Consider the following 288,358-nt stretch of genomic DNA (forward strand, 5'->3'; position numbering starts at 1 on the left):
TCTGAGGTTTATTACCACCTGCTTCCTGACCAAACCCAGGCCATTTCCTCAACATCCACCTCTATGTCATCACTGCCTTCTGTCTTGTGGTTTAACATTGGCAGTTGGCCGAAAATCCAACTGGAGCCCACAGGTTTTACCATAAGAAGTTTTTTTTTTTTTTTTTTTTGGCCATGCTGTGTGGCTTGTGGGATTTTAATTCCCCAGCCAGGGATTGAACCTGAGTCCTAACCACTGGACCACCAGAGAATTCCCCCACAAGAGATTTTTTTTCATAATTGCCATGTAACTTTTCAATATGTAACACTTTTAAAGCAAATCTAACCTGTCCTCCTCACTGTGAAATTTGTGGCTCTGAAGAGATTTAACCCTTGAGTTTGCTGAGTCTCCTTGGAGGTAATTCTTTGGAGAGAGACTGGCTAACTGCCCTGAGAATTTGCTTTCATAGGAGGCCAAGGGAGCAGGTGCCTGAGCAGCTGGGAGAGAGTGTCTTGTTTACAATGTAAACCCGGTGTGGTTCACACTCCTCCAGGCCCAGATTCTGGCCAAACAGTACAAAGATGAGTCATCACAAAGGAATACAGGAAAACAAAGGGGGAACGTAGCAGTATAAAAGAGGGGAAAGAAATTAAATAGATAAAACCAGTAATAGCTAAAATGAGACCTGCAAGAGACAAAGAAAAACAACAGATTAGATGATTAGAGCTAATATTTCCAACTCTAGGAATTAAAAAATGAAATATTTTGGAAGGCAATTTTTCAACATCTGATGAATTTTATTTGTTTATTTACTCACTTTATTTAAAGCAACTTTATTAGGTGAAACTCTTTTCTATACAATACACTATATATTAAAGGAAATATCCAATACAAGGATATCTAATTCTAAAAGAAGTCAATTCCAGTATTTTTTTTAAAGCATTTAATATATTTTGAAAGTAACTCAATCTAACATATCAATAAATTACATATGTACAATTTCCCACCTCAGAAGTGGTTTGTTTCACAGGCTAAATTTCTTAGGGGAAAAAAAAACACAAATGATAAAGACACTTTAAAAATATTTTTAGAGAATCTCCATATCAATTAACATATTTTTACTGCAGGTACTTATAAAGTGCTTAACCTAATAAAGTGAAAGTGTTAGTTGTTCAGTTATGCAGCTCTTTGCAACCCCATGGACTGTAGCCAGCCAGGCTCTTCTGTCCTTGGAATTCTCCAGGCAAGAATATTGGAGTGGGTTGCCATTCAGTAAAAAATAATTAAGAAGTAAAATAGCAGAAATTAAAAAAGAGATGTCTTAAAGTGGAAATAGGTAAATATTTTAGAAACATACCATAGTAGCTTGTATCGAACATGTGACAAAATTTGGTCTTCCCTGGTGACTCAGATGTTAAATAATCTGCCTGGAATGCAGGAGACCTGGGTTTGATCCCTGAGTTGGAAAGATCCCCTGGAGAAGGAAATGGCAACCCACTCCAATATTCTTACCTGGGACATCCCATGGACAGAGGAGCCTGGCTACAGTCCATGGGGTCACAAAAAGTCAGACAGGACTTAGAGACTAACCAACAACAAAGTCGCATAAACATATGAAGATAAATGTACAAGGATATCCAAAGCTGTATTATATTTTACAATGAACACTGTGACACAACCTAAATTCTTTCAACAAAGATTCAGGAAGCACCCATTAGGGCCCCTCACTAAACCTAACATCTTCATCTGTGCCTCCCAGCTCATCCCTTCCCATATTTTCAAAAACACTGTTTGTGCTGCCAGCCCTTCATCAATCACCATATTTCTCCTCTCAACTAGAACTTTCCCGTTAGTGCAAAGCATGATGTCATTATCATCATTTCAGAAACAAACAAAACACAAACAGTGCTCCTCCTTGACTTGGTCCATTTTTAATTGATCCATCTTTTGCTGAGCTTAGAGGAAATTCTTTGCATGTCTTTTCTCTCTCAGATGTTTCTATTTCTGCACCTTCCATTTTCTAGAAACCCAACTCAAGTTTCTATCCCCATTTCTCTCTGACCCTCATCAAGGTCCCCACTGACCACTGTCTTGCCAAATCCTACAGCAATTCTTGGTCATCATCTTACTTTCTCTGTCGAAGCTGTCTGACTGAGTAGGCCTTTATAAAACATATTGCTGTTATTTCTGATGACTGCTTCTTCTTCATCATTTTCCTGTTCTTTCCCATGTTTCACGGTTGAAAGCTCCATGGTTTTGGGCCCTGATCTCTTCTGCAATGGCATTCTCTTCCAAAATGACCTCATCCATCCCCATGGCTTTAAATAGCATCCATGAGTAGATGACTTTTTTTTTTTTTTGGCCAAGTGACAAGCATGTGGAATCTTAGTTCCCTGACCAGGGATAGAACCAGCAACCCCAGCAGAGGAAGCATGGAATCTTAACCACTGGACTGCCAGTGAAATCCCTGTTGATGTCTTTTAAATCAATATCTCCAAGCCCGATAATCATCTCACCTCTCCTTGGAGAACTCAAACACCTAGCTACCATCTCTACTTTGACATTTAATAGATCATTCAATCTTAACATTTCCATATCACAGTTCTTCATTTTTTCCACCTCTTGTTTCAAAACCAGAGCTTCCCTAGTCTCTCCCTGTCAGCTGATGTAGCCAGCAATCACCCAAATAATGACTCCTGTCCAAAGCCTAGAGTCATTCTTGATACTTATTTCCCTCACCATCACCCTCCTCCTCCGTTCAGTCCATCAGCATATCCCATCAGTTCTCCATCCAATATATATCCTGGGTCTGACCACACTTCACTATATTCCTAGAACCTCACTGGGTTATAACTTTTCTCTGAAGTGAACTGCTACCTGGTCACTCTGCTTTTGTTCTTGCCCCCCGAACAGTCCACCAGCTACTTAGCAGCCAGACAGATCATGTGAAATCCTAGATAAATTCATATCACATCTGTGCTTCAATCTTTCATGGTTTTCTGTTGCCCTGAGAATAAATTACAGACCTCTTCCCAGGACCCTAGTGATTTCTCACACCAGCCACCATCTTCCCTTCCTGTTCACTCCATCCCAAATCCACTGGTCTCTGGGTTCAAGCCAAGCTTGCTCCCGTTCCTGGAACTCAGCCCCAGCTCTTTCCTCTGCCTGGAAAGCCCTTCTCCAGATCATCAGGTAGTCTGACCTTATTATTCAGTTATCTGCTCTAGTTCATCTTCTTGAGGAGATTCCCTCATGACCAATCAAGAATAAAACTTCTCTTGTTATCCCTCCCCCCTTACTAGATATGCCCTGTCTTATCACTTATTTGTTTGCTCTCTTTATTCCCCTTCTACTCATCTACATTCATATTAGGGACATCATCTATTTCACTGCTGCCTCTTTAGCCTGCCACATAATAGGTGTTACTATTTTTTGAATGAATGAATGAATGCTGGAAATCTTCTTAAGATATATATTTAACTGAAAGAAAAAGCAACTTTCAAAATGATATGTACAACACTACTGCATTTAAAATAGATAACCAATAAGGGCCTACTACATAGCATCAGGAACTCTGCTAAAGACTCTATAAAAACCTGAATGAGAAAAGAATTTGAAAAAGAATAGATACATATATATGTACAACTGAATCACTTTGCTCTACACTGAAACTAACACAAAATTGCTAATCAACTATACTCCAATATAAGATAAAAAAATAGCATGTAAGTCAAGCCCCATTAATATATTAATATTAATTATTATAATATAATTATATAATATATAGCAATTATTATTAATAACAACAAATATCTTATTATATGCTTATAAAATGTTTTATATATAATATTTGAATGACTGCATGGGAAATTTTTCAAAATATGTTTTTATTGACATATAACTAACATGTAACATTGTGCAAGTTTAAGGTATATAATTTGTCAATTTGATACTTTTATGTATTACAATATGATTACCATCATAACTTTGTTTTTTTATTCAAGACTATTTTTTTAAATTCATATTATTATTTTTGGCTGTGCTGGGTCCTCATTGCCGTGCGTGGGTTTTCTCTAGTTCCATTGAATGGAGGCTACTCTCTCACTGCAGTGCACAGGCTTGTCTTTGCAGTGGCTTCTCCTTCTGCGGAGCACAGGCTCTAGGCATGTGGGCTCAGCAGTTGTGGTGCACAGGTTTAGTTGCCCTGCAGTATGTGGAATCTTCCTGGACCAGGGATCAAACCCGTGTTCCCTGCATTGGCAGGCAGTGTCTTAACCCCTGGCCCACCAAGGAAGTCCACCACCATAACTTTAGCTTGCAATTTAGCTTGCAATTCTACCACATCACATCACTTCTTTTTTGTGATGAGAACATTTAAGGTCTAGTCTCTTAGCAACTTTGAGGTTATATACAGAGTATTGTTGGCTATAATCACAAGGCTGGGCATTAGATCTCCAGAACTTATTCATCTTTTAATTGCAAGTTTATACACTTTGACCAGCCTCTCTGCAATTCCTCTACCCTCAGTTCTATTAACTACCATTGTATTCTACAAGTTTCCACAAGTTCAACTTTTTTGGATTCTCTCTCTCTCTCTCTCTCTCTCTCTCTCTCTCTCACACACACACACACACACACACACACATATATATATATATATCACCGTTTCTTTATTCATTCATCCATTGAGGAACGTTGAGGTTGTTTCTAGGTCTTGTGAATATTCTTGCAATAAACGTAGGAGTGCAATTATCTTTTTTTTTCTGTTGCACTGCATGGCTTACAGGATCTTGGTTCCCTGGCCAGGGATTAAACCCAGCCATGGCAGTGAAAGGCTGCCATCTTAACCACTAAGCCACCAGGGAGCTCCCAGATATCTTTTTGATATCTTGTTTTATTTCCCAAGTCATTATTAACTGAGAAAAAGGGAAACTTTAAAAATGGTGTATAAAGTCAAATACCATTTCTCTTACTACTAATATCAATAAAAATATATATATATATATATATATATATATGTATCAGTTCAGTTCAGTCACTCAGTCATGTCCAACTCTTTGCGACCCCATGAACCACAGCACACCAAGCCTCCCTGTCCATCACCAACTCCTGGAGTCCACCCAAACCCATGTCCGTTGAGTTGGTGATGCCATCCAACCATCTCATCCTCTGTCATCCCCTTCTCCTCCTGCCCTCAATCTTTCCCAGCATCAGTGTCTTTTCCAGTGAGTCAGCTAATCACATTAGGTGGCCAAAGTACTGGAGTTTCAGCTTCAACATCAATCTTACCGATGAACACCCAGGAAGGATCTCCTTTAGGATGGACTGGTTGGATCTCCTTGCAGTCCAAGGGACTCTCAAGAGTCTTCTCCAACACCACAGTTCAAAACCATCAATTCTTCGGCGCTCAGCTTTCTTTATAGTCCAACTTTCACATCCATACATGACTACTGGAAAAACCATAGCTTTGACTAGACAGACCTTTGTTGACAAAGTAAGGTCTCTGCTTTTTAATATGCTATCTAGGTTGGTCATAACTTTCCTTCCAAGGAGTAAGCATTTTTTAATTTCATGGCTGCAGTCACCATCTGCAGTGATTTTGGATCCCCTGAAAAATAAAGTCAGCCACTGTTTCTACTGTTTCCCCATCTATTTGCCATGAAGTGATGGGACTGGATGCCATGATCTTCGTTTTCTGAATGTTGAGCTTTAAGCCAACTTTTTCACTCTCCACTTTCACTTTCATCAAGAGGCTTTTTAGTTCCTCTTCACTTTCTGCCATAAGGGTGGTGTCATCTGCATATCTGAGGTTATTGATATTTCTCCCGGAAATCTTGATTCCAGCTCGTGCTTCTTCCAGTCCAGCGTTTATCATGATGTACTCTGCATATAAGTTAAATAAGCAGGGTGACAATATACAGCCTTGACGTACTCCTTTCTCAATTTGGAACCAGTCTGCTGTTCCGTGTCCAGTTCTAACTGTTGTTTCCTGACCCGCATACAGGTTTCTCAAGAGGCAGGTCAGGTGGTCTGATATTCCCATCTCTTTCAGAATTTTCCATAGTTTATTGTGATCCACACAGTCAAAGGCTTTGGCATAGTCAATAAAGCAGAAATAGATGTTTTTCTGGAACTCTCTTGCTTTTTCCATGATCCAGTGGATGTTGGCAATTTGATCTCTGGTTCCTCTGCCTTTTCTAAAACCAGCTTGAACATCAGGAAGTTCACAGTTTACATATTGCTGAAGCTTGGCTTGGAGAATTTTGAACATTACTTTACTAGCATGTGAGATGAGTGCAATTGTGCGGTAGTTTTATATATACATTCACTCAAATCTTATTGAATATACCAATTATTAACAATGATTATCCTTGCTGAGGGGTTTGGGGACGTTTAGTTTCTACATCATATACTTCAGTAAAATTTTAACTTTTATATTAACCACAAATTTTTTAATCCGGAAAAAAATATATATTAAAAATAAAATCAAGTAAAGTATAAACAGTTAGAATGAAAATGATGCTGAAGCCAATTAGATAAAATATTAAAATGTGGAAGCTTGATATAAAATTACAATTATATAACTTTATATGACTAGATGAAATTTAAATGTATGGGGGCCTTCTCTGGTGACTCAGTGGTTAAAAAAAAAAAAAAACCCACTTGCCAATGCAGGAGAAACAAGTTCAACCCCTGATCTGGGAAGATCCCATGTGCCACAGAGCAACTAAGCCTGTGTGTCACAACTATTGAGCCTGTGCTCTAGCGCCTAGGAACCACAACTACTGAGCCCCCTTCCACCACAAATACTGAAGCCTGTGCACCCTAGAGATCATGCTCTGCAACAAGAGAAACCACTGCGATTAGAAGCCAGTGCACCACAACGAGAGAGTAGCCCCTGCTTGCCATAACTAGAGAAAAGCCTGTGCAGCAGTGAAGACCCAGCACAACGAAAAATAAATACATAAATATTTTTCATGTAAAATGCATGGGTAAAACTTTCTTTAAAATGCACGTCTCCACACAGAAAGCAAAGAAGAACTAAAGAACCTCTTGATAAAAATGAAATTCAGAGGAGAGTGAAAAAGTTGGCTTAAAACTCAATGTTCAGAAAACTAAGATTATGGCATCCAGTCCCATCACTTCATGGCAAATAGATGGGGAAACAATGGAAATAGTGAGAGACTTTATTTTTGGGGCTCCAAAATCGCTGCAGATGGTAACTGCAGCCATGAAATTAAAAGATGCTTGCTCCTTGGGAGAAAGCTATGACCAACCTAGACAGCATATTAAAAAGCAGAGACCTTACTTTGCCAGCAAAGGTCTGTCTAGTCAAAGCTATGGTTTTTCCAGTAGTCATGTATGGATGTGAAAGTTGGACTATAAAGTTGAGCGCCGAAGAATTGATGGTTTTGAACTGTGGTGTTGGAGAAGACTCTTGAGAGTCTCTTGGATAGCAAGGAGATCCAACCGGATCATCCTAAAGGAAATCAGACCTGAATATTAATTGGAAGGACTGATGTTGAAGCTGAAACTCCAATACTTTGGCCACCTGATGCGAAGAACTGACTCATTTGAAAATACCATGATCCTGGGAAAGATTGAAGGTGGGAGGAGAAGGGGAGGACAGGGGATGAGATGACTGGATGGCAACACTGACTCAATGGACATGAGTTTGAGTGAGCTCTGGGAGTTGGTGATGAACAGGGTGGCCTGGCGTGCTGCAGTCCATGAGGTCGCAAAGAGTTGGACATGACTGGGCTACTGAACTGAACTGAACTGAACCACACAGAAAACAGACCTAAGGCCAAGGGGGGAGGGGTGGAGGGAGAGGGTGGGATGTATGGAGAGAGTAACATGGCAACATACATTACCATATGTAAAATAGAGAGCCAATGGGAATTTGCTGTATGATTCAGGGAACTCAGACTGGGGCTCTGTGACAACATAGAAAGGTGGGATGAGGAGGAGGCATGGGTGTACCTATGGCTGATTCTTGTTGATGTATGACTGAAAACCACAAAATTCTGTAAAGCAAATAGAGTTCAATTAAAAAGAATAAAGTGGCAAAAAAAAAAAATTGCGTGTCCACTCTGCTCTCTTGCTTGGTGCCTGTGTGGTATGGACTCAATGAGCTATTCTCAAGTTGTCTGTCACCCTGGTTGGGTTCAGTCAGGGAGAAGTCCCAGTAAGAAAAAATGATGGAAGAGGGAAAGCAAGCAAAGTCGGGTTGTTAACCCGCTTCTTCCCTTCCTGAGAGATCTTGTCGGGTTGATTGTGTTCCTCAGACGGGAAGTCCCCTTTTTCTCAGGGCCACTAACTGTACAGAGTCCTCTTCTCCATGATCCTGGCAACTGTTCCCTCCCCTTATCCCCTTCCCACAGTGAGCCCCAGTTCCTAAATTCACACCTTGGAAAATAAACCCCCTTCAGTTACCTGAGGAGGGCCGAAGAATTGATGCTTTCAAACCGTGGTGCTGGAGAAGACACTTGAGAATCCCCTGGACAGCAAGGAGATCCAACTAGTCAATCCTAAAGGAAATCAACCTTGAATGATCATTGGAAGGACTAGCTCTGACAGACAACTTTTGGGTAAAAATACGGATGTTCCTAAATTGTTCTTCCTGTTTTCCCATGATCCAGAAATGACCTAGAAAAACAAGACTCATTATGAAGCTACATCTCTGGTATTAAAACCTTTCTTCTCCAGCTCAGGGTTTGGCAAGCTTTTTTCATGAAGATCAGCTAGTAAATAATTTGAGCTTTTTTTTAAAAATTAAAGTATAGTTATTTACAGTGTCATATTAGTTTCAGGTTTAGAGCACAGTGATTCAGTTATACATACATATGTACCTATTACTTTTAAGATTCTTTCCCCTTATAGGTTATTACAAAATATAGAGTATAGTTCTCTGTGTTGTACAGGCGCTATATATTGTCACCTTGCTTATTTAAATAATATGCAGAGTACATCATGCAAAATGCTGGGCTGCATGAAGCACAAGCTGGAATCAAGATTGCCAGGAGAAATATCAATAACCTCAGATATGCAGATGACACCACCCTTATGGCAGAAAGTGAAGGGGAACTAAAGAGCCACTTGATAATAGTGAAAGAGGAGAGTGAAAAAGTTGGCTTAAAACTCAGCGTTCAGAAAACTAAGATCATGGCATCTGGTCCCATCATTTCATGGCAAAGAGATGGGGAAACAATGGAAATAGTGAGAGACTTTATTTTTGGGGGTTCAAAAATTGCTGCAGATGGTGACTGCAGCCATGAAATTAAAAGATGCTTGCTCCCTGGGAGAAAAGCTATGACCAACATAGACAGCATATTAAAAGCAGAGACCTTACTTTGCCAATGAAGGTCCATCTAGTTAGAGCAATGGTTTTTCCAGTAGTCATGTATGGATGTGAAAGTTGGACTATAAAGAAAGCTGAGCGCCGAAGAATTGATGCCTTTGAACTGTGGTGTTGGAGAAGACTCTTGAGTCCCTTGGACTGCAAGGAGATCCAACCAGTCCATCCTAAAGGAAATCAGTCCTGAATATTCATTGGAAGGATCGACTCCTTTGAAAAGACCCTAATGCTGGGAAGGATTGAATGCAGGAGGAGAAAGAGTTGACAGAGGATGAGATGGTTGGATGGCATCCCCGACAAGATGGACATGAGTTTGAGTAGGCTCTGGAAGTTGGTGATGGATAGGGAAGACTTGAGTGCTGCAGTCCATGGCGTTGCTAAGAGTTGGAAATGACTGAGCAACTGACCTGAAGTGAACTGATTGTTGGCTATTTTATCTATTTCATATATCAGTTCAGTTCAGTTAAGTCGCTCAGTCCTGTCCGACTCTTTGTGACCCCATGAATCGCAGCATGCCCGGCCTCCCTGTCCATCACCAACTCCAGGAATTCACTCAGACTCACGTCCATCGAGTCAGTGATGCCATCCAGCCATCTCATCCTCCGTCATCCCCTTCTCCTCCTGCCCCCAATCCCTCCCAGCATCAGAGTCTTTTCCAATGAGTCAACTCTTCGCATGAGGTGGCCAAAATACTGGAGTCAAGTGTATATGTTAATCCCATCCTTCTAATTTACCCCTTCCCTATCCTTTTCCCTTTGGTAACTGTAAGTTTGTTTTCTATGTCTGTGGGTCTATTTCTGTTTTTTTTTTTTTAATATTTTATTTTTATTTGTTTGGATGTGCTGGGTGTTAGCCGTGGCACATGGAATCTTTGATCTTCATTGCAGCATACAAGATCTTAGTTGCTACATGTGAACTCTTAGTTGTGCCTGTGGGATCTAGTTCCTAAACCAGGGATCAAACCTGGGCCCCTTACATTGGGAATACAAAGTCTTAGCCACTGAACCATCAGGGAAATCTCTCTATTTCTGTTTTGTAAGTTCATTTGTATGCTTTTTCAGATTCCACATATAAGTGATACCTTTTGATTTAGTATCATAGACTTCGGGAGTGCTGTCATCTCTGTTTTGGCTACCTTACTCTGCCAGAGTAGCACCAAAGTGGCCACATGCAAGAGGTACATGAATGGCTTGCTGCAGACGCACAAGAAAATCGCTTAACACATCATCATCCTGTAACGTGTTTGCTGTGGAGTTTTGTTAGATACTCTTCATAAAGTCTTAGGAACACAATATTTGTAACCTCCACTTTACAGATTAGGAAACAAAATCATTGAATTAATAGCTTGTCATAAGTCTCATAGGGCTCTGCAAATGGCTCTAGTAGTAAAGAACCTGCCTGTCGATGCAGGAGACGTAAGAGGCACAGGTTCAATCCTTGAATCAGGAAGATTCCCTGGAGGAGGGCATGGCAACCCACTCCAGTATTCTTGCCTGGAGAATCCCATGGACAGAGGAGCCTGGCAGGCTCCGTGGGGTCACACAGAGTAGAACACAACTGATGCGACTTAGCATGCACAAGTCTCATAATTATGTGGGGTAGCAGCATTAATCCTCTGATACCAAATTCTTTGCTCCCATTACTACACAGAATATCTTTGATCAAGGTATTGTGAAGGCAGTATTATTCTAAAGAATAATAGATTAATGAGTGAGATATTTGAGGTTACAGGGTTTGAGGGTTTATTGGAAATCATAGTCTATTGGTAGGCTCAGTTCTAGACAGATGTAACACTGAGGGATTGTATGTATTTTGACAGTAAGATTCTAGAAAAGAAATGAGTGTGTAGAGGGAAAAGTGTGACATTTTGGTTGTCTCTGTAAATGGGTTCTTCAGATATCACACAGCTGATATCTGAGCTGCTAAATTCAGGCTGCCCTATTTCTAAATTAGTTATTTTATTGTTAAGTAGTTCTAGTTATTGTTAACTGATTATTAATAGAATTGAGCTTTCTTACAACTAAAAGCATGCTAATAGACAGAAGCCAGAGCTTCCTGCTGTTCATTGATCTAGAAACCAAAAGAGAATATTTAGCACCCCCAAAGCTATTGGATATATAATATCACAGGTGTTGGCTTATTGTCTCCTGATCCTCCTTTCTGCAATGCTCTAAGCTTTCCAGAAATAGGTCAAAGTGTTTATTTTGCATATTCAGGAAAGCTTATTAAATATATTGATGACCCAGAAATACACTTGAATACATATGTTGTTTGAAAACTATTTATAAAGTAGGGTGAAAGCAGGTTATATAAAGTCATGCATTTTATTGTTACACTCTTTTTAAAATTCATGGTTATTGTTTAAATGGTAATTTGTTACTTATAAAATGAATTTGGGAAGGTGATGATTGACAAGGTTTTTAGTTTGTTTGCAGGCAAAACAATGGCCATCCTGCTTCGAGAATACTGTTAACTGTTGCTATTCCAATAAGGAAAAAAGGAGGCACTTTGGGGAAAAAGAAATTCCAAATGTTTTTAATGGTTTGTCTGGTCTCTGAAGTTCCTTTTGTTCTGTTGGAATGCCCAAGTCAATGAATTCAGTATTGATTTATTTCAAGGGCCCCGAGGCTTGAAGCTTTGAGAGAGAATGAAAAGAACGAAAGAGCGATTTTTCATAGGCTGTATTAAGCCTCCAGGCATAGAAAATGTACAAGTGAAAAGCACATCAGAAACATCTTTGCTCCTTGCTAAAGCCTGTGGAAAATCACTTATCCAGGGTGGAAAGGTATAGTACTGATTACTGAGAAGAATTATAATTGAACCGGGATTTCTTAATTCCACCAAAGCAAAGATTATAATATCGTGACCGTTACTGGTGCTCCAGAATCACCTACCCACATGTCACGAGCTCTGCCACGTCCAGTGGTGCAGGTCCTGGCTTGCACGCACTGGCATCCAATAAATACTTCCTGACTGGCTGGCTGGCTGCATGAATTAATGGGAGGCTGCAAAATTTGTTTAACTATTAATATCTTTTTGATACAATTTTTGCCCCAACACTGCCCACTTGGGCACATTAAATATATTCATTCTCTGTTTTCAATTACAAAAAAATCCGTAGGGTAATAAAAAGTCATGAGGTCCAAGAGTGTTTTGTTACTACTGTTATTTAACACTTTACTTAATATAATACATCACTTCTCCATAAAGAACAGCGTTGGCAATAGCTGATAAAAAGAGTAACATTTACCGACTTCTTGCTCTGTGCCAGACAAGGAGCTGAATTCTTCACATGAAATTAAAAAATTCACCCTCACAACTTTCTAGGTAAAGGTAGTAGTATTTTTCTTCTTTTACAGATGAGAAAACTGTGTGAACTATGTTGGTCCCAGGACTATATGAAGTGCATGTGTTTATTTGCACAGAAGGAAAATAAGGACATTAATGATCCTTTTACAAAGAGATTCTTTTTTTTTTTTTTTGCCATACCACGTGGCTTATGGGATCTTAGTTCCCCACCCAGGGATTGAACCTGTGTCCTTAACTGTGAAAGTATAGCATCTTAACCATCGGCCCACCAGGGTATTCCCTCAAAGAGATTTTTTGAGTGACAGAATTCCCTCTAGTCTTTTAATGTAATAAATACTCCTCATTCATTCAAAAACCTTTCACTTATAATAATTCAACTTGTATGCTTTTCAGTTATAACAACTCTTCAAGAACACACTTTTATACTTGAAAACAGAACTCCAAGTTATTGCCCCATTGATGATATTTTTATATTTGAAAGAGAGACAATTGCTTGAACAAAGATAAATTACTACTTCATATATGTTTAAACCATAACTAGAAAACAATAGCTATAAATATGTGTATTTGAGATTTTTTATTATGGGAGTTAAATGCATACCTATCACACAGCTTCAAAAATTACAAAGCTTTCCAAAGTGCAAATATGTCTTTGAAATATTGATAATAAAGGTGTTGATCATATAATTTATTACCCAAACTAGGACATATTTGACAGTAAAATGAGGTGTTATTAATAACTCCACCAGGACAATAGGCAGAAACCCAGATGTAATGGGGAGACCATGGCATGTGATCAACTGAGAACCAATTCATTTCTATAGCATTTAAAGTGTTTAATAACATACTATAAGAATATACAGGACAAATAGTTCTGATGTGAAAGAAAACACACACACCTCTTATTGAATGGTTTTCTATGTTCGTTGTTGTTGTGGACTGAATGTGTCCTCCAAAAATTCATAAGCTGAAGCTGCCCCAATCCTCCATGGTATTTGGAAATGGGGCCTTTGGGAAGTCATTAGGTCATGGGAGTAAAGCTTTAATGATGAGATTAGTGACCTTATAAGAAGAGACCAAAAGAGCTCCCCTCCCCACCCCCTCTCTTTCTCTCTGCCATCTATGATTCAGGAAGCAGGCTCTCACACGAGACCAAATGAGCCAGCACCCTGATTCTGGGCTTCCCTCCTCTCTAGAACTGTGAGAAATAAATATATGTAGTATTCTGTTACGACAGCCTGAAGAGACTAGCACAATCATGCTGAACAGGATTTGCATTTGCTGTTGTTGTTTAGTTGCTAAGCCGTGTCCAGCTCTTTTGTAACCCCACGGACTGTAGAGCCTGCCAGACAGAAATCCCTCTGTCCATGGGATTTCCCAGGCAAAAATACTGGAGTGGTTGCCATTTCCTTCAGGGGATCTTCCTAACAGGGATAGAACCCATACCTCCTGCATTGCAGGCGGATTCTTCACTGCTGAGCCACTGAGGATTTGTATGGGCTTTTACTGTTCTGTGGCAGAATTAATAAAACATGTTCATTTTTAAGAGCACATATTTGGCAGTAAATCTATTACTATAATTTATAGAGAATGTAGTAATTCTAGCTCTAGCCCAGCAGTTAGAGTACATGGGAGGAGACAAAGCTACATGTGTGACAGCTGCCTGCCACCTGCGAGCCAAATGTGTCCCTTAGCCTCTCAGAGGCCCCTTGTCCTCCTTCATCCCATAAAAGGGAGATAATAATAGGATTTATTTCATAGGGCTGTTGTGAGGACAAATGGATAATTCAGGCAGAGTATATAGCCTGTCGCCCGACACATGTGAACGCTCAGTGACAGGGACCCTTCCTTTCCTTCGTTCTTCGCCTTTCCTCTCCTTCTCTCTCCTCCCCACTGAAGCTCCTCTGGGGCCTGAGCTGCAGCAGTAGCCTGTATTGGTGACTTCACAGGGGGTGAGGTGGAGGCACAGGAGCTGCACCCCCGGGTCAAGACAGTTGCCGGTTACTCTTTCATCAGAAGGACTTCAGAGCAGCCTCACTGGAAGGTTTAAAGCCCAAACCCTGTTTACAATCAAAGACTGGTGAGGCCTGAATGTATCACTTAAAAGTAAAATTGGGATATTATTCACCTTAGAAAGTTGGTACCAAGAGTGGTAGTTGGGCCCATTGTAGGCCTCAAAACTCATACCGTATGAGTTTATTTCTAGAAAACTTTCTGAGAAGACAAAATGAATGGAGAAGAGTCACAGGGAAGGTTCTTTTTCTGCCCCAGAGAAAGAGCCAAGCACCCCCTGCCCCTCAGCAGCCCTTGGAGAATTTCTCCCAACAGCCAGCTCATTTGTGAGTAGGGTCAGAGGACCAAGACAATATTTAGATCGAAAAGCTCTTGCTCCCGATCAGAGATCAACAAATGTAAAAACAAAAGAAAAAAAAAGTTTTTAACTCTCCTGCAGGAAATTCCCTGGTGGTTCAATGGTTAGGACTCTGTGCTTCCACTGCCGGAGGCATGGGTTCAGTCCCTGGTCAGGGAACTAAGAACCCACAAGCAGTGTGGTGTGGCCAAGAACAAAAGCAAGTGAAAAAACAGAAACAAAAAAATCTTCTGTGAAAATTTTATTCATTATTGAAGTTTCATAGCTTATGATTTTTGTCTGTAAAACAACTTCATGGAGAAGCAAATGGCAACCTTCTCCAGGATTCTTGCCTGGTAAATCCCATGAATAGAGGAGCCTGGCAGGCTCCTATGAACTATGTGACAGTTCATAGGGTCACAAAGAGCTGGACATGAATGAGTGACTAAACAACAGCAAAATGAATGGGAAAGAGCTGGCTTACAACGGTCCAAGTCCTCAGTCTGTTTACAAAAGGGAGTCTTGGGTACAGCTGGTTAAGAGACAGTAAAAAACACTAAAGATTTTAGTCAGAAAAATTACCTGCAGAAAAGGAAGAATCTGATCCCCAACCCAAAGGGGGAAGGACAATAAAACAGAATTATTTAACCTGGTTGGTGTTATAATGAATGGTAGTTTAAATTAGTCAGCCATAATGGTGTTTACTTACAGCCTAACCCTTGAATGCTATTCGATAAGCCAGGACTCAGACTGCAAGTCAACCCGTCTGTTGGTTATTTAAAATGTTTTTATGCAGGCTTTTGTGTAGAGGCTGAGCAGCAAGGTGTGCGTAATTAATTGGGTTGATTTGGGACAGAATCTGTCTTGTCCCTCTGAATCATATTATAAGGATCCAGGAAGGCCTTGGGGTCCAGTTGTCTGTCCCATTGGACTTGTATGTAACTGCTTAAAGAACGGTGAAATAAACTTTGAAACTCTTACCAAAAAAAAAAAAAAAAAAGCTTCTTAGAATACTTAATGAATATTTCATTTGGGGGCAGTGACACATGTGAGGAAAATGGTAGCGTTTTGCTCTTCACTCATGTGAATGGAACTAAAGAGAAGAATGCTTTACAAGCCGTAAGTCTACTGCTGCAAGTTGCCTGTTCAGTTCAGTTGCTCAGTCATGTCCGACTCTTTGCGACCCCATGAATTGCAGCACACCAGGCCTCCCTGTCCATCACCAACTCCCGGAGTTCACTCAGACTCACGTCCATTGAGTTGGTGATGTCATCCAGCCATCTCATCCTCTGTCGTCCCCTTCTCCTCCTGCCCCCAATCCCTCCCAGCATCAGAGACTTTTCCAATGAGTCAGCTCTTCACATGAGGTGGCCAAAGTACTGGAGTTTCAGCTTTAGCATCATTCCTTCCAAAGAAATCCCAGGGCTGATCTCCTTCAGAATGGACTGGTTGGATTTCCTTGCAGTCCAAGGGACTCTCAAGAGTCTTCTCCAACACCACAGTTCAAAACCATCAATTCTTTGGCGCTCAGCTTTCTTTATAGTCCAACTCTCACATCCATACATGACCACAGGAAAAACCATAGCCTTGACTAGACCGACCTTTGTTGGCAAAGTAATGTCTCTGCTTTTGAATAGGCTATCTAGGTTGGTCATAACTTTCCTTCCAAGGAGTAAGCGTCTTTTAATTTCATGGCTGCAGTCTTCTGCAGTGATTTTGGAGCCCAAAAAAAATAAAGTCTGACACTGTTTCCACAGTTGCCTGTACTGACATAAATAAAGATAAATCTTCTCAAAGGAAATTAGGTGGAGCTGATGGGCCATTAGCTAGTGCTCCTGGAACAGTTCATCCTACTCATAGAGAGAAGAGACTGAAAGACATTTAAGATCTGGCAAGATACAAGAGGTCATCATCCAAAGTAAAACTGTTTATCTCACTTCTCTGTGTTTCAATAGGCAATATTTTACTACTGAACTCTATGAAGAGTTGAGCAAAGATTTTCCCAGACATAAATATCTTAATTGAATTGCACATATAAAATTGCAGTGTGGGATGGAGATAAACAGCAGGCTCATGGTGGAGTTGAATTGGGGCATTGATTCTTTTCAAAACCACAAATGGACCAACTGGAGAAGCAAGCCGCAGAGACAGTGAAGCTTCAAATTTGACCAGATGAACAAATAATGACCACATTATTTGTACTGAATACGGATGGAGAACTTACTGTTTTTCACATGTGGCTTTCCCTGACCCCTCTCACTCTTGAGGTAGGGTACCTCTTCAAAGCCACTCAATGTAGCACTGCCAGGGAAAACAGGGCAGCCTTTTGACATTGACAGGCGCCCACAGGACTGGGAGCTCCGTTTCTCTCCCTGGTCCGAGGTTCAGTTTCCTGTCTCCCTGAGTGACACATGGTTTCAGAGCCCCAGGTCAAAAGCACATTTCACCCACACCTGCATATATATCATGCACTTCCAGATTTGGACATGCAATCTGAATGGTCCAGAAACTGGCACAGGAGCTGTGATTTGAGTTGTTCTCCAAAGGCCAAAGGCTACTCAGCCAGCTCAGAACCCAGCCAGCAGCCCCAGCAAGACAGAGCCCTTTTCTTCCTCTATCCCCCTCTCCTTCCTCTCCCTTTCTCCCTTCTTTCCTTTCTGCTCTCCTTTCCAAACTACTCTCATCCTAACATTAGGAGCCAGAGAGATGTCAGTAGCTTTCATCAGCAGTGACAAATAGGTGTCTATCAGGGCTTCCCAGGTGGCGCTAGTGGTAAAGAATCTGCCTGCAGGAGACAAAGATTCAGTCCCTGGGTCAGAAAGATCCCCTGGAGGAGGGCATGGCAACCCACTCCTGTATTCTTGCCTAGAGAATTCCGTGGACAGAGGAGCCCTCACACACCTCCGTAATAACAGTTTCAGGTCCTCAGCACCTAAAAGTGTCTCATTCTAGCTCCTTCTGAATTAAAAAAAAAAAGTGCTCAAAGAGGAGTGAAATTGTAATCCCTTTATCCTCACTGATAGAAGCTGGTGGTTACTGCTGCTCTGTTTCCTTCTACTCCTTTCCACACACAGTCCCTTCTCTCTACTTCCTTCTTGTTTTTCTCTTTCCTTTCTCTTCTTCTTCTGCAATTATTCCCTTTTCCTGAGGCCCCACAGTTGCTGAAACCTCAAATTGCTGTGTTTGCTTTTGTTTCCCCTCCAGTATTCCTCCCCTCAGCATGTAAACAGGGCTTCCCAGGTGGCTCAGTGGTAAAGAATCCGCCTTCCAAGCTGGAGACGATCCCTGGGATGATCCCCCGGAGAAGGAAAGGAAATGGCAACCCACTCCAGTATTCTTGCCTGGAGAAGTCCATGGACAGAGAAACCTGGCAGGCTACATCCATGGAGTCACAAAAGAGTCAGACACGACTTACTGACTAAACAACAACATATAAATAGCATCAACATTTTCACCAGAAAGAATGCACTTTAAAATGTGACAAAAGCAAACAATGAAAACAGTTAATGTTAACAAACTCATTATTAGGAAACATGGTTATATGTTCCTCTAAACTCCAGTCATGGTGAAGTATTTTCAACAATTTCTAGTGGGGAAAACTTTAGTTATTTTCTTGAGCAAATATATGTTATATCTATGGTGGTCATCATTGCTTGAATTCCTACAAGTAGGGTTAAACTCCACATTTTAAAAATTTAAATCAAATGTCCAACCGCAATCCTCTCACTAAAGTAGTTGTAATTAAGAGAGTAACTGAGGTAAGTCACCAACTTGATTACAAAAGACCCACAAGACAATTCCAAATTAATGAATGTGCTAATTGTCCTTCCCAGTTGGTGCAGCAGTTCCCACTGGCCTTCAGTTTGACACCTATACTTCTGTACGTGTATGCTATTCCTCTTGAAAATTCCCTCTGGGAGACAGAATTGGGTCTTTGTTTAATTCTGTGTAACACCTAGTACAGTGCCAACTATCTACTAGTTTATCTTCAGGTGATCATTTTAATGGTAGGTAATTAATATGGCTGTTGGGCTCAAGAAAATGCACAAAGTGAATTCCTGTCTGATTCTTATTGATGGTGTGGTCACCGCAATCCATGTAATATGCTTGCCCACAATGAAACATATCTGTTCATATCAAATGGCAGCATTACTTCTGGGTACACAATAAAGGGTTGAAGTTGCTGCTGAAGAATCTTGAGATGGGCAGATTATCATAAGCAGTGTCTTCATAAAGGTCTTTATCTAGGAAAGAGGGAGGCGGGAAAGTGAGAGGTGATGTGACAAGAGAAGCAGAGGTCAAAGTGATGCCATGACCCAAGGCAGGTGATTGTTCTCTAGAAGCTGGAAAAGGGGAGGAAATGGATCTCTCTAGAGACTCCAGAAGGAGTGGGGGTCTGCAGACCTATTTTTAGATTTCCAATTTCCAGAACTCTGGGAGAAGAGGCTTAAGCCAGTAAATTGTGGGTATTTGTTACAGTAACAATAAGAAACTACTGTGGGGTTATGCAAGGATTAAATGGAAACTGCCATGTAAAGACTTAACAGTGTGCCTGATACATAGAAAGAGTGAAATACATGCTATTATCGATTTATAAATCATCGCCTGTAACCCCTTGAGCTCTTCCAAAGCTCCCTACAATGTGTAAAGAGCAAAAAGATAAAATATTTAAAAGCAGAAGGAGGAAGTTGTAATGTATTGACCTAGGCAGTTTACGTAATGGAACACCCACAATGAACTTGGGAGGTGGGGCTTCCTGAACTCAGAAAGATTAAGTAACCTGTCCACTCTTGCACAGCTAGTTAAGATATTAAACTCAGATCGAAATCCCTGTCTATCTGACTTAAAAGTTCTGGCATTTCTTCAGATTTTTTAATAGAAAATGTAGTGCAAGTTTTGTCTTGAAACAGAGTTTAGTTTTTTTAAGAAGACATGTTAATGTATCCTTATTATGATCATTTTTGTACAGAATTCTGTCCCAAGTTCACAATACAGGGATAAGGTGACTGCCTCTTTGCCCGCTCTGCAGTAGCATAGTTATAAGAGTATCACTAAGTATCTTATTACTAATAAGAGTGATGGAGGTAGCACTAATAATAATTCATTTGTTACATTTGCAAAGCACTTTTACAACTTAAAATATGTATAGACACTTTTTTAAAAATTATGTATTTATTTGTTGTTTCTATTTTTGATTGCACTGGGTCTCCATTGCTGGGCGTGGGCTTTCTCTAGTTGCAGTGCACGGGCTGCACATGGCAGTGGCTTCTCTTGTTGCAGAGCAGGGGCTCTAGAGTGAGGGCTCAATAGTTGTGGCACACAGGCTTAGTTGCTTCTTGGCGTGTGGGATCTTCTCAGACCAGGGATCCGCATTGGCAGGCAGATTCTTATCCACTGTACCACCAGGGAAGTCCTATAAGCACTTCTTTTTAAAACTGTTTATTTACTTATTTGGTTGCATTGGGTGTTGGTTGCAGCACACAGGATCTTCGATCTTCCTGGCAGCGTGTGGGGTCTTCCGCTGGAACATGTGAACTCTTAGCTGCAGCATGTGGGATCTAGTTCCCTGTGTGTGTGTGTATGTGCTCAGTTGCTCAGTCATGTCCTGCTCTTTGCGACCCCATGGACTATAGGCTGCCAGGCTCCCTATCCATGGAGTTTTCCAGGCAAGAATACTGGAGCCAATTGCCTTTTCCTCCTCCAGGGGATCTTCCTGACCCAGGGATCAAACCTCAGCCCCCTGTATTGGGAGCTTGGAATCTTTATCACTGGATCACCAGAGCAGTCCCTAAACACTTAAAAAATACATGTTTTGATCCTTCTGGGAGTCTCATGACTCTTGGTGGGAGCAACGAAATCACTAGGTCCTTATATGGGAGCTGGAGAGTGGAGGTGGAGAAGAATCTCATGACCTCTGGAAGGCAAGTTTTATCTTTCTCTTCTTCTGATTAGAACTCAGAGGATCACAAGCCCCTTTGCTCAAGGCATAGTAATAAATGACATGCCAGAAATGAGTCCCTTGATTCTAAACCTCATCTCATGTGCATTATGTTGATCTTTGGGACCGTCCTTCCTGATAGCTCAGTTGGTTAAGAATCTGCCTGCAATGCAGGAGACCCTTATTCAATTCCTGGACCAGGCAGATCTGCTGGAGAAGGGATAGGTGCCCACTCCAGTATTCTTGGGCCTCCCTTGTGGCTCAGCTGGTAAAGAATCCGCCTGCAATGTAGGAGACCTGGGTTCAATCCTTAGGTTGGGAAGATCCCATGGAGAAGGGAAAGGCTACCCACTCCAGTATTCTGGCCTAGAGAATTCCATGGACTGTGTAGTCCATGAGGTTGCAAAGAGTTGAACATGACTGAGGGACTTTCACTTTCCTATCGTGGTGAGAAAAGTGATTTGCAAATGATATCCAGCAGAGTGTCTCAGCTGTGGTCAGCTGGCAAGTACGTATTTAGGTAAATGAAGCTGGAAGCAGTGTGCTGAGCTCTGGAGTTATTTTGAGGTCAAAAGTCAGTTCTTATGCTGCATGTTAGACTTCCACAGAAGAAATTATTGCTTCTAAGGGGCTTGGAGTCAAGTTTTGCTGAAGGTCATTGTGTTTTATAGCCTGCTCAAAGCTCTGTATTCTGTGTAACAGCTGTAAACTCTTCACTTGGCTATGCTTGGCTCTTATATTTTATTTTTAGTTGCAATGGTGTAAAAAAAGAAAATAAATTGTATCTCCCCTTGAAGTTCTTTTGTACAAACATAGTAGTTTCTCTTCTCTTTCCAAGTTTGGTAGCCTGTATTCACTTGTTTCCAGGAATTTTACTTTATACAATATAAATTCATTCCCACAGCCTTGAGATGACTACACCTTAGCCGATTCCCTTCCTTTGTAATTCTTCTCCAGTTGCTAATCCTTTTCTGAGGATATAAATATGCTTACTATTCTGCTTGCTTTCATGTAAGCTTACATGCTTTTCTGAAATGTGCATGAATTGTTTGGAAAACTCCTAATTTTGCATTCACTTTTTTATGATGGCAAGTGTTATTGTATGGCCCCACCAATGTTCCTTGTATGTTTAAAATCTTTGTGTGTATATATATATGTATATACACACACACGGAGAAGGAAATGGCAATCCATTTCAGTATTCTTGCCTGGAAAATCCCATCGATAGAGGAGCCTGGCAGGCTTACAGTCCATGGGATCCCAAGAGTCTGACACAACTTAGCAACTAAACCACCGTGTATATGTATATATACACACACACACACACACATGCACACACACACTGTTTTGAACTTCAAAACTCATTAAATTTTGTGTTTGGTTTTATTTCGAAAAAATAATCAACCTCTCCTATTTGCTATGGATTCATTAATACAAACTATTTGATTTCTCAGCATTCTTATTGCTAGAAATGTGAGTACATTGATGATTCAAATGGTAAAAAAGGATAAATGATTATTTTTATCGATACATACACACATTTTAGCTAGTCACAGTGCTAAAATATTAGTAATGAAGCATGTTATAAGCATGCTACTGTACTTCATTCATTCCAGGACAGATATTTTTCATATTTTACCATCTCTGAGATTGAGATGTGTCTTACAAAGTGGGAGTAGATGATAGTTTAATTAAGAATTCTTTTTCTTGGAAATTCTATATAAAATTATGCTGTATCTTCAATTTGGTAGCATTTTAGATTCAACTAATACAGTTCAGTTCTGTTCAGTCACTCATTCGTGTCCGACTCTTTGCGACCCCATGGACTGCAGCATGCCAGGCTTCCCTGACCATCACCAACTTCTGGAGTCTACCCAAACCCATGTCCATTGAGTCAGTGATGCCATCCAACCATCTCATCCTCTGTCGTCCCCTTCTCCTCCTGCCCTCAATCTTTCCCAGCATCAGGGTCTTTTCCAGTGAGTCAGCTCTTGGCATCTGGTGGCCAAAGTATTGGAGTTTCAGCTTCAACATCAGTCCTTCCAGTGAACACCCAGGACTGATCTTGTTTAGGATGGACTGGTTGGATCTCCTTGCAGTCCAAGGGACTCTCGAGAATCTTCTCCAACACCACAGTTCAAAAGCATCAGTTCAACTAATGCAGTATGTGGGTTTCCCTGGTGGCTCAGTGGTAAAGAATCTGCCTGCCAGTTCCAGAGAAGTGGGTTCCACCCAGGTCAGAAAGATCCCCTGAACAAGGAAATGGCAACCCACCCCAGTATTTTTGCCTGGAGAATCCCATGGAAGGAGGAGCCTGGAGGGCTATAGTCCAGGGGGTTGTAAAAGAGTCAGACATGACTTAGTGACTAAACAACAATAATATAATATGTACCAAGACTGTTCTAAATGTTTTATAAATCCTCTAATTTAATCCTCTGAGCAGTCCTGTGATACAGACACATTTATTCTCTATATGGTCATAATCTTTATGATTGAGGTCATGTAAACCCAAAGGGATAGCTGCTGCTTTTTCTTGTACAGTCAAGATACTTCTGAGGCCAGGGCGGCTGCATTCTAGAAAACACAATTTGCATTTGGCCAGTGAGACTTGTTTGAGCCCTGTTTACATTGTTAGTCCTTGATTGCACATTGACAGTCCTTCAAAATAAGGACTATCAGAAGAGTCACAAGGTCTAGGAATGTCAGGAATTCACTTTCTTCCACAGCCCAGTATTTGCTTCTAGCTGCAGCTTCTCTCATTTTTTTTTTTTTAAGTTTCTTACAGGAGATTTAATATAGCAAGAGATAAACACCTAATTCCCCACTCAAAGCCTACAGAAACTCTAGCTGCTTCTTTTCTGAGGTGACAATTCCCAAAGCTCAAAGGTTCGTCCCTACAGAGCCTGCCTTCCTCCGCCAAAGGCTCCAGCTGGCAGAATCATCAGTCAGAGAGACTTAAAGCTCAAAGTTGTTATTAGGGTTGTGAAGCTCCGAGGGAAATAGCACTATCAGGTCTTCTCCATGAAGAAAGACAATACTCTCTGAGCTTTATCATCATTCACAGGACAAGCATATGAAACATCAATACCAATTATATATCATTAGCGAAAAGTTCAACAAAACTTTGGCCGAAAGGGTCTCATCAAGATCACACTAGCTTCTTTTCCATTTTCGAATCCCATTAGCCTAAACCCAAGTACACCTGAATTTGACTTCACTCCTGTTATTTCCAGTTATGTGAGCCAGTAATTCCCTTTTTTAACTTAAGCTATCTTGTGTTCAGTTTCTATCATTTGAGATGAAAAGAGTGCTGATGAATTTAATAGAAACTTACAAGATGTGCTAAGAACAGTTTAAACCTTGAAAGTCACGTGTAGTCACAAGTGAAGGATTTTAATCACATGAGTGTATGGTCAGTCTAGTGGGCTTTTTCTGCTTGGTCAGGGGAGTTGGAAGCTAGGATGAAAAATAGAGAAGCTGGCAGTCAGTGACCAAGGTTCCTCACTGTTCAAGGCTGATTACTGCAGAGGTTGCAATTTGGCTTCCTGAACTGGTTGTGGTTCAGAGTTCTATTGTCATATATGATCTGATTATTACCCATTTCTATAGTTAGTCTCTCGGGCCTCCTTTTGGTTGTTCTGTCACTTTTCAGAAGCTAAAAAACTCAGGGATCTTGAGTTTCAGACCTTTACCTCTTGGGAATTGTCTAATTATTTCTGTAGCCACATTTCTCTTTGAGAGATCCTCTTGACTTTTTTTTTTTTTTTTATCATCATGGTGATTATCTGGCAAGAGGGTGACTAAGCAGAAGCAATTAAAACTTTCTCGAGAGACTACAACACACCAGCATCATGGCCACCATGACAAACATGAGAAAAATTAGTATTACCTGTAAGATGCTTTAAAACTAGGAATCTCAATTGCCCAATCCAGGACCAGAGAACAAATTCCATTGACCCTGAGGACCAAGCTTAGGAAGCCAAGTAGCTTTATTACTTCATAAGACACATAGTCCGCTTATCTCACCTGCTTCATTGATCTAAGCACAGCAAGAAATACCAGCGATGATATAGATGCTCCCGTGACCAGCCAACATGGAATCCAGAGCTATGCTATTATCTGTTTCTACTTGTGCCAAAGAGTTGTGACTGATCTGTAGTCCCTCAAGGGCAGAGGTGGTCTTGTTAATAACTTCTGCCAGAGTTAGTGACATACTTCCTACAGTCTTATTTTATAAAATCTATTTTTGTCTGCGTTAAGTCTTTGTTGCTGCGTGCAGCACTTTCTCTGGTTGCGGCAAGTGGAGGCTTCACTCTAGCTACACTCTAGCTGTGGTGTGAGGACTTCTCATTGCAGTAACCTGTGTCTCATGGGCTTATTTGCCCTGTGGCATGTGGAATCTACCCTAATCAGGGATCAAACCCTGTGTTCCCTGCATTGGCAGACAGATTCTTAACCACTGGACCACCAGGGAAGTCCTACAGTCTTTTTTATTTGTATGATTCCTACTGTTGGAAACATTGCTCTGACTATTCTCATAAGCAGTGAATCAGTAATTCCTCAGGATAGAGTGCCTGAATAGTCAAGTGTGCCTTGTTCTTAGTTCAAGTCTGAGTTAGAGTTTCCAGCGCTGGAGATTTAGAGACTTAGGGTCTCTACTCCAGACAAGTCTTGGAATATTATCTGTGAAGTGCAGAAGATGCTACTCTGAGGTAAACCGGATCAGGTATCTTACCACATTGGCATAGAGCGACCTAGGAAAAGAGAATTACTTACAAGATTGGAATTTGAATTTCTGGTTGTCTCTTCCAGGCAGCAAAGGTTTGGTTTATTGCCCTATGCAGTTTGTTGAAATCAAGTTTAGAATTACCCTGAGTCCAATCAATAAATTGTGATACTTGGATTTTTTGTGAGTTTGCTTGTCTTGGGTGAGAGGGATGCTAACAAAGTCACAGTTTGATTTGTTCAAGGCTCTTTAACCATGTAGGTGCAAATCGAGATGCCATCAGCTGTAATGTCCTATGATTTTATGTCAGGAGACCAGAATTGCCCAGAAGCTTTTTTTTTTTTTTAAATCATGGGGATCCAGTGATGGATGGCTTATTTAGGAGTTAGTAAGATTTAGACCAGTTTAGGGTTTGAGAATGGCATTAGAATGAGTGTATTCTGACCTACAATTATAATAAGGAGGAAATAAAAGAAAAAAAAAAGGTCATTATGGTAGATGAAAGCTGGGAGATCTGTAGAAAATAAGAAGAATAGTTATAAATAAGCAGATTTAAAAAAACAACAATAGCACAGAAACAAGGCAGTGGTCTCAGCTCAACATTTGGATGGAAGCTGTCTACTTTCTGAGGTCATCAGCTTGTTCCAAAGCTTTTGGTTCATCTGTCTACTTCCACAAGATCTACTGCTTTTAGTGGGTCCCTGATGATCTGCAGTCTGAGTTCCCCAATGGAGTAGCTTGCTGACTGTGTGTGGAATTCTGGATCTCTCCTTCAATGTGGAATTATGGCCTGTTCTATTTGTTGCTTACAGTGCTTGATAAGATTTCTTCTGATGAAGTCCAAGAGCCTCCAACAGATCTCCAACAGATCTTCCAATAGACAGATCTCTTGGTTAAAGATGAAGAAGAGGCTATTTCAGAAGATGCAGGAAGACAGTCCTGATCTATTAGCAATAGGACTTGGCATACTACATGAATCTGTTGCAATATTTTGCCATATCTGCTTGCAGCAAGCCTGAGTTGAAAGTAGAGGTGAAATTCCTAAATGCATGGGCCATAGGGTTACTGGGAATACTTTTGGCCAAGGATATATGAAAATTTTTCTTATTTTAATTTAAGAATGCCATTGGTTCTTTTGGTTTTTCCAGGAGATTATGGGTAGAAAGGAGAAGGCAATGGCACCCCACTCCATTACTCCTGCCTGGAAAATCCCATGGATGGAGGAGCCTGGAAGGCTGCAGTCCATGGGGTCGCTGAGGGTCGGACACGACTGAGCGACTTCACTTTCACTTTTCACTTTCATGCATTGGAGAAGGAAATGGCAACCCACTCCAGTGTTCTTGCCTGGAGAATCCCAGGGACGGGGGAGCCTGGTGAGCTTCTGTCTATGAGGTCACACAGAGTCGGACACGACTGAAGTGACTTAACAATGGGTAGAAAAGGGTATGACATTATTGGGTAAGAGAGAACATGTTACACAATTCTTTTATAATAGCTTCCCTAAAGTATGGGACTTGATTATTTGATATAAAGCTTTGTATACCCCAGGTTGGAACACAAAATCAAATAGCTGTTTAGCTAAACTATAAGAACTGTAGCTTTTCAGCAAGGAAATGCCTCAACTCCTCTAGAAAATAGATGTACAATAATTAAACCATATTCAAATTCCATAGAGAGGATAAAATACTTGCAGGAAAAATCCACCTAAAGGGATTCAAAGGGCCCGTGAGTCATCAGATCCTGGCCATCCCCCAACTTTTACAGCTTTTTTCAGGATTATGTTGTTGACAAACCACACATGACCTGAGAATAATTCCAGCTGTCTTTTAAAACTTTCCCTATTAATGTTGATTTAAGCTGGTAACCAAATTTTGTGCACCATACTGAGTAGTTTCATGGAGAAATTTAGCTCATATCCCTTTGAAATCATCTGGTGCCACAAAGTAGCGCTTTTGGAGTTACCAGGTCCAAGCTCGCTCTGCTCCCCTCATGACAGGCCAATAATCCAAGATGAGGTGTTAAAACAAGGAAAGGACTTTACTTGGGAGAAGATAGTAGGCTAGCGCCACAAAATAACCATCTTGTCCAGCCTGGTTGCCAGTTTCTTTTATGGATCAAAGATGAGGGGGGAGATGAGGAAACAAAGTAAAAAGACCATTCAGTCTTTGCAAATGTCCCCTAGAATGGCAAGCCTCAGGCAGGGGAATGATGAGTTTCACTTCCTTACAGTCTCTCACAGGTGGGCAGCTCAGGTTATCTCCCTGAGTCAGGCCATTATATATGCCTACAGTAACAAAAGTGGCAAGTGAAAGTCGCTCAGTCATGTCCGACTCTTTGCAACCCCAAGGACTATATAGTCCATGGAATTCCCCAGGCCAGATACTGGAGTGGGTAGCCTTTCCCTTCTCCATGGGATCTGTCCAACCTAGGGATCAAACCCAGGTCTCCTGCTTTGCAGGCGAATTCTTTACCAGCTGAGCCACAAAGGAAGCCCAAAGTCACAGGAGCAGATCCAGTGTAAATTCAAAACTCACCCTTCCTGGTTACGTTGGGAGCGTCAGAGATTACCTGTGTGAAGAGCACAGTCAGATTTTCCCCATTCTTCCTTTCCAAACCAGGGACTAAGAACGGGTATTCTATAATGCCTCATTGACTCTCTCCAGAAATTTATCTTTTGAGGGTGTAGTTAAGGTCATAACCTTGGTTAAGTCTTCTTGTTTGGAAATGCTGCTAGAGCATTTCTTCAGCTTCCATATTCTTTCTTCTTGCTAGAAAGTGTTTGTCATTCAGCTGTGCCTGAGTCTTTGTGATCCCATGGACTGTAGCCTGCCAGGCTCCTCTGTCCATGGAATTCTCCAGGCAAGAATACTGGCATGGATTGTCATTTCCTCCTCCAGGGGATCTTCCCGATCCAGGGATCGAACTCTGGTCTCTTGCATTGCAGACAGATTCTTTATCATTTGAGCCACTAGGGAAGCCTGGTGACTTTTTGCTTGGTCTCAGTCTTTGTGAAATCTTTGTGAAGTAGGAGTGCATCTAAAAGGTCTAAATTTGTTGTCCATGTTGGAAAGAGATTCCAGCAGAGGTGTGAGGCCCCTTTTGCTTCCAAAACACGTCCTGCCAAAAGCATACCTGCTCTCTGTATGTATGTTGACTCTCTGGTCTTTGGATAACAGACAAATTCTACTAAGTGTAAAAGTCTTGTCATTGGTGCTGATTTTACCTCAGGTAGAGGATTATCTTCTAAAGAAAAGCTTAAATTACTAGGTGGATAATCTGCTTGGCCTCCAATTTTGCTTCTGAGGTATAATCCATCCATAAGTAATATTAGGTTAGTGTTCTCAATAGGAGTTTCTAATATATCTGAGTAAGGTGAATACCCTGGAGAAGGAAATGGCAACTCACTTCCAGTATTCTTGACTGGAAAATTCCATGGACAGAGGAGCCTGGTGGGCTAGAGTCCAAGGGGTTGCAAAGAGTCGGATGCAACTTAGCGACTGAGCGCAAGGTGAATATGCTAACTGAGGTAAGTCAACCATGGGGCTCCCCTCTTTTGGTAGAGTCAGGGAGAAGCCAGAGTCAGGTGTTGAGATGGTGAATAGTGATGTGAAGGGGAGAGAGCAACAGAATATCCAAAGAAGTTAACTGGCTGGGTGAAGGAGTTGTGTGTTCTCAGTAAGTAGTAATGTGTGGATTGTTTGAGGACATACAAGGTTAAGTAGGGAGCCTGGAACTTATTCATTAGAGACACTGAGAGTTTTGTACTGGCAATTACACTGCCCCCAAAATAAGGGGAATAGCCTTTATAACCAGGTCAGAGATGCAGTGCTAATAAGCAATGGATGATGATACTTCCCGTGAACTTGAATTAAAACTCCATGGGTTTGTCTAGATCACTCAGGCCACTGTTAATGTAATCTTTAATTTACAAATGTTGCTGAAAGTTATTTTCTAGATCATCCCCAAATCATCAATAGCTTTAGCTTTTTATTTATTTGCATGCTTAAGTTATGGTCCAATTGACTTAATAAGAAGTATTTCAGGTTTGACTATTAGGGGGATTTGCCCTACTTTGGGGATGATTTTTTTCCCTTAAATTTACTGTGTAAAGATACATCCTCTGGAAACTTTCCTGAGTCAGAGAAGTCAGCTTTTGCCTTATAGCATTTAGCATCTGAGGTTATGACCAACACATAGCTGATATAGCTCAGGTAACCAGGATTGTACCCAACCAGGTCATATGCAAGATAATTATAAATCTTTCTATGAAGAGTTGCTGATATTATCTGGGTTTGCAGCAATTCTTAATTATGGCTCTTAATTCAGCTAGTTCTAGCATTTAACTTTTACAGTTGCTTGCATATTGGTTCATGGGCTGGTTGATCTTTAGAGGCAACTAGTATTTTCAGGTCTTCGGAGCATTGTTGGGAAAATGTAGGAGTCTGGGCAAGGGGAAGTGGAGGGAGTGAAATGGGGCAGGAGCTTATGGTCTTTGTCCTCCATATCCTCAGCTTGCCTTTTGTTGGTGGAAAAACTTTAACCAAAGAATAAGTTTAATCAGAGAAGTCAGAACAGGCAGATACAAAGGAAAACACTCAAAGAAGACCACATAATAATGATGTAGTCATTAAGCAAAGTGAAGGTCCTTTAGTTCCTTCTCAAGGGCTATAGATAATATTCTGAGTCATATCCTTCGAACCGTCTTATAGATACGGAAACCCCTACCAGCTAGAAGAAGTTAACTCCACAATGACCAGACTGTAGCCATGATATAAGCTGCCACAATTCTGAGAACTGGCCTTAAGAAATGGAAATAAATAGATCCTGGAACTGAAGATTAAGTGTATCTAAAGTAATCAAGATGATGCTGGTCAGCTCGCTGATGACCGATTTCAATATGCTGCTGCTGCTGCTAAGTCACTTCAGTCGTGTCCGACTCTGCAACCCCACAGACGGCAGCCAGCCCACCAGGCTTCTCTGTCCCTGGGATTCTCCAGGCAAGAACACTGGAGTGGGTTGCCATTTCTTTCTCCAATGCATGAAAGTGAAAAGTGAAAGTCAAGTTGCTCCGTTATGTCCGACTCTTCGCGACCCCATGGACTGAGCCCACCAGGCTCCTCTGTCCACGGAACTTTCCAGGCAAGAGTACTGGAGTTGGCTGCCATTGCCTTCTCCAGATTTCAAGATGAATGACTGCTATTTCTGCATGTAACCACCTCCTTCTGTCTATAAAAGCTCTTGCCCACTGATTGTCAGTGGAGGCAATGGACCTTTGGACAGACACCCCGTCCCCCCTGGTTGCCAGCATCCAAAATAAAGCAAACTTTTCTTTCCACCAGCCTGGCCTCTTTATTGCCTTTTGAGCGGCAAGTAGCTGGACCCCCACTTTCAGTAACAGGAGAAGTCTGTGAAGGTAGGAGAGAGATCTGAAGGGAAGGAAGAGGTCAGCAAGCTGGAAGCAGACAGGCAGTGGGGTAGAGGGATAGGAGTGGGGGAGGGAGGAGGTTTATTGAGGAAAGGAGCCTAATTTCTTACTGTTAAAATTGCCAGATTCTTTTTAGATTTGGCCAAATAATTTTTTAGTGAAGCAATCACTGAATTAGAATTTCCTTTGGAGGCCTCCACATACCAAGCAAGAAACACTGCACCTGAGAAAACTTCTTCCCTTTCTTTATTAAGGTTCCTCTCAAATGAACAGTATTCGTCATATTAAGTGTTTCCTTAACCTCAGATATGCGGATGACACCACCCTTATGGCAGAAAGTAAAAAGGAACTAAAAAGCCTCTTGATGAAAGTGAAAGAGGAGAGTGAAAAAGTTGGCTTAAAGCTCAACATTCAGAAAAATAAGATCATGGCATCTGGTCCCATCACTTTATGGGAAATCGATGGGGAAACAGTGTCAGACTTTATTTTTGGGCTCCAAAATCACTGCAGATGGTGACTGCAGCCATGAAATTAAAAGACGTTTACTCCTTGGAAGAAAAGTTATGACCAACCTAGATAGCATATTGAAAAGCAGAGACATTACTTTGCCAACAAAGGTTCATCTAGTCAAGGCTATGGTTTTTCCAGTAGTCATGTATGGATGTGAGAGTTGGACTATGAAGAAAGCTGAGCACCGAAGAATTCATGCTTTTGAATTGTGGTGTTGGAGAAGACTCTTGAGAGTCCCTTGGACTACAAGGAGATCCAACCAGTCCATTCTGAAGATCAGCCCTGGGATTTCTTTGGAGGGAATGATGCTGAAGCTGAAACTCCAGTACTTTGGCCACCTCATGCAAAGAGTTGACTCATTGGAAAAGATTCTGATGCTGGGAGAGATTGGGGGCAGGAGGAGAAGGGGATGACAGAGGATGAGATGGCTGGATGGCATCACTGACTGGATGGATGTGAGTTTGAGTGAACTCTGGGAGTTGGTGATGGACAGAGAGGCCTGGTGTGCTGCAGTTCATGGGGTTGCAAAGAGTCAGACACAACTGAGCGACTGAACTGAACTGAACTGAAGTGTTTCCTTAGAGTGGCCATTGAGGACCCACGTCACCTGTGATGAAGTTATGTCATTGCTGGAGGAGGTCACCCGAGGACTCGACCTCTGGTCAACCTGCAAGATGGAAACCAGGCGATTGGAGGCTCCTGACTCTTTCACTTGTCCTTGGAATGTACTGTCTGCCCACCATTTCTGCACGAAGAGCTGTTTCAAGGAGGCAGCCTTGAGAGAGGAAAGTGTTCTTTTTTTTTTTTTGAGTCTAATATTTTTATTAGTCCCCACAGACACATGAAATTAAATTTGTTTTTCTCCTGTTAGTCCATCTTCTGTCAATTTAATTATTAGACCAGCCAAAGAACCTAGAAGGGAACAAAGGAAATGATTTTCTCCCCTGTAATAGCAAAACCAGACAAGGAGACTACAGACCAATTTCACTTACAAATACACATACAAAATCAAACTGAATATTATAAAGTAAATATAGAATACATAATTAAATAAGCAGGGTAAAATGTCACCTTGCTTATTTAACTTATATGCAGAGTGCATCGTGAGAAATGCTAGGCTGGATGAAGCACAAGCCGGAATCAAGATTGCCAAGAGAAATATCAATAACCTCAGATATGCAGATGACACCACACTTATGGCAAAAAGCGAAGAAGAACTAAAGAGCCCCTTGATGAAAGTGAAAGTGGAGAGTGAAAAAGTTGGCTTAAAACTCAACATTCAGAAAACTAAGATCATGGCATCTAGTCCCATCACTTCATGGCAAATAGATGGGGAAACGGTGGAAACAGTGAGAGACTTTATTTTTGGGGGCTCCAAAATCACTGCAGATGGTGATTGCAGCCATGAAATTAAAAGACACTTGGTCCTTAGGAGAAAAGCTATGACCAACCTAGACAGCATATTAAAAAGCAGAGGCTTACTTTGCCAACAAAAGTCCGTATAGTCAAAGCTATGGTTTTTCCAGTAGTCATGTATGGATGTGAGAGTTGGACTATAAAGAAAGCTGAGTGTTGAAGAATTGATGGTTTTGAACTGTGGTGTTGGAGAAGACCCTTGAGAGTCCCTTGGACTGTATGGAGAGCCAACCAGTCAATCCTAAGGAAATCAGTCCTGAATATTCACTGAAAGGACTGATGTTAAAGCTGAAACTCCAATACTTTGGCCACCTGATGGGAAGAACTGACTTATTTGAAAAGACCCGGATGCTAGATTGAAGGTGGGAGGAGAAGGGGAGGATAGGGGATGAGATGGTCGGATGGCATCACCAACTCGATGGGCATGAGTTTGAGTAAGCTCTGGGAGTTGGTGAAGTACAGGTAAGTCTGGTGTGCTGTAGTCCATGGGGTCGAAAAGAGTCAGACACAACTGAGCAACTGAACTGAACTGAAATACAGAATTGGGCTTCCCAGGTGGCTCAGTGGTAAAGAATCTGCCTGCCAAGCAGGAGACATGGGTTCGATCACTGATGGAGAAGATCCCCTGGAGAAGGAAATGGCAATCATCTTCAATATTCTTGCCTGGGAAATCCCATGGACAGAGGAGCCTGGCGGGCTACAATCCATGGGGTCGCAAAAAAGTTGGACATGACTTAGCGACTAAACAACAAAAAAATACAGAATTAATAACAAAAAATAAACAAAAAGTTTTTCTGACCAAATAGAGTTTATATCAGGAATGCAAGCATGTTTCAATATTGGAATATAAGTCTCTAGGGAAAGATTGAGGGCAGGAGGAGAAGGGGACGACAGAGGATGAGTTGGTCGGATGGCATCATCGATTCAATGGACATGGGTTAGGGTGAACTCCGGGAGTTGGTGATGGATAGGGAGGCCTGGCGTGCTGAGGTTCATGGGGTCGCAAAGCATCGGACACGACTGAGCGACTGAACTGAACTGAGGTCAACAATAAAGGAGAAAAATAGTTAATATTTCAATAGATTTGTAAAATTAGAGAGTAAAGTGTTTTTATGACCATCTGGGTGGTGTGTGTGACTAAACCTCATTAAGGCCTCTGTATAAACACTTGGTATGAAGTTGGGTATGGAGTATAAACTCTTGGATGGTATTGGTTGTGTCCACCCAACACAAACCTTCTATGTAAGTTCTCTTGTTTATGAAACCAGACACCCACCAATCTGGACGGGTCTGCCTCTTTCTTGTCCTCCGTGTGTACAGGGGACAGTTTCACCCAGGGAACTCAAATTTCATCCAGGGAACTCTTGATATTTTGAACTGATAGCCATTTGGGGGGGAAAAATCACAAGAATTAGGGTTGTAATGAGCATATCTATAAGAAGCAGAAGTTTTTTTTTTTTTTGGAGAAGATTTGAACTTAGATGACCCCACAAAAGCTGGTAAAAATCAGTTGAAACCTCATCTTTCAAGAGCCACCCTGACAACTGGCTGAGGTACACAGACAGGGTTTTCCCCCTGGTAGGCAGGAAAGCAGACAACATATCCTCTCAGGTTCAAAGGCAAGCTCTCAGGATGGAAAAAAAAAAAAGAAAAGAAAAAAATCAAGGCAAACAAGATGAACCTTATGCAAGTTTGTTGGCGACCCACAGCAAAGTTTGCCTGAATCGCTACGGGTTCATCAGTGAAAACCACAAACTCAGTCCTTGAGGCTGAAAATCAGGCTGATAGGGTCTGTGTCTGTGTCCTACCTTGTGATCCTCCATTGATGACCAACAAGACAAACACAAGAGCAACACACACTCAGAGTACTGAATAGAGCAAAAGAATCAACAGAAATGGCTTGATTCTACAAAAGATGCCAAAAAGAGGGGGAACCGATACATAACCTGGGTACCAAATTGAGAGGGTTTCCCGGGTGGTAAGCCTGGGAAGAATTTGCCTGCCAATGCAGGAGATGCAGGAAACATGGGTTCAGTCCCTGGTTCAGGAAGATCCCCTGGAGAAGAAAATGTCAACCCACTCCAATATTCTTGCCTAGAGAATTCCATGGACAGAGGAGCCTGCCTGGCTACAGTCCACAGGGTCACAAAGAGTCAGACACGGTGAGCGACTAACACTTTCACCAAATTGAGAATAAATAGTCAAGGCACTCAATTGAAAGAGAATGGAGTTTAAACCTGGTGTTGACTTCCTATGTTAACATGGACTCAAAAGCCACAAGAGAAGGGGCCTCTATGGTACCACACCTGGTTGAAGGGTACGGTTGGTAGCAATGGGCAAGGCAGATCATATCTTGTTGGAGCCTCCAGGGAAATTGTGGAAATAAAGACCACCCAATGAGAACAAACAGCAGCTATTTATTCAGAGCTTGTGATACCAAGGAAGTCAGCCACCATCATTAGCGTTTGGCAAAGCCTCAACAGCAGACAGGGGAGTAGGAAGATTTATATGGTCAGCCTCCTATATCCACGAATTCTACATCCACAGATTCAACAAACTGGGGGTAAAAAATATTTGAAAAAATACTCCAGAGAGTTCTAAAGGCAAAACTTGAATTTTCTATGCACTGGCAACTATCTACATGGCATTTATATAGCAGTGGTAAAGAAACCAGCTGCCAAAGCAGGAGACGCAAGAGACACGGGCTCAATCCCTGGATCAGGAAGATCCCCTGGAGTAGGAAGTGGCAACCAGCTCCAGTATTCTTGCCTGGAAAATTCTATGGACAGAGAAGCCTGGTGTACTACAGTCCTTGGGGTCTCAGAATCAGACATGAGTGAGTGGCTGAACACACACAGGTATTGTAAGTAAACCAGAGATGAATTAAGCTGGAGGATTGTGCAGGTTATATGCAAATACTGTGCTATTTTATACAAGGGACTTGAGCCTCCCTAGATTTTGGTCCTGGAAACAAACCCCATGTGAATACAAGGGATGGCCGTAGTGAAAAAATGGGGAGGCTTCAGGTATATTCTGATTGGAGGTTGTTGGCATATGGAAGCTACAGGTAGCCTGACTAGCAGTGAGCATCTTACGTGATTGGTTTGGGGAACATATTTGGCTTTCTCTGGTTGGCCGTGAGTTGAAAGCGTGGGCAACAAGTAAGAAGGCTGGCAGTCAGTGACCAAGTCCTGACTGCTCTGGGCTTATCACTGCAGAGGTTGGGGTTTGGCTTCCTGGACTGGTTTCTGCCAGTTGTGGGTGAAAGTTCTACTGCCATATCTAGCCTGCCCATGGTCTGTTTGTTTATTCAGTCTCTTAGTAGTAATCAGTGAAAAGTGTTAGTCGCTCAGTTGTGTCTGACTCTTTGTGACCCCATGGACTATAGCCCACCAGACTCCTCTTGTCGATTGGGTTCTCCAGGCAAGAATACTGGAGGGGGTAGCCATTCCCTTCTCTAGGGGATCTTCCTGACCCAGGGATCAAACCTAGGTCTTCCACATTGCAGGCAGATTCTTTACTGTTTGAGCCACAGGGAAGCCCCAGTAGTAATCAGAGACCCCTTAAATCATATTGTGTAGACAGATGTCCACTCCAGCTACTGGGAGACTGTCCTTTCCTGGGCTGCCCCAAACATGACCAACATCAGCTTAAAATAGTCTGACTGTTGCCTATACCACAAAGTGGTTGTGAGAACTCAACCTGAGGTCTAGTTCACTTCAGGAATTAGAAGAAACCTGGGTTCTGGCTATCCCTTCATTAATAATTATGCATCCTGGGTATTTATCATCCTCTTACCAGCTCCAAGAAAATATAATATGCCTAGCCGCTGTTACGGAGAAGGCAATGGCACCCCACTCCAGTACTCTTGCCTGGAAAATCCCATGGACGGAGGGCCTGGTGGGCTGTAGTCCATGGGGTCGCTAAGAGTCGGACACGACTGAGCGACTTCACTTTCACTTTGAAACTCAACTAAAATGGACGTAATGATAAAGTTATTTCCCTGAAGGCAAAGGACCAAATCAGATGTTCACTTGAAATAGTTTCCAGCCTAGAGTCACATGATTATTCTATCATTTTTTGATCTCAAGTCTGTCTACTGGGATGGCACCAGGCTGGTGGGTCGAATAGGAAATGTTCACTTGTGTGTGTGTGTGTGTGTGTGTGTGTGTGTGTTTCATCCCTGAATGAAGCTGTGTCAATGTTTTAGTTCATCCTCAAAGCTGTTTTGCTGTCATAGTATACTAGATAGCTCTCTAGACTCAAAGGGAGATCTCTAATGAGTTACAGCTCTGACATTTACAAGATTTTGAGTAAGTTGTTAACATCTTTGTCTCAAGGTCCTCATTTGCAAGACGTCATCCTGTCACCTCAAGGTTGTTGGGGAAATCAGAGTATTATTAATAATAAATGACCTTGCATTGATTTTTGGTTCTATTAACATTTCCATATTGAATATAACAAAAAGGGGATTGGAGGAAATAGTTCAATTTGTTTTTCAATATATGGATAGAGGAGCCAGGCAGGCTACAGTCTATAGGGTTGCAGAGTCAGACACAACTTAGCACACAAACTACATGACTTAGCACGTTAGTTTAAAGCTTAGAAAATGTTGAGAACCATAGGAAATACTTTTCAGACAGTTCATCTGTAGGCCAGCAAGTGGGATTTCATAAGCCCCTTGTCTAATAGGAATCCTCAGATGATTTATTAGTGGAGACTGAGGACAGGCTATTTTTCTTTCTTGTGTTAGAAGCAGTAGCTCTTGGATAATTACTTTCACATCTGCATCTAATGGTTTACTTTAGAAGCCTCATGCGTCTTTGGCATTTTCCCTGGGGAGGAAGCAAGAGAGAAGATAAGTGAGGGAAAGAGAGATTCTCTTTAGTCATCCATCATTTTAATTTTGCTACATTTGTGGAGGAAGGGCACTCACCCTACTATGTATCTTGGGCTTTAGGACAGAGTCTATGAAATGGCTTAAAATTCTTCCTTTCTCTTTTCTTTCTCTCCCTTCCTTCCTTTTACTTCTTTCTTTCCTTCTTGAATATGAGAACTGGGCTTAAAATACACCATGAGTGAAGCTCTCTGGAGCTCTTTGAAAAGATTTTACTGGTAACATTGTAGTACATCATTATGGTATCATTAGGAGTAGATTTTTGGCCCTTTGAAAATAGAAAAAATTCTGAGTCAAGGGCCTACCATGTGGTCAATGGGACATTTTTCTTAAATTCAAATTTTATTAGAAGGCAGGTTTTAATTCTTACTTCTTTGCTTGGCACTGCTAAGTTCTGACTTTATTACTAATTTATTCAGTGGGTAGCAATGCCCAAGAAGTCCGTAGAATATGATGGAGAGGATGCGGAGCGGTCCCACCCAGGTGCTCCCTTTAGAACTGGGAGTGTTAGTAGCTGCTGCTTTCAGCTTAGTTTCTCTAGGAGAATGGCCCTCATCAGGAGAAAGCCACCTTGCTCAAAATCATTTCCTGAGGGCAGCCCACTTTCTAGGATGGGTCAACATAGGGATAGTAAGGCAGGGCTCTTTGCTTCAATTTGGGACATTCTGAAGAAGCATCCCAGCTGCAGAGCTCCCAGAGGTGGGGAATGAGGTGTCTATTATGACAATCTCAAGGTTTGCTCTTAGCCTCATCTTGCTTGCTTCTCTACCCCAACAAGTTCACTCCCCGGAGGACTCACCAATAAGCTTCCTTCCTGGGGAATCTGTAACAATGACCAAAACATTTTGTATGAGGAAATCATATTACTCTCTTTTTCTTGTTCCCTCTTCAGAATCAATTATCTCTTAATTTCCCTAATCTAAGGAAATTAAAATATATTTTATTGAGATAAAATTGAAATATATTTTATTGAGATAAAATTAAAATATATTTTATTGAGATAAAATTAAAATAAATTTTATTATCTTCCCAGAAGGTAAAGAATCTATCTTCAGTGCAGGATACCCAGGTTCGATCCCTGGGTTGGGAAGATCCCCTGGAGATGGGAATGGCAGCCCATTCCAGTATTCTTGCCTGGAGAATCCCCATGGACAGAGGAGCCTGTTGGGCTACAGTCCATGGGGTCTCAAAGAGTTGGGAGTGACTGAACGACAAACCCTTTCACTTTTTTCCCCTAAAGGAAGAACAACTAAAATTTATTTCATGATAGAAACTTTGGAGTTGCATCACATCAAGGACTGCCTTCAGAAAACATGGATTGGTAAACAGATTTTATAGCACTTGGTATCTTTCTCAAACTTATTCAACATTTTCTCTGTCCCCCCATAATAGTGAACTATTATTTATAATGATCAGTTAGAAGTGAAAAAAGTACAAGTGTGGGATAAGTCTTTTTTTTTAATTGTCAAAAATATACAGGACATGAAATTTGCAATTTTAACCATTTTTAAGCATATGACTTAGTGACACCTAAGCCGTAGGTATGTGCAACTGTCACCAGGCTCCATCTCCTGAACTTCTTCATCATCCCAAACTGAAACTCTGTGCCTGTTAAACAACATGGATAACTCTTGACCTGATACTGTAGTTTTTATTCCTCTTCATCCTAAAAAGTTTAATTTGGGGAAAAAGGAGATGGCAGAAATCCCAGATGATTCCAAAGAACTTGGCTATGTGCAAATAGTGATTGCTAAGGGTAAAAACAAAGTGACTAGAAAGGTGCTGGGAAGTTGAGTGTTTGCAGGTTATTCTAAGACTGGAAGTTTTAAAACTTCCATGGGATAGAAAGAGTCAATACAAAATATTTTGGTTGTTGACTCCTTAGATTTTTTTTCCTCCAGGAAAATACCTTTATTGCTTTTCACAAGCTCAGTGTTAAGAAAAATAACAAGAAACAACAGAGGACAATATGAACAATTTGATCCTACCATCAAAAAATAACCATTATTAATGCTTGGTCAATATCTTCCTAGATATCCTTTTAAGCATATGATCCAATACTCAAATGTACATTTCCGAAAATGTGATTGCAAACTGCCTGGTGATATATTTGGATCTCCCACAGTATATTTTTTCCATCTTCTTAGGCACCATAGATCTTCAGAGCTAAAAGAGAGATTGGAAATACCAGGAGGCTTATATCCTGCTGGAAATGTGAAAGGTTTGAGAGCTTTCTACACAGAACAAATACAGATATTTCACTGGCTATTTCAAGGCCAATACAATTCAAGGGAAATGCAAAATAGCTCTCTTTGAAGTTTTTTTGGACTACTGAATGTTTTCAAGTCACTTTACTTATTATACTTAATCGCTTTAGTTATTGACTTTGTTTTCTCTGGTTTATTTCCACTTCTCAGGCTTTAGTTTTCATTGAAGTTAAACATGCACATATTTTACAGTGGAAAATCAGAATTGTTGCAAAAAAACTCCCTAAGTCTACCCTGCCCCCACCCTTTGTATGAGCTTCCCTGAAGGCAACCATTTTAAAATAATTTTTTAAAATTTCCTATCTTTATTAATAAATAACATGCATATGTGGATATTTGTTCAGTTTTAGGGATTCCCAGGTTGTGCTGGTGGTAAAAAATCTACCTGCCAATGCAGGAGACGTGAGAGACACGGGTTCAATCCCTGGTTGGGAAGATTCCCTGGAGTAAGAAATGATAACTCACACCAGTTTTAGACATTATCAGTTTTAGGCATGATCCACTAACTTTCCACTATGACAGGTGAGGCTTTCTGTCTTCTATCACACCTCAATGCCACCTGTTCTTAACTTTCTTTCCCATCTACTCCTACTCTGTCCTCTCAAAACAAAGAGAAAATGAGGGGAAAATCACTTTAGTAAATTAAGGGTAGTGCCCCATTGTCCTCTAGTCTTATTCAAAAGTTAAAAATCAGTTTTTCTTTTTACTTTTGAAAGTGACCATTTTTTTCATCTCTGTCTTCAGTGTTCTGAATTTCAAAAATATTAATACATGCCATGCCATCAGCATTTCCTCCCATTTAGGGAAATCCCTCGAATTATTAAAAAAAAAAACAAACAGATTTTCTTCTGTTTGCTTCCTCCGCGTCTCTCTGTTGGGCTCGTTTTTGGATATTGAATCTCTGGGATCAGTCTTCTAATTTTCTTCTATTTTCTCCATTTGTTGGGTCTTTGTCTTTTGTTCTCTTTTCCAGGAAATTTACTTTACTTTCTATTCCATAAAGTGAGTTAAAATAACACAAATGCACCATCTTATAGTTCTGAGGGTCAGAAATCTAACATGAGTCTTATGGACTCATGAGTCAAGGAGTCAGATTCTAAGTCAAGGACTTAGAGTCAAGGAGTCTAGAGGGCTTTCTGGAGATTCTTGCTGTTGTTCTTGTTCAGTTGCTCAGTCGTGTCCAGCTCTTTGTGACCCCATGGACTGCAGCACGCCAGGCCTCCCTGTCCATCACCAACTCCTGGAGCTTGCTCAAACTCATGTCCATCGAGTTGGTGATGCCATCCAACCATCTCATCCTCTGTCGTCCCCTTCTCCTCCTGCTTTCAATCTTTCCTAGCATCAGGGTCTTTTCCAATGAGTTGGCTCTTGACATCAGGGAGATTCTTGGAAAGACTCTTTATTTGCCTATCCAGATTGTTGGCAGAATTCAGTTTCATACGCTTATAGGGCTGCAGTCCATGTCTTCTTGATGGCTGTCAGCTCAGGGCTCTTCCAGCTTCCAGAGTTACCCATATTGCTTGGGTCATGGTCCCTTCCTTCATCTTCAAAGCCATTAACAGTGAGTGGGTTCCCTCTGATGTATCTCATCTCTCTTCTCCTACTGTGGCATCTCTTAGCTTCCAGCTAGAAAAGTTCTCAGCTTTAAAGGGCTCATTTAACTAGATTGGGCCCACTTGGTAGTCCAAGGTGATCTCTTTATTTCAGGGTCCCTAACCTTAATCACATCTGTAAAGTCCATTTTGCCATAGGTTTCAGGGTTTAGGATGTAGACATCTTTAGGGATCCTTACTCTGCCTACCACAGGTATTTTAATGTCTACTATAATATATCTGGGGGGTTTCCCAGGTGGCCCAGTGGTAAAGAATCTGCCTGCCAATGCAAGAGACGTAAGAAGCACAGTTTGATTTCTGGGCTGGGAAGATCCCCTGGAGTAGGAAATGGTAATCTGCTTCAGTATTCTTGCCTGGAAAATTTCATGGACAGAGGAGCCTGGCGGGCTATAGTCTATGGCAAAGAGCTGAACATGACTGAGCACGTATGCATAACATATTTAGCTTCTAAAAATTCTTTAGTTTCTGAATGTTCCTTTTTTATATATAGCAAGTATTTGTTTCATGTTTGGGATATCTTCTGTCTGAGTATAATCATGGTAGTATACCAAAAGTTATAGCCAAAAAATGCTTTCTTTACCCTGTATAGTTTGTTTCCTACAAGTTGCCTTTCTTTTGAGTTTATTTTGGTTTCTGTCTTCTACTGTGGAATTCTCTGTTAGTTCATGGCCACCTGTCATAGGCCTTAACAGCTGACTGATCTCCCTGGTGTCTAGGCATGACTTGTGGACCATGAGTTTGAGGATTAGGTGATATGGCTTCTACAAGATCAACATTTCAGATGTTTTCTTTCTTGTGTTGGTCAAATTCCTAAGAGTTGGGTCCTTTAATCTCCTACTTCCAAGATATTCCAACTTTCATAGACCTGGCTGTCTGCCTTCTTGAGAATCAAGGGAAGTTGGGGATCTCAGCATTCGAGATACGAATGGCTAATGAACTTCTCTGCTTGTGGTAGGAAATTACCTTCAAATGTACTCACTGTGCTCTAGTCAAGAGATAGGCCAGTTTCCTTCTCCAGAGAAACTGCTTCAGTCTTCTGAGCAGATCTGGGGAGGGAATTACCACCTAACTCCTTCTTAAGTAGACTTTCAATCAATCCTCCTGTATTGAGTCTCACCATCTTCCTAAATCCGCAGGTGTCAAGTCCTGAGGTTTCTGGATGTTCTGTATTATAAATGAGGTTCTTTTTTACTTTCCCCACTGCCAGCTTAGCAATCAGCTTTTTTTCTCAGATCTGCAAGGTCAGTTATGATTATGCAAACTCTTGCATTCTCTTTGTCTTTGTGGGTTTTCCCCTTCTCTGTAACTTAGTAGCATTGGGAGGAAGTAAGAATAAATGAATGTTCATTCAGAATTGTGAGGTTTAAAAAGGTGGACTTTATGGCATGTGAGTTATATCTCAATAAAATACATTTTAAAAATGAAAGGATGTGTGTGATATGCTATCATTATCCCAACATATGCCTCCTAATTTTAGAGGATAGTGAGCCGAAGAAGCATAAAGTGAGCAGCTCAGGATTGTGACAGTTTTAAGTCAACTTTTAAATGACTGTTCAACTAAATCCACATAAGTTTTCTAAGTTGTATCTGGCCTTGCTAAGTTGCATTTTGGGACAGTGGCATATACTTTGGCTTCTCAAGCCCCATTCTTGGTCATTCTAACCTGCACCATTTCTAGAAGAGGAACATTGATGCTTCATAAAAACTAAACATCTTTGCAGGGTGAAATGGACTGCATGTCATTGAGTCCAAAGCCCGTTAAAAAGTGTAAAAATACTTTTGATCACTTAATGATTGAATCTATACATAACTAATACAATTTGTATTATGCAATATCTTAAAGATAGACGAAAATACTGAGAACAATGATATTTAAGGCTCCAGGAGGAAAGGGGCCATGGCTCTCCCTGCATTCCCCTCCCCACCCAGCTCTGATGTAATCTGACAAACACACAGAACTCAAAGTGGCTAAAAAATATGCAAGGAAGTTTAAGTGGTCTATGGTTTTTCTTAACATAGCCAAAATCAGTAATGTGAGATCTCTTCCTGTTAACATCTAGGGATTTACATGTCTAACTTCCATTAGTATTAAGTACTCCTTCCTGCCAACATCCATTTTTGTGCATTTTAAAACTGTTTATAGCATATTCACAGTGAATTTTGTTCATATCTGAGAAAATAAAAGATGGCTGTAATATTTTCTAAAGCAGTTAACTCTTAATTACCTGTCATTCAATCAATATTTCTCCAAATCTTCTTGATTTCTTGGCCCTCCTAACCTGCACCTAGCATATGGACCTTGTTTACTTCCACAGCTCCAGTACCCAGAGTCTGTCTTCCTGCTGGAAAATATGATCACTTTTTCAAAATTGTGGTATCATAGGCCTTTAGTGGTTTGACTGACCAGAGTGCTAGAACTGCCCTTAGAAAGAGTTTGGGTTGATAGACTCAGCAAATAAAAATGTAGGACCCCATTAAGAATTTCAGATAAACAGTGACTAACAATTTTTAGTGTAAGCATGTCACAAATATTGCAGGGGATGTACCTATACTATAGCATAATTTTTTTTTTTTAACCTGAAATTTAAATTGCACTGAGCAGCCTAGCATGCTCCTGTGAACAGGCACCTCAGCCACAAAGACCATCTTGATCCACCCTTTCCCATCAGCCACTCCTTGCTCACACCTTTAGACTAGCATTGCAGATACCCAGAACATGATGTATAAAGAGGGTACAGGAATGCGTAGGTATGTTTATTCTGTGCCAAGGATTCCTCATCCTTGAAAGGCACCCATGGGTGATCTCTAAAGCCTGGGGCCCAGTATTGGTGTCCCCATTCACCTGGGTCTAGGATTGCCAGATAAGATACAGGACACTCAGTGCAATTTAAACTTCAGGTTAAAAAAAAAAATATGCTATAGTATAGGTATCCCCTGCAATATTTGTGACATGCTTACACTAAAAATTTAGTCACTGTTTATCTGAAATTCTTAATGGGGTTCTGCATTTTTATTTGCTGAGTCTATCAACCCAAACTCTTTCTAAGGGCAGTTCTAGCACTCTGATCAGTCAAACCACTAAAGGCCTATGATACCACAATTTTGAAAAAGTGATCATATTTTCCATCAGGAAGACAGACTCTGGTTGGTAGAAATTTCACCAACGAATGGGTATTTGAAAAAAGAAACTAAAAAAAAAAAAAAAAAAATTCCATATTACCATTAACAACAACAGCACTACAAAATAAATCTAGTTTCTCTTGCCTGTACCTAGCCTTTTAAAAGCTAGCTCTCATAATGCACCCAGGTGCTCAGTTTAAGTGCTAACCATTCTCCAGAGACCCTTCAGTGTGCTAAAACATAAACTCTGTTCATTTTAGAAATAACACAGCATGAGTTACAAGTGCAGATTATATTTGTCAAGGAAAAAAAAATGAAGTAGCTGGAAGACACAAGAGAAAAGTAGGCTTTTGGAGAACTATCATATACTAGGTTGTTTATAACATAAACAGTGCTTATTTAGCCTTGTAGAGAAAAGTTAATATTTGCCTAAGGTACAGAGTTGCATTAATCCACCTCTGTTGGTATGTGCCAGGATGGGAATTTTAAAATGGTATGTTGTACCAGTTTTTTTTTTTTTTTTTTGCTCATTGTAACAGGAAGCCAACTCTAGTGGCTTAAAAACTTCAGGCATTTATTTTTCTCCCATAAGAAACATCTCCGTGATGCCACTGAATACCCAGGTTCTTTCTGACTTTCTACACTGCCAAACCTGACTTTCTTCCTCATGCTTTCAATATGGCTGCTGCCCTTCTAGGCTGGAAGGAGGAAGCTGAAGAAAAAAACAATGTTGTCAAGCCTTTTTAAAATTGGGGTGTAAGTGATTTACAACATTGTGTTAATTTCAGTTGTACAGCAAAGTGATTCAGTTACATATATATGTATATTCTTTCTGGTTCTTTTCCATTATAGGTTATTACAAGATATAGAATATAGTCCCCTGTGCTATATAGTAAATCCTTGTTGTTTATCTATTTATGTACGATAGTCTGCTTCTGTTCATCCCATGTGCTTAGTCACTCAGTCGTGTCCGACCCTTTGCGACCCCATGGACTGTAGCCCACAAGGCTCCTCTGTCCATGGGATTCTCTGGGCAAGAATACTGGAGTGGGTTGTCATGCCTTCTTCTAGGCGATCTTTCCAACCCAGGGATCGAACCTAGGTTGATTCTTTACCGTCTGAGCCACCAGGGAAGCTTGTCAATCCCATACTCCTAATGTATCCCTCCTTCGTTTTCCCTTTTGGTGACCATAAGTTTGCTTTCTATGCCTGTGAGTCTGTTTCTGTTTTGTAAATATGTTCATTTGTATTGTCTTTTTAGATTCCACATATAAGTGACATCATATACTAGTTGTCTTTCTTTATCTGATCTAGTACTTCACTTATAATGATCATCTCAAGATCCAGCCAAATCTTTCTTTCCTAATGATTTCTTGAAGGTTTCTAGTTCATAGCTCATTGGTCATGAATGTGTCAGAGAGCCACCTCCAGCTGCAGGGGAGGTTAAAGTGGTCAGTGTTTCAGCTGGACACACCGGTGCCTCATATTATATTTGAGTTCTCTTAGGAAGAAAAATGGTAAAGTTGGATATGGGTAGGTAATTAGTCATCTCTGCCAGGAATGGGAACAAGCATACAAACTCTTCAAAATAGGTCATTTCTCTCTCCCAACACACATTAACAGGATCATCACTGTATAGCAAATTAAAAAGATAAGAATAATAACATTTTGAAACATTGTTATTTTCAAGTGCTATTTATTTGTCCACAAGTTAGTTCATAGGTTGAGAGATTGTCTTTCCAATCCTTTATCTGAGCAGCAGCTAGTCAAAAATTCTTGACCACATTATATTTCCTGCCTATGCAAAAATATACTGCTGCTGCTGCTAAGTCACTTCAGTCGTGTCCGACTCTGTGTGACCCCATAGACGGCAGCCCACCACGCTCTCCCGTCCCTGGGATTCTCCAGGCAAGAACACTGGAGTGGGTTGCCATTTCCATCTCCAATGCATGAAAGTGAAAAGTGAAAGGAAGTTGCTCAGTCGTGTCCGACTCTTAGTGACCCCATGGACTGCAGCCTACCAGGCTCCTCACTGTTACATTTAAAAGGTCATTTAAGAGCAAAAAACAAGTGACTTCTTTGGAGGTCCAGTGGTTAAAACTCTGCACTTCCAATGCAGTGGGTCCAATGCAGGGTTCCATCTCTGGTCAGGGAAGTAAGATCCCATATGCTGTGCCATGCGGCCAATAAATAAATATTTTAAAAAGAAAAGATATATCATTGCACTTCTTTGTTATAAACACTGGATTGTTAGTAATAGTAGATACGATTTATATTAATATCTTGGCTTCCCAGGTGGCACTAGTGGTAAAGAATCTGCCTGCCAATGAGAAAACTCAGAGAAGCGGTTTCAATCCCTGGGCTGGGAAGATCCCCTGGAGTAGGAAATGGCAACCCACTTCCGTACTCTTGACTGGGAAACTCATGGACAAAGCCCCTGGGGCCCCAAAGAGTCAGACATGACTGAGGACACAATTTATCTTATTTTGAAATTTTGGTCTGAAAGCTAAACTTACAATATTGATTCACTGCATGGCATAATTAAAGCAGTGAAAAGATGACCCAAACGATCTTTGACCTCCTGGAGCTCATAAGCTGCTGGGTTATAACCTAGAGGGGCTGGGAACATAAACCTATGACTGTGGCAGGCTGGCCTGGGAGATGAGTGAGAGTGGTGGGTGCTACAGGAGAGAAGCCAAGTGCAGTGGGAGCAGGCAGAATCAAAGAGGAGAGGTCTCATTGGATTGAGATAAACCCAATAAAGTTCAGGAGAAGAGGCTGTCAATGCAGGTGGGAAACAGATACACTTGGAATGGCACCCCACTTGAGCACTCATGCCTGGAAAATCCCACGGACGGAGAAGCCTGGAAGGCTGCAGGTCATGGGGTCGCTGAGGGTCGGACACCGCTGAGTGACTTCACTTTCACTTTTCACTTCCTGCATTGGAGAAGGAAATGGCAACCCACTCCAGTGTTCTTGCCTGGAGAATCCCAGGGCCGGGGGAGCCTGGTGGGCTGCCGTTTATGGGGTCGCACAGTCGGACACACTGAAGCGACTTAGCAGTAGCAGCAGCAGGTAACTATTGCTAATTTAAAAACATAGTAGCAACAGCCAAACTCCTGTGATGTTTCAGGCAATGCGGGCTAGAGGCCTAGCCAGAGTCTCTAGGTAGCACACAAGGAAGCTTCCTTCCTTCTTAGACCCAGATGGCTTGGAAATTGGGCTACCACCTTAGAACTATGTAATAATCAACCTGACTTCATTGAAGACAGTAACTGCAGAACACTTAAACAGAATGTTGATGCTAATTACGAAGAGTGTTATTACAGGAACTTCAAACTGTCCCTTGATCAATGGACATGAGCCTTTTGATATTTTCAAAAGATCCCTGTTGATAAGTCTACCCTTTGCTTAATTTAATTCATTTAACTCATTTCAGAGTGTGGTCCTTAATCCTGCACTCAAAATAGTCAGATTTTATTGCACGAAAATCTTCTGAATTTGTCACTTAAAACCCTGCACTCTATTAAAAAGACAAGGCCACATCATTTTTTCGAGAGATTCTTTGAAATTTTAACCTCTTGGCCTGTTTCGGACCTACTCTGGTAGACAGTCTAGGGTGTTATTTTGGGAGCAGGAGAACATGAAGAATGAGTGGGAAAAGGAGCCACTGGCATTTGAAAATAACCTTCCTGCGTTTGCCACTCAATAAGCACAGAAGAGCAGGTGTTAGGGGAGGCAGAGAAAGGGCATCTTCAACGCCCCGGAGGAAACTTCTGATGATAAATAACTTGAGGGTGCGACGTAACGCCATCCCTGTCTCCACGCGGTCCCCACGCAGCCTCCACGGTGCTGCCGCGTCTTGGCGGTCCCCGCCTTCCCCTCTCCTACAGGGCGTGTTGCAGCCTGCGCTCACCCGGCCCTCCCCGCCCCGCCGCCCGGCACCGCCCGCCGGTCCTCCTCCTGCGCCGACGCGGCGGAGCGCACCGGCCCGCGGGGTCAGGTGGTTGGGTGACGCCCCGGGAAAGCGCTCCCCACCTCGCGCGGGCGGCGCCACCGCGCCCGACGCCTCCGGGGGAGGGGACTTCCCGGGAGCAGCGGGCGGAGGACGGGAGGAGCGCTGCGCGGCGGGCGGGCGGGCCGAGCGGGGACGGGCTGCCGGCGGGAGGGAGACATGGACCGCAGCGAGCAAGGTGAGGGCGCGGGCGCTTCCGGGGTGGGCGCGGGGCCCGGCGCGGCGCGGCTGGGGGCCCGGGTCCGGGGTGCGGCGGCGCGCGGCCTGGCACCCGGGCAGGTGCGGAGCCTGCCGTGCTGGAGCCGCCAGTTGCGTCCCCGGAGCCGGATCCCAGGTCCTGGTGGGGCCGGGCTGCCGGGAACCGGCGGCCGGAGGGGGCGGATGGGACCGCGCGAGGGTGCGCGGGTGTTGGAGACAGCAGAGAGGACGGGAAAGATAGAGAAGGTTCTGGGAGGCGGCGGAGGGCCGGCGCCAGGCGTTCGGAGCCGGGGCGGCGGATCGAGAAGCGCTTTGGTGAAAGCGGTGCCCGGGAGCCCTGCTCACCTCGGTCTGGGACCGGTGGAAACTGAGGGACTGGGGACGGTGGGTCGTTTGGCCCCGCACGAGGGGCGCGTGAAGCCCTCCCAGCCACACGTGAAGACTTTCTGCTCTCTCCTTAACGTGGTTAGGATTTTTGGTGGCATTTGAGCCCGTGGCGTTGGTTTTGGTTGCAAACATTTAACATCCCCCAATTGTGGAGCAGTGTCTCTAGGTTTGTTTGGAGGCGGGGAATTTTTCGTAGCGAGGGTCCTCTTTTATCCATCAAAGGTGAAACCCCTCCAACACAAAACCTTAGTCTGATTACTCTAGCTTTGGCTGCACTTGTTTCTGAAAATAGTATCTCAAGGGAAATTACTTCCAGTAATCATTATTTAAGAGCGATGTGGCATAGTAGAACTAGGTTTTCAGATTTAAATATTGCCACATCCTAGAAATCTTTACTGATAGTAACACAGTAACCACACTAACCATAACACAGGTTCGCGGCAAGCTTTTAAATATATACATATAAAGGCTAAAAAAAAAGTAACAGTATTGAGGTTAATTTGGGGAAGTGGGGATAGGAATTATTACTATTTTGAGTCTTAACACAAATTTTTTTTTATGTACTACTCTCCAGTATCTGCCTTCATGCATACGAGTTTTCATTTAAGTCAAACCATATTCCATGTATACTGTTTTGTAGTTTACTTCTGGTCAGTTGTAAAATAGGATTTTTGGAGCCTTCCAGCTTTTCCTTTCTCTCAACTCCTCAAATTAATCTCATCTTACATTCATTTGATACAGTATGTACATGTGTGCACCGTTGTATCCAACTCTTTGCCACCCCATGAACTGTAGCCCGCCAGGGTCATCTGTCCATGCAGTTTCCCAGGCAAGAATGCTGGTGTGAATTGCCATTTCCTTCTCCAAGGGATATTCCCCACCCAGGAATCGAACCTAGATCTCCAGCACTGCAAGCAGATTCTTTACCAGCTGAGCAATGGGGAAGCCCCATACAATATGTAGTTTATAGTATATATGTCATACATTATATATGTACATATATACACGTGTCCACATATTGTCTAGATTTCAAACTTCTTGAAGTTAGAAGCATATATTTCATTTTTGTCCACAGTTGAGTAACCTGGTGATTTGTACATGGTAAACATTTACATGTTTGAGTCGGAAAGCTCCTCACAGGTCTCAGGTGTATTATTGTTAGGAGAAGGCCTAGAGGCTACCACGTAAGTCAGTATTTTTCTATCTGGATTTTCATGGGGGTAGTGAGGGTGTCCAGCATGTGAGCATGCATACATGTGTATGTCTTACACTGTGATATTTAACATAATGATGTTTTTAGAATATGTGGCTATGTTTGGTACTCCTCAAAGTAGATGAAATATTAGTGTTTGAATCAGGTGAATGGAGTGACTGATTTTATTAGATTTTTGTATTCTAGTTTGGCTGGTAAGAATCACGGCCAGTAGTAGTTCTGTAATATTCCAATTTGCTGATACACTTTATATGGTTATTGTAGGATTACTGTTTGTGCGTGTGTTTGTGTATATGTGTCTAAGACATGTTTAATAAATCCCTTGGTTTATAAGAGGAGTCTTTTTCTGTCTCTAATTTACGGATGTTATTCTTTGGTAAAGATATTTGTTAGTCATGTTACTCCTTGCATTTAATTGTCATTCTTAGAGGGCGAGGGAAGTCCATCCTCTTAAAGTGGAGAACTTGGACGCCAGACTCTAAATGAAAGACGAGCTAGCTGCCTGGGCAAGGTCAACTGAGGCTACATAGCTTGGCAGTCTTAACAACCACTTGGCGTTTCCTTATACTTTGGGTTCCTTCTGCCTCTTTTTTGTCTTTTCATCTTTATGTTCCCACAGCACACAGTTTTTTAGAAATGTTTGTTGACTGCCTCAGATGAAAGGCAAGTGCCCAAGGGCCAGTCTCCTTCCAGCCCCTGAAACCTCTGAGTTGGTTACTTGCTTCCCACTTCCTCCTGTTCTTTTTCTCTGTGTTTTAAAGAAGCAGAACTCTGGTTGGATGGACAAAGTTGCTGATAAGACTGCAGTGGGTGTGGAGAGTAAGTTTATCTGTCAGCTCTCTGAGCTAGCAGAGGAGACAATTCAGTCTTGAGCAAGTCCATGTAGACTCCTGGCTGAAAGTGAGAAGGGAACCTGGATTTTTAACTTGCAGGTTCACCAGCAAAGTGTGTTGGCTGGAATAAGGTTTATACAAAATCTGTGATTGTCTGCTGAATTGTGATTTTTTTCAAAGTACCTAAAAGCAAATCATAATATTTTAGGATTTAACTTACTTTTTTAACATGTGTGGATTTTGTTGTGTTTGTCCCTTAAAAAAATACTCTAGGGACTTCTCTGGTGGTACTGTGGTTAAGATTCTGTGCTCCCAATGAAGGGAAGCCTTGGTTGGGGAACTAAGATCCCACATGCTGCACAGCGTGGCCAGGAAAATAAAATCCTCTAGATACAAAATTAAATGGCCTACTACTTGTCTTGAATGCATGTCTCTGCATTCAAGAATGAAATGTCTCCTTATCTGTTCCTTCTTGTATGAAGTTGTCAAAATCTAGCCTTTGCTACTGATTTTATTGAATAGAGCTATAATGTTTTGAAATGAACAGTTTTATTTTCAGCGCTGTACTCTGAATGCTTTTCAGTATCAGTCTGAGATTTGCCTATTTTTCGTGCCCTCCCCCATACCCAGACTCTGTATACAGTACTCTGCTTATGTTGAGAGCAGTCAACATCAGATGATTTAAAATTCACCATAAACAACATACTGCCTCTTAGGAGTTTCTATGGGTTCAGCACACTTAACGTGTGTGCCATTTCCCACCTTGAAAGTGCAGCGGCCTGCTAACTGTAGAATACACCATGTAAAAAAACTCCTGACTGCCTTTTATGGGGCTGAATAGATAATCGTGCTCGAGTACTCTCTTATATTGGCTTCCCAGGTGGCACAGTGGTAAATAATCTGCCTGCCAATGTGGGAGACACTAGACGTGGGTTGGGTCCTTGGGTTGGGAACATCCCCTGGAGGAGCAAATGGCAACCCACTCCATATTCTTACCTGGAAAATTCCATGGACAGAGGAGCCTGGAGGGCTACAGTCCATGGGGTTGCAAAGAGTCAGACATAATTAAGCACGTGTGCACATACACGTGCACAGGCACACACTCTCTTATATTAGTAATAACTTGTAGTTTAGCACCATTATATTGACAGTCACCTAGCCACTAAGCATTTTATCTGTGTTTGAATTAAAACACCACCACAGCTTTTTATCTTAAGGGGGTAGGGGAAGGCTGCTATGGTCGAAGCAACTGGGGAAAGGGGAAGCCTGCAATGAAACAGTGACACGATAATAGGTCACTATAATTTCAGCCTGGTAATTATGCCTTCAGAATAACAAAATGGTGAGGTGTTGTTGATTTACAGATAAAACAAATGTAGAAATGAATAGGTAACAGCTTTGAGGGTCTGCTCACAGATCTCTGGGTGTGAGTCACTCAGCATCATGGTTTCTTTGGTCAAGTCTTGCTTTCCATATGGTGATAATGTCTTTGTTAACTTGCATTCACTTCCTGCATCTGTTTCTATGCAGCAGTCTGCTTGGTCCCTAGGGGAGAGCTAAGTGGTAGGAGGGGTTGTGATCCATCAGTGAGATCTCAAAACAGAATAATCTATGTACACAATAAAAGCAAATACACTCAAGGTTCCCAACTGAAGAGAACACCCAAGTCCCCTGACCTTCTGTGCTCCTCCTGGGCCTTGCATTGGAGGCTCACATTATTTTATTTTCCTTGTAGGTTTAATTATTTCTGTTTAATTGTTGACTGTTTTACAATCTCTCTTCTGAGACTCTCCCAGATTTTATTTAAACTGGGTGGGTACCAGAAACCATAATCTTAGCAGTGTATTTTCATTAGAATAAATGTCCAAGGGATCAAGGGATTTAATGTCTAGTGCAAGTTAAAAAATGTTTGAATTAAAAACACTTCTTGGTAGCTGAGAGGGATTGTTCATTTTATTTTATTTTATTTTATTTATTTTTTTGGAATTGTTCATTTTAGAAAAATCAGAAAATACACATGGAGAGAAAGAACATAAAACCACCTATAATCCTATTCTGGAAAATCACTGTTAGCATGTTGGTTTGTATCCATCCATATAGCTGTCCTTTTAAACAAATCACAAAATAATCTCTTATTGAATATGTCATCTTGTATCTTGCCTCTTCTTTAAAACTCAGTATTTTAAAATACCCTTCTGCAGCATCATTTTGACTAGTGTGACCAGGTAATTAATGCACATGATGGAGTTCAGAATGATTAAAAGTTTGCAAAATGTTAAATCTCCCTTCCATTCCTGTCTCCTTGGCTATTTCTCTTGGGTAGTGATGTCACCATTATTAACAGTTTCTTCTCCATCCACCCAGAGAGATTCTACTTATGTAGGTATACACACTTATATTTAAATATGTACAGTATTAGTGTGTGTGTTGTATAAGCTGTAGTGCACAAATTATTTCACACCTATCTTCTATATTTCTATATATACTGTATATACTAACAGTATATATTTTAGAGATCATTCAACACAATGTTATATAGAGTTGTTTCATTTTTCAGGGCTATTTGTAGATGTCTATTTTTAGATATACCATGTTATGTACCATAACAGATGATACTTGTTCCCTATTGAGGGACATTTAGGTTTCCCCTAATATTTTGCTATTAAAACAAAGCTGCAGCAAATAAATCTGTATGCAAATTATTTGATAAATGTGCTGTTGTATCTGTAGGAAGAATTCTTAGAAGAATGTGACTGTTCAATTTTGATGGTGCTAGATTCTGCTCCATAGAAGTGGTGCCAGTTATAATCCACCAGCTATGTGTGAGCATCTGCTTCTCTCTATCATGTGGCCAGGGTGTTGTCACATTTTTCATCTTTGCTTCTCTTGTGGGGGGGAAGATGTTTCGCAGGCTGTGTTTATTATCTATTTTTCTTAATATGAAGGCCATTATACTTCTTTTGATATGTTTGAGATCTATCTATATTCATTTTCTGGGACATGTCTGATCATATACCTTGCCAGTTTTTTCTATTGTTTATCCTTTTCTTCTTGATTTCTTCATGACATGAATTGCTATTATATTTTTTCCTAGTTTGTTGTTCCTTTTTTGACTTTCTGGTGATTTTTTTTCTGAGCAGAAATATTAGTTGATGGCAGTTTTCATTTAATAGCTTCAAGCTTTTGAATCGTTCATAGAGATGCTATCCTCACTTTGAATTTATGTTTTTATTTTTTACCTTTAAATCTTTCATCCATCTGGAGTTTATTTTGATTAAAAAATGTGAGTTATGAATCTTAACCTCCTTCCCAACTCAATTGGCTCCTCAGTTGTCCAGCACCATTCACTCACGAATGGGTCTTTGAAACACTGCTGCTGTCAGTGCTAAATTTCTGTATTCTTTTCTTTCCCCCTCTTCTGTCCTAGCAACTAAACTGTTTAAATTATTGTGGTTTCATAACATGTTAAAATGTCTGGAAGGACTAGTCTCTCCTGATCACTCTATTTTTCTTTTTATTACTAGATGTTTTTCTAGCTGTTTCTGCCAGATTTTATTTCCAAATGAACATTAGAATCAACTTGGTCTGGATGCAAATCCAACAGAAATGTAGTTGATATAGCTTTCTTCCCTTCCCCTGTTCTCTATCCTCCTCATTTCCCTTTCTCTCTCTCTTTTTTTTTTATTAGACCTGTTTCCTTGTCTTTTTCTTTATTGAATATCCCAGTATATGTTCATCATAGTTGTATTGTACATACTATATATACAATTTTATATTGCATTTTGGATACTACTAGATAATAAGAATTTTAATGTACCATTGAAAAAAGTATCTTCAAACTGTATTTTTTGATGACTGTACTCTTTCAGCATTTGATGTTTAACTGTTTTTTTTTTGTGGGAATATAGATTGCTTTTTATTTTAGCTATTATAATACTTTAAAGAGAAAGTGTTTTAAGATAAATTTCTTGAGACAGGACAAAGGATGTGAATATGCTTAGGTTTTTCATGCCTTTGGCCAAATTGCTTTCTGGGAAACATAATTATTACTGCTTTTTTATTGTAGTAAAAATGCATGACAAGAAATGTATTATCACAACTGTATTTAAGTGTATAGGATAGTATTGTTAACTCTATGTACTTTATTGTGTAACACATCTCTAGAACCTTTTCATTTTGATGACTGAAACCCTGGACCCACTGAGCAACACACATTTTTTTTTCTCTACAGCCCCTGGTATCCACTATTCTCTTTACTGCTTCAGTGAGTTTGATTACTTTAGATAGATCATTAAAGTGGAATCATGCAGTATTTGTCTTTTTATGACTTATTTCACCTGGCATAATGTCTTTAAGGTTCATCCATGTCATTGCATATTGTAGGATTTCTGTCTTTTTTAAGGCTATATAACATTCTAGTGTGTATGTATGCCACATTTTCTTTATCATCTTTTATTTTCTTTGTCCATCCTTCACTGGACATTTAGGTTGCTCCCTCCTCTTGGCTGTTGTGATCATGGGTGTGCAAATTCTCTTTTATGTCCTGTTTTCCACTCTTGGGTATATACTGTAGGAAAGGAATGTTTATTTTCCCTACCCTTCTTAGTTCTTTGGCTTGTCTAATAATTAAATTAACATAGGGGAGACTAACAGGAGAAAACCAAATTTAGTTGCGTATGTTCGGGGGTCCTACAAGAATATGAGATCCTCAGGCATTTAGCCAGTTGAGACTTACATGATGCTCTGAGCTATGGAGAAAAGGGATAGGGTTCTGGGTCTTGAAAGGTGAGAAAGACAATTCACAGGAAGATGGAGAGAAGGTTTGGTAAAGTGTTTTCCATTCCCTGCAGGACGATGGGGCCCAGAGAGGACTTTGATCTCTAGCCCCAGTCCAGCTGCCCGCAGTTCACCCCACCTCACCTGGACTATTTGTAGTAATCTCTTGTGATAGTTCCCTTCCTGAACCAGATACTCTATCTAAATTCTTTTAGACAGGTAAGGGAGAAATAAAAGGTTTTCCTCAGTCTGCTGGATTTTGATTGCCGTCAGCTCAAAATAGTCACAATTCCAAAGTGGTAGTTTGAGGGAGACTTGTTCTGAAATCCTCAATACCCAGAAATAAAGTTGCTGGTTCCTATGGAAGAAACACAAGCTGGAATCAAGATTGCCAGGAGAAATATCAATAACCTCAGATATGCAGATGACACCACCCTTATGGCAGAAAGTGAAGAGGAACTCAAAAGCCTCTTGATGAAAGTGAAAGTAGAGAGTGAAAAAGTTGGCTTAAAGCTCAACATTCAGAAAACGAAGATCATGGCATCCGGTCCCACCACTTCATGGGAAATAGATGGGGAAACAGTGTCAGACTTTATTTTTGGGGGCTCCAAAATCACTGCAGATGGTGACTGCAGCCATGAAATTAAAAGACGCTTACTCCTTGGAAGGAAAGTTATGACCAACCTAGATAGCATATTGAAAAGCAGAGACATTACTTTGCCAACAAAGGTCCGTCTAGTCAAGGCTATGGTTTTTGCAGTGGTCATGTATGGATGTGAGAGTTGGACTGTGAAGAAAGCTGAGCGCCGAAGAATTGATGCTTTTGAACTGTGGTGTTGAAGAAAACTCTTGACAGTCCCTTGGACTGCAAGATCCAACCAGTCCATTCTGAAGGAGATCAGCCCTGGGATTTCTTTGGAAGGAATGATGCTGAAGCTGAAACTCCAGTACTTTGGCCACCTCATGTGAAGAGCTGACTCATTGGAAAAGACTCTGATGCTGGGAGGGATTGGGGGCAAGAGGAGAAGGGGACGCCAGAGGATGAGATGGCTGGATGGCATCACTGACTCAATGGACGTGAGTCTGAGTGAACTCCGGGAATTGGTGATGGACAGGGAGGCCTGGTGTGCTGCGATTCACGGGGTTGCAAAGAGTCGGACACGACTGAGCAACTGATCTGATCTGATCTGATGGTAGTTCTGTTCTTAGGTGTTTTGTTTTGTTTGGTTTGTGAATTTCTCTCCTGTTTTCCATTGTGGCCATACCATTTTACATTCTCACCGAGTTATTTTAGAGAGAACATTGTAGGGACCAAACACCTGCAGAGAGAGGGAGCCTCTGTGGTTCTAATTTTTCCATATCTTTAGCTACACTTTTCATTTTTGATAGGGGCCTTCCTAATTGAGCTGAGATAATATCTCATTGTGGTTGTGATTTGCATTTTCCTGATGATGAGTGATGTTGAGTGCTTCTCGGTCATCTTTATGTCTTCTTTGGAGAAATGTCTATGATTGGATTATGAATTATTAATGTATTCTGGATACTTAGGCCTTATGAGATATGTGGTTTACACATATTTTCCTCCCATTCTGTAAATGCCTTTGTCACTCTTGGTTGTTTCTTTTTCTGCACAGATGTCATTGCTTTGGGGAAAAAAAACAATTAGAAAGCTTATAGGTAAAAAACATGCCATCTCTTTTCATTTAAACGTTTTCCACCGTCTAAGAGGCTGTAGATGATATTAGCCATTGTGTTCCCCTTTGGACATTGGTTGTTCCTTCATTGTTTTAATATCTTTTTATTTTATTAAATTAAAAAATTTAAATTGACTTATTTTTTGGCTGCACTGGGTCTTCGTTGCTGCGTGTGGGCTTTCTCTAGGTGGGGCGAGCAGGGGCCACTCTCTGTGGTGTGCAGGCTTCTCATTGCAGAGGCTTCTCTTGTTGTGGAGCCTGGGTTCTGGGTGCGCGGTCTTCAGCAGTTGTGTGCACAGGCTCAGTTGTGGCTCACAGGCTTGAGAGCACGGGTTCAGCTGCCCCAAAGTGCATGGGCTCTTCCCAGACCAGGAATCAAACCCATGTCCCCTGCATTGGCAGGCGGATTCTTTACCGTTGAGCCACCAGGGAAGTCCTCTCCTTTACTTTAAAATTGTGTCTTTGCCTTCTTCTGCTGCCACCCTTCTCCCCTGTTCATAGTAAACCTTTGTGTTTTGCGGAAAATATTTATTTTTTCTATTTTGGTTTTGGTTATGTTTCATGTTATTTTTCTAACAGAAGACATTATGAAGAGCAGATGTTTTCTTGGTGACAGTTTTTAGAGTAACTGTCATGGCTCTCAGTTGCCTTCAATACTTTTTTCTCTGTGTTTATGTCTTCTCTTTAGATGCTTTTGTAATCGATATTGAAAGTAGTGGTTCTAGGTAGGACTATTAGTTTCCACGCTTTGGCTTATAGGCATGGTGACTGTACTTCATGTTACAGCTATGCAAATGTAAATGTCAGCTTAAAAATGATATAAAACATCACCATATAAAGTTTTGGATTGAGAATTTACTTAATAGGATTAAACTTCACCCCTTGTATTCTGAGCTTTTTGGAGGCATTGTGGTGTGGTAAAGGAGCTTATGGTGTAATGAATAGGGCTGTAGGAATAAAGATAGCAGTTTATCCAACCCATTAAGATTTGTACTTGGTTAGAAATGAAGTGTCAGTAGGAGACTGTTCCGTTTGTATTCCAGACTCTCATTCAAGTGTGTACATGGTTGGTACTCCATAAATATTTGTCCTATTGTACATATATTCATTAGAAAGGTTTCTAGCGTATATAGAGTCACATGGGATTAGATAGAAACAGTTAACAGGGAAAGATAATAGTTTGGCAGGGAGACAAGAATACCTGTTCCAAGAATACCTGTTCCAAATGTGCTTTTAGTTTTATACATAATCACTGAAAGTCTGATCTGTAAATAGAAGCCAAATTGGTACTTTACTTCTCAAGTGTACACATAAGAGTATTTATGTATACATTTACAAGTAGAGGAGGAGACAGTGCTGATTAAATGTTTATTCTCCAAAGGAAGTTGGATGTAGTGCTCACTAAGTAACTTTCTTAAATGTTTTCTATGCTATTTCATCAAAAGTAGTTATTTGCTTCTAATGTATCCTGAATTTAAGAGGCACAGATGGTGTTGATACATTTTAGATTTCTTTCAGTTAAATTGAGAAGGGCAGTGGAGATGTTGACAGTGGCGGAAAGGGTTTGCTACTAGTTAACAGAATGAAAATTATATAAAGAGGGAAAATGCAAACATTTCTGCTGGCTGGAGCATTTTAGCAAATTGATGACCAACTTTCCATTTTGGTATATACTGAGTATATCACTTTTGGTATATCAGTTTATTAGCAGTGGGAATGATGATGATTCTACCTGCTTTTTGCACAACTCCTTCTAATTTTTCTTTGTATTATTTCAATTCAGTCTTTCCTAATGCAAGGTAATAGGATTGATATCATTTTTGTTTTATATATGAGGAAACAGAAGCTGAGAGATCACGACTTCCCCATTCTCTGCTAGAAGCGGAGATTGTTACAAAACCTTTGTCCCACACCTGTTGTTTCTCAAAGGGTAACTGGTGGCCAAGAACAGTTTCAGCTACATTTGCAAATCAGTTTAAAGGGCTGGGAACACTTCACACTTTTTAGAAATATTTTCCTTCCAACAAATTAAAACAGAATTGGAATCTGAAGGGACACCACTTCAAGCTCTGCATTATAATAACCTAAGTTTTCTAGTTGGGGTTTTACTGGGCAACTTTTAGTAATACCACTACTACCACTAATACCAGCAACAACATCTGCTCAGGGTTTTCCGTATACCAGATTCTGTTCTAAATGTTTTTCATGTTTCATTTTGAAAATGTTTAGAGCAAATCTGTGAGCCACATCCTTGTTTTACAAATGAAGAAACAAGATGTGAGAAAATGGAGTAATAACTTTTCCAGGGGCACAAAGCTTGACACAGACAGAGCTGGGTTTTAAATCCGAATTATTTGGCCATAGTGTTCCTGTCCTTATGCTACCTAAAAGTATAATGAAAGGTGTTGTTCAAAATGATGCCATTCTGTGGTAGCTACCACGGGGGAGGGAGCACTCAGACTGGTATCCACCTCAGAATGTGGTCTGTCCTCAGGCACCAGAACCGGTTGAAAATATTCAGGGTAAAGAATGCTAGAGCCGAAGGTATGTCTGGGTTGAAAATTGGTTTTCATCGTTTTCTGGTCATGAGACACTGGATAAGTCACTCAACCTCTTTGAGGCTGATTATACCTCAACTATTTGTGAAATTTAAGTAAAAATCTGTGACTGGCATGGGGGCTCAATAGATACTAATTCTCAAACGAAGTGTTTGTATTTCTGTAGAATGCTAATTTGCTGATTTCCAATTCAAATTAAACATTTCATTTATTTGGAGACAATTATGATATGAGGCAGGCTTGCCTGGTGGCTCAGCAGTCAAGAGTACACCTGCAGTGCAGAAGACACAGGAGATGTGGGTTCAGTCCCTGGGTTGGGGAGATCCCGTGGAGGAGGGCATGGCAACCCACTCCAGTATTCTTGCCTGGGGAATCCCATGGCCAGAGGAGCCTGGCAGGCTGCAGTCCTTAGGGTCACAGAGAGTCAGACACGACTGAAGTGATTGAGTATGCACGCACACATGATATGATGCCTGCCCTCACAGGCCAGGCTGGAGAAACATACAGAGAATTTGGCCACTGTGTGAAGTGGAGGTTGTAAGGACTGGCTGACTGACTGAAAAGGAAATGAGGAACTCTGGCTGGTCGTCAGGACCGGAGTCTAACCTCAAGTAACCTTTGAACTTGAAGGCAAAGTAGGAATCCTGGTAAGAGGTAAGAGAAGGAAGGGTGCCGAAGAGGATTTGGGAAGAAGCTTCAGTATGTGCAAAGGTGCAGAGGCATGAAAGGCAAAAAGATGCTCAGAAATTCCCTGTGACTGGAGTTCACGGTGGTCACTAGGGGTGTGTGAGCTGTCATCAAGATTCAGGACTGTGCTGTAGAGCAAGAGGCTGGTGGTGGCAGGTGGGAGTTTGGTTTTAGAGTAACGTTTTGGCAGCTGTGTAGAAGGGACTAGCTAACCAAGCAGGGGGTGTCACTGTGTTTCATGCCAGCGGTGGCGGGTGCTGGATTCCTGAGGGATCTTTGGGTAGAAAGGGTCAGATGTGAAGGGCGAGGATCTGAGAATAAAGCAGAGCAGAGAATAAAGAAAAGCCTTGGGGCTTTTCAGACCGCATGGACTTGGAAAGGGACCAGAGGCAAGGGAGAGAGGGAATTTCATTTGGGTTGTGTGTTACATCTGAGGTCTGTTCCATTTGTCTAACATTTGTATAACAGACCATCCCCACACCTAGTGGTTTAAAACAATAGCATTTTTTTTTTTTTGATAGTTACAGACCTGTACGTGGGCAGGGCTTGGTGGGGACACCTTGTCTCTCCTCCACTCAGCCCAGCTGGGAGGCTTGTAGCATGAGGCAGGGCTCATCTGAAGGCTTCCTCACCCACCTGGTTCAATCCCCATGGTCTCTGGTGGAAACAGCATGACCTGTTTGAGGATGGTGATTTGCTTGCCTGTTTTTAGCTGGAGACCATGCTGTTGATGCAGCAGCAGGCCCCCTCAGGATGCCCCATAGCAGGCTTCTTACATTACCCCAGTGCTCCCAACCCATCAGTCCTAAGAGAGAGGCTGGCAGGGGCTATGTGGCTTTGTATGACCTAGCCTCAAAGTCATGTGGAGTCGCTTCCTCCTTGTTCTGTTAGGAATGTGTCACAAGGGTCAGCCCAGATTCAAGGAGGGAGAGTTAGACACCACTTTTGGTGGGAAGAGGGTGCATACAATAGATGTGTGCACATGTTTTAAAACCACCACCAGGTCCTTGTGGGATGTCGGTGTGGCTGGGTTAGGGGTGAACTATGGATCTCTAAGAGAAGGAGCTGGGCAGGAGAGCATGTGATCATTTGTAGCTGTTAATTATTAGCATGTTACTTCCATATTAGCACATGTAATATTTGAAGCTATTAAGTTGCTGAGACAGCCCAGGAACAAAAGTAGAACAGAACATGGAATTTGAAGATTTCAGGGCTGGGAGAGGAAGGTGCAGGATAGGGAGTGTAACTTTCACAGGCTCTGGAGAGGCCAGGTAGATTGAAGGGAAACAGTAGATAATGGCTTTGCTGATGAGGCCCAATTATGGATAATGCTGAGAGATTCAAACTCCAAGATCGGGAGGGAGTTGAGGAGAAGGAACAGGGCAGATGCTATGGATTTGGGCCTTTGAGAAGGGTCAAATGTGTGTGTGTTTTGGTTTTTTTAAAATACAAATGGAGACTGCCCTTTTGAGAAGCAAGATGGTGTTTTAAAGGGAAATCTGGATTACCTTGGTGATTTGCTTGCCTGCACTGAGTGTTGTTTTTTGCTTCCAGACAGAGAGGATGCTGTTTTGACCTTTGTGCCTATTTGTAAAATGAGAGAAGAAAGCAAGGCAAGGGAGAATAACTGGATGCACCAGTCCTGTGTAGGTCACTGGTTTTGGTTATGATGCTTTTAATGCACAATGTATTTTAATAGTCCTATCCTAGAGTTTGACCTTCAAGGTGCTCAAGTCTGTAAGCAATAATTCACTTGAATGTGTAAGAACCTTGTGGGGAATGAGTACTTATTAAATATCTGTGAAATGAAAGCATGATACATTCTCCAGGTGGAATGAGGACCACAGAAGCAATTTAGCCTCGAGTTGACATTAGAGCCAAATCATAGTAAAGCTGTGATTTTTTTTTTTTTTTATACCAGCAATTTCTCAGGGAACATCTGAAGTTGTGAGCACTCCCTTTTCTTCATGGAGGATCTCAGCTGCAGGATTGATTTATGCCACATCTGAATTTGTCAAATAGTCTCTTGAGAAATATTTTCCCTCCAGAATTGCAGTCCCCTCACTGGAGAGTCAGCCAGCTGGGTCACTGTTGACCTTCCAGTCAGCTGCTCTGGTGATTTTTCAGTAGGTGGCTACTTACTATTCACTGCTTCAGGCATTCAGTGAAGATTTTGACTAACAGTAAAGGTAGACGCAGTGGTAAAGAATCTGCCCATCAATGTAGGAAGCGTAAGACGTGGGTTCAATCCCTGCATTGGGAAGATCCCCTGGAGTAAGAAATGGCAACCTGCCTCAGTATTCTTGCCTGGAAAATGAAAATCCCATGGAGAGAGGAGCCTGGGGGCTACCATCTTTGGGGCTGCAAAGAGTTGGACATGCCTGAGTGACTGAACACATAACACACACGAAGATAACATGGCAGATTTCCCTTGGCTTTTATTTTTCCCTTCATGACAGTCCCTTCCCAAACTTCCTGCCTCTTTTTAGCCCCGATTAGAGACTCCAGGGCTGGGCACCTTGCTGCCCTGCAGTGACCTCTGGCTGGGCCTGTGGTCACTGCCCATGAAGGTCTGATGACATTTTCCTAGTCTGATTATTCTCTTCACAATGGCAACATTGCTGTTAAATTTGAAAAGCAGTGACCTATGATGAAACAGCCAACTTTTCAGAGTGTGCTGGGTCCCTCCTGTTCGTAGCAACATTGTTTACAAGGCAAGGTACTAGGTTTCCAGTGTTCACAGCAGCAGTGTTTCCAATTGGCAAGGTAGGGAAGCGGCCAAAGTGTCCATTGACAGATAATGGATAAAGAAGATGTGGTGTATATATACAACGGAATACTACTCAGTCATAAAAAGAATGAAATTTTGCCATTTGTAGTAGTACAGACGGATGCCTGGAAGGCATTATGCTAACGGAAATAAGTCAGAGAAAGATAAATGCTGTATGATAATCACTTATATGTGAAATCTAAAAATTGCAACAAACTAGTAAGTAAAACAAAAACGAAGCAGACTCACAGATACAGAGAACAGACTAGTGTTTAGCACTGGGGAGAGGGAGCAGAGAAGGGCAATGTAGGGGTAAGGGAGAAAGGTTAATGTGGGATTATGTGAAATCATGTGTGAAACTTTTGAAAACTGTGAAGCACTCTAGAATTTAAAGAATCTTTCATTCTATATAAAAAAAACAAACAGAAAACAAAGTGTAGTAGGTCACTTTGATTATTTTCTACAATCCAGTGCTGCGCAAACCTCAAATCCCGCATCGGTCGGTCTGTTCCCCTCAGTTTGGGTGTGCGCGTGCGTAGTTGTTTCTCTGAGTTTTCTGTCGTTCCTCTTTGCCTTTCCGTTCTCCTTCCCTTTTGGTGTCTTTTTATTCTACCTAATTTCCATTTTCTCCTTTTTCTTCTCTGTCTTTCTCCGTGTGGGACATACTGTGCAACCCAGAGGTTTTGTTGCTCTTTTTCTGTTTCACTTTTACTTAAGGGATGTCGTGGGTTTATTTGAGATGTTTTATGTTTCTTACTAGAATTAATTTTTTTTTTATGTAGGGATTTAAAAAAAGCCCTGAAAACAGATTTCCTAGTTTGTTTATTTATTATTAATGTCATTGCTATTGTGTAGCTAATTTAGATCCCCTCTGCCCCCATTGGTGTGTGTATAGTGACTCAAAACGTAGAAAAAATTATTTCAAATTATTAATTGGGAATTTTCAGAAATCATACTTTAGTAGTTGACCTATGTGTGTTTCTCTGTGTGGAGTCTCAGCAAAGTTAGGAACACTCAAAGGCTACATAATTCTTAAAACTTAATAGCACCCCAATGTTCATAGCAGCATTATTCACAATAGCCAAGAAGTGGAAGCAATCTAAATGTCTGTGGACAGAGGAATGGATAAAGAAGATGTAGTATATGTACATAATTACTCAGCCATAAAAAGAATGAAATATTGCCATTGGAAGCAGCACGGATGGACCTGGAGATGATCATCTAAGTGAAGTGAGTCAGAGAAAGACAGATATCATGTGATATCACTTATATGTGGAATCCAGAATATGGCACAGATGAGCTTATTTATGAAACAGAAACAGAGTCACAGACATAGAGAACAAACTCATGGTTACCACAGGGTAAGGGCATGGGGGAGGGATAAATTATGAATTTGGGATTAGCAGACACACACTACTGTATATAAAATAGATAAACACTAAGGTCCATTGGATCGTAGAAAACGCAAGAGAATTCCAAAAAAAAACATCTGCTTCATTGACTACAGTAAAGCCTTTGACTGTGTGGATCATAACAAACTGTGGGAAATTCTTCAAGAGATGGGAATACCAGACCACCTTACCTTCCTCCTGAGAAATCTGTGTGCAGGTCAAGAAGGAACAGTTAGCACTGGTCATGGAAAATGGACTGGTTCCAAATTGGGAAAGGAGTATGTCAAGGCTGTGTATATTGGCACCCTGTTTATTTAACTTATATGCAGAGTACATCATGACAAATGCTGGGCTGGATGAAGCACAAGCTGGAATCAAGATTGCCAGGAGAAATATCAACAACATCAGATATGCAGATGATACCACCCTTATGGCAGAAAGCAAAGAGGAACTAAAGAGTCTCTTGAAAGTGAAAGAGGAGAATGAAAAAGTTGGCTTTAAACTCAACATTCAAAAAACTAAGATCATGGCAGCTGGTCCCATCACTTCATGGCAAATAGATGGGGAAACAACGGAAACAGTGGCTGACTTTATTTTCTTGGGCTCCCAAATCACTGAAAATGGTGACTGCAGCCATGAAATTAAAAGACTCTTGCTCCTTGGAAGAAAAGCTATGACCAACCTAGAGAGCATATTACAAAGCAGAGACGTTACTTTGCCAACAAAGGTCCATCTAGTCAAAGCTATGGTTTTTCCAGTGGTCATGTATGGATGTGAGAGTTGAACCATAAAGAAAACTGAGTGCCAAAGAACTGATGCTTTTGAACTGTGGTGTTGGAGAAGACTCTTGAGAGTCCCTTGGACTGCAAGAAGATCAAACCAGTCCATCCTAAAGGAAATCAGTCCTGAATATTCATTGGAAAGACTGATGCTGAAGCTGAAGCTCCACTACTTTGGCCACCTGATGCAAAGAACTGACTCACTCTAAAAGCCCCTGATGCTAGGAAAGATTGAAGGCAGGAGGAGAAGGGGAGAACAGAGGATAAGATGGTTGGATGGCATCACTGACTCGATGGACATGAGTTTGAGCAAGCTCAGGAGTTGGTGATGGACAGGGAAGCCTGGCGTGCTGTAGTCCATGGGGTCACAAAGAGTCAGACACGACTAAGCGACTGAACTGAACTGAAGGTCCTACTGTATAGCAGGTAATTATATTCAGTATCCTGTGATAAACCATAATGGCAAAGAATATGAAAAAGAATGTATATATGTATATGTATAACTGAGTCACTTTGCTATGCAGCAGAAATTAACACATTGTAAATCAAATATACTTCAATAAATTAAAAAAAGAAAGGAATTAAAGGAAGTGGTTAGTTAGTTGCAGTTCTAGTCTGTTGCCGTGCCAGGATATGGACCTTTGTCATATTGTCACTTCCACCTTGGACTAGATATGACACGTTGGCCACCAGCAGGAGCTCCAGCTCCCTGAGCTGAGGGAGGGGCCTCTGGGTGGGTGGCCCCTTCCACTTGGGTTCTGGGTGCTGTTACTGGGTGAGAGCTTCAGGAACCCCTGTGCTCTCTGACTCTCTTGCTTCTCCTGACCAACTTGCCTGTCTGCCCAGCCACCCTCTTGCTTTTGACAGTGAAATGCCATTTGGGGGAATTTTTCATGTGTGTTCATGTTGCCGTTAACAGCAGTACGTTGCACCCATAGTTTCCACACTGAACACTTGTTTCAAATGTTGTTGTGTCCTCCGCAGGTGCATCCTGCACAAAAGAGTGGCACTTCTGCTATCCTTTCTTTCGAGTTTGCAAAAGGTGAATGAAAGGGTACAGAGGACAAGCTGGGGATGGTTTTGGTCTTCCAGTTTTGGAAGAATTTGAAATTCTTAATTCTTTTTGACTAGTACTCTGTGCATAGAAAGAACATTTATGTGGCAATGATGCTAAAACATTAATTTGGTGTGGTCTTGGCTCCAGCCAAGCAGTGGTGGGTGGTGAATGCCTCTTCCTACCCTCACCTCAGCTCTCTGTAGATGTTCTCTTCCTCTTCTGTTTTCCTGGTGAGAGGGTTTGATATGTAGGGGGCTTAGAGAGCCCCCCTAGGATCATGTAGTTTCTATGCAATATTTACCAACTCTCAATAGGTGCGTTCTCAGTCGCTTCTGTCTTGTCTGACTCTTTGAGACCCTGTGGACTGCAGCCTGCCAGGCTCCTCTGTCCATGGGATTCTCCAGGCAAGAACACTGGAGTGGGTTGCTGTGCCCTCCTTCAGGGCGTCTTCCCGAACCAGGGATTGAACCCGCATCTCGGATTCTCCTGCATTGGCAGGAGGATTCTTTACCACTGAGGCACCTGGGATCAGGTAGAGAGATCTCATTTTAAATTAATTTGTTGCAGACATAGATTTGCCTCAGTGGAGCTGATTTATTTAATAATATCAAGTCTCCAGTGTAAGGAATCTTGCCTGTGAAACGTTGTGGGAACTGCGGATGCGTGAACTATTTTGATACCCATATGGCAAAAAACCCTGGGTCTGGGACTTCCCTGGTGGCACAGTGGATAAGAATCTGCCTGCCAATGAGGGAGACATGGGTTCAATCCGTGGTCTGGGAAGATCCCGCATGCCAAGGAGCAACTAAGCCCCTGGGCCACAACTACTGAGCCCACGCTCTAGATCCCATGCTCCATAAGAAGAGAAGCCACCACAATGAGAAGCCCGTGTACTGCAAAAGGCCTCACTCTTTGCAACTACAGAAAGCCTAAGAGCAGCAATGAAAACTCAGGGCAGGAAAAAAAAAGAAATTTTGCATCTGTAAATGCAGTCTTGAGATGGCTATTGTAGGGAAGAGACAGAGATGGAGGCAAGAGAGAGCTGGGAGGGAGGCGTGTCCTCACCTCCTGCTGCTGCCTATGGAAACCTGGACTCCCTTTGAGAAACTGTTGTTCCTACTGAGGCTCATTCCAGTGGGAATGAGAATAGTGAGCAGTGGGAACAGTGGGAAAAGTTAGCAGCTCTCAGGCAGTCCCATAGCCCCCCACTTTTTTTTCTTTTTGGAAGCAACTGTGGCCAGCCTGGCTGTGGTTCATAGGATCGCAAAGAGTCAGACACAACAGAAGTGACTTAGCACATAGCACACGGCCATTGTTGGGGCTTCCTTGGTGGCTCAGATTGTAAAGAATCTGCCTGCAATGCAGAAGACCTGGGTTCAATCCCTAGATCGGGAAAATCCCCTGGAGAAGGGAATGGCAACCCATTCCAGTATTCTTACCTGGAGAATTTCATGGACAGAGGAGCCTGACAGCCAGTCCGTAGGGTTGCAAAGAGTTGGATACAGCTGAGCAACTAACACTTTTAACTTTCACTTTTGTGGCCATTGTTAATTTCCTTCAGTTCCTGGGCATTGTGTCATTAAAGCAGCTGTACTTAAAATGTTTAGCATTTTTATATGCTTTGCAGTAATTCCTTATCATTCTAGGGGGCATAAGTTAAACATAATCTTATTAGAGAAGCATGTAGAAATGCAAAGCAATAAAACATTTCTATTTTTGAAGATATTACATAATTATAGACTGTAATAAAGCATTCCTTTTATAAAGAACTGAGTGACCTCTGTAATCTTAAGTACTCTCCCACATTTATTTGTTGGTTTGTAAGCATCATTCTGCCTTTGAATATACATGTTAATAAAGGGACAGATGTACTCAGGGAAATAAAAAACGTTCTAATGAAAGTGAAAACCAAGGTGCAGGCCTCATGTTCTTTATTCAGTAATACTTGTTTGCCCGCCCTCCTCCCCATGCCCTGCACACACCCTGTCGAGTTAGGACTCAGGTTCTTAATCACAAGCCTTAACTTGACATTCAGGCTGCTTTCTTTGGCAGGCCTTCAGGAGGTCAGGTTTCCTTGGTTCAAAGAGAACCTAAGAACTGCTTGTGCCTGACTTCTTTCACCCAAGAGATCGACTTTAAAGCTGGGATTGCCAGGCACAGTTTCCAGTATTCAGTGCAAGGGACATTTTGGTGGGGGTGGGTGTCAAGGAGGACAGATACTTTCACAGCTGCTTTGGGTACCTCCTCTGGGAGCTGCAGCTGTCTTGGGTCCCATCGCAGCGCAGGTGGTTCATTTCTGCCCACGTAGTCCTGTCAGTTACGGCGGTGGGCTGGCCTGGCTCCTCCAGATTACCCTGAGAATGTGGCCAGCCCCTCATCTCAGCATCAGCTCTATACCTCTGGATGGAGGTGATGAGGATAGAGTTGGGGCAGGGGAGAAAAAAGATGTTGGAGACTGACCTGCTCCCAAGGTTAGGGGGCCCTGGTGGGGAGGTTGAGGCAGGGCTAACCTTTTTCCTTTCTTCAGCTGTTACTGGACATTCAGAAATGTCTGCTCTAGAAGATGCCTTTCAAGCCCACACACCCCCAGAAGGCACAGCTTCCCAGAGTTATAGTGCTCCTTTGTTGAACTAACAGATGCCAGGCTCTTGTTTATACTGAGAGCTGCTTATCAGTAAATGCTTAGGCCTTCTCTGACAAATATTGACCTAAAGGCAATTATATTCCATGTCTTGCTTTCACATGAACTTGCTTCCTAACGCATTTAGACATAGATATATTGCAATAGACAGATTGCAAAATGGTCTTGTAATATGGTTTACGCCTTACAGTTATTCTCTGTTTCTTTAGTTTTAAGTTTGTTCTCTTTAGAGGTAAAGTATGTTTTTCTTTAATGCTTTTTTCTTTGGTTGAAGTATAATGTTGGGTTAGTTTCTACTGTCTAGCAAAGTGATGCAGTTATACATTATATATATATATGTATATACACACACATACTTTTTTTTTCATATTCTTTTCCATTATGGTTTATTACAGGATATTGAATATAGTTCCCTGTACTGATGTCTCCATTCTATATAGAATAGTTTGCATCTGCTAATCATTCCAAACTCCCAATCCTCTCTTCCACCTCTCCTACCCCTTGGCAACCACCAGCCTGTTCTCTATGTCTGTGACTTTAATACTCTTGATGTAGTGGTAATTTTTTTTAATTGGACATTTGCATTATATGAGAGTGTCACAACATTTTTTGCTTTGTCTTCTCTGTGTAAAGAACCCAAGCTTCTTACATGGATACAAGTAAAAATCTGGCCTTGTTAAAGGAAGAAAGATAATTGGTTGAATGATGGAAGATGAGGAGAACTGTGCTTGCTTTTAGGCTAAAAAAAGAAATTATTTTTCTCCATACCATGGAGAAACATGGCCTAGAAAATTGAATGGCATACAGCTGTCTTTTTGTAGTTCTGCAGTTGCTTCCAGCATGGGGTTTTGCTTGTATCAAAGAACAAGTGGGTTGTGATGACCTCGATATATCCAAGAGGATAAAGCTTGAAACTGTAGGAGCTGATGTTCCTAAAACCCCAGAGTGAGAGTGTACTTTTATTCAGCTTTTTCTCTTCAGTGAAATTTGAAGAGCACGTGTTATAGAAAGCAGAACTTTTACTTGATTTTTTGTGGCAAAGTTAAGGAAGAGTATCTAGGCTGTTTTAGATGTTGGCTGTTAAAATTGTTGTATGTGTCAAGGGTGACACCATGCACTTTTGATACAAAGTCAGCTAAGCTCTCACTTTTAAAAAAAATTTAGAATTGGAAAATTAATAAATCTTTATAAAATACCACTTATTTGTATCTCTAGGGTAGAGCATGACTTTTAGCAATAGTATGGAGGTTGATAGGTTACCTCTTATTGCCATCTCTCAACTGAAAATTAAATATATAGGTTTATGTTTTAAATATACAGATTCCTCTACATGTTTAAATATTTAAGCTTTAAATACATGTTCCTATAAACCTTGTTTTAAAGAGGATTCCTGACTACGTTTGTGTGTTTATTTTTTTAAATATTGACAGTAAAGGTTGATGTTACTTATGCTCAAGTTAAGAAATAAAATACAGTGTGTGTAGGTCTTTGTTTGCGTGTGTGTTTCCAGGTCCCACTCCCTTGAAAGGGGATAATCAGCACTTGGAAGCATAGTGGCTAGAGGCAAGCACTAGGATTTATTACTTCGGTTTCAAAGCTCCATTTTTTGTCACCTGCAGAAAGTCCCAGTAGATGCGAGGATGACAGTGGCGTAGTGCGTGGCCTTGACAACTGCAGAGTGATGCTGAAGAATCAACAAAGCAGTACAACGAGAGACTTTATAAAAGTTTAGCTTTTCTAAAACAATGTCTGCATTGTTCTTTTTTTCCCTTTGGTAGCTAGCTGTCCTTTAGAGTTGTCCTGCATTTTCCCCACAGGAGAGAGACACCAGTAAGACCAACTAAACTCTGTTGCTCTGGAGTAAAATTCCTATAGGGCTTGTTTTTCCTGTTTGTGACCTCCAACATTTCAGCAGCCCTTAGGGAACTTCTGTTCTCTCTTTCCATCAACGTTTCCTCCGCTGTTAATACAATTGTGTAGTTAATCATTCCCTAATCTCTACATGTAGTATCTGAAAAAATTTATTTCTATCTTATGGAGCAATGCATGGAGAAACATGAGATAATATAATCTCCTTGTTTAAAAAAAATCTCCTTGTTTAAAAAGGGGGTTAGGTGTATAGATAAAGATAGTTGCTCAGAGACCTCAGTTGGTATGAGTCCTGTCAATCCCTTCCTTGGGGACGTGTAGATAGAGTTGTGTAGACTGGCAATCCTCTGGCTTTTGCATGCATCAGAGGGCTTGTACAGTTATGTGTTGCTGAATCCAGATGGCTGATTCAGTCCTTTTGGGGGAAGATCTGAGAACTTGCATTTTGAGCCAGTTCCCAGGTGCAGGTACCACAATTTGGGAAACTTGAAGAATTGATTGGTGCGTGTTTGTGCTCACCTATTAAAAAAGCAAATGCTATAGGACTTCCCTGGTGGTCCATGGGATAGAAGACTCCACTCTGCCAATGCAGGGAGCATGGGTTTGATCCCAGGTCAGGGGACTAAGATTCCACATGCTCCATATGCCATGGGGCACAGTCAAAAGATAAAATGTAAACACATAAATACAACAATAATTCATTTAAAAATTAAATTTAATTTAAAAATTAAAAAAATAAAAAAGCAAATGTTAATTAATACCATACATGGTTCTGTATTTTTCATCAGCTCTGGGTTGTGGGGAGCTTTCTAAATTGGTATATATTGACCATTTCATTCTTAACTGCTGCATAATGTCCCAGAGTTATAAATATGCCTTAGTTTGACTTCTGTTAATGGGCACTTTGATTCATTATATTAATAGACTGCCTGGGTAACTCAGCTGGTACAGAATCCACCTGCAATGCAGGAGACCCCAGTTCGATTCCTGGGTTGGGAAGATCCCCTGGAGGAGGGTATGGCAACCCACTCTAATATTCTTGCCTGGAGAATCCCCATGGACAGAGGAGCCTGGCAGGGTACAGTCCATGGGGTCACAAAGAGTCAGACACAGCTGAGAGACTAGGCACGCATATTAATAGTATTTTTTTTTAAAAGCTATAATAAACAAATGCTGCACTGAGCATCTTTTTGTTTTAATTCCTGTTTCATGTAAGCTGTTTCGTTTAGGGTAATATGAAGAAGTGAAATTGCTGAGGATGTATCTTTTTAATTTTATTTTTGTTCTAAGAGATGATGTCTCCCTGACTCTCTGCCATATTTACCACATTAATGCCCAGCATTGGGTAATTTGTTTTAATTCTTCCAATCTAGGGCTAAGCCAAGTTGCTAGGAAAACTGTAAAAGAGTGCTGACTGGGCTCTTTAGAAATTCAACCTGAAATGAGCTTCAGGCTGCTGGGCAGTCTTTTTTCCGTTTTTGTGGACTTCCTAAAACAGTGATATTTCAACTGTTTTTTCCCCCCTCAACACCCTTGACAGATCAGCATTGTCCTCAGTAACAGTGGCTTATGTAGTTTCTAGAGAATTTAGGTCCAAATGTGTCTTTTAGGTAAAGTCATTGTTAGACTAATCTTGGATATTCTCCCCTCTGCCCGTTCAGACTCTGTTTATAACCAGATGCAACATTCCTTGTGCCCTCCATCTTGTACACCAGTTATTCCTCTTTTTCTCTTCTCTCCTGGGCAGTGATATATGCTAGATGAGTTGGGAGGTATTACGGGGGCTGTGGTCATAGGTAAGTGCAGGCTAAGTGGGTGTTCCATCCTAGAACTAACATTCCTAATACTTGGGATTTCATGGCAGTGAAAGTTGCTCAGTTGTGTCCAACTCTTTGTGACCCCATGGGCTATACAGTCCATGGAATTCTTCTAGCCAGAATATTAGAGTGGGTTCCCTTCTCCAGGGAATCTTCCATACCCAGGAATCGAACCCAGGTCTCCTGTATTGTAGGCGGATTCTTTACCAGCTGAGCCACCAGAGAAGCCCTGAGATTTCATAGACAAGTAAAATTAAACTTGGGTTTCCCAAGTGACTCAGTGGTGAAGAACCCGCCTGCCAAGCAGGAGATGCGGGTTTGATCCCTGAGTTGGGAAGATCCCTGGAGAAGGAAATGGCAACCCACTCTAGTATTCTTGCCTGGGAAATCCCATGGACAGAGGAGCCTGGTGGGCTACAGCCCATGGGATTGCAAAAAGAGTCAGACATGACTTAGCCACTAAACAACAACAACAAAATTAAAATTGGGGTTGGGGAGCTCACACTGGGTCCTCACATCCTTGTTTTGCCAAGTCATTAAAACCAACAAACACAAAGCCACCATTTCTAAAATTAAAATAGGTGATTTTTTTTTTTAACATTGCTCTTCCTCCTCCAGAATCAGAAAGGATACCTCAAAATAAGGGTTATTACTTTTAAGTTCAATTTCAAGAAAATTTGTTTTCTCTTTTGCCTCAGACAAGTGAAAATTAATGATTTAGTCTGGAGTCATAGTGTGTAAAGGAAACTGGTCATTTTTTGAATGAAAGATTTGATGTCTGCACCAGGTGTTTCTGGGCTTCCCAGGTGACACTAGTGGTAAAGAACCCACCTGCCAGGGCAGGTAGATGTAAGAGGCTCGGGTCTGATCCCTGCATCAAGAAGATGCCCTGGAGGAGGGCATGGCAACCCACTCCAGTGTTCTTGCATGGAGAATCCCCATGGACAGAGGCATCTGATGGGCTACAGTCCATAGGGTCACACAGAGTCGGACCCACCTGAAGCGACTTAGCATGTGTGCATGCCAGGCTTTACTGGTTTGTTAGACCATCAGTCCACATTGCTGGCGTGGACTGCTGTGGGTGGGGTAGTCCTGTCATGCCAGGAACTGAGCGAGTCCTGGAGAAAAAGAAGCAGAGGAAGGACTTCTTACATTTCAGCAGCTCCCTTACAGCCTGGCTTCTTCTGGAGCACACAGATGGCTTTCCCAGGAAGATGTGTTCAAACTTTCATGGCGACAGCTGCCATGCATGCCTAGGATCACCCACCATCAAAATCTTTCACTTCTGGCCCCAGGCCGGATTTGAACAAGCTTCTTGGGAGAATCAGCTTTTCATGGAAAGAAAATCCTTTCTGTCATTAAGGAAACCTGGGTATCAGTTACCTGCTATAATTCTTCTGCCCCTTTGGGATGTTGAAGACACTCTAATGAGTGACAACAAAATTTGTGCTGATTTTACCATGAGAGCGTCCCAGGTATAGGGCAGCCTCCTCCAGGGGTGCTCGAGCTGAGCTTGAGACAGCTGTGCATCTTGTGGAATCTTACTTTGTGTATGGAAACAAATTAAAAATAACCCACAGAGTAACTTATTACAATGTTAATTCTTTCCAAATAGCCAAGATCTAAGAGGCTTATTAGATTTTAGATACAGTGCATTATTAAAAATTTGTTTTCTGTTACAGCTTATTGGATGAGGTACTTGAGGGGATTGAGATGACATCAAAAAACTGGAAAGCACTTAGATTTGATTAAAATGGGTACTGCTGCTGCTGCTGCTAAGTCGCTTCAGTTGTGTCCACCTCTGTGCGACCCCATAGACGGCAGGCAGCCCACCAGGCTCCCCCGTCCCTGGGATTCTCCAGGCAAGAATACTGGAGTGGGTTGCCATTTCCTTCTCCAATCCGTGAAAGTGAAAAGCGAAAGTGAAGTCGCTCAGTCATGTCCGACTCTTAGCGACCCCATGGATTAACACCCGAAATAGACACTGAATATACCATGTAAAAAGGGACAGACCAGCGCCTGCCTGACCCAAGGAACCAGTTGTGGACACTCCCTTTCTGGATTTATTCCAGTGAATCTCATAGAATGTTTGGGGACTTTGCTGGTGGTCCAATGGCTAAGACGCCATGTCCCCAGTGCAGGGGGCCTGGGTTTGATCCCTGGTTGGGGAACTGGATCCCACATGCCATAAGAGTCTGCATGCCACAATGAAGATGCTGCATGCTGAAACTGAGACCCAGTGCAGCCACATAAATACATGAATAAATATGTATATATTTTTAAGGAGTGTTTTGGGGGAATTCGCTGGTAGTCCAGTGGTTAAGACTCTGCACATTCACTGCTGAGGGCTAAGGTTCAATCCCTGGTCAGGGAACTAAGATCCAGTAAGCCAAGTGGTGCGGCAAAAAAAAAAAAAAGTGTTTTTGAAGGAAGAAAGGTGGACTCTGAGTGGTGTGTGCTTCCCATGAACTTCCCCAAAAAGCCCGCTATTCTGAAACCTATTTAAGGAGAGGCATCTAGTGCCCTTTCAGGCACTGGAGGGCTTGCTGCAGTTGCCATGGAGACTGACAGGTGCTGGTCTCAGCTGTGTGACAAGACACTCAGGCGCTTCAGGAAGGGGAGCAGGAGCCAAAGGTCACTTATCCTCAGTCAGCTTGAAGAGCCCTGTTGGTTGTGATGAGTATTGATCAATTTCTCTGCAGTTTCCCGTATTGTAAAATGTCAATGTAAAATGTCATTTTTAATTGTTAAGTATTTTTTTAAAGTACTGTATTACTTAGTCAGAATTGGTTTTCTGTTGCAAAATCCTAGTTTTGTGTATTGGTAAAACTAAGATGTAAATTACTAATTGTTTGAAATATTATCATGAGATTCTTCTAGTAGATAAAAAAGCAAAACATTATGCTATACGTTTGCCTGACAAGGATTACTTTCATTGGAAGAAGCATGACTACCCTGGTTTGGTTCTGACTATACTTTGACTGCTTTTTTTTTTTTTAAGCGGATTACAAAATTTGTCATATATAATTTAAATTTTGGAATCTTACATGGATTTCACCTTACAGATTGACCAACGTGAACTAATTGTGGCTTTTGCGATTGTTTAAAAATGTAATCTTTATATTTCATGAATGTTATGAGAGTGTAAATAACATTTTTTGAAAAGTGTTTTGCTTCTTTTTGTCTGCTTTGGTGTTTAATACAGTGGAATGTACTAGAATCTTTTCCGGGGATCTGTGCTGGGTCTTAGTTGCTCTGCGGGTTTTCTCTAGTTGCAGCGGGCAGGGGCTCATTGCAGCGCACAGGCTTCCCATTGCACTGTCGTCGCTTGTCATGGAGCGCAGGCGCTAGGCCCACGGGTTTCAGTTGTGGTGCTCAGGCTTAGTTGCACCGAAGCATATGGAATCTTAGTCCCTGGACCAGGGATAGAACTCATGTCCTCTGCATTGGCAGGCAGATTCTTAACAACTGGACCACCAGGGAAGTCCCTAGAATCTTAATAGACATGCTTTATGTTGAAAATTGAACTATCCAGGTTTTTTAATGTTTCTACTTTCTTGGTTCCCAGAGTAGGCTTATGTGATACGTATATGTTCTAGAATTAATAATTCCTAGTTGATTGGTCAATTATTTGCCTTTAAAGTGGTGGACATTGTGCTAATTATGACGCTTAACACACACACACACATGCACACACAGAGGAAATGAATCCCTGGCTCTGGCACCTGAGGAAGCTATAGTCAGGTGGGGGATCCCAGCTTATTAATTAGCTACAGTAAGTTCTCTGGAGTGAGACTACATGCAGTTGGCCTAGAACATGTTTATGTGTGGCCTTTTGCTAAGTTTTAATGAGTTCTGATCAAAGAGAAAATATTTGTTTGGAAGGAGTCAGATTTTTAAATTGGAGCTGTATGTAAGTATGTAAGTGAATATGGGGGTTGTCTCCCCAGTCCCAGAGCCTCTTTTGGGATGGGACAGGGGCAATAGAGATGGCTTGATTTGGTGTCCTCACATTAGGGCTTAAACTCCCATTTGGGGCACACATTCTCCTGAAGTTTGGCTTCAGTGAGGGGAAGGGAAGTGGCTGAGATGATTCCCCCTCTTCTGGATGTTTCACATAAATTGGTAGGTTGATCTCATTTCATTTTTCAACAGCTGTCTTAGTCATTTGTAGTAATTTACAAGGGGAAGATCTGAATGTTCAAAAACTGGATGCTTTCTTCCTAGGTCTGATGGTTTCTGATTGTGGGATCTAGATGCAAACGCAGATGGCTCTGATTCCCAAGTTCACGCTATGTGACTGCCCCCATCAGCTGCTGGAATCCAGTGCAGCTGACTCAGGGAGGGGGATGTTCTATTGCTTCTGAGACCACCTGCTTGACTGACTCCCCCAGTGAAGATGCAGACACGACGTTTCTGTCAATTATTCATCCTTCCTCACTCTCTTCTGATGGGGTTACTGGGGAAGGTATAGGGGTGCAGCATTCCTTGGGCTTCCCAGGTGGCTCAATGGTAGAGTGTGCCTGTAATGCAGGAGCTGTGGGTTCGATTCCTGAGTCAGGAAGGTCCCCTGGAAAGGAAATAGCAAACCACTGCAGTATTCTTGCCTGGGGAATCCCATGGATAGAGGAGCCTGGTGGGCTGCAGTCCATAGTGTTGCAAAGGGTCAGACATGACTTAGTGACTAAACAACAGCAACACAGGGTAGGGAAGGGAAGGAAGGGTTGGATTCTGCCCAGGACCAATCTGATTGTGCTGTCCCCCACTTTTTCTGACTCACTCCATTTTTCAAATCGTGGTCTCAGCTAGAACTGGTTTCTCCATGGATAATCAAGTCTTTATTACTGAAGACCAGCCAAACCCTAACTAAAGTTCAACAGAATTACTCTGTAGCTTGTTCTGTACACAGGTGTGGGATGGGGGAGAATCACTGACCCGATCTGTGCCTTGGAGAGCTTATGGGGTGCAGACCTGTGAGCCTTAACTGCAATATAAGACAAAGGAAGCTCTGTTGTAAAGAGTGACCTGTGTAATTTGAACTGAGGGGAAAAGTAAGTAATTCTGGTGAGGGGACAGTGCTTTCATAAAAGATAAGCCACCTTCACTGGATCTCAAATTTGAGAATTTTGGTAGTTAGAGCTAGGAAAGAACATTTCAGATAAAAGTGGTATGGAGATTGCTTTAGGATTTATTGCTTGTTCCAAACTTGTTCAGCCACTAAATTGTGTCTGACTTTTTACCACCCCCTGCACTGCAGCATGCCAGGCTTCCCTGTCCTTCATCATCACCGGAGCTTACTCAAACTCATGTCCGTTGAGTCGGGGATGCTATCCAACCATCTCATCCTCTGCCATCCCTTCTCCTCCTGCCCTCAGTCTTTCCCAGCATCAGGGTCTTTTCCAATGAGTTGGCTCTTCACATCAGGTGGCCAAAGGTTTGGAGCTTCAGCATCAGTCCTTCCAGTGAATATTCGGGGTTGGTTTCTTTTAGGATTGGCTGGTTTGATCTCCTTGCTATCCAAGGGACTCTCAAGAGTTCCAAAATTTAACAGTTTAAAAAAAAGCCCAAACATTTGTTCCCTCACACAGTTTCTGAAGGTTGGGAATCTGAGACTGGCTAGCTACGTGGTTCTGGCTCAGGGCTTCCCATGAAATGGCAGTAGAATTGTTGGCTGGGGCTTCAGTCATCTCAAAGTTGACTTTGGGTTTGAATGAGAAGCAAAGTGAAAATATCTGGTGTTTAAATCAGTAGTGCAGAAGAAGTATGGATTCATTCATATTTTGGAATTCAGTTCAGTTCAGCTGCTCAGTCGTGTCCGACTCTTTGCAACCCCATGAATCGCAGCACGCCAGGCCTCCCTGTCCATCACCATTCCCGGAGTTCACTCAGACTCATGTCCATCGAGTCAGTGGTGCCATCCAGCCACCTCATCCTCTGTCCTCCCCTTCTCCTCCGGCCCCCAATCCCTCCCAGCATCACAGTCTTTTCCAATGAGTCAACCCTTCACATGAGGTGGCCAAAGTACTGGAGTTTCAGCTTTAGTATCAGTCCTTCCAAAGAACACCCAGGACTGATCTCCTTTAGGATGGACTGGTTGCATCTCCTTGCAGTCCAAGGGACTCTTCAAGAGTTTTCTCCAACACCACAGTTCAAAAGCATCAGTTCTTCGGCACTCAGCCTTCTTCACTGTCCAACTCTCACATCCATACATGACCACAGGAAAAACCATAGCCTTGAATAGACGGACCTTTGTTGGCAAAGTAATGTCTTTGCTTTTCAATATGCTATCTAGGTTGGTCATAACTTTCCTTCCAAGGAGTAAGCGTCTTTTAATTTCATGGCTGCAGTCACCATCTGCAGTGATTTTGGAGCCCCCAAAAATAAAGTCTGACACTGTTTCCATTGTTTCCCCATCTATTTCCTATGAAGTGATGGGACCGGATGCCATGATCTTTGTTTTCTGAATGCTGAGCTTTAAGCCAACTTTTTCACTCTCCTCTTTCAGTTTCATCATTTTGGAATTATCTTTGTCCTAATAGAAAATAAGCCATAAATATTCAAGAGGGCCAAAAATGTCTTGTCAACTTTGACAATATCCACATTTACAAGTCTTTGACAGGAGGTGTCAGTTCCTTACTCCATGGGCATCCCTGTAAGACTACCTGTGACATTATTCCCTGAGAGTGAATAATACTAGAGAGAACCCAGGAGCAGTGTTCTGTAGTTCATGCAGACCATCCCTGGTACCATGTGGGTACCATCCAGCCATCCTTGGCCACCATCTTGAAAACCATCTTGTGGCTTTTCGTAGAGATGGCCTGGGGAGTACCAGGTGTGGAACAGATGCTGAGCATCTGCCACTGGAACCTATGGGGGCAGAGGGTGGTGTCTAGGAGGTGAAATTGACATCAGTGCTGTGTGAGCTCAGAGGGGTATGCATGGGATGTGAAATTAACCTTCAGACAGCTTAGTCTTGTGGAAGTTGCATTTTATACATAACGGTGCTCCCAGGTGGAAAGCAGTGTACATACAGAGCTGTAGATCACATATGTGAGAGTTCAGAGGTTACTGCCAGTTGGGGAGCTGAGTCAGATTTGTGCATGCATGCACACACACACTGTGTGTCATCCCTGTAAATGCCTCTCTTGGCTTATTCCTCCTGCCAGGATGAAAGAATTTGGGACAAATACTGGATTTTAAAGTTCAGTTTGAAGTGTCCTCACTAGTTGGTGTGATAATGTTGAGCCCTCCACTTTTTTCCTGTTTTTGCCTCTTCCAGAAGTAGGTGTGGAAGTGTTTGTTTCCTAGAGGGCAGTGCAGCTAACCATTAATTAATGTGGGATTGTGTAGAGTTTGTTACCATATGTAACCAATTCAGATAAAGATAGAGTAAGTGCAGGAGATGTGTGTGTCAGCGTGTGTGGTGTGTATCTAAGTGGGTGGCAGTGTTTAGATGTCCTGCAATGTGGGTATTTTCTGTAGGCACTGGGGAAGCCATAGACATTGTTACTTACAATGGATTACTTTCCAGAGCTTCGTTAATCTCTTTCAGGCCATTAAAAGCTTAGTGACTAATGAGTAAACCCACTAAATACTACCCTCTGTCTGAAAAAGGAGTTCATGTTCCTGGAAAAACTGAAAAGCTGTTTTCTCTTGTTAACCAGGTGGAACAGGGTGTTCCCAGAGGTTCAGGTTATATTAAGCACTTGGTGAGTAAAAGATGATGTGATTCTGGAGACAATTAGAATGTTAATTAATTAGAATTTTATCTTACTTTAATTAAAAGTGTGTAACCCATCTGGCTAAGCATCCGGGCAAAGTATTGGTACGTTTCCTCTTGAGCCTGGCTCCATTCCTACTTTGGCTTGACCTCAGGATGGCCCGGATGAGGGCTCACGTTTTCAACACTAAACAAAGAAAAAACATTTGCAGGGGCCATCCAACCAGTGTGGGTGTGCCGCAGCTGGGCTAGTGCTGACCAAATCTCCAGGGCCTTCTCATAAAACAAAGGCATGTTTTGTTGCGTTGAGGGTATAAATAGGCTTCCTTTCTTTTCCTTTCTCTAGGCAGATATAAAATTGCAATTGCTTAATGGTCACACACAGCCGGCTCACTGTGCTGGCTGTGTGCTTCTTCCCTGGGGTGGAACAGTGGAGCAAGTGTGGGTCCAGGGAGAAGACTGGGAGTCAGAAGAGCTGGCCTGGGGGACCCGCTGGGGTGAATTTGTGGGTCAAGCATGCAGTCTTACACTTAAGGCTCCTGGGTCATTGTAAAAGCTCTGTATTTAACCTACCTGGAAGCTTGAGAGTGTGGGAAATAAAAGCCCACCGACCCAAACCTAAAGAATGGACTTGGAGACACCGGGTGCAGCTGGAAGTCAGGCTCTAATGACGGTCTTGCAAGATTGGGTGTCTGGTGGACAGGCACACTCAGAGTCGCTATAGCAAGCAATTTATCCCCTAACACTCAAGTCCCTCCCCCGGTTCCTCATTGGCTGAGTACTGTGGGGTGAACTATCTTCCCAGGTGGCTCAATGGTAGAGTGTTTGTTTCCTCCCTCTTTATGGGCAGGCCCCTCCCTGACATCTTGTTTCCTCCTTTCCTGCGGACCTATTCCCGTTCTTCTGTTTTGAATTCACCAATAAAATCAGCCTTCGTGAAAATCCTAGGCATCCCATCCTCCATCTGTTTGCCCAGACTTTCCAGTTTTGTAACTCTTACAGCTGCTACATCAGCCAGCTGTCACTCAAAGCTAGCTAACCTTGAAAATGGACCACTTTAAAATTTTATTTCTTACAAGAGGATAGAAAAAAGCCATGTATTAAGTGTGTTTTGTAAGACCTGAGGCACTATCCAAGTGTAAACTGCTCTTTACTGTTGCTTGTTAATAGTTGTACTGAACTTTCCCCCCAGTGGAAACCCTTACCTCTGCCCTTTAAGTTACATTATGTCCAACAGTGAGTAATTATTAACCATTTTAATCTAGATCACATACTATACAGTTTTTTGATAGCATGAATGTTTTATAATTTTATATGTTCTAAAGTTTGCATGTCTGAAACTGCAAAAAAAAAAAAAAAATGCAAATGGGTAACTGCATTTGGGTACAGGGTTTCTTTTAGAGCTGATGAAATGTTCGAACAGTAGATCGTGGTGAGAGTTTCATAGCTCTATGTAGATTAAAAACTACTGAATTTTACCCTTTTACAAGGTGGATTATTTGGTACATGAATTTTGTCTGAGTAAAGCTGCCATTAAAAAGTAAAACAAAGCACTGTCCTAAACGTTATCTACAAAAATCCCATCACTGCTGCCTTCCCACTAGTGTCTTGGATGTAGAGGCTGTTCAGTGCATATAGGTGACTCAGGGTTGAATACTGTAAGTGAAATAATCTGAATAAACACAGATAAATGAATGTGGCAACAGGGGCTGAAGTGGTGGGGGTAAAACAACAGGGGGCTGTACAGTGATGGGTAGGGACTCCTAGCGTGGGGCTGGTATGGAGTTGAGGCAGGCTTTTGTAGACTAAAAAGATGCGCAATGTGAGAATTGCGAGTTAAGTTTTGTTTGGGGAGAAATGAGGACTGCAGCCTGGAAGTCAGTACCTCAGAGAATTCTGAGAGACTGTTCCAAAGAGGCAGTGGGGGAAGGTCAGTATATGATTTTGATGAAGGAGTTCAATGCAATCAAGCCCTCATTTTACAGAAGGTTTTCTGCTAATCACGAGGAGCTGCTGTCACCAAGAAGGGATTTAGTGCTTTTCTAGATATGTTGGGCAGATCCCCTGGAGAAGGATATGGCAACCCACTCCAGTATTCTTACCTAAAAAATCCCATGGACGGAGGAGCCTGGCAGGCTACAGTCCATGGGGTTGCAAAGAGTCAGACATGACTGAATGATTTCACTGTTTCCACTACTTATATTATAGATATGAGGAGGTGCAAGGATTGGGATTGGGAAATCAGTTCCTGAAAATATCTGTCTAAAGACCTGTTCCATCAGTTTCCTTGGAGCACAGAGTGCCTCACTTTCCAGCCAGAATTCACTTCGGGGCGTGTCGCAGGTCTGCAGCTGCAGCAAGCGAGTGGTGGTGGTGATGGCGGATATTTGTCAAGGTGGTGCGGAAGGAAGACGATGGTGAGGAGCTGGGTGGGAGGGGCCGGGGATAGCCTTGGGTGAAGGTCACCTGTGAGTCTCCTGTTTCACCATTGGGAATGCTAGTATTACATGGTCCAGATTCTGGGTACCTTTGCCTTCTAAATCCGGAAGCCAAGTGGTGACAGAGCAGGCTGAAGGCAGAAGACGGCTGACCACCACATCTTGGGAAGTTGGGGGAAGGGAGATGTATTGAGTCACAAGTTCCTAATCTTCACAGTGTCCTTGAGCAGCCAGGTGAAGGACCCCTTCAGGTCCTCTGATGAACAAAAGCCAAGAAACGAGGTGAGGCCAGAAGGCAGAAGTCAGGCCTCCATCCGGGGCAGGAACCAAGCTCTGCTTATGAGCTTCGAGACTGTGGTGTTCAGTGGCCTTCTGGAGCTCATCTTTAGCTCTTTCATTGTGTGTTTTTCTTCTTTTTCAGTTCTTTATTTATTCATTTGGCTGTGTTACGGTTAGTTGTTTGGTCTTACTTGTGGCACACAGGGTCTTCATTACGGGACCTTTCATTCTTGCACACGGATGCTCTAGTTATGGCTCATGGGCTTAGTTGCTCCGAGGTGTGTGGGATCTTAGTTCCCTGACCGGGGGTCAGACTTGCGTCCCCTGCATTGCAAGGTGGATGCCTAACCACTGGACGACCAGGGAAGTCCCTATTCTTTTCGGTCAATCTTGATGAGGAGTATATTTTCCGTTCCCTAGTTGCAGTACTCCTGTACAGATAGAGAAGGTATTGAATGCCTTTTCAGATGGACAGTTGCAAAGCAGAAACCACTCTGAGTTCTCCTCCAGCAGGACTGAAGCTGACTGCTCAATCTTAGAAAACCGTGTTTTCCTCTTCAAAGGCCATTCTTTCTCTTCCTGTTGGGTTTTAGGCAGTAAGGATTGGGGAAAGATTGTGTCACTTTTGATCTCTTATTGTCAGTCTCCTGGTTAACCTAGTCTTCTACTTAGAAATATTTAAATTCTAAAGGACCAGACAGATCCTTCCCTCAGACAATATGAACTAGCGTCATAAGTTACTCAGGACTCCTGAGGGTCCTGCCTGTGAGGGCTTCTCACGAGCTCATTTATGTACTTAATGTTAAAGACAAAAGATTTCAAACAGTACAAAGGGACATACAGTTAAATTAAAACTCTCACCTTCGACCCTGGTGGCTCAGATGGGTAAAGAATCTGCTGCCTGCAACGCAGGAGAACCGGGTTCTATCCCTGGGTCAGGAAGATGCCCTGGAGAAGAAAATGACAACCCACTCTGGTATTCTTGCCTGGAGAGCTCTATGGGCAGAGGAGCCTGGAGGGCCACAGTTGATAGGGTAGCAAAGAGTCGGACAGGACTGAGCGACTAACACTTTCACCTTTGACCCATTTCTCAGAGACAGCTATCTTAATCAAGCTCCTTGGATGTCCTTCCAGTAATGTTCATGTAAGCGATATGTATAAAAAACCCAAGTGGGGGGACTTCCCTGGTGGTCCAGTGGTTAAGACTCTGTGCTTCTAATGTACGGGGCACAGGTTCAATCCCTGGTCAGGAAACTAAGATCCCACATGCCAGACAGCCAAAATAAAGAAATCCAAATTGGAACACGTCATACGAATTAGTGTGCACTTTGATTAGTCTGACTGTAAGTGCGCTGTGCTGTGCCAAGTCACTTCAGTTGAGTCCAGCTGTTTGTGACCCCATGGACTGTAGCTCACCAGGATCCTCTGTCCATGGGATTCTCCAGGCAAGAATACTGGAGTGGGTTGCCATATCCCTTCTCCATGGGATCTTCCTGACCCAGGGATTGAACCTGGGTCTCCTGCATTGCAGGCGGGTTCTTTAAAACTGAGCCACCAGGGAAGCCTCATTGTGGTATAGCTCATAATCAATAATAATAGATAATTTACCTTAAAATTCACTAGCTTTAGGTGTACCGTTCAGTGACTTTTAGTAAACTTAGAGTTGTGCAACTATCACCACAACCCAATTTTAGAACCTTTTCATCTGCCCTCTCCATTTGCAGCCCCTCCACATTCCCACCCCCAGGCAACCGCTAATCTACTTTCTGTCTCTGTAGATTGATTGTACTCTTTTTAACTGCAACCAGCGGTCCATTTTGTGGAAGTACGAAAATGTGTTTACTGTCTTCTATCCAAGCAAATTTAGTTTTTTGCTGATGTTTTATTTTGCTGCCTTCCTGCTTCCTTTTTAAAAAACATTTAACAAGATTGAGTATTTGCCTTTGAGTCAAACTTGGTAAGAATGATAAGGAAATTTTAGCGAGGGTTGTGTGTGGATTTTCCAGTCTCTAGCATTAGGACTGGAAGAAAAATTTTAGGGCCTGGGTAATTATCTGCATTTGAATAAAACTGCCTGAGGTTGTCCTTGATTAGATGGAAGCCCAAGTATTAATGTGTAGTTTATGAATGTGGGGAAGTGGAACAAAGAATTTACATGTCATTGGGGCTGAGTGAAATTTATTATTTCAACTTTTCTTTTTTTTTTTTACTTTCTAATTCGGAGGACACCTGGAGTTGCTGAGTGTTCAGTAGCATGTTACAGGATATATTTTTCACACCAAATGTTGGGACTCATTATTGGGTGTAGATTCCGACCAGCTTTTTTTTTTTTTAAGTAGAACAAAATAATACTAAAATGCCTTGCATGTTGTAATGGTAAACACTATTTTCTGAAAAGTCAGTTTTAATTGTAAATTGTGTGTGTATGTGGGGGTTTCTCTGATGTCTCAGATGGTAAAGAATCTGCCTGCAATGTGGGAGGCCTGGGTTTGATACCTGGGTTAGGAAGATCCCCTGAAGAAGGGAATGGCTACCTTCTCTAGTATTCTGTATTAGAGAATTCCATAGAGGAGAATTCCATAGAGGAGCCTGGCAGGCGACAGTCCATGGAGTCACAAAGACTAAGACATGAATAAGCAACTAAGCACACAGAGCACATGTGTGCTGTAATTAGCAAAACAGACTTCTCATCCTCAGAACAATCATTTCATAATAACGAAGAGAAACATGACAGTCATGCTGAGTAGAAATTGGGCCAGTTGGGCAACTTATTTCCCCTGTAGTGCATGCCTGCATGCTCAGTTGTGTCTGATTCTTTGCAACCCCATGGACTGTAGGCCGCCAGACTCCTCTGTCCATAGAGTTTTTCAGGCAAGAATACGTGTGGGTTGCCATTTCCTCCTCCAGGGGATCTTCCCCACCCAGGGATCAAACCCACGTCTCTTACATCTCCTGCATTAGCTGGCAGTTCTTTACCACTGGCACCACAGGTAAGCTGTTTTGGACATCTCAGAAGTCTACTTTGCTGATCCTTCCTCAGCATCTCAATACGAAGCCTTCTTCTTGGCCCTGCTCTCCTTTGTTGTGACTCTCTCTCTTTAGGTTATCTTGCCCAAGACCATGGCTTTAATTACCATTCAGTCACTGACTCTTACAACTACAATCGCTTCCCCCTTCAGTGATTTCCAGAAGGCACTCTGAATGTGAGTGGGAACAAAAATAACTAAAGTCTTGGGGAAAAATCTGGGGGAACTTCTGGGTAAACTACTTTTTTCCTGGAGCTCTCAAATTTTTTTTCTTGTTTTAGCCCTTGGATTGAGTGATAATTTATTTTGAATGGTGAAAACAGTTGAAACGTGTTAAAATGGTTCAGCTTTTCCTTAGTGAAACATGAAATCAGATACTTATTTTCCATCTTTTAGTTGATATTGTAGGGCTTCCTAGGTGGCGCTAGTGGTAAAGAAAACGCCTGCTGGTGCGGGCGACCTAAGAGAAGGGCATGGCAACCCACTCCAGTATTCTTACCTGGAGAATCCCTTGGACAGAGGAGCCTAGCAGGCTGCAGTCCGTGGGGTCGCACAGAGTCAGAAACAACTGAAACGACTTAGCAAGCATGTATGTAGTAAATTGAAGACTGTCATTGGGAAGAAAATATTCCTGATGGGTTGGATGAAGGGTGACTGCTGACCTTGAGGGCAGGCAAGGTTCAACTAGACATCTCTGCCCCATCCAGCTGGTAGCTCTGCATCTTAAGGCTTAACTGATACCACAGACTGTTATTTCAGTCTACAAGCTTGCAAAATTGTTTCTAGTGTACTACTTGTGATTTCTAGACTTCATATGGTCCATTTCAGTTTAGAGGGTATCTACAAATCCCTGCTCTGTGCAAAAAGAGGGCTTTGGAGGGAACAGATGTGAAACTGCCAACTGAAGAGAATGGTCAGTTTATGGGATGTGAGGGGGGTGTATGCAGGGCACTAAGGATCTTCAGTGCTACATTAACGAGTAAATCGGATCCTAAGGGCACTGGGGAGCCTTTGTGGGATTTTATGCTGTGCTGTAATATTATCTGCTTCCCTTGTGGCTCAGCTGGTGAAGAATCTGCCTGCAATGTGGGAGACCTGGGTTCGATCCCTGGGGTGGGAAGATCCCCTGGAGAAGGTAACAGCTACCCACTCCAGTATGCTGGCTTGGAGAATTCCATGAACTGTACAGTCCATGGGGTCGCAAAGAATTAGACACGACTGAGTGACTTTCACTTGTTTTGTAGTATGATCTGGCCTTTGCCCAAGCATTGAAAAATGAGTTAGAGTTTTTAAAAAGTGGTTCTATCCAGCCTGTAATATAGGCTCCATGTGCCTTTCTCTGTCTGTGTCAGTTGCCTTGCCCACTCTTGCTGCTCTTATCATCATGTCTTTTCAAACTTGGACACTGTCTTCAAGCCCCATATACAACCCCTGCCTCGTCTTCCTCCCACCACAAGCTCTTGCTTCTTTCACCCAAATCTGAGCCAGTTACATGTGAGCCTCTCACCTTCTTAACTTTAAAGATTTATCATTTTCCCTGTCCAGGTGTGAAGTGTGTGAGTCGACCGTCCTCTTATCCAGGGTAAACATTTAGAAATACAGCGAGAGAACTGGGGTTTCAGAGGAACACAGGATGCTCCTAACTTCTAGCCCTTCCATTTGTTGAAGTCAGTGAAGTCAGCTGCATAGACCCTGGAATGTGGTGACTGCGTAGACCCTGGAATGTGTTTTTTTGGGGGGAAAAATAAAACAATGCCACCAAAAGCATAAAGATAGAAGACGAGAGCAAAGAAAAGCTACAAGCACTTAGATAATTTGGCCAACAAATTCCAGCATTGACATTTCTGTGGCTGACTTGCTGTTCCCAGTGCCTGGGAGTTTGTTCCTGCTGGGGCTTTAGCTGATTTGGCAAAGCTGGCATGTGAATTTCAATACAAACTTGGTGGATATATAACTTTCAATTTAGTAATGTTTAATTTTAATGTAAAGGGTATGGTTTAATTATTTTATAATTAGACATTTGCTTGATATTTTGTGTCCGGTTGTGATTTTTAAAAATAATAGAGATTATACAAAATTGTCCTTTTTAAGAATTCATATTTTGAGGTATGAGTAGTAAAGTGAAGAGTTAGTTACTCAGTCATGTCTGAATCTTTGTGACCCCATGGACTGTAGCCCGCCAGGCTCCTCTGTCCATGGAATTCTCCAGGCAAGAATACTGGGGTTGGTTGCTATGCCCTTCTCCAGGGGATGTTCCCAACCTTGGGATTGAACCTGGGTCTCTTGCATTGCAAGTGGATTTTTTACCATGTGAGCCATCAAGGAAGCCCTGAGATATGAATCAGTTAGTCAGTCAGTTCAGTCACTCAGTCGTATCCGACTCTTTGCGACCCCATGAATCGCAGCACGCCAGGCCTCCCTGTCCATCACCGATTCCCAGAGTTCACTCAGACTCACGTCCATCGGGTCAGTGATGCCATCCAGCCATCTCATCCTCTGTCGTCCCCTTCTCCTCCTGCCCCCAATCCCTCCCAGCATCAGAGTCTTTTCCAATGAGTCAACTCTTCGCATGAGGTGGCTAAAGTACTGGAGTTTCAGCTTTAGCATCATTCCTTCCAAAGAAATCCCAGGGCTGATCTCCTTTAGAATGGACTGGTTGGATCTCCTTGCAGTCCAAGGGACTCTCAAGAGTCTTCTCCAACACCACAGTTCAAAAGCATCAATTCTTCAGCGCTCAGCCTTCTTCACAGTCCAACTCTCACATCCATACATGACCACAGGAAAAACCATAGCCTTGACTAGATGGACCTTTGTTAGCAAAGTAATGTCTCTGCTTTTGAATATGCTATCTAGGTTGGTCATAACTTTCCTTCCAAGGAGTAAGCGTCTTTTAATTTCATGGCTGCAGTCACCATCTGCAGTGATTTTGGAGCCCAGAAAAATAAAGTCTGACACTGTTTCCACTGTTTCCCCATCTATTTCCCATGAAGTGATGGGACCGGATGCCATGATCTTTGTTTTCTGAATGTTGAGCTTTAAGCCAACTTTTTCACTCTCCACTTTCACTTTCATCAAGAGGCTTTTTAGTTCCTCTTCACTTTCTGCCATAAGGGTGGTGTCATCTGCATATCTGAGGTTATTGATATTTCTCCCGGCAATCTTGATTCCAGCTTGTGTTTCTTCCAGTCCAGCGTTTCTCATGATGTACTCTGCATAGAAGTTAAATAAGCAGGGTGACAGTATACAGCCTTGATGTACTCCTTTTTCTATTTGGAACCAGTCTGTTGTTCCATGTCCAGTTCTAACTGTTGCTTCCTGACCTGCATACAGATTTCTCAAGAGGCACGTCAGGTGGTCTGGTATTCCCATCTCTTGAAGAATTTTCCACAGTTTATTGTGATCCACACAGTCAAAGGCTTTGGCATAGTCAGTAAAGCAGAAATAGATGTTTTTCTGGAACTCTCTTGCTTTTTCCATGACCCAGCGGATGTTGGCAATTTGATCTCTGGTTCCTCTGCCTTTTCTAAAACCAGCTTGAATATCAGGAACTTCACGGTTCACATATTGCTGAAGCCTGGCTTGGAGAATTTTGAGCATTACTTTACTAGCGTGTGAGATGAGTGCAATTGTGAGGTAGTTTGAGCATTCTTTGGCATTGCCTTTCTTTGGGATTGGAGTGAAAACGGACCTTTTCCAGTCCTGTGGCCACTGCTGAGTTTTCCAAATTTGCTGGCATATTGAGTGCAGCACTTTCACAGCATCATCTTTCAGGATTTGAAATAGCTCAACTGGAATTCCATCACCTCCACTAGCTTTGTTCGTAGTAATGCTTTCTAAGGCCCACTTGACTTCACATTCCAGGATGTCTGGCTCTAGGTCAGTGATCACACCATCGTGATTATCTGAGATATGAGTGGTAGCAACAATTAAGAACTTTTCATCAGTAATAAATTCATGAATTTATTACTGATGAAAAATGAATTTATTACTGATGAAAAATCCTTAGTTGTCCCTGCCACTCATACCTCATATGGAGATGAGAATGAGGATCTTGCTTATACATTTTCACTCTTTCAAAAATAAGTGAAGGAATGTATCAACCAAAAATTTACCTGTTAGTTTCAAGACATTCAAGCAGACTTGAAAGGTTTAAAGATTTAAAAGATGCAATAATTTATATATTTCATAGATGAAGTATAACATTATAATGGGTGACCGTATTCTGGTACTATTCTACCCTTCCCACCCAAAAATCAAGATGGAAAAATGATCTGGAGAAAGTTAAAAGCATGAACGAGGTGACGGAATGAGTGTTTTAAAATTTTTTGCAAATTTTGATGAAAAAGATAAAACATTCAATGACAAATGATTATCTATGCATGTAAGATAGAAGAAATGGAATGTACCTGAAATTCAGTCAGATATTTTACTTACTGAAAACAGCATTTACCATTATAAAGCATGACATGTCTTTTCCTTCAGAGTATAAAGATGAGTAAAAATCAGAATAAAAGCTAAAGGTAAAAAAAAATTCATTTTATGAATTCTAAAGCTTAATATGTACAAAATGAACAAATTTCAAGTAAAATAATAAATGCTGAAATATAGCAGGGCATTATAAATGAGATTACTATTTCTTCTGTTTACATTACTCTTTCTTCTGTTTGTACAAGATGGTCAATAGAACTATGGACAGCTGGCAGTTTGTTTAAGATCATCTTTCACATTTACAGCAGATATCTGATTTCATAAACTTTTTAGTGAATGTACAACAACAGCATCCAAAAAATCAAATAGCATAAAAGAGTATAAAGTGAAAACCAAAAACATTCCCATCTATCTTATGACCCCTAGTCCCATTTCTGAGAGAGAACAGCTGTTTATGATTTAATATTTATCTTTATATTTTATATGATATATCAACATGTGTGTGTGTGTACTCACACGTGTGTTTGTTTAGAAATCAGGAATGGGACCTGTATTTGTCAGGTTATAGGCTATAGGATGACACCTGTAATCACTTCAAAATTTAGGGGATTTCACAGTAAAATTTCAAATCTCATATAATGGTCAAGTGTGTGATGTCTTGGCTGGGTGGTGCTCCTTGGCAGCTTTGTATTAAGCAGAATATTGGGGACCCAGGCTCCTTCCGTCTGGTAGCTTTACTCATACCTGTAGGGATATGAAAAAGAACACCAGAGATCGCACAGGAGGTTTTTCTGGGCCAGGTCTGAAGGTGGCAGGCATCACTTTTACACACATTCTATTAGCCAGTCTCAGTCACATACTCCACATATCTGCAGGGAAGCCTAGAAATGCAGTCTAGCCATATACCCTGGAGGAAGAAGAGATGTGATTTAGTAAACAAACAGAAGTCTCTGCCATAGCAGGTTTTTTTTTTTTTTTCGTTTTAGCAATGTAATGAGACGTTTTCGTATTGACATTGACAGCAATCTCACTTTAAAAATGGAGTCAGAATAGTCTGTTGCATAGCACTATCCTAATGGACACTGTTTTCCTCCCTTCTTCATAATCAGCAGTGCTATAAAGGATAACTTCATGTATAACGTAAGTATAGTAATAGGATAAACTTGTAGAATTGTTGAATTATAAGGTCTATATTTAACATTTTTGTAGATATTATCAAATATGAGCAAAACTTTTGCAATAGTGTGTCTTCAGTAGTGAATCAAAGAGCTTCCCTGGGGTCTCAGTGATAAAGAATCCACCTGCTAATGCAGGAGACCACAGGTTCAATCCCTCGTCTGGGATGATCCCACGTGCTGCAGAGCAACTTTAAGCCCATGAGCCACAACTACTGGGTCTTGTTCTGGAGCCCAGGAGTCACAGCTACTGAGCACCTGTGCTGCAACTTTTCAGGCCCATGTGCTCTAAAGCCCATAACAAAGAAGCTCCTGCATGAGCGTTGCCACTAGAGAGTAGCCCCTGCTTGCTGCAACTAGAGAAAAGCCTGAACAGCAGGGAAGACTCAGCACGGCCAAAAACACATACAATTTTTTTAAATTTAAAAATTCATTAAATTTAGGGAAAAAATAGCGACCCAGAGTGCCTGTTGTCCATCTCCCCAGTATTATCAAACTTTCCACATAGAAGTTTTCTTTTTCTTACTGGTTTAAATAATTTCTTTTAACATTAAGAAAATTAACTCTTTGCTTGTCACATAGTCCAAATACCTACCCAGTTATTGAACCTTTGACTTTGTTTATGGTAGATATTTCCAAATAGAAGTTATAGAATCTTCATGAGGTAACGTTTGTCCATCTTTTCCTTTATAACTGAGTTTTCTGTCATATTGGAAAGTCCTTTCCGCTCCAAGGTTAATTCTGAAAAAATTCATAATGTATTTTACAAATGGAAGAAATGTACAAAGTAAATGTACAAGAAAATAGGCAACTATTTTTTTCACCTGGAATGTTTTTGTGTATTAGAAATCACTGAGGTGGGAAATGAAGCTTTATGGTTTATGATGCGTGTTTTTCCTAATGGCGGTCATGTTGTTTTTGCCAGTTATTGAATATACTGTCATTTCTTTGCTTCTGCAGCTAGCTATCTTGATGAAGTCAAATAACATCTTCAGTTATTGAAGGCACTTCTTTAATGAATGTATGTAGGCATTAAAATAATTTATTTGCAGCAAAGTGAAATTGATTTGAGTAAAATGTGTGTTCAGTCCTAGCATGGCTCCATTTTTTGTGAATCGAGAATTTTACTTGCATAATTAGAGAAAAAGCACCATGAGCTCTGTACTTATGCTGTCATACACATCTTCTGAGTTTATCAGTAATTAGATTTTGTGAATATGTGAACATTCTGTTAATTTTTTGTCAGTCTGTTTCATTCTACAATTATATTCATGCTTTTATAAAAGGATTATCAAATTATCAAAATAAATGGAAACAAAGTGAAAGTACAACAAACAGGAAGAATGTAATCTATCAAAAACATTCAGGCCAGAAAGTGAAAATTAAGGGCTGGAGGATGTTAAAATGTTGCAAGTTGTATCAAAAAGTTCTTTAAATTTACAGTTAGCTGCTGAATCAGTTAGTTGACAATGGTTTCTACTTGTGACTTTCTTTTATTTAAAATTTCTTTGGATGTGCTATCTTGAATGAAAATATTCTGAACAATTTAAAAGCAAAATTTTAAACTTTTGTCTTCAGAAGCATTATTTCAGTCAGAGAGAAATAATGGCTATATTTAAAATTGATTTGGAAAGAACAGAGAATGTTTGCACAAAGCATCTCAAAAGGTTTCAAAATAAAAACAAAAGCAAATTAAAGAATGAAATCTTTCCCTTTTGAAGAGAAGAATAGAACCTGAAATAATAATGAACTGTGGCATTTTGGATACACATTTTCCCCTTTCTCAAAATAATAAGATTTATGTTCTCATGCATGGATACAAATTTGTTTTCAGGCTTTCAGAAATTAATTAGAGCAAAATGGAAGCAATATCTGAATTATCTAAATAAACAAAATACACATGTTTAATAAAACAAACATCAAAGGTGTAGGAGAATTTTAGATTCTATTTAACTATGAGTGTGAGCATTTGATTTTATTGAAAGCCTGCAGTGCTCAGCTTATCTATATTTGTCACTTGTTAGTACAGGTTCTCTGTTTACTTAGTGTGGTAGGCAGTATGCATGTATGTATGGCTTATTTCCTAGAGTGAATACATACAACTTGGTGTGCTCATTCAGGGCAGCCAATGGAGAGTGTGTGTTTCCTTCTAACATACTCACATGGACCATGGGTAGTGATTCTGGGATGGGATTTGTTTCTCTTCTTTGTTTTTTTCAGCCATGCTGTGTGGCTTGTGGGCTCTCAAGTAGGGACTGAACCTTGGCCCTGCCACCGAAAGCATGAGTCCTAACCATTGGATAGCCAGGGAAATCCCTGGGATGGGATTTCTTAACTAATAGAGCATGTGGCTGTCAATGGTTTTATATAGAACTTTACTGTATCACCTTGGACACTGTTACTGAGTCTTAGCTCATGCTGCTTGCCATATGACAAGCCAGTAAATCCAGAAGCATGGTGTTGGGGCAAGGAATAGTGACTTCATTCAGAAAACCAGCACACCAAGAGGGTGATGGACTAATGTCCCAAAGAACCATTTTGTCCAGGTTTGAATGCTAGTTTCTTTTTTTAAAAAAAAAAATTATTTATTTATGTGGCTGTGCTGGGTCTTGGTAGTGGCATGGAAGATCTTTAGTTGTGGCATGTGGGATTTAGGGATCACCAGTGATCAAACTCGGGTCCCCTGCATTGCGGGTGTGGAGTTTTAGCCGCTGGACCACCAGGGAAGTCCCTGGATGCTAGTTTCTTTTTATAACAAAGAAGGATAGGTAAGGAGATAAAGTAAAAAGGTAATAAGTTGTTGCAAACATTTCATGGTTCTAGTCAGACTCTGAGGGGGATATGTAAATTTCTTCTTTCTTGCAGCAGGTGTGCTGATTAGGGTGTTTCCTGTCAGCTGAACAAAGGTATTTTAGCTTTATACTCAGGCATGGGAGGCATTGTTCCTGGAGACAGGCCATCATATATACTTTATAGGCAACATCCCATTAGTGTTTAACTTAAACGTGTCTGACTTTTCACGACCCCATGGACTATAGCCTGCCGGGCTCCTCTGTCCATGGAATTCTGCAAGCAAGGATACTGGAGTGGGTTGCCATTCCCTTCTCCAGGGGATCTTCCCAACTAGGAATCAAACCTGGCTCTCTTGCCTTGCAGGAAGGTTCTTTACCATCTTAGCCACCAGGGAAGTCCCATAGCAAGAGTAATAGGCCATAAAGGTTGAAGTATAAGAAATGGATCCAGTATGGAGTCAGATTTGTTATTCCCTATTACAGGATGGACGATGATTAACAGTTTATCTTTAAAACTTGTTGTGTTGTCATATTTAATATTTAAGCTTGTAACCATTCCAGCAATCTTTAGGACCTTAAACTAAAATTGGGATGACATCATAGAAATGAACAATTATTAAAATACTGTATTTTATTGATTCTAAAATTGGGATACATACCACAGTCAGTGCATCTGAGATTCGATAAAATGCAGAAAATTTTTTTTAAATGAAAAGGACAGATTAATTTTGAAAAACGTTAACTTCAGATCCCTCAACATTTTTGACCTGCTTATTCATCACTGCTTGGAAAAAGAAAGACCCATATCATCTCTCCCTTACAACTGCACTAGGGTTGCATCTTCATCTCTACCTGAGACTGTGTTGCTCTTCAGTCAGCTTGTCCCTGTTTTGAACCTTCACTCTTCCGTTTCTGATAAACTAATAATACCTCTGACTCCAGTGGTTCTTGAATCAGCTGTGCATTAGCACCATCAGGGGAACTTTTAACGATGACTGATGTCTGTCTCAGGTGGAGAACCATTGTTTCATCTGTGAAACATGCCTACACCCCCTTCTTTACCCATTGGTCCCTCTCCAGTACTGTCTATTATTTTACCCCTATTTCTGCAAAGTTCTCCAAAGAGAGGGCAGCTCTCAGAGTCTTCACTTCCTCACCTTTCGGTCTTGGTTGGGTCTAGGAACTTCACCACTTTTCTGAAGTGCTTAAATCGTCAGTCACCACCTGCTTGCCACTGATTTTTCCTTCCTTATTTTACTGGGCATTTCTGTTGTGTTGAACACCACTGCCCATTCCTTTTCTTGAAACTCTTATTTCCTCATCTTTCTAGGTGTTGAACTTTCCCAGCGCTCCTCATACCTCCTTGACCAGGACTTAAAGACGCTAGATTCTCTGTCCATCACTTAAAGATTCCTTTCCTTGCCCCCTTGCGTATCTTCCTTTAGAAAGCTTATGTGTCCTCACATTTTCAGCTACCAGTGTTTGCTAATGTATAAACCTATTTCCTTGGTTATTCTATCAGTATCATAATCTTCTTTCCAACCTGTGCCTTCTCAAATTGCTCCAGCATTGTAATCAGAGGGACTCATCTAAGACGGACATCTAAATTCTCAGCTCTCTACTTTCCATCACCTACATTTCTCTCCTCTCACCTCTCTACTTTCCATCACCTACATTTCTCTCCTTTTCCCCCTTTCCCACTCCCATTGTCTTTCTTGAGTCTCAGCTGGTCTCTCCTGCCCTGAGGACCTGAATGGTGCCCGTGACTACTGTGATTGCCGTGCTTGCTCCTGGTCTGCTCTTCTTTGGAGGCAGAAGTCAGAATTCTCAGCTTGTCGGTGAAGGTTCTCCAGACCTTGCTTTCTAGTAAACCAGTTTGCTTGTTGTCCTAGAACTGTCATGTCCTTGTTTATTGCCATTCATTAAGCCCAAATGCTGCTTCCTGTTCAATGCCTTTTTCCCTCTGTGCATTCTTGGTTAATCTTGTTTTCTGTGTTGTTTTGAGATGCAGTGGGCTGTAATAGAGAAAGACATTGTTATAATGGAAGATCTGATTTCTAGTTCTCAGGACATTTTAGCCAAATGAAATAATTGATTTGATTTCAATTTTCTCATCTATGGGCTTCCCTGGTGGCTCGGATGGTAAAGACTCTGCCTTCAATGCAGGAGACCCAGGTTCATTCCCTGGGTCGGGAAGATTCCCCTAGAGAAGGAAATGGCAACCCACTCCAGTATTCTTGCCTGGAGAATCCCATGGACAGAGGAGCCTGGCCGACCCCAGTCCATGGACCTCAAGGAGTTGGATAAGACTGACTAACACTTTCACACTTTCACTTCTTTTCACTTTCTCATCCCTAAAACGGTATTAATGATGAAACATAGTTGTCCAGGGTTGTTTTTTTTTTTTTTGGGGGCGGGGTGGGAAGGCTTAAGTGAGATAGTATGCTGAAAGCACAAGGCGAATCTTTAAAATAGAAATAATAATGATGAACATAGTGAAAGTGAATGAAAGTCACTCAGTTGTGTCCAACTCTTTGCGACTCCAGAATACTGGAGTGGGTAGCCTTTCCCTTCTCCAGGGGATTTTCCCAACCCAGGGATCGAACCTATGTCTCCCGCATTGCAGGTGGATTCTTTACCAGGTGAGCCACAAGGGAAGCCCAAGCATACTGGAGTGGGTAGCCTGTCCCTTCTCCAGCGGATCTTCCTGACCCAGGAGTTGAACCAGAGTCTCCTGCATTGCAGGCGGATTCTTTACTAACTAAGCTATGAGGGAAGCCCATGATGAACATAATTCCTTTATTATTAATTATATAATTAATAATAATTGAAAAAGACTTATTAGCTGTAGCTCTTGGAAATCAGGTGGAGATCAGTAAAACTCTTCCAAATGAATAAAGAAAAGGGGAAAAGTCAGACTGGAGCCCTATCTGTAAACCTGGCTATCTGTGTGAACTCAAGGAAAGAAAAAATGATCAACCAACACATATTTTGCATCTTAAATACAACCTGGTGAAGTCCTGGCTTGATTTGTTTTGGAATTAATTTCAGACATTTGTACTGAGAATGCAATCCCAGTAGGAGCTCCTTGTAACAAACATACAGAGTTCAGGGGGAGATAGTTGTGGTTACATTTTCTGAGTGGCTCCTGAGGTCTCTGAGAACCATTTGGCTGATCTGTTGGGGGTTGGCTATTTTTATACAGTGTATTTGTTAGTTTTGCATCATGGTGTTCACGAGGATTAATAACTGCATTAAGTAAGAGTAACCCTAAGACTTTCTGAGAGCTCCTTACACAAACTTCCAGTCTGTGTGACCATCGTCTTTGAACTGAATTCAATAATGTGACCTCTTATGCTGCACAAAGAAGGATCTGTCACTTCATGGGCATTTGGGACTCCGGTCATGCCTTGCTTTTCTGGGGCCGTAAAAGGGTGGCAGTTTTGCCTTGTTCACTTTAAATAATCCTTAGTTTTAAATTGATTATCCATTCTTAGTGGAAAATGGTAGAGTATTGATTTTGATTTTCTTGGTAATGATCTTGTACCTGACTGGGTATATGCACAAATTTGTGTAGGTAAAGGAAGAGAAAAACAACATAAATCAATTGTTTACTTTAGTGAAGTTTTTGTTTTAAATTCCCCACCCCTCCCCCGCCCCCCACACACACATCTTTGTATTGTAGGATGTGGTCATTGAAGAAAACATGCTCACTTAGAAATATTCATCTCAAATTTTTTTAGCTGAAATTATTATAATCAGTTTTTTTTTTTTCTACTTTTGCTATGTTGAAAGCGTTGCTTTTTTTTATTATTATGTAAGTTTCAGGTGTACTGCATAATTGATATTTGTATACACCGTAGAGTGGTCACTGCCATAAGCCTAGTTACCAATCCATCACTATACAGTTGACCTCCTTCACTTACCCCTCTGGTAACCACTAATCTTTTCTCTGTATCTATGAGTTTGTTTTTGTTTTATTTTGTTTGTTCCTATTTTGCTTGTTTTAGATTCCACTTAGGACTGAAATCACATGGTATTTGTCTTTCTGCCGTGTACTTATTTTAGTCTGTATAATACCTTTGGGTCCATCCAGGTTATAGCAGATGGCAATATTTCTTTCTTTTTTTATGGCTGAGTAGTATTCCATTGTAATATGGACTCAGTAGTTGTGGCTCACAGGCTTAGTTACCCTGTGGCATGTGGAATGTTCCCAGATCAGAGATCAAACCCATGCCTTCTACATTGGCAGGCAGATTCTTAACCATTGAACTACCAGGGAAGTCCTGCTGCTGCTGCTAAGTCGCTCCAGTCGTATCCGACTCTGTGCGACCCCATAGACGGCAGCCCACTAGGCTCCCCCTTCCCTGGGATTCTCCAGGCAAGAACACTGGAGTGGGTTGCCATTTCCTTCTCCAATGCATGAAAGTGAAAAGTGAAAGTGAAGTTGCTCAGTCATGTCCGACTCTTAGCAACCCCATAAACTGCAGCCCACCAGGCTCCTCCATCCATGGGATTTTCCAGGCAAGAGTACTGGAGTGGGGTGCCATTGTCTTCTCCGAGGGAAGTCCTACAAACTACTTTTAAGCTTAAAGCTGTTCTTCACTGTTCTTCATATACATATATGAATATAAATATACAGTATTCAATTGTATATATACTATATATTGTATTTAAGTTTTATCAACCTGTAATTCAATATATTCATTATTTTATTTACAATGTGAATTTTGATTTTTTTAAGATACATCTATTGAATTGTTGTTACATGTATGGTTTAAAGAACTATGTAAACTCCCTTCTGTTGAAAAATTTTCTTGCACTCTCACTTGTGTTTTAACTTAAGTTTTATTGTAATAGAGTTTAAATTTGCATGTAACCAAATTTGTCAGCCTTTTAGTGACTTTGAGTTTTACATCTTAGAAAAGTCATCACTCAAATTATGCAGGTAATCTCATATAGTTTTTTGAACACTTATATTGAGTATCTTTTTTCATGTTTTTAAATAACTTTTTAATCCAGCTGGAATTTCTGGCTTGAGTTAAGGAATGGTTTATCTTCTCTCCACTGATACTGACCTTTGTCATATGTTAAATTCTTTTGTACACAGAGATCTGTTTATTCTCCTGCCAGTACCGTGTGGGTTTTTAAAAATTTTGATTGAGTATACTTGATTTACAAAATTAGATTAGTTTCAGGTGTACATCATAGTGATTCAGTATTTTTACAGAGTATTCTCCATTAAAAGTTATTACACGATAATGGCCACAGTTCCCTGTGCTATACAATACACCCTGTTGCTTCTCTGTTATATACCTAGTAGTTCCTAGTTCATGTCTCTTAATGCCATTTCTCTAATGCACCCCTCCCTCGTTCGTCTCTCCCTAATGGAAACCACGAGCTTGTTTTCTACATCTGTCAAGTGCTGTGTGGTTTTAATCACCATACAAAGGTCTTGTTCTTTAATTTTTAAAGTTTACGTTTTCTTCTCTTTTTTTGTGGCCGCACCTCATGGCTTCTGGGATTTTAGTTCCCTAACCATGGGTTGAACCTGGATCCTTGGCAGTGAGAATGTGGAGTCCTAACCACTGGACTGTCAGAGAATTCCCTACATTTTCTTTCACATGGTGTAAAACAGTTTTTATGTAAGGGATGAAGTGAAAATTGAAATCCTTTTCTTTAATCCATTCACCATAATTTCCCTTCTCTGTTATTAATTATAGCTAAAATTTTTAATTTTTTTCCCAGAAAACTTATAGCCATGTTCCAGGACATTCGTTTACCATCAGTAAAAATGTATACAGATGGGATCATACTATACATACTATCTTTTATACTTTACCTTACTTAAAAAAAATAATGGTTTTATTGAGATAAAATTCTTGTACCATACAGCTTACTTATTGAGTATATAGTTTATTTTTTTAGTATATTCATATACTTGTACAGTATACATGTACATATACTTGTACAGTCTCTACCACAGTTTTATTTATTTTACTTTTTATATAGACATATTTTTTGGCCCCAACTTGAAACATGCGGGATCTTAGTTCCCCAAGCAGGAATCAAACCTGCGCCTCCTGCAGTGGAAGCACAGAACCCTAACTATTGGACTGCCAGGAAATTCCCTACCCCAGTCAGTTTTAGAACATCAACACAAAAGATACCCACCACCATTAAAAGTTATCGTTCACCTCCCCCCGCCACCCCAGCCCCCTGCCTTCAGCCCTGGGCAGACACTGGTCTGCTTTCCCTGTATTTACCTATTCTGGACATTTCACATAAATGGATTCATACCTATATGGTCTTCTGTGACTGGCTTCTTTCACTTAGCCTGATGCTTTCAAGTTTATCCATGGTATAGTATGTATTCATACTTAATTTTTTTATTGTCAAAAAATATTTCATTGTGTGGTTATACCACATTTTACTTAATCCATTCATCACTTAATGAGCATTTGGGCTGTTTCCACTTTTTGACAGTTTGGAGTATTCAGGTACACTTGTGTTCGTGTATCTTTTCATTTCTTTTGGGTGTATATCTAGGAGTATAATTGCTGACTCATCTGACCTCTGTGTTTAACCTCCTAAGGAACTGTTGACTGTTGTCTGGGCTTCCCTGGTGGCTCAGATGGTAAAGAATCTGTCTGCAATGCAGGAGACCCGGGTTCGATCCTTGGGTCTGGAAGATCCCCTGGAGAAGGGAATGGCTACCCACTCCAGTAGTCTTGCCTGGAAAATCCCATGGACAGAGGAGCCTGGTGGGCTACAATCCATGGGGTCAAAAAAGAGTTGGACATGACTTAGCGACTAACAAACACACACACAGACTGTTGTCTACAGTAACTGTACAAACTTACATTCATACTAGCAGTGTATGAATAGTCTGTTTTCACCAATACTTGCTGTTACCAACTATTTGATATTTGGTAGAATTTACCAGGTAAATTTGGCAGAATTTACCATTTGGGCCCAGGTTTTTCCTTGTGGGTGGTATTTTAATTACTAATTCAATCCCTGTACTATGGAATGTCATATTCAATTTTAGTAGATACTAGCAAATTCATAGGAGAAGGCAGTGACACCCCACTGCAGTATTCTTGCCTGGAAAATCCCATGGACAGAAGGGCCTGGTAGGCTGCAGTCCATGGGGTCACTAAGAGTTGGACACGACTGAGCGACTTCACTTTATTTTTTCCCCTTCATGCATTGGAGAAGGAAATGGCAACCCACTCCAGTGTTCTTGCCTGGAGAATCCCAGGGACGGGGGAGCCTGGTGGGCATGGGGTCGCACAGAGTCGGACACGACTGAAGCAACTTAGCAGCAGCAGCAGCAAATTCATGAGTTTTCACCAGTATGTATGAAAGTTTCTTTTCAGTCTTTCCAGCACTGAAAATAATGTTACTTTTTCTTATTTGCCCCTATGATGTATGAATATTTTTATCTTGATTTATACTTAATTAATGAAGCTAATGTTTTTTTTAATATATTGGCTATTTACATTTATTTCTCTGTGACAAACTTTTATCCTTTACTCTTTTTTGTTGGGTTATTGATTTTAGTGAGTTTTTTTTGTTACGTTTTGGAAATTAGACTTTGACGTATGTCTTAAATATTTTTCCCCACTTGTCATTTCTTTTACCTTTTTTGGACATTTTTGCCTTATTGAAGTTTTACATTTTTGTGTGGTCAAATTTATTTACCCTTTCCTTTCTGATTTTGGCTTGGTGTCAAGTTCATTTTCCTAACTATTGTTTATTGCTGCCTCCCATGTAACTAAGCTCTTTTAGACTTGGAGAAACAAATACACTTGGTTTACCTCTGTTGATGTGTTTTACTGTAAACATTCATAGAGAATAGGAAGAATAGAATCTGCCATGTAATCAAGTTGTGTCGTTGGGACACAGCAGTGGCCCTGAAGTTAGTCTGCAGCCTGTTCTCTGCAGTTGTGTATGTTCAGTTGATAAGAGCTGTCCAACTCTTTGTGATCCCCTGGACGGTAGCTCTCCAGGCTTCTTTGTCCATGGGATTCTCCAGGCAAGAATACTGGAGCAGGTTGCCATTTCCTTCTTTAGGTGATCTTCCCAACCCAGGGATCGAACCCATGTCTCCTTCATCTCCTGGATTAGTGTGTGTCTGTGCTAAGTAGCTTCAGTCATGTCTGACTCTTTGCGACGCTATGGACTGGAGCCCACCAGGCTCTTCTGTCCATGGGATTCTCCTGGCAAGAATACTGGCGTGGGTTACCGTGCCCTTTTCCAGGGGATCTTGCATTGGCAGGTGGGTTCTTTCCCCTGAGCCACCTGGGAAGCCCTCTTTGCAGGTTAGATGAATAGAAAATCCCGAAACCATCTCCTTAGAGACAGTCCTTCCTTGTGCTCTGCTGTAGTGTTCAACTGCTAGGTTCCTCCACCTTTTCTTCTGCTTAAGTGACTTGATCTTTCTCCTCTGCTGGCTGGCTTCTGTGCTCTGCTTGTTGTCACCTGTCTTTATGCCATCATGGCTTCTGTTCTCATTACTGACTCTCTCGTTGTCTCCATTTTAGCCTCCCATTCAGAGAAAAGATCAGATTGGCTGGCTGCTCACACTGTTCATTGTAAGCCACCCCAGATGGGTGGAAATTTTCTGTCCAGCCTCTTTTCAGTCTTCTGATGGGCTGCTCTTTGCACTTGGGGGAAGTTCCCTAACTGATCAGCTGTGGCTTCAAATGTGGGGTCAAGTGATAGAAACTAGGGCAAGTTTTATGTTTAATACTGGATGCTTGGGGCTGGTGCACTGGGACGACCCAGAGGGAGGGTATGGGGAGGGAGGAAGGAGGAGGGTTCAGGATGGGGAACACAGGTATACCTGTGGCGGATTCATTTCGATATTTGGCAAAACTAATACAATATTGTAAAGTTTAAAAATAAAATTAAATTAAAAAAAAAAGCAGAGATATTACTTTGCCAACAACAATAACAACAAAAAAAAAGGTTTAAAAGCTTGAAAAGGTGCATGTGACAGGAATTTTGAAAAACCGGAGGGAGCATGGTAAGTGGTAGGCGCACTTTGCTTGACTTGACCTGTGAAATGTACAGCACACCAGTCACCTGTGCTGTGGTGAGCAGCTGTACCCCCCGCTCCAGATGTGATCAGTGACCTCTGTTAACCACAGCAGTGGAGGGGATGTGACTCAGATATTACTCATCCTAGTGGGAAGCAGACGAAGTCGGGTACTTGGCAGAACTAAGCCTTTGGAGTGGACCCTGTTATGCTTCTGAATTCAGGCAAGTATTTGAAAAAAGACAGCCTTCCAGAGGCCTTGGAGAGTGGAATCTCTTTGACAAGTGGTATGAGGTTGATGGTAAGGGCATCACAGAGGACAAGGCATTTCTGGGAGAGGAGATACCTGAACAGAGGCAGCAGGGAGCAGAGGAATTGCTGACTCCCTGGGTTCTGAGTCTGAATTATGGGAATTAAAGTTGGGGAGAGGTCAGTTAGCATCCAGAATCTTTGAGAAGATGCTTGGACTTTATCTGATAAGTGGCAGGCAGTTTTGAAGGGGCTTTCCAGGTGGCCCTAGTGGCCAATGCAGAGACTTAGACGCAGGTTTGATCCCTGATCAAGAAGATCCTCTGGAGGAAGGCATGGCAACCTACTTCAGTATTCTTCCTTGGAAAATTCCATGGACAGAGGAGCCTGGTGGGCTACAGTTAATAGAGTTGCACAGAGTTGGACGTGACTGAAGTGACCTAGCACAGCATGGAGCTATTGAAAAGTTTAGGGTTAAATAGTGATGTTCGTTTGTACTTTCATTCAACAAACATTTATTCATGTCAGCCACTGTCCTGGGTACAATGTGCATAAAAAAACCAAAAAAGAAAAAATGTTGCTCTTGTATAACTTATGTTCTAGTAGGGAAGACAGGTCAGTAATCAATGTGCATAATTAAGTGTATAGTTTGGTTGGTAATATATACTGTTGACAAATTAAATAGAACAGGATAATGGGAACTGGTTATGTGTGTGGAGGGGTGTTTAGGAAAGAACATAGATGTGAGTTGAAATAGGTGGTCAAGGTAGGCTTCAGTGAGCAGGTGGCAGATGATAGAACCTGGTAGTTCATTAGGGAGAAGAGTCTGGGGAGCCAGGTCCTTGGGGTTGAACAGGGAGAGGAAATGGAGAGATCTGGAGGTAGGAAGATCACATGGGTGCTGATTTGATGCATCGGTTTGGATGTCGAGTTTCTTTTCCACTTGCTATGTGTTTTTACCTTAGCAATAAAGTCCAACAGTTAACTAACCTGATAGACTCTCCTTTTCTTTTAAGATTGAAGAGAGAGACAATTTTGAAACTAGCATTATTCTTTATTACCAAGAGTTCAGTGTTTCTTGAAGTGTATTTATGGACCACCTGTATCGGAATCACTCGAATACCACTTAAAAATATACATGCCTGGGCCCTGCTCTTGACCTGATCTTAGAGGCAGAGGGGATAATGGTTAAGAACAGACTTGTGTGATTAGTCCCTTTGGGTTCAGCCTCTTAATCTTGCCTGCTACTTGACTGGGCAGTCTTAGGCAAGATACTTAACCTTTCTGTGCCTTAGTTTTTTCATCTGTAAAATGGGAATAATACTAGTGGTAAGGATAGTAATATCTATTTCACAGCATTGTGAGAGTTAAATACAGTTGATTGTTGAACAACACAGGTTCAAACTGTGTCCACTTATATGTGGATTTTTTCAATAAATATAGTATCTGTATTTTCATTTTACATATCTTTAAGCTAACTGGAGGAGGGGAAGTTTTGTGATCAATTAGACATCACAGTATGTGGAATCAAAAGAACTAGGTTTGGGACTTCCCTGGTGGCTCAGTGGTAAAGAGTCCACCTGCCAATGCAGGAGACACGAGTTTGATCCCTGATCTGGGAAGATCCCACATGTGGTGGAGTAACTAAGCCCATGCCCCACAACTAATAAGCCTGTGCTCTAGAGCCTGAGTGGAGAAGGCAATGGCAACCCACTCCAGTACTCTTGCCTGGAAAATCCCATGGACGGAGGAGCCTGGTAGGCTGCAGTCCATGGGGTCGCTAGGAGTCAGACATGACTGAGCGACTTCACTTTCACTTTTCACTTTCATGCATTGGAGAAGGAAATGGCGACCCAAGTGTTCTTGCCTGGAGAATTCCAGGGACAGGGGAGCCTAGTGGGCTGACGTCTATGGGGTCGCACAGAGTCGGACAAGACTGAAGCGACTTAGCAGCAGCTAGAGCCTAAGAGCCACAAACTAATGAGCATCCTCATCCTGGAGCCCGTGGTCCACAATGAGAGAAGCCCTCATATTACAACTCGAGAGTAGCCCCAGATCATGGCAACAAGAGAAATGCCCATGCAGCAATGAAGACCCAGCACAGCCAAAAATAAATAAACATTAAAACAAAAAAGAACTAGGTTTGAATCCTGATTCTGTCCAGACTATTTCAGCTTCTTGCCCTTGAGCAAGTCATATTCAATTTCTTTGCTTTTGAGGCAGATTTTTCAGTGTGCTGGGTCGATGCCCTTAACCTCCACTTTGTTCAAGAGTCAGATGTCAGTCAGTTCTTGTGAAGTGTTTAGAACACTGTCATATTGTAGACAATATGTTAGTTTTAGATACAGTTAGTTTTATTTTTTATTTTTTTCCTACAGTTAGTTTTAGATACAGTCATTTTTGTTTTTACTAAATCATAACTTCTGAAGGTGAGGCCATTAATCTTCATTTTTTTTTTTTGGTGCATGTTTAGTATTATAACTTTTTTTTTTTTTAATTTTATTTTATTTTTAAACTTTACATAATTGTATTAGTTTTGCCAAATATCAAAATGAATCCATCACAGGTATACATGTGCTCCCCATCCTGAACCCTCCTCCCTTCTCCCTCCCCATACCATCCCTCTGGGTCGTCCCAGTGCACTAGCCCCAAGCATCCAGTATCGTGCATTGAACCTGGACTGGCATCTCGTTTCATACATGATATTTTACATGTTTCAATGCCATTCTCCCAAATCTTCCCACCCTCTCCCTCTCCCACAGAGTCCATAAGACTGTTCCATACATCAGTGTCTCTTTTGCTGTCTCGTACACAGGGTTATTGTTATCATCTTTCTAAATTCCATATATATGCATTAGTATACTGTATTGGTGTTTTTCCTTCTGGCTTACTTCACTCTGTATAATAGGCTCCAGTTTCATCCACCTCATTAGAACTGATTCAAATGAATTCTTTTTAATGGCTGAGTAATACTCCATTGTGTATATGTACCATAGCTTTCTTATCCATTCATCTGCTGATGGACATCTAGGTTGCTTCCATGTCCTGGCTATTATAAACAGTGCTGCAATGAACATTGGGGTACACGTGTCTCTTTCCCTTCTGGTTTCCTCAGTGTGTATGCCCAGCAGTGGGATTGCTGGATCATAAGGCAGTTCTATTTCCAGTTTTTAAGGAATCTCACACTGTTCTCCATAGTGGCTGTACTAGTTTGCATTCCCACCAACAGTGTAAGAGGGTTCCCTTTTCTCCACACCCTCTCCAGCATTTATTATTTGTAGACTTTTGGATCGCAGCCATTCTGACTGGTGTGAAATGGTACCTCATAGTGGTCTTGATTTGCATTTCTCTGATAATGAGTGATGTTGAGCATCTTTTCATGTGTTTGTTAGCCATCTGTATGTCTTCTTTGGAGAAATGTCTATTTAGTTCTTTGGCCCATTTTTTGATTGGGTCATTTATTTTTCTGGAGTTGAGCTGTAGGAGTTGCTTGTATATTTTTGAGATTAGTTGTTTGTCAGTTGCTTCATTTGCTATTATTTTCTCCCATTCTGAAGGCTGCCTTTTCACCTTGCTGATAGTTTCCTTTGATGTGCAGAAGCTTTTAAGGTTAATTAGGTCCCATTTGTTTATTTTGCTTTTATTTCCGATATTCTGGGAGGTGGGTCCACCAACCAGAAAATTACTAGAACTAATCAATGACTATAGTAAAGTTGCAGGATATAAAATCAACACACAGAAATCCCTTGCATTCCTATACACTAATAATGAGAAAACAGAAAGAGAAATTAAGGAAACAATTCCATTCACCATTGCAACAGAAAGAATAAAATACTTAGGAATATATCTACCTAAAGAAACTAAAGACCTATATATAGAAAACTATAAAACACTGGTGAAAGAAATCAAAGAGGACACTAATAGATGGAGAAATATACCATGTTCATGGATTGGAAGAATCAATATAGTGAAAATGAGTATACTACCCAAAGCAATTTATAGATTCAATGCAATCCCTATCAAGCTACCAACAGTATTCTTCACAGAGCTAGAACAAATAATTTCACAATTTGTATGGAAATACAAAAAACCTCGAATAGCCAAAGCGATCTTGAGAAAGAAGAATGGAACTGGAGGAATCAACCTACCTGACTTCAGGCTCTACTACAAAGCCACAGTTATCAAGACAGTATGGTACTGGCACAAAGACAGAAATATAGATCAATGGAACAAAATAGAAAGCCCAGAGATAAATCCACGCACATATGGACACCTTATCTTTGACAAAGGAGGCAAGAATATACAATGGATTAAAGACAATCTCTTTAACAAGTGGTGCTGGGAAAACTGGTCAACCACTTGTAAAAGAATGAAACTAGAACACTTTCTAACACCATACACAAAAATAAACTCAAAATGGATTAAAGATCTAAACATAAGACCAGAAACTATAAAACTCCTAGAGGAGAACATAGGCAAAACACTCTCTGACATACATCACAGCAGGATCCTCTATGACCCACCTCCCAGAATCTTCATTTTTTTTTTTTATTGGTGTGTATATATCTTTTATTTTATCTTTTTTAATTTTATTTTATTTTTAAACTTTACATAATTGTATTAGTTTTGCTAAATATCAAAATGAATCCATACAGGCATACATGTGTTCCCCATCCTGAACCCTCCTCCCTCCTCCCTCCCCACACCATCCCTCTGGGTCGTCCCAGTGTACCAGCCCCAAGCATCCAGTATCGCGCATTGAACCTGGACTGGCAACTCGTTTCTTACATGATATTCTACATGTTTCAATGTCACTTTCCCAAATCTTCCTCAGAATCTTCATTTTTAATAGATACCCTGAATGGCTTATTTGCCCATGTGCTATATTGTTAATACTTTCAGTGCTAGGGTAATAATACTTGGTGACTTGTTAGAACATGAGTCAATTAATGTCTTAATTTTCCAGATAGAGTGGTTTATTGAATAACAAATGCTGTTGTTTGCTGGGTGGATGTGCTAAGCATGTTCTAGGCTGTTTGCAGCATCCCTAAAGGGGTAGGTCGATATTAATCAGTTTCACAGATGAGAAAGTTGAGGCTTATGCTGGTGAATAAGCTTGCCAGAGGTGAGACAGCCAGTGAGTTGTTGAACTGTCATGGATCTCCAGCTCTGTCCAACTCCAGAGCACTTGCTTCTTCCATGAAATCAGCATCTAGTTACTCAACCTTTTAATCTTGCAAGTATATGCTCTTTATGCTCAGATGCATTTGTGCAAATCCCTCCCAGTACTGGAGAAAAACCTCATTGGGCATGCTTTATCTGTATTAGGCAAGTAGCATCAGTCTGTATAGTTGAGAACTTAAAAATTTTTTATCTTCATGAGATATGCTTGAAGCCTTTATTATTTGCAAATTTGCATGCTCAATCACTCAGTCGTGTCCGACGTTTTGTGACCCCATAAACTGTAGTCCACCAGGCTCCCCTGTCCATGGAATTTTCCAGGCAAGAATATTGGAGTGCGTTGCCATTTCCTTCTTGAGGGTTTCTTCCCGACCCAGGGATGGAACCCACATCTCCTGCACTGGCATTTGTCACTGCGTCACCTGGGAAGCCCATTTGCCAGTTTCAGGTTTGCAACTGATGACTGAGATGTTCTTCCGGAGCCCTTGTAGAACCAGCACACACAGGTTGGTGCAGCCTTGGGATGTTTCCAGCAATCCTTGTATTCACACCTTTGTGTAGTCTCCTCCTGTGACAAGGTCCCAGGTGTAGAATATGGCAGAAGTGATGATATCTGATGTCACTTCTGAGATTAGGTTATAAAGGACTGGCTTCTGTCTGTCTGTCTCTCTTGATTCTTGGTCTGAGGGAGCTCGCTGCCCTGTTGTGAGCTGCTCTTTGGAGAGGCCCACGTGGGGAGGAACTGAAGCCTCTGCCAACAGCTCTGAGAGAGCCTGGGAGCGGCCCCTCCAGCCCAGATGCTGCTGCCTCAGTAGATGCCTTGCCTGCGACGTCATGAGAAACCCTGAGTTAGAACCACCCAGATCAGCTGCTCTCTGATACCTGGCCTTCAGAAACTGTGCGGTAATGAATGGGTGCAGTTTTAAGCAGCTGAATTTTGGGATCCTTTGTTAGACAGCCTTAGATCACTAGTACATTTTGCAATTTTATTATGAATTTCTGAGTTACACCCCTTTATTCCCAACATCCTGGTGCCCCTCCATGTCACATACACATTTACACGTGAAAGGCCCGTCTTTCACTGCTGCTGCTGCTAAGTCACTTCAGTCGTGTCCGACTCTGTGCGACCCCAGAGACAGCAGCCCACCAGGCTCCCCCATCCCTGGGATTCTCCAGGCAAGAACACTGGAGTGGGTTGCCATTTCCCTCTCCAATGCATGAAAGTGAAAAGTAAAAGTGAAGTCGCTCAGTCATGTCTGACTCCTAGCAACCCCATGGACTGCAGCCTACCAGGCTCCTCCATCCATGGGATTTTCTAGGCAAGAGTACTGGAGTGGGTTGCCATTGCCTTCTCCACATCTTTCACTAGGTTGTCTAATTCACTCCTTCATTAGGCTTATTGATTACCTAGATCTTTTCTGCTCTCTTTCTCCTAAGTATGTCTGTGACTGGGTCCCAGGTGCTATTTATTTGCAAGTCTATCACCCAGCACTCACTACAACACTCAATGAGCTTCCCTCGTAGCTCAGTTGGTAAAGAGTCTGCCTGCAATGCAGGAAACCCAGGTTTGATTCCTGGGTCTGGAGGATCCCCTGGAGGAGAGAATGGCAACCCACTTCAGTATTCTTGCCTGGAGAAACCCATAGACAGAGGAGCCTGGCAGGCTATAGTCCCTGGGGTTGTAAGAGTCAGACACGACTGAGCAACTCGGCACACAGCACTGAAACATACACTGGTCGCATGGCTGAGGGCAGCAGATTGATTCATCCTTGTTTAAGATGCCACTTGGTGAGCTGGCCTCCGCCAGCAGCCACACCAAACCTCTATTCAGTTTCCCAGTGATGAGGATTCTAGTTTCTCTTGTAAAAGCTCTGTGGGTTTTAGATGAAAGGGCTGAGAATACTCCATAATCTTCCTGCTTTTCTTCCTCTGCTTGTTGTTAAGCACCAGAGCCAACCATGGGAGAAGAGAGGATGGCATGGATTGGGAGATTGGGACTGACATATATACACTACTATGTATAAGACAAATAACTAATGAGAACCTACTGTATAACACAGGGAGGTCTACTCAATACTCTGTAATGGCCTATATGGGAAGGAAATCCCCAAAAAGAGGGGATATATGTGTATGTATAGCTGATTCATTTTGCCTTATAATAGAAACTAACACACCGTTGTAAATCATCTATACTAAAAAAAAAAAAAAAAAAGCACAGTCAATTCTAAAAAGAAAAGTTGTTTGGGGTAGTATTTATGTTTTTGTAAAGAGAAGTAAGGGAAGGTGGCAGAGAAAAATTGTTAGGGCATGTATCAGCTTATTTAAATCAATAGTGAAGTGAAATGAAAGTCTCTCAGTTGTGTCCAAATCTTTGTGACCCCATGGACTGTAGGTATCCTGCCAGTCTCGTCTGTCCACAGAATTCTCCAGGCAAGAATACTGGAGTGGGTAGCTCTTCCCTTCTCCAGGGGATCTTCCCAACAAGCAATAATCTTCCTATTAAGATAAGTATCCCCTTATCTTGTGGGCTTCCCTGGTGGCTCAGCAGTAAAGAATCTGCCTGCAGTGCAGGAGCCGCAGAAGACATAGGTTCAATCCCTGGGTCAGGAAGATCCCCTGGAGGAGGGCATGGCAACCCACTCTAGTATTCTTGCCTGGAGAATCCCCATGGACAGAGGAGCCTAGCAGGTTAGAGTCCATAGGGTCGCAGAGAATCAGACACAACTAAAGTGACTTAGCACGCATGCACACATCCCCTTATCTTAATGGTTTGGGTCTTTGGGAGCATTTTCTGGGTGTCATTCTCCGCCTCTGCAGTTATCAGCCTTGGATTTCCAGATCTCAAAATTTGGAGGCCAGATTTCTCTAGCGGTTTATCTTTCTAAACCAAATCCTCTTATAGAGAATCTAAATTTGGTATTGCTCTCTGTTTTGATCAACATGATGGTTAAATATTTATAACAGTCTTTAGTGGATATGCTGAGGCCACATCTGTCTTCTTAGGAATCCACAGAAAGGCATGAGGGCTGCCCACTGGAATTACATCATTGGGCAGTGATGGGTTTGCTCTCTGGCTAGAGTGTTTTCTCTGAATTTTGCCAAGAATAAAAGACTTTCAGGATAAGTGTAGTCCTTGAACTTGGTGTCCTGCTTCTATGTTGAATAGATAGATATCTGTTTCTGGTTAGTTCTAGAGAGGTATTAGCCCACTAGCCAGTTCTGTGAGCTAACCTCACTTGTAGTGGAAGATTCTTTGAAGATGATGCTGCTGCTGCTGCTGCTAAGTCGCTTCAGTCGTGTCTGACTCTGTGCAACCCCATAGACGGCAGCCCATCAGGCTCCGCCATCCCTGGGATTCTCCAGGCAAGAACACTGGAGTGGGTTGCCATTTCCTTCTCCAATGCGTGAAAGTGAAAAGTGAAAGTGAAGTCACTCAGTCATGTCCAGCTCTTAGCAACCCCATGGACTGCAACCTACCAGGCTCCTCCGTCCATGGGATTTTCCAGGCAAGAGCACTGGAGTGGAGTGCCATTGCCTTCTCCGATGAATGTCTAGTTTGCGTTAATAATGGAGCTTAATCATTAGGTTATTATCTCTTATCGTGAACTCAGACCTGCTCTAAACATGTGAAGCCTTGACAATAGCCTAAGCAGATGAGTTTCAGTGCCTGGGTGCTTTACCATAGGCGAATGGCAGAGTAGGTGAAGTGCATTTGTTTGTTTAATTAGTAAATTATTTTTTAGAACAGTTGTAGGTTTATCGAAATTGAGTAGATAGTACAGCATTCCCATGTTTCCCCCACTGCCCTGCCTATTTCCCCTATTATTGACATCCTGCATTTGTGTGGAACAGAAGTTGTAATTAATGAACCAATATTGACACATTATTATTAACCAAAGTTCATAGTTTATAGTAGGGCTCACTATTTATGTTGTACTGTTTGCTGAATTTTGACAAATGCAATTTTGGCAAATGTCATGTATCTACCATGACAGTATTGTGCAGAATAGTTTCACTGCCTTGAAAATCTTCTGTGCTCTGTCTCCCTTCCCCTGAACCCTTGGCAATCACTGGGTCTCCTGCATTGCAGGCGGATTCTTTACTGTCTGAGCCACCAGGGAAGCCCCAAATTTGTATAGCGCTTTATGTCAATTGTATCTCAATAAAACTGAAGAAAAAAATAAAAAAGGAATTTAAATAATCCGTCTGAACTGTGTTTAGGAAAATCTTTTTGTCATTCAGCCTTCTGTTAAATTTTGCCTGCAGAAAGGGCCTCCATGTCTCAGTGGCTCTCAGCAGTCTTTCTTTACCCCTCACGTTGATAGACATCACTTTCATGCGGCCAGAGCTTAGTCATATGGCCCCATCTAAGTGCAAGGGAGGCTGGGAAATGGAGTCTAGCTGCATGTGTAGCAGTAAGAGGACACTGGTTGTGTGATTAGTTAGCAGTCTTAGCCATATTAAGTAAATGATTAAATCATACAATAGTTATTACTTCGGTCTTTCAGGGATGACAGGACAGTACTTTCGTGATATCAGAGTTCTGGGGACTTTTTTAGAGAAGCATTTCCCACTCTGTGTCCCTTCCTATTGCATCTTGAGTTATCCTATCACTTTACCTCTGAGAGAGCTTATAGGAATAAATGAAAATATGTGCTGTTTCAACCAATACCTGGTTGATAACGATGGCTCCTGAAACTGAGAAAAGCCTGTAAGAAGCCTTAACAGTAATAAAAATGGTTGTTATTAAGTCAAATATTTAAAAATTGGCAGGTCCTTCATCCTTGTGTCAGAAGACGGAGGCAGTCTTGAAGCCTTCTGGCCTTTGATTTAGCTTCAAGATAACAGATTCCTCTTCACTTTACTCGTGGCATTGGTATTCTCCTGTTGCCTTTAAAAAGGAAAATACGTGAAATTTGGTATTGGAAATGGCTTTCCTTTTTATATAGTTATTTATTTCTCTTTGGCTGAACATGGACTTTGTCCAGTTGCAGATAGCAGGAGCTACTCTTGGTTGTATTCAGGCTTCTCATTGTGGTGACTTCTCTTGTTGCAGAGCACGGGCTCTAAGTCCCTGGGCTTCAGTAGTTGTGGCACCTGGGCTTAGCTGCTCCACAGAATGTGGAATCTTCCCAGACCAGGGATTGAACCCGTGTCCCCTGCATTGGCAGGCAGATTCCTAGCCACTGGGCCACCAGGGAGATCAGGAAATGACTTTTCTTCAATGAAGTAGCATGTTTTTAGAAAGAAATGCTGTATATTTCAGCATGAGATTCTATTAATACAATTTAGAAAGAGGTGGGCGATATTTGTGCTGTGCATTTTTTTAGTGATCAACCCACTGGATTATTTTATTTATTTGCTCAGTTGTGTCCAATTCTTTGTGACCCCATGGACTATATACAGTCCATGGAATTCTCTGGAGTGGGTAGCCACCTGTTCCCTTCTCCAGGGGATCTTCTCAATCCAGGGATCAAACCCAGGTCTCCCACATTGCAGGCACATTCTTTACCAGCTGCACTGCAAGGGAAGCCCTCCACTGAATATGTCCAAGTAACTGATTATAGTTAAAAGGAAGCTCAGCTGCTTTACATGTATGCTTGGCCTTAGCTTGCTGATGATAGAAGTTCATAACCAGATATTAATTTTAAATAAGTGCCTACTGTTCTCGAGCAACTCCCATTCCCTTAAGGAAAAGCATTTCCTATGAAGCCCCTGGTTGCTGAGGATAGCTGTGTAAGCACTGTGTAAGTTTATCCAAATTAAAATTTGCTCCTCCAGCTCATTTATTCCCTTCAGGTCTCTGACAGGCAGGTGTGTTTATCTCCCCTACACCCCCAAAGCCCTGTTTAAACTCAGTCAACATTCAGCTTGGGTGAAACCTCTTTATCTTCCGGTAATCTCACCATAGATATCCTTTGCTCTTAAATACATCATTAATACTCAGGCAGGATGGCCTGCTGTCATCCTTACTCTGAGCAGTTGTTCCAGATTTCATATTATTGTAATTCCAGACTCTTAAGTAATTATCACATTGAAAAGACCAGGCAGGTATACACCATCGTGACACAGCCAGTTTTGTCCCCCCTCTAAGTTTGGTTGCTTGGGATTTTCCAGGCAACAGTACTGGAGTGGGTTGCCATTGCCTTCTCCTATCATTAACTGCTAGGATAATAGAAACACAGAAACAAACTCCGTAGAAGCACATGCCCTCTGGCTACAAAATCTGTCTCTTATTTTCCAAAACAGATATTTAGAAAGTGCTGAGGTCATGTAAAATGGCAAGTATTAGATTAATTTTTTTAGAACTAACCATTTTATTTATTTTTTTGGCCATGCCCCGAGGCATGTGGGATCTTCCCTGACCAAGCTCAGGGAAGGGAGGGATCAACCCATTCCCTCTGCAGTGGAAGCGCGTACTCAACCACTGAATCATCAGGAAAGCCCCACAGGTACTAACGTTTGCTTCAGTTTTCTTCCACAGACGAGGGAGCCTGGCAGGGTACAGTCCATGGGGTCGCAAAGAGTCTGACACAACTGAACAACTAACAACAGCTTTCTTCCTAAGGGCAATTTAGGCGCTGTTGTCCAAAGCAAACATCAGGGAACACCTGGAGCTTGTCCAGAAGGCAGAGTCTCCGGCCCCACCCATAACTATTAGGTCAGAATCGGTAGTTTATCACGGTCCCAGGTGGTTTGTGAACATTAAAGCTGCAGAAGTGCTGGTTGGAGAACTTTAGCTTGACCCTGTAATGACCGAAATAACCCATCAGTGAGAGAAAGGACCATAACATTTGAACTCAAACTCTATAAAATGAAAAATTTGTATATTGTAGTTACCTATCTGGGCACATGGTGAATATCGAGCTGTTGTATTATTTCGTGCTCTGTTAATGAAACCTCTTCAATCGGAGGGCAGTAGTGGCAGGAGCATGTCCGAATGGATAAGAGATGACCTCATTGAAAGAGACTTTTTTGCACAATTTTAGATTCTGGTCCCCTGAGGGTAGAGAATTCAGGCATTCTTGAGATTTCTCTACAGGTTCTGGTTTTCCCAGTTCAAGGACTGATCAGAAAGGGTTTGGTTGTAGGTTGAGGGGAAGAAATGAAACCTCTTGACCTTTAACGTTTCAAAAGACATTTCTTAAAGGAAAAAAAGGCCCATGACCTGTTTATTGGCCAAAACTCAATTTTAATTGTTTTGAGAGGGCAGAAAAACACTCCACCCAAAGTGTTCTGTTCTTTTGGATCTCCTGCCAAGTAAGAATTTCTTTGCAAGTCAATAGGTTAAGTTACAGAGTTGTTTTATCACTTAAAGAGTATTTGTATTAAGGTCTGAGTACTATGAATCCGTTCATTAGTTTATGCATTTTTGTTCTTGAGGAGTTTCCAAAGAGGATAGGTTTTTTGTAGTTCTGCAATAGACTCTTCCCTTTGCAGTAGAAAGGGCTTCCCTAGTGGCTCAGATGGTAAAGAATCTGCCTGCAATGCGGGAGACCTGAGTTCAATCCCTGGATCAGAAAGATCCCCTGGAGAAGGAAAATGGCAGCCCACTCCAGTATTCTTGCCTGGAGAATGCAACGGACAGAGGAGCCTGATGGCTACAGTCCATTGGGTCACAGAGTCAGACATGACTGAGTGACTAATACTTTGCAGTAGAAAAGAGAAAAAGTAATGGCATTCCCATAGGGAGTATTTCCTAAAATCCTAATGTAACATTTCTAATCTGATGGCTGACATAATTTTAAAAGAAAGTCAAATTATCCAGTGTAGGAATTGAAGCCTCCTCCCGAGCCTGGGATGTGGCTCCCGAACTGCCTCCTGTATCTCATTCATCACACACACAACGAAGGAACAACCAGACCAGCCAGCCCCACCTCCTGTTCACTTACTTCTAGCCTCTCTTCCCTCCACTGTCTCTGCTCCCCATTTGTCTTCCACCATCACTCTGACTAAAATTTCTTTGCACAATCTCAGGACACCAAGTCCAGGGGCTCGTTTTTAAGTCTGTGTAGCATTTGGTCCTGTCCATTTTCTCTCCTCCCATTATTCCTGTGATTTTGGTCACTAAAGGTTTTCTTTCATGTTTTTGCCTCTTGAGGGCACTTGAGCCAGAGCTTGAATTTGAATCCTCAGCTTCAGTTCAGTTCAGTCGCTTAGTCGTGTCTGACTCTTTGCAACCCCAATGGACTGCAGCACACCAGTCTTCCCTGTCCATCACCAACTCCCAGAGCTTGCTCAAAGTCACGTCCATCGAGTCGGTGATGCCATCTAACCATCTCATCCTCTGTCGTCTCCTTCTCCTCCCGCCTTCAGTCTTTCCCAGCATCAGGGTCTTTTCCAATGAGTCAGTTCTTCGCATTAGGTGGCCCAAGTATTGGAGTTTCAGCTTCAGCATCAGCTCTTCCAATGAATATTCAGGACTGATTTCCTTTAGGAAGGACTGGTTGTATCTCCGTACAGTCCAAGGGACTCTCAAGAGTCTTCTCCAACACCACAGTTCAAAAGCATCAATTGTTCAGTGCTCAGCTTTCTTTATAGTCCAACTCTCACATCCATACATGACTACTGGAAAAACCATATCTTTGACTAGACAGACCTTTGTCAGCAAAGTAATGTCTCTGCTTTTTAATATGCTGTCTAGGTTGGTCATAGCTTTTCTTCTCAGAAGCAAGTATCTTTTAATTTCATGGCTATAGTCACCATCTGCAGTGATTTTGGAGCTCAAGAAAATAAAGTCTGTCACTGTTTCCATTGTTTCCCCATCTGTTTGCCATAAAGTGATAGGACCAGGTGCTATGATCTTAGTTTTTTGAATGTTTAGTTTTAAGCCAACTTTTTCACTCTCCTCTTTGACTTTCATCAAGAGGCTCTTCAATTCCTCTTCACTTTCTGCCATAAGAGTGGTGTCATCTGCATATCTGAGATTATTTATATTTCTCCCAGCCATCTTGATTCCAGCTTGTGCTCATCTAGCCTGGCATTTCTCATGATGTACTCTGCATATAAGTTAAATGAGCAGAGTGACAACACTCAGCCTTGATGTACTCCTTTCCCAGTTTGGAGCCAGTCTGTTGTTCCAGTTCTAACTGTTGCTTCTTGACCTGCATACAGATGTCTCAGGAGGCAGGTCAGGTGGTCTGGTATTCCCATCTCTTTCAGAATTTTCCACAGTTTATTGTGATCCACAGAGTCAAAGGCTTTGGCATAGTCAATAAAGCAGAAGTAGATGTTTTTCTGGAACTCTCTTGCTTTTTCTGTGATCCAGTGGACGTTGGCAATTTGATCTCTGGTTCCTCTGCCTTTTCTAAAACCAGCTTGAACATCTGGAAGTTCATGGTTCAGATACTGTTGAAGCCTGGCTTGGAGAATTTTGAGCAAAGCTAGCGTGTGAGATGAGTGCAGTTGTCTGGTAGTTTGAACATTCTTTGGCATTGCCCTTCTTTGGGATTGGAATGAAAACTGACCTTTTCCAGTCCTGTGGCCACTGCTGAGTTTTCCAAATTTGCTGGCATATTGAGTTAGCTTCATCACTTGCTATTAATAGTTATCTGTCTGGGGCAAGTTGACTTTTGGGTGCTTCAGTGTTCTCATCTATAAAATGGGGGTAGTGAAAAATCCTACCCCACAGGGTTAGTGTGACATGCATAGGAAAATGTCTGGCACATAGTAAGGGTTTGTCAGGGGTGAGTCATCATTATCACTGTCATCTTCATCACCATCACCACCATCACCACTGCCATAACTGTCACTACCACAGCTGTCACCGTCACCACCACCAACCACCATCACCACCACCACCATCATTATTACTATCACTACCACCAACCACCATCATCATTACTATCACTACCACCAACCACCACCACCATCACCACCATCATTATTACTATCACTACCACCAACCACCATCATCACCACCACCACCATCATCATTACTATCACTACCACCAACCCACCACCACCACCACCACCATCATTATTACTATCACTACCACCAACCACCACCACCACCACCACCATCATTATTACTATCACTACCACCAACCACCATCACCATCACCACCACCGCCATCATCATTACTATCACTACCACCAACCACCACCACCACCACCACCATCATTATTACTATCACTACCACCAACCACCACCATCACCACCAGCACACCATCATTATTACTATCACTACCACCAACCACCATCACCATCACCACCATCATCATTACTATCACTACCACCAACCACCACCACCACCATCATTATTACTATCACTACCACCAACCACCACCATCACCACCACCACACCATCATTATTACTATCACTACCACCAACCACCACCATCACCACCACCACACCATCATTATTACTATCACTACCACCAACCACCATCACCATCACCACCATCATTATTACTATCACTACCACCAACCACCACCACCACCATCACCACCATCATTATTACTATCACTACCACCAACCACCATTACCATCACCACCACCACCATCATCATTACTATCACTACCACCAACCACCACCACCATCACCACCATCACCACCATCATTATTACTATCACTACCATCAACCACCAGCATCACCACCACCACCACCATCACCATCATTACTATCACTACCACCAACCACCAGCACACCATCATTATTACTATCACTACCACCAACCACCATCACCATCACCACCATCATCATTACTATCACTACCACCAACCACCACCACCACCACCACCATCATTATTACTATCACTACCACCAACCACCACCATCACCACCACCACACCATCATTATTACTATCACTACCACCAACCACCACCATCACCACCACCACACCATCATTATTACTATCACTACCACCAACCACCATCACCATCACCACCATCATTATTACTATCACTACCACCAACCACCACCACCACCATCACCACCATCATCATTACTATCACTACCACCAACCACCATTACCATCACCACCACCACCATCATCATTACTATCACTACCACCAACCACCACCACCATCACCACCATCACCACCATCATTATTACTATCACTACCACCAACCACCAGCATCACCACCACCACCACCACCACCATCATTACTATCACTACCACCAACCACCATCACCACCATCATTATTACTATCACTACCACCAACCACCATCATCACCACCACCACCACCATCATCATCAGGCATTTCTTGCTCTTTTCAGGCTCTTTGGCCTGCTTCTAACTTTCAGGCATTCCCTACTTTTTTTCTTTCATGGGACTTTGTTTGAATGTTTCTTTGAGTATAGCTGTCGTGTCTTTTTCATCTCCTTTAGTATGAGCCATTCTACAGCTTTTTATGACAACATTTTTGAAGAATGCCTCTTCCTCCTCTTAACAAAACAGAGAAGCTTTCTCATTTTGGATTTGTCTGATGTTTTCTCATAAGGTTCATGTTCTGTGTTCTTAGTGTGAATATCTCATAGGTATTCAGTATATCACATTTGAAGGCCAGGGTCTACCTGACTCTTTGGTAATGACAGTGTTGATCATCCACTAAAGGTGGGGTTCAGTTTTTCTGCTGTGTTGTTACTGTATTTTCCCTTCCAAAATCTAATTAATCTGTGGGGAGACCCCATAAGACCATGTGTATATGTGCTTCTTATTTAAAAATTTCTCCCTCGGGTTAGCATCCATTGATGATTTTTGCCTGAATCTTTATGGTGATGGTTAACATGCAGTTTTTCTGTAGGTCTTCTTTCTTCCTCTCTGTATCTATTTATTACTTGTAAGGCATGTTAGTCTGGATTCTTCAGAGAAATAGACCAATAATATATCTATATGTGCTTCTATATCTATAAATAAGAGATTTATTAGAAACAATTACCCCACAGTTATAAAGGAAGAACTCTCCCAAGCAGTCACAAGCTGGAAACCCAGGAGGGTTAGGATACACAGTCATTCCTCCTTACCTGTGATTTCACTTTCTGCAGTTTCAGTTACCTGCAATTCAAAAACAGCAAGCCAGAAATTCCAGAAACAAATAATCCATCGGTTTTAAATCATGCACCAGCCTGAGTCGTGTGGTGACATCGCATGCTGTCTCACTCAGTCTTCCCTTCCTTGGATGTGGCTGATTCTTTTGTTCAGTGTATCCTGCCTGCTAGTCACTCGGTACCAGCTCAGTTTTCAGATCAACTGTTGTCGTATCACAGTGCTTGTGTTCACATCACCCTTGTTTTACTTAGTAAAGGCCCCCAAATGCAAGAGTCGCAATGCTGGCAATTCAGACATGCCAAAGAAAAGCCTTGAAGTGTTTCCTTTAAGTGAAAAGCTGAAAGTTCTTGACTTAGTGAGGAAAGAAAAATATCACATGCTAAGGTTGATAAGATTTGTAGTAAGAATGAATCCTCTGTGAAACTGTGAAGAAGGAAAAAGAAGTCCGTGCTAATTTTGCTGTCGCTTCTCAGACTGAAAGTTATGGCCACAGGGCATGATAAGTCCTTTAGTTAAGGTAGAAAAGGCATTGCTGCTGCTGCTGTCACTTCAGTCGTGTCCAACTCTTTGCAACCCCAAAGACAGCAGCCCACCAGGCTCCCCCGTCCCTGGGATTCTCCAGGCAAGAACACTGGAGTGGGTTGCCATTTCCTTCTCTAATGCATGAAAGTAAAAAGTGAAAGTGAAGTCGCTCAGTCGTGTCCGACCCTCAGTGACCCCATGGACTGCAGCTACCAGGCTCCTCCGTCCATGGGATTTGCCAGGCAAGAGTACTGGAGTGGGGTGCCATTGCCTTCTCCGGGAAAAGGCGTTAAGTTTGTACAATAAGGTATTTTTGCGAGAGACCACATTCACATAACTTTTCTTATAGTATATTATTATAATTTTCTATTTTATTACTAGTTATTGTTAATCTCTTCCTGTGCCTAATTTATAAATAAAACTTTATCATAGGTATGTATGTACAGGAAGAAATATAGTATGTGTTTTTTCCATGGTTTCCAGCATCTGCTGGGGGTCTTGAAACATATCCTCTACTAATAAGGGGAGAACTACTGTACATCCATGGGATTTCCTGGTGGCTCAGATGGTAAAGAATCTGCCTGCAGTGCAGGAGACCCAGATTCAATCCCTGAGTCAGGAAGATCCCCTGAAGAAGAGAATGGTACCCACTCCAGTATTCTTGCGTGGAGAATTCCATGGATAGAGGAGCCTAGCATTGGAGAAGGAAATGGCAACCCACTCCAGTGTTCTTGCCTGGAGAATCCTAGGGACGGGGGAGCCTGGTGCCTGGTGCCTGCTGTCTATGGGTCGCACAGAGTCGGACACGACTGAAGTGACTTAGCAGCAGGCTACAGTCCATGGGATCACAAAGAGTCAGACACAAGTGAGTGACTAACACACACTGCACTTCCAGGTTGAGTCTGAGAACTGGGAAGGCTGATGGTGTCAGTTTCATTCCAAGTCCAAATCCAGATGCAAAAGACCAATATCCCAGCTTGAAGACGGGCAGAGTGAACCCTCCCTTCTCAGCCTCTTTGTTCTGTTTAGGCCTTCAGCAGATTGTATGAAGCACATCCACTTTGGGGAGGGCCATCTGCTTTATTCAGTCTGCTGATTAGTGTTAATCTCGTCCACAAACACCGTCAGAGATGCAACTATATACAATGGTTAATCAACTATCTGGGCACCTCATGACTCAGATTGACACATACAATTAACCACCGGATACAGACTCTTGGATTCCTGTTCTTAATGGTTTATAATCCACTGCTGTCCTTAATTATGTTGTTGATCAAATTGTCCTATATTTGGCCAGCTGGCTGCTGTGTCCTCATGACATGTCCACAGGGTCTGATATCTGTGACCTGCTGCTCCTGTTGGGCAGTCACATCGTCTGTCTGTGTGCCCTTCAAGGCCCCTCCAGTAATATTTTTGTATGTATTACGTAGATTTTATTTTCCCCCTGGAGGATGAAATGGCAACCCACTCCAGTATTCTTGTGTGGAGAATCTCTGGATAGAGGAACCTGGTGGGCTATATATAGTCCATGGGATCGCAAAGAGTTGGACACCACTGAATGACTAAGCACATAGAGATTTTACATTTAACTCCTTCAAAATTAGGGAGTACCTACACAGACATAAATGATGTTTTAATAGGTAGGTAGAAACAATATTCTTTACAGATATTTGTATTCATTCCATTTCCACTAACCCGAGTCATCCACTGAATTGTTACTGTGTAGTTAGTATGCACTTCACTGGCTGGACAGTTAACTTCTGAGCTGCCTATGGGTGCCCTCTGCTGGCCTTGCAGCACATACGCACTTTCCTGGGATTTCTTCTGCCAATGTTCTCTTTGGGTTGGTTAGTCTCTCCAGTTATCACACCAATTATGGATCATGTAGTGCAAACAGTTTTGGAATGTTTACTGAATGTATCAAGAATATCTTTCCCGGGGCTTCCCTGGTGGTTCAGTGATTAAGAATCCACCTTGCAATGCAGGGCTGCAATTTCGGTCCCTGGTTGGGGAATTAAGATTCCACCTGTTACAGAGCAACTGAGCCCGAGTACAGCAGCTACTGAGCCTGTGCACTCTGGAGTCACATGGGTAGCACAACTAGAGAGCCTACGTGCTTCACCGAAAGGTCTCGTAGGAGGCAATGAAGATCCCACGAGCCACAAGTAAGACCCAACACAGCCAAATAAATATTTTGAAAAAGAGTATCTTTCCCTATAAAATATATACATTTCTACATCATCATGTTTGCATACTTTCTTGTTACATGAATATTCTATTTAGCATTTAAATAATCCCCCCTTAATAAGCATTTGTATTGTTTATTTTTTCCATTTTGTATAGCATAGTTGGCAGTGCAGTAGAGAATGCAGCCTCTGCTCTGGAGGCAAGGCCATCAGGACTGCCAGGTGGGCACGTCACATCCTGTGTGCTGTTGCCGGAAGGGAGAGCCGGAGAGGGAGGGCTTCTGAGAAGAGGGGATTTCTGCCTGAGTCCTGAAAGATGAATGAGTTGAGCAAGCAGAAAAAAGACATTTCAGGCAGAGGATGTAGCATGGGAGTCAACACCAGAGGTCAAGAACATGGAAATTTTGAGGGATCTGAGGGCCTCGGAGGTGGCTGTGACCTGCAACATTATGTATATCATTGTTAGTATATTTGTCTTAGTTCTGGCTGCTGTCATAAGTTACCACAGAATGGGAGGCCTATAACAAAAGACATTTGTTTCTCATAGTTCTGGAGTCTGGGAAGTTCAAGATCAAGGTGTGGGTTGATTTGACCCCTGTGAGAGTCCTTTTCTTGTTGGCACGTGGCTGTCTTGTGTCCTCACATGCTGGAAGGGGAGCTCCAGCTAGCATTCTTGTTGTTGTTCACTTGCAAAGTCGTGTCTGACTCTTTGCGACCCCATGGACTGCAGCACACCAGGCCTCCCTGACCCTCACTATCTCCCAAAGTTTGCCCAAGTTCATGTACACTGAGTTGGTGGTGCCATCCAGCTATCTCATCCTCTGTCACCCTCTTCTCCTCTTGCCCTTAATCTTTCCCAGCATCAAGGTCTTTTCCAATGAATCAGTTCTTCCCATCAGGTCGCCAAAGTATTGGAGCTTCAGCTTCAGTCTCAGTTCTTCCAATAAATATTCAGGATTGATTTCCTTTAGGATTGATTGGTTTGATCTCCTTGCAGTCCAAGAGACTCTCAAGAGTCCTCTCTAGCACCACAGTTCAAAGACATCAGTTCTTTAGCGCTCAGCTTTCTTTATGGTCCAACTCTCACATCCATACATGACTACTGGAAAGACCGTAGCTCTTTTGTTCATTATGAGGGCTGCTCCATTTCTTCTATGGGATTCTTGCCTCCAGTAGAAGATATAATGGTCATCTAAATTAAATTCACCCATTCCTGTCCATTTTAGTTCACTGATTCCTAAGATGTCGATGTTTATTTTTGCTGTCTCCTGCTGGACCACATCCAATTTACCTTCATTCGTGGACCTAACATTCCAGGCTCCTATGCAGTATTGTTCTTACAGTATGGGATTTTACTTTCACCACCGACACACCCACAACTGAGTGTCGTTTCCACTTCATTCTTTCTGGAGCTATTAGTAATTCCCTCCGTTCTTCCCCAGTAGCATATTGGACACCTTCCAACCTGGGGGGCTCATCTTTTGGTGTCATTTCTTTTTGCCTTTTTGTGCTGTTCATAGTGTCCTCACAGCAAGAATTTCATTGAGTTATGCAAGCCCTTTCGCCACTAGGCTGTGATCCATGAAGGGGCTTCCTCTTCTTATGAGAACACAGATGCTAGCCTGGGCCCCACCCCATGGCCTCATCTAAACCCAATCACCTCCAAACACCGTCACATCAGGAGTTAGGCATTCAACATACGAGTTTTGAAGAGACACAAATTTCAGCCCATAGCATTTTCTGACACTTGTGACTAGGAGGAAGAATGAGAATGCAGAATTTTTTTTTTCTTTACCAGTGATTTGGTGACCAAATGTAGACCAAATGTAGTATTGAGAGGGCCAGGGACTCCAATAACCAACTCTAGTCTAAGAATGTAACCGTAATACCTGTGCTACCTCAGTGAGAGATACCATGGATTTCAAGAAATTGACCAGTTCATTTTTTTCAATTAATAAAAAGAAACTTTTATTTCTAAATAGAGAATAAACAGCATTTATCGTTACCCCAATTTTGGCATCTTTTAGGAGAAAAATACAGATTGATCTTTTTTTATTGTTAAAAATAAACTTAAAAAAAAACTTAAATAAGATGGACTTGCCAAAAATAGAGTACAACAGGAGACTAATAGAAAAAAAAAAAAAGACGATGAATCAGAAGTTAAGATGAATGTAAACTGTCTTGGTGTTTATATAGTTTTATACACACTCAGATTTCTTTTTTAGTGCTTAAAATATTTATAACTTAAAAAAATTTCCTACTTGCTTCCAGTCTAGGGAGAGTATATTGTGTTCCGTTTTTATGAGAAAGATGTGGACAGGTGGAGCATGGCCTTTGTTGCTTTTGGCTGTGCTGGGTCTTCACCGGGGCAGGAGAGATCTTCATTGGGATGCGCAGGCCTCTCTAGTTGTGGCTTCTCCTGTTGAGGCGCACGGGCCCTGGAGCGTGTAGGCTCAGTAGTTGTGGCGCCGGGCTTAGTTCCTCAAGGCTTGTTGGATCCTCGTTCTCCTGACCAGAGAATGAACTGGAATCTCCTGCATTGAAAGGTGGATTCTAAACCACTGAACCATCAGAGAAGTCCCCCACTCCTTTTAAAAAATGTTTATTTTTGGTTACATTGGGTCTTTGTTGCTGCAAGTGGGCTTTCCTTAGGTGCAGCGAGTGGGAGCTACTCTTCATTGCAGTGCACAAGCTTCTGACGGCGATGGCTTCTCTTGTTGCAGAGCACACGCTCTGGGGCGCATGGGCTTCAGTAGTTGCGACTCTCAGGCTCTTGAGCGTGGGTTCAGTAGTTGCGCCGCCTGGGCGTAGTCTACATGTGCAATCTTCCCAGACCAGGGATTGAACCTGTGTTTACCAGGTTCTTTACTGAGCAAACAGGGAAGTCCTTTTTATTTATTTATTCATTTAACTTAGGCTTTTTTTGTCAGGCAGTAACAGACCACCACCGATCCAAGGGAGGGTCGCTTTTATTTTCACCTCTTTAACGTGAGGTCAGCCACGACAGTGAAAGCAGAAGGAACGATACATGATGTCACTTTGGCCAAGGCCAGAGTTCTGGCAGAAAGGGTCTATAAAGAGGCTGGGGAGTGGATCTGGAGACTGAGAAGTCTTGTTTTACTAGCTGACCAGGGTGGCCACCCTGCAGGCCTGGCCTGGGTTAATGAGGAGAGGGTGGGAGGACATGGGCCCTTCACCTGCGTGGGGTTTCTTCTCTTCTCAGTACACATCAGGGAAACACCATCTTTGCACAAAAGGGAAGGGAAGGGACGGAAAAGCAGGGTGAGAACAACAAGTCAGATTGACATTTCTGTTACACTCAAGCCAGACATTGCTTTAGATAAAGCTGTCTTGGAAATGGAACTTTATTTCTCTACCAGCATACACACACAGAAAACTGATCGCTCAACCAGGAAGCTCGGCTCTCAGGCCGCCCCTGTAATCCAGGGTGGAAAAAACGTAGCCCCCAGATGGCCTTTGTGGGAGATTACTGGCCGGTAATCCTTCCTTGTCCTAGAAGATTAAGTCTGCCCTGGTGCAGTTGTGGTCAGCTGAACGGTTTAAAAAATAATAATAAGTTGTAAAAAAAAATAAATCTGCCAGTGTCTGACGTTTGCCTGAACTGTTTGTATGTGGAGGCGATGCTACAGCACTGGGCTCTCCTTTGTTTATTGAAGAAAGCTCTAGAAAGCTCTGCTTCCTGCCTGGGTTGTTGGCTGTTGGCTGAAATGAACAGCAGGTGGTGATCAGAGCTGTTCCTCAGGTTGCTGGGGAGAAGTCACTTATTAAACAACCTCCTTGTCCTGAGGGTGTGACGGCTGCACCTGTCCCAGGAAGCCAGGCTCTTGGAACCCGGGGCTGGATCTCTTCCTCGGAATTGCCTGGTGCGGTGATCCAGAGCGCGCTCAACCAAGGAAGAGGTGGCGGCAGTAGAACCATGCGTTCTGCATTCGCCTGGAATGGACGGTAGAGAGATGGATTTTTATGAGGACTACGAGTCCCCATTTGATTTTAATACAGGAGTAAACAAAAACTATCTCTACCTGTCTCCCAGTGGAAATACGTCCCCACCAGGATCGCCTACTCTTCAGAAGTTTGGTAACTCCTAGTTTTCTAAAGTGACATTTGCTGTGATGAAACCTGTATGCAACTGGGGATTTGCCTGGCTTTATAATTCTTAGTGTGACAAGGGTGTTGCTGTGTTGCTACTGGTTAGTAAAGCTGTTACGGGATTCCAAGTAGAGAGCTAGATGGCTTATTAAATGTTTAGAATGTATGTATATGTATTTAAATGTGCATGCATGCATGCTAAGTTACTTCAGTTGTGCACAGTTCTTTGAGATCCTGTGGGCTATAGTCCACCAGACTCCTCTGTCCCATTTGGATTGACTTATATGTACTTGGGGCTTCCCTGGTGGCTCAGATGGTTAAAAAAATCTGCCTGCAATGTGGGAGACCTGGGTTCAATCCCTGGGTTGGGAAGATCCCCTGGAGGAGGGCATGGCAACCTGCTCCAGTATTCTTGCCTGGAGAATCCAGGAGGAGTATGGTGGGCTTACAGTCCATAGGGCCACAAAGAATCTGACACAACTGAAGTGACTTAGCGCAGCACCTCACAGCATAGTTGGTTTTACAATGCTGTGTTAGACTCAGGTGTGCCGCAAAGTGATTCAGTTATACATATAGATATATCTGTTCTTTTTCAAATTCCTTTTCCATAAAGGATATCACAGAATATTGAGTAGATTTTGTAATAGTGGACCTATTTGCATAGGCATTAGAGGTCTTCTGATCACCTTAAGTTCATCGACCTAATAAATAGCCAAAATGGGGGAATTTGGAGGTCTTCTCTTCTGGTCACCTATGTAATTTAATTTAGGAAGGACCCGCATCCCCAATTTCATTTTTGTGAAAATGAGGCTTAAGCAGCTGAAGCACTGACTAAATTCAAGGTCCTGCTAACAGCGGGCCAGGTTTTGGGCTTGGAATACTGTGAGCAATGTGCAGGAAGACCCAGGTGAGAGATTTTTTTTTTCCTTGAATGATATTCTTAAAAAAAAAAAAAAAGTTTTAAAAATTTTTAATTGGAGTATAATTGCTTTACAACATTGTGTGGGTCTCTGCCACCCACCAGCATGAATCAGCCATAGGTATACATGTGTCACCTCCCTCTTGAACCTCCCACCTGCACCCCACCCTCTAGGTTGGCACAAAGCCCAGGGCTGAGCTGCCTGCATTATACAGGTGAGAGATTGTAAGAGAAGAACTCGCAGCTACTGTGCCTTTGGGAGCAGGCATCCTTCCCACGTGCCGCTAGAAGATTGTTCTGCAGGCCAGGAGCCACCATCAGGGCAGAGCTGAAGTTTATGAGCAAACAGCATGAAGCTAGAAGTTGCCTCAGCCATGTCCAGGCCAATCCCCTCATTTTACGGCTAACGGTTGGAGACGGTTAGACAACCTCTGTGACTTGCAGAGAAGTAAGCAGATTTTCCTCGAAGTTAATGTTTCCCTTTTTAATGAAGATTAGGTCACATTTCACTCTTCTTAAGCTTAAAAAGTGGATAATGAAAAAAAAAAAAAAAAAACAAAGTAAAAGCTACAGCATGAACCCTAGTTATAAACATTTTAGAGAGCATGCAGCATTCCTGTCACCATTGTTCACAATCTGTGGCCACCTTTGGGGGTGTAGTTTGGTTTTCCAGGAAGGGGAAGAGGTTGACAATAACTGGGTTGAGCAGGTCTCCAGAAGTTGGGGACTGGCAGGCAGCGGCTGGATGTCTGTTGCGGGAACTGGATTGCCAGGAATCTGTCTTTTGCTGCGCTTTCCTGGCCTTGCAGTCCACCATGGACTCTGCAGAAAGTACATCCTGCCCTGTGCCTGTCCCCAGAGGATGACTCCCTTGATCCTCACTGCTCAGTCCTACGTGTAGGAAATGCTTCAAGAACAGTACACAGAAGGAAGTTAGAGCTCAAGGACAGAGAGAATCCTAAGTGACACGGGGCCATGGGAGCCCGGACTGTAGTGACCTGGCCTCAGGTAGACCTCGGTGATCAGCATGCAAGGCTTGGAAATTCCCAGGATGATTCTGCTGCTTATTGGAAGGCTCTCCCTTCTTGAATCTCTGTTTCACCTCCTTTCCTTTTCCCAGCTGTAGTAATTGCCACCCTTTCGGTGTTTTCTGTTAAAACAGAAGCAGTGGATGTGTCTCTATTTTGAACAATTACGTCTCTAATGTCTAGTTGCAATTTGTAGGAGTTTGGGCTCATGGGATTAGACACAAAATGATTTTAAGCTAGAAACAAACTCATGTATCCAGTTGTGCTCACCTTTATTGGTTTGTGTGAATTTTTAAAAAGGATTGAGGGGAGGGAGAACATTAACCAAACAGAAACCGCAGTAAGCAGTCACTTGGTAAGAACATCGTGATTCTGAAATAAGCAAATCAAAGCTGGGATCTACAACAGGAATCTCCAGTTTTTGTGCTTGTGACTCCTCGGGGCACAAGAAGCCTGCAAATCTCTTTGAGTATCAAGTGGGAGGCGTAGATGGAATGAATACTGCCTTCTGTGTGTTTGCAACCTTTGTATTTTTAGATAGGAGCTCTTAGGATAGATACATACATTATGTGCTGTGTGTGCTTAGTCACTCAGTCGTGTCCAACTCTTTGCCACCCCGTGGACTATAGCCCTCCAGGTTTCTCTGTCCATGGGGTTTCTCCAGGCAAGAATATTGGAGTGGGTTTCCATGCCCTCCATTTAAAAGCTTACGTGGCTATTGGCCACTTTGAATTTTCCCGATCAGCAGACAAGTAGTGCACAAAAAGAACTGATGTTAAAGGGAACCATACTCAGAAAAGGCTGGGGACACTGATCTCAAAAGCATAGTCTTTGATATTTATGCAAAATGCCATCATGGGGCAAATGAAAAGGTAAAGAGATTTAATCTCTGGGCAGAATGTTCCTCAAGCAATCTGAGTGAAGGACAGGATGAGGGCCAGTGGCTGGAACAAAAAAAATTCTTTTATCGGAGATGTTAAAACTCTCTTGGTACAACCAGCCCATGTTCAGAAATGCCTTGTACTTCTTGATCCACAACCTTCATAGATATAAATGTCAATAGCTAAAGCAGGAGTCTGTGAAACAGAACTTACCCTTACTATGTGTGATATACTCTGATATTTTATATTATTCCTGTTTCTTCTTTTAAAGATGCTCATTTGTTACTGCTAAAAGGATTTCACAGCCTATAGTTTGAAAAACACTGATTTCAGAATCTGGAATACAAGCTCCATTAGAGATGTCGGTCTTTCATTTACTGCTTTTCCCTTAGCACCTAGAACAGCACTTGACAGCTGTGGCTCTACAAATATCTGTTGGTTGAATGAATGAGTGAGTGAATGGATGAAATGAAACTGGCAAAGACCAAATCACTCTGTAGATCATCTTACAGATGTGAACATGGAGGCCAAGACAGGTGTTGTGAAGTCCCCAAATCACAAAGCTTAGCCCAAGTCAGGACTCAACATCACCCCTCAGTTCTCAAGCCAGTGGTTTTGTGTGTGTGTGCTTTGTTTTTTGGTCACATGAAATCTGCACCTGCCCAGTAACGGATATCATAGAATAGGTTAATCATTCAAGGCGGAACCTTTCCTTTGATCAAGGGTCTTACTGTAGGCTAGTTTGTTGGGAATTCCCTGGCGGTCCAGCTGTTATAACTCTGTTCTCACTCTTGAGGCCCTGGGTTCAATCCCTGGTCATGGAAGTAAAACTCCCACAAACCATGCAGTGTGGACTTAAAAAAAAAAAAAAAGATTAACGTGGGTAGTTGATTCCTCATGTGCTGCTTGGACCTGAACTTTCCATGTTGCCCTGCAGTCGGCACAGTCATCTTGTTCCTGTTGTCCTTGGTTGAGTTCTCTTTTCCAGTCTGTGAACACTTACAAGGATAACTTTCAGTGTTATTTATGTAGATTCATTCTTCCTCTTAAGGATTTTCTCATGTGCAGAAAGATAAAGCAAGCCCTGGCTTATATATATATATACATATATATTTTAAAAACTTCTGGTTATTTCTAGTGATTTCAGGAAATAGGAGCCATTTAAAACTCTGACATTTTAGTTTTATGCTGTCATATTTGAAACTCTAAGAACCCTGAAGAAAATCAAATTGAAATTCTTTAGCTCAGAGTCCTTTTCATTCTGCTTCATTCCCCTTTTTGATTTAGACTCTGAGTCATTCTCTCTTCTTTTTAGGAAAGGGGTTATCACTTCTTGAAAGCTTTTCAGGATTGTCCAGGTCTTAAATAGTAAATATATGGGTTTACAGAAAAAAATCCGAGCAGAACTGAAGAGCGGTAGAACCTTCTTGTTCCTACAGAGGAAATTTAAAGACTTCCCCTCTGGGGGTCCCCAGATTCCTCCATGGCTGATCTTCTGCCACCCTTTTTATAGAGTGACCCAGTTTGGATAGTTTTACTTGATTGGTGTCAAGGGAGCAGATGACTTGAAATAATGGCTAAAGATTTTCTCTATCTTTTTTTTAAAGATGAAAGAGATTCAAAAATTAGTTTAGGAATATCTGGAGGAGCACATGAAACATTTGAAAATATAATGTGTTCTTTTGCCATCTTTTCTTTCTCCTGTACTCATCTATCAGGTGAAGTTTGGGGAGAGTGACCTTTCTTTGGACAGGCTCTTGACAGCTGTGTGGGGCCCCACTTTCAGAGTTGAGTCCCGGAACGGGTGGTCTGTCTGACTCGAGAGCTGTCTTCTCCCTTTTGTGTCAGTGCTGTCTGCCTTCCCTCCTTTCTGCAGGAATTTCCTCCTTGATGACCCTGGCACTGCCTAATTCACCTCCTGAGTTCCTGGGCACCCTCCCCACCTCAAAGTGGAATGACTCTAGTTTTGTCTGCTTTCTTATTCCTTGTTACCTTGATGACAATTATTCTCATTTTTTTCTCCGGAGGTTTTACTGTTTTTACCATGAACAAATATGAGAAAATAACAGCCTTAAGGAGTATCAGTTATATGACCCATGCTCCCTAATCTCTCTCTTCTGAAGATAATCAGAGTCAAATAGCAGGTTTCAGAGGCTCCATTGCCTGAAGTCAGTGGGGACTTTTTGGTCTCCACCCATCCGGGGGCATCTGACTATATCTAGAGAAGATTTCAAAATGCTTTTGGTTGTTACCACTGGGTGCAGGGTAACAGGGGTGGCTGCAGACATGGAGTGGGCACGTGCACAAGATGTCCCATGGGACGCAGATAGAACACCCTCCCACCCCCACCACCAAGAACCTTCCTGCTCAAAATGTCCATCATGTAGCAGTTGGAAAGCCTCGCCTTAAGTGGATCCTTTGCTTTTAGGATCTCTTAAGGAGAACCACTTTGAAGTGGGGACTTCCAAGTATTCCCTCCCCATTCTGGATTTTGTCACATCTGGAAACAATAAGGCATAGAAAGTTAGAGCCTCAAGTGCAGACTTCAAAAAAAATTTTTTGAATTTATTTTTGGCTGTGCTGGGTCTTTGTTGATGTGCGTCTCTTCTGTAGTTGTGGTCAGCAGGGCCTGCTCTCTAGTTGCGATGGGCAAGCTTCCGCTGCAGTGACTTCTGTTGTTGTGGAGTGTGGGCCCTTGGGTGCGTGGGCTCCAGGAGTTGTGGCCTGTGGACTCAGTAGTTTCGGCTCCCAGGCTCTAGAGTGTGGGTTCAGTAGTTGTGGCTCATGGGCGTAGTTGCTCCTCGGCATGTGGGATCATCTCAGATCAGGGATCGAACCCGTGTCTCCTGCATCTCCTGCACTGGCAGTGGATACTTTACCACTGAGATACCAGGGAAGCCCTCAAGTGCAGACTTTTAAGGGGAAGCATTTTTATCTTGTCATCTTTGTGGGTATAACCACTAAAGATATTTTGAACTATGTGGTTTTTCCTTTATTGTTTGTGTGTCTTTAGGTTAAAAAATGGGAAACTCATATTTCTTCTTGTATGTGCTTAAAGAAAATCCCAGAGACTGATGTTTCTTATTCCTACTCTTGTCTTAAAGCTGTTGTTGCCTCTTTAAGACTGTGTAAAGCGAAAGCGAAGTCGCTCAGTCGTGTCCGACTCTTCGGGACCCCATGGACTATAGACTATGAGGTTCCTCCGTCCATGGCATTCTCCAGGCAAGAACACTGGAGTGGGTTGCCATTTGTAAGAGAGGTGTATATACAGTTTTACTTTCCAGAGAAGCTTCTATGGCTTGATTATGCTCTTACAAATTCTCTTGGGTAGAGAGTATTAACATTCACACTTCAGTAGCAAGTATCTTAGACTCCTCTTACTTCCAGCAACTTCTCCCCTCCTGACTGACTGTTCTTGGGGATAGCTGATGTTATATTCCTGCTCTGTTATCATCGGCGCCCCACCTATTTGACCACAGTGTGTTTGCTGTGTACACGCCTCTGTCACATGAAGGTAGGAGCCCTGCTTCGAATGCTAACAATCTTTGGATAGATTATGCATTAAACAGAGTTGTATTTCTACAGAAAGTGACATTTTGTGTTTGTTTTAAATAAGAAAACCTTTTTAGGTGAGAACAGTGAAGTGGGAATGAAATATATAAAATAATGAGAGGCAAGGTAGACTGTGATGGGAAACTGGATTCTTATCTCTCCCTCTGACTTCACGAGGTTGTTGTTGTTCTTGCTTAGTCGCTGAGCCAAGTCCAACTTTCTGTGACCCCATGGACTGTAGCCCGCCAGGCTTCTCTGTCCATGAGATTTCCCAGGCCTGATTACTGGAGTGGGCTGCCATTTCCTGACTCCAGAGGGTGCTTTCCTGCAATTCATTTATTCAGATAGTGTTGTTGAGCATCTCCAGGCACTCTGCACCACATTCTGTGTGGGGCTGAAGCTGCAGGATCAGAGCACAGTGCTCAGGTCAAAAACTGCCCAGCCAGCTCTTCCGAAGTACAGTAGACAGTACACAGAGGGTGTTATGCCCAGAGTGGGCCCAGGCCACCAGGGCCAGAGAATTCCTCCGGAGCAGGAGAGTTTTCCTAATCCTTTATTGAAATGAGTGGGACTTGGAAATAAGGAGAGTGTTTCAAGAAGAGAAACTAACATACGCAGAGACGTGAAAAAAGGAGAGCATGATCCTAAAAGAGATGGTGAAGGTGGTCTTAAGGACTTTGGGAAGGTCATGTACACACTGCTCTATTTAAAATGGATAACCAACAAAAACCTGTTGTACAGCACGGGGAACTCAACTCAGTGTTATGTGGCAGCCTGGATGGGAGGAGGGTTTGGGGAAGAATGGATCCATGTGTATGTATGGCTGAGTCCCTTCACTGTTCACCTGAAACTATCACAGTGTTGTTAATCGGCTGTACCCCAATACACAATGTTTTTGTTGTTTAAAAAATTAAGTTATTAACAGATGGTTAAGATGGTAAATGGTATGTTATATATTTTACCATAATAAAAAAGTTGGGAAAAATAACGTGGGAAGCCATTTACTTTATCTTACCCTTTGCGTTAATACATTCCTTTAAAGAAAAAAATCAGTAAAACATGATTCCCTAGAGGAACTGCAATTTGGAAGATGCAGTGAGAGCCCCGAGTGTGGGAGGGGCAAGGAGGACAGGAGCAGGAGGTGGAGTCGGTGGGCTCCAGATTGTCAAGAGCAGTGAGCTTTCCTAGTGGGTGGGCAGCCATACAGGGATTGAAGGAGTGCCCTAGTCCCAGTCACGTTTCAGACAGCGCACTCTGGTGGCAGGATAGTGATTGGAGTGGAGGAGACAGAGACCAACGCGGAGCTTTGGGGCAAGAATCTATAAGCAGAGCATGGTGACAGCCTGAGTTGGGTGGGATCAGAGGTGGGGTGTGAAGTGGACTCGAAGAGAGGGAGACAGAGCCACATCTCAGAGAGGCAGGAAAAAAACCTGGCGAGGGTGAGGGGGTGGGGAGGGCTCAGGGGACCAGAGACTTCAGAGTGGGGTTCAGTCTTTGCACCTTGGAGCTGTCGAATGAGATCCTGATGGAGAACTGTCCTCAGCTGAAGGGGGAGGAGGGGTTGGAGAGTGATAGGAGGTGAGGAAGTGAGCCCTGTGGGTCAAGCTTCGTGGAAGAGAAGAGGAGAGGAAATAGCCAGGATGACTGGTAGGACCAGGAAAGTGAGTCACGGCAGGTACTCATCGAACATTGAGTATGTGCCCACCTTTTATTTCATGACCATTTAAAACATTCTTATAAAAACCCGGAGAGCTAGATGGTATTATTGCCTTTTTATTTTTTAAACAGGGTATGGGTTTGGGGTTCACTTTCCCGGAACTCAGTTCTTTAGGGCTACCATGACAAAGTACCCCAGACTGAGTGGCTTAAAATGACAGAAATGTATTACCTCTATGGTTTTGGAGGCTGGAAGTCCAAAATCAAGGTGTTGGCGGGGCCGTGCTCCCTCTGACACCTGCAGGGAAATCTTTCCTTGCCTTTTCCTAGCTTCCTGCTGGTAACCCCTGTCTTTTTTTTTTTTTTTTTTACAATTTATTTATTTTGGCTGTGCTGCGTCTCGTTGTTGCTCGGGCTTTTCCTTAGTAGCAGTGAGTGGGTGGCTACTCTCTCGTTGCGGTGTGTGAGCCTCTCATTGCGGTGGCTTCTGTCCTTGTGGAGCACAGGCTCTGGAGCACGCGGGCTTCAGTAGTTGTGGCAGGTGGGCTCAGTAGTTGGGACTCCCAGGCTCTAGAGCACAGGCTCCATAGTTGTGGTGCATGGGCTTAGTTGCTTGGTGGCATGTGGGATCTTACTGGACCAGAGATCTACGTAGATCCTGGACCTACGCCTCCTGCGTTGGCAGGTAGATTCTTTATCACTGAGCCACCAGGGAAGCCCCCTGGCTTGCTTTGACTGGCGCTACATCCCTCCAGTCTCTGCCCTACAGCATCACACCAGGTCTCTGTGTGCTCTGGATCTTTACACAGTGTTCTCTCCGGGTCACTGATCCAAACTTCCTTTTACTTGTAAGGACACCAGTCATTGGGTTAGAACCCATTCCACCCTCCAATCCAGTATGATATTATCTTGATTACATCTGCAAAGACCCTGTTGCCAAATAAAAACACATAGTTTATGGGTCCTGGGAGTTGGAAGTAGAATGTATCTTTTTTGGGGGGAGATGCAAGTCAACCCACAACGTGATCTGATTTTAAAAATCTCTGCCCTGTCTTTCCTATGTTTACACAATGAAATGTGTGAATTTAAATGATCTAAAATTATCTTCAGATTTAAAATTGTGTGAAGATGATTGTAAAAGTTTTAAGTGATAATCATAGAAAGCCTTGAAGGGGAACAGTTGACTTTAACTGGAAAAAACAGTCAAAGATGAAGAACTGGAGGGAAGAGAGAACTGCTTAGGTGAGGGGTTCCACTCTGGGGTGGCCTGGGCTGCACCCACCACGCTGAGCATAGAGGTACCCACCAAGCTCTCAGTCCTGGCTTAGCTTTAATGGTAGGTTCTAAATTTCTATTTAAAAAACTAGTTTCTTCCCTGGTTGAAACTTTGGGAAATAAGTGGCAAATGGATGGCTTTAGGGAGGGGAGGAGAGAAAAGAGAAACTTAGTTTGAACAAATCTTTAGCGAATAAGTCAGTTCAAATGAAGTATTTACAGACATTCGCTTTGTTCTGGGTGCTATGAGTCCTCAGGTGTAAAGATAAGGGTGTGACATTAGGACCTTGTTTTCTAGGTTTGCACATCTAGAGGCAGGTGATAAACAATGATACCACAAGGACCACTTAGCCAGTTGGTTGTACAATGATCTCCAGTAAGAAGACGTAAAATGTAGAAGAAAACGTTGTGTCTTGGGACTTAAAGGAGCGCTCCTTCTGGTTCGTCTCCATTGCTCTCTTGGCCATGGATCTCCCAACAGTTCGCCTGTGCGTGGAATCCAGGCTCTTCTCCCCAGATGAAGTTCTTTAGGGTTGATCCCATGTGTGCAATTGAAGACAGGTTGTCAATCTGTTTGCACAACTAGAAGAATTATTAAGCAGGTGGCTGAAATGGTAATAACCTGACAGAACAAATTATCACTAATTTGCAGTCACTTGGGCTCAATATTGGCATCTGTGACTTTCAAGCCAGGCATCCCCTTGTGTTCTCACAGCCTCAATGAAGTGAAAAGCCCTCTGCTTCCAGTTTTCCTCTGACCTGCTCTTTGTCTTCCCAGCTCTTTGGAGTTTCTCTAAGAAAAATATACATGAAGGAGCAAGAATTTAAAGTCAGAAAGACCTGTGTTTCAATTTCTGCAACTCTGGGCACATTACTGAACCTCAGCGGGGCTCAGTTTCCTAATGGGGATAAATACTACTTGTCTCATTGGGTGATGGTTGTAAGAGTGTGTGTGTGTTTTAGATAACGTGTACCTGTTTAAATCTCTGGTCACAGTGGCTAGTGTATTAGACCTCAATAAATATGTCGTATTTTCTCTCCTGCTTATTCCGTCTTTTAAAAATAGATCTCTGTCAGACTCTGAGGAGAAACATTAAAATTAATGATCAAATATGGATTTTTTGAATTATTCAGTTCTCAGTAATCTTTAGAGCGTTTCCATTTCCCAACTTCTATGATATGAATGAGAATTTCCCAAATGCCAGATTCTACCTCTGCAATATATACTCTCACCCCTCTTTTTTAAACTTTTTATTTTATGCTGGAGTACAGTTAACAATGTTGTGTTAGTTTCAGATGTACAGCAAACTGATTCAGTTACATATATTCTTTTATAAATTCTTTTCCCATTTATGTTGTTACGTAATACTGAGCAGAGTTCCCTGTTCTATATAGTACTTCCTGATTGGTTATCCAGTTATATACTCTTACTGAACATGTACAAAATAGGATAGATAATACCTAGAAATTCATTTAAGGCAAAATTTGGATTCCCAGGCTTGGGGAAACTGTGATCAGAAATGATGAAAAGACTGCTTTTGATCTATTCTACATTTTTATTTATTACTGGTTCTAGGTATCTTCCAAGTCTGACCTTCAGCCCCCTACTTTTGTCTTTATTTGTGTTTTGTACAATCAGTGATTTAAAGCATATGCTTTCAATTAAAATGTTCAGGTTCACAATCCTGTCCACCATGTATTCAGGTATGTTACCATGGGGAAGTTATTTAACCTCTGTAAGCTTCAGTTTGGCAAACCACTTCAGTATTCTTGCCTTGAGAACCCCATGAACAGTATGAAGAGGCAAAATGATAGGATACTGAAAGAGAAACTCCCCAGGTCAGTAGGTGCCCAATATGCTACTGGAGATCAGTGGAGAAATAACTCCAGAAAGAATGAAGGGATGGAGCCAAAGCAAAAAGAATACCCAGCTATGGATGTGACTGGTGATAGAAGCAAGGTCCGATGCTGTAAAGAGCAATATTGCATAGGAACCTGGAATGTCAGGTCCATGAATCAAGGCAAATTGGAAGTGGTCAAACAAGAGATGGCAAGAGTGAATGTCGACATTCTAGGAATCAGCGAACTGAAATGGTCTGGAATGAGTGAATTTAACTCAGATGACCATTATATCTACTACTGCGGGCAGGAATCCCTCAGAAGAAATGGAGTGGCCATCGTGGTCAATAAAAGAGTCCGAAATGCAGTACTTGGATGCAATCTCAAAAACAACAGAATGATCTCTGTTCATTTCCAAGGCAAACCATTCAGTATCACAGTAATCCAAGTCTGTGCCCCAACCAGTAACGCTGAAGAAGCTTAAGTTGAACGGTTCTGTGAAGACCTACAAGACCTTTTAGAACTAACACCCAAAAAAGATGTCCTTTTCATTATAGGGGACTGGAATGCAAAAGTAGGAAGTCAAGAAACACCTGGAGTAACAGGCAAATTAGGCCTTGGAATACAGAATGAAGGAGGGCAAAGACTAATAGAGTTTTGCCAAGAAAATGCACTGGTCATAACAAACACCCTTTTCCAACAACACAAGAGAAGACTCTCTACATGGACATCACCAGATGGTCAACATTGAAATCAGATTGATTATATTCTTTGCAGCCAAAGATGGAGAAGCTCTATACAGTCAGCAAAAACAAGACCAGGAGCTGACTGTGGCTCAGATCATGAACTCCTTATTGCCAAATTCAGACTTAAATTGAAGAAAGTAGGGGAAACCACTAGACCATTCAGGTATGACCTAAATCAAATCCCTTATGATAATACAGTGGAAGTGAGAAATAGATTGAAGGGCCTAGATCTGATAGATAGAGTGCCTGATGAACTATGGACGGAGGTTCATGACATTGTACAGGAGACAGGGATCCAGACCATCCCCATGGAAAAGAAATGCAAAAAAGCAAAATGGCTGTCTTGGGAGGCCTTACAAATAGCTGTGAAAAGAAGAGAAGTGAAAAGCAAAAGAGGAAAGGAAAGATATAAACATCTGAATGCAGAGTTCCAAAGAATAGCAAGAAGAGATAAGAAAGCCTTCTTTAGCGATCAATGCAAAGAAATAGAGGAAGACAACAGAATGGGAAAGACTAGGGATCTCTTCAAGAAAATCAGAGATACCAAAGGAACATTTCATGCAAAGATGGGCTCAATAAAGGACAGAAATGGTATGGACCTAACAGAAGCAGAAGATATTAAGAAGAGATGGCAAGAATCCACAGAAGAACTGTACAAAAAAGATCTTCACGACCCAGATAATCACGATGGTGTGATCACTGACTTAGAGCCAGACATCCTGGAATGTGAAGTCAAGTGGGCCTTAGAAAGCATCAGTACAAACAGAGCTAGTGGAGGTGATGGAATTCCAGTTGAGCTATTCCAAATCCTGAAAGATGATGCTGTGAAAGTGCTGCACTCAATATGCCAGCAAATTTGGAAAACTCAGCAGTGGCCACAGGACTGGAAAAGGTCAGTTTTCATTCCAATCCCAAAGAAAGGCAATGCCAAAGAATGCTCAAACTACCGCACAACTGCACTCATCTCACACGCTAGTAAAGTAATGCTCAAAATTCTCCAAGCCAGGCTTCAGCAATATGTGAACCGTGAACTTCCTGATGTTCAAGCTGGTTTTAGAAAAGGCAGAGGAACCAGAGATCAAATTGCCAACATCTGCTGGATCATGGAAAAAGCAAGAGAGTTCTAGAAAAGCATCTATTTCTGCTTTATTGACTATGCCAAAGCCTTTGACTGTGTGGATCACAATAAACTGTGGAAAATTCTTCAAGAGATGGGAATACCAGACCACCTGATCTGCCTCTTGAGAAATATGTATGCAGGTCAGGAAGCAACAGTTAGAACTGGACATGGAACCACAGACTGGTTCCAAATAGGAAAAGGAGTTCGTCAAGGCTGTATATTGTCACCCTGCTTATTTAACTTCTATGCAGAGTACATCATGAGAAACGCTGGACTGGAAGAAACACAAGCTGGAATCAAGATTTCCGGGAGAAATATCAATAACCCCAGATATGCAGATGATGCCACCCTATGGCAGAAAGTGAAGAGGAACTCAAAAGCCTCTTGATGAAAGTGAAAGTGGAGAGTGAAAAAGTTGGCTTAAAGCTCAACATTCAGAAAACGAAGATCATGGCATCTGGTCCCATCACTTCATGGGAAATAGATGGGGAAACAGTGGAAACAGTGTCAGACTTTATTTTTTGGGGCTCCAAAATCACTACAGATGGTGACTGCAGCCTTGAAATCAAAAGACGCTTACTCCTTGGAAGGAAAGTTATGACCAACCTAGATAGCATTTTCAAAAGCAGAGACATTGCCAACAAAGGTTCGTCTAGTCAAGGCTATGGTTTTTCTTGTGGTCATGTATGGATGTGAGAGTTGGACTGTGAAGAAGGCTGAGCGCTGAAGAATTGATGCTTTTGAACTGTGGTGTTGGAGAAGACTCTTGAGAGTCCCTTGGACTGCAAGGAGATCTAACCAGTCCATTCTGAAGGAGATCAGCCCTGGAATTTCTTTGGAAGAACTGATGCTAAAGCTGAAACTCCAGTACTTTGGCCACCTCATGGGAAGAGTTGACTCATTGGAAAAGACTCTGATGCTGGGAGGGAAAGGGGGCAGGAGGAGAAGGGGACAACAGAGGATGAGATGGCTGGATGGCATCACTGACTCGATGAATGTGAGTCTGAGTGAACTCCGGGAGTTGGTGATGGACAGGGAGGCCTGGCATGCTGCGATTCATGGGGTGGAAAAGAGTCGGACACGACTGAGCGACTGATCTGATCTGATCTGATCTGAAGCTTCAGTTTCCTCATCTGTAAATGGTGATGGTGATCCTTGTCTCACAAGTGTTAACGTAGATGATGTAATGTATTAGGACCACTGAGCTAAAATTTCGGAGAAGGCCGTGGCAACCCACTCCAGTGCTCTTGCCTGGAAAATCCCATGGACTGAGGAGCCTGGTGGGCTGTAGTCCATGGGGTCACTAAGAGTCGGACACGACTGAGTGACTTCACTTTCACTTTTCACTTTCATCCATTGGAGAAGGAAATGGCAACCCACTCTAGTGTTCTTGCCTGGAGAATCCCAGGGACAGAGGAGCCTGGTGGGCTGCCGTCTGTGGGGTTGCACAGAGTCAGACATGACTGAAGCAGCTTAGCAGCAGCAGCAGCTCAAATTTGGATGTAAATAAAATGCACTTTGTGGCAGTGGCTGTGGTTATTATTAATTTTCCTAAATCATGATTGTTAGGTTTTTTCAGATGATTTCTGTATCTGTCTTTCTGTTCTTCCTGCATGTCCTTAATTTCCAGTTTTTTCCCTAGTTGATCATAAAACAAACCTCATCTTTAAATTCTAATGTTGATAATTTGCTGCCACCTACAGGCTAATATGATAAAAACAGACATGTAATTACTAGCTTTCTTAGACTGTGAGCATAAAATCTCAAGGTCATTTTGGTAGTCCCAAAGCTAACTGTGGACAATCCCAGAACCCCGTTTCCTGAGCCACTTATTTTCCCTGGTAGTTCAACTAAATTCTTGATTAGTATTAATAGAATCATCTTAGATTATTTTTGGAATTGAACAGTTATTCATAAAGCATTATTAGATATTATTATTATCATCATCCCCCATAAGCAGATTTACAAAATAGTGTTTATTAAAAACACAAAAGAATATTTGTTATTTAAGGTAAGTTTAGCACCTGAGTTTAGTTGGGCTTTGTTGCATCCTAGTGAACTTGAGACATCTGAGCAAAACATTACATTAAAAATAAAATTAAGGATGTTTATACTGAACTCTCAGAAAAGGCAATGGCACCCCACTCCAGTACTCTTGCCTGGAAAATCCCATGGACGGAGGAGCCTGGTAGACTGCGGTCCATGGGGTCGAGAAGAGTCGGACATGACTGAGCGACTTCACTTTCACGTTTCACTTTTATGCATTGGAGAGGGAAATGGCAACCCACCTCAGTGTTCTTGCCTGGAGAATCCCAGGGATGGGGGAGCCTGGTGGGCTGCTGTCTACGGGGTCGCACAGAGTCGGACACGACTGAAGTGACTTAGCAGCAGCAGCATACTGAACTCTGTTGTGGTGCTTACTCTCTTGCCTTGTACGATTGCTGCCTGTATGCTTCTCTTCCATTCTCCTGCTTAAGCTTCTTTTTCTAATAACCTGGTACATGGGATCCATTTGCAAGCATACGTGGTCCGTCCTCAGTGGTTTCTTTTTCTCTTTTTGGCTGCACCATGAGTCTTGTGAGATCCTAGTTCCCTGATCAGGGATTGAAATCAGGCCCTCAGCAGTGACAGCACAGAGTCCTAACCTCTGTACCACCAGGGAGTTCCCTCCTCTGTGGTTTCTGACTGTACATAGTACAGCATCTTGGCAGAGTCTGATTTGGCTCCAGCTTCCAGTGCCAGATATCAGGGGATGGGTCCAGTAAGGTTTATGTGCTAACTATGGGGTTGAATTTTGCCTTGAAAATAACAGGGAACCACTAAAGGAACCACTTTAAGCCAGAGAGTGACTTGATAAGATTTTGATCATGACTTGGGCAATCCGTTTTCAGATATGTTGGAGGGACCTGCAGAAGCAACTATTCATTGAGCCTTTCCATCCACTGACTGTAGCTGTCACATCGTTTCTGCATGAGAGGACTTAATCATATCCTATTCACCACTCCAGTTTTTGAACTGTTTTATTTGTATTACTTTTATGCCTTTAACAATTCTGTAAACATCTTTCAGGTAGGCACTGTTATGCTATTGATTGTTGTCATTTTAATTATCAACTGCTATTGTGCAGTGAATATACAATAGACTGGGAGCAAGTGTCTTTGTACCTTTTACTCAGTGGACGTATGGACATAGGGATGGATACTTCTGGGCTTGCCATGGTGCTTGCTGCTTGTTGAACAGCAGGCTTGTTCTCTCTCCTTCATCTCTGCCCACCTGCTAAGTCTGTCATCTGCTGCCTGGCATCTTGCTTTGGGCGGGTGCCACATTGCCACTGTGGTTGAGCTAGCCCTTCCCAGAAGTGGATGTGGGGGCTGGTATGATTACTGTAACACTTACTGGTGGAAAGAGGCGAAGAGCAGGAAGAGAAGGAGACCTTTCCCTGGTTCCCTCTGCAAAAAAGCTTTTGCCATGGGACTTCCCTCCTGGTCCAGTGGTTAAGACTTCACCTTCCAATGCAAGAGGTGCAGGTTCAATCCCTGGTCGGGGAGCTGGGATCTCACATGCCTCATGGCTAGAGGACCAAAGCATAAAACAGAAGCAAGATTATAACAAAATCAATACAGACTTAAAAAAAAAAAAGCTATTGTCAGAGGAGACTGAAAATCCCAAACCATGGAAATGGATGGCAAAACAGTGACTATGGAAAGGTGATCGAGGCCTTGTTTCAGGTGTAAAATTTAAGGGGGCATCGAAAAGCTCTGCAGTCCAGATAAATATTTTGTTAATGCATTATTTTAAGAAATTTAAAATGGAAGAAATTCATGATGAACAAGGGCTTCCCCTGTGGCTCAGTGAGAAAGAATCTGCCTGCAGTGCAGGAGATGAGGGTTTGATTCCTGGATCCAAAAGATCTGGAGGAGGGCATAGCAACCCACTACAGTATTCTTGCCTGGAGAATCTCATGGACAGAGGAGCCTGGCAGGCCACAGTCCATGGGGTCACAAAGAGTCAGATGTGACTAAGCATCCATGCATGATGAACAAAATACTAACATTTTAAATAAAGACAAGATCTGAAACAGTGTTATGATAAGCCACTCTTGGAACCTGAGGAAAAAGGAAAAATCAGCCATACTGAGCCTATCTGTTTAAGAATTTGATATTTTGTTCATCATGGACTCTTTGAATTAACTTTTATTTTTTTAAAAATGTTGCATTAAAATATTAAAATTATTTATATTGAATTAACTGCCCTCGTAAATTCTGCACCTAAGGTTCAGGGGCCTCACTGAACTTGCCCTTAGCCTTGTACTTGGTTGTTTGGGCAGAAGAAGAGGGAGTTGCTGAGAGTCAGGTGCCTCCCTGGCTGCCCTCTGGAAATACAGAATTCTTTCTGGTGGATGGGTAGACACTGGCTGTTATTTCAGGGCAGTGGGTGTGGCAGGATTGGTCTTAAATGATGTAGAAAGCTTCTTTATGGGTGTTGGTCATTTTTCTGAATATATTGTGTTTGCCAAAAGGTTCATTTGGATTGTTCTATAAGATGTTACAGAAAAACTCGGAAGAACTTTTTGGCCAACCGTAGATAAATTAGGAGCTTCCCTGGTGGCTCAGTGGTAAAGAATCTGCCTGCCAGTGCAAGAGACTTGGGTTCAAGCCCTGGATTGGGAAGATCCCCTGGAGTAGAAATGGCAGCCCACTCCAGTATTCTTGCCTGGAAAATGCTCTGGACAGAAGAGCCCGGCAGGCTGCAGTCCCTGGGGTTGCAAAGAGTTGGATATGATTTGGTGACTTAGCACGTGTGCATATAAATTAGGATTTTATTCTAAAGGGTTATCTGGATGAGGCATATTTTTTTAATTTTATATTTTAAACTTTTTATTTTGTATTGGGGTGCAGCTGATTAACAGTGTTGTGATGGTTTCAGGTGAACAGGGAAGGGACTCAGTCATACATATATATATACATTCTCCCCCAAACTCCCCTCTCATCCAGGCTGCCACATAACACTGAGTAGAGTTCCATGTGCCATACAGTAGGCCCTTGTTGTTTATCCATTGTAAATAAAGCAGTGTGTACATGTCCATCCCAAACTCCCAAATTATCCTTTTCCCTTTTCCTTCCCTCTGGCAACCGTAAGCTTGTTCATGAAATTTGAGTGGATGAGTGCGTGCATGCTAAGTCATTTCAGTCATATCCGACTCTTTGTGACCCTATGGACTGTAGTCTGCCAGACTCCTCTGTCTGTGGAATTCTCTTGCCTGGAGTGGATGAAACATATTTTTTAAAAGTTACAAGAAGATGTCTCCCACTTCCACTAGGGAAAGAAATGGAATACACTTTCTTTAGGCTATTCTTCACTGAGGCTGTAAGAGTTAAATCTGACTAGTAGAGGAAGCTAAAGACATTTACAGTCTCCTTCTGTGAATATTAGTCATGCTGATTTACTAGTTAAGCATTTAAAGTCTTGGCAAGATCTCATTCTTGGTCTCTTAACTCTTCTGCTTTGTAGTAAGTATATTGTGACTGGAGAAATGAACAGAAGCTGAGAGAATGCTGTATTTTCTAAATTCCTATTTTGAAAGAGTGTAATTTGGTGGGTTTTAGTAGTTACCTCATAAGTTGTTTTTTTTTTTTTTTTCCCCTTGTCCTTTCCTAGGAGAGCCAGGCCTTTTGAAAGCAGGAAGATGAGATATGGCACTTACCTCATTGGCTTTCTTCTGGCTGGGGCTGTGAAGGAGTCCAAAGGAAAATTTTACTTAGCTTTCATACTTTACAAACTTTTTTTTTTTTTGTCTTCAACAAGGTCTGCTGAGAACAGACCCAGTACCTGAGGAAGGGGAAGATGTTGCTGCCACGATTGGTGCCACCGAGACTCTGTCAGAGGAGGAGCGAGAGGAGCTGAGAAGAGAACTTGCAAAGGTAAAGGAGCCATCCTTCTGGAGCTTCGTTTTGCACTTAAAATATGTCATTATTTGTTTTTCTAAAGTACCTGGTGATACTATATAGTCAGTTTCAGGGGAGAGAAAGCAATGTGTGTTTACTCACCCTAGAGAGCTGGAGTGAGGAGGAGGAAATGGGAACATGTGAGACCAGTTGGTTTTTAATACGAGGAAGGGTATTTATGGGTAAAGTGGGTCTGAGAAGTAGAGTGTGAAGTCGGAAATGGATGAGGGCCGCTAGTGAATGTCTTTTAAGTGACCTCACTAGCCCTGATGCACTTCTTTCAGTTGCTTTGGTGACTTCTTTCTACCTTTGGCAATGTTGTGGATAGAAGTTCTTTGAATTTTCTTTCCATTCCTCACTCTCTCCCTTCCTCTTTTAAAAATTTTTTTTTAAATCAACCATTTCAAAGTGTACAGCTGAGTAGCATTTAGCAAACTCACGATGTTATGCAACTGTCATTTCTATCCAGACATTTTTATCACGTCCAAGGGAGACCCCATACTCACTAAGCTGGCATGCCCACTCTTCCCTCCCTCATTCCCTGGCAACAACTAATTGCTTTCTCTCTCTACGGATTTAACTATTCTGGATATTTCATTCCAATGCAGTCACTTAGCATGTGATTTCTGGTATCTGACTTGGTTCATTTAGCATAATATTTTCGAGGTTCATTCTTGTTGAGCTTGTATTGGTACTTCACTGCTTTTTAATGGCTGAATAATATTCTCTTGTATGTATCTATTATATTTTGTTTATCTGTCCATCTGTTGAGTGGTTATTTGGGTGGTTTCGACCTTTTAACTATTGTAGATACTGAGCTAAGGAATATTTGTGTAAAAGTACTTGTTTGAATACCCATTTCCAATTCCTTTGGGATATACCCAGAAGTAGAATTGCTCATCACATGGTAATTCCATGTTTAACTTTTGTTTTCCAGAATTGCCAAGCTGTTTTCACAGCAGGGTTGCCATTTTACATTCCATCACCAGCTTCTCTACATCCTTGCCACGTTTTTTATTTTCAGTCTTTTTGATTATAGCCGCCTTAGTGACTGTAAAATGGTATCCTGTTGTGCTTTTGGTTTGTATTTCACTAATGAATAAGATATTGAGCATCTTTTCCTGGGCATATTAGTCATTTACATACCTTTTTTGGAGAAAGTCTATTCAAATCCTTTCCCACATTTATAAAACATTATTTGTCTTTTTGTTGTTGAGGTAGAAGAGCTTTTTATATATTTGGATACTAGATCCTTTATCAGATATATTAACTGCAAATATTTTCTCCCATTCCATACATTCTTTTCACTTTCTTCATCCTGTCATAATGCACAAAAGTTTTAAATTCTGTGATGAAGTCCAATTTTTTTTTTCTTTAGTTGCTTGCTCTTTTAGCATTATATCTAAGGATCCATTTCCAAAACTAGATCATAAAGATTTACACAATATTTTCTTCTAAAGCTTATATTTAAGCCTGTGGTCCATTGAGTTAATTTTTATATGTGGTTTGTGGTAGGGTTCAATTTCATTCTTTCACATGTGAAGGTTTTTTAGTACCATTCATTGAAGAGACTATCAGTGAATGCTCTTGGCATCCTTGTCAAAAATCAGTTCGTGTATATGTAAAGGTTTATTTCTGGATTCTCAATTCTGATATATTCATCTATATGTCTGTCCTCCTGAGAGTACCACATTCTTGATTACTATAACTTTGTAGTAAGTTTTAAAATCGAGAAGTATGACCTTTTCACCTTTTTCTCCTTTGTCAAAATTGTTGTTTAAAGTCTCATGCAATTCTATATTAATTTTTAGAATCTACACTTCCCCCACACACCAAAAAATGCCATTGGGATTTAGATAGGATTATTACTGAATCTAAGGGTTGATTTGGGGGAGTATTGTATTATTACAATACAATAAGATTGTAATCATCTTAACAATATTAAATCTCACAATCCATGAACATGGAGTGTCTTTCCACTTATTTAGGTCTTCTCTAGCTTAGCAATGTTTTGTAGTTTTCAGGGCACAAGTCTTATACTTCCTTAGTTACCTTTATTTTGAAGTTTTTTTTATTCTTTTGATGTGATTATAAACAGAATTTTCTTAATTTACTTTTAGATTTTTCATTGCTACTGTGTAGAAATATTAATACAACTGAAGTTTGCATATTAATCTTATATCCTGCAGCATTGCTGAACTTGCTTATTAGCTCTATTAAATTTTTTGTGAATTATTTAAGAATTTTCTCTATATAACATAATGTTATCTGCAGTCAAAAGTAGTTTTACTCTTCCTTTCCATTTTAGTTGGCTTTTATTTATTTTTCTTCTCTATTGCTCTGGCTGAAACCTCCAGTTCTATGTTGAATGACAGTGGTGAAAGTGAGCATCCTTGTCTTGTTTCTAGTCTTAGGGGAAATACTTTCAGTCTTTCATCATTCAGTGTGATGATAACTCTTGGTTTTTATAAATACGCTTATTCATATTAAGGAAGTTCCCTTCTATTCATAGTTTGTTTGGTGTTTTTATCATGAAAGGGTCCTGGATTTTGTCAAATGCTTTTCTTCACTTATTAAGATGATCGTGCATTTTTTCCCTTCATTCTATTAATATGGTATATTACATTAATTGATTTTCATATTTTGCATCATCCTTACATTCCTAGAATAAATTCCACTTTATCCTAGGTGTATGTATTCTAGGCCTTGATGTATAATCCTTTTAATATGGTTTTGGATTTGGTTTGCTGGTATTTTACTAAGTATTATTGCACCTATATTCATGAGAGATCCACTTGCAATTTTCTTTTCTTATATCTTTGTCTGCTTTTTGTATCATGGTAATGGCTGGCCTCTTGGAATGGAAGTTTTCCATTCTCTTTTGTGGAAGAATTTGAGAAGGATTGGCTTAAATTCTTCTTTAAGTGTTTAGTAGAATTCACCAATGAAGCCTTCTTGTTTTGAACTTTTATTTGTTGGGAAATTTTTAATTATTCATTCAGTCTTTTTATGTGTTATAAGTCTGTTCAGACTGTCTATTTTTTCTTGGTCAGTTTCAATCATTTTGTGAATTTCTAGGAATTCATTCATTTCATTTAGGTTATCTAGTTTATTGGCATATAATTGTTCATAATATTCTCTTACAATCTTTTCATTTCTATAAGGTTGGTAGTGTTGTCACCACTTTCATTTCTGAGTTTAGTTATTTGCATCTTCCTTTTTTTTACCTTCTGTCAGTCTGACTAGAGGTTTGCCAATTGCATTGTTCTTTCTAAAGAACAGCTTTGATTTCATTGATTTTTCACTATTGATTTTCTGTTCTTTATTCTGTTTATCTTTAATCTTTAATTTAATCTTTAATTCCTTTCTTTTTGTTAGCTTTGGCTTTAGTTTGCTCTTCTTTTCCTAATTCTGTAAGAGTGTACAGTTAGGTTATCGATTCGAAATATTATTTTTTAATGTAGGCATTTACAGCTATAAATTTCCCTCTGAGCACTATTCTTACTACATTTCATAAGATTTAATATGTTGTGTATTTGTTTTCATTTGTCTCAAAGTATTTTCTAATTTCTTTTTGATTTCTTCTTTGACCCATTGGTGGCTTAAGAGCATGTTGTTTAACTGGATAAATTTATAAATTTTCTAGTTTTCCTTTTGTTTCTGGTTTCTAGATTTATTCCATTATGGTTGGTCAAGATATTTTGTATGATTTTAAATTTATTGAGATTTGTTTTGTTGCCTAATGATATGCTTTGTCCTGGAGAATGTTTCATGTACATTTGAAAAGAAGGTGTATTCTATTGTTTTGGGGTGAGGTGTTCTGTTTATAGTTGGTTTATAGTGTTCAGATCTTCTGTTTCCTTATTTGTTCTATCTACCTCTTTACATCAGCTTTTATAAACTAGGTGGGGATAGGATGGGTAAGGCAGATTGGTGATAAGCCCCATCAGGAGAGTAAGAGTGAAAAATACAGAGTATTTGGTATTAGTACATGCCTAATACTGTTATTTTGAAAAGAGAAAACAAAAATACTTTTTACACAAGTTGCACATGTTGATCGTAAAAACAAAAAGCACTGAAGAAAAGCAAAATTACCTTTACAGCATAAAAGTTTTAGATTATCTGTTTGCAGACTTTTTTCTATGTGTGTATTGCTATAACATTTCAGTATTTTAAGAAGACATCAGAATACACATTTATAACTTTTCTTCACTTAATTGAATTTCAAAAAAATTTTGTGACAGTAAATGATCTCCTACAATTTCATTTTAAATTGGTGTAGAATAGCCTGTTTTTTAAATTGCTGCAAGCCCATTTTTAATTAATGGACATATCATTTAATTAATGGGCATATCATTTCAGTTATTTCCTTTTTTTGCTATTATAAACAGTATTTTGATGGAGATACATATAATCCTTTAGGCACCTCTTTAATTAGTTCTTTTTTAAAATTCTATTACTTTTGGTTGTGCTGGGTCTTTGTTGCTTTGCTTGGGCTTTCTCCGGTTACAGTGAGTAGGAGCTACTCCTTGTTGTGGTGCTTGGGCTGTTGACTGCGGTGGTCCTGTTGTTGCAGAGCACAGGTTCTAGGCACACCGGCTTCAGTAGTTGCGGTGCACGAGCTTAGTTGCTCTGTAGCGAGTGGAATCTTCCCGGACAAGGAATCGAACCTATGTCCCCTGCATTGGCAGACAGATTCCTATCCACTGTGCCACCAGGGAAGTCCTTTCATTAGTTCTTTAGAATAAATTCCTAGAAGTATTAATAGAATCCCTGGGCCTACTGGGTGTTAAGAACACAGTCATTACCATGTACACCAACAAAGCCAAAACGCTAGCCAGAAGATTTCTCATAGTATGTGAGAGAACAGTTTTTCCAAATCCTTGCAGCCCTCAGTATGATTATTTCATTATCAATGATATTAACTTAATAGTAATAGCAACTAATATTCACAGACTATTGCTGCATGGCAAGCACACACTACTTGCTGTGTGGCTGAACTCTTCACAGTCATTTTCTTATTAATCCTCATAACAGTGTTATGAGGCAGATATTACTGTTTTTATGGTTTGACGGAGAAAAAAACAGAGATCTAAATCTCCCATTGGATTATGTAATGTTATTTAACAAGTTATCAGACATATGCTATGTGAACACTTTCTCCCATTCTATAGGTTTTCCTTTTCACTCTTTGAAGCACACAAGTTTTTAATTTTGAGGAAGTTGAATTTGTTTTTCCTTTAGTGACTTGTGCTTTAGTTGTTACTTGTCAGAAACCATTGCCTAATCCAAAATTATGAAGATTAAGGTCAGAGGTCTTACATTACAACATTGGGTCTTGTGTCCAGGTCCTCATGAACTCTGATGTGTGTGCTTACTTTTTTATTTGTATAGTATTTATACTCAATCAGAAATTTATACAATTTTTATGAAAACTCCATGAGATATGGAAGATATATTCTTTGCATGCTTGTGTGCTATGTCTCTTCAGTCATGTCCAACTCTTTGCAGCCCTATGAACTTTAGCCTGCCAGGCTCCTCTGTCCATGTGATTCTCCAGGCAAGAATGTTGGAGAAGGTTGCCATTCCCTTTTTCAGGGGATCTTCCTGACCCAGGGATCAAACCTGAATCTCCTGTGGCTCCTCTATCACAGGCAGATTCTTTACCATTGAGCTACCATGGAAGCCCATACTCTTACTTTACCTCTCATCATATATAGATTATGCTATCATAATAAAATATGATAATAATGATCCTAATAATTAGATGTAATAAAATCATTTGGGGCTTCCCTGGTAGCTCAGATGGTAAAGCATCTGCCTGCAGTGCGGGAGACCTGGATTTGATTCCTGGGTCGGGAGATCCCCTGGAGAAGGAAATGGCATTCCACTCCAGCACTCTTATTTAAAACCTGATAATTTTCTGTTTTTTATGTTAGAGTTACTGCTTGAAATAGTTGTAGAAATTAAGAGATAAAAATCTCCTCCATCCATTTTTGTTAACTTCTTTTTGAGATGTAATTTACATTAAATTTCATTCTTTTAATGTGTATAGTTCATTGTATATTCACAAGTTTATACAAGTATCAGTACTATCTAATTCTAAAACATTTCCTCACCCTCAAAGAAATCCTGTTCCCGCCAGTGTTCACCCCAGTCCTCCCTGCCCCAGTCCCTGGCAGCCACTAATCCACTTTCTGTTTCCATAGATTTGCCTGTTCAAGGGATTTCTTATAAATGGAATCAAACAACACGTGGTCTTTTGTGACAGCCTTCTTTCATTTAATATAATGTTTCCAAGGTTCATCAATGTTGTAGTACCTATCAGTACTTCATTCCTTTTTATGGCTGAATAATGTTCTATTGTGAAAGTATACACCACATTTTGTTTATCCATTCATTAGCTGTTGGACACTTAGATTGTTTCCACTTTTTGACTGTCATGAGTAATACTTCTCTGAACATTCATGTACAGGTTTTTGGGTGAACATATGTTTTCAGTTCTCCTGTTTTGTACCTAGGAATGAAATTGTGGATATGGCAACTCCATGTTTAACTTTTTGAGGAACTGTCATGCTATTTTGCTGCCAAACTGTGCAATTGTGCATTCCAATCAGCAGTGTATGAGGGTTTCAATTTCTCTACACCCTTGTCAGTGCTTGATATTATTTGTCTTATTGGTATTGTTTGTCTTACTGATTATTGAACACCATACTAGTAGGGATGAAGTGGTGTCTTATTTGAACTTTTCTAATTACGAATGAATGGTATTGGTGATCTTTTCATATGATTATTGGTCATTTATATATTTCTTTGGTGGAATGTCTATTTAAATCCATTATCCATTTTAATTGGATATTTGCTTTTCTATTATTGAGCTATGTTTTTTTAATATATTTTGCATGCTAGACCCTTATCAGATTTGTAATTTGAAAACATTTTCCCAATTCTGTTAGCTATCTTTTTACTTTTATGATGGTATCCTTTGAAGCACATCAGTTTTAAAATTTGACGATATTGGTTTGTTTTTTGGTTTTCGTGCTTGAGGTATCATATCTAAGAGATGTTGCCTAATCTGAGATTATGTAGATTTACCTCTCTATTTTCTTCTTAAAGTTTTATGGTTTAGCTCTTTGACTTGGATTTCTCTGACCCATCTTAATACATGTGGTCTGACTTGGGGGTCCCACTGCATTCTTTTGCATATGCAAATTCAGTTGTCCCAGCACCATTTGTGGGATAAAGTTATTCTTTCCCACTGAATTGCTTGGTATCTTTGTTGAAAATCAGTGGACCATGAATGTATGGGTTTATTTCTGGACTCTCAAGTCTACCACACAATCTTGATTACCATAGCTTTGTAGTAACTTTTCTACTCATTATTCCATTTTTCTTGATTCATGTCAGAGATTCTTGTGTGTGTATGTATACACACACACACACACACACACACACACAAATGTTGAATTAAGAAATTGTCGCTCTAGTGTGCTGAGATTGAGCTAGGTATGTTAGCACACAATTATCAACAAAAGCAGGAAATATATTGGGTCATGTATTGTTCAGAAAGATTTATAGTGGTCTTTCTTTCCAAGTTTCATTAGGGCAAGTGAATACTTCAGAGATGTGTCAAGGGGTACAAAACTTAACATTTAAGTCTACTCCTTGAAGTATGTGAACATTTGTAATTAAGGTAAAGAAAAGTATTAGAAAGCTAACAATGTGCAATGAGAATTAGCCAGTAAACTGAGAAGTGGAGTCAGAAAACCTGCATTAAAATTCCGATTCCTGCGTTATTAGCTTAGTGACTTGCAGCAAATCATTTAATTTGCTTGATTTTAAACCTTATTCATTCATACATTTATTGTTGCGTTTTGTGACTTCCAAAAAGAGATATAATTTGTGGAGTCCTATCTTATAGACCGGAGAAGGCAATGGCAACCCACTCCAGTACTCTTGCCTGGAAAATCCCATGGATGGAGGAGCCTGGTAGGCTGCAGTCCATGGGGTCACTAAGAGTCGGGATCTTAGAGACTGTGTTAGTTGCTCAGTTATGTCTGATTCTTTGCAGTCCCATGAACCCCATGTAGCTCACCCCCATGGAACCCATGTAGCCTGCCAGGCTCCTCTATCCATGGAATTTTCTAGCCAGGAATACTGGAGTGGGTTGCCATTGCCTTCTCCAGGGTATCTTCCTGACCCAAGGATCGAACCCAGGTCTCCTGTATCGCAGGTAGCTTCTTTACTGTCTGAGCCACCAGGGAAGCTCGGAGTCATATAAGCATGGATGATTATCTTTGTTCTGGACCTGTATTCTAATTAATGCCATCTTAGAGTATGTTATTTGGGGTTTTTTTTGGCAGCCACATCACTTTTGATTTATTCTTCTTTCCTTTTGCCGAGTGCTCTCAGTTCACTTAATAATACTCTATTTTGTTTTTAAAGGCCATGCTGTCTTTGAACCCATGGAAGTGTTGTGTAGGTCAAGACTGAGATATGGCTTTGCAACAAGCCTAGAGAAGCTTCCTTCTGAGGGTCTTGAATATTAATGAACGTACAGTCATCCCTCAGTGTCTGCAGGGGGTGGGTTCCAGGAACCCTGTGAATATCAAAATCCACAGATGCTCAAGTCCCTTATATAAAATGGTATAATATTTGCATATAACCTATGCACGTCCTTCCACATGTTTTAAATAATCCCTAGATTACTTATAATACCTAGTGCAATGTAAATGCTATGTAAATACCGTATAAATGCTATGTAAATAATTGCCAGTACATGGCAGTTTCAAGATATTGCTTTGTGAAACTTTCTGGAACTTTTTTCCCCTGAATATTTTCAATCTGCAGTTGGTTGCATCTGTGGATGTGGAACCTGTGGATACGGAGGGCCAACTATACTTGAGGGACCCAAGTTTTTTGACTTCTGGGACAGAAGTCTTGGGTGTCTGTTTCTCTCTGTGGGTCTCCCCTTTCCCTCTATTTTCCTAGCTGTGCCTTTTCCTCTACTTTTTTTTTTTTTTTTTTTGCTTCATAGCTTCTGTTTATAGTTTTGGCCTCCTCGAGTATATTTAGGCTTCTGTAATATTACATAATCTCGCTGTGCCCCACCTGTCCTTCAGGGCTTCTTTATCCAAGTCTTTTCAGTTTCTCCTCCCAATGTGATCTTAGTTTCTCAAACTGCATTCCTGAATGAGACTGTGATTATTCGAGCATCCCTTGGCACATCAGGCAGTTCACTGGCTAGTAGCCACTTGATGGGTCAGGAGCCTATTTCTAACCACCAACCTGAGGCTGGTCAGTCCGCATCAGAGGGGCCCACACTTCTGCAGGACTCTGGGAGAGAGTGTGTTTTATTTATGCCTGTGAGTTTGACAGGTACAAAGATTGACAGTATGAACTGTGATTTATATTGGAAGTATAAACGCATATGAGGCTTTCCTGGTAGTGCTAGTGGTTAAAAAAAAAAAAAAAAACACCCATCTGCCAGTGAAGGAGACGCAAGAGACATGTGTTCGACCCCTGGGTTGGGAAGATCCCCTGGAGGAGGGAATGGCAACCCACTCCAGTATTCTTGCCTAGAGAATCCTGTGGACAGAAGAGTCTGGCAGGTTATAGTCTATTGACTAGTGTCATAAAGAGTCGGACTCTACTGAAGGAACTTAGCATGTATGCATGCATAAACTTATATGAAATATGCAATATGGCTGTGTTTTGATTTGGCATGGTTGTATGTATTTTGGTGGGAATTCAGATTGTTTGGGTGGTCGATCCCTGGGTCAGGAAGAACCCCCGGAGAAAGGAATAACTTCCCACTCCAGTCTTCTTCCCTGGAGAATCCCATGGACAAGAGAAGCCTGGTGGCTTATAGTCCATGGGGTTGCAAAGAGTTAGACACAACTGAGCGACTAACACTTTCACTTTTCACTTCAGATTTGTTTAACTTAATACATAAATGTGAGTTTTTATGGACATTCAAGCAGCAGTGTTCAGCTGGAAATGCAGACCCAGTAGTCAGAGTAGCTGTTAGAATAATTTGAATATTATCTGTGTAAAGGTTTGAACCCTGAACCTCTATGATAAACCTGAGTAAGGAAGTATAGGAAGAGGGGAGAGACTGAGAACAACTCAAGACTGAAATATAGAGAAGAGAGAAAAGCAGCTTTACAGGAGAGATCAACAAGCAACCCATTTGCTTAACATATTATTTTAAAAGAGGCAGAGAAATGAATCCAAAATGTTTTAAAATGACTGGAATTTTGAATATAATTTTGGGCTTATCATCTTAACTCTTTGACTTTATTCCTACCCCAACCCCGCTCCTTGCAGGTAGAAGAAGAAATCCAGACTCTGTCTCAAGTGTTAGCAGCAAAAGAGAAGCACCTAGCGGAGATCAAGCGGAAACTTGGGATCAATTCACTACAGGAACTAAAACAGAACATTGCCAAAGGGTGGCAAGATGTGACAGCTACATCTGCGTATGTGCCCTTGACCCTCCCTTTTTCTAGAGAATGTAGAGGACACTTTGCTCTTTTTGTCTGGAAGCGGGGAGGGGTGGAAAGGGACTGAGGAGGTTTCTGCAGCTTTTGTCTATACTGTGCGGGGCAACCTTCCCCACCATGCCTGTTCTCAAGTGTATCTGAGTCTTCTCCAACTGTTCTTTTGGACTGTTCTGGGGTATAGCGAGAAAACCAGCCTCCTATGTGAGTTGAAGAAATAAAATCTCAGCTCTTAAAATGTTATATACTGACTTACCAGATATATACATGAGTCACTTGGTCCTCAGAATAACCCAGTAGAGTGGGTAGTGAGATAGCCGTAGATAAGGAAACAGGATCAGATCAGTGTTGAGGTCACAAATCTCTCAATGTCTGGAGGCACTGTTTGAACTAAGATCTGGCCAAGTGCAGAGCCAGTCTTTTTATTTTTTTTTAACCCTGCTTTATACACAGCATGAGACTCTCTCAGGTCACCATCTCTGATGTGTGCCAATAGCAGGGGACCACCCCTTAATCTTCTGGTCTTTTTTGATCACACGGTTTTGGTACAGCATTATCAAGATGCAGCTCCATTTCCTGAGTCTCCAAAAGGTGTTCTCTATGCAGTCCCGTCTGCTGAGCTGGTGACCAGCACCAGCGAGGCTGACTGCTTCCTAATGTGGCAGTACGGGGGTACCCACCCGCTTTCTCCATATAAGTAGGCAGCGGAAGAACATGCAGGATGCCATTCCTTGTATCATCTTAAACATTTTCTCTTTTTCTCTTTTTTGGTATTTGATCTTGACAAGGTAAGTAAAAATGCCTGAACATCCCTTTCTACAATGTGGGCTTAACCTCTTTGGGATAAGAACCATATTCTTTTGTCTGGTTTATTTTTTCCCTTCACTAATCCCTGAGTAGATGGGAGGAGGGGGTGGTAAATTTTCTGCTTTTGGGCTACAGCAAATATCCCCCTTGAGTCATTTGAAGTGTTGTACCTTTTATGTACCCTGTTGAGAAGGCACCAGTTCTTATTTGGTAACTCTACATATAGGGAGAACTGAAAAATCTCTTTATGCTGCCCCAAATTGATTTGGGTGATAAAAAGTACTCCTGGATCCCACCTTACTTCTGGTCCCTTTTTAGAAAATAAAGTTGTGAAAGAAATGTGAGGAATTTGATTTCATTTTTGTTTTGTTTAGCTTAAGTGAAAAAGGAAAAAAAAATCAGAGATATAGTTTCATTTAACCTCTGGCCCATTTTGATCTTGGCTTCATAACTGTTTTTAACTCTTACCCAGATTTCTTCAGCCTTGCCTTTATGGGCCTTTCTGGCTGTTCTAGGGTGCTGCAAAAGGTTGTGTTTGAAATGGTGGTTAAGTAAAAGATGATGTGATGATGTTGACTTGGCAGTCATGAAGAATTTTGGATATTCTATTTTTTTTTTTTTCTTGAGAGTTGTCCAAAAGGTGGTGATCACTGAACTCTGCATAATGGATATTAGAAAGATTATTGTTCAATCGCTAAGTCGTGTCCGACTCTTTGCAACCCCATGGACTGCAGCACGCCAGGCTTCCCTGTGTTTCACTGTCTCCCAGAGTTTGCTGCTGCATAGGGTCACAAAGAGTCAGGCACAGTTGAAGCAACTTAGCACACACACGTGTGTCCATTGAGTCGGTGATGCCATCTAACCATCTCATCCTCTGTCACCACATAATGGATATTGGAAAGGTTAGCTTACTTTCTTTGCTCTGTTCTTTTATAATTTAATATAGGTACAAGAAGACCTCTGAAACCTTATCTCAGGCCGGACAGAAGGCTTCAGCTGCTTTTTCGTCTGTTGGCTCTGTCATCACCAAAAAGCTGGAAGATGTAAAGTACGTCCTCATTTTTCCTTGCTTAATTAAGATGAGGCAGATTAAAATCTGTTATCGTGGTTGCATTTCTTTCCTGCCTGGTACTGGCTGATGTTGGACTCCCCCTGTTTGAGTGAGGAAGAGCCCTCCTTCAAACCAGGACCTGAAATGCATCCCTAAATCCTTCTAGGCATAGCCTTCAAACTGATTGTCTTATGAATACATTTAAAGTTGTTGAAAAATTCTGGTTGTGAACTTTCCTCCTTTTAGCCCTTCTTGATCACACGGGGTAAGTATGTGGCTGCAGACCTATGGTTGTAAGTGGAGCCTTGTGTCTGGTGGGGATAAGTCTGGGAGCACTGAGTCCTGCCTTTACTTCCAGGTGGTACATCTTTAGCCCATGGTGTGCTTGGCACATACTCATTTGTGTACTGCTTTGTACCATCTATGTTCATGCCCAGGCCAAAATCTTGTTTTGAGCTATTTATTTTGCATTTTATTTTCAATGTGTCTGCAGAATTTTCCTGGTCATTTTGATAAAACCGCTTCAGAGTGCTTTTGTGTCCATCAGTAACCTCATGCCACCCACCATGTGGATTAAAATAGTGCTGAAAATGACAAATGTGGATTAAATTGGCTGTGCTTCTGTTGGCATGCAAGATTTATGTGTTTTGTTTTTTTTAAACCCTTCAGATTGCATGACCTTGTGTTTTCTTTTTGTGGGGAAAGTAGATTTTACAACCAGAATTTTGTTGGTTGAATAAGTTTGGTTAATTGGTCTTATACTTGTACCAAAAATACCCAATGATTTGCTCATTGTATTTGGACTATTATCATTTCAACACAACGTAATAAACACAGCTCTCTTAAACCCTCTTGACCATTATATATACTTCTCTTAGGTAAGCTCTTTTCTTTCTGTGCTAACTCCCGATTGTGTAGCCTCTTAGAATTCAGTTAAAACTTTACACAGCTCTTAAAAAGTAGGTTATTTAATTGTTTTAGATTTACCAGAACTTCCTTTCTTTTTTAATGCTTACTCTGGCTTCTTGCAGATTGCAAGCCTTTTCACATTCCTTTAGGTAAGGAGAGTGTAAACCATCGCTGCAGCCCAGCTCTCGTCTAAGACAAGTGTGCTTAGGCTATGATGCCACATTGGATGGTCGTGTTTGTCCACTACATAATCTTGCATTTCGGAATATCTTTTCTCTGGTGCATTCCTATTTTCAAGGGAGGGTTTCTTGTATACCATGGGTGATGGATACATTAAAAGGAGAATAATTTGACATGTGATTCAAGGGATATGGAAATGATTTTGACATTTTACTTTCTTTTTGTGTATGTGTGTGTTTGGTAAAAAAAGAATCAGCTTTACCATGGCATGCAGAATTCCTCCCTTTTCATGTCTGACTTTGTTTGTTTGTTTTTGATGCTGTAATTTCTTTGGTGCCTATGTCAGGATGCTGGAATCCCCCTTCACCTGGCTCCCATTATGCAGCTGTAATAGACAGCATATGTACCGTCTCACAATGTTAGTCTTTTCTCTTTCCAGGTTACTGTGACATTTTTTTTTAATTATGGTAAAATATGCCTAAGATGATATACCATGATTCAGCATGTTTTAGTACTTGTTTTGTTAGCCTCTAGTGTTTACTATTTTATTAGTTCTTTACATGAGTTGTATTCTGTAACTCTGCACACAAGGATATTTCATAGCTGCAAAAGGAGAAATAAAGTGTATTAGGCCAAAAAAGAAAGCATGTTAAAAAGATGTCAGTCCAAACCTTCCCTTCTGGAAGGAATCTTTGTGATATTGAGCAAACCTCTCCTCTCCCTCCCATACAGACTCTCTGATTATCCAATTAGTAGTTAGAGAAAATGAAGGTGGAAGGTCCTTTGAGTATAAGTAGGAAAGTTAACACACTAGTCTCTCTCTGTTCCTATTAACGTGAATTGTCTTCTCAAGCAGTCACTTGCTGTGGCTAGCATTGTGCCTTCTTAAGTAATCAAATAGATGCTTATAACTGAGGCTTTCTCTCACTTATCTCTGAAAGAGTAAGTCAGGGAGATAAACAAACTCTGAGTGTTAAACTATTTGCGGTTAGAATTATGCTTTAAAAAAACCCCAAGAAATCAGTGATAGGAGTCAATTCTATATCTTTGGTGTTCAACTGAAAATGGCCTAAGTGCTTTAGGAAACTATTAAGAGAATTTTATCTAACGTTAAGGGGTTGTGTGGGGATTTGTTCACTCACATAATCCATTCTGCTAACATTAAGGTGTACACCGTTGATGGATCCAAAGGGTATAACCTATACCAGACACAGTTCTTATTAAGAAAGAGCTTAAAATCTTTGAGTGCATGGAATGGGAGAAGGGAGGTGGGGCCCAGGAATGAGTTACGAATGGAAGAGCCCTGGGACTTCCCTGGTGGTCCAGTGGGTTAGACCCTGCATTCCCAGGGCACAGCTTCAGCTCCTGGCTGGAGAACTAAAATCCCTCATGCTGTGTTGTGCGGCCTTATTATTACCGTTTTATTTACTTGGCTGCCTTGGGTCTTGGTTGCAGCCCTTGGTATCATCATTGTTTCATGCAGGCTCAGTTGTTGTGGCACTCGGGTTTCATTGCTCTGGGGCATGTGGAATCTTAATTCCCTGACTGGGGATCGAACCCATGTCCTCTGCATTGCAAGCTGGATTCTTAACCAGTGTCCAGCAGGGAACTAAGATCCCTCATGGTGTGTGGTGTGGCCTCAGAAGAATGGAAGAGCCTGTTCATACTTAAGTATAAAGCAATACTAGGTATAATGTAAACAAAAATAATAAAACTATGTAAGTGCTGTTTGAAGAAGGATTTCATCAGTTCATACCACCATTTTTTCTGTATACTTTGGAGAAGATTAAGCAAATGTACCTAAGTAGTTGGGCTGCTGTCTATGGGGTCGCACAGAGTCGGACACGACTGATGCGACTTAGCAGCAGCAGCAGCATGGCTCAGTATGTGCTGTCTTATTAATTCACTGGAAATAATATGAGTTTGGTGGCTGTTTTCTTGCTGCTTACACAGTCACTTTTTTTCCTTTCATTAAAAAAATTCGATTAAGATCATACTCTGTCTAACATTTTCAGTCTAGTTATTAATGAATAATGTATTCTTTGTGTATCAATATATTATGTATCAGTGCAGGTCCTGGTTAAAGTTAGGCTTCATATGACAACTTGGAAGTGGGAGATATAAGAGAGCTACATTTTGGAATTATTTCTTACAGGTTAAAAGTTGAGTAAAGCCCTTAGTTGTTGGCATCTGGTTTCAGGACCTAATAAAGCTCAGGTTCTTGATGTTTCATCTCAGAAAGAATCCAGTGAGAGACAAAGTGATAAATAATAAGTAGGTTTATTTAGAGAAGAACACATTCCACAGACAGTGTGGGACATTGCGGAGGGTGATGGAGAGGCTCTATACAGTCAGCAAAAACAAGACCAGGAGCACACTGTGGCTCAGATCATGGACTCCTTATTGCCAAATTCAGATTTAAATTGAACAAAGTAGGGAAAGCCACTAGAGCATTCAGGTATGATCTAAATCAAATCCCTTATGATTATACAGTGAAAGTGACAAACAGATTCAAGGGATTAGATCTGATAGACAGAGTGCCTGAAGAACTATGGATGAAGGTTCATGACATTGTACAGCACACAGTGATCAAGACCATCTCCAAGAAAAAGAAATGCTAAAAGGCAAAATGGTTGAGGAGGTCTTACAAATAGCTGAGAAAAGAAGAGAAGCTAAAGGCAAAGGAGAAAAGGAAAGATATACCCATTTGAATGCAGAGTTCCAAAGAATAGCAAGGAGAGGTAAGAAAACCTTCCTCAGTGATCAATGCAAAGAAATAGGAGGAAGATAATAGAATGGGAAAGACTAGAGATCTCTTCAAGAAAGTTCAAGATACCAAGGGAACATTTCATGCAAAGATGAGTACAATAAAGGACAGAAATGGTATGGACCTAACAGGAGCAGAAGATATCAAGATGAGGTGGCAAGAATACACAGAAGAACTGTACAAAAAAGATCTTCACGACCAAGATAATCACGATGGTGTGATCACTGACCTAGAGCCAGACATCCTGGAATGTGAAGTCAAGTGGGCCTTAGAAAGCATCACTATGAACAAAGCTAGTGGAGGTGATGGAATTCCAGTTGAGCTATTCCAAATCCTGAAAGATGATGCTGTGAAAGTGCTGCACTTAATATACCAGCAAATTTGGAAAACTCAGCAGTGGCCACAGGACTGGAAAAGGTCAGTTTTCATTCTAGTCCCAAAGAAAGGCAATGCCAAAGAATGCTCATATTACCGCACAATTACACTTATCTCACATGTTAGCAAAGTAGTGCTCAAAATTCTCTAGCCAGGCTTCAACAGTATGTGAACCGTGAACTTCCTGATGTTCAAGCTGGTTTTAGAAAAGGCAGAGGAACCAGAGATCAAATTGCCAACATCTGCTGGATCATGGAAAAAGCAAGAGCGTTCCAGAAAAACATCTATTTCTGTTTCATTGACTACACCAAAGCCTTTGACTGTGTGGATCACAAAAAACCGGAAAATTCTTCAAGAGATGGGGCTACCAGACCACCTAACCTGCCTCTTGAGAAATCTGTATGCAGGCCAAGAAGCAACAGTTAGAACCAGACATGGTACAACAGACTGGTTCCAAATAGGGAAAGGAGTACATCAAGGCTGCATATTGTCACCCTGCTTTGCAGAGTACATTATGAAAAATGCTGGACTGGATGTAGTACAAGCTGGAATCAAGATTGCCAGGAAAAATATCAATAACCTCTGTTACGCAGATGATACCACCCTTATGGCAGAAAGTGAAGAAGAACTAAAGAGCCTCTTGATGAAAAGTGAAAGAGGAGAGTGGAAAAATTGGCTTAAAACTCAACATTCAGAAAACTAAGATCAAGGCATCCAGTCCAATCACTTCATGGCAAATAGATAGGAAAACGATGGAAACAGTGACGACTATTTTTTTGGCTCCAAAATCACTGAAGATGGTGACTGCAGCCATGCAATTAAAAGACAAATGCTCCTTGGAAGAAAAGCTATGACCAACATAAAATATTTAAAAGCAGAGACATTACTTTGCCGACAGAAGTCTGTCTAGTCAAGGCTATGGTTTTTCCAATGTTCATGTATGGATGTAAGAGTAGGACCATAAAGAAAACTGAGCACTGAAGAATTGATGCTTTTGAACTGTGGTGTTGGGGAAGACTCTTGAGAGTCCCTTGGACTGCAAGGAGATCCAACCAGTTCATCCTAAAGGAAATCAGTCCTGAATATTCATTGGAAGGACTGATGCTGAAGCTGAAACTCCAGTCATTTGGCCACCTGATGCAAAGTGCTGACTCATTTGAAAAGACCCTGATTCTGGGAAAGATTGAAGGCGAGACGACAAGGGGACGACAGAGGATGAGGTGACAGGATGGCGTCACTGACTTGATGGACATGAGTTTGAGCAAGCTCTGGGAGTTGGTGATGGACAGGGAAGCCTGCCGTGCTGTGGTCCATGGGATCGCAAAGAGTCGGAAAAGACTCAGTGCCTGAACTGAAATCAACTTTTCAATTGAGTTAATTTCACTTTAGAAAATCATTTCTCGATCAAGGTGTCCTGATTGTAATCTGATTTATATATAATAGAAAATATATGAAAACATATAATAGGAATTTATGAAACATATATATTAGAGAACATGTATAAAAAAATCTACATCTTTTTAGGTGAGTGAGTCTCAGAGGCAAATACTGACCACATGCCCCCCGAACTGTACAAGAAGAGGAGCGTGGGCAGCAGGCTGAGGGTTTCCATCTGAGCAGCATGGCCTTTCCTCTCGTGGAGGTGGATGCAGGGGCCCCTTTTTGCCAGTGCTTGCAGTAGTTGGGTAATCCTGTTGACTACCCTTTGTTCCAAGTTCATGCTAAACCAGAAGACTTGGGGCGAGGATTTCAGTCTCTGGTGGAATTGTGGGCATTTTGCTGACTTGCATTGTTAGAGCCAGCAACAGTTTTGATTGTACTATTAATACATTATCAGTTAATAAGTTAGCACTTGAGGTGTAGATATTGTCTATGCCTTGGGTGGGTGAGTAAGGAAGAGGAAGAGGAGACGAGGGATGGGGAGAAGGAGAGAGAGGGAAAGAAAGGGAGAGAAGAAAGGAGGAAGAGAGACAGCGACAGAGAGACACAGCGAGAGATGTCTGTTTTTGGCAACCTCACAATTAGGGGTCAGCAGCAGGCCAGAGGAGCCCTCTGAGGACAGACGTCTTGTCCCAGGTGGGTGTTCACAGTCACTCCTCTGCTGTTGGCTTGTTTTCTGCATGCACATGGTAAACATGGACTTGTGCCTTTACTTTTGTTGAGAGAAACTTTAAAGGAGTGTTTTCATTTCACTGGGTGCAGGTGTTTAATTGATGTTCATGTTATTAAGAGCATGCTCTAACAATTCAGCAGCCTCATTAGACAAATATTTCTGATATGTTCAGGAGGATTTGCCTTTCTCTTCAAAAGAACCTTCTCCTTTTGGCCTCTGTTTTAAAAATTGGTTTGGGGTTCATTCAGGTTATTCCAGATGATTCCATTTTGCTGAAAATTTCTACCACTTAATAAGAAATGATCTCTTTTGTTATAATAGGGTACCTTTTGATATGAATTTGTAAAGGTTTTTAAAAAAATTTATTTGGCTGTGCAAGATGTTAGTTGTGGCCTGTGGGGTCTAGTTCCCTGACCAGGTATTGAACGTGGGCCTCCTGCATTGGGAGCGTAGCATCTTAACCACTGGACCACCAAGGAAGTTCCAGAATTTGAAAAACTTTTATGCACTTTCCTATCTTTCATGCTCATACATCCTAATTTCGGTTGCTGCAGTTATTTATTCATTCGTTCTTTAATTCAAAAGTATTTATAGAATGACAGCTTTGTGCCAGGCACTGTCCTGGACTGTAGGGTTTGAGTTACCAGCCAAAATAATAGCTGGGTGAAATTTGAAGGCTTTAAAGGATATAATCTTAGATAAGCATTAACCTGTATTTCAGTTTAAGTCATCTGTAGGGACGTCCCTAGTGGTCCAGTGGAAAAGAATCTGCCTGGCAATGCAGGGCACACACGTTCACTTCAGGGTTGAGGAGCTAAGAGCCCACACGCCATGGGTCAGTTAAGCCTGCACACCACAACTAGAGAGTCCGTGGGATCCTACAAAAGATCCTGAATGATGCAAGGGAGATCTCGTGTGTAATAACTAAGACCCAACACAGCCAAATACATGAATAAGTAAAAAATAAAGTCATCTGTAATAATAATATAATGGTAAACAGTTATAGTAGGTACTGTTAGCTTTTTGATTTTTCAGATGAGGAAAACTGAGCCACAGAAAGGTTAAGTGACTTCCCCATGGTCACACAGCCATCTGGCTGAAGGCCAGGACTTGAACCCAGGCACACACAAGTTCAGGAGCCTGTGGTCCCCTCTGCCTTGTTCTGTCTCCCCAGGGCAACGATAGCTTAAGACTTCGACCCTCCAGCCACTGTCTGGCAGTTACTTTGGTTCATCACCTGTGATCAAGAGATTATTTTGAGGGCAAAAGGGAATAACAATACATGGATGGCTCTTAAAAGCATGCTCGGCACACAGTATGCTTTGAAACATGTTGACCAGCCTCTCTTCTTTCTCTGGCTGCCATTTGCTACATTCTTCCTTCTTCTTTTCCCTCTACTCCTCCCCCTTTAATATTATTAGGGATGAAAAGTTCAAACAGCCATGTAAGAAACAACAAACATTTAAAAAGTCAATTCAGCTTTTTAAAAGAATAACTTCCAAAGTAAGAGCAAATATTAGATTGTAAAATACTTAGTGTGTCTGAGTGAGAGTCAGGTTGTCCTCTTTGATTTTTTTCCTTTAGTGTTTTGAGGAATCCAGATTTACATTCCTGCTTTGATTGTAGGTTACTGTCTTTGAGGGTTGAAATCCAGTTGGAAAAACTTGCAACAAAATTTGCTTTATGCTGCTGCTGCTGCTGCTGCTAAGTTGCTTCAGTCGTGTCCGACTCTGTGCGACCCCATAGACGGCAGCCCACCAGGCTCCCCCGTCCCTGGGATTCTCCAGGCAAGAACACTGGAGTGGGTTGCCATTTCCTTCTCCAATGCATGAAACTGAAAAGTGAGAGTGAAGTCACTCAGTTGTGTCCGACTCTTCACGACCCCATGGACTGCAGCCTACCAGGCTCCTCCGTCCATGGGATTTTCCAGGCAAAAGTACTGGAGTGGGGTGCCATTGCCTTCTCCGAATTTGCTTTATAGATGCTAGCTAATCTTCCCAATATATTAAGATATATTAGAGATAGTTCTGGTCCAGGAGCAATGTGGCTTTTTGCTTTTGAAGTTTTCCATATTATATTTGAACATCAGTGAAATTGGAGGTGATATGTAAGTTGAAGAGAATTGAAACTTTGTGTAACCTTGCATGCTGCTGCTGCTAAGTTGCTTCAGTCATGTCTGACTCTGTGCGACCCCATAGACGGCAGCCCACCAGGCTTCCCCATCCCTGGGATTCTCCAGGCAAGAACACTGGAGTGGGTTGCCATTTCCTTCTCCAATGCATGAAAGTGAAAAGTGAAAGTGAAGTCGCTCAATCGAGTCCAACTCTGTGTGACTCTCTGCAGCCTACCAGGCTCCTCCGTCCATGGGATTTTCTAGGCAAGAGTACTGGAGTGGGGTGCCATTGCCTTCTCCGAACCTTGCATAGGGAAGCTAAAAATGCAAAGACAGCTGACCGATTGTTAGATTACACACTAGCCACCGATAAAATAGAATTTGATCTGAATATGGGTTGTAGAGATGTTCAGGTAGAGAAGCCTTGGTTGGACTTGAAATTAATATGCACTCCTTGTTCTTGCTGCTGTAATGGCTACTTCAAAAATGGCGACACCTTGACTTTGTATTACTCTGATATCAATCTCTGTTCTTTTTAATCTTGTGAAAAGTAACACATACAGAAATTCAACTGTGTTTATCACAAAATGAACACCTTAGTGTTAATTACTTCCTTGCTTTTTGTTACACATTCACACTTACACATATTTAGTGAGTGCATCCTTCATGGTACTCAAATGTTTAAATTCTTTATCTGCTATAGCTGCTGATTGAAGTGCAATACCAGCAAGAGTGACTTTGTCATTATCCCATAAAGGAACCTAAAGTCCTCTACAGGAGATGCTATACTATTTCTTAGTATTCTCAAAGAGATCGTTTTTAACATTCTTTAAGTCATATCACAAACATCTTTGGCATCTGCTAGGCACTTAATATGGAGTGCCTCTCATTTCTCTCAGTACTTTTCTATGATAATGTTGTAAAAACAAAATATTTTTTAAAAGTTATCTGTATTTCCAACATTATTGAGTTTTCTCCTAACTGTTTACCCTGTTGGTCAGTTTCCCCTGTCCCCCTAATGTCCCCTCTCAATGATGCTCCACCGCCATCCTTCTCTTACCTAATCCAGGGAGGACCCCTTGATGAGTCATGCATAGCTCCCCACTGCTTTCCTGTTTTAATTCTTCATCCCCTGAAAATTCCAGGTGACATTTACAATTCAGTTTTTCAACTTTTATGATCAGGACTTGTTTCTTATGGAGTATAATCCTGAATTGACTTCTGCCCTGGATGTTAACTTCATAGTCAATTTGATGCGTCTAGAATTAACTCGCTTTTATGATTTTTCTCCTCACTCTGCCTTTGCCCTAGTTCCTTTAAACTAACTTGTCTCCTGGTTTAAAGGGGCACAGAACACACCAGATGACCACTGGAGGAAATGATCTTTTATGTAGATGCTTAGGGACAATGACCAGAATTAACTGTCCATTTCTGAATTTGTACTTACTTCATTCACCCATTTTCTCATTTTGTTGATACTATGGAATTCACTGTGTGAGTCCTGTGGACAAACAACTTATCACTGGCTTAGCTATTATGTACTTTCTTTTGCCAGAATTTATTTCTGCCAAAATGTTCTAGTGAAGAGTCTTTTGGTTAAGTGGAATAGAAGACTGACTTTGCTCACCTAAAAAGGGAAAGGCGTTGCACAGAATGAAGGTTGTTTTGTAATTCAAGACAAGGAAAGGAAGCAAGCCCAGCCCCATCCAGATTAGTCCTGCAGATTGGAAAGCTGTTAGAAGTCAAGGTAGCTTCTAGAGCCCAAAGAAACCAAGAAACTCCTTTCTGTCACACTTGAGCCCTCTTTTCTTCATGGTCATCTCTCCTTCCTTTCCTCTTCCTCTCTGCTCATATGCAAATCTTTCTTTGGGAATTGGCTTCCTCTGTACTCTTACAACTTTTACCTGTTCCCCAAAAATATCTTCCTCAACATCAAAGCCTCCATGAGTTTTTAGCTCAAGTGCCTACCACTAACTGATTAGCGCCTTAGTGTTTTAATTACACAATCCCAGGATAAGAATCTTAATTGTATCAAATAGTTTTGTTTTTCTTTTCATTCAGTCTAAACAATTTGTAGATTACCAGAAGATTAATTTTGGTGGGTGGAACTCTACTGATGGTAGAAGGTGGCTTTGGCAAGGTGGCTGTGACAATAGAGGCAGCTTCATGTCAGGTCGATTTCTCTCTCTCATTTCTTGTCTCATTGTAACAAAGATTTGGGACAATAGACTAATTACAGCTCACACAGACAGGATTTCTCAGTTCCTATCTCAATGATTTCTCAGTTCCTATCTCGATGTAGCAAGGATTTGAAATGACTGACTGGTTACAGCTCAGTTACAGTTCTTTTATTAAACAGAGGGGATAGTACATTCCCAAGACGTGGGAGCAGGCTGACCCCGAAGGAGTGGCAGTGATCGCGCTCTGCTTCCCTTTTTATACTCCCCGTCTCCTCCTCTTGATTCTGCGCTGTGCATAATAGGGCTTGTACCCACCACCAGTCAGGAAAGGGAATGCAAATAGGCGTATGCTCAAGGGTGTTGACAGCTGCAAGTTGTATAATGACAGGGGGCAAATCTTATTTGAATGGCCTATAAGGACATTTAGTTTAATTAAGAGCAAGTACAGGTTTCTTACTAGAAAACTGACTACTGCTACTAAGAAGTGATGTCATTTTAAAGTCACTTGAAGTTGTCAAATAGTGATTCTGAGACCTTTCTGTTCTGGTACCAAATGTGTGGGAGAATGATGGCTGCAGGAACTCTTCAGTGGTCTTGCTTTGTGTGTGTGTGTGTGTGTGTGTGTGTACACGTACCTGTATGTGTGTGCTTCATCTTTTGAGGGGAGGTGGTGAGCACTAGATTAGGAGTTCAAAGACCTAAGTTCCATTTATGATTCTGCTGTGACCTATAAATTATTAACTCTTGAGCTTGATGCCAGATGCCTTACAGGTACTGGTGAAAGCACTCGACAGTTTTCAAAGTGCTATAAAAATGCCAAGTTGATTTATTAGCTGAATTATGAACTACTGGAATCAAATTGGCTCATGAATAAAAGTTACATTGTGCTAACTTTGATCCCCTCCACCTCAAAAAGCAAGTAATTTTTTATGGTGCCAGAAGAACAAGATTCTAGAAAACTAAATTTTGTTTGCTTTTTATAATATCTAATCGCCACTTTACTAACTCCATTTCTGTCTCTTTTTAATGCTGCCTCTTAGCATACGCTCCATTCAACACTCAATTAGCATGCCTGCTATGAGGTAAAGTATATTTTCACAAAATGTAGTTGGTCTTATGCTTTCTTACTTTTTATTCAGATGTTTCTCTTGAATGTTCTGAAGTAGGAGCTAGAAGTCTGCTCTAAACAAGCTGTGAAAACTGTTACTAGCTTTCAGTTGGTCTTCCCAATGTTTTTGGGCTGGTGTAAGAAATCCATTAAATGTTTGTGATTTTAAAAAGGAATTATTATTTCTACTTTATTTTGTAAACCTGTTAAATTTTTTCATTCTGGAATCTGTTTAATTAAAAAAAAATTGAACACTGCTTATCTGATCAACCTTTTCTTTTCGTGGATGTAGGTGGCCCACCTCCTCTGTTCACATTAGCTTTAGTTACAGTCTCCCTTTTTCTCATCATCCCCATTTCTACTTCCTTCATCCCATTGGGACATCTGGAACCAACTGAGACCTCGTTCTAGTGTCCTCTTTCATCAGTAAGCACTTGCAGGTGGCACCTTTTACTACCTCACCTGACCTCTCTGTAGAGGCAGAGAATTTTTCAACAATGTACGCTTGACTTGAACTTTAGTGTTCATTGGAACTACCTGGAGGGCTTGTTAAAAGTCCCTGCCTGGTGGGCCCATGTTGACTTTCTGATTCTGTAAGCCTGGGGTGGGACCTGAAAATTTGCTTTCCTAACAACTTCCCAAGGGCTACTGATACAGCTGGTCTGGGGATCACTCTTTGGGACCGACTGCCCGTCACGATGGTAGGAAGGGGGAAGCCCATTTTTCCTTCTTCTCCTGTTTCATCATGGTAGCAGGAAGGATATTGGAGATCAGGTGGATCGTATAAAACTTTGGAAACCGAGGTGAAAGCGACACACGGGCACTGTGACCCTCCCTAACTAATGCGGATGGATGTGAAGGCACGGGAGCGGCTTCCTGTGGGCTTGGAGAGCCTCTGTTAGTTGGGGCAGCTTTGTGAAGTGGCCAAATCGAGTTCCGTGCCCCTCCCTTCCTTTTGGTCTCTGTTTCTCCTGTTATGCTGCTCCTGGGAACCAGGATCCCTGGTGTGGAACCTCCTGTGGTTTGCTTGTCCTGCTGAGCTGATGTGGGTTTAGGTAGAAATCTTGCCAGGCAACGTATGAATTTAAACATTAGTTCTGGACTGTAGCACTTTAACCAAAGTCAGACTGAGCTAACAGTGGCTTTTTCTTATATGGTGACCAGTTGGTTGAGGAAGTGATAGACTTGTTGTACCTGACTTTGTTCCCTCTTCTCACACATGTATTTTTATCTGTATGTCTAACACTGGCTCCGTTCAAAGAATCAAAAAGATTGTTGTAGAAATCTTAGAACAGAAGTTGATAATCTCACATCATAAGACACCATTTGTATGTATGCCTATGGTACAGGTGTTATATATGGTTTATGTGTTCTTTTGCTGATTGAGAATAATGGCCAAGGGGAATACAGTCAACTAATAATGTTTTCTGAATTGTTGAAATTTTTGTTCCGTGTGTGTAATTTTATTATTTTTCTTTTCTCTCCATAGAAACTCCCCAACTTTCAAATCATTTGAAGAAAAGGTTGAAAACTTAAAGGCAAGTAAAGAACAGGGTCTTTTTGTTATCTTGTTTGGTGCCTGAACTTTCTTTGTTGTAGGTAGATTATTCAAATTAGAATTTCCTTTCAAAAATATTTAAAGAACTTTAATAACTTTAATCTTTACCTTTTAATGGGTATTTAAGGTGATATATTGGAGAAGGAAATGGCAACCCACTCCAGTATTCTTGCCTGGAGAATACCATGGACAGAGGACCCTGGCAGGCTATAGTCCATGGGGTTGCAAGAGTTGGACATGACTTAGCGACTAAACCAACCAAGGTGATAAATACTCTTAATATAATTTTTTGAGTATATATTGTAGTATGACAGCATGAGTGCTGAAAAGAAACATGTAATTTTTAAAAGTAGTACTTCAGAAGTTTGTGCTGCTTTTTTATTATTCACTTCAAATACTTTTGTAATTGGACAAAATGTAATACAAATCTCATTGTAGAAAATTAAAAACAATATAGAAAAGCACAAAGAATAAAACATAAAAACATGGTCCTACAACCCAGGAACAGTGATATGTTGTAGGACTATACTATTACACTTTAAAAAAAATTAACCAGGGACTTCCCTGGTGGTCCAGTGGTTAAGAATCTGCCTTGCAATGCAATGGACGTAGATTAGATTCCTGGGTGGGGAACTAAGATGCCACATGCTGTGGGGCAACTAAGCCCAAGAATTGCAATTAGGGAGTGTGTGCACCACAGTGAAAGACCCTGCATGACACAAGGAAGATCTTGTATGCTACAACAAAGACCTGATGCAGCCAAATAAATATTAAAAAAAAAAAGAATTAACCATAAGTCATAAACATTTTTCGGTATCATTAAATATTCTTCAATATTATGTTTAACGGCTGCTTGCATAGCCTTATAATGGATATTGTTTGTTCAGTCCTTAATTATTGGACATTTTTATTATGATGACGATGCTGTGGTGATCATTGATGATTCACTTTTATTTTTTGATTGCTTTGATTTTGGTGAAGGTGGACATTTGCCCATAATAATCAACTTTATGAATTTGTAAATTGCATTACCTTCAAGATTATATTCGAAACTATAAAATCATCAAGGATCACAAGTGATGAGAAATGATGTTTTGTTCCCATCCACTGCCCAACCTTCTCCACAGAGTTTGTACGAAGCCCATATGTTCATTTTTTCCAAAACGAATTCTGGTAATTATGGTGGATATCTTTAAAATAAAATATCTTAAGTAATAAAAACAAATTAATAAAATTAAAAAAATTAAATTAAATTAAAAAAACAAATTAAAACTAGTAACTTAAGTATTAAGATAAAACTGATATCTTAAGTATTTCATCTATATCAGCTTTAAAATAATCGTATTTTATCTTTCAGAATTGTAATTGAGTCATTTCTTTTTAAATACAGCTTTTTAAAATTACAGAATCAGGGTATGCTAATAGAAAGAAAACCAAACACTGTATCACAGGCTGGATCTTTTTTTCTTACATATAGAAACACTACTCCCACCTTTTCTCTTTCTACATAAATGTGTGTTTTTCAAAAAGGAATCACACTGTACACACAGCCCTGCAACTTGTTCATTTAATGCCCCCAGCATGCATGCTCTAATGAATCCACAAATTCAGGCCCCTGTTCTTTTTGCTCACTGATGCTTTTCAGTGGCCTGGAAGAGTCCTTGACACACTGCAGCTACTTAATAAATATTTGATGAGCAAAAAAATACATCACGGTCATTCTTCTAGGTCAGTACCAGAGGCCTGCTTTATTCTTGTTAATTCCTACTTAGGTATTTGAAAACAAATTGCATCCCAAGAAGTCAAGGTTTTACTCTAATTCAGTTCTCAAAATTTTAGGAATATCATAGTCTCTCCTTGAAATTACCCTGAGTGTTAGTTTTTGAAATGACTAGCTGGAAAACCAGGCAGCCTCTGTTCTTTTAACAATGAAGAGGAGGAGAAACTTCCAGGTCATTACTATGTACTCTCCTCCTGAGTATATTCAGACTCTATAAAATCAGTTTTTGAAATATGACTAGGCACCATTCAGATTTTAAAAAAATGTAATTTTTAAAAGTATATAATGTATTAGACAAATATCACAAAGGAAGCTGTAAAATATAGTTGTATGCTTGGGATATAGTTTTTCCTAACTTACACTGATATTCAGTTAAACATGGGGTCTACTTGTACTTTCATTTAGGTTGTGGATTGAGTCATTAACTGTGATTCTTGAGCATTTGCCATGTACCAGGAGATGAGTATTGGGCACTGGGAATACCACAGTGACCAAGAGTGACACAGACGCTTTCTGAAGATGTTGAGGCAATTAAATGGCCAATGAAAATAAAGGGGGGGTAAGGGCTTCCCAAGTGGCTCAGTGGTAAAGAATCCACTTGCAACGCAGGAGAGGCAGGAAACACAGTTTCAATCCCTAAGTTGGAAAGATGCCATGGAGAAAGAAATGGCAACCCACTCCAGTATTCTTGCCTGGAAAATCCCATGGACAGAGGAGCCTGGTGGGCTATAGTCCACGGGGTCACAAAAGAGTTTGAAATGACTTAGTGACTAAACAACAACAACAACAAAGCACTAGGACAGTGGAGGTCAAGGGCGCAGTGAGGATCAGCAGTGGGACTCTGCCACCCTTGGCAGGAGGGAAGGTCAGAGAGACTTCTCTGAAGATGCAGTAATGTACATGGAGGCCTTTAGGTTGAAAGGAATGTTTGAAGCTTTGGGGACCCTTTGAGGAACTTTACTGTGCTATAGGTTATAAAGCAAGAGACAGAGCTAGATAGGTGGGCCACCTTAAAGAAAAGGTGGGAAGCGACTGAAAGATTTTAAGCAATCCGAGTCATACATTCTTCTGTGCATTTTAGAAAGATTCAGTGTTGGCCCTGCAGAACTAAGGGGAGAGAGACTGGAGAAGGAGACAAGGTGGGAGGAAGGTGTTGTGATCAGGTCAAAGATGATGGAGTATGAGTCGAGCTAGTGCCAATGGAACGGAGTCGAAAGATATTTAGAATTTAGAAGTGACAGACAAAAAGTTAGTGATCGACTGGATGGGGAACAAGATGGGGAAGGACCAAGGATAACAAAGCAGTCTGACTGGGAGGTGCTTCTGCCATTCACGGCCTTGGAGTGGGAAGGGACCAGTGGCGGGAGGAGCTGTTTTAGACTTATAAATTGCAAGAGGTCTTCTTAACATTTTCTTATGGTTAAGGAATGTTTTAATAAATTTAATAACCATACAGTGGATACAAGTCATGCCAATTTTTCAGACAATTCAAAGATTTTGGATGGGAGGCCAGAAAGAATGAGAGTGCAAATTTCAACTAGATTCCAACTGTTAATGAGTCTGTGGCCAGTCACGACTGAGCTAAGAGCATCATGCTGTGTCTGGGAAACATACATGTATTTCTTTCCTTTGTTTTACTCAATAATATTTCACAAAATGTTATCTAGATATAGAGAGTTCAGTAAATTCTTTAGCATAACAGGCCTTATATAATTCTATAAATTTTATATTAAATATATTTAAATTTATATAATATTTTATATTTAATTCTATATTTATAAAGATAAATTTCCCTGTGAAGAACAATAAGCAGATGGGGGAGAAAGTAAAGGGGTAGAATTTACCAATTTGAATATTTTCAGCACGGAAACTGCCTAAGTTTTTCTATGAAACTGCATGGAACATGACCACAGTACTAAATCTGTACAAATCTAATAATCACTGAGCTCTCGGGCTCCTGGTTTATTTTTTCTTCAAAGTAAGATTTGAGTTACTTTATGCAGAGTCAGCGAATTGTGTGTTCCATAACGTCTCTTCCTTTTTGAACTTTTCAAAGTCTAAAGTCGGGGGAAACAAGCCTGCTGGTGGTGATTTCGGAGAAGTCTTGAATTCGACTGCAAGCGCCAGTGCTACCACCACGGAGCCTATTCCAGAGCAGACGCAGGAGGGCCTGTGAGCCTCCCACCTTTGTTCTGCTGCTCACTGCCAGATGCTGCAAGCGAGATCCAAGCACATCTTGTCAACATTCATTGCCATGAACTTCCACCAGATGTGCTTTTGTTGAGCTTTACATATTCCTTTGACCAAATAGCTTGTGGGTTGAACAATGTAAAAGTATCTTCACTTCTATTCCTGGGAAACACCCTTTAGTGTGCATTTCAGCCCCTTTATTTAGCAAATGTCACGATGAAAACACATCTAGTACCTGGGGATCCTCACTAGAATGAAATGAGAAGCTGTGGGTTATCATAATTGCTTACACAATTGCTCTGGGTGTGGGCTACCAGTTTGATCTTTTTCTTCTATACAGGTTTCTGTTTTTCCTCTTTGAATCTCTGTATATTTGATTCCTAGATTAGACTCTTCTTTAAAATGCTCTGCATCCTGCTTATTAAAAAAGTTTTGGCGAAATGTTCTTTACCTCCGAGGGAAGAACTAAACAGCTACACAAAATATTTTTGAGTATCGTTTGGGGATAAAGTATCTTATATCTTGGGTGTCTGAAGACACCAGACTAAGTAAATCTTCTCTATATTCAGTTTCTTATAGTTTTGTAAGTGACATTATGTACAGTAATTTCAAATCCTAGGTGACCTGAGAGTGGAGCCCTTTGTTTATCACCATCTGTGACAGTAACCATTTCAGTGTCATGGTTATTATGCTACTTATAGCTACTTATTTTTCACCAGATTAAAATTTTAGTTTTGGAGGAAATTATAAGGTAACATTCTAAATCAAGTATATTGTATTATCAATAGGTTGAAATTTGAACACTGTCCTCAAACGTTCAGTTCCAAAGCCTGAAAGTTTTTTTAGATCTAGGTAGCTGAAAAGTGCTAAAATCAATCGCATTAGGGGAAACGCTGTCTTCATTTAATTCATTTAGCAGCATTTAAAATAAGCACACCAAGTTATATGACTAATATAACTTGAAAAATTTTTATACTAAGGGGTTGGTAATAACTCCTGAGGATTTCATGCATTAATAAAAATCAACTCATCATTTTCTACTTACTTGTTTTCAGTTTGTTAGAAATTACAAAATGATACTGTAGGCATTGCCCCCTGCTTTGAAAACAGAGTGTCAGGGCTGAATGAACCAAAGCCTCTGGAAGTATCTGCATGGAGGCCAAGGTACTCTCATTAACTCTACTAGTTACTTACTCATCATCACTATCTTTTCCTTATGCTGTGTATGGTTATGGCCTACAACGTTGTATTTGTTATTTATCAAGTTGTGATTGTTTTATTATTGTTTATGCCAAATGTTAATTGCCAAGTTTGGAGTGACCTAAAGCATTTTTTAAAAGCATGACTAGATTTACTTGGGGATAAATTATCTTATGAAAACCAAATCTGAAAAGCTACAAGTGTTGATTGTTGTGAAGTAACATGCTGCCCTTTTTGATTGCTGGAGCTTTTGTGAGCACTTCAGATGCAATTGAAACTCTGCTCTATTACATGTGAAAAGCTTAATAAATTCTGTGTGTCAGTAGCACAGGTCCCAATATTTATTATGAGACCAATGGTCTGGAAACAGCTTGTTGTATTACATAATCAACTGGTACCCAGGCTTTAAAAAAAAAAAAGGCAATTTTTTACCATCTGCTTTATATCATTGCTTCATGGTATCAGACTACCATATTTACTTGCAAACGCTTTAAGGCAAAGGTTGTTGAAGCATTGTCCCAGAGGAATCCATGTGTATACATTTGTCTTTTTAAAGAGATACTATGGTTACTCAATAAGGCTGGTAAGTTATTTTTTCAACCAGTTAGTCTTTCAGTTGCTTTTATCACATCTTTCATCACACTGATTCTTGGATGTCCTCCTCTGTTACTGTCTTTTTAATAAGGCAAAATGGAGAAGATGGCGATTTCCTCAGTTTAACAAAATATCCTCAAATCTCTTTATTTTATGGGAGAAATGATAGAGGTAGGGTTGGAAGGTGGGATGGGTGTACGTGGGTACTGGTGATGGTCGTAAAAGAAGAAAATGGAGAAACACTTTTATAGACATCTACCTAAACTTAATTTAGAAATGATTTAATCTATGGCAAAGCACTCTGCCTCTAAAGAAGCAACAAAAAAGTAGAGGGAGGATAAATGTAGAAAAATACACATCAACCTAGAAATCTTATTCCAAGTAGTCTCTATGGAAGATCCAATATTACAGATTCACAGATACTTAAGCAATTTAGAACACAGTAATTACTAAGAGCACCAGAGAGGGATCCTGGTTATTCTACTGTGTTTCATGTTTGACACTAGAAGAGCATAGCAACAAGACTGAGAGCTCAGATACTTAAGGATTCAAGAAGAGTGATAGAAGAAAACAAATCCTAAAATTATCCCCTTCTTACAAAGGGATATCCTTAATTTATCGAGCTTGTGGGAAATAAAGCAAGAATTCTTACACCTATGAAGCCAAAGGAATCCAAGGAAGAGAGTAGAAACCATTGGATTATTTTAATAGTAATTCAAACTACTGAAATAGAGGGGAAAAAATAATGTTGAATTTGGACTATTTCTGGATCTGTTAATGAAGAAATACTACTGTTTATTTTTTTTTTTTTTGTATAGTATTTGAAAACAATAAAAAGTCTATAATTTGGGCATGAGTTCTTTTGTATGTATTATCTGCTGAGGAAAGCGGTAAATCCATTAATTATACAACTTCTCTCCATACTCATATCCTGGGTATAGAAAGAACCAGCAGTAGCTGTATGGAATCAATTTATCAAACAAAAAAGCTACATGCTGACTACACAAAGACATTTGTAAGTGACTTTTTGCTCAGTTTGTGCCAGAGATGCTGCATAAGGTCCTATGTAAGGATTGCATGTTTCTTTATATTAAGACCCAAATGACAGAACAGATTTTTATCCATAATGGAGAGACACTGGGCCATTAATTAGTGAACTGTCCCACTGTAACTGGATTAATTATAGAGACCATTTAGTTTTCAGTTACTAAGAAAGCACTCAGCAGTGGCCACAGGACTGGAAAAGGTCTGTTTTCATTCCAATCCCAAAGAAAGGCAATGCCAAAGAATGCTCAAACTACCGCACAATTGCACTCATCTCACACGCTAGTAAAGTAATGCTCAAAATTCTCCAAGCCAGGCTTCAGCAATATGTGAACTGTGAACTTCCTGATGTTCAAGCTGGTTTTAGAAAAGGCAGAGGAACCAGAGATCAAATTGCCAACATCTGCTGGATCATGGAAAAAGCAAGAGAGTTCCAGAAAAACATCTATTTCTGCTTTATTGACTATGCCAAAGCCTTTGACTGTGAGGATCACAATAAACTGTGGAAAATTCTTCAAGAGATGGGAATACCAGACCACTTGATCTGCCTCTTGAGAAACCTGTATGCAGGTCAGGAAGCAGCAGTTAGAGCTGGACATGGAACAACAGACTGGTTCCAAATAGGAAAAGGAGTTCGTCAAGGCTGTATATTGTCACCCTGCTTATTTAACTTCTATGCAGAGTACATCATGAGAAACGCTGGACTGGAAGAAACACAAGCTGGAATCAAGATTGCCGGGAGAAATATCAATAACCTCAGATATGCTGATGACACCACCCTTATGGCAGAAAGTGAAGAGGAACTCAAAAGCCTCTTGAGGAAAGTGAAAGTGGAGAGTGAAAAAGTTGGCTTAAAGCTCAACATTCAGAAAACGAAGATTATGGCATCCAGTCCCATCACTTCATGGGAAATAGATGGGGAAACAGTGGAAACAGTGTCAGACTTTATTTTTCTGGGCTCCAAAATCACTACAGATGGTGACTGCAGCCATGAAATTAAAAGACGCTTACTCCTTGGAAGAAAAGTCATGACCAACCTAGATAACATATTCAAAAGCAGAGACATTACTTTGCCAACAAAGGTTCGTCTAGTCAAGGCTATGGTTTTTCCTGTGGTCATGTATGGATGTGAGAGTTGGACTGTGAAGTAGGCTGAGTGCCGAAGAATTGATGCTTTTGAACTGTGGTGTTGGAGAAGACTCTTGAGAGTCCCTTGGACTGCAAGGAGATCCAACCAGTCAATTCTAAAGGAGATTAGCCCTGGGATTTCTTTGGAAGGAATGATGCTAAAGCTGAAACCAGTACTTTGGCCACCTCATGTGAAGAGTTGACTCATTGGAAAAGACTCTGATGCTGGGAGGGATTGGGGGCAAGAGGAGAAGGGGACGCCAGAGGATGAGATGGCTGGATGGCATCACTGACTCAATGGACGTGAGTCTGAGTGAACTCTGGGAGTTGGTGATGGACAGGGAGGCCTGGCATGCTGCGATTCATGGGGTCGCAAAGAGTCAGACGTGACTGAGCGACTGATCTGATCTGATCTGAAGAAAGCATTATCACTTTTAAGTAAACCTACAAACCATAGATTTCAGTTTCCGTGTTCTGATTCTGAAATAAAAATGAACCAAAATTAAAAGGAGCCAAAAGAACTCACATGCCTATCACCTGCCAGGACTTCATACTTAAATGCTGCCTGGCCACTTTCACTGTTAACAGTCTCCATCCCAACATGCTTGAAAAATTTCCCCTTGGTTTCTGGAATTATTTTCTCATTTTTCTGTTTGACTATTCTCTGGCATTCTCTTCTTCCAAATCCTTAAATGTTATGGCCCATCTCTTGTCATCTTCTACAGGATCTCCTTAATGATAGCATTCATCTCTATGGTTGAAAGGACTTATCTTTACAGTTATACTCATCTGTCTTGCCAGTGTATCACTAGCCCTTTTTCCCAGATTTTCTTACATGTTTGAAAGGCATAAACTTCTAAATCACCTTCTGATGACTTCCATCTAGCCACTAGTAGTCACTGTTTGAGCTTTCAGTAGGTGATGGGCATTTCACACCCACTTCCTTCAATTCCTCACTCAAGACTGTTGAGCTGTCATGATTTTATAGATGAGATTACAGCTAGCAGACAAAGAGCTTGAATTATATTTTATTCACTTGCCATCTGCCATTACTATTTTTACAAAGCATACTAACAATTTGCAAGCTACATGGGAAAAAAACAGCTTGTATTTTTAATAAATCAAGAAGGAAGGTGTGGTTCAAGGAATCGGAGGAGGATCAGAAGGGGCCGTGATGTTAACATAGTGCCATTAGGGTCGATGTTACTGTTGGCACTGATATAGGGAAGGACAGTATCTTACCTGATGCTTCTGTTACTCTGCCAAAGGCAGAGAACTAGGCATGCTTGAAGTTAGTTGATACACACTTATCCATTAAAAACATCAGAATTTGTCCCCAAATGCATTATCAAAACAAAGGAAGTTATCATCTGGCTAAGGTAGGACATGAATATAATACAGCCATTCATTTTTTGAGCTGGGATGTTCAGTTCAGTTTAGTCGCTCAGTCGTGTCCGACTCTTTGCAACCCCATGAATCGCAGCACGCCAGGCCTCCCTGTCCATTACCAACTCTCGGAGGTCACTGAGACTCACGTCCATCGAGTCAGTAATGCCATCCAGCCATCTCATCCTCTGTTGTCCCCTTCTCCTGCCCCCAATCCCTCCCAGCATCAGAGTCTTTTCCAATGAGTCAACTCTTCCCATGAGGTGGCCAAAGTACTGGAGTTTCAGCTTCAGCATCATTCCCTCCAAAGAAATCCCAGGGCTGATCTTCAGAATGGACTGGTTGGATCTCCTTGAAGTCCAAGGGACTCTTAAGAGTCTTCTCCAACACCACAGTTCAAAAGCATCAATTCTTCGGTGCTCAGCCTACTTCACAGTCCAACTCTCACATCCATACATGACCACTGGAAAAACCATGGCCTTGACTAGACGAACCTTTGTTGGCAAAGTAATGTCTCTGCTTTTGAATATGCTATCTAGGTTGGTCATAACTTTCCTTCCAAGGAGTAAGCGTCTTTTAATTTCATGGCTGCAGTCACCATCTGCAGTGATTTTGGAGCCCAAAAAATAGAGTCTGACACTGGATATTAGCGATCCCATTTGCTCTGTAGATGCTGATTAAGTTTACAGAGCACTTCCTTAAACTTGAGATAGAGACTAATAACTTGGTTGTATGTGAGGAAACCAAATCAGCAACAACAACAACAAAAAACTGCTCGCCTGCAATCAGGATTGGAGGTTGAATTAGAACTAAGAGCACTGGCCAAAGCTTTTCACTACTTTTTTTTTTTTCCCCCTGAAGGGAAACAGAAGTAGCAATAGCCTTAGAAAGTAATGTAAAACTGTCTTAGGCAAGACTTCATCAAGAGGCAAGGGAAATAAACAGTTTATGTACCAAAGGAGAGAACTCACCTAGAGCAGAATTTACTTTAAGCTCTCTACTGAATTTAAGGCTTGCCATACAGGTGGCTAGTAATGTGTGATTCATACAATTATGCACTATTCTAAGGTTAGTTCCTTGCTATCTCTAATTTTCTTGAGGAGGTCTCTAGTCTTCCCCATTCAATTGTTTTCCTCTATTTCTTTGCATTGATCACTGAGGAAGGCTTTCTTATCTCTCCTTGCTATTCGTTGGAACTCTGCATTCAGATGAGTATATCTTTCCTTTTCTCCTTTGCTTTTCGCTTCTCGTCTTTTCTCAGCTATTCGTAAGGCCTCCTCAGATAACCATTTTGCCTTTTTTGCATTTCTTTTTCTTGGGGATGATCTTGATCCCTGTCTCCTGTACAATGTCACGAAACTCCATCCATAGTTCTTCAGGCACTCTTATCAGATCAAATCCCTAGAATCTATTTGTCACTTCCACTGTATAATCATAAGAGATTTGATTCAGGTCATACCTGAATAGCCTAGTGATTTTTACCTACTTTCTTCAATTTAAGTCTGAATTTGGCAGTAAGGAATTCATGATATGAGCCACAGTCAGCTCCCAGTCTTGTTTTTGCTGACTATCTAGAGCTGCTTTTTCAGCTACAAAGAACAGACTCAATCTGATTTCAGTGTTGACCATCTGGTGATGTCCATGTGTAGAGTCATCTCTTGTGTTGTTGAAAAGGGTGTTTGCTATGATCAGCACGTTCTCTTGGCAAAACTCGTTAGCCTTTGCCCTGCTTTGTTTGGTACTCCAAGGCCAAACCTCCCTATTACTCCAGGTATCTCTTGACTACCTACTTTTGCATTCCAGTCCCCTATGATGGAAGTTCAGTTGCTCAGTCATGTCCAACTCTTTGGAACTCCATGAACCACAGCACACCAAGCCTCCCTGTCCATCACCAAATCCAGGAGTTTACCCAAACTCACATCCAATGAGTCAATGACGCCATCCAACTATCTCATCCTCTGTTGTCCCCTTCTCCTCCTGCCTTCAATCTTTCCCAGCATCAGGGTCAGTTCTTCACATCAGGTGGTCAAAATATTGGAATTTCAGTTTCAACATCAGTCCTTCCAATGAACACTCAGGACTCATCTCCTTTAGGATGGACTGGTTGGACCTCCTTGCAGTCCAAAGGACTCTCAAGAGTCTTCTCCAACACCACAGTTCAAAAGCATCAATTCTTCAGTGCTCAGCTTTCTTTATAGTCCAACTCTCACATCCATACATGACCACTAGAAGAACCATAGCCTTGATTAGATGGACCTTTGTTGACAAAGTAATGTCTCTGCTTTTTAATATGCTGTCAACTTTGGTCATAGCTTTTCTTCCAAGGAGTAAGCGTCTTTTTATTTCATGGCTGCAGTTACCATTTGCAGTGATTTTGGAGGCCCCAAAAATAAAATCAGCCACCATTTCCCCACCTGTTTGCCATGAAGTGATGGGACCAGATGCCATGATCTTCGTTTTCTGAATGTTGAGCTTTAAGCCAACTTTTTCACTCTCCTCTTTCATCAAGAGGCTCTTCAGTTCTTTACTTTCCGTCAAAAGGGTGGTGTCATCTGCATATCTGAGGTTATTGATATTTCTCCTGGCAATCTTGATTCCAGCTTGTGCTTCATCCAGCCCAGTGTTTCTCATGATGTACTCTGCAAATAAGTTAAATAAGCAGGGTGACAATATACACCCTTGACATACTCTTTTTCCTATTTGGAACAAGTCTGTTCTTCCATGCCCAGTTCTGACTTGCTTCCTGATCTGCATACACATTTCTCAAGAGGCAGGTCAGGTGGTCTGGTATTCCCATCTCTTTCAGAATTGTCCACAGTTTATTGTGATCCACACAGTCAAAAGCTTTGGCATAGTCAATAAAGCACAAATAGATGTTTTTCTGGAACTCTTGCTTTTTTGATGATCCATCGGATGTTGGCAATTTGATCTCTGCTTCCTCTGCCTTTTCTAAAACCAGCTGGAACATTTGGAAGTTCACGGTTCATGTATTGCTGAAGCCTGGCTTGGAGAATTTTGAACATTAATTTACTAGCATGTGAGATGAGTGCAACTGTGTGGTAGTTTGAGCATTCTTTGGCATTGCCTATGATGAAAAGGACATCTTTTTTTGATGTTAGTTCTAGGAGGTCTTATAGATTTTCATAGAACCATTCAACTTCAGCTTCTTGAGTTTGAGTAAGGTCTGGAGATGGTGATGGACAGGGCAGCCTGGTGTGCTGCAGTCCATGGGGTCATAGAGTCAGACCTCGACTAAGTGACTGAACAACAAAGGTTAGTCCACTTCTTGTGTTCTTTCTACTGTCTACACAATTGATGAGAATATCAGAGTTTTAAAATCCATAGTCAAAAGCATTATTGGGAATTCTCTGATGGGTCCACTGGCTGGGAGTCTGAGCTTCCACTGTCCAGTTCAGGGTTCAGTCCCTGGTCAGGGAAATAAGCTCCCTACAAGATGCCTGGCCTGGCCAAAACCAAAAGTCTTACAGTCAAAAGCATTATTAAAATAGGGTCTGGGGTCATACATAAAAATTCCTCCCCTCAAAGTACTTGCAAATGTGATGGAACAGTGCTTGCTGAAGTAAATAATTGTGTATTATTATAAAAATGCTGGGTAGAAGGATGGACAGCTTAATTCATTAACACATCTATGGTGTTCATCTCAGTTTTGAAGAAAGTGGGCAAATTCTGGCAATTAACATGGCGCTGGAAGGCAGAAAATCATAAGTGAGCGTGGGTCCTCTGGGTAGTGCATAGTTAGGCATTATGAACTTACTCCCTAAGAGAAGGGATTGCAGCCAGAGGAGACCCAAAACGTCTCAAATTAGTATTTTTGTAACATGGCTGGGCTGACCACAGAATAGGCAAAGAAGGACACACTTGGAACCCAAATGTTTAAGCCCTACCATGTGCTCGCTGTCAGGGATTCAACAGCACAATTCCTGCCCTCATAGAGTTCATAAATTCAGAGCACACGCTAAGCACAATTACTGTAAGTAAACTACATGGCATATTAATAAGTGTTAAGTGGCGGGGGTCCGATAGTATTTGGAGTTCCAATTCTACATCAGATAGCCAAGGAGAACCTCGCAGTTGAGCGAAGTCCTGAAGAGCGGTGAGGGTAAGAACCTTCGGACATTCTGGGGAAGGACGCAGGAGGCGGGGGCAGCAAGTGTCACATTACCAGAATTTAGAGCAGCACAAGGCCCAAGGGGTACTTGGGAGGGCGAAATTGCTACGAGTCAGACCGCTTTCCAGGCAAAACTTAGCGGGCCGCTGCTAGCAGGGGATGGCTGCTAGCCATCAAGGATTTTATCCACCAACCCGAAGCTCTCTCGACCCACACTTGGCCCCACCACCGACCAGGACACGCCCACCGCCCACAGGGCTCTGCAATAGGCGGCCCCTCGTTGCTCCGCCCCGCGACCTGCGCGCTTGCGGAGAAGCCAAAGGTCAGAGGTCGCGAATCCGTCATGGCGGCGCTGTGTCGGACCCGTGCCGTGACTGCCGAGAGTCATTTTCTGCGAGTGTTTCTCTTTTCTCGATCCTGTCGAGGAGCAGGTACTGAGAGTGGCTCCGGAAGCGAGAGTTCTAATTCTACGGAGCCTAGGCCGCGCCCAGGCGGCTTCGCAAGCGCTTTGGAGCGGCACTCGGAGCTGCAGCGGAAGGCGGAGCTCGCCCGGACGAGGGTGAGTCGCGAGAGCTAAGCCTGGCACTCGTTGGCGGGCGGGGCCGGAGTTGGGGGCGGAGCCCGCAGGCGGGGTGGGAGGCGGAGTCACGATGGAGCCGGGGGCAGGGCGGAGCTTGACGTCGTTGTTGGGCCCGGCGAAGTTGGGTGAGACCGAGAGGCGGAGCCGGGGGCGGGGCCCAGCGTAGGAAGTAAAGTTTGGGCTGGTCGCTTGGAACAGCGTGTGGTCGTGTTCTTCCTCGGTTTGTTGTACTTCAGTATGGTATCTACATGTTGGGCCTGCATTGTCCACACTCCTTTGCACGCGTCTTCTGAATTGAATGCTATAAGGGAAACCAGCAGCGAGAGCTGCCGGCGGCGCGTCTAGGGCGACTCCTGGGACTCCGAGTGGGACTCAGCTGGAAGAGGCTGGGCTCTCGGCTTCTCTTGTGCACAGTAGCTGCAGCGTGGAACTTAGTGTCTGGTGTCCCAGGCTCTTCAGAAATATTTAATTCAGTGGATAGGTAAATGACAGAATAAGTGTCATTATGAAGTTAAGCAAGTAATTTAACCTATCAGTACTTCACTTTTTCTGTAAATGACCTTAAAAAAAAAAATCCATCTGCCCCAGGCAATAATTCTGTAAAATACGATGAAATTATTAGATAGGTGAAATGGAAGAAATAGGCAGAAAAACAAATTAGATTTTTTAGAGCTAGCAGACATGAAGTTGGCAGTATTAAACTGTATAAAAGTAAACTCCCAATTTCTGTACTTAGCCCCCTGGGAACCAGTCCCAAACAGTTCACAGACAGGTAGTGTCCTGGGTTACAGAAAACTGCACAGTGCTTGACTCTTAGTGGGCACTCCGTGTTTGCCAGATGCGTGAATGAAGGAATAGAACGCACAGTGCACATTTGAACTTCAAGACAGCCTGGGCAGTCTTTGAATTGAGATTTCTGTGTGACTGCTCACAAACAGTTGAACAAGTGAGGATAGCACAGGCTTGAGCATGTTAATAAAACGTGCTAGTCCAGAATAAAACAGAGCAAGAACAATCATCAGAGTAATAAGAAAACCGAACATACCACGTTAGTTTTATTTTAGTGTCGGACAGGACTGAAGCGACTTAGCAGCAGCAGCAACTGCTGCTATTGGAGGTATTCAGTATTTTTCTGATATATTTATGATGAAGACTATGAGTAATTGATAGGTATTGGTGTAAAGATTCGATTTTGTGAAAAATCATTTCGCTCTTCGAAATTTCTGGAACCATTTAATTGCAGAGTATCCTGACATTACAAGATGAATAAAGTTTGTCTTTATTGTGTGAAGTTGAACGGTTGGTTCTCTGAAGACCTACAAGACCTTTTAGAACTAACACCCAAAAAAGATGTCCTTTTCATTATAGGGGACTGGAATGCAAAAGTAGGAAGTCAAGAAACACCTGGTGTAACAGGCAAATTTGGCCTTGGAATACGGAATGAAGCAGGGGAAAGACTAATAGAGTTTTGCCAAGAAAATGCACTGGTCATAACAAACACCCTCTTCCAACAACACAAGAGAAGACTCTGTATGTGAACATCACCAGATGGTCAACACCGAAAACAGATTGATTATATTCTTTGCAGCCAAAGATGGAGAAGCTCTATACAGTCAGCAAAAACAAGACCAGGAGCTGACTGTGGCTCAGATCATGAACTCCTTATTGCCAAATTCAGACTTAAATTGAAGAAAGTAGGGAAAACCACTAGGCCATTCAGGTATGACCTAAATCAAATCCCTTATGATAATACAGTGGAAGTGAGAAATAGATTTAAGGGCCTAGATCTAATAGATAGAGTGCCTGATGAGCTACGGAATGAGGTTCATGACATTGTACAGGAGACAGGGATCCAGACCATCCCCATGGAAAAGAAATGCAAAAAAGCAAAATGGCTGTCTGGGGAGGCCTTACAAATAGCTGTGAAAAGAAGAGAAGCGAAAAGCAAAGGAGAAAAGGAAAGATATAAACATCTGAATGCAGAGTTCCAAAGAATAGCAAGAAGAGATAAGAAAGCTTTCTTCAGCAATCAATGCAAAGAAATAGAGGAAAACAACAGAATGGGAAAGACTAGGGATCTCTTCAAGAAAATCAGAGATACCAAAGGAACATTTCATGCAAAGATGAGCTCGATAAAGGACAGAAATGGTATGGACCTAACAGAAGCAGAAGACATTAAGAAGAGATGGCAATAATCCACAGAAGAACTGTACAAAAAAGATCTTCACGACCCAGATAATCACGATGGTGTGATCACTGACTTAGAGCCAGACATCCTGGAATGTGAAGTCAAGTGGGCCTTAGAAAGCATCACTACGAACAAAGCTAGTGGAGGTGATGGAATTCCAGGGGAGCTATTTCAAATCCTGAAAGATGATGCTGTGAAAGTGCTGCACTCAATATTCCAGCAAATTTGGAAAACTCAGCAGTGGCCACAGGACTGGAAAAGGTCCGTTTTCATTCCAATCCCAAAGAAAGGCAATGCCAAAGAATGCTCAAACTACTGCACAATTGCAGTCATCTCACACACTAGTAAAGTAATGCTCAAAATTCTCCAAGCCAGGCTTCAGCAATATGTGAACCGTGAACTTCCTGATGTTCAAGCTGGTTTTAGAAAAGGCAGAGGAACCAGAGATCAAATTGCCAACATCCGCTGGATCATGGAAAAAGCAAGAGAGTTCCAGAAAAACATCTATTTCTGCTTTATTGACTATGCCAAAGCCTTTGACTGTGTGGATCACAATAAACTGTGGAAAATTCTTCAAGAGATGGGAATACCAGACCACCTGATCTGCCTCTTGAGAAACCTGTATGCAGGTCAGGAAGCAACAGTTAGAACTGGACATGGAACCACAGACTGGTTCCAAATAGGAAAAGGAGTTCGTCAAGGCTGTATATTGTCACCCTGTTTATTTAACTTCTATGCAGAGTACATCATGAGAAACACTGGACTGGAAGAAACACAGCTGGAATCAAGATTGCCAGGAGAAATATCAATAACCTCAGATATGCAGATGACACCACCCTTATGGCAGAAAGTGAAGAGGAACTCAAAAGCCTCTTGATGAAAGTGAAAGTGGAGAGTGAAAAAGTTGGCTTAAAGCTCAACATTCAGAAAACGAAGATCATGGCATCCGGTCCCATCACTTCATGGGAAATAGATGGGGAAACAGTGGAAACAGTGTCAGACTTTATTTTTCTGGGTTCCAAAATCACTACAGATGGTGACTGCAGCCATGAAATTAAAAGACGCTTACTCCTTGGAAGGAAAGTTATGACCAACCTAGATAGCATATTCAAAAGCAGAGACATTACTTTGCCAACAAAGGTTCGTCTAGTCAAGGCTATGGTTTTTCCTGTGGTCATGTATGGATGTGAGAGTTGGACTGTGAAGAAGGCTGAGCGCCGAAGAACTGATGCTTTTGAACTGTTGTGTTGGAGAAGACTCTTGAGAGTCCCTTGGACTGCAAGGAAATCCAACTAGTCCATTCTGAAGGCGATCAGCCCTGGGATTTCTTTGGAAGGAATGATGCTAAAGCTGAAACTCCAGTACTTTGGCCACCTCATGTGAAGAGTTGACTCATTGGAAAAGACTCTGATGCTGGGAGGGATTGGGGGCAGGAGGAGAAGGGGACGACAGAGCATGAGATGGCTGGATGGCATCACTTACTCGATGGACGTGAGTCTGAGTGAACTCGGGGAGTTGGTGATGGACAGGGAGGCCTGGCGTGCTGCGATTCATGGGGTTGCAAAGAGTCGGACATAATTGAGCAACTGATCTGATCTGATCTGATCTGATTGTGTGATCAGGATTTTTGAAAAAAAATTGTAAAGTATAAAAGTGATGTTGTGAAGGGAGAAAATAAATAGCATTGAAGGTTACTAAGTGCATATAAAAGCCTCCTTTCCCTCATTTTCTCAAAGCTGGAATGTGTATTTTTATAAATGCATACTACTAGAGATTTTATGTATGCATATATGAATATAAGTTAATTATATATACAGATATACTTAAAAACATGCAGGTTTTTTAACTACATCCTTAATGTTTAAGAATGAAACTTCTTGATTCAGACGATCTTGCTTTGAATTATGATTCTTCTATCATTCTGCCTGCCAATACAGGAGATGGGGGTTTAATTCCTGGATGGGAAAGAACCCCTGGAGAAGGAAATGGCAACCCACTCCTTTAGTCCTGCCTGGGAAATCCCATTGTCAGAGTCTGATATGGCTACAGTCCTTGGAATTGCAAAGAACTGGACATGACTTAGCCACCAGGTGGCTCAGTGGTAAGGAATCCACCTGCCAATGCAGAAGATGCTGGAGACGCCAGTTCAATCCCTGGGTCAGTAAGATCCCCTAGAGTAGAAAATGGCAACTTGCTTCAGTATTCTTGCCTAGAAAATTCCATGAACAGAGGAACCTGGTGGGCTACAGTCCATGGGGTTGCAAAGAGTCAGACACAACTGAGCACACCCTTATCCATATATATGGGATATATACTGACTAAAAGTATACACACGCAGTTTGAGTTTTGATAGATACACACTGCACCACACTCCCACTTACAGTGTGTGACAGTGCCTGTTTCCTCACCCACTTATACATGTGGGGTATTATTAGTAGATTTTCTTGGTATTGGGCAGTCAAAATACAGAAATTGTTATCCCTCACTTCTGATACTAGTTTGTAATTTTTATCAATAATTGCATGTTCACAGTTTTTTACTTAATATTAAGTAAATTCTATGAATTTGAACTGATAAAATGTACTTATACCACCAAAATACTATGCTTATTTTTATATATATTGGGTTCTATATAAGATTTAATTTGTAACATGGTTTCTGCTTTAAAGATAGCTTTTGGAGCCAGACATTTTAGCCAGCTGTTCCCTAAACAAAGCATGATATCTTTACCTTTGTTCTTCCCCCTAAAATTAGCTTCCCTGCCTACAAATTCTGTAGTAAAAATTATCTCTTGTTTTAGGCCTTTATCATCTCTCCAACCAGGTGAGACTTATATTGAAAGTCCAGGGGCTTTGATTAAAATGTGTGTGTGTGTGCGCACTTAGTCATGTCTGACTCTTTGCGACCCATTGAACTGTAGCCCTCCAGGCTCCTTTGTCCATGGATTCTCCAGGCAAGAATACTGGAATGGGTTACCATGCCGTCCCCCAGGAATCTTCCCAACCCAGGAATTGAGCCTGCATCTTTTGTGTCTCCTGTATTGCAGCCGGATTCTTTACTTGCTGAGCCATCAGGAAAGCATATACACACACACACACACACACACATACATACATACACATACACACACACACACATATATATATATGAAAGTGAACATATACACACACATATATATATGAATGAATGAAAGTTAACCTTGTACCCAATGGTTAAATTCTTATCTTTAAAATGTAGACACATGTATCTATATGTGCACCTCAGAAATACGAAATATTCAGTAAGAACCAAGTAAGTTATCCTTAAAAGGAACTTTCCCCTGCAGGCGGGAATTTAATCAAGGACAATTCATGTGAATTGCCTATTTCAGCGATCTCAAGTGATCTCAAGTTTCAGTGACCTGAAAGTCCATTTATTCGTCCATGCTCACTTATTCATTTCTCTTTTCCTTGGTTCATTATTTTAAGATATTCATGTGTCTCTGTAAAGTGTTTTATTTTTTGGTAGGATGGGGACCAAGTCCTTTTCATTTTTGTAACCAACGTAACACACGCTTAGTATAGAGGACCTGGTAAATATTTGCTAAATGTTACATTTTTAAAGTCAATTGCCTTTTTCCTTTTAAAAATATTTTAAAACCTTTAACCCTCTTATGGCACTTAGTAATAGTAGTAGTTTAGTCGCCAAGTCGTGTCCGACTCTTGCAACCCCATGCACTGTAGCCTGCCAGGCTCCTGTGTCCATGAGATTCTCCAGGCAAGGATACTGGAGGGGAGGGGGCGGGGGGCGGGGGCGGGTTGCCATTTCCTCTAGGGAACAGAGATTTGTAGACCCTGTTAAGCCGATTGGGAGCTGTGGAGTAGTGAAAAACCCATGTTATAGCCACCAGGTGGCAACAGTTGAGCAAAAAACTGGTTTTCTGCTTTATGAACGTTACTGTTTCTTAACAGTAGAGGGTGGCATGTTACTTTACAGCACGTTGAGAAAATGGGTTGCAAGAATTTTTAAGGCCGCACAGAACATTTTATTGTTTTAGGATGATGAGTAACTATTTTAGCTGATTTATGTAGAATACTGATGTTATAATACACTTTATAGTTTCATTTTAGCAATATATTAGATAGATTTTATGTAAAAATTTTTAAAATTTTCATGAATATTTCTTATTGGTATTTTTTATTTCAAAATGATGGAATATTCCAACCGAATATTTAAATCAGATATTTTGTCTTTTCAGAATACTGAAAAATCCCAAAATAGCTTATTTGAAGGATTGGTTTCAGTTGTCTTATTTTTAATATAAGTCTTCTAAATTCATATACTGGCAATACTCATACAGCTTTATTTACCCCTTTGTTTTCTCACTAGTTTTATATTGACAACTTAAAAAATTACACCAATGTTTTAAAAACTAATATATAAAGAAATGAAGCAAAACATTTCTGGTTTTAACCATAGTATTCCCTGATTTTTACATTATAGAATTCTAGGAGAATTATCTCCAAGTTAGTAATACAAGCCTTCTGAAATATTTAGTTTCATAGTAGAGTAAAACATTTTCAAAGCAGGTTTAGAGGAAATGACCAGTTAATATAATAACAATGAAAGAGTGTATTGAGGTAGATATAAATCTCTAAGGAAAGTAGGTTTTTATCAACAGCTGTAATATACATATTGATATAAATAGTACTGCTGCTGCTGCTGCTGCTAAGTCGCTTCAGTCGTGTCCAACTCTGTGCGACCCCATAGACGGCAGCCCACCAGGCTCCCCCGTCCCTGGGATTCTCCAGGCAAGAACACTGGAGTGGGTTGCCATTTCCTTCTCCAATGCATGAAAGTGAAAAGTGAAAGTGAAGTAGCTCAGTCGTGTCTGACTCTTAGCGACCCCATGGACTTCGGCCCATTAGGCTCCTCCGTCCATGGGATTTTCCAGGCAAGAGTGCTGGAGTGGGGTGCCATTGCCTAAAAGAAAAGATGAATATATTCTGTATGTATTCTGTTTCTTGGGTGGTAATATGCTCTGATCATATACAATCAGACTCCTATGATTTCCCAAGTCAGCATTAGCTTTCACTTATTATGTCTCTTTCCTAACTCTTATTTTTACTTAGACATCTCACTTTCTTCTAATATGTTTGGATTTTCCTTTATTTTGTTTTTACTTTTAAAGGTTTTATTAAGATTTTTCTTGTGATTAATTTTTCTAATGTGATTATGATGCTTAAGTTTGTTTTTATCTGTTGGCATTAAATAACAGGAAGTAAAGAAAGCAATAGCATTTGAGTGGAGCCTGGTTTGTAGGGATTTAGGAATAAAATTAAATGGTGATTATCCCATTTGTCTTCTCCCTCTCTTTGTAAACCTTGGGGCACTCTGCTATTGTCAGCTGGCAAACGTGGAGTGATAGACGCCCAGTCCAGAAGTCAGCGACTCAAGTCCTCTGGCCTCTGACCAGCTACTCAGGTTGAGATGGTCACATCCTCCCAAAGGAGATAAATGCACACTGGAGCAGAGGATGTGTATCCCAGAGAAATGAAAACTTATGTTCATATAAAAACTTACACAGAAGTGGCCATAGGAGATTTATTTATTTATTATAGCCAAAAACTGAAAACAGCCCAGATGTCCTTCAACTGGTCAATGGTTAAACATAACGTGGTATATCTATCTTGTGGAATATGACTCAGCAGTAAAGAGGAACCAGTGATTGATACATACAGCAACTTGAATTGCTCTCAAGTGAGTTATGCTTTGTGAAAAAAGCCAATCCCAAGGAGTTACATACTTTGTGATTCTGTTTATATGACATTATTGAAATAGTGTAATTACTGAGATGGGGAACAGATATATGGTTGCTAAGAGTTAGGATAGGGCAGAAGGGAGATAAGGAGTGGAAGGACAGCACAAGGGATCGTCGTGGTGATGGAACGTCCTGTGACTTGACTCTGGTGGTGTATATGTGAACCTTCACATATGATAAAAGTATATAGAACTAAATATACACACAAATGATTACACCTGAAACTGGTGAAATCTGAATACTACTGATGGATTACATCAATGTCACTTTCCTGGTTGTAATATACTGTGATTTACAAGATATTACCATTGGGAGAACTGATAAACATTGTAGGAGCTCTCCATGTATTATTTCTTGCAATTGCATGTGAATTTACAATGGTCTCAAAATAGAAAATTTAATTTAAAGAGAAGTTGCATTTCAGTAGTCTGCCAGGTCCAGCACTAGTCAGCCCAGTGAAGTCCATAAGCGTGACCCCATTATCCCACATAATTAATGATTTTTTTAGTTAGAAATAATGCTATTTGGAATACCATGACAATGAACATGAGAATCTGTAAGTTCATGAATGGTGGTTTTGGTAGAAGCTTTGTGGGCAGGGAAGGCAAATCCATATTCAGAATAAATGTCCATTCCAGTGATAAATATATCACTGCCCTTTCCATTTCAAATAGTCCTATGTCGCCAATTTGCTACCAGGTGGCTGGCCGATGCTCCCAGGGAATCATACTGTCTTGGAAGCTTAGTATTGGTTTCTGCCATGGTAGATTGGTCATTTAGCAGTGACTATAGCCAGATCACTACTCACAGGGTGAATGGAAGTCAGTATTCCCGAATCTATGCACAAGTTCCATACCACAGAAATTCAGGGGCCTAGCAGCTGGTAAAATTTCTAGTTGGCCAGTGGTCTGGGCCATGTTGAGATACTCTTCCTACCCCCAAGACAGAAGCACATCCCTGCTGTCATGGAAACTTTGTTCTTGAACCCACTGGGGAGGTGGGCAAGAGTATCAGGGAGAGAGGTTGACTGACTCCACATGACTAGCTGTCTTGTCCCTTGATTATTAAGATTCTTCTCTGCTGAAGAAATTATTCACGTGTGACTCATTTATTTTTTCACTCTGTGCCTGTTTGAGAGAGATCTGTCTTCCTATCTCTCTCTTTTTTTTTTTTTTTTTAACTTTACAATGTTTTTTTTTTTTTTTTTTTTTTTATTTTTAAACTTTACAAATTGTATTAGTTTTGCCAAATATCAAAATGAATCCGCCACAGGTATACATGTGTTCCCCATCCTGAACCCTCCTCCCTCCTCCCTCCCCATACCATCCCTCTTCCCAGACCTTCTTGTCACATATTTCCCAATCCTGTTTCTGCTAAATCTCTGACCATCCAGCACAATCATTAGTCACTTGACACAAATCATTTTTGGTCCTCACTTTAGGCCATCTGTCTTTGCAGAAAGATAATCCTTCAAGTGCCCTGCTCAGAGCCCTCTACTGCTGTCGTTCAGGGCTACGGTAGTTCTGCATACGCTACTCATAGAGACCTCTCAGAATACTCGTTGTCCATCTCTGTACTGCAAGCATCACGTCTGCCAGGTTATAAAACTCAAGTAGTAGAAGAGCTTGCCTGATGACTTGCACCTCTTGCAGAGTCTTAGCTTGTTCTGGGCCCCACTCAACACTGGCAGCTTTTTGGGTTATTTGTTAAAAGAATTGAAGAAACATGTCCATATGAAGTATTTGTTGCCTCCAAAAATCAAAGAGACCCATTAAGCACTGAGCTTCTTTGTGGTAGGAAAGGATATCTCGACATAGCCCAGACCTGTGGCCCCCTGGGAATTTCAACCAAGGCCCAGCATTTTTGTGAGATTCATTTCCCACCCTCTGGCATAGAGGTGTCTTACCATGTGTCGAGAGTAGTTGCAGTTTTCTGCTTCCAGGTCAAGTCAGTGTGTGTAATGGAGTAGCATACTGTCCTGTGGAATGGAGTGGCCTTCAGAGTCTATGTAAACTAGACTGTGGCATAGAGCTAGAGAGTTAATGTAACCCCGAGGTATATCATCTTTACTAACAGGTCTAGAAAAAGAAAGCATTTGTTAGATAATTATTGCATGCCAGGTGCTGAGGGATATTTTAATTTACTCCAGCCATGAAATCACATCTGGAACAACAGCTGCAATTGGAGTTACCCCTTGATTAAGTTTATGACAATAAATTGTCCTTCTGGAAGACCTGTCTGTTTTCTTCAGGGCCTCGTAGGCAAGTTGAATGCGGATGTGGTAGGAGTCACTACCCTGCATCTTCCAGGTCCTTGACAGAGGTGCTGACTGCTGCAGTGCCCTAGGAAGGTGGTATTTTGCCTTTGACTTACTTCTTTGGTAGGTAGCGGAAGTTCTCACTTGGCCATTCCTACTCTAATAGCCTTCACTCCACAGATCAAGGAACCGGTGTGGAGATCCTGCCAGTGGCTGACTATACATGTTCCAGTTGTGCATTCTAGGGAGAATAACCATAGAGCAGGTTCATGAGATAGATCTGAGCTAAAACTCCATTTATCATGCAATCTCCATAAGCCCTTGTTCTGACTGGCACTGAATTTGTTCTGGAAGAGTTAGTGTCAGTTCAGATTATCTCTGATAAGTCTGCTAATTTCTCCTCCCTCAGTTCTGGTAAATAGCCACAGACCCCTTTGGGAAAGCTGGAAGGAAGATTGGTGGTCCAGATTTCGGGTTTGGTAATAGCATCCTTCCGCAAGGGGACACAACCTCCTTTTTATTTGAAAAGCTTGATGTCTGGGAATTGGTTCAAGGGAATTGGTTCAAGGGAATTGGTTCAAGGGAATTGGTTGAGGGGCCGTGAGTTTCATATGTGGTGATTCAAATCAGACTTTTGTTCTCTAGAATTAGAGTTTTCCCATCTGTTTTATTTCTAAGGACACCATAACCAACCAGCCAGTACCAGAAAACTCTACAGGTTGTTAGGCTCTGCAGCATTATGATAACCATGCCCATCATGTTGTTGGCTAAGAAGTGCTGACCTGACTCCTGCCACTAAAGAATCTCATTTTCCCATTGAGTTCAGGGAGCTCTTGTTGGCAGCGGTTCTCACTGTTAGTCCTGGCCTATGGAGAACAGCTACCACATGGCTCTCAGAAATGCTGGGACTCCCTTCTCAAAGGTGTTTCTCTTAGTCTTGGTAAAGTATGTATCTTATAGATCCTCCTGGGGCCATAATAAGAGGTGGTGAACAGATCATAAATAATAAATCCATCCTAACGTTATATTCTCTTCTAGCCTTTGAACACCTTTCTCAATGGTATACTAAGGAAGTTCTGGTATTTCAACTTCATCTAGTATAGTCTGTCATTGGGTCCAGGTTTCATTCAGTCCCCCAAGCAAGCTATTAAAAGCCTCTTCCAGCCACTTAAGCTAATATATTGTATCTGAATCTCTGCCTGTGCATGAGTGCTAAGTTGCTTCAGTTGTGTCCGACTCTTTGCAACCCTTTAAACTGTAGCCTGTCAGGTTCCTCTGTCCGTGGGGTTCTCTAGGCAAGAATACTGGAGTGGGTTGCCATGCCCTCCTCCAGGGGATCTTTCCAACCCAGGGATCGAACCTGGGTCTCCTGCATTGCAGGCAGATTCTTTTAACATCTGAACCACCCAGGAAGCCCCAGTGATGACTGGGTCTATAATGAATTGATTAGCTTTTTTTTAAGCTACATTTTAGGGGGTGATGGTCCTACCAGAGGCATATTTTGAGAGCTTTACATGTGGCTATTTATTTAATCCTCATAACAGCCCTGTGAAATAGGCATAATTATTAACCCCCTTTTATATGTGAGTAAACAGTAGCACAGAGAGTCTAAGTATATTGCCCCAACCGCAGAGCAGGTGAGCGGACCGTCAGGACTTGAGCCACACAGTCCAACCTCAGAGCCTTGAGGAGCCTGTGCTCCTACTCCAGGCCTTACCAACTGCTCATGCCTTGCCAGACAGCTGTCATTTTGATTCTTTTCTTTCCTGATGGACTGAGTTACCTGTTGCTGCATAATCAGCTCTCCAGACTTATTTCTCTAGAGCATTTATTTATTTAATTATTTTTTTTAGAGAAGAGAAAAAATGTATTTATTTTGCCAGGGCAATAAACACCTTATTTCTAGGTGTGGTGCATGTGGCCTTTCTGTCAAATGTTCTGTGCTGGACAGAAAATTGCCTTCCCTGACTATATTCTTTTAATTATTCCACTTGTTTTCAGCCTCGCTTCTCATTCCAGCTTTCTATAATTCCTGGCATGATGGAGTCCTGTGCCTTTATGGGATTCTTCAGAATAGATTGGCTTGTTTTCATAGGTTCTTCCTTCTGTGTATTTTTAGCTGCAGTTTCCTTCACTCTCCTTCACTAGTTATCACCCTTCTGCATGCTTTTGGTCCACTAGAAAGTTGTTTAAATTTCTTGCATACTTTTTGTCTCCATTCTGTTCTCTTTAATATTGGCAGTTTGTAATTTTTTTGTTCATTCTTTTACCATCATTGGGCTTCCCTAGGAGCTCAGCTGGTAAAGAATCTGCCTGCAATGCAGGAGACCCTGGTTCAATTCCTGGGTTGAGAAGATCCTCTAGAGAAGGGATAGGCTACCCACTCCATTATTCTTGGGCTTCCCTGAGGGCTCAGCAGGTAAAGAATGTGCCTGCAATGCAGGAGACCCAGGTTTCATCCCTAGGTTGGAAAGATCCCCTGGAGAAGAGAACGGCTGCCCAGTCCAGTATTCTGGCCTGGAGAAGCCTTGGGGTCACAAAGAGTCAGACACAGCTGAGCGACTTTCACTTTCTTTCTTTACCATCTCTGAATGGAATTTCAGAGGGAGGGAGAGAAAAATGTTAAGGTTCCACTGTGCCATCTTGAACCACTACTCCATTAATTTTACTAAAAGAACTTTGTTATAAGCATAGCATTTATTGGTTAGGGTTGAAGAAACTAAAGTTGTTGTAGTGCAGTTAATAGAAGGACATAATTTTTAATTTACCTGTCAGAGAAGACACATGTAAAAATGTTTTTCTTGTTAACTAATATGAAGTAAGGTACAAATACCATTTCATTATTTTTGTTACTGTTTGTGTTAAAAGAGGGAGCTGGGTAGGATTTGTCTTCCCCTTTCAACAGTTTATTACTTTATAAAACCATTTTATATTGTAGAATATTTAAGAATTCCTACTCCTAAACTTGAGAGGTAGCCAACCTTTTCATTAACAAGTGAGAAGACAGATCCAGAGAGGTTAAGTGACAGTCAAGATGTTTAGCTATTTAGTGGCTGAGTTACTCATAGAACCCGATTTCCTGAATATTTATTATTCTGCTGTACTGTTTGCTTCCTTTTAAGTTTTTTAGTCATGTTTGTACTTTCCATCTTTTGAAGCAACTTGTATTTAAAATCACTTTTCAGCCTGTCACATGGTGGTGAGTAGCAGATATGGTATTCATGTGTGAAAGGAGGTGCCTGCACTCACTGCTATCTCGTGCTTCCTCTGATTCCAAGCTGTATATTAAATATCTTCATATGCATGATAGTTTTATACATATTAATTTATGCATATTCTTTATAGGCTTCCCAGGTGGCTCAGTGGTAAAGAATCCCCCTGCCATTGCAAGAGACACAGGAGATGAGCGTTCGATCCTTAGGTCTAGAAGATCCCCTAGAGAAGAAAATGGCAACTCACTGCAGTAGTCTTGCCTGGAAAATTCTATGGACAGAGGAGCCTGGTGGGCTACAGTCTTTTGGGTCACAAAGAACTGGGCATGGCTGAATGACCACTCATCAATGCACATATGCTTTATATATTAAAAAAATTTAAGTAATACCTCCACCCCCAAAAAATAGATGAAGAAAAAGAAAGAAGTGGGTTGCCATTTCCTTTTCCAGGGGATCTTCCCTACCCAGGGATTGAACCTGTGTCTCCTGCAGTGGCAGGCGAATTCTCTACTAATGAGCCCCAGGGAAGCCCAAAGATGAGTGCTGCTGCCAAGTTGCTTCAGTTGTGTCTGACTCTGTATGACCCCATAGATGGCAGCCCACCAGGCTCCTCCGTCCATGGGATTTTCCAGGCAAGAGTACTGGAGTGGGTTGCCATTGCCTTCTCAGCCAAAGATGAGTAGAAGGCACATAAATCTGTACTCATGGATTTCTGAAAAAGCATGTGTTTGGAAAAAAATTTTTGTAAGTTAAAAAAAAAAAAAGAAATAATCGCCCTGTATTATATATGCAACCCTACTTCAAATAAATTCAGTATGTAAAACAACTTCTAGAAATGAGTAACACAAAACAGTTAAAGCTGCCTTTCCTTTAAAATTTTATTTTAGGAAAAGAAAATTACAGCATTAAAATATAATGTTAAAATTAAAGTCAGGTCATTAAAAAATATTATGTAACAAGAACTGCTAATTCAGACTACTAATTATATGACCCATAATCATTTTTATCTTAATGTCTATTTAAATTTGTATTAAAACTATAGTCACTTTCATTAACCTGTATTCAAAGGCTTTTTTTTTTTTTTGCAGATAGTCACATAGGAATGAGGACTTCCCTGCTGGCTCAGACAGTAAAGAACACCTGCAGTGAGGGAGACCTGGGTTCGATCCCTGGGTTGGGAAGATTGCCTGGCGGAGAGCATGGCAACCCACTCCAGTATTCTTGCCTGGAGAATTCCGTGGACAGAGGAGTCTGGAGGGCTACAGTTCGTGGGGTCACAAAGAGTCAGACTCGACTGAGTGACTAAGTATAGCAATGAAGCCAGTTACCTTCTTGGATACCCTTCGTGCATACTCCCCTCCTCACCCACTCCTCACCCCAGGCCTGAGGCTTTGTCTAAGGACGGTTCTTACCTGCTCACCTTCCAGATTGCACCCGGGGCCACCACATCTCCACCCAAGCACAGATGCCTGCTTTTCTCTGGCTCTTCAAGGAGGAAAAGAATGAGGAGGAAGCTGAAGAGTGTACCTGACTTTTTAAAGCAAGATTTTATTTCAGTGTTTTTATTATTGCTGCAAAACAAATATACAGCAAATTGACTTTTAAAAACTTCCCCTGTAAGCTATTACTCTATATGTATGTGTGTGAGTTGCTCAGTCGTGTCTGAATCTTTGTGACCGCTCCAGGCTCCTCTGTCCATGAGATTTCCCAGAATACTGGAGTGGGTTGGCATTCCCTTCTCCAGGGGATCTTCCCAACCCAGTGATCGAACCCTGGTCTCCTGCAATGCAGGCAGATTCTTTACCGTCCAAGTCACCAGAGAAGCCAAGAGGTGGTGGCTGCATGGGCACAGAAGCTGTCACTGTGCTTACCATATTATACCTTTGCATTGAATTACATGCGTATCAATGTCTCTTTTCATATTTAGGGCTCTCCGAAAAATGTGGAATCCTTCGCATCTATGCTGAGACATTCTCCTCTTACACAGATGGGACCTGCAAAGGATAAAATAGTCATTGGGCGAATCTTTCATATCGTGGAGAACGATCTTTATATAGATTTTGGCGGCAAGTTTCATTGTGTATGTAAAAGACCGGAAGTGGATGGAGAGTAAGTAGAATCATTTCCAGATGCTTTAAGAGTGTGCATAAAAGTTGAGATATCTCAAAAGTATTGTTGGACTTTAAGTGGTGATTTTTTGAAAAGATAAAAAATAGGATTATTTCTCTTCATCATGCTAGTTAGTCCACATAGGCCAAGTTCACATCATGTTATATTAGTCAAGTTAGGCTAGGCTAGATTCATGTCTTCTCAAAGCAGTGAGATCAGTTTTGGGGAAGATTTGAATGTCCATCCTGATAATAAACCGTTCCACATCATAAAATTAAAACCATCTTTGGAGTAAATAATACATGCTGTTCAACCCATTGTGTGTATAACTTTTGTGCCTCTTCTTTTTCACAGTCTCCATCTGCCTTTCAAGAGAAACCTCTAATTTCTCTTTCTTTATGTTCTTTTCTCTTATTGTACCAAATTCTGATTCTTTATCATATTTTTTTCTTCCTGTTTTGCATCTGCTCTCTGGATTACCATTTTTCCTATTATTTGAACAGAATTCATTCTGTTTATAGTCTTTGTAGATAAAGATAATTGTGAATATAAATATGCCTTATGAAACCCACTAAGTTGGGAGACCTGGGAATAGAATATAAAGAGGGAACAGAGATGCAGACCTAAAACTCTGAGATTGGAAAACGATAGCAAGATGGAAATGAATTTTTTCTATAAATTTTTAATATATACAAATATAAAGAAACATGTATATCACTGGCATTTGCCAGTTTATAATAAATTTGGCTGAGCAGGTAAAATATTCATAATTCAGCAGACTTATATATAAAATGCATCTTTTTATAAAGCTAATACCTGCTGGTCTGGCTTCACATTAGGTCAACTTGTAAGAATAAGGATGGCCAGTTCAACTGGGTGGCATCCATGGTGGCATGATGTAAAAAGCTTATCAGTTGTAGGGAGGAGAAGAAAGAATTTCTTTACATGAAATAAAGCAGTACTTCATTTGCAAATGACTGATATATTTTCTATTAATGAAAAATGATCTGCTCTTGCTCTTGCTAACAGTACCCAAGAGTTTAGGATCTCTTCAGTTTGGCAGGCACTGTTTATAAGGGCTCATAAACAAGACAGATTACCTCTCTGCTTCCATGAAGTTGGGGGAACTTACTCTCTTGGGAGAATGGAGAATAGATAATAAACTAGTGCACAAATCAGTTTTAAAAATTGGTAATTAAATGAGTAAGAAGAGGTAATATGATGACAAGATGTTCAGTGAGTAGAAGATAACAGTAATCAGAGAAGAGCTTTTACCCTTACTTCTATTGCTAAATGTTTAAAATGCCACCAGAATGCTTCTTTTTTAAAAAAAGTGATAAACAATTGATAAGGATCCCAAATTGTTTTGGCTAACTGAATATTCTAATTAGGTAAATTACAGCTTTTTAATAAGTTCTGTAGCTTTTTTTGTTTTAATATTCATTTCTGATTGTTGTTTAAAAGAACAAGTTTTCCGTTTTTGTCCCAAGAAGCGTGTTGTCGTTCAGCTGCCAAGTCATGTCCGACTCTTTGCGACCCCATGCACTGCAGCATGCCAGGCTTCCCTGACCCTCATCATCTCCCAGAGTTTCCCCAGGTTCATATCCATTTAATTGGATAGAGTTATGCAAAAAGGCTTCAGAGATTGTTCTGGGAGAAAAGGGGGCAGTTAGGTCCTATTTCAGAGCAGCTCTGCTTTCACTGTTTTTATATATTACAGTTCTGGTAACATCTTGTTCAAGGTGTTGAAGGGAGTGGTGGAGAGTATTTCTATCATACAAAAAAAGTTTGAAAAACACTTTTAAAAGAAAAATTAAGTCTGGAAAGGCATTGCATTAATAGTAATATTTAGAATATTAAGTATAGTATTTAGGCATGAGTAACAGCGTTGTGATCTACTTTGAGTGAGTTGCAAAGTAGGCATATTATAATTACATTCAGAAATTTTGGCAGTGTGGTTGGGGCCTAACTCTTACAGTACCAGCCCAAAAGTTTTAATCATTTTGTTTTTTATTTTTATATTTTTAAATATAAATTTATTTATTTTAATTGGAGGCTAATTACTTTACAATATTGTATTGCTTTTGCCATACATCAGCATGAATCCACCATGGATGTACACATGTTCCCCATCCTGAACCTCCCTCCCACCTCCCTCCCCGTACCATCCCTCTGGGTCATCCCAGTGCACCAGCCCCAAGCATCCTGTATCCTGCATCGAACCTGGACTGGTGATTCGTTTCTTATATGATATTATACATGTTTCAATGCCATTCTCCCAAATCCCACCCTCTCCCTCTCCCACAGAATCCAAAAGACTGTTCTATACATCTGTGTCTCTTTTGTTGTCTTGCATACAGGGTTATCGTTACCATCTTTCTAAATTCCATATAAGTGCGTTAGTATACTGTATTGGTGTTTTTCTTTCTGGCTTACTTCACTCTGTATAATAGGCTCCAGTTTCATCCACCTCATTAGAACTGATTCAAATGTATTCTTTTTAATGGCTGAGTAATACTCCATTGTGTATATGTACCACAGCTTTCTCATCCGTTCATCTGCTGATGGACATCTAGGTTGCTTCCATGTCCTGGCTGTTATAAACAGTGCTGTGATGAACATTGGAGTACATGTGTCTCCATTTTGTTTTTTAAACATCAGTTTATGACTTGGAATCAGAAGTCAGATTATAGCAAATCAAAATGACCCTGGCATTAACTTTTTTGGCAGTTATTGAATTAACTGACTTCTTAAATTTAATCAAGATTTTCTTCTGTAAAACCCATTAACCCATACCAGCACTTCAGTTCAATTCAGTTTAGTCGCTCAGTTGTGTCCAACTCTTTGCGACCCCATGAATTGCAGCACGCCAGGCCTCCCTGTCCATCACCAACTCCCGGAGTTCACCCAAACTCATGTCCATTGAGTTGGTGATGCCATCCAACCATCTCATCTTCTGTTGTCCCCTTCTCCTCCTGCCCTCAATCTTTCCCAACATCAGGGTCTTTTCAAATGAGTCAGCTTTCTTGCATCATGTGGCCAAAGTATATTGGGGTTTCAGCTTCAACATCAGTTCTTCCAATGAACACCCAGGATTGATCTCCTTTAGGATGATATCGGCACTTAGACAATTAGAAACTAATAGTTCTGTACCATAACTGGGCATTTTTGCTTCTTTCATTTGAGATATATATTTAGCAAAAGCTAGTTGTGTTTATTCCCAAACCCATTTATATTATTGCTAAATAATTTATTTGATTATTACATAAATTAATAAAAATGAGTTTCGAAAGGGTCTTTGTTCTTATGAAAGCTAATTTTAATGTTTTAGAAAGGCACCATAAGGGAATCTTTTTAAATAAAATTGCTATTGAATTAATTTAAGTAAACTATAAAGATTGGGATGGGGGCAGCAGTTCTTTCTGTCCCTGTGTTAGTTTAAAGTGACTGACTCTGGCAATCCCAGACTTTGCAGTATAGATATTGTTTATTTAAGGAGATCAGTGCAGAGCTCCAGTGAGTGGACCTCTTCTCAGTAAGAAGGCCTGGCCCCCTCTCAGAATATTTGCATTAATTGCTAAGTTAATATCTCTACAGTTTATGTGTATACTTGTTTTATGGAGTCCTCACTTTGACCTGCTTTTCCATGAACCAATCTATGAGTCAGGGGACTTCTACTGTAACTTAAAAATATAAAGCACTTTTCCCTTTAAACAGTTGTGTGTTATTAGTACAGCACACAATTTCACAAAACTTGTCCTATTGTGGATTAAGATCATTTCGTTTCTATATCTGATAATCCTGATAGCCAGTCTTTTTAAAACATATGTTGGCACCTTATGTACATTATCTGATTTGTTCTGCACAAGAAGCATAGGCAGTAGAAGATATTATCCCCATTTTCCAAATGAAAGTAAGTCTCTGGGCATAAACAAGGTGCTGCAGTCACACAGGTGTAATTAACAAGGCAGAGATTAAAGCCTAGGGCTGTGTGTATCCATCACTCAGGAATGTTCTTTCACTTTGCTGTGCTGCTCTCTAAATCCTACAGCATGTAGCTATTAGTACTAAAGTGTTATAGAAACTTCCTTAAAATAGTCTGACATACGAACCAGCTTAATACCAGGGACCTTGAAAGCAGTATGGTAGTGAATCTCTTTAGAGGTCTGTTAAAGACTGGTAGGTAGTCAGTTCTAATATCCTGGGTTATGGTGTCCATGGTACAGTGTGTTTGGGTAGTATTACCACCAATAATCTAATGGCCAGCAGGTCCAGGCTTTGTTTTGGAATGGTTGTGAATCATGATTGTGGTGACTTCTGTAGTCACAGAAACTAGTTAATGTCTGACAATGATAAGTAGCTTAGAGTCAGCATGCCTCTTGTTATTTGGGAATGACATATTTCAAAAAAGTTTATTTTGCAAAGGGTAGAAAGTTGACTCTTTATGTATAATGCAATTTTTAATTGATTCATTTTATAAAATGTGTCATTTGTTTTCTTGAACCTTATTAGACCTAAAGTTGTTTAACTTGTTTGTCTTTGTTTTGATGACCTAAGGTCATAATTATGAACATTAATTTCTGTATTGTATCACAACTTAAATATATAGAATTATTGTTCCTCAGCCACGTAACCCTCTGGTTTTGTAGTTTTTGTGTTTCACCTTTGGGTGTCATGTTTCTTTTTCTATTTGTATTTGTGTCTGCATTTTTAGCTTTCCTAATTTTCTTCTAATATTCTGATGCCTGGGAAATCAGTCATCAAAATTGTGCTTAAAATAAGACAACTAGAGTTTGAGTAAGGACCTCGCAGCCTCTTAAGTAAGTAAAGTGTATGTACTTTAGTAAGCGAATGTCGATGTGTATCTTGACCACTTCTAAGCTCCCCTGCTTAATTCTCACCGAGTTCTATGGAGACTTGATGTCACCAGATAACTAACTTCCTGATCAGTGACATGTAACCAGGTCGGGGTCTGGCCCCTATGTTGACTAACCTGTTCACTGAAGCCCTTGATAGGGATGGTCACATATCAGAAAAGTGTTTGTTGAATCAATCAAGGTACTGAGTGTCTTGGACAGGAGCAGTTGTCGTGGTTGACTCTTTAACACCTCTAGTAGAAAGAGTAGTGAAAATAGGATGGGATTATTGGATCTCAAATACTACTTGAGATGGTGCCAGTTCTTACAGTGAGTGAAGTGAAAGTCACTCAGTCAGGTCTGACTCTGTGATCCCACGGACTGTACAGTCCATGGAATTCTCCAGCCCAGAATACTGGAGTGTAGCCTTTCCCTTCTCCAGGGGATCTTCCCAACCCAAGGATCGAACCCAGGTCTCCCGCATTGCAGGCGGATTCTTTACCAGCTGAGCCACAAGGGAAGCCCTTGTGCAAAGTATTGCTTTATGGCATTGATTAGTTTGGTTGGCTTGGAATGTACCCATAATACATTTTATTAATCTCAAGAACTAAGTTGCTGATTTTATTAACCTTGCTGCTGCTGCTAAGTCGCTTCAGTCGTGTCCGACTCTGTGTGACCCTATAGACGGCAGCCCACCAGGCTCCCCCGTCCCTGGGATTCTCCAGGCAAGAACACTGGAGTGGGTTGCCATTTCCTTTTCCAATGCATGAAAGTGAAAAGTGAAAGTGAAGTCGCTCAGTCATGTCCAACTCTTAGCAACCTCATGGACTGCAGCCTACCAGGCTCCTCTGTCCATGGGATTCTCCAGGCAAGAGTACTGGAGTGGGGTGCCATTGCCTTCTCTGTTTATTAACCTTATTTTTAAACAAATAGGCCATAGTATAATCTTTCACTGAGTCAGCAAATATTTAATGAGCAGCTATTGTGCACCACTTCTTGTTTTATGTTAGTGATGTACAGATGAAAGACAGTCTCAGTGTTCAGGGAATTTGTGATTCAGCTTGGGGATAGGGAGTTTGTGATTCAGCTCGGGATAGAGATGTAAACCAATACACATAGTATCGTGTCAAGTTTTATTTACTGTACCCTAACGGCATGGAGGAGCCTGGTAGGCTGCAGTCCGTGGGGTCGCTAAGAGTCGGACACGACTGAGCAACTTCACTTTCACTTTTCACTTTCATGCATTGGAGAAGGAAATGGCAACCCACTCCAGTGTTCCTGCCTGGAGAATCCCAGGGACGGGGAAGCCTGGTGGGCTGCCATCTATGGGGTCGCACAGAGTTGGACACGACTGAAGCAACTTAGCAGCAGCAGCAACGGCATGGAGAAGAGGGGATCAATGATGGAGTCAGCTTGTGTCAAAGACAGTTTCCCAGAGGAACTAGCAGTTGAACTGAGTTGTAGAGGGGGGATAGGAGATACAAAGTGCAGAAAATGAGAGGGAGCTGTACTTGCCAAAGTTTTCAGTGAGAGAGAACTCAAGTGGCTTAGTTGGCTTAAGTTTAGGAGAAGTGAATTGGGAGATCAGGGACATGGGCAGGAGCCAGATCCTTAAGGACTTTATGTATCATTTTCAAACATTGAGGCTTTACTCTGAAAGTGGTAAAGATATGAAAATATCCTGACAGGTAATAGGGACCACACTGTGTTTCAGTGAGATCATTCTGGCTGTGATGTGGAGTATGTATTAGAAGAATGAAACCAGAGTTAGAGAGGCCAGTAAGGAAGCTTCTGGAAAGAAATAACAAGAATGTGAACTAAATCTGCTGCTACTGCTGCTGCTGCTAAGTCGCTTCAGTCGTATCCAACTCTGTTCGAACCCATAGATGGCAGCCCACCAGGCTCCCCCGTCCCCGGGATTCTCCAGGCAAGAACACTGGAGTGGGTTGCCATTTCCTTCTCCAATGCATGAAAGTGAAAAATGAAAGTGAAGTCACTCAGTCGTGTCTGACTCGTAGCGACCCCATGGACTGCAGCCCACCAGGCTCCTCCATACATGGATTTTCCAGGCAAGAGTACTAGAGTGGGGTGCCATTGCCTTCTCTGTGAATTAAATCTAGGGGTCAGGAAAGGAGATTTTTACTAGTAATTTAGGAGATAGAAGAAACAGGTGTTGGTGACTAATTGTGGCTTGCAAGTCAGAGGGCAAAGCTTCTGATGGTGTTTGATTTTAGACACGAATGAATAGGTAAATAGAAAATTGAGTTGTATTGGGGAAGTGGAGAATTTATATTGATACTTTTGCCTGCTTTAAAAAAAATTTTTTTTAATGTCCAGATTTAGATTAGTCTGATTCTCCCTTTCCCACTCGATGGTTATAATACTTCTGATTAGTATCAGTTAAAGAACATTCCTCTTTTTTACTGAAATATCAAATCCTTATGGCTGAACCATGCTTACCTTTTTGGTTAAAGAGCCTTATTCTCTTTTTATTTCATTAATTTATATTTTTAAATTAAATTGATTAATTTTAAATAAATTAATTTCATTAATTTATATTTTTATTTTTTGTGAGAATTGTATACCTTTCTGTCAAATCCTAAGATTCAATTTTATGAGTAAAGTCCATTGATTTATTCATGCTTCATGAAGATTGCATCTCTTAAAGCATTATTTCTACTCACTTCTCTCTTACAACACACAAGATTGACAGCTCTGAAAATCAAAAGGCTTCAAAACAAGCATGATTGGCAGTTCTAAGGTAACTAGCACATGCACTGAATATTATTTGTACTTTTGTTTGACACTGAGGTGTAATAAACAAGCTAATTTTCCAGTCTTTGTTTCTATTTCAGGTTGTGTGATGTATAGGGTCACATAAAGAGTGGAATGGATACTGAATGTTTCAAAAACTAAAGTTTTCAAGGTATATTGGTAGGGGGAAAGAGAAAATAACAATTTAAATTAAGTAGCTCTTTTTATTCCAGAGGCCTTGGTTCACAGTTAAAAAGTAAGCTTGTTTTTAAATAGAATGGTTATTGAAAATCATTCTATTAGGTTTTCTCAACACAGCTTTGATTATTTTTTAGGAAATGGTTAAGAATATATGTAAATTATAAAATAGCTTAGGAATGATCTGAGTTCATGAAACACATGTAATTCCAACTCTGAATAACATTAGACAAAAAAAAAAAAAGACAGGGGACAGGGCTCATAGATACAGAGAATGGATTGGTGGTTGTCAGAGGTTGCAGAGTGGGTGTAATGGAGAAGGTGGTCAAAAGGTACAAATTTCCAGTTATAAAATAAATAAGTCATGGAGATAAAATGTACCACATGGTTACTACAGTTAATAATACTGTGTTGCATATTTGAAAGTTGTTTAGAGAGTAATCTTAAAGGTTCTCATCACAAAAAGTTACATTTGTTACTGTTTATGGTGATGGATGTTAACTGGACTTGTGGAGACCTTTTCACAATATACAGAAATAGTGAATCATTATGTTATACCCCTGAAACTAATATAATAGCAAATGTCAATTGTACCACAATAAAAAATTTTTTTAATGAATAACATTATAGTTTCCCACCCACCTCCCCTCAGGTATATGGTATAGCAGTATTCTTTTATTTTGATTTTTTTGTCTATTGGATTCTATTTTGATTGATATTCAAAATTCATTTACTTTTTGTGGCTTATTCACATACATGCAGCTGTATCAACCCAGAGACTGTGTAAATTTAAATGTCTCGTAAGTTTGCCTTATGTACTTTCTTAGGACTGTAAAGGTTAAAAGTGAATCTGGAAACTCCTTAGGTGGCTACTTGTTAAGGAATGCAAGCAATTAAGTGTTCCCACAAAAGCTTTGAAGTTAATATCCTATTAGGACAACAAGGATAAAAAGTCAAGGCTGCACTTGTACAATTGGTTCAGGCTGTAGTTCTATTGACTTAAAAGTAGATTTTAGAAAAATTAAGTTATCTTAATAGAAATTGTGAATCCTGTTTTAGTTTGTAGAATTTCATATTAATTTAAATTGCCACTTGATAACATCTAGAGACTTTCAGGAACCCAGAATTTCAACATGTCCTTTGTCATTTGTGGTTCATAATACAAGCAATAATAACTAACATTTGTTGAACACTCTGTGCCAGGCACTTTGTTCAGAGATTTGCATGTGCTTTTTTAAACATCTTTTTATTAAGTAGATACTAAAATAGATACTGTTAGAATCCTTATTAAAAAAGCACTGAAGAAATAAAGGCTTACAGAGATTTTAAGTAACTTACCCAAGGACAGCAGCTAGTAAATAAGCAGAGAGGAGAGACTGTTAGCTCTAAGTCCATATTGTTAACCTCTGCTTTATACGTACTCATCAAATGCACTTCCAGGGTGCGCGTGTATGTGTGACTTGCTAATTTTCTCAGCAGATGTTGAATATCTTAATTACAGTGTGCTGAATGCAGTTTAGAAGAACTGTATGATGTCTTTAAGAGGAAAGATGCATATAGCCCAGTAACACAGGAATATATGAATGAATGCCTAAATGAATGATGTGATTAAGCATAGAAGTGTTCAAAGTAGAACTGGAGAAGTAAGAGTTGAAATGGTTTTATGAAAAAAAGAAGGGGGCTCCTCCCGGAGATGAAACTTTGGCTTGAATCTGAAGAGTAGGGGAAGGGGCATTGGAAGATGGATAATGACAGGACAGTGGTGGAGGAGATGGCGTGAGCAATGGCACAGAATTGAGAATAAGCCTGTCTTCTCCATCTGTGTAACACATTACTCAAAAACTTAATGGATTAAGACAATAAACATTTATTATCTCATGCAATTGCTGTGAGTCAGGAATTTATGAGTATCTTTGCTAGACCTTTCTGGCTCAAGGTTATTATGAGCTTCATTTAAGATATTGGCCAGGCTGCAGTCATCTGAAGGCTTAACTAGGGCTGGAGATTTTGCTTCCAAAGTGGCTGCCTCACATGCCTGGCAAGTTAGTGCTGGCTGTGGGCAGGAAGCCTTAGGCCTTACCACATGGACTTCTCCAGGGCTCCTTGAGTGTCCTCACTGCATAACAGTTAGCTGTCCCCTGAGTGAATAAGAGAGACCTTGGAAGTGGTTGTGATGTCCTTTATGACCTAGTCAGACATTGTCACTTCTGCCATATTCTCTTCATTAGAAGTAAGTCAGTAAGCCCAGCCCACACTCAGTGGCTGAGGAGTTAGTCCCCACTTTTAGAGGGAGGTATGAACATAGCATGTGTACATTTTTAAAATCATCATGGGTCAAGAGCCCATGGCTTGGATGAAATTTTAAGGAGTAATGAAATATTTGGGCTTACCAGATGGCTCAGTGCTAAGGAATCTACCTATTAAGCAGGAGACATGGATTCAGTCCTTCCATCAGGAAGATCACCTAGAAAAGGAAATGGCAGCCCATTCCATTATTCTTGCCTGGGAAATCTCATGGACAGAGGAGCCTGGTGGGCAACAGTCCATGGGGTCACAAATAGTTGGACACAAGTTAATGACTAAAATACAACAATGAAATATTTGCTTTACTAGACAGGCAAGGATCCTTACAGAAAACTGAATTTCAAGATGAAAATTTGTGATGGTGGAGATACAAAGGAGCTGAATTTGGGGACTGGTGTTTTTGGATGATACACTGGTAGTGATATGGGAGATGATAGGCAAGGCCAGTTCTGAGACTATCATAGATATCCAGACGGGCTGACTACTAGTTGGACTAGAGCAAGAAAAAATGGGAAAGGAAAGTTAGGAGAGACTGTTCGAAGCAGTTGACTGATAGGTTTTGCTGACTGGTGCCAGCCCAGGTGACTAGAAAGATGGAGGTCACAGCAAAAGGAAAGTTGGATAGAGTTGCTCTTCATAGGGCAGGGCATGGAGCTTGGTTTTAGACATGTGGTTATTCTGTAGATGTTTGGCCATTTGCAGCTGAATTTATGAGAAATTAAGATATAGAAAAACAGTATACCTGAAATTAGCAACTTCATCAGTTCAGTCGGTCAGTCATGTCTGACTCTTTGCAACCCCATAGACTGCAGCACGCCAGGCTTCTCTGTCCATCAGCAACTCCTAGAACTTGCTCAAACTCAAGTCCATCAGGTTGGTGATGCTATCTAACCATCTCATCCTCTGCCATCCACTTCTCCTTTTGCCTTCAATCTTTCCCAGCATCAGAGTCTTTTCCAATGAGTCAGTTCTTCACATCAGACAGCTAAAGTGTTAGAGTTTCAGCTTTAGCATCAGCCCTTCCAATGAATATTCAGGACTGATCTCCTTTAGGATGGACTGATTGGATCTCCTTGCAGTCCAAGGGACTCTCAGGAGTCTTCTCCAACACCACAGTTCCAAAGCATCATTTCTTTGGTGTTCAGCTTTCTTTATAATCCAACTCTCACCACCATACATGACTACTGGAAATACCATAGCTTTGACTATATGGACCTTTATTGGCAAAGTAATGTCTCTGCTTTTCATATTGGGCTCTAAGTTTCTATATCTTCTGTATCAGCAAAAAAACAAAAAACAAAGGCAACAGCATCAGTGCAGCTTTGTGTTTGTGCCACATTAAGCGAGAGTGATTTTTTTCCCCCCAAAAGAAATCTTGCAGTGTTCAGGTTCAGGGATCTCGTTAGAGCTCAGTAGCTTTGTTTCTAAAAGTGAAATAAATGCAAAGGTACAACTAGCAGGTGGGATCCTTTCAGAGGATAACAACCTTGCCAGGTGTATTCAGCATAGGATCATATTGTAGGACTTTAAGCAGAGTTCCAAAAACGCGTTCATTTATTTCTGGTAGAGTCCTTGTTACTTTACCTTTTTTACTCTTAGTCCTCTTGTTCCTCTCTTCCACCTCCTTAGCAGATCTCTTTAGCTCCTTCGTTAGTGAAATTAAGTTCACACATTAGTTTAATCTATATGAAATTGCTACTTTTTAGAGTAAAAAAGTTGAATATCTGAAATATCATATTAATTTAACTTAGTCCTCCCTGGCTTTCCTATTCTCTACTTTAAATTTTCTCTGATATTATCTTTTCTAGAAAATTTGATAAAATTTGAAACATTTTACCCTTCAACTATTCTCTTCCTCCCTGTTTCCCAGATTGCCCTTATTTTCTACATTTTATTTCTTCCGCAGCCCAGCCCACCTGACTCTGCCCTCACCAAGTGCTAACTAAAAGCTCCCTCTTAAATGCATCAGTGGCCTTCTGGCCCTCTGCCCAGTTATCTTTGCTGAAGCTCTCCGTAGTGTTCAGTACTGTCTGTGGACCATTTTCATTCCTGAAATTGTCATATACCTCCTTTTTCTTGGTTCTCCTCCTTTCCTTGTTCTTTTTTTTTTTACATTCCTCTAAAACTGCTTTCTAAAATTTTAGAGAATAAAAATGATAGGAAGGAGATACTCTGATTTTTGGAATGTGTAGGGAAGTTGATAGCAGGGCAAGCGTCAGGAAGAACATGAGTGTGGAGGGCAAAAGGCCTTTGTTCTAATCCTCTGACAATCAGTATGTACAGTAAAAGCTCTTTTACCCCAGAGTTTTAAGCCAACTTTTTCATTCTCCTCTTTCACTTTTATCAAGAGGCTCTTTAGTTCTTCTTTACTGTCTGCCATAACGGTGGAGTTGTGTCCTCTGCATATCTGAGGTTATTGATCTTTCTCCTGGCAATCTTGATTCCAGCTTGTGCTTCATCTAGTCTAGCATTTCGCATGATGTACTCTGCATAGTAGTTAAATAAGCAGGGTGACAATACTCCTTTCCGATTTGGAACCAGTCTGTTCTTCCATGTCCAGTTCTAACTGTTGCTTCTTGTCCTGCATACAGATTTCTCAGGGGGCAGGTGAGGTAGTCTGGTATTCCCGTCTCTTGAAGAATTTTCCATGGTTTGTTGTGATCCACACAGTCAAAGGCTTTGGCATAGTCAATAAAGCAGAAGTAGATGTTTTTCTGGAACGCTCTTGCTTTTTCAGTGATCCAACGGATGTTGGCAATTTGATCTCTGGTTTCTCTGCCTTTTCTAAATCCAGCTTGAACATCTGGAAGTTCACTGTTCACGTACTGTTGAAACTTGGCTTGGAGAATTTTGAGCATTATTTTGCTAGCTTCTGAGATGAGTGCAATTGTGCAGTAGTTTGAACATTTTTTGGCGTTGCCTTTCTTTGGGATTGGAATGAAAACTGACCTTTTCCAGTCCTGTGGCCACTGCTGAGTTTTTCAAATTTGCTGGCATATTGAGTGCAGCACTTTCACAGCATCATCTTTTAGGATTTGAAATAGCTCAACTGGAATTCCCATCACCTCCACTAGCTTTGTTCATAATGATGCTTCCTAAGGCCCACTTGACTTTGCATTCCAGGATGTCTGGCTCTAGGTGAGTGATCACACCATTGTGGTTATCTGAGTCATGAAGATCTGTTTTGTACAGTTCTTCTGTGTATTCTTGCCATCTCTTCTTAATATTTTCTGCTCCTGTTAGGTCCATAGCATTTCTGTCCTTTATTGTACTCATCTTTGCATGAAATGTTCTCTTGGTATCTCTGATTTTCTTGAAGAGATCTCTAGTCTTTTCCATTTTGTTGTTTTCCTCTATTTCTTTGCATTGATCGCTGAGGAAGGCTTTCTTATCTCTCCATGCTATTTTTTGGAACTCTGCATTCAAATGGGTATATCTTTCCTTTTCTCCTTTGCTTTTCACTTTTCTTCTTTTCTCAGCTACTTGTAAGGGCTCCTCAGACAACCATTTTGCCTTTTTGTATTTCTTTTTCTTGGGAATGGTCTTGATACCTGCCTCCTGTACAACGTCACGAACCTCCATCCATTGTTCTTCAGGCACTGTGTCTATCAGATCTAATCCCTTAAATCTATTTCTCACTTCCACTGTATAATCATAAGGGATTTGATTTAGGTCATACCTGCATGGTCTAGTGGTTTTCCCTTCTTTCTTCAGTTTAAGTCTGTATTTTGCAATAAGGAGTTTATGATCTGAGCCACAGTCAGCTCCTGGTCTTGTTTTTGCTTATTGTATACAGCTTCTCTGTCTTTGGCTGCAAAGAATATAATCAATCTGATTTCAGTTGGTTATTGACCATCTGGTGATGTCTATGTGGCAGAAAGTGAAGAACAACTAAAGAGCCTCTTGATGAAAGTGAAAGAGGAGAGTTAAAAAGTTGGCTTAAACTCAGCATTCAGAAAACTGAGATGATGGCATCCAGTCCCATTGCTTCATGGCAAATAGATAGGGAAACAATGGAAACAGTGAGAGACTTTATTTTTTGGGTTCCAAAATCACTGCTGATGGTGACTGCAGCCTTGAAATTAAAAGATGCTTGCTCCTTGGAAGGAAAGCTATGACCCACCTAGACAGCATATTAAACAGCAAAGACGTTACTTTGCCAACAAAGGTCCATCTAGTCAAAGCTCTGATTTTTCCAGTAGTCATGTATGGATGTGAGAGTTAGACGATAAAGAAAGCTGAGCGCCGAAGAACTGATGCTTTCGAACTGTTGGTAAGGCTCTTGTATGTCCCTTGTACTGCAAGGAGATCCAACCAGTCCATCCTAAAGGAAATCAGGCTGAATATTTAGGACTGATTGGAAGGACTGATGCTAAAGCTGAAACTCCAATACTTTGGCCACCTCATGCGAAGAACTTATTTACTCGAAAAAACCCTGATGCTGAGAAAGATTAAGGGCACGAGGAGAAGGGGACGACAGAGGATGAGATGGTTGGATCGCATCACCCACTCAACGGACATGGGTTTGAGCAAGCTCTCGGAGTTGGTGATGGACAGGGAAGCCTGGCATGCTGAAGTCCATGGGATCGAGAAGAGTCTGACATGACTGAGTGATTGAACTGAACTGAACCCCAGAATTTAAGCCTAGGTTAATTTAGCCAGGCATGCTCACTCTCTCAGTCGTGTCTGACTTTTGTCACCCCATGGACTGTAGCCCACCAGGCTCCTCTGTCCATGGGGTTTTCCAGGAAAGAACACTGGAGGGGTTGCCATTTCCTCCTCCAGAGGTTCTTCCCAACCCAGGGATGGAACCTGTGGCTCCTAAATTGGCAGATAGATTCTTTCCCACTCTGACACCTGGGAAGCTCTACTTTAACCAAGAGAATTGTTCAAAAAGCAGTGAATTGGAGCTCTCCTATTTTAAAAAATCCCAGCATTATAATAATTGAAAAATACTTTAAAAGACTATAGTGCTCATTGTGTTCCACTCTTTGCGATTGCAAGTACTGTAGCCCCACCAGACTCTTTTGTCCATGGGATTTTTCAGGCAAGAATACCAGAGTGGGTTGTCATTTCCTCCTCCAGGGAATCTTCCTGACTCAGGGGTTGAACCCATGTCTTCTGCATCTCTTGCATGGGCAGGTGGATTCTTTACCACTGAGCTCCTGGGAAGCCCTCTTAAAAGCCTATAAATGACACTATAAATATATCAGTTTATATGTATTACTTCTTCTTTCATTTGGTAAATTCAGGTTCACCATAGTCCTGTACTTGAAAATATGATGCTTTGCTTTTCACTTGTTTTAATTTTTAAGAACAGATTTTTTTCCATAAGTATACTACAGTTAGATTTCCTCTAAAATTTTATTTCAGAACCTTAATTTTGGACCTAAAATAGAATACTTTGTGTTCCTTTTAAAAATGCAAATTAGCTATGAAATAGGTATAATTAGACCCTTAATTAGTACTGATTGAGCATATTATAATTTTCATGTGGATTTTATGCTGTTGCCTGTGTCATTTTTTAATTTATTAAGCAAATGATTCTTTCCTTGATGTATTTTCCTTGAAGGCATTTAAAATATACAGTCCTTCTTTGAAAATGTGGTTATCGAGTATTTGTTATGATAAGTAGTGGAGAGAGCTATCCGTCTTCCAAAGTGGAATATATGATTGAAAGTTATCTGGCTTCCAAAATACGTTGCTGTGAAGGTATGTATTTTGAGACTTAACATTTTTACTTGAGTTAACATCACCTCAAAACTTCTATTTTACTCACCATCATTTAGTTTCAGCCTTCACCTTTTTTTTTTATTTACTGGAAAGACATATGCCAAACTATTTTTGAATGTTAACAGCTAAACATAAACTCTTAAAGTCTCAATCTGTTCCAGAAACTAAATATCTTTTCCTAATTGCAACTGGAAATATTTTAGCTTGCCTATTTCTTGAATGTAATTTATTTAGAAACTTTAATTTTGAATTTTGCTTGTTTTCCAAATACTATACCTTCAGCATGAATTTTTTTTGAAGTTGGTATCATTTATTTCACCAAAGAAAACTTTCTGGAGTTTGAAGGAAAATGTTCCCAAAGTGGTACCTAAAGCTGAGTATATGCTAGTTTGATATAAATTCTAGGTATGTAACTGATGGTGATGATGACATTGATGATTGCTAACAGCAGCAGCCACTTCCTAACTTTAGCACTGGCTTATGAAATCTCTCTTTTGGCAAAAATAATTTAAGAATATCTGGTATAGTACCTTGTAGATGTTCACCATAAACAGTCATTGCTTACCTTTTTGTTAGACAAGAGTCACAAAAGCATTTAGCTCACATTAGGTATTGCAAGTTTGGGTTGGTATATACTGTTATTGGGCTTCCTAAGTGGCACAGTGGCAAAGAATATGCCTACCAATGCTGGAGCCGCAGGAGATGCAGGTTCGATTGTTTCCTGGGTTGGGAAGATCCCCTGGAGGAGGAAATGGCAACCCACTCCAGTATTCTTGCCTAGAAAATCACATGGACAGAGGAACCTGATGGGCTACAGTCCATGGGGTTGCAAAGAGTCAGACATGACTTACCACACATGTACACACGATACACTATTATTAGTTCCCTTTTTGTATTATAAAGGAACAAAATTGCCTTCAGTGATGAGTGCTATGTATTCCTGTTTCAATAAAGAAGTGAGATCATCCTAATTTTAAGCAGAAAAATGAAATTAATGTTGAATTAATGAGAATTTATTATTTTCCAGAATGAAAATTAGGGTGTATCTGTTCTTGTCTTCATAGTTGTCTAACATTATCATAATCATTATAGCCAGCAGTTACTAGCTTTAGCTCTTACTGCATAGAGTCACTTTACTTAGCATCGTAGTGGTTTAGGTCCAGTGGCGCTGAAATAAGAATTCCTGAACTTGAATCCTGCCTCTTCAACTTACTAATTGTGTAATCTTGGTCAAGGTGATTAACTTCATGGACCCTCAGTTTTGTTGCCTTTAAAATGGATGAATGAGATGATTAGTCCAGTTGGTTTGGGTGAGAATTAAATAAGGTTGTCATCATCCTCATGAACAGCTGACATTACCTTTTCTACAGGTCAAACAGATAACGATACTTTACATACATATCTTAACTCTCATATTTACAGAGGAAGAAAGTGAGCCTCACAGAATTAAGTGACTTTCCAAATCATTTAGGTTTATCAGTTATACTTAGCAGAAACCTTACAAACTTGTGGATTAAACAAATAAGAGACTTACTTTTCTTGCATAAGAATCCTGGATGCTGGTGGTTTCTGGGGTGGCTTCAGCTGTTTGACATTAGCGTCGCCTTCTTCTTGCATCACAGGTACAGAAAGGCTGCTGATTCCCCTGGGCTACATGTCTTGTGTTCAAGAGAGGAAGAGAGTCGGGGAGGGTAGAGTCAGTTTCTCTGCCTCTTTTATCAGGAAAACAAAATCTTTCTTAGCAGTCTCTTCTAGATTTCAGCCTACCTTTCCCTGGTGGCTCAGATGCTAAAGCATCTGCCTGTAATGTGGGAGACCCAGGTTCGATCCCTGGGTCAGGAAGATCCCCTGGAGAAGGAAATGGCAACCCACTCCAGTATTCTTGCCTGGAAAATTCTGTGGGTTGAGGAGCCTGGTAGGTTACAGTCCATGGGGTCGCAAAGAGTCGGACACGACTGAGCGACTTCACTTTTCCTTGATCAAACCTCATGGCTCCTCCCTAACTGCAGAGAAAACTCTGAAAACCAGCGTTTAATCTTTTCACTGTGATGTGCTGCAAGGGAATAGGGGAGGGGAATTACTCTTATCTAGCCAGAGGGCCAGGCACCTTTGCCTGTGCATGCTAAGTCACTTCAGTCATGTCCAACTCTTTGCGACCCCATGGACTGTGGCCCACCAGGCTTCTCTGTGCATGGGATTTCCCAGGGAAGAATACTGGAGTGGGTTGCCATGCCCTCCTCCAGAGGATCTTCCTGAAGGTCCAACAGCTGTTCAGTGGCAGAGCTGGGATTCTAAACCAGGTGTATGTGTGTATGTGCTCAGTCGCATCTGACTCTCTGCCAACTCATTGACTGTAGACCACCAGGCTCCTCTGTTCATGGGATTCTCCAGTCAAGAATACTGGAATGGATTGCCATGCCCTCCTCCAGGGGATCTTCCCAACCCAGGAAAAAAACCTGCAGCTCCTACAGCTCCTGCAGGGGGATTCTTTACCACTGAGCCACCAGGGAAGCACCTAATCCAGCTGTGTCTTGCTCCAAAGCTTATTTCTCCAGTTCTGCCTCTAAGAATTAAGACATCCTCACAAACAATTTGAAGAACCATTTTCCAACATCTGTATACAGGCACAGTTTTTCTTCTCGAAATTTTGTGTTTTTCAGAATAAAAATTACTTACCTTTTTAGGCTGGCTGAATTTTGAAGGTATGAATTATTTGTCCCTCCCTATTTTCAAATAAAACATAAACCAAAAATTAATGATTGAGTGCTTTTCTATTAGATATGATTACCAAGTTATGTTTATTTCAGGGAATTTCTGATAACATTTTTCAACTTTCTGTAGTAAAAAAACACCCATAATATTCAATACATCATTAACATAATAAGGTTTTGCCTCTTTCCGTTCTAATTATTATGTTTTAACTCATGGTAAATGAGTTTGTTCTGTGCTCATTTCCTAAGGGGTGGTTATCCACTGATTTCATTTTCTGGAATGAAATTATGTCACAATTCTTGGAAACTGCATATTTATTTATTTGTTTTGTTTTTTCAGAGATGGGGGTGGGATGAATAGTGGGTGAAATGAAGGTCATAATCCTAATTCTTGATTCAGCCCTCAAATACATAACCATAGCTTACTCTCTTATTTTGTCTTTTTAATATTTGAGATAAGTTGCATTGAATTTTGTAGAGATAAAAGGATAAGGTGCAGTAGTATTTTGAGCCAGGCAGCATTATTCACATTTTGTAGGCAAGGAGACTAAGCCTAGAGAAGTAAGGCGACTTCTGCAATCAGTGAACTAGTACACAGTAGGGTTTGGGTTGGAGCCCAACCTGTTGCACGATGTGTTGGGAGGATAGAATCCTTAGCAGTCTGTTCACTTAGAACAGATCATTCCATTTCTTTTAAAATATTTAATAACATGTTTATCAAATAAAAAATACCTCTGCATGCATATATGCTAAGTCGTTTCAGTCACATCTGACTCTTTGTGACCTTATGGACTGTAGCCTGCCAGGCTCCTCTGTCCGCTGGATTCTCCAGACGAGAATACTGGAGTGCGTTGCCATGCCCTCTTCCAGGAAGAAAATGCCTCTAGGTATCACTTTTTACATTTGAACATTTTTGTTGCAGTAAGCTTTTGTGAAATAATAAAGAAACATTATTAAGTATAAACCATAGTTTGTCCTTTTGATTTCTGTCATTGGGCAATTAAACAGTATTTTTATTATTAAAAAAGGAAAGTAGAAAAAAGTGTACATCTATCATTGTAAATATCCAATACTGTGTCCTTCTACACTGAAAATTGATAGCTTATTGGTCTTTCCCATTTTTCTGTATACTCTTGTTTAAGTATACTCTTTAAGTATACTTCTGTATACTCTTGTTTAAAAATATGCTACTGACCAAACCAAATTCAGTTGAATCTGTTGGTTCCTTCATTTTAGATTAAAGCTTTAATTCATTTATTTATTCTATATATTGATCACTGCAGTGTCAAAGCTAATTATCTCCATTGATCATGCCAAACTACTAAAATTGCACTTACATTGGAATTTCTATTGTTAATTTTTTCTTTTTGTTTCAACTTACGAAAGTAATGCAGTCTCATAAAAAAGCTATGGGAAATTCCCAAGTAGGAAAATTTGAAAAATTCTTAGGTTCAATTCTTTAACTATGTATGGTGATGAGTGTTAACTAGACTTAACAGTGCTGATCAGTTCACAATATATACAAATATTGAAACATAATGTTGTTCAAGCTGAAACTAATATGTTATGAAAAGTGTAAGTGAAGTTGCTTAGTTGTGTCCGACTGTGACCCCATGGACTGTAGCCTACCAGGTTTCTCCATCCATGGGATTTTCCAGGCAAGAGGACCAGAGTGGGTTGCCATTTCCTTCTCCAGGGGATCTTCCTGACCCAGGGATCAAACCCAGGCTTCCCACATTGTAGCCAGATGCTTTACCCTCTGAGCCACCAGGGAAGCCCGAATACAATGTTATATTGTCAGTTATACCTCAAAAAATATATAATATATGAAAATATATATATATATAATATGTTATATGGTCAGTTATACCTCAAAAAAAAACCAACCAAAAAACTGCTAAACTGACAGGCACAACAACAACAACAACAAAAAACACTTCATAGGTCCGCCAGTCATTTTGGTGAATTTCCTTTCAGTCTTCTCATTAGATACAGGTTTTCATCTTATTTGTATATGGTTTTAATCTCCCGGTATAATTTTGAATCACAAGTTTCTCACTTAATTTTGTAGTACAGCCTTTTTCATTATGAAGAATGCTTTATATATCACCTAATATAGCACAGTTTCTTTAAGCAGTCCTGTTTATTAGACATGTAGGTTGTTTCTGCTGTTTTAACTCTTGTAAGTGGCCCAACTGTGAACATCTTTGAGGGTAAGACTTCTAGGACTATTTCCTGAAGAAAGATTAATGGAAATAAGTTGACCTTTCTTGGTAGTTCAGACTGTAAAGAATCTGCTTGCAGTGCAGGAGACCCGGGTTCAAGCCCTGGGTTGGGAAGATCCCCTGGAGAAGGGAATGGCAACCCATTCTAGTGTTCCTGTCTGGAAAATCCGATGGACAGAGGAGACTGGTGGGCTACAGTCCGTGGGGTCACAAGCATTGGACAGGACTGAGTGACTAACACACACACAAAGCTTATTAATATTTTTCAGGCTTATGCAAACCGATTGAACATTTCATAGGTTTATTTATTAATAGTATTTCTTTTTTTTGGTAAATTGTCAGTTTCTTTGCTGAGCTAATTTATCTTTTTGAGATTGTAGTGTCTTCCTGACCTATGTATATGATGAGTGTTAGATATAATTAATGTTCATCTTTTTTATCATTTTATTACAGAAATAATTCAAGCTTATTGCAAAATACAATAAATTCAAGTAAATTAGCAGAAATAAACAGAGATCATCTAGTAAAAAAATAATGTAAAAAAAGCTCTTAACAAAAAATCTTATTTTTGAGTACTATTTTATAACTGCTTCCCGGGTAGGTCCATGGTCAGGAATATGCCTGCCAGTGCAGGAGACATGGGTTCCTTGGGTTGGGAAAATCCCCTAGAGAAGGGAATGGCAATCCACTCCAGTATTCTTGCCTGGGAAATCCCGTGGACAGAGGAGCCTGTCACACTGTGGGGTCGCAAAAGAGTCGAACATAACTTAGCCTCTAAAACAACAACAATTTTATAACTAGGTTTTCCCTCCAAATAGTTAGATATCTAGGTATGTCATCAAGAAAATTGTTAAAGACCATATAGTGTGTGTGTGTGTGTATATATATATATATACACATAGTGGGCATTCCTAGTGGCTCAGACAGTAAAGAAACTACTGCAATGCAGGAGACCTGGGTTTGATCCCTGGGTGAGGAAGATCCCCTGTAGAATACTACTCATTCCAATATTCTTACCTGGAGAGTCCCATAGACAGAGGAGCCTGGTGGGCTACAGTCCATGGGTCACAAAGAGTCGGACACGACTGAGCGACTAACTTTCACTTTCCATGTAGCATTCCATTACTAAACTATTGATATTATTGACATTTCCAGTTTTCAGTACTTTTATAAACACTTCAGAGATAATTCTCTGCATGAATCTTGGTATGATTATCTGACTATTTCCTTGAAGTAAATTCTTTGGAATGGGAAGACTGGAAAGGATGTATATTTCCTAAAAATTTACACATACTTTCCATTTGCCACAAAGAGACTTATTTGTCCCTAACACTGGTTGTTATATCATTTTATCTTTCATGTAGTCTAATAGACAAAAATAGTGGCATTGTTTTAGTTTGCATTTTTGATGACTAGCAGTGGTTAACATCTTGCCATTTATTAAATTCTGGAATGAATGTTGTATTCCAGTTTTATTTGCCTATTCCAATTGCTCATTAGTCTTTGGATTTGTCACTTTTTAATTTATACCCTTTGTCAAACTGTTAAAACTATTTACTACCAGTTTACTGTTGGTTACATTTGTCATATAACATTTTCCTATTATTATTGATTTTTATATGCTTTTTCTTTTATACTTTCTACTTTGGTTGTCATGCTCAGAAAAACCATTGTCTCCGTGGAAATATTGGCATATGTTTCCTTCTAGTATTTTATAGTTTTATATTTCAGCCTTTATTTTAAAATATTTAAAATTTATCTTGGAATAAGTCAGAACTGCTACTCCCCCCCCACCCCATCCCATAATAAGAATTACTGATTCGCATTGAGCTCATATGACTTTCTTTTATTATTCTTAAAACTGATTCATTTGAATTTTAACCTCTCTTACTTCCTTAAAATCTCTATTGTCCAAGTGACACTTGTGACTTAGTTGTCATTGTCTGCTCATATGCAAAATTAGTTTTGACTAATTTTTTTAATAATATTAATTTTTTTTTATTTATTTGATTGTGCCGGGTCTTAGCTGTAACATGTGAGATCTAGTTCCCTGATGAGGGATCGAACCCCAGCCCCTGCATTGGGAGCATGGAGTCTTAGCCGCTGGACCACCAGGCAAGTCCCTAGTTTTGACTATTTATATTATTAACTTATTTTTGAGCTATGTAAGACTGTAAACCACAATGTATTGTGTCATTCTCAGCATTTTTTCATTGGTAAAATAGAATAGGATATATTAGAATGCACTGCACATAGCAAGACTAATTATAGCTTTTTGGAAACTTATTTCAGTTGTGTGTTAATGTGTGTACAGAAGATTTCTCTCTTTTTTAACAAATATTTATTTATTTATTTTTGGCTGTGCTGGGTCTTCATTCCTGTGCTGGCTCCTGTGTGGTTGTGTCAAGGGGGGCTACTCTCTAGTTGCAATGCTCAGGGTTCTCATTGTGGTGGCTTCTCTTGTTGTAGAACGTGGGCTTTGGGGTGCGTGGGCTTCAGTAGTTGCAGCACATGGGCTCATTAGAGCACGGGCTCAATCGCTGTGGCCCTGTGGGCTTAGTTGCTCCGTGGGATGTGGGATCTTCCTAGACCAGGGATCGAACTTGTGTCTCCTGCATTGGCAGGTGGTTTCTTTACCACTAAGCCACCAGGGAATCCCAGAAGGAGCCTCTTGGGTGCTAGGTTATGATGTGAACCGTGTTTCTTACTTTGTCAGCCATCATTGTCCAGAGATTGTAAAGGTGAGGTTAAAGGCAATTGTGGAAGACTAAAACCACTGCTGACCAGAAAAGGCAAAGTGGCTGGTGCTGGAATGTGATAAAAACTCTGATTTGTGTGCACCGGATCTTCTGATCTGAATAGCTTCCCTCTGTCTTCTGCTGCTAATCGCACTTTCCCCCTGGTCACTTGTCAGCCTGCTGCTGTTTCCAATGTTATAAACTCCCTCCTGGCAGAAGCACCAGTAGAAGTTAGTGGTGCTTGGCCAAATTTTCTTTTAATCTCTGCTACACATTTAGTTATAAATACTAACTTGCCTTGTCTTCCTGTATAGGAAGCACACCCAATTTATAGAAGTAAAGCCCCTCACTGTCCAGAATATGCAGTTTACTGCATAGTTTAGGAAGTTGCTGTTCCCAAATTGTGTGCCGCAAACCTGTTGGATAATACCTCTTTTTCATCTTTACTATATGGTTGTAGAAGCTAGCGTTCATTTTCTTCTCCGGATCAGCATACTGCCTTTACTTTGCCCTATGAATATGCATTAGTTTTCCATATTAAAGATAGTTTTTCTTCTTTCTAATGACTGAAAGTATGAGCTATCCTTGAGTAGATAAATTCTAGTTTAGTTTCTGAGAAATTTAATTTGTCCTTTTGAATTATATTTAAGATTCCCCACTATTTTAGAGTGATGTATAGTCGTGTCCAACTCTTGTGACCCCATGGAATGTAGCCTGCCAGGCTCCTCCATCCATGGGATTCTCCAGGCAAGAATACTGGAGTGGGTTGCCTTTTCCTTCAGGGGATCTTCCCGACCTAGGAATCGAACCTGAGTCTCCTGCATTGCAGGCAGATTCTTTACCGACTGAACTACAAGGGAAGCCCCAATATGTATAGTCCATGTGTAATATTTCCATTTGGTTTAAGTAATACAGGAAGTATTTAGTACATGGCTCTCCTTTTTAAAAATAGCAATTTAAAGCTATCTTTCTGTGTTTTTGATCTCTGCATTTGAATTTCATATGCTAATAGTATGTATTTTTAAAAATCATATTTATCAATACTTGTATTTTTTTCTTCAGTTACCTGTTAGGAGAAAATAAGGAGTTTGTATTCACAATCTGTTTCATTGTTATGATTTTTAAAAGCAAGAACTTTCTGATGAATGGACACATAAAATGCTGTAGCCATTTTGAAATTAGGTTGGTAGTTCCTGAAATACTTAAACAGAGTTACCACATGACCCAGCAATTCCATCCCCAGGTTTATAACTGGAAGAAATGAAAACATATGTCTACTCAAAAACTTATAAACAAGTGATCATAGCAGTATTACTCGTAATAGCTAAAAGATGGAAAGAACTCAAATGCCCACCTACTGCAAAATGTGATATTTATATGTGTGTGTGTGATTCAGTCATAAACAGTGATGAAGATACAACCTGGCTGAACTTTGAGAACATTGTGCTAGGTGAAAGAAGCCAGTCACAAAGGACTGCATATTGTACAATTACATGTACATGAAATGTCGAGAGTAGGCAAATATATTTAGAGGTGGAAAGTAGATTAGTGGTTGCCTAGGGATGTGAAGAGGAGGGGAAGGGCTTAAGGGGTTGATGGCTAGGGGCTATAGCGTTTTTTTTGGAGTGATGATAATATTTAAGAATTGATTGTGATAGTGAATGCACAACTCTTTTTTTAGTGAGTACAGTATACATAAAGCCATTGAAGTCCTTATTCTAAATGGGTGAATTATATGCTATGTGAATTATATTGTAACTTTTTTCATATGGTTATCTTGTTATAATTCATGATTATATTTGAAACTGTCACAGATCTCTTTAAGAGTGGGGGGGAATGTTTTCATAGGCTTCTGTTTTCTTTTCATTCAGTTTTGTAGTTAGAAAATCCAGTGTTTACTTGAGAATGATGGAAAAGGCCAAGTAATATCTTCGAGGCATTATGACAACTTTTTATCCCGTAAGTACTCTGAAAGTGTCTCTGGGAGCCCAGGTCAAAGCACTGTACTGTCTTAAGAAAACCATCCATACTCAGTGTCTTCTGGAATTCCTGATAAATTTCAGTGAGTACCTGGCCAACAGAACATTCTGTTACCCAGCTGGTTGTCAAGGCGTGGTTCTGGAGCTACACATTAGAATTTGCATTTCTAACTTCCTGCTTCCCTTTGCTTTACTCTATTGGATAGTTTTTGAAAGGAGTAAGGTTGTGCCAAAAGTTAGATTTTTATGCTGTCCATGCTACTCACTCACTTGATCAACTCTCCCTGCCAAGAAAAGGACTCAAAAGCATTGTGTCACCTGCCATAAAGCTAGGTGTGTCTCCTCTCTCCCCAAGTCAAGACATTTTGAATCCTAGGCAGATGCAAACAGAGAGCGATAGTCTTTCCTGAAAAAGAAATGGCAGCATCAGGGATGCCCGGTTTCCTTTGTGTTTCATTTTGTGAACTTGAGCAAGTCATGCATGGTCTTTGGTCCTCAGTCCCATCAGCTTGTTGATCTTTTTTGTGACTTACCAACTCTAAAATCTATGATTTTAATTTGGGGGGAAATGATCTGATTACAGCTGTCAACAAATAGGCATTTAGACACACTGACTGCTCTTATTCATGGTTTCCAAAATTGCAGGCATGCTGATTTCATAGGACTAATCCCGCTGCCCTCCTCTCCCTTATCATGGCTTCTAAAGGAAAGTCCATTGTTTGTTTATATTAAAGGCAGCATTTTCCCAAAGTTGCTATACAGTGCAGTTCACCTCATTTCTTAGCCCAAACAATACATGTGGTGCCACAGAGTCTACCGTCAAATGGCTCTAGTTAGTCCTTTATAAAACAAGCTCAGAGAGGTCCTTGTCACTGCCGTGTTAGTCAGAGGATCCCAGCAAATAACCTCAGACTTTATTTATAGCACTGTATGTTTTGGATTTATAACATTCTATCTGTTATAGACGTAGTATATTATTTGCTTGGTTACTTTATAATTGTGATAGTTTCATGCCACCCACCGTAGGTTTTTCTGCAGTGGTTATTCTAACCACAAATTAAGGAGTTATTTTTCTGTGGTTCAGTTATACACAAGAATTATATTGCAAGAGTTGCTGGAGCCCAAGTTCTGTAAACAGTTTTTTTGGAAGAAGTCTTTGTCTAACAGACTTGACTAGATTGCTGGTACTCAGAACGTTAGAAGTCAGAACTTAGATGCGTAAAATGTAACTTGTCAATAAAATCGTAGAATATTGTGCTATAAAATGTCAGATGAGAATCTACCAGCTGCTGTCCACGTTGGTATATGGCAGCAGTCTTTTCAGTAGGATAGAATTATTGGAATTTTCGTGTGCCTAGAGCAGTGATGGTTTATACTTTGGGGGTCATAGGCCAACTTGAAAATATAGTGAAAGCACATTGTGTGTCTAGGAAAGTTTACACTTGTATATACTACACACATTTTGCATGTAATAGCACAGGGTTCACAATTCCCCCAACACATTCATTAACCTTTAGAGACCCATGAACTTAGGTTAAAAATCCATGGTCTGGAAATCTGGGAGCAAGGTAATTTTATTTTTTGGAGTCACTAATGGTGATAATTTGGAGGTAGAGCCATATATTCCTCATGGCAGCATATAAGGTGGCTGGATTTGTTGAAATAGCAACACACATGCTTGGCTCTTCGATTTACTGCTGTGGCCAGACATGTGTCATAGTAGGTGCTCTGTGAATATTTATTGAATGAATGAAATTGATCCAAGGAGAAATGTATTCTGTGGAAGAAGAAGTGACTCTTATTTCCAGATTTCTGTGTATCTTTTTTCTGAAAGTGAAGAAAGTGTTAGTTGCTCAGTTGTGTCCAATTCTTTGTGACCCTATAAACTGTAGCCCCCCCAGGCTCCTCTGTCCATGGAATGCTCCAGGCAAGAGTACTGAAGGGGGTAGCCATTCCCTTCTCCAGGGATCTTTCCGACCCAGGTATCAGACCCTGGTCTCCCACATTGCAGGCAGATTCTTTACCGTCTACCCTTTCTTAATAGCTGATAGTTCAGAAGCAAAATAAGACAAAATGAGAATGCATCTAATAACATTACAGAGGAGGCGTTTGAGGACCATTTACTTCTCACCTTGCATAGCCATCATTTGTTTTTCTTTTGTTGCAGATGACCAGATTTTTCCATCACTCAGTCTTTTCCATTTCAGACATTACTTTAGTAATTAGAGAAAAGGCAGGTCTCATAAAAAGATTTTGTACTGTTTCTACTTACTTTGAAAACCTGCAGGATTTCGTGAAATATAGTTTTGGCTAAATTTTTGGTTTGATAAATGATGGAAATTTTGCTCTGTGAGATTTCAGTCCAGATTTCTAAGTTCTTTTTCTATACATTTAAAAAACAATAGCCCAAAGCTGGGCTCAATATTTGCTTTCTTCTCTGAAATTCAAATAGATATCTAAGATTTTGAAGTTTTTTTCTACTTCCCTGGTGAATGACTTCAAAAGAAAAGCCTTTCCATATAAATGCCTTTTTTTCTTAAATAGGTTTAGTACATTATCCTCAGTCATTTTTTGAGAAGTAAATGAAATTACATTGAAGTTCATATATAAATTACCCTCTTTGTTTTGTTGTTGTTTTATACCACACCTAAGAAAGGGAATTCTTAAATTGATTGACTTAATATAAAAGTCTAGTTCATAATCTCAGCTATAGGAGTAACTTTTAAACAAGAAGCTAATATTTAATGACCAATCGCTATGATTCAGGCAAATGCTTTACATGTATCAACTCATTAACCCTTACAACATTATAACTGGCACACAATGTCATTCCTATTTTATAGTGTTGGCAACTGAGAGCACAGAGAAGTTGAATAACTTGTCCAAGGCCAAGTGTCACCCACTCACAGAGCTTGAATTCAAACATTTGAAGTCTGATTACAAAGCCTATACTCTTAACCACCTCTAGATTGCCTCTTAAACTCTATAATCAGGAGTGGATAAATGCCAGAGGCAGTCAAGGAAGGCTTCACAGAGGAGGTTGGTCATATTTGAATTGATTCCTAAAGAATGAGTAGATAATATAAAGAGTATGTGTCGAATTATGTGAATTGAGACCAAGCAGAATGTTTAGTATAGGCATCAAAATCTCAAAATATTTGTTAATAGTAAAGGCTCCAGGGAAAAGGAACTTAGCAGTTCTGTCAGAAGTCACTAATCAAATATAGAGAAACTTATATGTTTCTCTGCATGTTGAATGTATGTTCAACATGTCCTATCAGCTATTTGGGGCAGTGCTGGCCACACTTCTCTCTGCTGTATCCTCTTTTGCTACTTGAGGAAATCTACCCTCCACCTCTTTGCTTGGAGCCCAGTTGGTTTCCCATCCCCCTACCCAAGGCCTCAGGCAACGCCCTCAACCTTGGTTATCCAACATGACACCTATCTACTGGGTAGGTAGTTGAGTCAGTTGAGTCATATCCAACTCTTTGTGACCCCGTGGACTGTAGCCCACCAGGCTCCTCTATCCATGGGATTCTCCAGGCAAGAATACTGGAATGGGTTGCCATTTCCTTGTCCAGGGGATCTTCCCAACCCAGAGATTGAACCCACATTTCTTACGTCTCCTTCATTGGCAGGTGGGTTCTTTACCTCTAGCCCCACGTGTATAGGGCGATTTGAAATTCCATCAGAAAGCATATTGCTCATGCACAACCCTTGTTTCTTGCTTATGCTGAGTGTCTTTTGCAGTTTTCAACACTGTTTTCCAACAGTACCATTAGTGACACCTGACCACCCAAACAGTGGGCTATGGGCAGCCATGCTGAAGCCACATGGGCTCTTTCACCTGATTAGACCAGAGTAGGCACCGACCCCAAGCTGGAATCAAACCAAAATTCCATCCCCTGGATTTTGGAATTGTGAACAAGGAAAAGGTGATTAGTCTCTTCATATATCTCGGCCTTTAACATAAATTGAAAGGTTTTGAGTAACCATATTGTATGCCATGCAGACTGAAGAACAGAGCTGGTTCAAAGAAGAAGGAATTACATAGTCATGTGGCAAGAAGAGAGGTGAGATGCATTAGAGAAAGTTCACTGCCCGAGTCTCGCATGGCTCCTCATAGTTTCTGGACCCTGCCCTTCTTGAGGTGCTTCCCTGGTGATACAGTGGTAAAGAACCTAACTGCCAATGCAAGAGACACAAGAGAAGTCTGCTCCAAGGGTTTCTGAAGGCACCATATAGCCTTATAATGAATTCACTTTTTCTCTCTCTTCTTAAGCTGAAAGTAAAGTGAAAGTGTTAGTTGCTTAGTTGTGTTTGACTCTTTTCAACCCCGTGTACTATAGCCCACCAGGCTCCTCTGTCCATGGAATTCTCTGGGCAAGAATACTGGAGTAGTTAGCCGTTCCCTTCTCCGAGGGATCTTCCCAACTTAGGGATCAAACCCAGGTCTTTTGCATTGCAGCCAGATTCTTTACCATCTGAGCCACCAGGGAAGTACACTTAAGCTGCTGCTGCTGCTGCTAAGTCACTTCAGCCGTGTCCGACTCTGTTTTACCCCATAGACGGCAGCCCACCAGGCTCCCCCGTCCCTGGGATTCTCCAGGCAAGAACACTGGAGTGGGTTGCCATTTCCTTCTCCAATGAATGAAAGTGAAAAGTCATAGTGAAGTCGCTCAGTTGTGTCCGACTCTCAGCGACCCCATGGACTGCAGCCTACCAGGCTCCTCCATCCATGGGATTTTTCAGGCAAGAGTACTGGAGTGGGGTGCCATCACCTTCTCCAACACTTAAGCTAGTTTAGGTTAATTTCTGTTTTGGAGAGCTGAGAGTCAGTATCTATACATCAAACCCTTCTTGTTCTCGTCTCTTTCTTGGTTTTTAAAAGATATGCTACTGGGATGTGCTGTCAAGCACACTAGGCTGCCATTTTTGAAAAGTATTTGGCCTTCAGACCACATCCTTGGATTCAGTGATTCAAAATACAGGTCAGGCCTTCATATTTTCAGTCCAGCTTAGGCATTTGAATTGAACATTGCCACAATTAGCCATTTTAAGTGGGAAACACAGTGGTATGGGTTCCAACACAAGTTTTTAAATCCAAGTACATATCCAGTATATCTCTGAACACTTAATTCAGGGTTCTGGTTTTTACTGTTCTTTTCCTAACTTTTTTCAAATGATTCTTGCCAAGTTTTATAGCCAGTTTTTTAATATAGAGAAAAATGGAACTTATTCAGTATCTTAGTCTCTTCGGGCTGCTGTAAAAAAAAATACCATACATGAGGTGGCTTAAACAGCAAGTGTTTCCTTCTCATGGCCCCAAAGACTGGGAAGTCCTATCATCTAGGCAGTAGCAGATTTGGTATTTGTTGAGGATCTACTTCCTGATTCATAGCAGCTATCTTCACACTGTGTTCTCAGTTGGTGGAAGTTGCAGGGGGTCTTTGGGGTCTCTTTTAGAGGGTCACTAACCGCTCTACCCATAAGGGCTCTACCCTTGTGACCAATCACCTCCCAAAGCCCCCAACTCCATCACCTTGGGCATTAGGATTTAACATATGAATTTTAGGGGGACATAAACATTATTTCTATGGTGTTCAGGGATCAAGGGTGCCTTACATACATGTATGCAAATGCTCAAAAGTTTTTAAAAAGGATATTTACATTAAACTCAAAGAATCATAAATATATACCTTCAAGATGAAAAATTTTAAGATGCCAAACTCTTTCAAACAGATAATACTTTGGGATAACCTAATCAAGAGAGCTTCTTGATAAATATAGAGTAAAATAGAACATGGGGCTTCCAGGTGGCTCAGTGGGTAAAGAATCCACCTGCCAATGCAGGAGACACAGGAGATGCAGTTTCAATCCCTGGGTCAGGAAGATCCACTGGAGGAGGAAATGGCTACCCATTCCAGTATTCTTGCCTGGAGAATCCCATGGACAGAGGAGCCTGGAGGGCTATAGTCCATGGGGTCGCAAAGAATCGGACACAACTGAGCACACACACAAACAGAACATAGTTTATTTTAATGAAAAAATATTGATCATATGTTATACTTAGCATACATGATTATACTGTGATAATCAAGTATTCTTTTTATAAATTATAAAAAACTAAAGCCAAACAAACTGCAGGCTGTTCAATAAAATAGTTTATAAGAATTAAACTGCTTTATTGTTATATAGTACATTTGAACAACTTGGCTAATTTATGTATTTTCATGTTATTTTCAAAGTTCCATTATTTCTTAACAATTCATTATGAATTGTACAGAAGTATATTTCAAATTTCCAAATGAGAATTTTTTTATTATTAATTTCTAGCATAATTGTATTGTGGCCAGAGAAAATATTACCAAATTTTTTATATTTGTTAAAATTTCCTTTTTAAAAGTCAATTGTTTGAATCAATTTTTTTAACTGTTCCATTTTTAAAAGAATTTTGATGGTGGATTTGTCTTTTCTGTCAGGAATCCTTTAAATTTTTGCTGTATTTAACTTGAGACTTTTTACCTCTTTTCTACAAATTTAGAATTTCCTATCCTCTAGGTAACTATCCCCTTTTTTCCCATTATGTAGTGACTCTTTGTGTCTATAAAAATGTTAAAAGAAGCTCAAGTTTTCAAAACCCAGCTTCTGTGCTCTGTTTATTCTTTGAGTTCTGGCTCTCTTTTCTTTTTCTACCTTTCTATAATCAATTGTAAACTGCTGACTCTGATACAATTAAAGAAAACTGTTTTGTGGGGTATTTTAACCACTGTGTTTATTTCTTTTTAGCAGGAGCTTTGGTCAGTTTACTTATCCTAACATACTGCTGGGTATGGAAGTCTGGTATCTTTGTTTTTAATTTCATTGTGATAAAGGTCATTCATGAATATTTGTCTATGTTTATATAAGTCTAGATTTTGAAGAATAAGTTAAATCAGAGCCATATAGAATGAATTTTTAAATAAGGGCAGAATTTTACTAAAACTTCTGACATGTTCTTGCTTGGTATTGATGTTTCAATTGACCAATACCATGAGAGATTTAGATGTGGGGAGGCATTCTGAAAGTTATTGAAATTGGGTACATTTTTTTCTTTTTGTAATCATTTATATGCTTAAAGCATCTATCCTCAAGGCAGTTACTTTTCATTAATTAACTTCGTTGCAGTTTCAGAATCATTGCAGATATAATTAACATGTAAAATTAAATTCATAAGCACAAAACTAATTACGGTTGTGTGGTGATGAAAGCAATTAAACAAAGCATTTTACTTTTTGACTCCTACTGGACTAGTAGTCAGCAACTACCTGTTCCTCAAAAAGGGTAAAAGGATATACATTAAACATTTTAGTTCATAGTATATTATCATTTACGAGATTGCTGTGGGTATATGGTTTGATTCTGTGCCAGAATCTTCCATGGAAAGGACTGCTTTCGTTTGTTAAGTGTAAGAGTAAGAATAGTTACTACTTAGCAAGTTGTTACAGATGCTTTCATAGGAATATTAATGAAATAGTACAATGTAGTGTTGATGAGCACAAGATGGAATGTTACTGCCTGGATTTACATTAAATATGTAATATAAATTCATACTTAAATATGCATTAAGTAACTTGCTTAAGATTATACTGTTAAATACAGTATAATCTTAAGCAAGTTACTTAATGCTTTGCCCTTTAATTTTTTCACTGTAAAAATATTATACCTTGGATAAGTCTCTTAGAAGAGTATTTAGACAATAGAGTAACTAGTGCTGCCATAAAATTGCTATTGTTTTCCCCCTTAGGAATAATTATTAGGCTTTACAGTTGATGTAGATTTGAGAAAAATTCAAATCATACACATTTTTTGAAAAAGTTCAAATATTAATAGGGTTATGTATCTTATTTATAACTTATGTCACATGTATACCATTCACATGGAGAAGGAAATGGCAACCCACTCGAATATTGTTGCTTGGAGAATCCCATGGACAAAGTAAGGTTAAGTCACTTCAGTCGTGTCCGACTCTGTGCGACCCCATAGACGGCAGCCCACCAGGCTCCCCCGTCCCTGGGATTCTCCAGGCAAGAACACTGGAGTGGGTTGCCATTTCCTTCTCCAATGCATGAAAGTGAAAAGTGAAAGTGAAGTCGCTCAGTCATGTCCGACTCTTAGCGACCCCATGGACCACAGCCTACCAGGCTCCTCCATCCATGGGATTTTCCAGGCAAGAGTACTGGAGTGGGGTGCCATTGCCTTCTCCGCCCATGGACAAAGGAGCCTGGTGAACTACAGTCCATGGGGTCAGAAAGTCGGACACAACAGCATAGTGTTAGTTAATAAAGCTTGAATTTCTTTACTGGGGACCACTAAAAACAGCCTCTGAGTACATGAAATACCTCCTGGCCTTAGGGGTTGGTGATCTTAATTAAATTATCTGGCAAGACTTCTGTAGAGTCCTGCAAAGGCAGTTCTCTCTGCAGGAGCGATGATGGAGTTTGTGGTGTTAGTGCTAGAGAATTAGAGTAGTGATTCTGAGAGCAATAGGGACTAGCACTGAGTATAGGCAGTGTTTACTGAGTATTTACTTGATAGCAGGTCCTCTTCTATGTGCTTTACGTGTATCTTATCTTAACAGCAACCAATGAAGTTGTTGTTGTTCAGTCACCCAGTCGTGTCCAACTCTTTGCAACCCCAAGGACTGCAGCACACCAGGCCTCCCTGTCCCTTACTATCTCCTGGAGTTTGCCCAGGTTCATGTCCATTGCATCAGTGGTACAAGTAGGTACTATTATTATCTCCATAATTGTTTTTTGGGATAAAGAAATGGAGGGACGTTCCATTTTACAGATGCAGGAATTATGAATTGGAGGGGTTATGCAACATCACACAGCTAGTATGATTGAGTTTGAACACAGTCCAGTTTCAAAACATGTACATAAATGCAAATGCATTTCTGCCAAGATGGTTTCGGCTCAAGCCAATGACATTTCATTCATCGCTGGAACCTGTCCCTCACTTTATCTAGGTTTCTTGGCCAGTATCAAGCAAACTAGTCTTAAGCCTATGGTGCTATCTGTTCACAGTCTCCACTGAATTGTCTTAGAAGTCTACTTTATCCCTGTGTTGGGTTATTTACTGTTAAACTCCTGTTACCTTGGGAAGTAGGCATAAAGAGAGATGTGTATACCTGGGACAGTATGCTGTTTATACCGAAGTGAAGAAATGCCTCTGCCGGCCTTACTGATGCCTTGGACCCGCTACCTGGATTTTGACTCCTCACCTGCTCTCCACCCCTTTTCCTGTGGTCTCTAGTGAGTCCTGGCTTGCATTACTTTAGTTCCCTACTGCGAGCCAGCCCCAATTTCTCTTTGCACCTAACATAAGCTTTTAAAAAAGAAGTACAAGAAATGTGACAGAGAACGAAATGCCAAAAGGCCAGTAATTCAATCAATAAATATATTAGTATCAAACCAACAGTGACTTTTCTAGGCACTCTAAATAATGCCCTCTTTGTATTTTAACTCAGAAATCACTTTAGTCCTGTAAGCTGGAGTAGGAGGAGTTTTATCGAGTGACTTTCCAGTTCTCACTTGACCTGTTCTGTGCCTGTGGAGACAACTGCTGGCCACCGGGAAGAGTGTGGACCATTCTTCCGCCTTCACTTCCTCGGCTCTTTAGCCCCCATTGAGCTGTGAACAGTGGCTGAGGACAAAAGCTGTATACACTGTACAAACAGAGCACCAAAGCAGCAGTACACTGAGTCATTCTTCGCTCTGTGTGAGAACTGAGGGGGACTCTATTCATTTCCTTTGTGCTGGTGTCTGTCAACAGCGCTGTTTGAGGCAAGGCCTATTGTGCCGGCCAGTGTTTCTTATTGACCTAAGTCTGTGCCTGCTATGTTCCCAGGGTCGAAGTTGCGAGTGAGAGAATGTTTGAAAAGGGGTAATCATAGGCTAAATGCGTTTGGCTGCATTGTCATCTGACCTATTAAATCTAAACTGTGGTCTCCGTTAATGCAAACAGGTAATTATATAGTCACAGCTGCAGCTATTGACATCTGGTTACCACCCCCATAGGAAAAGGAAAAATGTGTGTTTTTTGTCTGTCTCTCAGTTCTTATATGCTGGGCATTAATGATTTTTAACTGAAAATAGATAATGGATTAGGGGGACTAAAAGAGCCACAAGGTGGGTACTTTAAAATAGCCTCTGCCACAGCTGTTTGCATATACACTTCCCTTTGATGACACAGTGCATTCCCAGGACTCAAGATGGAGTAAGCCTGGCTCAGTTTTAGTTTCTCAGGTGTGTGAGGTAAAGATAATTTTTATGTTTCCACCCCATACAAGCCCATCATACTAAGTCACTTTGAAAGATCTGTCTCTCATAGCTTTGTCTCGCTTGCTTGCCTACTGGTTTTATCCATTGTGTTTTATTGCCCTGATCCCCCAGTGTCGGCTCATATATGCAAGAGGTCCATGTTCCCCAGTGATAAGTACACTGGAGTGAATTGAGCCTTTATGGCTATTAATTATGTTAATAAATTCTGTCCTTTCTAGTTTCTTTCAGTATTCTAAGGAGCCAAAGTTATGAATAAGTCAGCCCTGATACCTTACATCCTCGATGTCCTTTGGAAACAAAATACGTTTATATTAGCAGAAGAAAAAACATTTAGAAGTGTGTTCCCACCAACCATGAAAATCCATTTACCACGAGAGCACGCCGTACCTGTGTTTCATTCACCTCCATAATTCATTACTGAACAATGTTTATTTAAAGCCCAGTAGGTGATCGGCTCTGGAGTAGGTATTGGGTTACCATTTAAAAATAAAAATCTGCCATCTTAGTTTTTCTGATTCACATGATCACTAGTAGCAAGCATTATGAAGTCTACCAGGATAGAACTGAGGCAGGAGACAGAGTAAAACAGTTTTAAGACCTTGCAGCTTTGAGGTTTTTCTAATGTTTTGACACTTGCCGTCTCCTAAATGTTTAGCTGTACGTTGTATGTGTCTAAGTGGATAGTTATCATCCCACTGGAGCCTTGAGGAGAGAACACCCTGGATGCCCGAGCGCTTGGATGGTGCTGCCTTTTGAGCCAGAGTTCTGTGGACCCGGCTTAGCCCGTGCCCTCTTGCTGTGCACTGCTCCGAGGGTGCTAGGGCTGGGTGCGCTGCCTTCTTTGAGACTGTGAGGTTATTCAGGGAGACTGTTTTTATTCAGGGATGACAAATCATCACAACCTCCTGTATCCTAGGTGCTGGAGCTATACTGATGAATAATATAAAACTCTTACCATCAGGGAACTCAGATTAAATGCCTTTTTTTTTTTAAACTATCCTCAATATAAGCACAATTTTGGGAAAAAAAATGGCATAATGATTAAATTTAATAGAATAAATAATAAAAAATCAAGTGTTGAATATATTCTGCCTTTGAAAACATTGTCCAAAAATGAAGAAATAATCTTTTCACTTTAAAAATTATATTTCCTGTTGGGACTTACCTGGCGATTCAGTGGTGAAGGCTCCCCACGCAGGTTCGATCCCTGATCTGGGAGCTAAGATCCCACATTCTGCATGGCATGGCCAAAAAAAATTTTTTTTAATAAATAAAAATTTAAAAGTTATATTTCCTGTTAATGTTCCTAAGAAATGTTGGTATATTCTACATGGAACAACCACTATGTGAAATTAAAATATTTGCTAAAATGCATACTGGTCACTGTCTTAACTCTTAGAAATGAAAACTATTTCCAAATTCTTATAATGACATTTTTTTTTGCAAATAATACTTAAAAATTTTTGTACAGTTTCATGTATAGAATTATTTTGACAGATACAAGTATAATCACTTCAAAAGGCTTTACATATTTGTAAGAAATAACAAACCATATGCCATCTTGCAGAAGCCTCGATTTGGAAAGAATGTGGCTCTCAGCCAGCAATTAATTAAGCCACTCTTTTGTTTTGACCATATTGTGGTGTGTATAGGTGTGAAATTTTCTGTCTTTAGCAAATAGGAATATTCCTGTGTATCGGTGATAGTTAATAGGGAAAGCAGTTAACTTCTGGTGTTATTCTCCTACAAAGTAATGGAAATTTTAAGTACAGATATTTGAAGCACAAGAAGAATGGGGGAAATTTGGGGGATAAAGTGAAAATATGAATTTGGCACTGGATAGCTGACAAGTGACTCCTGTCACTTTGGTCCCTTAAAGATTTCCTCATTGTTATCAGGAAGATGGAAGCTGAGCATCTATCAAGTCTGTTGCTAGAGAATACAGAATGAGAGAAGATCACTTAATTATTTGGTGTGTGTAGTGGGATACCCTGTTGTCAAAAAGAGAGAATAATTAGCCTGACCAATCAATTTCCTGCATTTCTCCTGAATCCAATTCAGATATCCTTAAATTATCTTCAAATACAGATCTTCTCTGATATCAGATTGTAGGGGCTCAATTAGGTTACTCAGTCTTCCTCTCCTCATGTGACTTCACTTGCTTCTCATTAGAGCAGAATTAACTTTTTAGTCAGGATATAGTAGTTAAACAGAGTTATGGGCTTGGGTCTAAAGATTGCAATCAGGGAAGGCTGGCCTCAACAGAGAGCTTCCTTTCACCCATTTTGACCATTGTCACTGCTTCCCCTCATTCATCCTCATCGCTGTTGATCTTAGCGAGAGACCCAGAGACACCATTGCCCTGCTTACAAATAAGGTTTTATGTTTGATCTTTTCATTTTGTAAAAGATAAAGCACCTCAGTCTTAAAAGGGTGCTTTCTCCTTTTAATGAACAGCAGCGACTCTGGGAATTTCAAAGGCACTATAATGTTTTGTTCGTATGATAAAAAGGACTCACAGCATAGAGGGTGATCCAAATACTTGTTTTCTTTCTCTTAATGGAAAATTAGTTCCCTAAGGTTAAACATGATTAAACTGTAGAAGTCTTCTGCATTTTATTCTAGACCCTAACAAATAAAACCAAACTCCACATGTATTTTGGAATGGCTTTCTGAACCCTGGCCTTAGCAGTTGAGTTTCTCCTTTACAGTAAGTACTGGTAGCAATTACCAGTACCCTGGGTGCCTGCACGCACAATCCACACACCCTGAGGTACACTGTTAATAGTCTGGTGCTTATCTTTATCTTTGGGAAGAGGGAAAACATATCGAAGTGCTTTGCAAATAATTGTAGGTGGGTGCAATACAGAGAGGATTAACCATCTAGCATTTTCAGTGGCTTAATTAAGCTCTGGCGAAGAGCCAGGATCAGTAGAAAATGGGATAGCCGCGGAAACCAGTGGATTTCAGCATCTTGGCAAGGTCTGGAGTATTCAGCAACAGTCTGTGGTTGTGCCTACCTGTTGTGGGAAAGTGAGGCTGTCCAGACAAGGGACAAAGCACCGGGCGTTTTCCCATCCAGTTTTCCTGTTGTAATTTGTCTCTTTCAAAGGGAGCAGGGGTACCTGTGATCAGACAGTAGTGGTTCATTTCATGCCTTGCAGGGAGGGGCTGATTTAAACTCCTGAGGAAAGTCCGTCTTCTCTCTGAGGCTGCAGTTTTCTCTCTGAGGCTGCACCCTATGGAAAGAGGTCTTCCCTGTGGCTCAGGATTTTGTCAGGATTTTTAGGTTTGGGAATGGTCCCTGGGGAGCTTTGGAAGGGTTGAGAAGTTTCAATCCATCAATGTTTATTTAGCCTCAGTGCTTTTTCAAGAAAAGAAAGTATGACTTCTGTTGTCATTATTAATGATAAAATCAATTATCTATCACAAGGTTATGAGCCTTTGAAATAAGATATTATCAGTGTGAGTTTTAAAACATATACACTGGTTTTGTGAAGTGTCCAAAACTAAAAGACCAAGGATTTTAATTAAATACTTTTACTTCTCTTTCTGGCTAAAATAAATTGATTTGCTGTTTGATGATGCATAACTCAAGTTTTTAAGATTAAAGCTTCTATGGTAAACTTGCTTTTGTACCAAAAATCTGTACAGTAAACGTATTTCTTTCTGCCAGAAAAAATTTCTGGGTGAAATTTTCAGTTAGGGGAAACCACTTCACATTAGAAACCTCCTTCTGTCCCAATTTATTTAATGTCATACTGCTTAATCTTTCAGGATGAAATCCAGCTTTAAAAAACTGTGACTCCAACAAACATGTAACTTTAAAATCTTGACGGTCTTAGAAAAAGCTCTTGCGTCTTTTTACTTAGAAAAGTCACTTTTCCTATGATTATTACAAATAGATACAATGCCTCCCTGGGAATGACAATTCTGTTTTTTGTTTTATACTGTTTTGTATGACAAAGACCTCCAGCTCTCAGTTTTATACTCTTGTGTAACAAAGATCTCAGCCTGTGACCTACTCTTGAAGCATTATTTATATAGTGCTATTTCACCATCATAATAAAATTAGTATTTTGGAATTGATTTGGTCTTACAAATAAAGTCAGATTAACAATAGACTGTCGTTAATTCAATAATCTTTGCTGCAGTTACAATAACATAATCGTATATACTCTAATGTTTATAAACTGACAGGTGAAAACAGAAAAGAATTTCATTTTAAAATCTCTTGTGTAACTCCAGCTATAAAAAGGCTATTGCCATTGTCTATATCACACATTTATTTTGGTACTTAGCCATAGATGGGCTTGTATTATTTATTTAACTCTCCAGACTAGATTGTAACCCCATATTTTTCTTTAAGGCAGTGTTGTACAAAGGCTTACAGTGAGTCCTTATTAACTGCAGTTGTATAATTTGCTTGATTTGTGAGTTGAGCAGATCCCAATTAGTATTGGTATACTTGGGGGTTAAATTTGAAACATTTCTTACAAGATCTAAGAAAAATTTACCCTGATTCTTTGTACCAGCAGAATCCAGTGTCTATAGTTTTGAGCATGTGTCACGTTTTTGAGCGTTTAGGCTGTGTGGACAGAGTGGAAGAGCAGGGCAGCTGCCGTTCTCTGTGTCAGTTTGTGTTGATACACACCCATCAACAAAGTCTCTGAACTTCCATTTGCATTAAGGAGAAACCCAACAAAATCAACTTAGTGACTATTCTTTGCATGTGTCTGTGTAAATGTCTTGAATTGTTGTACCAATCAAAATTAGCGATAAAAATTATTTTTTAAATAGGCTTTGAGTTCCTCTGAATCTCAACCTTTTCTCCTTCACTCAGTGATCTCTTTTTATATTATGCTCTCTGGGAGAGATTTGCAAAAATGATGATAACATGTTTCTCTTCTAGCTCTTGATTTTCGAAACATTGCAAAAGATAAAGATGTTGTAATAATACAACATGGTTGAACCCCAAAAACATTATGCTATATGTGACAGAAACCAGTCACAGAAGACCACATTATTGTATCATTTTGTTTTTATGAAGTGTCCAGAATAGGCAAATCCATAGAAACAGGAAGATTTGTCACTGCCAGGGTCCAGGAGAGAGGTAAGTGGGGAGTGGCTGCTAATAAGTGCAGGGTTTCTCTTTGGGGTGATAAAAATGTTCTAAGATTAGATTGGTGGCCATAGTGGGTCAACTCTGTGAAAATACTAAAAATCACTGAATTGTATATTTTAAATGGGTAAATTTTATATATTCACTCAATAGAGCTGTTTTTTTAAAACTGTAGTTATAGAAAATATTGTAGATAAAAATTAATATTCTTTGCTTAATAGATAATCTCTCCCAAATTATGCTACTTTAGCATAGTAAATAAAAGTTGTATGTGAACTAAACCATTATCCTAGCTTGATTTTAATATCTTGTAATAATACCCACAATACAGAAGTTAATACAGTCTTGAAAGTTGACTGTTAGACTTTGTGGCTTCTTGGACCATGTTATCAGCAGAGTTAAAATACAATTCATTCAGCAAATATTTGTTGAATTTCTACTATATTCCAGGTATAGTCTACATGTTGAAAAGATAGGCATGTCCAAAAGTACAGTTTCTGCCCTCCAGAGTCTCACCATTAGGAGAGTGAACAGACAAAAGCATAAGCACAGCTGACATGTGTCAGTGTCATACTTGACGTCCTAGAGTGGGTTTTGGGGATGCTGTATCTGCTTCAATGCATGAGGGAAGTTTCTTTGAGAACAAGAGTTTGGTCTAATTGGAGGAAAAAGACAATGTACCAGGAAGATGAAGGTTTCTAGGCAGAAGGAGTGAATGGCTCATGACAAGGCCTTGGGATGAGGGGAAAACAAAACAAGCCCAGACACTTCAAGAACTGCAAGTGGCCCAGGTTTCATTTTAGGTAAGAGTCCATATGGCAGGAGCTGCCACCCAAGACCAGCAGTACCAGAAAGGCAGGCAGGATCCTAGTACCAAGGGCCTGATAGGCTTCTCTAATTTCTCAAAAGAAGAGCTCTAAGAACTGTTCATTTCTTAAGAAATGTATAATCACTCAGGTGCAGAAAGGAAGTATTCAGTTTGGCCTTTCATTCTTTAGACCAAGGACCAGAGAACTTTGTTCAAATCAAGATTGACACCTAGAACTCTTTGAGTCTCATTCCAACAGCTTTCATCCTTTATCACTTGCTTTTGGAAAATGAGAAGCTGAAAGGTTTTGTGGCATTCAGTTCAGTCGCTCAGTCGTGTCTGACTCTTTGCGACCCCATGAATCGCAGCACGCCAGGCCTCCCTGTCCCTCACCAACTCCTGGAGTTCACTCAAACTCATATTCATCAAGTCAGTGATGCCATCCAGCTATCTCATCCTCTGTTGTCCCCTTCTCCTCCTGCCCCCAATCCCTCCCAGCATCAGAGTCTTTTCCAATGAGTCAACTCTTCACATGAGATGGCCAAAGTACTGGAGTTTCAGCTTTAGCATCATTCTTTCCAAAGAACACCCAGGACTGATCTCCTTCAGAATGGACTGGTTGGATCTCCTTGCAGCCCAAGGGACTCTCAAGAGTCCTCCAACACCACAGTTTAAAAGCATCAATTCTTTGGCGCTCAGCTTTCTTCACAGTCCAACTCTCACATCCATACATGACCACTGGAAAAACCATAGCCTTGACTAGACGGACCTTTGTTGGAAAAGGAATGTCTCTGCTTATGAATATGCTATCTAGATTGGTCATAACTTTCCTTCCAAGGAGTAAGCGTCTTTTAATTTCATGTCTGCAGTCACCATCTGCAGTGATTTTGGAGCCAAAAAAAAAAAAGTCTGACACTGTTTCCACTGTTTCCCCATCTATTTCCCATGAAATGATGAGACCAGATGCCATGATCTTCGTTTTCTGAATGTTGAGCTTTAAGCCAACTTTTTCACTTTCCTCTTTCACTTTCATCAAGAGGCTTTTTAGTTCCTCTTCACTTTCTGCCATAAGGGTGGTGTCATCTGCATATCTGAGGTGATTGATATTTCTCTCGGCAATCTTGATTCCAGCTTGTGCTTCTTCCAGTCCAGCGTTTCTCATAATGTACTCTGCATATAAGTTAAATAAGCAGGGTGACAATATACAGCCTTGACGAACTCCTTTTCCTATTTGGAACCAGTCTGTTGTTCCATGTCCAGTTCTAACTGTTGCTTCCTGACCTGCATATAGGTTTCTCAAGAGGCAAGTCAGGTGGTCTGGTATTCCCATCTCTTTCAGAATTTTCCACAGTTTATTGTGACCTACACAGTCAAAGGCTTTGGCATAGTCAATAAAGCAGAAATAGATGTTTTTCTGGAACTCTCTTGCTTTTTCGATGATCCAGCAGATGTTGGCAGTTTGAACTCTGGTTCCTCTGCCTTTTCTAAAACCAGCTTGAACATCTGGAAGTTCATGGTTCACATATTGCTGAAGCTTGGCTTGGAGAATTTTGAGCATTACTTTACTAGTGTGTGAGATGAGTGCAATTGTGCGGTAGTTTGAGCATTCTTTGGCATTGCCTTTCTTTGGGATTGGAATGAAAACTGACCTTTTCCAGTCCTGTGGCCACTGCTGAGTTTTCCAAATTTGCTGGCATATTGAGTGCAGCACTTTCACAGTATCATCTTCCAGGATTTGAAATCGCTTCACTGGAATTCCATCACCTCCACTAGCTTTGTTCATAGTGATGCTTTCTAAGGCCCACTTGACTTCACATTCCAGGTTGTCTGGCTCTAGGTAAGTGGTCACACCATCGTGATTATCTTGGTCGTGAAGATCTTTTTTGTACAGTTCTTCTGTGTATTCTTGCCATCTCTTCTTAATATCTTCTGCTCCTGTTAGGTCCATACCATATCTGTTCTTTATCGAGCCCATCTTTTTGCATGAAATGTTCCCTTGGTATCTCTAATTTTCTTGAAGAGATCTCTAGTCTTTCCCATTCTGTTGTTTTCCTCTATTTCTTTGCATTGATCGCTGAGGAAGGCTTTCTTATCTCTCCTTGCTATTCTTTGAAACTCTGCATTCAGATGCTTATATCTTTCCTTTTCTCCTTTGCTTTTCACTTCTCTTCTTTTCACAGCTATTTGTAAGGCCTCCCCAGACAGCCATTTTGCTTTTTTGTATTTCTTTTCCATGGGGATGGTCATGATCCCTGTCTCCTGTACAATGTCACGAACCTCCGTCCGTAGTTCATCAGGCACTCTATCTATCAGATCTAGGCCCTTAAATCTATTTCTTACTTCCACTGTGTAATCATAAAGGATTTGATTTAGGTCATACCTGAATGGTCTAGTGGTTTTCCCTACTTTCTTCAATTTAAGTCTGAATTTGGCAATAAGGAGTTCATGATCTGAGCCACAGTCAGCTCCTGGTCTTGTTTTTGCTGACTGTATAGAGCTTCTCCATCTTTGGCTGCAAAGAATATAATCAATCTGATTTCAGTGTTGACCATCTGGTGATGTCCATGTGTAGAGTCTTCTCTTGTGTTGTTGGAAGGGTGTGTTTGCTATGACCAGTGCATTCTCTTGGCAAAACTCTATTAGCCTTTGCCCTGCTTCATTCCATATTCCAAGGCCAAATTTTCCTGTTACCCCAGGTGTTTCTTGACTTCCTACTTTTGCATTCCAGTCCCCTATAATGAAAAGGACATCTTTTTTGGGTGTTCTAAAAGGTAGCTATTCTTATTTTCAGAAACATTTCTAATACTGTCCAGTAATAACTAAGAAATTCTGAAAAATTGTCATCTTCACCTATGGAAAGTCACCTTTACTCATGTGCTTAGCTGCTGAGTCATGACCCTATGGACTGTAGCCCACCAGTCTCCTCTGCCCATGGGGATTCTCCAGGCAAGAATACTGGAGTGAGCTGCCATGCCCTCCACCTGGGTTGGATCTTTCCAACCCAGCGATCAAACCCAGATCTCCCGCATTGCAAGCTAATTCTTCACAGCTGAGCCACCAGGAAATCCCAAGAATACTGGAGTGGGTAGCCCATCCCTTCTCCAGGGGATCTTCCTGACCCAGGAATTCAACCAAGTTCTCCTGCATTGCAGGCAGATTCTTTACCAGCTAAGCTACCAGGGAACTTTACTCACAGAACAAATGTTTTGACCAAAACCTTTGTTTCGAAATTTGATAAGTCATAGTTTTATAAAGTATATAACTGTTTTTGTTTTAAGCCACTGAGTTTTGGAGTGTTATCTTGCCAAGAAAAGGATAACTGGCATAGATTCTAGTACCTGAAAGTAGAATAATGATATAACAATAACCTAAAAATGTGGCTTTGGCTTTGGGACTAGGCAGTGGATTGAAGCTGTATGAACCTTGACATGTTAGTAGGAGCCTAAAGGACTTTACGGAAGCCATCAGTGAGGGCTTAGATGTTAGCAGAAGTTGAAGGAAAGGATCTTTAATGTAAAGTGGAGGAAATTTAGCAACATAATCACAATAATATGGAAAATTGAAAATGTACCTAAGGAACTAGATGATCTAGCTAAAGAACTTTCCAGACAGAGGTTAAAGGTAACCCTTTGGCTCCTTTCCCCCTTTATAATAAAATGATGAGAGAGGAGAAATAAACTAAAATACAAGATGCAAACTATAAATCAGCCAGGACTTGCTGGGTTCAAAAAATAAATTTATTTTTTCATTCTTAGCCTCTCCAGATAGTAGATGATTCTCAAATTAAGAATTGGTTTATGGGCAAAGGTGAAATCCAAGGGTGTTTTCAGGGAAACATGGTGTAAAGATGAAGTCAGCACATCACTATAAAACCCTTTATCAAGACCTCAGAATGATTTAATAAGGCGGTATCTTATAGACCCTTTTAAACAGACAAAAGGTTCTCTTCAAATCTTATGGCTGTGCCTCACTTATCTTCTTTCATTAAATAGATTAGATAGAGCTTCTAATATTCTTAAGGACATTATAGCAGTTTTAAAGTAAAAGAAGGTCTATCTCAACATTTATGGTGTGTCTTTGCTTTGATCTAATGGAGTGCCTTCTAGAATGACTCACAGAAAACTCCCAGAATTTTTAAGAGAATTGTATTGGAGGAGTCTCTGCTGGCTTTGACTAAAAGGAACGTAGACTGGCTAAAATGAAGAGGTATTTGGACTCGGATTTCTAAGGGGAGGTGCCAGGCTGAGAAAACTACCATTCTTCTGCAAATGCAGGCTGGATTTTTTGAAAAAGGAAAAATAATTCAGAGGAACCAAGAATGCAGAGGGCAGAGAAGAGCCCTGGAGAGATATTCCCAGGTAGTGAGACTAAGCCCTAATCAAGCAACTGGCAACATTGACTGGATTTCAGAGTTGTTACAATCTGCTATGTGCTTCCTATTTCCCCTCTTTTTAGAACAGGGGGTTTAGAGCAGTTACCTTATGCTTGTCCCACCACTGTTTGCTGGGTGTTTGTGTATAGGGTGTGCACTTTGTTTGTTTACAGGGCTTCATGTCAAGAAGACCTATTATAAAGACTCTGCTCCCATGAAGCCCTGATAGCGGCATCTCATCTGCACCTGGGCTTGACCTAGATGACAAAACTTTGGACTTTGAGCCTCAGCCTGGTGCTATTTTTATAAATGAGACTTGTGGAGATGTTGGGCATGAAATGGAAATAATCTGTGGTCATCACTGGGCTGTGGTGATTTTTAAAACATATCCACAGACTCTCTGATGCTCCTCCCACCTGAGGTAGAATCCAGTTCCATTCCTTTTGAATACAGGCTTGCCTTACAGTATTCACTTCTCACAAATAGGAGGCCGTGGAAGTGACTGAGGAAGTGACCTGACTTCTGAGGCTAGGTCATAAGGTGATCCTACCTCACTTTCTGCTTTGGAATTTAGCCACTATGCTGTGAGGGACCCCAGATCACATGGAGAGGCTAGAGGTAGGTATCCTGGGTGACAGCCCCAGCTGAGGTCCCAGCCATATCTGATGTCACACTCCATGCCTGGAAACCATGTGGGAAACCTTGGCTGAGAACTGCTGCCTAATTCGGGGTTGATAGGTTGCTTGGTCAGAGTGGTTATGAGTTTCGTTGTGTTTGGCAATTAATCTTTTTTTTTTCTTTTTTCAATATTTTAATTGAAGAATACCATTCATAAAGAAAAGTATACCAATTCTAAGTGTACAGCTCAATAACTTATCCCAAAGTGAACATACATATGTAACCACTACCCAGTTTAAGGAATTTGCTATGCCATGCTTAGTCGATCAGTCGTGTCCGACTCTTTGCAACCCCGTGACTGCAACCTGCCAGGCTCCTCTGTCCATGGAATTCGCCAGGCAAGAATACTGGAGAGGGTTGCCATGCCCTTCTCCAGGGGATCTTCCCCCCAGGGATTGAACCCAGGTCTGCTGTATTGCAGGCAGATTCTTTACTGTCTGAGCCACCAGGGAAGCCCAGTTTAAGGAAACTATTAATACTAGTACCTCAAGTGCCTCACATTTTCCCCCTCCCCCGCCCCACCAGTCCTCTCCCCCTCTCCTCTCCTCTCCCTGTGCAAAGGTCAGGCTTCTCCTGACATCTAATACCAGAGATGAATTTGGCTGGTTTTTGCCTTTGTTTAAATGGATCCGGTGGAGTAGGTGGTTTTTGTGTCTGGCTTCTTTTGCTAGCCTGTTGAGATGACTGTGTTCCTGTGTGTGACAGTAGTAGAGTCATTTTTGTTGCGGGACAGGAGTGTATTCATAGTAATGGAGTCGAAACCTCACTCTCCTCTGTGGTAGCAGGAGAACTTACGCACACCCTGTGTGTCATGCAGTATGCAAGCAGAGTGGTGGTGTGTTGTGTTTTTTTAATCGAGAGACAGCGGCTGCAGCCCGCAGAGTGCAGGCAGCTGCTACTCGATGTCTTGCACTGTGAGAGCACCTTTCTGACAGGTTCTCAGGCTCAAGTCTGAGGTCAGAACAGGACTAGGACAGAAACCCACTCTGCACTGACAGCTGCTCCCTTAGTCAGCGCACTGACTTCAGCCCCATGGCTTCCAAGGAATGTTTAATTAGTTTTCTCACCACCAAAAGTTATCTCTAAGAAAGCTGTAATCATGTGCTTTAACTGGTTTGGGGTTTTTGCAGTCAGTTATGATTTTTTTCCCCCAAATCTGATGAGATTTTTGTCCCTAAAGCTCAGATGCTTTACCTAACACAGATTTATCATTTCTCCAATTGTGAATGTCAGCATGCTGTCTTCTTTTTATGATTGTCCATGAATAGACCATTTGCTGTGCAGACTCAGGCAGCTCTCAGAAGACGCCTGACCATCTATTGTATCGAACAGCTGGCTCCCTGTAACAGAGAAACTGCTCCTGGGAAAAAAAGGACCTCTGTTGAGGGTGTGGGATCCTTCCTTGTGTGGAGGACCCAGATGTGTGGAGTAGGAGAACAGGGATGCCTCTGCTGGGGTGCTTTCCTTGATGATGGATTTGCTATGTGGAGATGAGATTCCAGACCATTTGGATCTTGATACCGGAATGCTCCATAGGAAGAACATTTCTACCTCTGCCCAGAAGCTCGTGTCATTCTCTTACCGGATATAATACAGTGACATATCTAGTTTCAGTGGAAATATGTTCCTATTCTCTGTTTATGTGGTACCCAGCTTGGACTTCCCTGGTGGCTCAGACAGTAAAGAACCTGTCTACAATGCAGGGGACCTGGGTTCGATCCCTGGGTCAGGAAGATCCCCTGGAGAAGGGGATGGCAACCCACTCCAGTATTCTTGCCTGGAGAATTCCATGGACAGAGGAACGTGGAGGGCTATAGTGCATGGGGTCACAAAGAGTCAGACATGACTGAGTGACTGACACTTTCACTTTTCACTGATGATGAGCTTGATTTTAGAAGGCCAAGATAGGAAGAGAAAGAAAATAGATCTAATAGAAAGTTGGCTTCTTTCTAATATACCATGTTAAATGTATCATGATGATTCACCTGAATCTATAGGAATAAATTTTTTTCTATCTAGTTAACTGTGATCTAGAAACCACTGAGAATATTCTAGCAAGTTTGGAAAGGGCATGTTTTTGAATGGTTTCGTTTAAAATATGAGCAGTGTAATATATAGAATTCACTCGGAGGAATAGGCAGTTATTTTTCACAGTTGATAAAATGGGTTCTAAGAGGTCTGTATTGCTATCAAAGCTGTAGTATCTTATATATCAAAATGTCTTCAGCGCTTAGAATGCTTCAGCTGCAATTAACAGAAAGTGCTACTCTGTCTTAAACAATAAGGAAATATATTAACTAACATCACAAGGAATCCAGAGGTAGGACAGTTGTGATTTAGTTGTGGTAAGTGCCCCGGGTCCTCCCCTTTGTCATTCTGTAGTCTAACTAGCTCTCCCCTCCATATAGGTTTGTACTCAGGCTGGTCTCTTTATGATCATAAATAGTGGTGACAGTACAAGTATCACGTCCAGAATTGACAGATTACACATGCAAAAAGGGAGTCTCTTATGTCTCTTTTAAGAGTAAGAAAACCTTCCCAAAAGTTCCCCTGCAAATATTCCTCCTTCTTTATTGGCTGGAATTTCAACATATGCCAAGATACGAAGCAGAATTGGTGGAAGAGACCACCATGACTGATTCAGACTTGTCAGGATCTGCTCGGGCTGGCTGCAAAATTTGCGAGATTCAGTACAGACTGAAAGTGTGATGCCCAAATCAGGAGCAAGGAAATTAATCTTCCCTTCCTGTGGTCCCACAACCCTAATTCACTGTGGGGGACAACCCCAAAGGATTGCTACCTGTATGCCAGGGTGCCCAGGGGAACCTGGATTGCAGATGAGTGAGGGGCTCCTGGACTTGTGTGCAGGCCCCCCACTGTGGGTGGAGGGTGGCAGTGGAGTGTGGGCTTTTCCTCACCGATCATGGCATGGAGGAGGGGAGCTGAGACCTTGCCCTAGGAAGTCAAGACTACACGCAAGTCAAGGCTTGAAGCCTTGAGTGCATACACCATTGTTTCATCATATTTCACTTAAAAATACAAATGTAAAGGTTAATTTATTAAAAATTTCAAGTCAAGGACCATAAAGCATGACCCCAAACACAGGCCTCTCTGTGCATGAGGCCCCGAGTGACTGCACTGGTCACACACTCATGAAACTAGCCGAGAGATCTCCTTGGGGTGGCCCACTCTCCACCAACTCATAATGATCAGAATAGAAGGGCTTCCCAAGTGGCACTAGTGTTAAAGAATCCGCTTGGCCAGGACAGGAGGTATAGGTTCGATCCCTGGGTCAGAGAGATCCCCTGAAGTAGGAAATGCAACCCACTCCAGTATTCTTGCCTGAAAAAGTCCACAGACAAAGGATCTTGGCAAGTTACAGTCCATGGGGGTCACAAAGAGTTGGACAAGAGTGAGAGACAGAGCATGCGTGCACAAAGACTACCAAAACTAGACCCAAATGTCCCAAGAAAAGAGAACTGCAGACAATATCTCATGAATTTGGATGTAAAAATCCTTAAAATGCTAGCAATCCAAAAATAACTTTTTAAAGGAATCTTGACCCAAGCGTAGTTTTTTCCTCCGGGAATGTAAGCTTTGCACAGTGTAATTTATCATGTTATTAGAATAATATAATCAGCCATAGAGCATTTGACAAAATTCAACACACATTCAGTAGTAAACATTCAGCAAGCTAGATATAGAAGGGAATTTCTTCAACTTAATACAGACATCTGTGAAAAACCGACAGGGCTTCCCCGGTGGCTCAGCGGTAAAGAATCCACCTACAATGCAGGAGTCGCCAGAGATGCAGGTTTGATCCCTGGGTTGGGAATATCCCCTGCAGGAGGGCATGGCAACCCATTCCAGCATTCTTGCCTGGTGAGTCCCGTGGACAGAGGAGTCTGGCGGGCTGCAGTCCATAGATCCAAAGGGTCGGACACGACTGAAATGACTTAACACGCACGCGTGAAGAACCTACAACTAGGATCAAACTTGCTGATATATTTTTTTCTTTAAAAGTAACTGGAAATTTTAGAAATTATGTAAAAACAAAGAAAGAAGAAAATGAGTCATACCACTGGCAAATGACCCTTGGAAATATAACAGTGTGTTGCAGTCTGAGAATTTGTTTCCCAAGTAGGATATCTTGAACAGAGGAGGACTGAATGATATTTTTAAAAGCTAGCTATAATTTTGGCAAATTGGTTCTCTTCCTATAAGATTTTGAACCTCCAAGTGAATATTAAATTTGATTTCAGTTTAAAAAAAAAAAGGTAAACTCTTTTGGCTAGGAGAATTGTTTGTATTTTCAGTAGTAGGAAAGAACTTATGTTCCAACATCTATTCCTTCTTCCCTTCAAGCAAACACATATTAAGAGAGCAATCCAAGAATGCCACAGTGTAGTGTATCAAAACATGACTGTTGTCATAGAATTTTCTAAGTTTTTTCTAGGTGGAGGAAAGGGTGAGATGAGCCCAGAAGAGAGGTACCAGATGACTGCCATAGTTAAGGTGTGATTTAACTTTGACTTAATGATTTAACTTTGGGCAATGGTATGTGCAGGTTAGGAAGCAACAGTTAGAACTGGACACAGAACAGCAGACTGGTTCCAAATAGGAAAAGGAGTATGTCAGGGCTGTATATTGTCACCCTGTTTATTTAACTTATATGCAGAGTACATCATGAGAAACGCTGGGCTGGATGAAGCACAAGCTGGAATCAAGATTGCCAGGAGAAATATTAGTAACCTCAGATATGCAGATGACAGTACCTTTATGGCAGAAAGTGAAGAAGAACTAAAAAGCCTCTTGATGAAAGTGAAAGAGGAGAGTGAAAATGTTGGCTTAAAGCTCAACATTCAGAAAACGAAGATCATGGCATCTGGTCCCATCACTTCATGGGAAATAGATGGGGAAATAGTGGAAACAGTGTCAGACTTTATTTTTTGGGGCTCCAAGATCACTGCAGATGGTGACTGCAGCCATGAAATTAAAAGTTGCTTGCTTCTTGGAAGAAAAACTATGACTAAGCTAGACAGCATATTAAAAAGTAGAGACATTACTTTGCCAACAAAGGTCTGTCTAATCAAGGCTATGGTTTTTCCAGTAGTCATGTATGGATGTGAGAGTTGGACTGTAAAGAAAGCTGAGCACCAAGAATTAATGCTTTTGAACTGTGGTGTTAAAGACTCTTGAGAGTCCCTTGGACTGCAAGGAGATCCAACCAGTCCATCCTAAAGGAGATGAGTCCTGAGTGTTCACTGGAAGGACTGATGTTGAAGCTGAAACTCCAATACTTTGGCCATAATGCAAAGAACTGACTCATTGAAAAAGACCCTGATGCTGGGAAAGATTGAAGGCGGGAGGAGAAGGGGGCGACAGAGGATGAGATGGTTGGATGGCATCACCAACTCAGTGGACATGAGTTTGGGTAAACTCCGGGAGTTGGTGATGGACAAGGAAGCCTGGCGTGCTGCAGTCCATGGGGTCGCAAAGAGTCAGACACGACTGAGTGAACTGAACTCAACTGATTGGATATGTAAGGCAAGAATGGGTTCATGAACTATTTAGACAGTATTAAGCCATGGAATTGATATTTAAAATTGAGCATTGATGTCAAAAAGATTTTTTAGATTTCTATTTTAAGAACCTTGGATAAGCAAAATTTGCTCTTGAAATTGTGTTAGACCTTTTTGGATGGGTTCCTAACACAGATTTAGTAGTGTTAGGAAGATTTCTCACTAATCTCTTTCACTCTCATTTTTTTTTTTTTAATTTTTATTTTATTTTATTTTTAAACTTTACAATATTGCACTAGCCTTGCCAAACATCGAAACGAATCCGCCACAGGCACACCCGCGTTCCCCATCCCGAACCCTCCACCCTCCTCCCTCCCCCCACTCCCTGGGTCGTCCCAGTGCACCAGCCCCAAGCCTCCAGTACCGTGCATCGAACCCGGACTGGCGACCCGCCTCACACATGATACGTGTATGGTATCACTCTCATTTTAAATTAGGGCTTTATAGTGTACCTTACAGTATTGTTTGAAGGACATACTGAGTTAACATTAAGAATATTATACTTAGCACATATTAAGTGCTCAGGAAATGTTAGCTATTATCAATGACAGCTATCCAGTGTGAGCCTAAAACATACTGTGAAAGTTGCTTTGTCATGTCCGACTCTTTGCCACCCCATGGACTATATACAGGCCAGAATACTGGAGTGGGTAGCCATTCCCTTCTCCAGGGGATCTTCCCAACCCAGAGGTCGAACCCAGGTCTGCCACATTGCAGGCAGATTCTTTACCAGCTGAGCCACTAGGGAAGCCCCAAAGCACATGCTCAGTGCTCAGGAAATGTTAGCTGTTTTTCTTCTGATTAGGAAAGAATTGCTTGTGTGGACTTTTTCTTTTGTTCTCTCCCACTTTTTAGACTGTAGAGTTTCTATATAGTTTTGAAAAATTTGAAGTCATTCAATATATTAAATTTATTCAGGTAAAGCTAGCTAAAGCAAGCTGCAAAATTCTAATGGCTTACAACTATTTCTCACTCATGTAACACTGCCATGTCACTCACTGTTCCTGGGTGATGGCTGGTGATGTAAAGACCCAGACTCCTTCCACGTTACGGCTCCACCATTTTCAGCACATTTCCAAGGTCACAGTGCTCGTATGGATCAAACTGATGGAAAAGGGAGACTGTGAAAGGCATTCCCACTGCTTAAAATTAAATTCTTTGGTCTTTGTGTGACCAACCTCTTTTCTGCTAATATTCTATTGGTCACATGACTCCACCTCAACAAAAAGGTGCTGGGAAATATAATCCTTGCCCTCCCAGCAGCAGTTTATACTTTTCCTTATTGATGAAACTTGATTTGGTTTCTAGTTTTTAACTATTATGAATATTATGAGCATTAGCATTCTTCTTTATGTCTCCAGAGACAAATGCCTTTGTTTCCTTATATCATCTTGAAAGCTTCATTGTTTGGTTAAAAACTATATATATGTATTTTTTTCTGTTTTATTAAATACTTCCAAATTGCTAACATCATTTTTCCATTTAAAACTCAAAGTTTATGGCTGGTTGCCATTTTCCCTCATATTCATCAAACTTTGGGTATTTTAAGTCTTAAAGACTTTGGCAGTCTAATAGGTGATGTGTTTTGATTTGGTTTTTCCTTATCACTATAAAATGATTTTGAGCCTCTTTTTCATATAGTATCCAGTTAGGTTTTCCCTCCTATGAACTGACTGTTCATTTTCTTCATCTATTTCTTTCTTTGCTGTTTTTTTCTTTTTCCAACTGATGCATGTGTGTGTGTGTGTGTATATATGTATATATAATATTTTCTAGATATTCTTTCTTGTAAATGTTACAAATTACTTCTTTTCAGACTGTCTTTATGTTTTACCTTGTACCTTTTCCACAGTGACTTATCATGCAAAGATTTTAAATTCTGGTGTAGTCAACTCTGCCCGACTTTTCCTTCAGGAATGGCTATTGTTAAGTCTTAAAACACAGCCTTCAAATTCTATTCACATTCTTCCCATCAAGGATGGATCTGTACCTCCTCTTGAATCTGAGCCATATGGTTCTTTGAACAATAGACTGAACAGAGGTGACATTGTGGCAGTTTGGGGGGCCTAGGGTTTAAGAAACCGGTAACATGTAATTCCTATTTCATGGGATATTTTTGAAGTAAAACCCCCATCCTGTGAGGAAGCCCAAGCCGGGTAGGATGTTTCATGTGGACAGCAACTAGCAGCCAGTTCTCACCTCCCAGCTTTGCGAGTGAGCCTTTTTGGAGATGGATCCTCCAGTCCCAGCCCAGCCACCCCAGCAGACATGTGGAGCAGAGATGATCTGTCCTTGCTGAGTCCTTGCCACACTTCAGATTCTTGAGCATAGTAAATGATTGTTGTTACTTGAAGCCACTGTTTTAGGGTAATTTTTTATCCAGCTGTCATAATTGTATTCTGTGTATCTTTCCTACCTTGAGGTCAAAAAGATGTTTCCCATTTTTGTACAATACAATTTATTGAATGATTCTTCCTTTTTCCTACAAGATTAAAATGCTTTCTCCATTATATACTAAGTTCCCTACTTAGGTTTGTTTCAGCATTATTTATTCTCAGTTCTCTTGCTGAGGGATTTTAGAAAAGTAAATTTATAAACGCACTGCCTTTTGGTTAAACTTCTTTCCAACATCCCTCTAGTTGTTCTCTTTGCATGGTTATATATGTATATTTTTCTCTAATATGATAAAAGGTCTCTGAATGGCTTTCCATGTGACCAGGGTGCCAGGACTTTCAAAAATTATATACTAGTTTTGTTGAAACTTGTTATATGTTTTGTATGAAGTCACATGTTCGTATGCTGATCAGTCTGTATTATTAATAAACACCCCTTGATAGTATTAGTTGATTTGCAGTTTTGTATTTGACAAAATTGTAGCTTTAAATAGGATTAATTTAAAGTATACATATCTTACTGCTCTTCTATATTGACCTAAGTAAGTGTGGTTATGCCCTACTCTTGGGCTCCTTTTGTAGATAATGATAACCTCCAAAGAAATTTGAAGTAGGTGAAGACTAAGATACTTCTTACAACATCATTGTCAAGTTATAATGAAAGCAAATCTCAGACCTGATTCTGCTGCACCTAAAGACACACATAGAAATGTGTTGCTTAAGTATTAACAAGGCACAAAGGAGCGCTCGAAATAGGAGGAAAACTGTACTTGGAATAGGAGGAGATCCCTCTTCTGAGACCTCACAGCAGCTCTGACCAACATCTTGCAGAAAAGGGGATACTGCAAAGGAAATTCTGCCTCCTTCATATGAGCAACAGGCAAGCAGAGTCTTCCACAATTCAGACTGAAGAAGGAATGTTGGATTTAAAGGAGGGCATGGTCCATCAAGGAAAGCATCTATGCCCACTTGATCCCTAGGCTCTTCTCATGAAAGAATGGCACAAGTTGATAAAATACTATTTATTCAGCCCATATTTCTTAAATGCTTTTTATTTCCCAAATGGTACCCCATTTTTAATATTCATCATGCTGGTTATAGGCCTCGATGTGACTGATAGTTGCTCAGTTATGCCTGACTCTTTGCAACCCCATGGACTGTAGCCTGCCAGGCTCCTCTGTTCATGGAATTCTCCAGGCGAGATTACTGGAGTAGGTTGCCATTTCCTTCTCCAATAGGCCTCTATATTCACCAGCAAAACCTCTTCTGACAGTATGGTGATTAGCAAAAGGTCAGTTGTCCTCTGAAATAAAGATGTTAGAGGCACTTATAGGGGCTGCCTTTAGAATATGGGTTTTTTGGGTTTTTCTTAATGACTACAGTTGACCATCCTCTGAAACGTATGTAAGTATAATTTTAAATATTTCAAAGTAAATTGCAGACATCCTGATCAAGTATGGTATGCAATATTTTTATTAAAGTAAACATGTCTTCTAAAAAAGAAATCTAAATATCAGATCTGTTTGTAAACTCTATGTAGACTTTAATCCATATGAAATGTATACAAAGTGGACCATTTTAATGAAATAGAAACACTCTTATAAATGTTAGTTCCCATCAAATTATTGTCAATCTCAAAGTCAGTTGTACCCTGGGATGATTATCAGATTATTTTGAAGCTTTATAACAGTGTTAATGTTAGAAAAATCTATTATTGTTTGTAACTCTTAAATTTTTGTATACAAATCTGTAAGATTTTTTATTGCTTAATTTATTAAAATTAAAATAGAAATCAGTACTGTTTATGTAATAGTGAGGTTTTGCCTCTGTGCATAGAATGGTGAAGAATCTAAAATTTTAAATATCAAAAACCATGTAATATCCCACAGAGAAAACAATTTGGAAATAGGACGTGTCATTGGTAGAAATTAGTAGTATTCATCCTCTCTTGGTCTCTTGTAGCTATTGTCACATAGCACACTCTACAGCAGTATGATGGGCAGGCAGCTGCCTGTGCCGCCATTGCCAGTACCAGAGATTTTTCTAGGCCTTTAGCACTCTTCTTTCATCTGTAAAGACAGGCAAGGCAGCTGTCTTTATATATTGTTGTAGTGTTGGTTGGCATGGTTTGCTATGGCAGCTGCTAGCCTGACTTCACAGCTGGGGAAATAGCACTTGGTATTAACAACAAAATTTAACAGAAGTATGAAAAAGACAATTGGCAGGGGCTGGGTTGAGTCTTTTAATCTTAGATCTTGGCCAATTCAAATGGAATAGGGCTATTGATTCCTGTAAAAATATAGGTAATTAATGGAAAGAGAGTGAAGTAGTTTTAATTGAGTTTCTTGCTAGCCTTTTATTTCCCTCACAATCTACCCTTCCTGAGTTATTTAGGACAGGGACATATACAACTGTTTTATTCAAAAGTAGGTCCACATATTAAAAATTCCTTTTATCTATAGACCTCAAAAAAATGAGGTTTTATCTTAGGTTAGCCATAGTTATAATGACTTGTTAGAAACTTTAAAAATACTAATTTTTAAGTATTTTAAAAACAATCTTAAGATGAGCTTAATTAACTTTAGATGATAAAAGCATACAAATAGTGGTCTGGTATTGCACAGAGATGAGTTTTGATGAAGTCAGCGAATACGCTGGTATTCTTGAGAACGGTTGGATAAATTCACATTGACCCATAACAACTCTGACTCCAGGCCTAGAAGTATTGGTCCTCTCGGCTTTGTTCACAGAAATTTTATGAAAGAAACTAGTGTCACAGGGCCAGATGGATACAAACATTGCCTGGAATTGGTCATTTAGCCAGAAATTTGGGGATAATTCTGGCATTTTGAGACTCATCTTCAAAATCCCAGAAATGTCACGCCTTCACTTTGAGTAGAATCAGTTCTTGAACCCAAGCCATCCTGAGGTAGCTGCAAAGCACAGTTTATGCTGTTGAAAATGTATGGCTCTCTTGAAATTGTGACCTTACCTTTACCCATCTTCCAAGTGTATTGCTTCCTTAGGTGCAGCCTGGCCTGGCCAGGGGAGTCAGTGTAATTTCTGTCATCATCTCCTTACCCACTTCTCTATGGGATTAGAAAATCAAATGTTCTCATTTTTACCCAGATAAAAATTTTTTAAATACTTGTTTATTTATTTGACTGTGTCTCAGGTCTTAGTTGGAGAAGGCAATGGCAACCCACTCCAGTACTCTTGCCTGGTAGGCTGCAGTCCATGGGGTCGCTAAGAGTCGGACATGACTGAGCGACTTCACTTTCACTTTTCACTTTCATGCATTGGAGAAGGAAATGGCAACCCACTCCAGTGTTCTTGCCTGGAGAATCCCAGGGACGGCAGAGCCTGGTGGGCTGCCGTCTGTGGGGTCGCACAGAGTGGGACATGACTGAAGCGACTTAGCAGCAGCAGCAGCAGCAGGTCTTAGTTACAGCATGCAGGATCTTCTCAGGCTTCTCTGGGTGTGCAGACTTAGTTGTACCCGGCATGTGTTACCCCCAGGTTTTAAGGTCACCATTCTCAGACATCTTGTCCCCTCAGTAAGAAATTCTGTGTGCACTAGAGAGTCTTAGGTTGAGTCTCAGACCTCCAGGTGCTTTATCTGATGTAGCTTACTTACTAACCTCTTTAACAAATTTTCTTGCCATCTGACCACATTAATCCAAGTTAAATGCACATACTACACTTTTCCTTTTTCCATAGCAGTGGTCAAAGTAATTAGCATGAGCGTGAACGTGAAATACATTTTTCACCTTAATCCCTTTTGCCCTGCTGTCCAATACTCATTATAAATTCTTGTGGTGGATAGTATAATGGAAGATATATCTATCTTCTCTTTAGATCTGAATAAATTGTTGACAGTTTTCTCCTTCTTTTGCAAGTAACACTGAACTTAACTTTTCAACATTTAAAACCAAACTTCTCAAATTCATTTTCAGCTCATTAGTTAATGCCAGCTAATTTTGACTTTAAAGAAAAAAATAGAACCTAAAATCTTGGAGGAGCTGTATTTCAGGCTCCTGTTGATTTAGAATGGCTGTATACATCCTTTTGATTTAGGAAGACCAAGGGCAGGAGGTTTGACTTGGTGACTTCTCAGAGCCTCAAGAAGGTAAATTTTATACTATATTTAGTTTGTTCTGTTCTGCAGATGCCTTTCTTAATCAGTAATGGCTTAGTGTGGGGAACTTAGTGTGAGCTTAGTGTGAGTATTGAACATCTCTGGGTTTGAGATTGTACAAACACAACAACAAGGGCCTACTGTATAGCACAGGGAACTCAATTCAATATATTGTAATAACTTATAATGGAAAAGAATCTAAAAAGAACATATATATACATATATAACTAAATGTATATATTAACTAAATATATATATATATAGCTGAATACATGTATAAATAAAACTGAATCACTTTGCTGTACACCTGAAACTAATATATTGTAAATCAACTATACTTCAATTAAAATTTTTTTAAAAAATTATACAAATGCAAGGATGTGGAAAATAATAGTTGTATCTTTGTGCCATTTAAAGCATCTTTCAGAGGGAGCAAATAGATCAAGATGTTACATTCCCACATTTGGAATTGAGGAAGGGCTGGAATAGTTGAGCTTTTCATACATTTCTCCAAATGATTAAATTTATAAAGCAGCAACCAGTGATTGATTATATGTCTTACTTTTTTTAAAGACACTTATTTTTCTAATGTCCTGCTAATCTAACATTTTAATTTTATATTTAAGCATAGGATTGTATCACTGATTTCTCTATCAGTAGGGGAAAAGGGATTATGCATATTCACAAATGATGGTTTCTTTTCAGGTATTTCAACACGTAGGTCCAAAAAATCATGAAATATAATCAATGTTACATGCTTCATTGCATTTTTCTCGTGTGAGAAAACTTTGAACAAATCTTTCTACCCAGGGGTGCTATAGATTGTTTGTACTGTCATAGGTTCCTCCATTTCTTTTGTCCAGTACAATACACCTCCTTGTCCCTTTCTTTGAGAGTGGTGGTAGAATTTCACCTACCATTTAAAATGTAGATGATGCATTGTTGGGGAAAGTTGGCCTTGAAAAAAGTAGTTTAAATCTGAGTGAATTATCACCTAGGTTGTGCTTGTACCTAGACTAGCAACCCGATACTGTGGGAAAGCTACACGCCACCTTTAGAGATGGTGAAAAAAGAAAGATTCTGCTGTATAGTTTCTTTTTTCTTTTTTCTCTTTGTTTTTTTATTTTTTTAAATTGTGAAAGTATGATAACACATTTACAGGAGACTTGGAAAATACAGAACAAAGTTAGGTATAGTTCCACTATATATCACAATTATTTTGTAAGTAGATAAATTAAGATTTGTAGTTGGAATTTCAATATCAAACTTTCAAAAATAACACAGTGAGGGGACATATGTATACCTGTGGCTGATTCATGTTGACGTTTGACAGAAAACAACAAAATTCTGGAAAGCAATTATCCTTCAATTAAAAAATAAATTTATTTAAAAATTAATAGAATAAATATGCAGAAAAGTAGAAGGATATAGTTCTGCTGTGTAGTTTCTTGGGCTGTGAAATAAAGTCAGGGCTTCTTAATCATTTGCCTGTTGTTCTTTTCAAATTTATAGTATGCACCCCATCCTATAAGACTGATTTCAAAAGCAAAATTTATAAGAAAAGCTTTAAAAATCACTTATTTAGAATAAGATTCCGATAATGATAGCTCTTCAGAACAAAGCAGAGAACCTGAAAATAATGTGGAATTCTGAAAACAGTGGCCACAGAACTTCTGTGTTAAAACCTAGTATCTTCTTATTAGATATTTTCTGCTCAATATGTAATCCCTTAATTTTATCCCAAATGTAAAGAAGCAGAACATCTGGGGATGAGGCCCAGAAATCAGCCTTTAACACATCCCTCAGCTACTTCAAGTGCTTACTCCAAATGAATGTTTGTATAATTCCAACGCTTGTAAAGAGCTTCACCAACCTTCATTAACCTGTAATTTCTTAGTAAGATTTTTTTTTGGTTTCTCAGCTAAGAGGAGATCAGAAGTGGTTTACTTATAAAAACTAAATGGGAAATTGAGGCAAGTACCAAGTCATCTTAATGATGACTGAGACCATGCTGGGCTTTTTTTTCTTTAAGTTTTACCTCTTATTATAACATTGCTTGTACAGTAAAATTTTAGATGCAGTTCTAAGTGACCTAAAAAAGGCAAGGAATTATGTATATTTTAGGCAACTCTGACTAGGTATACATACTCCTTCAAAATCACCATGTACTCAAAATCACTCAATACTCAATAATGACCTATATGGGAAAAGAATCGAAATAAAAAAAGAGAAAAAGAGAGAGTGTGGGTCCATGTGCATGTATAACTGATTCACTTTGCTATACACCTGGCACTAACACAACATTGTAAATGAACTAACCTCCAATAAAAATTTAATAAATAAATTATCATGCAGGCAAAGTGTTAAAAGATTAACAGAATGATAAATGGCTGATTGATGACTTGGATGATATTTGATTGCTTGACTGTATCGTGATGGGACTTTAGGAATCAATAAGCCCCTCAGCGAGCAATGACTTTGTCAAAGGAGTTTTGACCCACTTTGAAATGTGTAAGAATGTGGTGTGACCACAAAAGGTATTTTATTCCAGTGTAAGCAAAATCATCCTGAAGGGAAGGATGAAAAGCATTCATGAAACCAGGTGGCTGAATCCAGTCTTAAGAAATTCATAGAGAAACTCTGCCCTAATCTTTCAATAAACGTCAAAAACTATGATTGCTAGTGCCTATCAATAGAAACTAGAAGTAGAAGTAATAGTCACTACAGACATCTTGCCACCCTCCTCCCCTTTCCCACAGGCAGAGAATGCCCACTCATGGATTTTGTGTTAAATGTTTGGTTTCACTTAATAGTCTCAAATGTATGTAAAGATTAATTTTGTTTCTTTTTCATTTGTTTATGTGGTCAAATCAAAAATTCCCTGAACAGAAAACCCATTTATATCTGTTAGTTCAGCTTCTTTGGATGTCAGGTTAGAACTTGACAGTCTGCTGTGCCTTTTTGACAGATTTGCAAAAAGAAAAAAAGAAAATCATTGTCCAGTTATCTATAAATTCTCATATCAAACATGTGGTTTGGATCTAACTTGTACTATAACAAATGGACTTTGCAGGTGTCTTGAGGAGAGGGAAAACACTGGTAACAAGTAAGGTATCTTTGATCTGATGCTGTTACTGCTGAAACTACAACCATAAGGGGTCCTACAATTTCAGCATTGTATCAGTCTACTTCTCTTGACTCGATAACTTGGTAAAAAGAGCACTGACTGGGACTTCCCTGGCAGCCAGGAGTAAGACGCCATACTTCCAATGCATGGGGTTAATTTTACTTCTGAATGTATTTGAGCATATATTAGTGAACATAAGTTTACTTATGAACTTTAATTTTACTTATGAACATATTTGGTCATATCGAACATAAAGAATGGATGGACAAGTTAGCATATAGAATAATAATACTTTAAAAACATCACATGAACTCTGTGTCCAGTGAGAGGAAATCCAGATCACAAAGCAGGACACTTTTTATTGCTTTTCCAGTGATGGCTTTTAAATACTACGTAGTAAACTGGTGTCAATTAATAGAGTACAGCTCTGTCTGTCTCATTTCTTTAACAGCTGCTTTGCAAACACGTTTTTTTGTGTATGGCCATTTTAGCAGTTAACTTTATTTTTTTTCAGAAGAAATACACAGGTGATTGTAGCATAAAACTAGTTTATAGAGTTTGTCATAGTGAAAGAATGGTACAACTCAAAGGATAAAGCTCACACTTTGCTTTCAGAACTCACAGATCTTCTCTTTGTAGCTTTCTGGCTCCTGTGCAAGATGTCAGAGGAGAGTAAACATATTAAATATAAAGTAGCAGAAAATTCCTTTTATCTTTTAGAATAAAACTGGAAAGTCACTTCCTTATTAATCTAGTTTTGTAGTATAAGACAAGACAGGTAGAAAAAAAACGCTCTCCATATTGTCTTTGAATTAAAGACTAAAAAACTTCATTATTTTCTATTTATTCCATTTCTGTCAATAAGCAGACACACATAAATTATAGTTGTTTGTTTATGTTGTTTTAATCTACTGAAATTAGAGATACATTTCACATGGACTGGTCTTTCAGGCTCTGAAATCAGTGTCAGCTCTATCTATCTTCATTAAACTTTTTGAGTTACAATTGTATGATTGCCAACTTCTACTTAAAGTGATAAATCTAAGAGATTTTTCCATTCTCAATCTGAAATTATTGTACAGATTCCCTCTGTTTCTTGATACTGTTTTCATGTGAAATTTTACATGATTTTCAATGGAACAGGTTTTGAAAACCTGGGAAAATATTAATGTATCTTTGAGAAGAAATGAATTACCCTTTATTTTTTTAATGATAATAAATTAAAATTTGCCATCATTTCTAAGAAGAAATAATTCAGGGACTTTTTTCTGGTTTAAAACTAAAGGCAAGTTTATTATAAAATAGAGAAATTTATTTTTACATCATCATGAGAAAATACTATTAACATTTTTTATTTTTCCTAAGCAGGCATACATTTTTTAAAAAATGGATTGCCATTACGTATCATATTTTATAACCTGCTATTTTCACTTAACTATGAAATAAATTTTTTCAACTATGCCATGAATTATATATTCCCTTAAACTTTATTGTTCTTGGTTGTATAGTACTTCTCAGAGAGATGTATCATAATTTATTTAACAGAGCCTCTATAATTGGATATTTATCTGTTTCTAAATTGTTTCTATTTTAAATAAAGCTACAGTAGACATCTGGATGCCTGTCTTCTCACTAGTTTTAGATAAAATCCAAAAAGTGAAGTTGCTGGGCCAGTTGATATAAACACTCATACTGCCAAATTGCTCTCTGGAAAGGTAGTACTAATTTAAAATTGCTACTGTTCCAGTCCTTGGCAAATCTGTGTACTCTGTTTTTAAATATTAGTCATATTGATAGCAAAAGTATCCAGATTTAATTTGTGTCTGTTTGATGACTAATGAAATTGAGCATTTTTTTTCTCTTTTGTTTGGGGAGCAGATAGAAGTTGTTGGTTTATAATATGTAATTTTTCTCTAGTTAATTCCTAGTCATATTCTTTGTGCAGTTGTCTCTTGGTGTGCCTTAATTTCTTTTACTTTTTTAAGCCCAAATATTGATTTGAGGTGAAATATAGTAGGAAAAACATAATAGAAAAGTCTTTCTTTGGCATGAAACATCAAAATGTAATATTTTATGGAAATAATAGCTTTTGTTGTAAACTTTCTACAAGGAACATTAGTTTATGAGTTTTTTATTCTCATGAGTATACTACCGTTTTTAGTGGGTTTTTTTCACTCTGTAAATATAAATGAAGTTCTAGAATATTCTTAGAATTGAATATGTTCTTTCTGTTAATATACCTTTAAGGATCTTTATCTTTAAAGTCAATACTCTTCAGATGATCACAAGTCTAAACGCGTAGAGAATCAGGGTTTGGACTTAAAATAATGTGCTTTTGGGATTTAGAATTAAAGTAAGGGTAAATGGCAGATGTAGTTGTTTGTCACTTTAAACAAACAAACTAATAAATAAAAGGGAAGAGGAAGGGAATGAAAGACCATTTCCTTACCAGCAATCACACAGTTTATTGTCTAGGAAATAAAAAAGAAGAAAACAGAAAGTAAGAAAAAGAAAAAAGAAAAGAGCCAGTTTTGTGTACTGTCGAGCACACAGATGTTCCACTTGGCAGCCACACAGGACTAGGCAGGATCAGGGTTTGTGCAGACGTAGAATGTGAGGCTTCTTTGTTGGAGACAAAGTGTTGCCTGTGGTGGGAATTGCGGCAGTGATGGGAAAGTATCGTGATGTATTGTTGGATTACTGTGATTTTCAATAGAGACAGCACATTAAAGTAACTTTGTGGGCAGTGGATTGTTCCAGCCAAGCCTGGCTAATAACACGCTCATCTTGGCAAACTCTGTTGAAAAGGTAGAAGAGCTGGCGTAGGTTTGTGGTCATGGAGCCTGTTCCTTTCTTGGGCATCAGAATTCCTTTTGCAAGCACTAGTTTTTAACAACCAATTTGTTTCACATCATCCCACAAAAGAGTTTGTGAGTGTAAAGTTAGAACTGTAACCAGCTTTTCAAATGGAAGTCTTCCGTTTTTGGATAATTACTGAACTAGTCTGTTTCTGAATTGTTGTAGAAAATATCTTTTTAATTGAGTTGCTTCTTCTCAACCCACTGGATCATTTGGGATGAGCTTTTGTTACAAAATAGAAGGTGCATGGCTTACATGTTTTACATTTTAGCAATCTCTTTGTGTATAGCTGGAGTGTGTTTTTGTTTAAACATAAATACTACATTGTGAAATGCTTGGACCATGTGTTTTAAATCTAATCATTAGAAAGCAAAAGTGAGTATATAATTTGCTTGCCAGTGTTTTCTGTCCTGATTTTCCATATGGTTTGCCTGAAATAGAACGATTACCTTAGATGTTAACTGTATTTTAAGGTTAACATTTAATCTTGAAGGATTGATATTGAATTTTTTGTTGTTGTTCCTTCCTTCCCCCTGTTTATGTTAAATATCATATTGGGTGAGTTTTTATGAACTTTTAATTGCTTGTATAAAATCTGAATGAGAATGCAAAGGAAATTTTTTTTAAAGTAGTAAAGACTAGTATCTTTAAGAAACCCCTAACTAAATAGGGTTGTTGAATGAGAGATTGAACTAGTGTGTACATGAAGGTTCATGGAGATTCAACTTGTATATTCATAGACTTTGTCAGAACCATAGATACCTACCTAGTCAACTCTTTCTTTTGGCAAAAAACATCAACTCTCTTTTGGAGACCCAGAGAAATTAACCAGGAATATTCTCTTTGTTAATGAGGTGTCAGAACCTGATTGTAATGCTCTTAATTCTCCTGTCTTAGTCCTCTCTTGTACATCTTTCAGTCTCGTCAAATCAAAGAATGTTCATTTACTACTCTTGAACGATTCATCAGATATGTTTTTTACCTTCAAGAAACATAAGCATACACTCATTAAAACTTATTGATAATGAAAGACTTAATAATTTAAGATAATACTAGAAGCTGTATCTCAAAGCAGTACTTTAAAGGCCAAAGGAACTGTGCAAACAATAATTATCCTTGAAACTCAGTAAAAGAATATATGTCTTTAGGCTGTCAAGGAAAATCTTTTTCATAGAAGTTGAGTTTTGAGGTAGGTCTGGATTTTCTTGTCTGCCTCACTGGTGAATTCCCACTCATTCTCTAAAATTTAACATAACTTTCAGTTCTTCTCCTTATGGGTTTCCTGACATTTTTCCCCCTAAGAGAATTCTCTGCATTAATTTACCTCTTGTATGGACTTCCCTGGTGGCTAAGATGGTAAAGTGTCTGCCTACAATGCGGAAGACCTGGGTTCGAGACCTGGGTTCGATCCCTGGGTTGGGAAGATCCTCTGGAGAAGGAAATGGCCTCTAGTATAAATGACCTCTAACCTCTAGTATAGTGTTCCACATTTCACTGTTGGGCCAAGGATGAGGTATGGGCAGATGGGGAGGAGGGAATATTTTAGGGAAAGGAAGCAGGAAAAAGGAACTCCTCATGGGAGATCAATTACCCAAAGCATAATGACTCACTTTGAACTAATATAAAGTGGCTCAGCAGTAAAGAATCCTGTAAGGCAGGAAACATGGGTCCCATCTCTGGGTCAGGAAGATCCCCTGCAGAAGGGAATGGCAACCCACTCTGGTATTATTGTCTGGAAAATCCCATGAACAGAGGAGCCTGGTGGACTGCAGTCTGTGGGGTCGCAAAAGAGTCGGACAGAACCGAGCAAATAAACAGCAAAATTTCTTGAGATCACAGATTTATTCTTCATACCCTGAATACCTCCTTGGCATATAATGGCAATAAATATGTTTCAAATAAGTTTAACATTTGCATATACTCACACAAATGAGAATTCATAATAACACATTGTTATGTACTGAACTGTCTTCCCCAAATTCATATTTTGAAGCCCTGGTTCCCATTATGACTATATAGGGCCTATGAGGAGGTAATAAAGGTTAAGTGAGATCAGGATGAGGTTAAGGCATTAAGGGTTAGGTGGGGTTAGTATCCAGTGGGATTGGTGTCCTTATAAAAGTGTTAGGGGAAACACACTGACTGAAACTGCCCACCCAGTCCAGGGGCCATAGTAACTATTAATATTTGCATGAGTTATTTGACGGCAGGAGGGTCTAGTAAGGAACGTGGAACAAACAAGCCACCACCAACCAGAAGAGTAGAGGAAAGGTCAAAAGGAAACCCCACATATCTTACTACGTCCCAGAATCCTTCTCACTGGTATCTCTCTTGGCTGAGCAATGCATGTGCCACCAGGAAGGACCCTGAATCAGAGTGATAGGTCAGACCCCAAAACTAATCCCATCGCCATAAAACCCGAGACTGTGAGCCACGTGGCAGAGCAGTAGTCCGGGGTGCCCTTGCCTACCTGTTCTCCACCTGGGCACCCCTTCCCAGTAAAGTCTCTTGCTTTGTCAGTATGTGTTTCTCCTCAGACAGCTCATTTCCATGTGTTAGGCAAAAGCTCCATTTAGGGCCCTGGAAGGGGTCCCCCTTCCTGCAACAAAAGGAGGGGGAGACGCGTGAGTCCTCTCTTGCTGTGTGCAAGAGCACAGCAGTCTGCAAGCTGAGAGAGAGTCTTCCAGAGGCCAGATCAGCCAGAACCTTGACCTTGAACTTCAGGCCTCCAGAACTGTGAGAAAATGAATTCCTGATGTTTGAACACCTAGTTTTGTTGCAGCAGCCCAAACACACTAGTATGCACTTCCGTAAACAAATGTAGGAGCAGACATTGTTTTAGAAAATCTCAGAAGCCATGCCTCCCCAGATCCCACCACACATCTCTGAAAACTTTTGTCAACCGCTGTCTATCTTCATAAGAATCTGACTCCATTTCCAAGGCAGTTTGCCAGCCCAGAGGACCTTGCAGCCAGGCTCTGCCAATTATAACAGGAAGTAGATGACTCTGCACTGGCATAAATTGTTTGTTAAAACAAGAATACAAGCGGTGTATTAAAAGGTTCAGCCAGGTTCTACTGTGATCCTGGATGAAGTGTAACCAAGACACGCAGCGTTATCAGTAGGATTAGATCTTTGAGCCTGGATTGTGGTGTGCCAACACTGGTGTATCTGTGCAACACCCTTGCCCACGGATAAATTCCTACTTAGCACTTCAGTCCTCCACACCCAGCGTCTTTCCATCCTCATCTCCTGCAATTCACTTTCCGAAGAGTAGCCAGAATGATCTTAAAAACAAATTTGGTGGCGCATTTCCCCACACCCTTTCCATTGGCATCTGAGGCACTATGGGTGGCCTGCTCCCTGCCTTCCTGTCCACCATATGACTCCTCCCAGTGTCCCTGTCACTGGGTGCTCTCCAGCCACAGTGGCCTTCTCTAGACATGCCAACTTGTCCTTGCCTTTGAGCCTTTGAATTCACTGTGCCTCTGCCTGAAAGGCTCTGCCCCCATCTTTACACAGCTGGCCCCTGATTTACCATTCTGGGCTCCACTGAAATGTCACTCTTCAGAGATTCCTTCCTTCACCATCCCATTATATGTCTCCTCTCTATAATACCACTTTATTTTAATTTTCTGCATAGCTCTTACTCCTGTCTGATTTGTTTATTTGTCTTTTCCTTCCTACCACAACATAAGCTCCATGAGCCAAAGAACACTGGAACCTTGTCTTTCTTGTTGGTTACTCCAGCATGTGGAAGAGTGCCTGCCACAGATGGGCCTTTAAGAAATATTTGTCAAATGAATGAAGCAATGAACAAACTGACAGGTTGGAGCCCCAGGTCCCTGGCAAGCACTCATGTGGGCCGCCTTTCTCAGGGTTCATATACTGTTCTTGTATCCTTAGTCATAGGAGTCTTGCTACCCACAGAAAGGCCATTTAGGGCCTAGGAACACACTTCTTCATCAAGAGTCCAGCTGCTTATCCAGTAGATAAGCAATCAACATCCATCAAAAGTTAAACCTAATTTCTTTGAGCCGGAGGTCTTTGAAAACTGTTTTTGTCTACCGATGTCTATCCCTAGATCAACCCACGTGCCAAATCAGCTTACCGGCCCCAGTGAGCCTTACAGCCAGGCCTGCGTTACTTGTAACGGAACAAGTTATATGCCTGACCTATCACTTTGTTAAAGCAAGGCCTGTCCAAACTAGACTCACACTGAACGCTTCCTCTGTCCTTTATTTGCATTCTCTTGGACATCTTCTCAGCAGTCCTAGGAGGTAGATACTGTGGTGATTACCTTTTTACAATAAAGATAAACTTGCCCAGCATTACATAATGATCATAGAATTGTTTGCATAAGATGAGTAAATTGGGTAACAAAATTGTTTTTAGACACTGTCAGTGTGTTATCGTGGTCCTAATTATCACTGAACAATAAACCAATAAACAGTGGCTTTCTTTAGCTGTTAAAAGGAAACAATTACTTTTTTTAAATTGGAAGCAAAAAAAAAAAAAAAATCTTCAACTGGCTGAGCAGAAGCCTCTGGTCACTGTGCAGTCACATTCCTGTTCTGCCAGGAAGGACCCAGCGATCAGGCAGCATGTGCAGCATCCTATAACCCACTGACAACATGCAGGCTGCTCTCAGGACTTTGAATAAATCTGTGTGGCATTGAGACTGGAGCTCAGTTAAGACACATATGACTGGTGGTGGAATGCACTGGGGTCAAATGTAGACTCCCAGTTTGCAGAACCAGTTGTAGAAGTTTTGTGCAGCACTTGAGACTACATATTCACTCGTGTGTGTGTGTGTGTGTGCGCGTGCGCGCGTGCTCAATCACTTAGTCGTGTCCGACTCTTTGTGATTCCACAGACTGTAGGTCGCTAGGCTCCTCTGTCTGTGAGATTTCCCAGGCAAGAATACTGGAGTGGGTTGCCATTTCCTTCTCCAGTGTATTGATTATAGTCTTCCACAGATGTGATCAAATGCCTGTTACGTATAGTGTATCACGGTGTTACAAAGTAGAGGTTTAAAAGTATCACATTAACAAATTTATTAAAGAGAGGACCATAGGTAACAGGAAATGGTAGCTGTATTTGGCTTATTTGTCACTTTTCTCACTTGTATCCAAGCAGAAGTGAAGTGAAAGTGAAAGCCACTCAAGTCATGTCTGACTGTGACCCCATGGATTATACAGTCCATGGAATTCTCCAGGTCAGAATACTGGAGTGGATAGCCTTTCCCTTCTCCAGGGGATCTTCCCAACCCAGGGATCAAACCCAGGTCTCCTACATTGCAGGGAGATTCTTTACCAGCTGAGCCACAAGGGAAGCCCATCCAAGCAGAGGGAAGTGACAAGTAGAAAGGGTAAAATATCTTTGTTTTTTGTGCTCAATTAAGTGTGTATTGTATCTGAAACAAAATTTAGCTGGCCATCTGGCAAGCTGTCAAGAAGCATGATTTAGTTTTAAATTCAAACCAGAGGAGTAAGTTAATTGTGCCTAACAGATCTTGCTATCCAGAACTAAGTCCAGGCACCAAAGGAGGTGGTAAGTCATTAATGAGAGTAACTGTACTTCATGCTCTGAAAGAGTTAAGTACTGAAAGGTACACTAAAAATTGATTTAAAATTTTTTACTGCATACCCGGCCTACCTTCTGTTTGGCTGCTCTTTCTTTAACTTGCTTTCCAGCTTTTGTGCTTCCTGATGGTGGGAGACCTAATAAGTATTTTGAGTCATAGACTCATAAAATTTTATAAATGAAAGGAATTTTGGAAGTCATCTAATTCAGCCCTTACTAATTCAAACTCCATCGTGAGATGACCATGCTCATCTGACCACAGTGCTCATCTGTCATGAAAATTCCCTGTGATTTCCTCTAGTAATGCACAAAACAACCAGTTCCCCTTCCAGCCAACCCTGTTAGAAGTTCTTCCTCATATTAAAGCTGAATCTTCCATAAATCTGCCATCCCCTATAACTTCTAACTATTTTTCTTATTTCTGCTTTCTTGGAGGCATACAAAATAGATGCACAAAATAAATATTGTGACCTCTTTAGTATTAAAGACTTCCAAATTCTTTAGACAGGTATAAGATCCTTTTCTACTTTTGTTCAAACTGCTCCTTCCCTTAATTTTTCATTTACATACTACAAGATTCTTTGACTGTCTTCTTTCCAAACAGATGACAATTCCCTAGATGTGGTCAGAAAAGTGAAAGGAGACTGGACTTTTTATGTGGGAAATATAATGTGGAACCTGTGCTTTGCTGTTGTTTAGTCGCTAAGTCATGTCCAGCTCTTTTGCAACCCTGTGGGCTGTAGCCCTTCAGGCTCCTCTGTCCATGAAATTCTCCGGACAAGAATAGTGGAGTGAGTAAAAAGCTATTCCATTCTCCAGAGGATCTTGCTGACACAGGTATTGAACCCAGGTCTCCTGCATTGCAGATAGGTTCTTTACCATCTGAGCCCTCAGGGAAGCCCCTTGTTTAGAGAGAAATACATATTATTAATCTCTTCAGTTTCATAATAGGAAAGCAACTTTGCTTATCTCATATTTGATATGTAAAATGTGCAGGTCTAACTTTGACTTTCTATGTAATGTCTGCACTGCATGCACTTGTTAGGGCAACTAAAGCTTGAACTGACCAAGATTCAGCTCGGTCCCTTGACTGCCATGAACCATTTATCTGGAGTTTGACTGAGACAGAGACTCAGAGAATGTCTGAGAACTCATGAATACTCATAAATACTCAGAGAACTTACCAATACTGTAGCCAATGCTTTTCAAACCAGACTCATTTGAGAAGTTTTTCCTAAATGTGCATGAATCTCCAGCTCCACCCTACTGATTTGGATGGTATAGGTCTGGGTTAGACCCCAGGCATCAGTATTTTTATAAAAAAAGGAAAGAAAAAAACTGTAAAAAGCTTCCACAGCCAATTGATTGTGTTTTGCCTCTCAGCTCTGACTCCCTGCAGAGTTATCAAGTCTGTCCCTGTAAATTATAAAGTAACTTCTGGATTTTATTATCCTCATCCCTCAGCCCCAAACTCAGACTCAAAGAATGCCTTCAGTCAGTTTTGTCTTCCTTTTGTTTCTTTTGTATATATTGAAGGCTGCTGTCAGACTTGTCCATTTGAGCGATGTTCTAGTTTATATTTGAAATTATTATCCTTTTAGTTATCTGTTACACTTTATATTATATATAAGAATCAGTGTAATGAATTTCATAATACCTATTATTTATTGAGTATGTACTATGTGCCATAATGTGTTAAGCATCTCAGCAGCTTTACCAAGTGTTATATACTCACTTCACAGCTAAGTAAGCAGTCCAAGATTTTCAAGGTGGCTCCGTGGTAAAGAATACACCTGCCAACGCAGGAGATGCAGGAGGCGGGGATTCAATCCCCAGGTCGGGAAGATCCTCTGGAATAGGAAGTAACAACACTCAGTATTCTTGCCTGAAAAATTCCATAGACAGAGGAGCCTGGCAGGCTATAGTCCATGGGATCTCAGAGTCGGACATGACTGAGCAACTGAGCACTGAGCACTCAGGCAAGCAGTCCATACGAGCTAAGTGTCTCATACTCAGTCATGGTCAAATCTAGACCTTTCTATGACATTTTAAAACTCATATTCCTTCCTCTGCTGGACCCTGACTAAACTTATCTCTGACAATAAAAGTATACATTTTCTTCTCTCATAAAACAAAACTTGTATACCACAAGGTATATCCTTTTTTTGCTTAGATGCTCTAATTCTAGTTCCAGCTTTGATCTAATGTTAGTTATCAGCATATCTCAGGTACCTGAAGGCATTTATTCCTTCTGTTTCCTTTGGATTTTTTTGTCCTTCCAAATATATATATTCTTTTTTTATTGCATATGTATATTCTGACTAGCAACACATTTTTTTTTTTTTCAAAAATAAAAATAGACTCTATATAGTCATTAGGTTTTAGGATATTTCTTTCCCTAATTTCTTGACACATCTTATTTTGCTAACTCTAAGAAAAGTTTATAACTATCATTATTTATGCTATATGTAATATATTACATTGTATGCATGTTCCACATTATTAAAAAGTGAAATATTTTATTGGAAGTTTAAAAATGTTTCATTTCATAAAATAAATCAATGTTTGAACAAGAGATAAAAGCTTGTTTGTGGTACTAACTAGCAAGGCAAGGTTAAAAAGCGTTTGGTTTAAGGGAAAAACAAAATCATACATTTATCGTAGAGTTGCAGAAAAAGATTAAATTCCAGGATGATTGCAATTTGAGGAAGTACATTTTAGCATTATGAACAATAATTTAAATTTTAATCAGTTGAATTATTGGAGTTATAATTATTGGACTTATAGAAAGCTAGCACTTTCTACCTTTATTTTTTAACTGTGGCTGTTGTGCTTGATAAGACAGAATAGTTAGTATGGTGGTGAGTCAATCTCATAGGCATCCTACAAACTGAGCAGAAAGAAGCAGCAGACTAGAAACACAGTCAAAGAAACCCAGTGGATGGCATTTGAAAAAAGGAGACACATCTGAAATATACCAAAGAGCCTGCATATACAATTTTACTTATTTTATTTAAGACTATAATAATATCATGTGTAGCTAATAAAAAGCCTTAACATTTTGCATTTTGTACGTATATTGAATCAGTTTTGCACTCAGTAGCTCTCGGCACTGTATGAGTTTTCAAGCACTCTAAGTTGTATAAAAGTAGAATAAAATCATTGAACTGCAGAAGACCTTAGGTCTATTCTAAGATTATGCTTTTCAAAGATGGGGAAGTTGATGCCCAGAGAGTTCAATTAAAGGAGAACACAATACACACATCCCTTCACGCTCCTGTGCAGGCACTCTCCCTTACAGATGCGTGCACGGGCACACACATGCAAAGTGTGGCTTCACAGAGAGGCCAGCATTACTGTGAATGTTTGTACGAATTAGAAAAAACAAATAGGGAGTAATTAAACCATTAAAGATATCTTAGCTGTTTCTCTCCAAAAAAGAAAAGAAAATTTTACTCCCAAAGTATTAAAACTTTAAAATAACAAATCACAAGAAAATCAGGAAAAGTTCTAAAATATTTTAACTTGTTGGGATGAAAACATAGATGGTTAATGATTTGAAAACAACTGTTCTTGAAATCTCTGTGAACTTTGATTATAGTAAGGCAGCTAAATTGACTTCCAAAGGCAGAATTCCTTACGAAATTCTCTTTGGATACTGAGATTCAATCCAAGACTTGTATTTGTCGACTTTGTATTATTTAATTTATGTATATCAAAGAACTAGTCAAGACACTGTCTCTATTTTAAGTCTATGAGAACCGTCAGCAGCCTGCACTGACAGATGTTAAAGAATGTCTGTGGAAAGAATGTCAAAACCCCCTCCAAAGGAAAGTTTTTAAACCATGTCCTTAATACAGAAATGCAAAACCAGATTTAATTGCCCTTTTCCTAAACAGCTCAGACATGCAGACTCACTTACTGCAGCATATGGTCTGCGAAAGTGCACATTGGAAGAGAGCAGTTGTGGTGGAGCCTGAGATTGAATCCGTTTAGGCTGGAATTCACAAAGATCCAGCAGAGGCAAGCGTTCAAAGTTAAAGAAACACATTGACCAGTGAAAACATGGGCTATTTTCATTTTGAACGTACTCATTGGAGACGTCCTATTCGCTTTCAAGACAGCAGTACTCAACGGTTCTAATATGAAATACAGCATTTCTGAAAAACTAATATCTAAGGTTTTTTTTTCCTCCTAATTAAAAAAGGGTATAAAAAATAGACAACCTTGCATGAAGTCATTCAGGTTTTTTTTATATATATATATAATTTATTATTTGTTACCACTGAAAGTAACCATTTTTCTAATTAAAACAATTACTTGGGTGACAGCAACATGGTTTACATTTTATTTCAAAGGGATGACATTATGAGACTACATGAAGTAGTAACTTCTTATCACTCCCAAAGGGATTAGGTTTACAGTTCTTGGAAGAAGTCAAGGTAATTGAGAACTGAAGAAAAGGAAGAGGAAAAAAAATCTGTAAATCGTCTTATACAACTTTGTGGTATTGGCAAATGACTTCATGTATCTTAATTTTCTACCTATAACGTGGAGTAAGCTATCTTTACAGGGAATTTTGTTTTAACCTCTAAATATCTAAAAGACAGTTCAATTGCTATGTGTCTAGTACAGTGTCACACAGATATGAGGGAAAATATAAAAGGTAACAGAATGGAAAGAAACACATGAGAAGTTAGAAATGGCAAGCATGGATTTGATGGTTTAGTCTTGCTGGAATCTAATTAGGAATAGCTATTTATTATAACAAATTACTTCAAAGTGCTATTTTTCTGGTAAAACCAGCGTTTCTGTCAGTGATTATGCTTATATATTTGTAAGACAAGTATTTTACTATTTTTATTGTCAATTTGAAGTTGTCTACAGTTGCACTGTCAAGCGGCTGTTTAAATTTAATTCAAATTACATAAAATTAGAAAATTGGTTCCTCTCCACATTAGTTATATTTCAAGTGTTCCATGACCACATTATATAGAATGTTTCTGTCATTATAGAAAGTTATGTTTTGGAATTGTTGATGTTTTAATTAAGTTTTATCAATGTATTCCATTGAAAGTCAAGAAGATAAATTGTATAATTTTGGGTAGTAGGTATGTATGCCAGTGTTCTTAGTCACTCAGTCATGTCCAACTCTGGGCAACCCCATGGACTGAAGCCCACCAGGCACCTCTGTCCATGGGTATTCTCCAGGCAAGAATACTGGAGTGGGTTGCCATTTCCTTCTCCAGGGGGTCTTCCTGACCCAGGGATCGAACCTGGGTTTCCTGCATTGCAGGCAGATTCTTTACCAGCTTAGCTAGGAGGGAAGCCGAGTTTTATCAACGTATTCCATTGAAAGCCAAGAAGATAAATTGTATATTTATAGACATCAGGTATAGAGGAGACTGATCTCCTCCCAGTACAAAGAATAAGCAAAAGTTGAAGCCGTAAAGAAGATACATTTAACCCATGTGTGTGTGTCTGCATGCCAAGTCACTGCAGTTGTGTCCGACTCTTTGCAACCCCATGGACTATAACCCCCTAGGCTCCTCTGTCCATGGGATTCTCCAGGCAAGAATACTGGAGTGGGTTGTCATGCCCTTCTGCATGATATCTTCCTGACCCAGGGGTCGAACCTACATCTCTTACAGGTTGAAATTGGCATGTGGGTTCTTTACCACTAGAGCCACCGGGGAAGCCCTTAACCCATGTAGCAAGACACAAAAATGAAATGACGGTGTTGCTTATGACAGTGTGATTTTTCTGAAATTGTGAACAACTCTTGGTAACATTCTGGACAAAATCAGTCTTCCCTTAATTTACATTGTAATCTCATTCTTGAAAATATAGTGTTCACTTAAACTCTTATTTTTAAAAAAAACAACCTATAAAAAATATTTAGCAGACAGAGTTCCAGGCTTAGATCATTGCAAGCAGATTTTTCACCGCTGTCAATGGCTAGTAGGACAGCTCTTGCATGGAAGAGTTCCTTGCATTACACAATGTCTCCATCCCATCCATGCCTGCTAGATGTCAGCCTGATCTTTGTGACAACCAAACAGCACCTCTGAACATTTCCAATACATCTTGATATAAATATTTGGTATAAATATTCAAGATGGTAGCCTCCTTCAACTTCTTAAGATTGTCATCTTAAGCCTATTCTTTTGTTGCATACATATTTTAATTTAATTTTTCCCATGTTTTTTATTTTTTAATTAAAGTGAGGAACCTCTTGATGAACGTGAAAGAAGAGAATGAAAAAGTTGGCTCAAAGCTCAACATTCAGAAAACTAAGATCATGGCATCTGGTCCCATCACTTCATGGCAAATAGATGGGGAAACAGTGGCTTACTTTATTTTGGGGGGCTCCAAAATCACTGCAAATTGTGATTGCAGCCATGAAATTAAAAGACGCTTACTCCTTGGAAGGAAAGTTATGACCAATCTAACAGCATATTAAAAAGCAGAGACATTACTTTGCCAACGAAGTTCCATCTACTTAAGGCTATGGTTTTTCCAGTAGTCATGTATGGATGTGAGAGTTGAACTATAAAGAAAGCTGAGCTCCAAAGAATTTGTGCTTTTGAACTGTAGTGTTCGAGAAGACTCTTTAGAGTCCCTTGGACTGCAAGGAGATCCAACCAGTCCATCCTAAAGGAAATCAGTCCTGAATATTCTTTGGAAGGACTGATGTTGAAGTTGAAACTCCAGTACTTTGGCCACCTGATGCAAAGAACTGACTCATTTGAAAAGACCCTGATGCTGGGAAAGATTGAAGGCAGGAGGAGAAGGGGACAACAGAGGCTGAGATGGTTGGATGACATCACCGACTCAGAGGACATGACTTTGGGTAAACTCCAGGAGTTGGTGATGGACAGGGAGGCCTGGCATGCTGCAGTCCATGGGGTTGCAAAGAGTCGGATGCAACTGAGCAACTGAACTGAACTGATAATTAACAATATTGTATTAGTTTCTGGTATACAGCAAAGTGATTCAGTTATATATTTTTTCTTATTCTTTTTCATTATAGTTTATTGTAAGATATTGAATATAGTTCTCTATACAGTAGGACCATGTTGTTTATTTATTTTACATCCAGTGTTCTTGCCTGGAAAATCCCATGGAGGGAGGAGCCTGGTAGGCTGCAGTCCATTGGGTTGCGAAGAGTCAGACATGACTGAGCGACTTCACTTTCATTTTTCACTTTCATGCATTGGAGAAGGAAATGGCAACCCACTCCAGTGTTCTTGCCTGGAGAATCCCAGGGACGGGGGAGCCTGGTGGGCTGCCGTCTATGGGATCACACAGAGTCGGACACGACTGAAGTGACTTAGCAGCAGCAGCAGCAGTTTGTATCTACTAATCCCAAACTCTTAATTTATACCTCCTCCCTACCCTGTTCCATATTTTTTTAATTGAAAATATTGTGCTGCTGTGCACCTAATTCTCTTTAAGACTTGTCCTTATTCATTCATAATAGGGTTAGACTTACGGAAGTGACCAGGGGTAATAAAAGAAAAATTCCATCTTTCCTTACATATGCTGTGAACTTTTGTCTTATTTACACTAGAAAATGAGGCTGTGGTAGAGGTTGGCTGTCCCACTTACAGCTGTGTGGCTGCAAGCAGTGGCCCGGTGAGCTTGTTGCCTGAAGTCCTAAGTCTCCTTAAGAAACACACTGGAAATAAAACAACAGAAATAATTATAAGGCCATGTTGTCGTGTAGATAGAATGAGAACCCATTCCTTTTACCTCAAAAACTATTTATTGTTGTTGTTCATTGATTGTTGTTGGACACAACATACCTCAGCCGTGTCCAGCTCTTTGCAACCCCATGGACTGCAGCACGCCAGGCTTCCCGGTCCTTCACCATCTCTGCAGTTTGCTGAAACTCATGTCCATTGAGTCGATGATGCCATCCAACCATCTCATCCTCTGTTACCCCCTTCTCCTCCTGCCAGCAATCTTTCCCAGCATCAGAGTCTTTACCCATGAATTGACTCTTTTCATAAGGTGACTAGAGATTGGAGCTTCAGCTTCAGCATCAGTCCTTGCAGTGAACATCCAGGGTTAATTTCCTTTCGGTCTGACTGGTTTGATCTTGCTGTCCAAGGGGGTTTTGGAGTCTTCTCCCAGCACCACAGTTCGAAAGCATCAACTCTTCGGCACTCAGCCTTCTTTGTGGTCCAACTCCACATTTGTACACGACTACTGGAAAAACCATAGCTTTGACTCTCCAGACCTTTGTTGGCAAAACAATGTTTGAATACACTCTCTAGGTTTGTTATAGCTTTTCTTCCAAGGAGCAAGCATCTTTTAATTTCCTGGCTGCAGTCACTGTCCACAGTGATTTTGAAGCCCAAGAAAATAAAATCTGTCACTGTTTCCACTTTTTCCCCTTCTATTTTCCATGAAGTGATGGGACTGGATGCCATGATCTTAGGGTATTTTTTTTACTGTTGAGTTTTAAGCCAGCTTTTTCACTCTCCTCTTTCGCCCTCTTTGAGAGGCTCTTTAGTTCCTCTTCATTTTCTGCCATTAGAGTGGTATCATCTGCATATCTGTTTCTCCCAACAATCTTAATTCCAGTTTGTGATTCACCTAGCCTGGCATTTCACATGATGTACTCTGCATATAAGTTAAATAAGCAGGGTGACAATATACAGCTTTGTCGTACTCCTTTCCCAATTATATTATATAATTATATTATATCCAGAAATATAAACAGACTTAAAATCTAGAACAGAACTTCTTAATCAAAATGGATTAAAGATCTCAACGTAAGACCAGAAACTATAAAACTCCTAGAGGAGAACATAGGCAAAACACTCTCTGACATACATCACAGCAGGATCCTCTATGACCCACCTCCCAGAATATTGGAAATAAAAGCAAAAATAAACAAATGGGACCTAAAAAAAAAAAAAAAGAACTTCTTAATCTTAGAGGTCCGTAGATGACCTTCAGGTAATCTGTGAACCTCTTGAAATTGTACCCCAGTTATATTTATGGGCATTTGTGTGACTTTTAGAAGGAAGAGTCCACTGATAAAATAAAAGAATGAGGGAAAACTGATTAAAAGAATAATTTTTTGTGCGTGCATGCTTAGTAGTGTTTGACTCTTTGTGACCCCATGCACCCCATGGACATGCCAAGGCTCCTCTGTCCATGGAATTTTCCAGGCAAGAATATGGGAATGGTTTGCCATTTCCTCCTTCAGGGGATCTTCCCAAGCCAAGGATCAAACCTGTGTTTCTTGCATCTCCTGCATTGGCAGGTAGATTCTTTACCAACTGTGCCTCCTTGGAAGTCCAAAAGAAGAATAAAACCTCATTATAGAGAAGGGCTTCCCTGGTGGCTCAGATGGTAACGAATCCTCCTACAATGCAAGAGACCCAGGTTCAATCCCTGAGTCAGGAAGATCCCCTGGAGAAGGGAATGGCAACCCACTCCAGCATTCTTGCCTGGAGAATTCCAGGGACAGAGGAGTCTGGCGGGCTACAGTTCATGGGGTCACAAAGAGTCAGACATGACCAAGTGACTAAGACACATAGAAGACAGAGGAAGTCGAGTCAGTTCTATAAAGAAAGGGATATTTGACAGGTTCGAAGTTAAGTCTGCTATTGAAATGGTCAATTTTAAAAGAAGAAGAAAAATTATGAACCTATTGAAAGGATCATCTTCCCCTTCCAAGAAATAGTTATGTGCTAAAAATAGATTCACTGAACTCCATCAAGAATTAAGGAGTGGTAGGAGAAGGTAAAATTAGACAGCTCTGCCTGCCCCTCAGTGTTCATTGAGCCCCTGTCAAAAAGAACACTAGAGTGGATGAGTCACTGTGACCCTTCTGTGACTCACCATATATTTCTACTTTGTTGTTTTCAGGTATAATATAGCTAAGGCAGGGAAGTGTGGACCATTAAATGTGGCGTGAATGTGGTGTGTAGTTCTGTGAGTTTTACTTGCTTTTGTTCAGTGCTAGTTTGCCTCACATCCTCAAAAGAAATTCAACATTCATTTTAAATAATTTTTTTCTTTTTGGTAGGACATTTATAATGTATTTTAAGAGAGGAATGTTTATACTATTAAAATAAGTAAGATTTGAATCAAAGCAAATTATTGAAAGAAAACTCATCCCCAAAGCTTACTGTCTGTAGAAATCCTTTAACTGATTTAATTATAACTTGAAATTATATCTGGGAGTGTTCTTATTTTTTTTCTGGTAGTCATAATTTTTTTAATTGGAGTATAGTTGCTTTACACTGCTGACGTTTCTGATGTATAGCAAAGTGAATCAGCCTTACATCTACCTATATCCCTTGAGACTGTTCTTGTACCCTCCATCATGCCAAAGCTGGAACATCTGCTGTCACTGGGTTTGTTTTGATGGTGATGGTGGTGGTAGTGTTGGTGATTGATGATGGCAGCCAACATTTATTGAGCATGTATAAGGACTTGGCAGGTGTGTTAACTCATTTTATGCTCATAGTAACCTGAAAGTGAAGTCACTCAGTCCTGTCCGACTCTTTGTGACTCCATGGGCTGTAGCCTGCCAGGCTCCTCCATCCATGGGATTTTCTGGGCAAGAATAATGGAGTGGGTTGCTGTTTCCTTCTCCAGAGGATCTTCCTGACCCAGGGATCAAACATGGGTCTCCCGCACTGCAGGCCGACTCTACTGTCTGAGACACCAGTTCAGTTAAGTTCAGTCGCTCAGTCGCGTCTGACTCTTTGCAACTCCATGAACTGCAGCACTCCAGGCCTCCCTGTCCATCACCAACTCCTGGAGTTTACCCAGACTCATATCCATTGAGTCGGTGATGCCATCCAACCATCTCATCCTCTGTTGACCCCTTCTCCTCCTGCCCTCAATCTTTCCCAGCATCAGGGTCTTTTCAAATGAGTCAGCCCTTCGCATCAGGTGGCCAAAGTATTGGAGTTTCAGGTTCAACATCAGTCCTTCCAGTGAACACCTAGGACTAATCTCCTTTGGAATGGACTGGTTGGATCTCCTTGCAGTCCAAGGGACTCTAAAGAGTCTTCTCCAACACCACGGTTCAAAAGCATCAATTCTTCGGTGCTCAGCTTTCTTTACAGTCCAACTCTCACATCCATATATGACTACTGGAAAAACCATAGCCTTGAGTAGATGGACCTTTGTTGACAAAGTAATGTCTCTGCTTTTTAATATGCTGTCTAGGTTGGTTACAGCTTGCCTTCCAAGGAGTAAGCGTCTTTTAATTTTATGGCTGTGATCACCATCTGCAGTGGTTTTGGAGCCCCCCAAAATAAAGTCAGCCACTGTTTCCACTGTTTCCCCATCTATTTGCCATGAAGTGATGGGACCAGATGCCATGATCTTTGTTTTCTGGATGTTGAGCTTTAAGCCAACTTTTTAACTCTCCTCTTTCATTTTCAACAAGAGGCTCTTTAGTTCTTCACTTTCTGCCATAAGGGTGGTATCATCTGCATATCTGAGGTTATTGATGTTTCTCCTGGCAATCTTGATTCTAGCGTGTGCTTCTTCCAGCCCAGTGTTTCTCATGATGCACTCTGCATAGAAGTTAAATAAGCATGGTGACAATATACAGCCTTGATGTACGCCTATTCCTATTTGGAACCAGTCTGTTGTTCCATGTCCATTTCTAACTGTTGCTTCCTGACCTGCATATAGGTTTCTCAAGAGGCAGGTCAGGTGGTCTGGTATTCTCATCTCTTTCAGAATTTTCCATAGTTTATTGTGATCCACACAGTCAAAGGCTTTGGCATAGTCAGTAAAGCAGAAGTAGATGTTTTTCTTGAACTCTCTTGCTTTTTCGATGATCCAGCAGATATTGGCAATTTGATCTCTGGTTTCTCTGCCTTTTTTAAAACCAGGTTGAACATCTGGAAGTTCACCTGGAAGTTCGTCTGGTGTCATCTGAGACACTAGGGAAACCCATAATTATTATTTCAATTTTACAAATGAGGAAACTGAAATAGAGATGAAGTAACTAGCTCAGAGCTGCATGTTTAGGGGTGGAGCTGGGCATGTTTCTAATCATCTGGCTCCAGAGTCTACAGTCTTCACCACCTCATTGCATTTTCTGGATATTTATACTTAGGCCAAAATCTTTGACTAAAAGGAGCATTTGGAAACTGTATGAGCAATGCAGTCTTGGGGAAGGAGTGTACTGGCATATTTATTTTAAATCTTGTTATGTGAAACAATGGAAACCCAAATGGGAAGACTAAGTGGTATAAGTGATTATCAAAGACTGCAGTACTGGAGGGTCACCTCAAATTACATTGGCGGAAATGGAGTTCTCTGAAATATATCAGTCATTTCTTTACTTCCCTCTAATGAAGTATTTCAAACTTAAAGCAAGGATAAACTCCACGTTAATGGTGTGGCTGCTGTTCCTGTGAGTGAGGACTACCAACCTTTCTGCATCCTGGGTTTCTCAGAGGGAACCGTCTGTGTGTGCGAGAGTCAGTCCCGCCCCAGTGGTCACCAGGCTTTGTTCAAGGGACTCTCTTAAGGCGCGTTTCTCCTTTCTATGCTGTCATTGCCTGGCTTTATTTTATTTGGTTAGTCTAAATTACTCATCCTGAGGTTTGTTGGTTTTGTCATCACTTGTGGAGAACATCTGTTACTCTGAAAGGCTGTTCACGGCGGCTGCAAAGTGCGTCAGAGGTCCTCGTTTTACTGGCCCTTTGTATGTATGTTGGATGCCGTGCGTTGTATATAATACAGGTGGTTCTAGGCCAGATTTTTCTCAAATGCTGATCAGAGAAGACTACATCTGCTTACCTGGGGAGCTTTAAAAAGGCAAATTCCCCTGCAGCCCCTCCCTAGGTGAGCACTGAAGAATTCAGGATGTGAAAAATCTCAGCATACTGGCCCCAGATCACTGAGATGCCTGTGGAAGGAATGATTTCAATGAGCCCCAACACTTGAATCTTCCCATACGTAGAAAAGTAGAAAGCACTAAATTCCTTAACTTTTGAGATAATCTGGTTTTCTTAATTCATAAAAATACTTTTGATGTTCAGACTACCCACCCTTTGTTGCAAACTTCTGTATAACCTGACTCCTCCCCTCTCCTTGCCCCTCCATGCCCCCGCCTCCTCAGAGCAGTTCTCTCAGGGTTACCTGAAATGCTGTCTCCCAGGCGTGAAGTCCTAAAAATTCCCACCGAATGAAACATAACTCTTAACAACAAAAAAAGCAAATTCCTGAGTCCCACCCCAGATCTGCCAACTCACTCTCTGGGGTTGCTTCCTCATGTGCATTTTTAAGGAGCACTGCGGTTGCTTCTGGTGTGTGAAATGTATAGGTCTCCTCTGGGTACTATGAGAGGGATGGATGAGATAAAAGCCCTGCCCTTAATGAGCTATGGTCTGCTAGGGAAGATGACACATAGAAATAATGCACAGGGAAAAGTAAGTACCATAAAAGTAGAAACAGCTACTTCCAGACAACTGAAGTCAGAGAATCTTCTAGAGGTGTTTTTGTTGTTGTTGTTCAGTGCACAGTGTGGGTGATTCTTGATTCATTCAGCACACGTAAAGGCCTGCAGCTCACTTTTCATTTCTGGTACCAACTCACTGGGTAGCTTCTTGAATTTCCATACTTTTTAGAGATGAATGCAAAACTTTCATATTATTAAAGGCTCCCCCACCTAAACATAGGGACAGTTTTGCTTTCCATAAACTACCAAGCGTACTGGACACTCGTGGTATTTCTGATTTTATTTTTGTAACAGGAGATTGCTAACATTTACAAGACACAGGACTGTCTCCACTGAGAGCTGCCCCTTCCGTGTGACTATGCCCAGATAGCGTGTCCCAAGTGTTTGTGCGTGTTCAACTCTTTTCATTAAAAGAAAAAAAATCACTGTTCCCCTTTATCACGGTCAGTTTATTATCTAACTCCGAACAATGGAAGAAGAAAACTAACATTTAATAACCACAGTGCACCAGGCTCTGTGCCAGGCAGACTTCAGGGAGGTTGAGGAAATGAGCCAGGCCACACAGCTGCTAAAGCCAAGAGAATGGAGCATCTAGACTGTCGATGAGGTGGTGGCTTTTGTCAGCAAGTGTCTTGTTAATTTGTTGACATACATTTGCGTTCCTGCTGCTTTGGCCCTGGAAGGATGCAGATGTAAACACAGTGACAAATCTTAGGGAGCATTTGATCTAATGAGAAACCAGAGGTTTACACAGATAACCAATAGAGGTGAGTGAAGGGCACTAACATTTGTGCTTACTTGGCTACGCTGTCTTTCTTGGGAATTCCAGTCACAGAATCGACATTCTGATAAGGAGAATGTCGAAACTCTCAAGGCCTGCGTTTGATACATTCTACCTGGATACCTGGGAACCAACAGGATTTTTTCATAAGGAAGGTCCAAGCAGTGCGGCAGTGCAAAAGGCAAAGAGAAGTAGGATGGGAATTTCTGTTTTCTAAGAGTATAAAGCCAGGCCTTGCTATTCTAGGATATCTCTTCAGTTTTTTTAAACAAAGAAGTATGATCTGTGCCATCACATGCACACACCCACGTACATATATATAAATATACATATAGAAAGACTAGGAAGTGTGACTGACGTTGTGATTTTTCTAATTTTACAGAAGGACATTTTGTTCTCTAATCAGAAAGAAAAATGACTTAGAAAAAAGCCAAATAACCTACAGGTTTACTTGATGAATCACCTATAAATTCCTCCAGAATACCTAATCAAACATTATGTGGAGGCTATTCACTGTATGGTCTACCAAAATCATTTTCTCTTTTTGGGAGAACTCTGTTTCTTCATTTTCTGTTTATATAAAATTATTTTAATTTTAAAATTACCTTAGAGCACTTGAGGTGTATATGTAGATGTTTTTAAGAAAGAGTTGAGATTTTCATTCAGTAGC

General features: G+C 40.7%; 2 protein-coding genes across 2 annotated transcripts in view; both read left to right on the forward strand.

Moving 5' to 3' along the window:
* The first annotated feature begins 48,945 nt into the window (after window positions 1-48,945).
* TPD52 (tumor protein D52) lies at window positions 48,946-179,986 on the forward strand. The gene is made up of 6 exons (XM_070382210.1): window positions 48,946-49,101; window positions 147,567-147,682; window positions 158,036-158,184; window positions 159,959-160,060; window positions 173,298-173,346; window positions 177,203-179,986. The coding sequence occupies exons 1-6, from the start codon at window positions 49,083-49,085 to the stop codon at window positions 177,320-177,322; spliced, it is 555 nt and encodes a 184-aa protein (XP_070238311.1). The 5' UTR covers window positions 48,946-49,082; the 3' UTR covers window positions 177,323-179,986.
* Window positions 179,987-187,119: 7,133 nt separating this feature from the next.
* The window catches only part of MRPS28 (mitochondrial ribosomal protein S28), a 102,253-nt gene continuing 1,014 nt past the window's right edge, over window positions 187,120-288,358 (forward strand). The window contains exons 1-2 of the mRNA XM_005898574.2: window positions 187,120-187,376; window positions 202,782-202,963. Of these exons, the coding sequence (XP_005898636.2) occupies window positions 187,161-187,376; window positions 202,782-202,963 (398 nt within the window). The 5' untranslated portion in view covers window positions 187,120-187,160. The remainder of the gene's footprint in view (window positions 187,377-202,781; window positions 202,964-288,358) is intronic.

Source organism: Bos mutus, chromosome 14 (assembly GCF_027580195.1).
Source record: "Bos mutus isolate GX-2022 chromosome 14, NWIPB_WYAK_1.1, whole genome shotgun sequence".
In the NCBI taxonomy this organism is placed as follows: Eukaryota; Metazoa; Chordata; class Mammalia; order Artiodactyla; family Bovidae; genus Bos; species Bos mutus.

Coding starts and splice junctions, on each gene's coding strand:
- TPD52 (XM_070382210.1), top strand. Junction 147,683..158,035: donor TGAGAAGAGAACTTGCAAAG/GTAAAGGAGCCA, acceptor CGCTCCTTGCAG/GTAGAAGAAGAAATCCAGAC. Junction 160,061..173,297: donor AAAAAGCTGGAAGATGTAAA/GTACGTCCTCAT, acceptor TTCTCTCCATAG/AAACTCCCCAACTTTCAAAT.